The sequence below is a fragment of the Drosophila pseudoobscura genome, chromosome 2 (genome assembly GCF_009870125.1).
Source record: "Drosophila pseudoobscura strain MV-25-SWS-2005 chromosome 2, UCI_Dpse_MV25, whole genome shotgun sequence".
NCBI classification, from domain to species: Eukaryota; Metazoa; Arthropoda; class Insecta; order Diptera; family Drosophilidae; genus Drosophila; species Drosophila pseudoobscura.
This window is the reverse complement of record NC_046679.1, coordinates 15,861,385-16,120,145: the sequence shown is the minus strand read 5'-3', so window position 1 is coordinate 16,120,145 and position 258,761 is coordinate 15,861,385. Positions and strand designations below refer to the sequence as shown.

At 45.0% G+C, this 258,761-nt stretch overlaps 35 protein-coding genes, 3 long non-coding RNA genes and 1 other non-coding gene across 53 annotated transcripts; 24 read left to right on the top strand and 15 right to left on the bottom strand.

Annotated features, from left to right (window-relative positions):
• The first annotated feature begins 10,624 nt into the window (after positions 1-10,624).
• Osi7 (Osiris 7) lies at positions 10,625-13,611 on the top strand. The gene has a single exon (XM_001358884.5). It carries the CDS (start codon positions 10,898-10,900, stop codon positions 11,759-11,761), a length of 864 nt encoding a protein of 287 aa, XP_001358921.2. The 5' UTR covers positions 10,625-10,897; the 3' UTR covers positions 11,762-13,611.
• Positions 13,612-17,064: 3,453 nt separating this feature from the next.
• On the top strand, positions 17,065-18,423 carry Osi8 (Osiris 8). The gene is made up of 2 exons (XM_001358883.3): positions 17,065-17,750; positions 17,823-18,423. The coding sequence occupies exons 1-2, from the start codon at positions 17,244-17,246 to the stop codon at positions 18,189-18,191; spliced, it is 876 nt and encodes a 291-aa protein (XP_001358920.2). The 5' UTR covers positions 17,065-17,243; the 3' UTR covers positions 18,192-18,423.
• Positions 18,424-21,060: 2,637 nt separating this feature from the next.
• On the top strand, positions 21,061-22,759 carry Osi9 (DUF1676 domain-containing protein Osi9). Its single transcript, XM_001358880.4, has 3 exons — positions 21,061-21,418; positions 21,497-21,752; positions 22,376-22,759. Exons 1-3 carry the CDS (start codon positions 21,284-21,286, stop codon positions 22,681-22,683), a joined length of 699 nt encoding a protein of 232 aa, XP_001358917.2. The 5' UTR covers positions 21,061-21,283; the 3' UTR covers positions 22,684-22,759.
• A 3,005-nt stretch (positions 22,760-25,764) lies between these two features.
• On the top strand, positions 25,765-28,604 carry Osi10a (Osiris 10a; the record flags this gene model as incomplete). The annotated part of the gene is made up of 5 exons (XM_001358882.4): positions 25,765-26,320; positions 26,390-27,012; positions 27,564-27,870; positions 28,099-28,250; positions 28,329-28,604. Coding segments are annotated over exons 1-5 (1,854 nt in total), but the record flags the coding sequence as incomplete, so codon positions are not given.
• Positions 28,605-28,654: 50 nt separating this feature from the next.
• Osi11 (Osiris 11) lies at positions 28,655-29,854 on the bottom strand. Its single transcript, XM_001358881.4, has one exon. The coding sequence runs from the start codon at positions 29,789-29,791 to the stop codon at positions 28,829-28,831; it is 963 nt and encodes a 320-aa protein (XP_001358918.3). The 5' UTR covers positions 29,792-29,854; the 3' UTR covers positions 28,655-28,828.
• A 9,169-nt stretch (positions 29,855-39,023) lies between these two features.
• Osi12 (DUF1676 domain-containing protein Osi12) lies at positions 39,024-42,804 on the top strand. The gene is made up of 2 exons (XM_001358879.4): positions 39,024-39,807; positions 41,474-42,804. The coding sequence occupies exons 1-2, from the start codon at positions 39,312-39,314 to the stop codon at positions 41,908-41,910; spliced, it is 933 nt and encodes a 310-aa protein (XP_001358916.2). The 5' UTR covers positions 39,024-39,311; the 3' UTR covers positions 41,911-42,804.
• Positions 42,805-43,852: 1,048 nt separating this feature from the next.
• Positions 43,853-44,809, bottom strand: LOC6897378 (acanthoscurrin-1). The gene is made up of 2 exons (XM_033376601.1): positions 44,706-44,809; positions 43,853-44,636 (listed from the first exon to the last, which is right to left on the bottom strand). The coding sequence occupies exons 1-2, from the start codon at positions 44,709-44,711 to the stop codon at positions 44,067-44,069; spliced, it is 576 nt and encodes a 191-aa protein (XP_033232492.1). The 5' UTR covers positions 44,712-44,809; the 3' UTR covers positions 43,853-44,066.
• A 1,820-nt stretch (positions 44,810-46,629) lies between these two features.
• LOC4801893 (uncharacterized) lies at positions 46,630-49,675 on the top strand. Its single transcript, XM_001358878.4, has 2 exons — positions 46,630-47,981; positions 48,121-49,675. Exons 1-2 carry the CDS (start codon positions 47,192-47,194, stop codon positions 48,501-48,503), a joined length of 1,173 nt encoding a protein of 390 aa, XP_001358915.3. The 5' UTR covers positions 46,630-47,191; the 3' UTR covers positions 48,504-49,675.
• Positions 49,676-50,532: 857 nt separating this feature from the next.
• Positions 50,533-51,922, top strand: Osi13 (Protein). Its single transcript, XM_001358877.3, has 2 exons — positions 50,533-50,821; positions 50,889-51,922. Exons 1-2 carry the CDS (start codon positions 50,548-50,550, stop codon positions 51,272-51,274), a joined length of 660 nt encoding a protein of 219 aa, XP_001358914.1. The 5' UTR covers positions 50,533-50,547; the 3' UTR covers positions 51,275-51,922.
• Positions 51,923-57,559: 5,637 nt separating this feature from the next.
• On the top strand, positions 57,560-59,071 carry Osi14 (DUF1676 domain-containing protein Osi14). Its single transcript, XM_001358876.5, has 3 exons — positions 57,560-58,140; positions 58,258-58,463; positions 58,533-59,071. Exons 1-3 carry the CDS (start codon positions 57,896-57,898, stop codon positions 58,889-58,891), a joined length of 810 nt encoding a protein of 269 aa, XP_001358913.1. The 5' UTR covers positions 57,560-57,895; the 3' UTR covers positions 58,892-59,071.
• Positions 59,072-60,382: 1,311 nt separating this feature from the next.
• On the top strand, positions 60,383-61,564 carry Osi15 (DUF1676 domain-containing protein Osi15). Its single transcript, XM_001358875.4, has 3 exons — positions 60,383-60,872; positions 61,098-61,250; positions 61,314-61,564. Exons 1-3 carry the CDS (start codon positions 60,554-60,556, stop codon positions 61,484-61,486), a joined length of 645 nt encoding a protein of 214 aa, XP_001358912.1. The 5' UTR covers positions 60,383-60,553; the 3' UTR covers positions 61,487-61,564.
• Positions 61,565-63,842: 2,278 nt separating this feature from the next.
• On the top strand, positions 63,843-64,827 carry Osi16 (DUF1676 domain-containing protein Osi16). The gene is made up of 2 exons (XM_001358874.4): positions 63,843-64,245; positions 64,310-64,827. Exons 1-2 carry the CDS (start codon positions 63,930-63,932, stop codon positions 64,825-64,827), a joined length of 834 nt encoding a protein of 277 aa, XP_001358911.3. The 5' UTR covers positions 63,843-63,929.
• Positions 64,828-67,434: 2,607 nt separating this feature from the next.
• Positions 67,435-68,270, bottom strand: LOC4801888 (uncharacterized). The gene has a single exon (XM_033376628.1). It carries the CDS (start codon positions 68,248-68,250, stop codon positions 67,561-67,563), a length of 690 nt encoding a protein of 229 aa, XP_033232519.1. The 5' UTR covers positions 68,251-68,270; the 3' UTR covers positions 67,435-67,560.
• A 430-nt stretch (positions 68,271-68,700) lies between these two features.
• Positions 68,701-82,114, top strand: Osi17 (DUF1676 domain-containing protein Osi17). 3 transcript variants are annotated; one of them, XM_033376420.1, is made up of 12 exons: positions 68,701-69,100; positions 71,617-71,675; positions 71,742-72,761; positions 72,819-73,649; positions 74,290-74,526; positions 74,751-75,007; positions 76,608-76,786; positions 76,945-77,286; positions 78,132-78,336; positions 79,574-79,684; positions 79,748-79,926; positions 81,865-82,114. In XM_033376420.1, the coding sequence occupies exons 4-12, from the start codon at positions 72,908-72,910 to the stop codon at positions 82,004-82,006; spliced, it is 2,394 nt and encodes a 797-aa protein (XP_033232311.1). In that variant the 5' UTR covers positions 68,701-69,100; positions 71,617-71,675; positions 71,742-72,761; positions 72,819-72,907; the 3' UTR covers positions 82,007-82,114. The 3 variants fall into 3 exon arrangements, with proteins under 3 accessions (XP_033232311.1, XP_002137528.4, XP_033232312.1); XM_002137492.4 differs by having other exon boundaries at positions 71,742-73,649; XM_033376421.1 differs by lacking the exon at positions 76,945-77,286 and having other exon boundaries at positions 71,742-73,649.
• A 3,586-nt stretch (positions 82,115-85,700) lies between these two features.
• On the top strand, positions 85,701-87,054 carry Osi18 (DUF1676 domain-containing protein Osi18). Its single transcript, XM_001358872.5, has 2 exons — positions 85,701-86,278; positions 86,345-87,054. Exons 1-2 carry the CDS (start codon positions 85,822-85,824, stop codon positions 86,827-86,829), a joined length of 942 nt encoding a protein of 313 aa, XP_001358909.3. The 5' UTR covers positions 85,701-85,821; the 3' UTR covers positions 86,830-87,054.
• A 2,383-nt stretch (positions 87,055-89,437) lies between these two features.
• On the top strand, positions 89,438-91,358 carry Osi19 (DUF1676 domain-containing protein Osi19). Of its 2 annotated transcripts, none has more exons than XM_033385899.1 (4): positions 89,438-89,901; positions 89,976-90,231; positions 90,357-90,538; positions 90,967-91,358. In XM_033385899.1, the coding sequence occupies exons 1-4, from the start codon at positions 89,692-89,694 to the stop codon at positions 91,111-91,113; spliced, it is 795 nt and encodes a 264-aa protein (XP_033241790.1). In that variant the 5' UTR covers positions 89,438-89,691; the 3' UTR covers positions 91,114-91,358. The 2 variants fall into 2 exon arrangements, with proteins under 2 accessions (XP_033241790.1, XP_001358908.3); XM_001358871.3 differs by having other exon boundaries at positions 89,440-89,901; positions 89,976-90,258.
• Positions 91,359-94,334: 2,976 nt separating this feature from the next.
• Positions 94,335-96,296, top strand: Osi20 (DUF1676 domain-containing protein Osi20). 2 transcript variants are annotated; one of them, XM_001358870.4, is made up of 3 exons: positions 94,335-94,486; positions 95,140-95,566; positions 95,634-96,296. In XM_001358870.4, the coding sequence occupies exons 2-3, from the start codon at positions 95,170-95,172 to the stop codon at positions 96,065-96,067; spliced, it is 831 nt and encodes a 276-aa protein (XP_001358907.2). In that variant the 5' UTR covers positions 94,335-94,486; positions 95,140-95,169; the 3' UTR covers positions 96,068-96,296. The 2 variants fall into 2 exon arrangements, with proteins under 2 accessions (XP_001358907.2, XP_033239120.1); XM_033383229.1 differs by lacking the exon at positions 94,335-94,486 and having other exon boundaries at positions 95,031-95,566.
• Positions 96,297-97,722: 1,426 nt separating this feature from the next.
• LOC4801882 (uncharacterized) lies at positions 97,723-99,495 on the top strand. Its single transcript, XM_001358869.4, has 4 exons — positions 97,723-97,911; positions 97,988-98,494; positions 98,769-98,882; positions 98,935-99,495. The coding sequence occupies exons 1-4, from the start codon at positions 97,765-97,767 to the stop codon at positions 99,415-99,417; spliced, it is 1,251 nt and encodes a 416-aa protein (XP_001358906.3). The 5' UTR covers positions 97,723-97,764; the 3' UTR covers positions 99,418-99,495.
• Positions 99,496-99,567: 72 nt separating this feature from the next.
• On the top strand, positions 99,568-100,433 carry LOC4801881 (protein D2-like). The gene is made up of 2 exons (XM_001358867.5): positions 99,568-99,788; positions 99,866-100,433. Exons 1-2 carry the CDS (start codon positions 99,657-99,659, stop codon positions 100,343-100,345), a joined length of 612 nt encoding a protein of 203 aa, XP_001358904.3. The 5' UTR covers positions 99,568-99,656; the 3' UTR covers positions 100,346-100,433.
• Positions 100,388-101,107, bottom strand: SmD2 (small ribonucleoprotein particle protein SmD2). Its single transcript, XM_001358866.5, has 2 exons — positions 100,953-101,107; positions 100,388-100,837 (listed from the first exon to the last, which is right to left on the bottom strand). Coding segments are annotated over exons 1-2 (360 nt in total). The 5' UTR covers positions 100,955-101,107; the 3' UTR covers positions 100,388-100,479.
• A 501-nt stretch (positions 101,108-101,608) lies between these two features.
• Positions 101,609-103,247, top strand: LOC4801879 (tRNA:m(4)X modification enzyme TRM13 homolog). The gene has a single exon (XM_001358865.4). The coding sequence runs from the start codon at positions 101,708-101,710 to the stop codon at positions 102,983-102,985; it is 1,278 nt and encodes a 425-aa protein (XP_001358902.2). The 5' UTR covers positions 101,609-101,707; the 3' UTR covers positions 102,986-103,247.
• A 2,293-nt stretch (positions 103,248-105,540) lies between these two features.
• Positions 105,541-108,850, top strand: LOC4801877 (vesicle-fusing ATPase 2). Its single transcript, XM_001358864.4, has 2 exons — positions 105,541-105,795; positions 105,894-108,850. Exons 1-2 carry the CDS (start codon positions 105,698-105,700, stop codon positions 108,034-108,036), a joined length of 2,241 nt encoding a protein of 746 aa, XP_001358901.4. The 5' UTR covers positions 105,541-105,697; the 3' UTR covers positions 108,037-108,850.
• Positions 108,851-128,014: 19,164 nt separating this feature from the next.
• tal-AA (tarsal-less AA) lies at positions 128,015-129,372 on the bottom strand. Its single transcript, XM_003736576.3, has one exon. The coding sequence runs from the start codon at positions 128,258-128,260 to the stop codon at positions 128,162-128,164; it is 99 nt and encodes a 32-aa protein (XP_003736624.1). The 5' UTR covers positions 128,261-129,372; the 3' UTR covers positions 128,015-128,161.
• A 13,953-nt stretch (positions 129,373-143,325) lies between these two features.
• TRNAF-GAA (transfer RNA phenylalanine (anticodon GAA)) lies at positions 143,326-143,398 on the bottom strand. Its single transcript has one exon. It is a non-coding gene; the product is annotated as a tRNA-Phe (tRNA).
• Positions 143,399-155,328: 11,930 nt separating this feature from the next.
• On the bottom strand, positions 155,329-158,361 carry Dip-B (Dipeptidase B). Its single transcript, XM_015181960.2, has 5 exons — positions 158,244-158,361; positions 157,774-157,956; positions 156,838-157,114; positions 156,685-156,783; positions 155,329-156,616 (listed from the first exon to the last, which is right to left on the bottom strand). Exons 2-5 carry the CDS (start codon positions 157,785-157,787, stop codon positions 155,480-155,482), a joined length of 1,527 nt encoding a protein of 508 aa, XP_015037446.2. The 5' UTR covers positions 157,788-157,956; positions 158,244-158,361; the 3' UTR covers positions 155,329-155,479.
• A 111-nt stretch (positions 158,362-158,472) lies between these two features.
• Positions 158,473-159,538, bottom strand: LOC6897373 (protein BCCIP homolog). The gene is made up of 3 exons (XM_002137490.3): positions 159,385-159,538; positions 159,192-159,318; positions 158,473-159,136 (listed from the first exon to the last, which is right to left on the bottom strand). Exons 1-3 carry the CDS (start codon positions 159,502-159,504, stop codon positions 158,493-158,495), a joined length of 891 nt encoding a protein of 296 aa, XP_002137526.2. The 5' UTR covers positions 159,505-159,538; the 3' UTR covers positions 158,473-158,492.
• On the bottom strand, positions 159,516-160,240 carry LOC6897372 (mediator of RNA polymerase II transcription subunit 22). The gene has a single exon (XM_002137489.4). The coding sequence runs from the start codon at positions 160,151-160,153 to the stop codon at positions 159,722-159,724; it is 432 nt and encodes a 143-aa protein (XP_002137525.3). The 5' UTR covers positions 160,154-160,240; the 3' UTR covers positions 159,516-159,721.
• Positions 160,241-160,498: 258 nt separating this feature from the next.
• On the top strand, positions 160,499-160,916 carry LOC6897371 (COX assembly mitochondrial protein 2 homolog). The gene is made up of 2 exons (XM_002137488.3): positions 160,499-160,663; positions 160,722-160,916. Exons 1-2 carry the CDS (start codon positions 160,583-160,585, stop codon positions 160,881-160,883), a joined length of 243 nt encoding a protein of 80 aa, XP_002137524.1. The 5' UTR covers positions 160,499-160,582; the 3' UTR covers positions 160,884-160,916.
• LOC4801873 (protein Abitram) lies at positions 160,868-161,619 on the top strand. Its single transcript, XM_001358861.3, has one exon. It carries the CDS (start codon positions 160,888-160,890, stop codon positions 161,545-161,547), a length of 660 nt encoding a protein of 219 aa, XP_001358898.2. The 5' UTR covers positions 160,868-160,887; the 3' UTR covers positions 161,548-161,619.
• A 12,715-nt stretch (positions 161,620-174,334) lies between these two features.
• On the bottom strand, positions 174,335-175,650 carry LOC117183301 (uncharacterized). 2 transcript variants are annotated; one of them, XR_004468447.1, is made up of 3 exons: positions 175,311-175,650; positions 174,856-175,010; positions 174,335-174,769 (listed from the first exon to the last, which is right to left on the bottom strand). It is a non-coding gene; the product is annotated as an uncharacterized lncRNA (long non-coding RNA). The 2 variants fall into 2 exon arrangements; XR_004468446.1 differs by lacking the exon at positions 174,856-175,010.
• A 245-nt stretch (positions 175,651-175,895) lies between these two features.
• LOC26533976 (uncharacterized) lies at positions 175,896-176,436 on the top strand. Its single transcript, XR_001451741.2, has 2 exons — positions 175,896-176,021; positions 176,138-176,436. It is a non-coding gene; the product is annotated as an uncharacterized lncRNA (long non-coding RNA).
• A 26,029-nt stretch (positions 176,437-202,465) lies between these two features.
• On the bottom strand, positions 202,466-206,805 carry fkh (fork head). Its single transcript, XM_033383049.1, is given in 1 exon segment — positions 202,466-206,805. A coding segment is annotated over 1 exon segment (1,983 nt). The 5' UTR covers positions 205,906-206,805; the 3' UTR covers positions 202,466-203,922.
• Positions 206,806-216,234: 9,429 nt separating this feature from the next.
• On the top strand, positions 216,235-223,793 carry LOC117183344 (uncharacterized). Of its 2 annotated transcripts, XM_033376997.1 has the most exons (3): positions 216,235-216,498; positions 222,867-223,016; positions 223,075-223,793. In XM_033376997.1, the coding sequence occupies exons 2-3, from the start codon at positions 222,947-222,949 to the stop codon at positions 223,458-223,460; spliced, it is 456 nt and encodes a 151-aa protein (XP_033232888.1). In that variant the 5' UTR covers positions 216,235-216,498; positions 222,867-222,946; the 3' UTR covers positions 223,461-223,793. The 2 variants fall into 2 exon arrangements, with proteins under 2 accessions (XP_033232888.1, XP_033232887.1); XM_033376996.1 differs by lacking the exon at positions 216,235-216,498 and having other exon boundaries at positions 222,750-223,016.
• Positions 221,112-222,337, bottom strand: Noa36 (zinc finger protein 330 homolog Noa36). The gene is made up of 2 exons (XM_001358859.4): positions 221,771-222,337; positions 221,112-221,702 (listed from the first exon to the last, which is right to left on the bottom strand). The coding sequence occupies exons 1-2, from the start codon at positions 222,260-222,262 to the stop codon at positions 221,256-221,258; spliced, it is 939 nt and encodes a 312-aa protein (XP_001358896.2). The 5' UTR covers positions 222,263-222,337; the 3' UTR covers positions 221,112-221,255.
• A 378-nt stretch (positions 223,794-224,171) lies between the features above and the next one.
• LOC6897370 (uncharacterized) lies at positions 224,172-225,165 on the bottom strand. Its single transcript, XM_033376995.1, has 2 exons — positions 224,401-225,165; positions 224,172-224,349 (listed from the first exon to the last, which is right to left on the bottom strand). Exon 1 carries the CDS (start codon positions 225,105-225,107, stop codon positions 224,559-224,561), a length of 549 nt encoding a protein of 182 aa, XP_033232886.1. The 5' UTR covers positions 225,108-225,165; the 3' UTR covers positions 224,172-224,349; positions 224,401-224,558.
• Positions 225,166-225,771: 606 nt separating this feature from the next.
• On the bottom strand, positions 225,772-226,160 carry LOC26533896 (uncharacterized). The gene is made up of 2 exons (XR_004468504.1): positions 225,990-226,160; positions 225,772-225,909 (listed from the first exon to the last, which is right to left on the bottom strand). It is a non-coding gene; the product is annotated as an uncharacterized lncRNA (long non-coding RNA).
• A 412-nt stretch (positions 226,161-226,572) lies between these two features.
• On the top strand, positions 226,573-244,729 carry Stat92E (Signal transducer and transcription activator Stat92E). Of its 9 annotated transcripts, XM_033376986.1 has the most exons (11): positions 226,573-226,756; positions 226,857-226,927; positions 238,446-238,869; positions 239,005-239,975; positions 240,046-240,522; positions 240,600-240,857; positions 240,920-241,129; positions 241,200-241,335; positions 241,845-241,988; positions 243,088-243,343; positions 243,938-244,003. In XM_033376986.1, the coding sequence occupies exons 3-10, from the start codon at positions 238,745-238,747 to the stop codon at positions 243,152-243,154; spliced, it is 2,388 nt and encodes a 795-aa protein (XP_033232877.1). In that variant the 5' UTR covers positions 226,573-226,756; positions 226,857-226,927; positions 238,446-238,744; the 3' UTR covers positions 243,155-243,343; positions 243,938-244,003. The 9 variants fall into 9 exon arrangements, with proteins under 9 accessions (XP_033232877.1, XP_033232879.1, XP_033232880.1 ...); XM_033376993.1 differs by lacking the exon at positions 238,446-238,869 and having other exon boundaries at positions 226,574-226,756; XM_015181956.2 differs by having other exon boundaries at positions 226,574-226,927; positions 240,920-241,120.
• A 549-nt stretch (positions 244,730-245,278) lies between these two features.
• On the bottom strand, positions 245,279-245,730 carry MtnD (Metallothionein D). The gene is made up of 2 exons (XM_002137485.3): positions 245,579-245,730; positions 245,279-245,512 (listed from the first exon to the last, which is right to left on the bottom strand). Exons 1-2 carry the CDS (start codon positions 245,601-245,603, stop codon positions 245,403-245,405), a joined length of 135 nt encoding a protein of 44 aa, XP_002137521.1. The 5' UTR covers positions 245,604-245,730; the 3' UTR covers positions 245,279-245,402.
• Positions 245,731-245,956: 226 nt separating this feature from the next.
• MtnE (Metallothionein E) lies at positions 245,957-246,341 on the top strand. Its single transcript, XM_015181954.2, has 2 exons — positions 245,957-246,065; positions 246,128-246,341. Exons 1-2 carry the CDS (start codon positions 246,041-246,043, stop codon positions 246,226-246,228), a joined length of 126 nt encoding a protein of 41 aa, XP_015037440.2. The 5' UTR covers positions 245,957-246,040; the 3' UTR covers positions 246,229-246,341.
• The last annotated feature ends 12,420 nt before the right edge of the window (positions 246,342-258,761 follow it).

The following is a 258,761-nucleotide window of genomic DNA, read 5'->3' as shown; positions in this document are numbered from 1 at the left end:
CAATTAATGTGTCGCCGACTGCTTTCTGAGCACTTTTCTATGCTCATTTGGGCCGCATCGTATCTGGCCGCTTCACAGTGTTTTGTTGTTTGATTTGTTAAGCATCAAAAATTCTGCTTTTTGCTGTCGTTTATAGCACTGTTTCTTCTTTGGTAGTGGGCACACATACTCGTGCACACGCTTACTCAAACAACTCTCTCATGACTCGGTTTTTTCGGGTTGGTTGTTTGTTAAGTGAAATTTCTAAGTAGTTCTCCATTGACGGTGTCACGCTTAAAATCAATTGCCATTGTCCAGATAGAGATACACAGAAACATGTCTGGTTCGACAAGTCATTCCCGTGTGTCAATCACACCCAAGAAAAGGCAGTGAAAGACAATCAATCTCCAACACAATCGTGTCATAAATGTTCTGCCTCTGAGAAAAGGGAAAGTGTGAGGAAATCGATGTAGCTGCAGGGTCGTCTGTGAAAAATCATTCTTCGCATAATTTTGTTTCAATCAATTTGAGTCTTAGCCTGGGGTGTCCTGTGCAATCCATTCCTTAAGATTCAAATTAATTTCTAAAGAATGGAATAAAGCGCCCTTGCGGCAACAGCATAAAATTTAAATAGCTCAGACTCCTTTCATATTTCAAATGACACAAATGTGTTAATCCGCTGGGCGGTTCAGTGGAATCCGTGACGTAGTCAGAATAAACAATATAAAACTGTGCGATTTCAAAGAAAACTATTTGTATTTTCTGCGATTAAGACTTGAGATGCCGATATGGTCTAAGCTTTTGATCTAGTGGCGACACCTATTTAAAGAACTACCGTTACCAAAACTCTACGTAAAATATACACAACGATCGTTTGGTTGGTTTATAACTCTGCTTGATCTAAACTCAAAGCTTGCGGTTGCAGATCTTTGATAAAAGCTGTACTAAAAGTTCGGAGCATAAAAGCTTCGAAAAGCTTCAAAAATATCGATACTAATGATCTAACTCTTGCACCTTGCCAAATTACATGTAAAAGTCATGTAGAAACTCCTTTCGATCCTCTATCAATTCGAATTCCTGATCTTCATTAAAACTGTGAGAAAATAAAATCCATATATAATTTCTTTTGCCAAACCAGTGTATTGGACTTTTTTTCATTAAAAATGTTTCAAACTTTGTCGAACTTTTATTTTTGAAATTCAGAAAGTGTGTTCACAAAAATATACAAAGCTTTGGCAAACAAAATTATCAAAAATTATATATTCGTATATATACCCACATCTTAAGATCGATTTATAAATATACATACATATATAATATGTCCATATATACATATGTATTTGTGAACAAATGAATTATATTATAAATCCCATATTGTAATTCAAACCATATAAGGAATCATTCTAAAGAAGCTGCCAAATGAGCTGAGAACAAACTTTTGATTATCCTTTTTTTTAAAAGACCGCTTAAATAAACCTAAAGAAAATAAATATAATGGAATAGAAAAGGGAATTCCTTCATTCATTCCTGATTTACTTGCCTTTGTTAGAGCCTTTTACGGTTTGAAAAACCTGTATCTGACGTGGAGTGCTAGTGCTCCAGCCGTCGCCCAGTCCGAGAGCTTTTCCGGTTTGGCGGATGGCAGTTGGCGGTTGGCGGTTGGCGGTTAGCGGCAAGCGGTTGTCGGTTGGGAGTTTGTAGTTGGTGGTCGCCACTTCTCTTGGGTCAATGTACACTTTACGGATTTGGCTTTGAAACGCTGGCCATTTCACTTCGCAGTGGCAGGGACGGAACCGCGTCCGATGGCTGGTGCAAGGTGCCGGGTGCTAGGAGGCCAGATGCAGTGCAGTCTGTGAAAGTGTTGCAACTTCCATAGGTGGTGGGATATGTTCATATTATGGTGAGGCCTGACATTGAATAATACAGTCGCCGGTGCAGGGCCGCCAGTACGGATCAGAGTGGAAATAAAGCAAATGGAATGGATCTGTGCCTGGGCCAAAAGCAGTAAAGGTGTGATTTTCAAGTAGCATTTACAACATTTCGCACAATGCTAAGCCCCGGCAGAAGTGTGAAAGTTGTCAGTTTGCCATTGCCAGTGGCCATTGTCAACATATTAACGAACGGAACGGAACGGGGAACCAAACAAGACGATGATGTCCATCATAATGATCACTGGTTGACTTGGACAACTTGTTTAACGATTACAAAGCGTGCAATGGAGAGTTGAGTTGAGTTGAGTTGCTTTTGGCCAACAAAAGAACAAATGTCGACCGACGACAACGAAAGTGAAATGCTTCCTCCACTCTGCTCAACTCGACTCGATCATAATTACGACAATGACAAATTTTTCGTAATGAAATGAAATTGAATTGCCTTGAAAGTGAAACCTGAGCAATTAAAACGGTTATAGCCACGCCCCTGTTGCTGCCTTCGAGCTTTCGTTTCTTGGTGAACTTTTTCTTGGTTTTTTTTTTGTTTTTGCTTCTAGCTCTCTTTGCCGTTTCCTCCCCTCCTCCGTGATCTTTGGCGATTACACAATCTGGGTGGAGCTGCAGAAAGGAGCGCAAGGTATTTGCATTTCATGATTCGGCAATTTTGGGCCACAAAAATTTTAGAAAAGAAAGACAAAGCTAAATCCCAAGCCGAGGCTAAAACTGATTATGAAGTGGAAACTCTCACTTTTACGATTATTTTTCTTATGGCTTTCGGTCGGGCATGATCATGATCTCCACCATCCACCATCATACTCATCGTTGTATGCTGTCGTTGTCGCTAGCCTGGGCCTGGCTCTGCCATCTCCATTGTTACTCGAATTGTGTCTTCTGTCCCGCTAGAAAAGCAGGCATAAAAGTCAATTTTATGCTCAGTTTTTGTTAGTGATTGGCCAACCCAAGCCCAACCCCAACCCCAACCCCAGCCCAACCGATCGGTGTCATGAAAGCCGTCATTGCATGTGATTTGGAGCAACACTAAATATCTCAATTAGAAGTTATTGTAGGGAGGACTGGAAATCACCTGATCTGGGTCACGCCTTTCTCTGCCTCTCCGCCACTCGAAAGCCCAAATAAATTCCCCAGCCAGCGATGCGCTGCCATCGATATGGATATGGGACGCATTTGTCCATCCCAGATGCCAGCATTCATTCATTCATTCAGCCAAATATCTAGCCCAACCCTCTGACAATTAATTAAAGTCAAATTGTTATTTGACGTTTGGCTATGTCTGTCTCTGTCTCCGTCTCTGTCCCCGTGTCCGTCTCTGTCCCTGTGCCTGCTGTATCTGTTGCTGTGGCAGTGGCAGTGGCAGTGACAGTGACTGTGGCTTTGCTTGTGGCTGCCACGCGCTCCAAGTCCGAGGCGAACTATTTTTATTTCGATACCGGTTGGCAGTTGTTGTTGCTATTGTTGCATTTCGGCCTGGACTGGCCTGGCCGAAGCCAAAGCCAAAGCGACTCTTTCAATTTTCAATTTCTATCATTTTTAAGGCTGCAGCCAGGCAAACGAGTTGCCCCAGCAGCAGCCGCCGAAGAAAGTGCCGGGGCCTTTGGGTTCGCTTCGGTTTGGGCCGCGCCGCGTCGCTCCCCGCTGCTGCTCGACTTTGGCCATCTACATTTCTGTCTCTCTTCTTCTTTTTGTTGTTTTTTAGTGCGGGCCATATCCGTTTTTGGCTCGATTTATGCCTTTTGATAAAACCCCAGCCAAACACAATCAAGGCTGCGCGCAGACACAGAGGGGCGGCCGGCCATTCATTCAGTTACATCGATGTCGCTGTCGATGTCGATGCCGATGACGAGCGCCGGCCATCGCATCGATTTGGCCATTGGGCAGCCGCCACGGCACGGCCATAGGTGAGGCAGCGCAGTATAAATCGAAAAGATTAAAAAACAAGAAAAAAGTTTCACTTTCTCAAGAGTTTACAGTTACTTATAAATATGGAAGCTTTCGGGCTGGCAAAGTTATTGCTCTTTGGCCGAAGGACAAAATGAATGGCAGAATGAAAAGGAGGGAAAGCACAAAAAGGAAGTGACTGGTAGAGAAGCCTTTAGGCTTCAGGCTGGCATTGTATTTACCACAAAGAGAGGCAGAATCTCTCTCTGCTGCCAGCAGCAAAGGGTATTATGTAGCATGATGAAATGGCATTACTTGGCTGAAAGAGTAGATAAAGGAATAAAGATAAGTCAGACGATAGAAGCATTGATATTGCATTGAACACATATTCATTGTACTGTCAATGTTTCCCATTACGCATACGCCTGTTGGTCATCCCATGTTTATGTCGATTCCATTGCTTGGATAAGACAAAATTCATTTCATTTAGATTTCGGACACACACACACACAGGTCTAAATGGACAATGGCTGCTGTAAAACATCAAATTATGTTGACACTGATGGAGCGCCGAATCGATGCATCAGGTGCAATTTGTCATAGATAGAGTAGAGTTTTTACCACATCCGCCACACGGCCATACGAGACATGTCTTGATTTATGATCCAACACGAGGCACAAAAAACATACTGGGGCACGAGCATTCCGGAGTGTATTGGCTTAGGTCAGGCGTGAAATTCCCCAGTGACACTTCTGTAAACGAATTATAATCCATTAAGTGCCCTGACCAGCCCCCTGGGTGATGGTGTATCGGCAAAGTGTCGAAGGAAACATGGGACTTTTAAGCAAATCTCTTTCGGCATACTAATTACACGTGGGGGCAAGAAGACAATGGTAATAACCATAAGCAATAACAATGGCTAAGAGCACCGCCAAAGTGTAATGGACATTGACCAGCAGTTGGGCCACTCTAATGGGCCTTGTCTTTGGGCCTTGGTGAGTGCTTCGAGAGCTGCAAGTTCATTTCATATTCGCACTCGGACTTGGACTCGGACTCAGACTCGGATTTGGATTCATATTCACTCGCACTCGCACTTGTGGCCATGAACATAAATGCTGAGATATACTCGAACTCGGTCGTACTCGTACTCGTGAATTTTGTGGCCAGAAACTTTCACTGAAGTTGATTTCGAGCGGCGGTTGTGGTTGTGGTTGTTGTAGTTGTAGTTTTTGTTGTCGCCTCTGCTCCTGTCAAAAAGCATGTACATTTCATTATTAATACCATCATCATGGGGTCCCATGCTGGCCTGGTCATAAGCCGCGACGCGGCCCAGTCGTGACGAAAAGCCATCATGTGCCGCTTTATAGCAACGGACTGGACATTGACACCTGCCGCAGCTATACTTTCATTTGGCAAACATTTTGAGGCTGTTTTGAAGAGCAGAGCTCTGTTTCTACACCGATTCGGCGGGGGCCTCTTGAAAAAGGCCTTAATTATAAGTTTTAATTGGCCATGTCGCACTTGGCCAGGCACTCGAGTCTACTCGGGTTGGAATCAAAGCGAGCATGCTCTAGTTGGTTGGCCAAGACAAGCCTTTTTTGTGGCTCTGCAGGTCAACCGGAAATACAGTTTTATCAATCAATTCATTGCTTGGAACTTCTCATCATCATCTGAGTATTTGCTGTTGCTGTTGTTGTTGTCATTATCACCATCATCGTCGGTTGGTATTTATTCCTTTGGAAGTTTTTTGACCGAAATACCATTGAAAGCAAAAGAAGAAAGTTTCTCAATGCCATCGCGCACACACACACAGAAACACACACAGACACACACGTGCACAGATATACATATTGTCTTCTTTATTCACTTGGCAGCATTTCCTTCATCGCATTCATTGCGAACCAGTTGGTGGTTATGCGCCTTTTTATTCGACTTAATTTAATTAACAGCGTCGTTTTGAGCAGCAATAAAATAAAAAGTTGTAGAAGAAACTAAAGAAGCTTTGGCTAATCACGAAAATAATGATCATTAAAGGGGAAGGTAATGATCATCCGCAGTGCTGCTTACAGAAATTTCACTTTAAAGAATGCACTGAACGGCCAACAGATCGACATCAGACCCATCACTCGACGATCATACGCTCTCCCCAGTCTCCAGTCCCCAGTCCCCAGTCCGCAGTCCGCAAAGGTTGCCCCCGGGCCCGGGGCCACCGAAACGTTGCATTATTTATGCTGCAAAGTGGGGCACCGAGCATCCAGCACCACGCCCTTGGTAGTAGTAGAGATGCCGATGCTGCTGCAGCAATTGCGTGAAAGTTGCGGAAGCTGTCGGGCTCCAAAGTTATCCTCCAGAAAAAGCGAAAGGGCTTGGAGCTTGGGGCTTGGGGCAGAGCACACGTGCGCCGCACCGGCAGATATCGGGCCATGAAAACTGCAATTTCGGCAAACTTCTCATGCCGGAAAGGCACTCAAAGTCAAGGAGGAAGGCAGCCAGGCAGGAAGGCGGCCAGGGTGGGCATGACGCTTGATGAGAAGTGAAACCCTTTCTCTTTCGAAAGAAAGCGATTGCGGTGCGGTCCCAGTGTGAATTTCTGTACAAAATTTCAGCGAGTAACTGCACTTGTATGCCATAAAAGTTTTTCACGCATTATATAAGCATTTTAATGTTGGCGGCGGCGGCGGCGGCAGCGGTGGCTCCAGCTTCCCTTGCCTGATATTGCGCCATCATTTGCTTACACTTGGCCATCATTTATTCAATATGAACGTCATTTAACGCCAGACAAATTACATAAAAATGGAAAGAAAAACAACGCTAATAAATTATTAAATAAGTGCAGCAATAAACTAGCAACGGTACACCAGCAAAACACGAACAGCACATACCCTATTGATAACCGCTCAACTTTAAAACCACAAAAATTTGTGTGTTTTAAAACCGTCAAACCGCTGATTGCAGCGATGACAGTGGCGATTCCCAGAAAATTATTTAATGTATGAACGCCCAGCGTAAAAAATAGACAACAGCAATAAAATATATATAACTTTTAGCTAAATACAATTATATTTAGACCAAGTATTTGTTCTACCAACGATATATATAGTTTAACATTTAGTAAGAACCCTATTAAAGTACGAACCCTATTAAAGATCCTTTCTTTATATAACATATGTTCTCTATGTTTGTATTTCAAAACCCAATGTTTAAGTGAAATATGTTGAGTATTATGACACTTTTCTTTGGGTGTATACAGGAGAGCGTTAATATCCCCTGATATAGTTTGTATACCCTGTGTGAAGTCTAGGAAAAAGCCTTGGTCCGTGCTTTGATTTTGCAATAGACGGCATCGACATCGACACCGACACCGTAGCATCGAAATACGAGTAGCTGTAAATTTTTGGTAGAGTTTGTTGAATTAGATAATTTTAGATTTCAGCCATATCCATAAACGTTTTGTTTTTGGTTCGTCGTGGGTTTTCTATTTGGAAGCTGGACGGCGTTGGGGCGTCATGGAAAGTGAAAGTGATGCCACAGATTACATACCCGATTCGTGCATTTATAATTTGTATCTTCGACCAGGTTGCCAGGTGTGCTAAAAACAACGGTTATGCTAATGGGCGTGGCAGGTATTCGAGCTAAATGATTACAACACAAGCCGCTAATTTTTGTCTGCCTGTGCTGCAGTCGGTCGCGCTGGCTGACCTTTCCCTGCGCCTGTCGGTTCCCATGACACAGGGTAGCCAAGCAAAAAAAAAACTCAAACTCCCAATTAGACGAACTGCCAGTTGACGGTAAAAGTAGTCATAAATGAGCCAGAGTGAGCTTGCAGCTCTCTGGCTGCAGCACTGGACAGCCAGCCAGCCGGAGAGTGGGCATTATGGCTGTGGCACCAGGCCATGGCTCAAAGAAATTCTCACATTTGCAGAGCCGTAAATAGATGAAAGAAAGTCAATTACTCTTAAATTTAAATGCTATCCGCAGTGGGAATTTTTGTGATATTTTATGGTTCTTAAATTGTTATAAATGTAATTAATTTTTTTTTAAATAAATATTTACATTAACTAGATGAGTTCATATTCTAAAATGTGTATTATTTTAATTGAAAGAACTCCAAAATTTCACTATGAACACATTTAAGAGTAACCAATCTTCGCCGTCGCAGCAATGATAATTTCCGCTTATCTGATCTTTGTCTTTTTGCCCTTAACTGGGCCAAAGAAAAAGAAAGAAACGCCCACTTGCCTCTTTTCATTGCGGTCGCAAGCTCAAAATGAAGCTATTAAGTGGCAGTTGCAGTTGCAGTTGCAGTTGCAGTTTGTTTTGCGTTTTCACCCTGTGATTGACTGCGGGGGCATCCGTCTTATCATTGACATTGGTATTCATGGGCTGCTGCTATTGTTGTCTTGTCGGTATGGGACTGCGAGTGTCAACACCCACTCAATGGCACTCGTAATGGCCATGGCCATGGGAATGGCAATCGGGAGTGCTAGGTCCGGCACTCACTTCGTCATTCATTCATGCCGTTTGTTAGCTTACATTTTCGAGTTGCAATGTTGCACGCGTCACCACGGTCGCCTCGCTCTTCGCTCGCAAAGGCAGCGAATGTTGTTGTCTTTGGTAAAAAAGAAGGAAAATTTAAGCTGAACTTTCTTTTTTTGTGTACTGCTGGATGCTGCAGCAGCCTCCTCTGTGGCAGTGGCAGTGTCGGCACTAGCAACAACTGCGATATAAATAAAATATATGTGTACTTATATATATATATATACGAGTATTTCAGCGCCACTCTGCAGCTCTTATTGTTATGTTCACAGCCACATTTTGGGTTTTTATGGTCTTGCAGCTGGAACTCGTTGGGCTGTTATGAGTTTACTCTTCATTTTTCTTCAGACTCCAGACAAAAGCAAAAACATAACCTGTTGAAATGGCTCGGCCACAACAATAGAACCCAAAAGCGGTTCACAGGCGTCGTCAAATGTCGATCCGTTGCACTCTGCAGATGCTCTCTGGTGCATCTCACCTGGGGCATGGGCATGGCTGTGTGGCATTGCCGGGGAGAGAGGTTTTCCGCGGCCCAAGCCAATGCAGTGAAAGTGTCGTTTCTCATGTTTCGCGGCACACTCTTACAAAATTTAATTAAATGTCAAATAATTCAACATTCAGTGTCTCGCAGATTTGCATCCCTATATACAAACGAGTACTACTATAAGCTGGAGGAGCCTCACGCAATGCGTGGAAGCCCCCGCTGGCCGTCGCCCCCAGCCAGTCACCAGCTAGTAGGACCAGCCACCAGATGCATATGAAATTCGCTTTCACTGAGGCCAGCTCTGCCTCAAAGCTGGGCTTTGGCTGATCTGGAAAAGCGTTTTCACGCCGCTTGGTGCTTGGTGCTTGCTGCTTGGTGGCTTGTCTGCTGCTCTGGCTGCCGAGTCCGAGTCCAATTCATAAGCGCATTTTTATTGCGTTTTCACACATTCATAACACTTTAATTAACTATTTTCAACACTTTCTTGGGGCCCGGCATACCGGCATTTGTATCCTGCTCGCGGTCATTTGCCCAGATATTTGGCAAAACTCTCTCGCCGCTGGGCTGATGACTTTCATTTGTTTGGGATCCCGACCCCACTGGCGAATGGCTCCTGGCTGTCTATTTGCGTACTTTTACTTGTCGCATCCAGTTGGTTAGTCACTCTTGCTGGCTGCTGGGACAGACAGCCCGGGGCCTTGCTACTGGTGTTTGACAGTTGGTTGACTTTTTAGTCAATAACTTAGCGAGATAGTTTGCCAACCAGCCCAGCCAGCCAGTCAGCCTGTTAGCCAGCTTCAGTTATTTGCCTGAGCCGTTTCTTCTTTGACAACGCATAAAATTTGCACACCATTTCGTGTGCAACAAAAAAAAACAGCAACAACAATATGCGAGAGCCACCACAAGAAAGGGCAAAGCAAACCACATACCACATACTTCAGAGATGTATCGCAAAACTTTCCCTTTTCTGAATGAGGTTATGATTATTATTATTGGCACTGTCACCGGCACCGGCACTGTCAGAGGTACTGCCCCTGGCCAACGGTGGTGGTGGAGTGCAGTGGATCTCATTTCTTGTGGCGTGTGGCATAGATTTCCAGCTGTCAGAACGTGCTCGTTTTTTTATGTAACGTGACTGAGTTCTAACGGGCTTAGGAGGAGGCGTGACCACTGAACATAGAACATCAGCAGGCAGCTGCACCTGCAACGGCTTCATCACCTGCTCCTGCCACTCGAATGCCTCGCAGAGTTCCTCCGTTGCCACAACTGCGCCTGCTGCTGCTGATGATGATGATGAAAGGGAAATGCTTTTACTTACTTTTACAAAAATTCAATTTCAATTAAAGAGAAGACAATTAAGATTACGACTACGATTTTTCGGCTCTTTTTGGCTCGCTTTTGGCCGGGTAAAAGTGACTTGCGTTCCCACAGGCAGGCAGGAGGCTGTGGCTGTGGCTGTGGCAGCGGCAGTGCCTGTTGACAATGTTACATGAACTTCAGGCGAAAGCAGCGCTGCGGCAGAGACGGCTTACAAATTACAGTAACAATGCTTTTCCAAGTCAAAGATTCTGCCGCTGTTGCTGCCGCTGTCGCTGTCGCTGCTGCTCGTGCGATGTCGGCGTCGACTGAGCATTACCGTTGGCTGGGCAAAACGAAAGACTGAAGCGAGAAACTTGCACGACTAGTTTCTTGGTCGGGAAGAGAGCGGAGAGCGGTGAGTAGAGAGCATAGAGCGGCGGCATGGAGAAATGCTTTCGTTCGGGGCAGCAGCAGATGAGCATGCCTCTGCCGCTGTTCCAGCTACAGTCGCTGCTGCCACTGCCACTGCCGCCGTATATAAATTGCCGTGTGCCTAGGAAAATTGTATCATTTCATCCTTACCCGTCAAAGCAGCAGCACGCCAGCTAGCAGAGTTGTGTGGCACGCCCCAAAACCCAAAAAGTTTCAATTTCAAAGAGAAAGTGCGTTCGTGCGGTAGCCAAACCCGATTAAGTGCACAGCCCTCGAAGGACTATAAACAACAACAACAAAACGAACCCAAGTGCAAAAAAAAAGCCGAAAAAGAACAAAATGGCAAACAATAAAGTTATATTCGGTGTCTTGTGTTTGGTCACACTGGCCGCGGCCCTTCCGGCCGAGGAGACGCGCGGCCATGCCCGCAACGCAATCGGCGGCGAGAACGACATTATGGATAGCATCTACAGCGACTGCCTGAGGAAGGATTCGGTGTCGTGCGTCAAGTACAAGCTGTTCAACTTCGTGGACAAGGTGCTCGGTGCCCGCGACCAGTTCGCTCTCACCGAAGGTGTGACCGTTGTGCGCTCCCCTGATGCCCCAGCGCAGGAGGCTGCTCGCTCCATCTCCGGAGACGAGTCGTTCGAGTCTTTGGCCCTCAACCGTATCAGCAGCTTCCTCAACTCGCACACCATTAAGGTTGAGCTGAAGGGCGCCGACATTGTCCAGGCCGTCAGCTCTACCGGACGCGCCCTCGAGGATGCCTCCGAGTCCCTGTTCGGCAGCAACGACCCCAACGCTCCCGAAGAGAGCCGTGGCAAGAAGAAGAAGGCCGCCAAGATCCTTGGCCCCATTCTGGCTCTGGTTGCCCTGAAGGCCGCCGCTCTGCTTCCCCTTCTCCTTGGTGCCATCGCTCTGATCGCCGGCAAGGCCCTGCTCATCGGTAAGATCGCTCTGGTTCTCTCCGCCGTGATCGGCCTGAAGAAGCTGCTCTCCCAGGAGAAGCACGTCACCTACGAGGTCGTCGCCCATCCCCATCACAGCAGCAGCCACTCGGCCAGCCACGACTCCTACGGCAGCGGCTACAGCGCCGATGCGGGCGCCTCCTCTGCCTCGTACGGCAGCAGCGGTCACGGTGGCTGGGGACGCTCCATCGATGCCCAGGATCTGGCCTACGGTGCCCAGAAGCCCCAGGCTTAAGTTGGACAGACAGTCAGCGACATCAGCGAGAACCTGAACAATCTGAAGCAACCACAATCAACAACCACATTCACAAGAAGAACATCACAAACGACTTGAGCCACAGCGCTCGTAAGAGACTCTTGAAGAGGAGAAACATATTATTTATCGTTCGTTTTAATTAATTTATTAATTTAATTTATTTTATTTATTTCTCCACGCAAACACGAAGAAAGCAAAAGCAAAGAATGAAAAACGCACAAAAAACGCAAGCAAAATCAATTTAAGCAGATAAAATGAAACAGAAATATGTAAAAACAAAGACAAAGCGACATCGTTGCAAAAAGAGAAGAAGAATCAGAAGCAGTAGAAGAAGCAGAAGCTAAACCAGAGCCACGTTAGGTTTGTAATGCCGAGTGTTACATGTGCATCTAGTTGTTATGTATATCCCCATGATAGCTGATAAAGCTAACGATAAGATTGTAAAAAAGAAGTCGGTCGGTACCTTATGCAACAAAAACACATCTCTAATACTCATAAGCCCAGCGGCGTCCAGCCTTAAGTCTAAGCTTGCACCAGCACCCAGCTTACATTCTCTCATTCTCTCTCCATCATCAGCGCCCTGGAAGGACCTCAGACAGGTTGACAATCGAACTGTAACTCTTTTTAACTCTGTTTCACTCCAGCGCACTTTCACTCTCACTATCACTCTCATCTGACTTACTTTCTATCACTTTCTGACTATCACTGTCTTTGTTTCTATCTCTATCTCTATTTCTATTTCTGTATCTGTATCTGTAACTGTCTCTGTCAAACTCTGTCTTTCAGACTATCACTGTCTATCACTGCCTATACCAAAACAAACGTACAAATCTGAAAACTATACTTAACTCTATATGTACTTTTCTAACCTGTACCTGTACCTGTGCCTGTACCCGTACTGCTACTTGCTCGACTATCAACTACTCTTCACATGCAATTCTAGTCTTAAAATACAACAAAATCAGCATCAATGAAACAACAATGCCTACCTACTATTAGCTTTAACTCTATCAACTATCAACTAGCTCTAACTTTATCCACTATCACTCCACCTGTTCTTTCTTCTCCGCCTCCAACGCTGTCCATCTCTTTCTCTCTCTCTTTCTTCTGGCTTTCCGTCTAGATCTTGAGTCATAGTTTTGGTCATTTGCATGCCATAACTTGCCATAGGTTTCCACACACACACACACACGTACCACACCGAACTGAACTCATTTTCCAACTCTGCTCAACTCTATAGTATTTCTTCACTCCATCTCAAAACTCCAATTCCACTTTAACTCTTCAACTTTCTCATTTCTCTGTGCACCTTCATCTCGCTATCTCAGTCTGTCTCTCTCTTTGTGCCTATGCATCTGTCACTTTCTGGCGCTCTACTTTCCAAAAACAACAAAAAAACGCACGCACATACTCGTACGAACACCTGTTTTCTGTAACCATAGTTCACTGTAATGTTACAAATATTAACTTTTTTTTAAATATTTTAACTCCTCAATCGTACACCTGTACTACTACATCCATCAGCGACTTGAGCCCTTGCCGAGCCTGTGTGTTTGCGCCGGGCTTTCCTACATTGTGGCCTTAAACATATTTTTAATCCGCTTAAAAATACTCTGTTTAAAACATTTGGAAAGCTCTCTAGCCGCAGGCCGCAAGCCTCGAGTCGCCAGCATGTCGGCTACTTTAATTTAAATATTTGAGCAAAGTCGTACGGCACTTTCACAACTATAGCTTCCAACAGTAGAAGAAGAAGAAGGAGAAGAAGCGCAGAGCAGAAGCTGCAGATGTGGGCAACACCCAACTCACACAAAATCACACAAATCACGCACAAAGGAATGTAAATTTCATAGATTACAATATTCTCTCTCTGTCATACATGCATGTCATTAAAAAATGAAGAAAAACAATACACAAAAAAAAACAAGTTGAAAAAAATACAAGCAAGGAAGATTAATAAATAAAAAATCAATGAAAAATCAAGCTCTTTGCTTTGTATATAATTTATGGCATACCCTCGGGTCGGGTGAAAGCGAAACGACAAAACTGAAATCCATTATGCATAATTCCCCGCCCTCCAGCCTCAGACGCACCCCTCTGACCATTGGCTATTTGCTATTGGCTGGGACCAAGACGAACGCGAAAAGTTGCCGTTGACAAGTCCATCTTTGTCCGAGATGCTTTCATTTCAAGTGAAATTGATTTGCGACCCAGTTGTCCAGGCCTCATAAAGATTTGCCCGCTAATAGGTGTAGATAATTATGAGTCTGGTCTTGCCAAGTCAGGTTAACACAAAAATACAACAAAGTGCTGCCCGGCAGAGTGTGCCCAGCTGGCTTTCGACAGCGACAGCCGCAGTGGCAGCAACCGACAGTGAAAGTAAACAGTTAGGAAACCGAAACAGCAGCTAAGGCCACAGTCCAAAATCCAGAAACATCGCCACCAACAAATACAAAACGTGCAGTGAAAAGTCCAACGAAATCACGGCACATGGCCAGAGCCGAAAACGGTTTTCCAACCGCTAAGCCAAAGCGGCGGCTGCCGCTGAATGGTCGAGTCAAAAACAAAAGACAAGGTAATGCGATTTAATGTTAACAACTCATTTGAGCAGCTTTCAAGCTTGGGTAAACATTGACTGACCAGTTCAGAGCCGTAGCTGCCTCAACAACAACAAAAATGACAAACAATCTTAGGGTACACTCTATTTAGAGACATCTTAAAGGTGGCTTGTATTAATGCTGTTTAAAGATAGTAGAAGAAAGTTTATTTACGGATTGGTCGCATGGGAGATCGAGATCCCATTTTGATAGCGTTTCAGCTTTGGAATCAACCAACCAACCATTTGGTTCCACTACAGAACGGTATTTTTCGAACATTAATTTGATAATTGTTTACTTTCTTTGTTTCTAATCCAAATGAAATGAGCCCCAGCCTATTTTCGATTCTAATAAATTTTGTTAATGGCTGGTGGCAGTATATGCAAATCGGCAAACCAAAACGAAAGCCTTACTAAGTGATTTGGAGCGAACAACCGTTGTGCCGCTAGAGAAATGCGGTTCTTCTGTTGCAGCCAAACTGGTGCAGCATCATCACCAGAAGCAGCAGCAGCAGCAGCTTCAGCTGCATTGGTTGTTGGCCACCAATTTCACATTCTGAAAAACGAGATAAAAAACCACACAAAATTTGCAATAATTCATAAGCCGGCAGCGCGATGTTCGCACACACAAGAAGAGTTAATGCAACGACCACAGCAGCAGCACCAGCAGCAGCAGCACCACCAGCAGCAGGAGGAGGAGAATCGTGCAGAGTGGCCAATTTGAAAGCAATTTCACTGTCAACTGAGAGGGGGAGGATGGTAAGCAGGGGCGGAGAGGGGTTGTTCAAGCCAAGTGGATGCCTACAAGGGCGGCGTCGTGCGCAGAATGCTCAGTGAAATGAAAACGAGTTTTTGGCTCAGAAAGCAGGTCAGCAGAACGTAGACAACCGACAACCGACAGCCGAAGTCCAGAAGAAAAAGTTGATTGTCGGCCTTGCTGCACTGCGCTTTCGAACAAAGCCCGAGAATACAAAGACAGCAGGGAAGCCCGACCCCCCAAAGCCTCACAATGCTCGACTAATAATATTATTAAGCTCTTTGAATGAATGTAGCTGCTATAATTTTCCGCTCCAGCACGTTTTTCCCACACTCGAAAAAAAAAACGAAAAACAACAAAATGTACGTACAACGTGCCACACTACACGCATGATATTTTGTATGGCTCTGTAATTGGTGTTGCCGTTCTTCACGTTGCTTTGCTCACAGAGCATTTAATTTATTAGGCGCCAGTGCCTATGATTAATTGAAAGTTAATTGTCCGCGAGAGATCCACAGAGCTGTGAAACAGTTTGGTCACTCAAGCGTTTGTCTGATTTGTATTGAAGCAGACCTGCTGCTGTCGTTAGTGGTCAATTTGCATTACGGATTACGGATATACTCTACAGATAGCGGTTAGCAACAATCGGCCATAATTGACGAACGGTCGTCGCCAGTTCGGTCAGCGGTTGCATCGCCGCATCGATGGTTATCGCGCATATTGCGTGATGACTTTGATTGCCAGTTAATTATGAAATGAAAAGCGATTCAGAGCGGTCAGTCTATGACGCTTAGGTTGTATTGCAATTAAGCAAAAATGGCAAGAACTTAATAAAGATTTCACGAAGTTTATGACAATTGTTATTGCAGAAGAAACCATTAATCGTCACCTGAGACATGGCCTCAAACAATTGAAACTAGTAGGCTGGCAGGCTCTGTGAAATGGACATTAGAACACAGCCCATGTGAATGCTCTCCACCAAAACCAGAGTTCTCAACTTCATTGAAAGGCGAAACACACAACAATAGTATTAATATATGGTCGAAATGCCATAGGGCATTGCTATCATATCCCAAAAATGTAATATAAAAGAATCCTAACATATGGAACTCTCCGTAAAATGGGGTACTCAAACTAATTATCTGTGGGAAGATGCCACAGATCATCAACCATTTTTAGCTTTTCTTCCACAACTTTTCCGGCATTTGCTCACTGGTTATCACTTCAATTCATTTTCATTAGCACCTTAATTATGCAAAGCGCCACCTTCCGATATTTCCCCAAGAAAGCTGTGCTGGTGGTCAATGTTTTGAAGCTTTCTTTGTTCGTTTCGTCAAGTCGGATCGAATCGGATCCACTTCGTTTGGCGGTTGCACTTTTCCGCGAGCACCAAAAAGTATGCAGCAAAACGTACACAATATGAAGCTGCAAAATTGAGTAAGTATGAAAAAAAGAAAAGTTTTGCGGAAAACTAGGTGACGACAGTGAATCTGCAGAATGATGGCTGCAATAAAACACTGAAAAACCGAAAATGAGTGCATGGTTGCGGTCTAGTAAGCGGCGCCAAAAGAGCGAGATACAAAGACGGAGGCCGACTACACGAGGAACTGCTGCCTTGGCAGAGCCAGAGCTGGCAGCAAATCACGCACGCTCTCTCATAGAACGAGCTGCAACTTTGAATATAATTGCGAATGAACGCTGCAATGCCACAACGCCGCAATGCTCCCAACTGGAGGCTGGAGGCTGGTTGCAAGCAGATACTTTGGTTGCTTTCGCAGCGAAATCACGAAAGCGCAGCTCCACTGGCCATCCAGCGCCCGCCAACTGGCTAATTGCCGTGATATTTAGACTAAGACAAAAAGTATGTTTTTCAATTTCAGCTGCCGCTTGACATGCAAGGCGCAATTATACTGCCGCGGCGGTATAAAATGCATACGATCGGCTTGCCACCACTCAGTTGAACATCAAAAGTGCAGTGCCCCGTTTGGACGAGTTGCGTCAGTGCATCAGTGCCTCATCCACAAGGATAGCCCAAGGAGCAGCTTCTCATCACCAGGATCTAACAGACACCAGGCCCAAGCATCCGCACCAGCACCAGCACCAGCCCAGACATGATCAAGTACGTGTGGCATGTGGCAGCCCTCATGATTGTCTTCTGCTGGCTGTCAACTGCTCGCAGCGCCAGCTACCAGCACCAGCACCAACACCAGAGTCTGAACAGCCTCGGCGTCGGGCAGAAACCACAGCCGCAGCCGCAGCCGAGTGCCTCCAGCTCCGCATCCACTCCCACCGGCTTCTGGAAAGACATGTCGCTTGTTTACCGAATCTACCAGCAATGCACGGGCGAGAATATGTCTGTCTGCTTGAAGGTCAAGCTGTTGACCGGCCTGGAGAAGGTCTTTCGCTCGGCGAAAACTCTGGCTCTCTTCGAGGGCGTGCAGTTCGTTAGCTCTGGCAGTGGCAGCGTCGGTGAGGAGCAGAAGCGGGCCAAGTTGCCGCCAATCAGTGAGCAGGACATTGTGGCTGTTCTGCCTCGCAGCACGGACGCCAAGGATCAGGTTCTCAACAGCATGATCTTCAAGCGGGTAGGCAACTTTCTCCAGGATCACACGCTGCAGGTGAGATCATAATGTTGAAAGATCTGGAGAGGGAGTGGGATTACTTATGATGTCTGATGCTTTTTCCAATAGGTAAAGTTTCCGGACATGCGCGACTCGGACAGCAGCACCGCGGAGGGTCGGAAGAAGAAGGATAAAAAGGGCAATGGCGCCTACATTATGATACCTCTGCTCCTCGGCGGCACATTTGTGCCAATCGCCTACGGCGCCTTGGCCATGCTGGCCGGCAAGGCGCTGATTGTGTCCAAACTGGCTCTGGTGCTCGCATCCATCATTGGCATCAAGAAACTGCTGAGTGGCGGCGGCGGTGGCAAGGAGTCTTCGCATGAGGTCGTCGTCTCTGGTGGCAGCCACTCGGGCTGGGGACGTGACTTCGACATGGCCTACAGCGGCTGGAAGCCAGCCAAAGAGCAGCAAGCGGGCAGCGCAAAGAGCTTGTAGGCCGCCATCGCACGAGCATCACGGCAGCAGGCGAGGCATAGGCCTGCATTTGCATTTGGAGGAGAGAGTTGGAGGTCGAGAGTTGAGCTAACCAAAGAAAAGATGCCGCACGAACTGTCTGACTAATGTCTAGTTTAATTTGTCTAATCGATTATTAATTTTAACGAACTAAATGTGTGTGTTAGGTTTAAGTAAGTAATTAAATATAGTAAATTCTGCTACACGAAAAGCACTCCCGTACCCCGGTTGATTTTTGGGCCACTCCCCTGTCTGACCGGGACGCACTTAAATTTATGATAACAATTACAGTTTCGATGAAATGTGCTTACGTGCGTGCTAAAAATGGCAGACGAGCTGCTTCGCTTTCTACCATGCACATATGCATATACATATTGAATATATTCATCTATACATATGTACATATTTACACATGTTTGCGTTCACTCAAAGTCCAATGCAATATTCATAGATGAAATAAGCTCCAACACTGGCCTGCCTCTTCTTCTCAGGTATGCGACAATTTCACTTTTGAGCCCCTGCACGAAATATTAATGAGCTGCTCAGAGTACGAGTAGAACATTGAACCTGGCTAACGACATTGCTGCTGCTGAGCAGCAGCGCCTTGCCCTTGGCGCTTTCCAGGGCCTATACAAGAGTTAGTGGGAGCCACATTTACTTAGAAACTACTGACGTCACAAGCACGGGACTTTCATTAATTGAAAATTACTCAAGCGCATTACGTTCCCGCCATGTAAACACCAACGTATCCGAGGCTGCAGCTGAAGGTGAAGATGAAGCAGGAGACGGAGATGGAGACGGAGACGGAGCTACCCGGAATTCGGATTCGGACTCAGGCCCAGTCAGCCATGCGGAATGAAAGTGAAACTTTAAAAAGGTGTCAATTTTGTAGATGCCACTGAGAAGGGTTTCGTTGCGACAGTCGCGGGTGGGGCCGCACTGCTGATTGTTTGCCTTCGGTTGGGCATCAATGTGAGAGGAGATGCTTTAGGCAAAACTTTTTCCCCAAAGCGTGAATTTCGCATGACTATTTGGGTCAGACAAGAGTGCGGATATACTTAGGAACTGGCTGCTTGAGAATTAATTGAGCATACTTGATTGAAAGCACATTCTTTTCTTAGGATGATGTAGTCAGATCATCATAAATTTCGGAATTCAAAGTCGACTATCTACTTTTCGCATTAAATTGTTCATTTATTTTCATCTCTCTTTAAAGCAAACGTTTCTTTTTTATATTTTTTAACTCCAACTTAATTCCCAGATAATTCCCATAGACCAATGACATTGCGTAACTCAATGCCCGCTGTGGCAGAGCTTGAATTTAATAAAATTGTAAGCTCATGAAAATGACTTTTTCACTTTCATTGCGCACGCACGTGGGTAAAATATATATATTTTTTTCATTTCAATTCGGGAAACATGTCGACCGCATTATGCCCTACACGAAGAATCATCTATCAGAGTTCCACTTCAGGAAAGTATTGTGGTAGGGAAGTCCCATCCATCTTTGTCCACGTGCAAGGCATTTGCATATTCCATCACCGCATTTGGAGCTCGGACTCATGCTGCTGGCTGCAGATAATCGTCTGGACTGTGGAGTGCTGAGTGGCTTTTGCATTTACATTTGTCTATTGATTTATTTTCCATTGGACAGCATGCAAATCCGAGGCGTAGCTTTCTTTTGGGGCACTTGTCTAATGCGTAAATTACACGGCAAAACGATGAAGCGAGAAACGAGAAGCGCTAAGCGGGCAGAAAAAGACGAACACACGCGACGTGTGGCAATTTTCGAGTGCTGCAAATTAAAGCGACATAATGCCAATGAAACTCTCGTGTATCTCGTGTATCTGTATCTGTATCTGGCGGTGTGTGTGTGTGTATTTGTATCTGCTGATGTTTCTGCGGCAACTGTGCAACTGTCGACGATTGGATTGGCATACAAAACTGCAGATACATTATGCGAGAGATACTTGCTGGAGTGGAGGCAAAAACAAACACATAAATAAAAAGCAAAATTAAAGTGAAATTTTTTCCACCATGCCTCCGCCTGCCGCCTGCAAACTAGTTAATTTTCTATTTTACTCCAATTTGAGCCGCGGCTCTTGATGCGCTTGCTTTCGACCAATGGACGCCATTTTAAATGGTGTTGTTGATTAGCCTCCTCTTCCCACTCCACCCCGCCTTCCACATCCAACACTGCTTGCGCGGGCCGTCTCTTCTCTAGTGCCAGCTCCCCTCAATGCAGTTTCAGTCACGTGTTTGCAATTTGAAATGAAACCATGACCGGCACCTTTTGGCGTCTGCTCTGGCTAATATTAGGCCTTAAAGTCTACCTTCACCAGAGTTAAATCAAGGTGCCTGAGAAGGTGTATCTGTATCAAAGATACGGAAAGCAATTAGCAATCGCTCTCACATATCCCCCCTTTACGATACATACGATACATGTGTGTGCTGGTAGGCAAATAGCTAACTGCTGGCTAAGTACGTTGACAAACAGCCAGGCCTGAGCCAACAAGAAGCTCGGCCCGACGTCTGCTGGCATGTACTGCGACTTCAGCTGAGACGACTGCGACGTCTTTGTCGAGGGCATCTCGGTAGTCACTTCGGCTATGGCTTTGCGGCCAGTCCAGGCTGCAGCCGATGCGCCTCATCGTCTTCGTATCCGTCGGGTCGGCCTGATGATTTAAATTCTAAGCTCGGCTACCGACTCCATTACTGGCCGAGTGTTGGGGGAGGGGGACAAGGGACACCCGAGAGTCCACTAGCGTCGCGCTAAAGCGTCAACATCGTCTCCAGCGTCGTTGTCGTCGCTGCTGCTGTCGGCGCTGTTGCTGCTCTGCTGGCCGGGAATAAAACTCGATCCGCGTGCGTCTTCTAGCCACAGTTTACCGGTTGCCTTCTGACCGACAGATCGAACAAGCCAATCGAGCGCAGTGCATTCATTCAAGTGAACAACAAATCAGCAAAGGCACTCACAGGAAGTGCACAGTACGAGTACGAGTAGACAGGATAACGCCGCCAGTGTGTCAAGTGTTTTTTTGAATTGAGTTGATCAATTAATCAACCAATCAATCATGTTCAAGTTTGTGTGCTTATTCGCGCTGATCGCCTCAACGGCGGCAGCCGCCTCCGAGGCAGACAGTCTCCTGACCAGTGCCCTGAAAATGGTCAAGGACTGCGGTGATCGATCGATGGTATTGTGTATGAAGGTAACGAATGCCCTAACCCACAGCGTGGCCCAGACAGAAGGCTAACACAATTCCACAACCACTTCCCCCGCCCCATAGGAACGCGCCCTGCACTATTTCGACACGGAGAACGGCGACGTGAGGTTGACCGAGGGCATTGCTCTGGTGAAGACAGACGACATACCCGTGGGCCGATCACTCAACGAAATCCAGCTGCCCGAGGAAGTGGATTCCCGGGAGGCTGAGGTCGACTCTCTGCTGGTGGAGCGTGTGGCCCGCTTCTTTGGCACCCATACCCTGCAGTTCAAAGTGCCCAAGGATTCGATCCAGGACATGCAGCGCGCTCTCGAGGAGTGTAAGTATTCTGTATTCTGTCAATAAGACTCTGATCGATCACACATAAATTAATGATCGATTCGATGGCCATTCTGGTTAGTGAACATGTTACCTATTTGGGCTACTAATGCAACGACCAGTTTACGACCAGGCTGATGCCAGGCAGATGGCAGTCCCAGTCTTGGAACAAATCCTGTTTTCACTGTTAAATTCTAGTCACATTGAGGTCATCCTGCTGGCTGATTCCAAACAATCTAACCATCTAGCGGTGCATTGACAGTACCAATACCAATACCAGTCCCAGTCTCAGTCTCAGACCGAGACTCAGGCTCAGGCAACTCGCTGGCTGATGCTGTTATTAATTGCACTTTAGTTAGCCAGCTAGTTAGGCTTACTTTCTTTTCTACGATCCGTGATCCGTGATCCGCGATCCGCGCTCTTCGCTGACTGCTGCAATTTCCGATTTCTAAACGCAGCCAGCTATCCAGCCATATAGAAAGCTGCCGATCCTGTTCGCTTGTTAATTATCTGTGTGCTCCAGTTGCTAATTAGCGGTCAGCATGTACTCGTACGACTTTGAATCAAGCGAAAGTAAATCATGCAAATGTATCTATATCTGTATGTGTATCTTTTTGTCTTTAGCGCGTGGCAAGAAGAAGGAGAAGAAGAAGTACCTGATGCCCCTGCTGATGTTGTTCAAGCTGAAGATGGCCGCCCTTCTGCCCTTGGCCATTGGCTTCCTGGCACTGATCTCATTCAAGGCTCTGGTCATTGGCAAGATCGCCCTCTTGCTGTCGGGCATCATCGGCCTGAAGAAGCTGCTGGAGTCCAAGAAGGAGAACTACGAGGTGGTGGCGCATCCGCACTACGAGCACGAGCACAGCTACGGACGGGCCCTGCCCGGCGGCGGCGAAGCACAGAACCTGGCCTACGCGGCGTATAAGCAATAAGCAAATAGCCAAAAACCAATTCTGGAGCAACACAAAAAGCAATATTCAGTGCAATAGAAGGCGAATATGGGAAAGGAGAGAGACCGCTTGGAGAAAGCTGAATGGAGAGTAGAGCTTCGAAGGCTCGATGTTTAATTTATTCTATTTATTTAATTTATTTGTATAGCATAGTTCATGCCAAGCTTACACATAAGGCGCCATCATCTGCAACTGTTACATGAGAGAGGAAATTGTCCAAAATAAGTCCAAATACCCATAGGGAATAAGTTCAAATTTGGGGGCTAAGGAGGCTGAGGAGGTTGAGGATAGTTTCACGAGGAGTCGGTTCGGGGCTCTGTTTCTTGGGGGCCTTTGCGTGGCCTTTACCTTAAACTATAATCTTAAACAACTCACATCATAAATGACTGTAACTTTTGTATTAATACTCAGAGCTTTACTATTGACTATTTTAACGCTTTACGCTTTATGTTTAACTTAACTCAACTCCTAACTAAAACTAAACTAATCTAAACATAACTATTTAATCTCTTAACTACTGCCAGGCGCAGGCCACTCAGGAAGAGTCTAGCCAGCCAGTCCTCGCCCTTCGCCTCACTTCCACCTCTTTATCACCCCCTAAAAAGTACAGACAACAACCACAAGAACCACTCTAATGAGAAATCAAAAATCAATAAAAGAAATCCTGCATTTATCTCGAAACGCTATTTTATATTTGAAATGTTGCACATACGCAACTGGTGTCCAGCATTTTTCAAGCGAAATGCTTTCACTCTTTCACCAAGTATGGCAATCGAGGCCAGTGATATCAATTGCATGTGTGCGACATACAAAACCATGGCCGCGGCCGGTGCAGAGCAAAAGAAACGGCAAATTTCACTGGAGCCACCGAGGCGTAGCCAGGCCACATTCAGAAACAGAAACACATTCGGAGGCAGATACAGAGATGCAAAGCCAATGCCAAAGCCAGTGCCAGAGCCAGAGCTAGAGAAGACGTTCAGCCAGTTAGTGCCATCCCACATGGTCAGCCGGCCGGCTGGGAGTGTCTTCCTGCTGCTTTGCACACGCACCCCCCGTCTCGGGTATCGTATCCAATGTCGCTCCAGAAAGCACACTCGAAAAATCTAATGAAAGTTGCGACCTCCTTTTTGCATTTGCAACGTGCAACACGTACGCCCATTTACCGCCGATGCCCGATGCCCGATCCCCGAGCCCCGACGCTCTGTGCGATGGGGTGTGTGCACAATGTCAATGAGATGGACATGGGCGATGGACATGGGCGGAGAGTACGGGGCCTGCACTCGCTCTGGGGACTGGGGACTGGGGACTGGGGAGCACGCCCCGAGCTGCAATTTATGGCCGTTGGCATTTGGCATATAAATGGCCAAAACAGCCAAAAGTCTGCCGACTGGCTCGTATATCTTCTCAACTATTTGTGAACAATGTTCGGTTGCCTGCTGCAGCCCAGCAGCAACTGGCCGTGAATTTCAAGTATTGTCGGTGAAAGTGTTTATTAATACAATTTCTTTTTTGTCTCTGCGTGAATTGCAACTGGAAATTTATTGAGCAGCGAGCACACTGCTCAGACATCACTGCCCTCAGCCCCATCTCGTATCATCTTTATTCTCAGCTCAGACTTTTGTATACAAAACCTCAAACTTTTGCCACACTTTCGAAATGGCAGAAATTACAAAAGTTTTCCCGTCAACCGAAAGCATTAAACCATAAATCTAACACAGAAAATCCTTCGAATAGCCAAATCAAGTCGGAAGAAGAAAAGGACGGCCATGAAAAGTTTTCGCGCTCGGTTTGTCTGTTTTTTCATTAGTGGAAAAGGCAGAGGAAGGGCACCGCGCCACCTCTCGAAATGGCGTCTAGGTGTCAGACACTTTTTGTCTGGGCGGTGTCTCAAATTTCTCCACCCTCAACAACACAACCTTACCTTCCCAGACCACGCTGTTTGTGGTTTCCGTCCAACGTGCTTGACGCGCTGGCAACACCAAACTTTTCACTCAGCTTTCACATCCACCGCCCGAAAGTAGGCAAGCCTTTTTGCACTCAGTCTCTTCGGTGTATTATATTTCGAAGTGTATTATTTTTGATACTTACCCTTTGTTTGCGACTTTTACCACGCAGTTGACAAAGGTGCAAGCATTTCCATTCTAAAAATATATTTTACAGGAACTTTCTAATATCGAAATTTATTATCAAGTTCGTCTTTTAACTTTGATTTTAACTGAATGATAGTAATATATAGCAGCGTACACTTAGCGAAAACTAGCATAGAAACTTTCAACACATCAATACTTAAATTAAATATCCAGTTTATAAATACAAACTTAGCGCAATTAAATAGAATTCACTTTGATTTAAATATAAATGTACTAAAAAGTCTTTTTCATGCGGCCCATATTTATTATATATATAAATATAAATTAAAATATAAAAAAACGTCTTAAATTTTGTAGGAAATATATTTAATTCCACTCTCGAAGTAATAAATTTTCCAGTCTAAGTCGAACTATTCGATTCTCAGGCCTTTTTTCTCTGGAAGTGTATAGTAGCATAATTACTAAGATTTTCGGCTAAGCTTTTGCCTCTTTTCCTTGTGTTTGTTTATTTGCTTTTAGCTTGCAGCAATTTTCAGGTGTTTTAAGGTGTAAATGATGGAACATTTCTGGTAATTCTGTGAACGCCCCCGTTTGTTTAATAGGCGGGCATTAGCAATGGTAATTGGGAATTTTCCAAAGGGGTTCGGTCCGACCCGTGGCGCCTACTATTTCATAATTTTGGTGGAATAACTCCATTGCATAATGGTCGAGATGTGCGAAAAATTGGCCACAAGTCGACGCAGCTTTGGGTCGTTGTGTGCACTGACCATGACCATGCCGGCTCGGAACAACAACAACAACAACAACAGAGATGATCAGAAGAAGACGAAGAGCCGACCGACCACTTGGCGTTGATGTAAAACAATTTCCGTTATTGGGCCATGTGCAAAAAAAATGTGAGTGAACTGAATGGGGAGTAGATTTGGCTGAGACTGAAAACTGATTATTGTATAACTAGATGAGGTCCGGAAGATATAAAACCCAGGGGTCAGCCGGCCATCGGGCTCAGTTAAGATTCAAGCCTTTGACCAACATGTTGCTACTAGCTTGCTGTGTACTGTTGTTCCAGCTTAGAGGAATTGCTGGTAGTGTCAGTGGCAGTGACTTCTCCCACGTTGGATCCGAGGAGCTGCAGCAGTTCAAACAGTGTGTCCGTGGAGCCAGTGGCCAGCGGCCAAGACTGACCGAGTGCCTGGGACGCTCAGCCCTTAACTTCATACAGCGTGTCGAGGAGAGTGATAATGTTAGTTTTGTGGAGGATTTTTTGACGGTGAAGAGTGACTCTGCTGCAGCAGGGAGATCACTGGCCAATGTGCTGGACACCGATCCGGTCGACTTCCGAGGTATACTCGAGAACGCTGGTGCCGTCATGGGGCAGCGGAGTCTCGAGTGGCACATGGATAGTCTTTATCCGGGACTGATGTTCAAAATAGGACCCACAACGGATGCCAATAGTGTGGCTGAGTTTGTTCTAGATGGGGCAGGGGTGCAGGGGGAGCGACAATTTGGATACGAAGAGCCCACAGCTGGTAAGCGAATCTCAATTTTTCTATTAATTCCAAAGTTTAACTTTATATTTGTGGACTCCTTTGTCTTAGGTCGTCTGTTGGCCAAGCAGTATCTTTTGCCCTTTCTGCTGGGTCTGAAGTTCAATCTGGTGGCTCTGGTGCCTCTGCTATTTGCTGGGATCTGCTTGCTGCTGAAGAAGTCTCTCTTCTTGGTTAAGCTGGCGGTCTATGTCAGCAGCTTTCTGGGCTTTGGCGGTGTCGTCAGCTCTTTGGGTGGATTGGGTGGCTTGGGTGGCTTGGGTGGCGGTCTTGGCGGCTTCGGCAGTTTTGGAGGTGGTTCGAACTTTGGATTCCATGGACATCGACCTGTTGGCCACTTTCCCGGTAAGACGACGGTCTTTGGCCATGGGGACGAGCTCCATCATCAGCAGCACCAGCAGCAGTACGATGTGCACGAGGCGTCACCATATCGTCGAAGCGAGCGCAAAGTACGTTTCGAGCAGCCCCGGGCCGCAGAGACTTCGTCGCCTGCCCCTAACCCTCATCCACCCACCGAAGATCGCTTCTATGACTTTGAACACCAGCGCAGGCCGAGCAATAAGCTCCTGGCGGCCAGTGTGGAGCAAGAGGCTGCCGGCTCGGCGGACACCTTAATGCGAAACTTCCACACCGCCAGCGTCTCCGCAGGCATGCAGGGCTGGCAGGCCGTGGACGTGCGATCGCTGTAGGGAATACTTAACTTATTTCTTAGCCCAATTAGCCCTAATATTAGCTAAGTTACAACTAGGCTAAAACGCTGTGAGTGCTTTCCAAAAATGAAAGTTTACATATCCAAAAAGTTGGGTTCTGTTCGGATTCAGTTTTCGTTTGCGTCAAGGTTCAGCAAGCAAGCTGCCATCGAGAGGCCTTCTGCCGAAAACTTTTCTTATTCGATTCCTATCAAAAGTGCTCTGCTCGACAGTGTCGTGCTTTGACAAGCATGTTAATTGGCACTCCACCCCCCACGAAAGGGCGGAGAGCAGCTCCCTTGGGGAGGCACTATAAATAATGAGACAGAGCAGCATCTTAGACTATTTGAAGTTCAAACAGCGTTGCGTTCCGTTCGCTCAAAGAAGCTCGCGGGAGAAGAGAATACAGTATGTGGCGTGTGTGCTTGGTGCAGTGCATCATCATAGCCGGTTCCTCCGTCCTGGCCATCACTCAAGAGAGTTGGAGACCCCGCAGTCTGGGCAGAATTATAGCACAATGTCTGGGTGGTGCGGAGGTGTGGCATTGCCTGGCCTCCGAAAGTGAGCGATTGCTGGAGACGGCTGCTCGGGACAACAGAACCTGGCGGATCAACGACTATCTGAGCATAGAGCCGCCACCGGAGGCTGTGGCTGCTGCCACTCATGCTCATGGAACAGACCGTAGCGATGGCGGAGCGGTACGGGAATCAAGTGCGTCGTCTGGCTTTGCTGGCAAGCTGCTTCAGTTGGTACAGGGACGGGCTCTGCGTGTTCAACTTCCCAGGGAGCTGACGATATCGAATGCCATCGACGACTTTGGCACTGAACTGGGCTTTGATCAAGGTACTTATTCGCTAGTAGATGATAAAATCGATAAAATTGTAGGAGGAGGATTTGGTAGTTTTGATGATGTTCTTCAGACAATAACAAATGATAAAGATAAGCTGAAAAAGAAGAAGAAAAAGAAAGATATAAAGTCAAAGAAGAAGAAAAAGAAAGAGAAAAAATCGAAGAAAGACAAGAACAAAAATAAAAATAAAAACAAAAATAAAAACTGCTCTAAAAAAACAGGTCGCAAGAAGAAGGACAAAGATAAGCACATGGCCATGATGGGCGGAATGATCATGATGGCTACCGTGGCCCAAATGTTCCTCGGGAAGGTAATCCTCATCGCCGGCTCTGCCTTCATTATGGCCAAAATAGCCCTCGTCATATCACTGCTGGTGAGTAGTGGATCCCAAAGCAAACCACAGACCAGGTTGGCCAATCACAATTCATTGGCGCTAAGCCTCCATTTGCAGGGCAGTTTAAAAAAGGCATCGACTGGCCACAGTGGTAGTAGTAGTCCGGAGCACGTGATCGTCACCGGCTCGGGATCGGGATCGGGCTCCGGACACAGCCATGAAAGCGGCTGGCACCGCAGCATGCCCACTCACGATTACAGCTCTAGCCAGCTGGAGCAGATTGAAGAGCCACCAGCCCATGCCCATGATCAGGGATACTATGCCTACGAGATGGAAACCCTGAAGCGGCGCCAATCCAACCAGCCACCGCTGGAAGAGAAGCTTCAGCAGCAGCAACAACAGCAGCAGCAGCAGTCCCGACCAGAAGCAACGATTCCAACGCGTGGATTTCTCTAGTTTTTAATGTATCTTTCTGTGGTAAAAATAATCTATGATAAAACTAAACTTAAACTGGAGGGCTTTCGGGCGAACGAATGTAAATACAATTTCATATAGATTGAAGCTAAGCGATAGATTGATCTTTGGTTGAGTATTTCCTCTGAACGGTAGGTAGGATCTTATCGCGACACCTTTGTCGAAGCAGAAGCTGGAGAGCCGGCTTGGGCCTGTGGCAACCAGGCTTGGTAGGCCTTGTCCTGCATCATCATCTCGTCGTCGATGCTGCGATGGTAGGATCCGCCGCCGGAATCATGGCCGCCGGAGTCGTACTCGCCCTGATGGCTGGATGAATAGGTGTGGCTCTGCTGGACTTGCGGGTGCTTCACGATTTCGTAGGTGGTCTTCTCGCCCCCGTCGTGGCCAACAAGCTTCTTAAGTCCGATGATGGCGCTGATGATGAGCGCTATTTTGCCCACAATCAGAGCCTTGCCAGCCACAATGGCGATCGAGTGATAAGCCATCTTCAGAATGGCCGTCTTCAGCAGAACGGCGGCGATGAAGGGTCCCAGATACTTTTTGTCATCCTTCTTTTTATCTCGTCCCTCGCTTTCGCTTTCGTTGCCGGACAGAAAGTAGCTCATGAGGTACTGCAGCCAGTCCTGGCTGTTCCGGTTCCGCTCCCCGTAGTGCAGCAGGCGCGGTAGATTTACCTGCAGCTGGTGGCTGTGCACGAAGCCAAGGAAGCGCTCCAGCAGCAGGGCGTCCAAGCTCTTGCTGGACATGTGCTCCAGATCTCGATTGTTCAACTGGCTCTCGGCAATGCTGGCACGGGCGGTGCGCGTGTCTTGGGCGGCACTCTCCCGCCTCACCAGGTTAACGCCATCCACAATGCTGAGCTGCTGCACCTTGAGGGCGCGCCCCAGCAGTCGGGCGCCCTGCACTTTGCAGCACCAAAAAATATCCTCGCTTTCGGCGCACTGGCCGTACACATGGCGCACCGTCCGCATAAGTCCGCTCTCCCCACTGCCCGTGGAGTTGTTGGAGGGGGTATTCAGCTCAAGCGCCCAGCTGGTTCGGTGGGCATGGAAAGTGGCCAGCAGCAGGGCTATAAGCAGACCCAGGCGGGAATCCATTATGTCCATATGCCTGATCCTTGTGGTCGGTCCTTTTTCTCACTATCTCTCTCTCGTGATGCTGCTGCAAACTCTCTTAGCCAACTGATCTTGTGCGCCAGTTTGTCCATCAAATTTATACACTTCACCTTGCCACAATTAGCCAGGCAGCCGTTGCATCCAGTTTTGCTTTTGTTGCCTCCGTTGCAGCCCCGCTGGTGCTGGTGGCTATTTAGAGCGTAATATGCATGATAACTGCCAGCCTGCCTGCAGCTTGGTTTTGACTGAAGCAAGGCTTCGCTGCAGATTTAGTGCAATTGCCGGCAAGCATCAAGCCATCAAACCATCAAGCCCCGCGAACGGACCAATTTTTCTTGGCGCATTGCCGCAATTAGCCTGATCTTGGCAATTATTTTCAATCTTTATATTACCGAGCACCCAGTCCGGCTTAATGATTTTTTTCACCGGCTTTGACTTCGACGCCTCCCACTTTCATCGGGGAGAGCTTTTCTCTACCCATCCAAGGCTTTCGGTTGTCTCGGCTTTCGTTCCGTTTCCACACGCAAAGATTTCGGCATACATTTGTATTTATTAGACACGCTGCATAGAAACCGAAATGAATGCTGAATCTGAATCTGAATCGGTGGAAAATTATAGAATGTCGCCATTTGCAGGAAAGCTAATGAAAGTGCCTCGACTGCGACTGGGAATTATCCTGCGGCGATTCGAATCAGCGAAGAAAATGGCACGAAATGGCATGACCATTGAATGGAATTAGTTATGGACAGAAGAACTAATTTGGTGGCTACAGCTTTAGGTTAATCAAACACTCTCTAACGCACTGAGGGAAGGAGGGTACACGAGAAACTAAAATAAATTTTAGTCCCTTCAGAGATACAAACACTCAGAGAAAAATGGCATATTAAAACGAAGTACACCCATATTTTTATTAAATATTCCGGTTTTAACTACAAACACAGCGAAGTTAAATATAATTAATTTTGATTTATGCGTTCATGTATTTAATCTATATAAAAAACGTATTAAAATAGTACATATAAAATGTTAAATTTTTATGAGATATATTTAATCTGAGAATGAAAATACTTTAAATGTATTTATTTTATATATGAAATATATGTATTTAAATCAAACATTTACATATTGTTAATGGTAAAATTTAGGTGAAAGTACTTTCCTTTTTCAATAGTAGATATTGGTAAAAATGTATTGTTATGCGTTTTTAAATATCAGTGTAGATGTTCGAATCTCAGAGCTTTTTATGGGTGTAGTTTACATTGCAGAGTTTTCCTGCCCATCCCCGACGGCACTGTCATCCGTAATGGGTAATTCCTTTGGTATGTCTGCACTCCACAAATATTTTCACTTTTTCCAGAACGGATTTTATGCTTCTGTTTGCCAAACACGTATCTATCTACAGTCTACATATTCATATGTACATACATATGTATATGTGTGCAATATTTGGAGTAACTCAATTTTTGTAATTATTCATCACCCTCTTAATTTGCGGAATCGTGTGTGAAACTGGTTAGCATGTTGTCACACTTTATAATTCAATTATTAATTTATTCTAAGCTAATTTAAAACTCAGGTTACACATGAAGACAAGAGTGTAAAAACCGGTCCAATATCTTCATTTGTTTTTCCAGAATAAGGCATACTTTTGGGCTGCCCGGAGAAATGTGAAAGTATCTGCGGTAACCTCTCGGGATTTTTGTTCAGTGTTGCACTGGCACTGCAGTGTATGGCAACGGCAACTGAACAACAAACGAACGGAGCAACACCTTTGTATCGCATCGCATCGCGGCATGCATAATTTATGCCAAGCGCTTTTCATTTATGAAATATTAATTACAAAAGCCGCGCTGACGAACATCTAATGATGGGATTTGCAAGTTTATCTCGGCGTAACATGCCACGGCCACTCGGCACGGACACGAAAAGTGTAAATTGCTTTTACCCTGGTTGGCTTTTTTTCTGGCGGAAAAGTGGCAACCCACAGATGTACATTAATGTTTGATTGTTCTACATCTAGAGGACTGACTACTGGAGTGTACTACTGAATACTGCAATATTGACAAACACTTGCCGCTGCATAATGTGCCATCGATAATTTATGATAATTCACGTTTTGGCTTACACGCAATCCAAGGACCATTCCCTGTTAATGGCCCAAAACGCCTGGCCAGTGGCCAACAATTTGCAGTAATTGGCATTTTGTGTTAACAGAAAACAAACGAACAAAACGCTCCGCTTAGCTTTGCTTTGCCCGACTGCCAGCCCACCGATCGATGGCTAGAAACAAACAACTCTGGCGACGAACCCTCTGCCAAGATCGGCACGAAACTTTTACCCGACTCCTCTGGCGATTTATTTGGCCTTTGTTTAACCGTTCCACCCGCCCCGGCCCGGCTCAATGGGGCAGAATACACCATTCTGTGGGTTGCAGCAGGCTGGGAAACTGTTTTGTTTTTAGTTTATTTTCGTCGCGATTCGATTCAATGCTGCTGCTGCTGCGGTACCGACTTAAACAATTGCATAAAAGAAAAGCCTTTGGTTTCTTGTGTCTCTTTTTTGGGATTCAGTTTTTCTCGCTGGCAACAAATTTTTCACTTTCACTTTGTGTTGACATCTGAGTCGCCCCCGCCAAAGCCACCAATCTTCGGACGATGTGGGCGCCCGCGCACAGGTTGAGATTCCCATTGCCATAGGCAGAGGCAGAGCCACAGAGGCAGAGTCAGAGTCAGATGCAGAGTCGGAGTCCGCCCCCACCGCACTCTCTTCAATCAAATTAAGTGCTAGAGGCCAATTACGTTTCACTCTGACCCCCGAACAACTGATGAACTGCACCTCAAAGCCGGACGGACCGTGACTATCGGATCTGATCAGTCTGGACTGTCCGACGTCCAGCTGTCGTGATGAATTTATTATACGTTTTGCCCGGAACCGCAGCTTTTGTCCAAGTTCGAGTACTTTTTAAAAATTATACATTTGTTTGTTTGCTTTTCCCCATACCCAACAAAAAAAAACATTTTCACTTGCCCTAAGCAGGGCTGTATAACGCGGAGTCAATTCAATTTGATGTCAAATATTTCGTTTAGTCCTATGGCCTAACAGCCGGCTAGCACGATGTAAATCTGCCTTGCGTTTGCTAGAATAGCGCGGGAGGGGCAAAAAAATGTATGTATAAATTTCGCAAAAAATTTCAATTTCAATTTGCCTGCGGCAACCGTCATGGAACTTGGGCCGCAAGTTACTCAAAACGAGTATTGGGGTATATAAGATTTGTAGTGAAAATGGATGTGTGTAACGTCCAGAAGGAAGCGTTTCCGACCCCATAAATTATATATATTCTTGATCAGAATCAATAGCCGAGTCGATTGAGCCCTGTCTGTCTGTCCGTTTGTCCGTCCCTATTAGCGCCTCGTGCTCAAAGACTATACGACTTAGAGCAACGACATTTTATATCTGACTGATTTTCTGTCTCTCTCGTACGCTCTATTTTCCGTTTAATGTAGACATACTGACTACATATCGGGTATAAAAGTAGAGTTGCGGTCTCCGCAGCAACTCACAGCGTTCCCCCCTCGTTTTTATTCTGATTTAACTTTAGCTGAAAATGCTGCTTTGCATTTGTTTGTTGCCGAAATTATTTGTGGACGCAGCCACGATGTGTCCCCAAGCGGGGGTATGTCCTTGTTATAGCAGATTTTGTTTTTCCCGTCTGTTTATAAATATAACTCTCGCGCATAATTCAATTTGGCGCATAACACTCAATTATGGCAGTGCCAGCAGAGCACTCACTCGTGCATGAGGGGTGCAAGACAGTGTCGAACATTTTTGTGGTGAAATTTTTTGGGGGACTGGAAGGCAGGGTCTGGGTCGCTCATACGAGTATGAATGGCAAACGCAAAGTTCACAGCCATGTTAAATGCCAATCAAGATGGCAATGGAGACCAAGCCATCGACGTGGCTGTAGCTGTGGCTGTGGGGCCGCTGGAAAAGTCGGCATCTGCTCATCAATCAACGTGGCATGCCACAACGGCAACAATAACAGCAACTTTGACATTGCCATTGAAGAAAGCGACGTGGAGCCAAGAGATTTTCGCAGACATCCCCAAAAACAGCAGCATCACATTAAACATTTTCGTTGGCTACATTTTAAGTGAATTTAATGCCTTGGCATTGTCACTCCGGGGCCACAGGCAAAAATGCTCCACTCCAATCGCCTCGACAGTCTGTGTGCGTCCATGTCCATGTCCAGGTCCATGTCCACATTCATGTCAGGCTGTCGGGCACAAACAAAATTTCATTTCATTTTGAGCATTATAATAATTTGGCCGCTCTTTCCAGTCCGCCGTCCAATTGTTGCAGACAGCTGACGCCCGGGGCGTGTACTTAATCCTTGGAACAAATCTCACTTGCAGAATTTGCGCAAATAAATCACAATTTGAATATTTTTTTGGGATGCTACAAATGCGTTTTTGGGGTCTGCCCGCGGTGGTTGACAAATGACCCAGGCGTAACCCCTTGCTATCTATCGCGCCGTACCGTACCTTTTGCCTCAAAAATTATTTGTCTCCGGTTCAATGCCCTGGAAGGCGTCCCCAACGACTGGCCATGGATGATAAATTGAACGCAAGGCGAACGTGACAACGACCAAAAAAGTGAAAGCATCGGAAACGGAGAGAAAATACTAGCCAAGGAATGGACCAGGGACCAGCCAACAGCCAGTTTTGGCAACCTTTACCTCAGTCGCCTGGGGATCGGCAGCAGCAGCCAGCCCCAGAGTTCACTGCACGGATTGGTGCATGTAAACATGCCACACGGGATCAAGATACATCATCAGTAGGAGGAAAAGACCATGAGAAGGCAGTGCCTGCCTCAGAGAAGCCCAGTGTGGCATCCACCAAACCGCATTCGATGAAACTTTCATATCTCCCCAACGAAGGGCGTAACTTGAACTGCCGCCTCTTTCAATTCAATTGTCATTTGCAGCGATTTGATGTCTCTAATTAGACACAAACACATTGGGGTTGAGTGCCCGACCATTACGCACTTTCGCGACACATGAGAATTTAATTGGCAGGCAAGCAGCATACATGTGGCATGTCATTGGTCAGCATCATTTTCTGTAACTGAAGATGGGGTCTGTGGCGGTCAAGCTGCAACATCTTTGCCACTCTCTATTGGCCGGGGTGAGGGGCGCCAAAGAAAGCGAAAAGCAACGCATAATAAACGTTAACGGTAATAGTAATGAGAAAATGCTTATACACGATCCACTGAACTCCACACGTAGCTCTCTGTCATAGCTGTATATATCTATCTATCTATCTACAATCTTTCTCCGGCTAAAGACAGCCTCTGCACTGCCTCTGGCTGTGGCATTAACGGCGATGTGGCCCTTTGCCTGAGAAATCAATATTTTAACACATGAAAACTGTAAGTGAAAAAATGGGTGTTAACCCATTGATTGGTCTGACATACCGCCAATTGGGAGTGCCACGCGACAGCTGTAGAAAATGCAAGTGCATTTTTCCTCTCAGCACCCAAAGCAGGCATAGCGCTTAAATAAATTGTTAGCCAATTAAATGAAAATCAACAACAAAAACAAAATATTGGCTCGTGACTGTCGTGACGGAGCGGATGTCCAGCTGGATGGACTTGAATCTTGCACAGGAGATGCGGCAAGCTGTCGGCTTATCGCGCCCGTCAGCACTGATCCCATATAAAAGTTAATTAGCGTGAGATTTGTGCGAGCGGCCGGCGGTAAACTTTGATTAACGTCAATGTAGCGTCAAGACAAGCGATAAAAGCCAGCAACAGCTATGAAAAGTAAATAAAAACCGCACACACACTCGCAGGTATTTTCTTTTCGCTTTCTTTTGTTTGGGAAAATTGCAATTTTTATTGCACAAAAAGCTGGGCTGTGAACAAACCCCCTGCGGCATGAAATAGAAATAGAAAGTTAGATGCGGCCACAGGCGAGGGTCGGGTCAGTTCGGGTTCTAGCCGGAAAAACCGAAAGTTAATTGGCCCCTCAGTTCGCGTTGGCAGCATTTAACCCGTCAAAGGTTTTCGCACTCCACTACGCTCAAGAATTTAGAACAATCTGTTGTGGTTTTTTTTTTGCTGTTGTTTTTGTTGTAGTTTCTCTGGTTAGCTGTTGGTTTTTTACTTTCTCCGCCTGTAAGCTGAAAAATTTCACACACACTTAAGCCGCAACAACTTCCATCCGAACCAAGTGCAGCTGTGGTTGCAGCCGCTGCTGTGGTTGTTGTTGTTTAATAAAGCGCAATTCTTCTTTTAATTTTGCGATGCTTAATCGCTGTGGCTATGTTTATTTATTTTTAGAGGGTACCCTACATCTTACCGGACGTTTGAAACACGCACAGATCAAAGTATTCATAAACTTCTCAGATCTCAGACGCAAACTTTGCAGGTGATTATTTCAGAGGGTGATGTAAAAAATGGCAATGATAAATATTGTAGCTTCACATATTTCTAAAGAGCATAGCTAACTATTATTTAATCATTATTATTATTATCATACAATTAACTTATTTATTTTGATTTGTTTTTCATTGATTTGTATTTTATTTTTTATTTCTAACTATTTATCTTTTTTTTTTAATTTTAAGTCTGTCAAGCTGAAAGCGTATGTAAAGCTTCGGCCACGAAGCCAGCTAGTTTTCTCATGTTTTTATTTTGTTTGTCTCGACCGCAAAGTGGCACGGAAAAACTGTGTGGAAAATCTTTCAGCCCAGAGAAAAGTGCAAGGCGTGGCAAATGACGACGGGGACAGACAGAGACAGCGCCTTGGCCGCGGGGCTGAGGAGGCAGACAATGGAGCTCTTGGGGCTGCCACTTCTGTTGTGGCTGCTGCTGCTGCTGTTGTCGCATGGCCTTGCCCGAGGAAACCACAGAGGAAGAAAACAATTGAAATTGTTTCACATGCGCTTGAGCAGCTCAAGAGATGGCTGGTTGATATGGATACATGTCTGCCTTTTACAATGTATGTACATACTGCAGAAGCTCTGTTGCACAGACCAGACCCGTGGGGGCACAGACGCGGATGTTTTCGGGCGGGGTTGCTGTTGTGCAGCGGCTGCACCCGCATAATAAAAATAAAAATCTTGCGTTTGGGTCCATTGTGTGCAAAGGTAGTCGTCGGGGGCATGGATAATGCGCACCTTGACGGACATTTTGACAGGTCGACTTAGAAATGCAACACAAACAATGATGCACTCTGGACGACACAGTTCAGAGTGTGGAAATGGGTAGTGCGAAGAGAGAAAATTTTATTTGGAAATGTCCAATAATATGAATGATGGATTTAAATATCCACAAGCGAGGATATTTCATGTTGGAAACAGCTGTTACTCTCTTTTATATTACCTATTTCAAAGGCATTATATTCAAAAGAATTTCACCGCAAATTGGGGGCTGGGGAACTTAAATTGTACTACAAAATATTCCTGACTTAATCGGATACAAACTAAACGAATTTTCTTTTGAAATATGTATGTACTTGTACAATTTAAAATCCCTTTTAATGAACTTATTTTTCCGGTGCTCAAAGCTGCTTTTTCTCCTCCACTTTCAGGTTCACTGCCTCCTGTCAGAGTCCAGAAATTTTTCCTTTGCTATTAATTTGTGGCATTTCTGATGCCACCCCTGCGCGGAGAGGTTTTTCATTGCTCATCAAGCGATACCTAAACGGAAACAAAGCTGCACGTAAATACTTGCCACCGAAACTGAACCCAAGTTTTTCTTGGCCATAGATTGATGGCCATTGCCCCCTGCCTCTGACTGTGCCCCTATCCCGGACACTGTCCCATGGGCCGCTGGGCAGTGAAAGTGGCGTGAAAAAGGCGGCGATCGAAGAAATCTAAATTAGTGGCCCAGAAAGCTGAGGGCAGGCAGCAGGGGAAAAAGATACTTTGCCAAAGTGCCCGAGATTAAAAGTGTGATATTGTGGCATGCCACAGGCAGGGCAGCCATCCAGTAGCCGCCTCGTCCATTAGTCCGAAATCTCTGTTGCCGGCGGGGCATTAATTTGCCTGTTTATTAGTTGAAAATTGGCCGTTAGCCTTGGGCTGGGGCTCAGCATGGCTCATATCCCTTTTCTCAGTTATCTGCCCAAACGTGCCACATAAACTAATCCACTAGAAGGCAGTTGACTAAGCGAAAGCTTCATTCAGAATTCCGACAAATGCATTTTCCCGTGGTTTCTTTTTTCTTTTTTTTGCTGAATAAACCACAAAAACCACGGGCATGTATGCAAGTGACAGCTTTCTTTCCGTTTGAAGTAAAAGCCATACGTTCTATCTGATGGATAGTCCCAGTGCTAGTACTGGATACAAGGCCACATGCTATTGCATTGACAAGTCATTGGCCTGGCCCTGGCCCTGGCCCTGGCCCTGGCTATTGCTCCATTAGATGCAAATCATCGTTGTGGGACCTACATTGCATTAGCCTACCGTGGCGGATGGGCCGTTAACACCCACTCGGACGATGCAGCCCCAGGCATTTGCATAATAAAAAAGAAATGGCCGTTTACAAATGTGTAGTAGCCAATGACTTTCTTTATGGCTAAAACCGAAATGGCGAAAATTGCTAAATGCCAAATTGAAATTAAAGTGTCAACGGCAACGGCGATGCCAACGGCAGCAGCACTGCCCCTGGCACTGGCACTGGCTGCAGCAGCGGGATCAGCAATGGCAATGGCAGTGCCGATGGGCAAAACGGCAGCCAGTTGCAGAAATAGTCTCAAAACTCTACAAAAAAAGCGAACTCCTACCAAAAACCACTAATGCAACTAATATGTTTGGCCATAAACATCGAAAGCGATGCGATGGCTGGCTGGAAAAACTAGTCGAAACTCGTTGGAAATGCTGTTGGACTTCGCCTTCGCATTTGTCTTTCTGGCTGCCAGTCTGCCTGTCTCCTTGCCTCTGTCTCTACCTGGCCTGCTGCTGCTGCTGCTGGGCTCTGGTTCATTGAGGAGACTACGACTGCGACTACGACTGCGACTACGAGTACGACTACGGTAATGATCATTAAGCCACCGCATAGCACATATTCCCAGCAGTGGAAATTGGCAACCAAGCACGAGCTGCAGCTCAGCTCAGCTCGGACGAAGCCCAGCCGCCACGAAGAGAGGCCACGAAGCCGGCAACGAGTACGAAGAAAATCAAATTGTGATTAAGTCGCGGTGCTGTGTGACGCTTCGCAGCGGCTGTGTCTGGCTGGGGCGAAAGAAAGAAAGGTCTATAAAAGAATAATGCGCGCCAAGGCTGGGCATCAGTTTGATTTGAACTAGCAGCCAGTGCAAGACTAGACGAGAGCTCCTGGCCACCAGCTACCAGCTAACAGCGCAGCTGCAGCTTCCAGTGACTCCTCCAACTCTTAAGCCTTAGAGCTAGCTCCAAGGATTAACAAAGCAAGCAAGCACCTGTGTGTCGCGTCGTGTGCCGCGTGTCGTGTTGGTTGTGAAGTGTGCAAGAAGTGAACAGTGAACAGAATGACATTCAAGCAAAGGCATCTGCATCCGCTGAGCCTGCTCACCCTGTGCCTGTGCCTGTGCCTCGCCAGCAGATGCGAGGCGGGCACCGAGCAGATCAGCAATTTGTCAGCCGCTGGCGGTGGCAGTGGCACCACTCAGAGTGCCGGCGCACGCACCTTGCTGCGCGTTTACGATGAGTGCACCCGTGCCGAGGCCGGATTCGTGCCATGCCTGAAGAAGAAGGCCATCTCCTTCATAGATCGTCTTGCCCCCATCGATGCCATAAACGTGGCCGACGGCATCAAGCTGGTGCGCCTGGAGTCGGCCCCACGTCCCGCCGTCGCCACCAGTGAGAACGAGCTGGAATCCTCGCTGCCTCGCTCCGGCAGTGACCGCGACGCCAAGCTGACGAACATGCTCACCGAGCGCCTCAGCTACTTCTTTAATGGCCATTCGCTGCAGGTCAGCTTCCCCAAGCTGACATCCGATGAGATTGGACGCGGGCTCGAGGAAGGTAAGACGAACGGAAGCCTGAGCATGAGCATCACTTTCTGTGGGCGGTCTAATTACTATTACCGCTCAATACCCCAGTATCCATTGCGCGTAACAGTGACATAATTTGACTCTGGCTCTGACTCTGCCTGTGGCTGTAAAAAAGCCAGCTTTAGTAATTGCTGGCTCCACGGGAGGTGATTATTAGAGCCGAGAGCCCCATGATAATGCCTTAAAGTATAGTATCTTTGCCAATGACATTGGCAACTGCATTGGCAACGGCTGCAACCGCTGGCTGGCCCACTTCCTTGCTTATCATTGTATGCTGGCATTGGCATTGTATTGTATGTTAAGAGGGTTGGATAGAGGGGGTATACCATCTTAGTTGCCTCTGGGAAAATGCGCAATTGTTTCTGTTTTCCTCGTTTTATAACGCACACACGAGAGAAACCCGTTCGGCAACTGGGGAATGACCCAGAAACCTTAGCAACGACTTCGACAGCAGACAGACAGTAGCAGTAGCAACAGCGATGACAAAAATGTCAAGCCAGAATTTCGTGTTGTCCAAAAAAAAAACGACAAAATAAACATGACTTGCGAAGAAACTTTGGCATTGAACAACGAAAATGCAATGCTCTTTAAAGACCACAGCTAGAAGATATGCCTCCATCTCAAAAATCGCTTTGGATACCCATTAAATATTCTACATTTTCCCATAAAGATGTGTTTCGTTGAGGACCACTTTCATAATACCTTACCAAAACTTAAGCCAAAGAAGCTATGCCCTTTCGGGGTGGCAGGGTATGGAAAATACGATGAGCAAAAACTAAGCCACGCTTGGATGTCATGACCATGTCAAATGGAATGAAAGTGCTCGGCCACGTTTCTCTTGGGCCATGTACAACTCGACTCCTCGACCAGGCCATGCCGTGCATTTCCATTGCCATTGGCATCTTGGAATTTCCATTTTATTTCCATTTTAAGCTGCCATTTCAGCGGCTCGGCTCTTGCATCAATTACAAATTTGACACGAGCACTTAGTGCTGCATGCTTCATGCTGCATCCACATTCAAGATTTTATCCATTGCAATGAAAAGTGAACTTACTTTCACGCCACATGAATTTTTTTTCTCTTACTTTCAAATCATTGATCAATATCTTTTAATCGATACGCGGCCGAGTACAAGTTGGCCAACACTTTCCCAAATGGCAAGACCGAAACCATTTTTGGCTAATAGCAATCGTACCGATTGGAGCCTGACGAAAGCTGGTTATGACAGCGGCAGTGCGACATCATCTCATCTGTCTGCTGGGCCGCATTAGCACGGACACTTGGCCGTCTCCATTTTCCGTCTCATTTCCACGGCCATATGCAATTTTCCCCTGCAATCAGGTGAAATCGAATCGAGTGTCCCTAATGACGGCAGGAAAATGAAAGCCACACACGCTGCCACAGTCCCAGTGCACAGTCCACTGTGCCGCAGTGCGCCAGCTGCCCAAACTCCCAGTATCTGGGAAAATATTCTCACACAGCCTTTGGTAATTGAGCTGCTACCACTTTCACCATCTTGGGAGTCAGTCTCTGCCGCAGTAGGAGTCGGAGTCGAGCTCGGAGACGAAGTCGAGGTCTGAGCTGCACTAGGAAAAGGAAAATTATTAAACACAAATACATTTCTTTTTCTTCGCAGGTCGCGGCAAAATGAAGAAGATGATGGGCATGATGATGATGGGCATGGCCATGAAAATGATGGGCATGATCCCCATTGCCATGGGCGCCCTATACATACTGGCTGGCAAGGCTCTGATCATCTCGAAGATAGCCCTGCTGCTGGCTGGTATCATTGGCCTGAAGAAGCTCATGTCGGGCAAATCGTCGGGCGGTGGCAGCTCTGGATGGTCGTCGGGTGGCGGCGGCGGCGGTGGGGGCGGTGGCTGGTCATCGGGTGGCGGTGGAGGCGGCGGCGGTGGTTGGGACAGGCGCTCCCTCAACGAGGCCCAAGAAATGGCGTACCGCGCCCACAAAGAGCAATTGGCGCATCCACAGTTATACCATCAGCAACAGCAGCAGCAGCAGCTGCAGCCGCTGCATCCGAAGTCGGCGGCGCCACAGGTGACCAAGTCATAGGACGGTCGTATGATAGAAACACAATCTAGGGGGCTTCTAGGGGATAGCTGCATTTATCTTGTGGATAAATTACAAGCAGACGGGCGCCAAGGCACACAGATTGTAATTACGCGTACATAGATATATATACTATATACTATATACTATATATATACATATATTAACTCTCTTTTTGCACTTGCACTCGGGCAGAAGACAAGAAGACTTGATGCATTTCCAACGGTTAACTCTCCGCCCAGTGGCACCTATGGATACATCGCCTGAAATGTATCTAGAACGTGCGTTCCCACTGTGGCCGCAATGCAGTTCTTTGCACACTTTTTAATGATTAGTATTTGCTTTAAATCGATTATGTTTTGTTGGTAATATGTAGCGCACTCTTCACTGCCCTCTGTTCTTTCCTCTCTCCTCTCCTCTCCTCTCCTCTCTTCTCTATTATATTCTGTTCCGCTCTGATCTGGTCTGACATGCTCTGCACCGTTTCCCCCTTTCTCTGCATTTGCATTTACTGTTAACCATCTTCCAGAGCTCTGAACTCTGCCTCTGCCTCTGCGTCTGCATCTGTGCTCTGTACCCTGTATGGTATATCTTTCTTTCCTACATTTCTCACTGCTAACTGCACTTTTCAATTACGTCTCGTACTTCCGCCTATACTCCATTTGCAGCTTACTTACAGTACATCTCTTTATCATCTCATTCTGACAGCGCGCACACATTAATCTTAACTTGTCTCTAACTGTATGTAGTGTCTAAGTGTAATAATTTATTTATTTAACTTATTTATTTGGTAGCGCGTAAGTGTAAATCGCATGTAAGCAGCAAAGTTTGTAAGAAACATAAAAGTTAAAAAAAATATATATACAAATATCTAATAAATAAATTCCACTCAAATCATGTCATAGCATTAACACGCGCACTTTAAGGCTGAAGGTTAAAGGTAAAGTGTAAAGTGCCATCCCAGTCTACTTCCGAAATACTACTTCCGTTGCTCGAGTTTGCCCTATAAAACATGTGCCCGCATGTATCCGGGCACATATCCGACATCCATAAACTCCACTCCACAGTGTGTGAGGTTGTCCCTGGATGTTTGTCCTATTTTCGGTAGCCTTATGGCCCACGTTTATGGCTCTTGCTGTCTTGTTGCTGTCTGCTCCCCTGCGATTGCCAGAGATTTAAGCCAAGATACAAGATGGATCAAAGTTCAACTGTGTAAACATTTCCGAGACCAAGCCAAGTCAGAGAAAGTCATGGAGTGGAAGTTTGATTCAACAAGAAGTAAGTACGAGTATTCTCCCTCTGGACTTAATCAGAATTGGGCAAAAGCCTGAGCACAACATTCGAGCTGCTGCTGTCTGCCTGCAAGCGAACAGAACACATTCGACTAAGCTAAATGAATCATCATCCAAGTAGTATCTGTATCTGTGTCTGTATCCTGTAGTCATATGTTAAACAAATCATGGTCTTTCGACATGTAGTCAAATAATATCGATTAAAAACCAACGCTTTGAATACACACATTTGTCTTCGGGGTTGGCCATTGGCCATAAATATAATAGCAATTAAAGTTTTCCAGGATAAAACACACGCAGCGTCTAAAACAAACACTTAACAGATAATTAAATCAACTTTAAATCAGTATACGGCTTTAATTTTACTTGTATTAATATTATCTAAAATAATAATCCAATACTCGTATAATAAAGCGTGCTTAAAATTTCAGTCTGAATTTATTATCGCCATTAATTTAAGGTAGGAAAAAACCTGAATTTTAATGGATACTCGTAGTCTTCTAATCATCTCAACCAATTTGGAAAGAGCCAACCCTAGCTAAAATATTTGAGTAATTAATTAATGTAACTCTGATAATAATGTTACAAGTATGACCCCCAAAAATTAATGAATAATTAATATTTAACCAGATTTATAAGGTCAAAGAAAAGTGTTTGCTTAAATTATTTGTCGTATCTATTGACTTTTGCTTTTATTGGATAGAAGCCGCGCAGTCTACAGAAAATCTCAAACTAGTTTACGCTAATTTGGGATTTTGGTCGGTCTTTTTTGTGGGAGATTTGAAAGGTACGGGTAAACGGGTTTTATCTGGATTACAGCTAAATGGAACGGAACTCTGAGAATTGGGGAACCAGTGGGTAAGGTGTTTACTTCTTCTTCCACCATCCGGACTGGCTGCCGTACCCACCGCCGTAGCTACTGCCATAATTTGCTGCATACCCTCCGCCGTATCCTCCGCCGTATCCTCCGCCGTATCCTCCGCTGTGTCCACCCCCATGAGTGGTTGTAATGACCTTGTAGACATCCACACGAGAATGGCCACCTCCGTAGCCGCCTCCATAACCACCTCCGTAACCACCTCCGTAGCCACCTCCGTAACCGCCTCCGTAGCCACCTCCGTAGCCACCTCCGCCATGACTGTAGCCGCCGCCATTGCTGTAGCCGCTGCCATATCCGCCTGAGCTGTAGCCCCCACCGCCTCCATGGCCACCCTCATAGGTGTTGATCACTTTGACTATTTGGACACCACCGCCGCCGCCACTGTTGTAGCCACCGCCGTATCCTGCTCCGTATCCACCGCCATACCCAGAGCCTCCACCATAGCCGGATCCCCCACTGTAGCCCCCGCCGCTGCCGCCTCCTCCCTTCAGCAGACTCAGCAGTCCTGCGTTTGTGGTTGCCAGAATGGCGGCCAGCGCCAAGACACATACAAATAACTATGCAGGACGAAATGGATTTGGTTAAAATTTAGTGTATGCTTTGAAACCGCATCCTTCAAAACTCACTTTCATTGTAGACCCCGAACGAATGCCAACGAAGCGCAAGTAGAACTAATGCCAAATGCCAAACGCTTTTCGGTTTAATAGTCGTAGTCCAAAGCAGCTTGACCAACCACCAACCACAATAAAGGTGTTTTTTTTTGTGAACGATTAAATGTCGCACACACTCCGCCGACAAGGCAAGGCCTTTGAGTCAGCAAAGTGGCTTTTGTGGATTGAGCCAGTCCCACTGCAGCGCCTTGGGGGTGTCTGTTTGGCCCGGTCCCAGACTGTACGAAATTTAATTTATGATTTCCATTATGCCCGGGGCATAGGAAAAGTTCTGATTTCTGAACTAGTTTTATTTAGCACAGAGCCAGCTCCAGATGAAATCGAAGTGATGCACAGACAATGAGACAGCATAAAGTAGTCGTAGAGAAGCAACTAAAAGTCGCTCCACAAGGCAAAAACTGCAAGACGAGGGAGACAGGCTCGAGGGGCGCGGCTAGTGCGAGTTGTTAGCTCATCAAATCATCAGCCAGCCAGCAGCAAAAGCAGCCAGCACATGCAAATGTTAGGTAATAAAAAATAAATGGTTGAATGGCTTAAGTTTTAGCTTGATTCATGTTTGCTGTATGGTGGACCCAACCAATCTATTTGATCTTTGAACAGCCCTGACAAAGCCACACGAAAAAAAACCAAGTGAAATACGGGTTTTAGTGCAGTGAAAGAGTCTTGTACTGACCAGCAGTCCACCCATGGCTGAGCTTCTATTATCATTCAATGCTTTCTTAGTGCCAGCTCCTTCAGCCACAATCAATCATAGCCTGCTAATGGCCATGGAACGAAAGCAATTTCAATTCAGAAGAGCTGCAATTCCAGTCTGCCATTATCAATGCCTACGGAAAGACTTCCATTATCGTGGTCTCGGTCTATCACTTACTGATGTAAGCTTCCCCCATCCATCATTCTGGTCATCTAATAGAAAAACAAAGCCAATAGCAATACGAATAAGCCATGCTTTCAGCATCCATAAGTCTTCTGGGTATGAGATGCATTTCTTACGAATCCAATAAACGCCTACGCATGTCTCTAAGCCTCACAAAGAAACTATAATCCAACACATGCAAGGCGTTACACTCAGAGAACACACTTATATTTGAATTAAATATAATATTAAATTAAATTCACTTTGATTTAATAACAGAGGAATTAAAAAGTTAAGTGCTCCCCATAAACATATAATCTAACTGTAAAATACTTTTAAATATAATATATTAAATTCATATAAAATATTTGTATATTAATGGAAAAAGGTAACACCTCCGAGAAAATCTATTGGTATACAATTATGGGGCATTTTCTCTGCCACTTACTGGCATTTTGGTATTTAAATTCTGAAGTTTGTAATTGAAATAATATTCTCAGTATAATTTCTTCACTGTTTTGCATGCCATGCCTAAAAGTACTGAAAGGTGAATGCTTATAAGATATGCTGAAAAGCTGTCCACGTTTTTTAGTTGCCTATAAACCAGAAAACTGGCGCCCAAGAGTATGTTTTAGTTAAAAAAATATATGCTGAGTGCAACATAACATATATTTTCGCAAGACCTTTAGTATGTACGGGTTGCTGCTTCTGCACCTGTCCCCCACTTGTCGTGACCTATCAAGACCCATTAAGAGAGATTAAACGCACGCTGGGCACCTGATGTGCGTACCCAACTGAGTGAGATGTTGCACACATACAAGTGGTGGCACAAACAGTATAAGTGGGCCGCACCAGCTGGCGTTGCTGCCCCAGGGAACAGGGAAGAGGTGGCTGCTGGTTCAGAGAGCCCAATTAGCACGCACGGAGTCAAAATTACACGAATTTACCCATTGGGCACACTTTCCCAGGGCTGAGAGATGGACATCTGAACATATAAAGATAGATATAGAATGCCATCTGGTGCAAGGCTGTTAGTTCGCCTCGTGCCGTTGAACGTGCAACAGGGCAACAGGGCAACGATGCAGAAAAGTGAAACTATTAAGCCCAGTCAGAGTCAGAGTACCATCATCAGCAAACAAGTGAGGCATTGTTTTTGTAATTAAAATGGCAACGCTTCAATGGCCAAGGCGGCAGCACGTGGAGCACACTGCATGAAGCATCGAACTGTCAAGCAAGACCTGTACTCCAATGGGAGGTGGCAAGTTCTCTCCATTTAATCGTGTTACGCCTGAAAGATTATGTGTGAGTAAGTGTGTGGTAAAAGTCTTTCTTGAATGTGAAAATCTTGAATCGACTAAGTAGGCGATCATTTGAGCGCTTGACCACAAGCCAAAAGCCACAGCCGGAGTCCCAGCCACTTTTGGGGAAAGGCCGTAAAATCACTCGACTAAAACGTCCATAAAATGTCGAATGGCTTGTAGAATTTGGCCTGCAAAGATCTGGAAACGTGAAGGCCCTCAGTTCGATTGTAGGCGGCGTCCGGAGTGCGTGTGTGAAAAGAGCAACAGGACTCAAAAACCCAGAGATGTGGCATTATCGAGCAGTGTTTGTGCTCGGCATTTATATGCTCGTAACAATAAACGCGTCGACAAGTAGCAACAGCAACAATCACTTTAATGACGGCACTTCCGGCATCCTTACGGCTCGAAACGGGAAACTACAGTTGGAGCTGAATGCGTGGCAGCCATTCACCCAGCACAACAATTGGCTTATCCTGCAGGCAACGGCACCCAGCTCAGTGCAGCCGGAAAGAGTGAGTGCCCCCAGAATTTTGCCACAGCAGCAGCAACAGCAGCAGCAGCAAGAGGAGAAGCAGCAGCAGAAGCAGCACCAACGACTTCCTGTCAATTACTACGCCTACAATCATCGGTATAATCAGAGTGCGAGGAGTGGCATTCCACCTTCGGCGGGCGGAAATTACAAACAGGTTCGGGCACAGGCAGCACCAGCGACAACTCTAAGCGATCCCGCCAGATATGTCCTGGCCATAAGCCAATCCATGCGACGCGGGGGTGAACTTCGACATCAGCTGCCAGCTGCTGCGGAGGAGGAAGCCGAGCCGGATGTGCGCAATGCGGCGGCCTCAACTTTAACTAACTCCCAAGCCCACGAAGCCGATGCTGATGATGATGAAGATGTGAAAGATACCGATGCCATTAAACACATTGAGAAGCCAACACTTCTGGGAATCCAATCCTACTTAGGGCCTTTCCAGCATGCTCTGGTGAAAGTGCGTAATTTTTGCGACTCTGTGGGTACTCTTCTCAGCGACATAGATGAGGAGCAGCAGGATGAGACGCTGCAGTTCCTGGCAGGTGGGTTTGGGCTTTCCAATGAATTTTCCTCATGATATACCATTCTATGAAGCGTGCGCTCGAGCACCTCAGGGATGCGGTCTGGGACTGACCGTTTAATTAACTGACTAACTAAAGCTTCTGTTCCGTTAATTTGCAGATGAGACAAGTTCAAATAAATTGGCGGCCACCACAAGAACCATCACCTCCACAGCCAAAATATTGACTTCAAAAGAGGCGGATACAGATACAGTCCAAGGCCGTTACAGTCACCGTGTGGCATTGGACGCCTCAGAGGGCCGCAAGCTAAAAAAGTTGAAAAAGAAAATCCAAAAGCTGCTGCTGCCACTTCTGATTGCTTACAAACTGAAGTTCCTCACCCTCATACCCGTTCTCATTGGCGGCCTCACGCTACTCGTGGGCACCACGGGCCTGGCCGGCTTCTTCTTTGCTCTCTTTACGGCCGTAATGAGCCTGAAGACCACAGGTGGCGGTGGCGGCCATGGCTATGGCAGCAAAGCAATAGTCTTAAAGAAAATCTGATCTGAAGGCAACGTTTTCTACGAATTAAGATTTAGCTATTGATTTAGGCTAGTTAGCAGCACTCGGCACTCCCATCCCCTTATCACAATCAAAACCCATCGAAGCTCGAGCATTGATTGGTCTGCTCTGGCGGTGGGCTATAAAAAAGACGAGGCGGAGACTTCCGCACTGTCAAGTGAAATAAAACTACCAGAAATAATATATGACAAAAGAAACAGGAAAAGTCTTAGTCGCAATCGAAATAAAACTTCCCTCAGCTGGAATCAACAATTTGAAACACTCTTTTTTAGGGAATTTACTTATTTATGCTATATCCCAGTGCTGCAGGTTTGAACACTACTTTAGACGTATACCCACGTTGCTACAGTGCGTGTGTGCGGTTATACCAGCAACCGGATGCAAAATAAAAGTACTGCTAACATCCAACTAACGATAAATTCCGTTGAACAGCTGCCAAAACCCCATCCAGAGCCACAGCCAGAGACCCAAAGTTTGGGCATGAAAAGTGACGACAGCAAAGAGCGTTAACGTTAAAGTTGACGGTTGACGGTTGACGTTGACTACGATTAGTTCCGTGGCACGCGTGTGCATATGAATGCGTGTTTGGACACCATGTGAATATATAGCATCCCAGACGTGAAGCAGTATATAATACTATATATTGTAACAGTTACAGATACTCGAACCACCCAGTGGTTGAGGCTACATTCGCATTCGTTCAAGCCAAGATAAGTTCATTTGTCTCGTCTGGTTTCGGTCTCTTTCAGCCCAAAAATCCTAATTCAGTTGGGTCGTTATTTAATTTCCGTTAGCACTGCTGCAATCACATTTGCCTGATGTAATTCCAAGAAGTATATTTTGTTGCTGGAATTTAATTAAGCGGATTTATACATAAACAAACACACGAGATGGTTTCATTTTACCGGAAATTTACATAAGCCCGTGTCGAGCTCATGAAAAACCTTTAATTTGAAGTTGATATTTGTTCACGACTATTCATGGAAATGCGAAAATAATAAATGCAATTATTAATGAAATTGCCATCGGTTCTGTCTGCTCCTTAAAATAACAATTAATTGGTAATTAATAATACATATTACCAAACCCCAGACCTGATTGCAGGTCAGAGATACTTTCTAGCAAGTAAGTCAATTTAAACAACATAAAACCATTTAATATAAAATAAAAACTTAAATACCACTAAAGAGATGCTCGTAATTTTAATTGTTGGAAAATTTATTTTTATTTATTTATTTACAAAATACCAAAATGAATACGATTTCAATGAGTTCTATCAACTATGCAATGTGAAGCTTTTTGGACAATTTTGTTTAAGTGGCCTTGGTAATTAAATTAAAAATATAAATTTGTCGTGGGTCTAGCGCAATTAACACTAATTATTCCGAACTTTGTCAGAACTCTTGCGTTCACAATGAATATAAGTTTTTGGGAATCCTTTCTGGAATATTAATGCATTCGAGACGTGCTTTTATTTATAAATACTAGAAACCCCTCTGAGTGACTGGGGTAGTGAGTGAGTGAATGAAAGCTCACAGTTTAGAAATGGAAAAACGTTTTTAAGGGAAACTGCCTGCCACGATAATGAAGAGTTTTTACTTGTTGATGGCTCGGACAAGTGACCCATGACGAGTGTGGCGCATACAACCAAAGCAACGGCAACGGCAACGGCAATGGCAACAGCAATAGCAACATCGAATGAAGTTTGCGGCAAGCCGTTCATTAAAGTAGGGAAAATTTAATGTGTCCGTTCACGCTCAAGTAAGACTAAATCGGAACCCCACGAGAGAGGGAAGAACGAAAGCAGCGAAACCGAACCGCAGGAGAACCAGAAGTAATAGCGGTACTAGTGGCCCCTCCATAGACCCATCGACCACCAAAAGAACCTGCCCACCGATTGCTAGTCTGAATAAAAGTCTGAAATGCAACCAAGTGCAACGACGAGAGTGGTGCTCCATTACCATTACCGACTGCACTGGGCGCCCACTTCTGCTCAGTTGTTTGGGAGCTGTGCAACGGCGAAAACATGTTCAACATTGCGCTCGCAATTGCAATTTTCCATCTCCTGTCTGCGGTGTCCTTCAGCGTGGCGTACAGCCACCTGCCACCTGCCGTGCAACTGGGCGGGGCCATCGTGGCGGCCGTGGAGCAGGATGCCGAACAGGAAGCTGCCACCGAGGAGCACCATCGAGTGCAACGTGAGTGGATGCAGACTGCCGAGCTGCAGCTGCAGAAACTCCTCAACGACGAGCTGAGTGCCGAGGAGATGGGCAATATGCTGGATACGTGGATTACCGAAGGTGGGTTGAGTTGAGGATGTACTCATAGAGATTTCCATGCTCTCAAGTGCTGGATGCTTCTCCACAGGTCGCGGCAAGCATCAGCACAAGAAGCAGCAGAAGAAGCTGGCCAAAATGCTGTATCCCGTGCTAGCCGCCGCAGCTGTGGCCAAAATCGTTCTGCTGCCCTTGGTCTTGAAATGGCTGACGGCGCTGTCGACCTCATCATTCGTTATGGGAAAAATAGCATTAGCCACCTCCGGTATGCTGGCCTTAAAGTGGATTCTGTCCAGCGGGCATGCACGGGATCGCCTGGAGATTATTCATTCATCGGTCCCATCAGTCAAGGGCTTGCACACGGCCCACGCCGCTGATGTTGCGTCCAGCGGCACCAGCTGGATGCCCATCCGGCCACCCTACATTCCTTTGGGTGTGACCAAGGATGGCCCAACTTTTTACAAGCCATTTTTATAGGCCGGTTCGCTCGGCGAGAATGAGAGTGAGAGTGCGATTTAGAGAGGTCTCTTGCTACTTTTAGCCCATAGACATATAAGGCCACGTAACTCCCCGACTTCATCAGCATTTAATTAGCACATGCCTCGGCCCGCTCTGACGTTACGACGACCCATCGACCGCTCGACGGCTCTGCAGCGTGCCACAGAGCGCAGAAATTAACAGCACTGCGCACGGTGCCGTTATGCATATAACGGTTTATTGCGCATGCGCACAGGCCAGCCCTCGATCGACCACAGACCACGGCCAAGACATCACTATCGCCGGCACTTCCGCAAGTGCGTGTGTTGCAATGAAAGCCAACCAACGGCAGGCACGGCCAGGGTTATGTAAAGACCAGAAAACTCAACCAACAGGTTGTCACAAATCAATCAGCATGCAGCAGCGACAGGTGCTGGTGCGACTTGGGTGGGCCTTCGGTGTCGGTCACTGAAGGCATACGGTTAGTACCCACAAGATTGAAAGTAGGTATGAAGAACTTCTCCCATCCCTTCATCACATTTACACACATCCATTTTAAGTTTTTTGTACATAACCGAAAGAAACGGCATGTTATTTAAATCAGAGAGATCAGATATTAGACATATAAATTTAATAAAATAAAAGTTAAAAGTAACATAGAAACAGTTACACAATTAATATAGAGGTGTACTGGAGTAGAATATAATTTTATTACAAATTTTGAAATAAATTGTTTAAAAACTCTTTTATCCATTATAATGCAGATCGTAATACAAAAGAACTTTAAATTTTTATTGTGTTAATTTCTTAAACAATCCTTGAGATCCCTGACTTATATAAAATTATCGATTAATTGACGAACTACAACTGTTCGATCCACCATCACTCGAGTCAAACACAAATCTAATGATTTACTCCAACCAGGACACAAATTAGGCCTCTAACCACGTATCCACGGATGGATGAATATAATTTGACTCATTGTCTGAGCACTCTGCCTACGCACATCGCGCCTCCATTTCCATTTCCTCCATTTCAGCAAGTGAAAGTTGTAGGGCGCCCATTCCATTTGAGCAAACAGCAGCGACACAATTGCAGGTGTGTGGGGGGGGGGGCGAACACGGGTGGGGCAAAAGCTACAAGCGTCAGATACAGGTATGCGCATGCTTGCCGCATATCTAACAAATCGATCAACACAAAGCCCCAAAAGACAGACAGCCACCACAAGGCGTATCTTTATGTGCGCGGCGACTTCTTTCTAAGTTGAGATGTTGAAAGTGAAGCTGAGACCGGTGCCCCGGCTTGGCTTGGCAATTAGGCTTGAGCGGGAGACGTCAGCGGCGTTGGCTTTTGTCATCGCATCTACAGCTATTAACAACATTCTCTGACTGCGCAATGTTTGCGACTCTCACGAGATTACTTAACCAGGCCATTTAGCATAGACACCACGCTGCCATAGCCACAGCCATAGCCACAGCCATAGCCACAGCCACTGCCACTGCCACAATGTCGTCCCGCGCTTGTTGTTTGAACATTTGTGTCATCAATTTCACTTTCTTTCGCGTTCAGGCGGATGGGGTTAAATAAAGCGATGATACTTAGGCCTAGGTTTGGGCACAAAGTGATCCCACAGGCGCCCTTAATCATTTCGGGCCGGGGCCACAAAGACCCCAGACAGCAAAATATTACATGCTAACCCAAATGGCTATTGCTCTCTTACCATTTGTCCAGAGTGCGGGGTTGAGTTTGAATTTGGAGCGGAGTGCCCTGCCCGCAAGGTAATGGTGATGAATTTTTAACGCCAAATACCAAAACTAGACCCCACTTGAAAAGACCTTTAGGCCCCCCAAAAAATATATGCAAACATGCCTGCTCGATGCATAAAAACCGTGCCACTCCACCTCGGAGCTGCACTTTCTCAGCCAGCCGACAACAAACACTGCCTGCCACAACGACTACGCACAATATTGACATTTCATATTTGCACAAATGAAAAGAAAATCAATTTCACCTGTTGGCATTTTTGCGTTTAACCCAAGAGACCACAAAAAAATCACTAAGAGACAATTTTTGGCCGGGCAAGTTTTTATACCCGATACTCAAAATGAGTATTGGGGTATATTAGATTTGTGGTAAAAGTGGATGTGTGTAACGTCCAGAAGGAATCGTTTCCGACCCCATAAAGTATATATATTCTTGATCAGCATCAATAGCCGAGTCGATTGAGCCATGTCTGTCTGTCCGTCTGTCCGTCCGTCCGTCTGTCCGTCTGTCCGTCTGTCCGTCTGTCCGTCTGTCCGTCTGTCCGTCTGTCCGTCCCCTTCAGCGCCTAATGCTCAAAGACTATAAGAGCTAGAGCAACGATGTTTTGGATCCAGACTTCTGTGATATGTCACTGCTCCAAAAATATTTCAAAACTTTGCCCCGCCCACTTCCGCCCCCACAAAGGGCGAAAATCTGTGGCATCCACAATTTCGACGATACGAGAAAACTAAAAACGCAGAATCGTAGAAGATGACTATATCTTCTAGAGTGCAAAATCTGAACCAGATCGTATAATTATTACAGCCAGAATCACGAAAACAATTTCACTCTTTCTCGCTCTGTCTCACTCTAACACACAGGTTTCATGGTCGGTTTTGCCAATTGTAAAATGTGAGTTCAAGGATCTCAGAACCTATAAAAGCCAGAGCAACCAAATTTGGTATCCACACTCCTGTGATATCGGACCTTGACCGTTTCCTGTTCAAATTTCGCCACACCCCCTTCCGCCCCCGCAAAGGACGAAAATTTGAGGCAACCACAAATCTCAGAGACTATTAAGGCTAGAGTAACCAAATTTGGTGCACACACTCCTTTAAGATGTCACTATAAAACGTATATCTCAGAATTTCGCCCCACCCCCATCCGCCCCCACAAAGGACGAAAATCTGTTGCATCCACAATATTGCAGATTTGAGAAAACTAAAAACGCAGAATCATAGATAATGACCATATCTATTAGATTGCTGAATCTGGATCAGATCAGATCATTTTTATAGCCAAAAGGAACAAATCAATTTCAGACTGATTTTCTGTCTCTCTCGCACGCACTCTTTGTCGTGTCGTTTAATATTAGCGGCGTCTGCCGGAGGAGAGCCATACTGACTTAGTATCGGGTATAACCGTAGAGTTGCGGTGTCCGCAGCAACTCACAACGTTCCCCCTCGTTTTAAATGTTTTTTTAGGATCAGGTATAAGACCCTGGAAAAGTATGCTTTTGAGGCTAAAAATTCCACATTCCATTCCCAGAATAACCAAACAAACGCATTTTTATCCCATAATCAAATCAAATTAAATTTCTCTGAAACCTGCCTCAGATCTTTACGGGAATGTTTCCTCCTCCTCTCAGTGTGTTGGAATGCCAAAAATTCTGTTGTCATGTCGATAACACGCAAATGGGTCAGTAGAACGTGCCACCGCTGCGGCTATTGGCTGCCCAAAAAACCAAACCGAAACCGGCAACTGCAAAACGCGTCAAGCTAATTTAAAAAGTAAACGCACTTGGGCACATGGCTCTGGGGAGCAGTACGCGAGAGAGCCCAATCTGCCACACCCACACGGTCTGGCGCAGACGAGAAAAGTGGGAAGTGGGGGCAATCGACAATCGGTGTTTAGGCCAACTTGTTGCCGGCTAATTGAGCGACGCCCGACACCCAGCAACAAATCGCTAGTCGAGTCGCAAAAAAGAAACGAAGATAATTGACTTTGAATAAATAATGAATGCCTACATTTCTGTGAGTCCAGTCTGGACAACAGACCCTGCTGTCAGGAACGTATTATGTGGGAGGGGAGCAAGACATGAGAAAGGTTATCGGAATTGACAGTTCTCAAAAGCAGAAAAGCAGAAACCAAGCCAGAGCTTTTCGGTAGAAAGGAGAAATTGTTTATGATTGGCATTTAGAAACTTTGTTTGATTTGACAGTTGGGTGGGTAATAGTCGTAAAACCTGACGATCGATAAGGCCTCGGAGCATGGAGGTCCCGGCAATCCGGTTTTAGCGGGGCAGCGCACTACAGATTGCAAAACTGAATGGGAATTACATAACTTTCACTCAAAAACGATGACGCGAACTGCGAACCGCGAACCCCAGCGGTGCTCTGGCTGCGTCAATGAATGAGTAGTGCGAAACTGGATCGCCGCATACCTGACCGTGCGTGCGTGAGGCAAGCCAATGTCATGCGGGCATCATTATCATCATCAATGATGGCATGAATGGATCTCCGGTTAGGGCTTGGGCTCTTGCAGCGCTGAGATATGCAAATTGTCGCAGCAAGTGAATCATTGCACAAAACGCTCGATAAGGCGGCATACTTCCTAGCACACTTTCTTTTTCTCTTGCCGGAGCGGGGCTAAAACAATAACCGAAAATAAAGGCGTGTCACTCATACGCAGCGTGTGACAAGCCGACGCCCGCGGCCGTGGCCGCAACAGGCCGGCCGCCCGGCAACAACAGCAATAACAACAGCAACATTGGGGGCAACATTTAGTGTCGCATTTCGTTGTAATATAAATGAAAGTGAGTGAGGCAGCGGATCGGCTACATATTTTTCTCTGCTGTTACTTTGCTGCTCTTTGAATGGGTTGCCTTTAATAAGCTGCTGGAACAATAAAAATACAAATTTTGTTGCTGCCAAAAATTGAAGCTGCTTCGATTTTATAGAGATCTTTGTACGAAACCTGTCATTTTACGATGCAATTCCCCACAGAGAAACTTGGATAGAAGCATAAACTGGCAATGCAGTGGAGAATGTGGGCCGTGATAGCAGAACGTGACTGGGAAAATCGTCAAGCGAATGAATGACTGATGAATCATAAACTTCAGTGTTCAGACTGATAGACACATAAAAACAGATGTATCTGACAGAGTGAGAGAGAATGAGATGACGATGAGAATAAGAATGGGGCTTAAGGGAAATATTCCGAATGAACGTAAACTCTACAATACCTTAACAATTTTTGATTTTTATTTCGAGTGTTAAATATTAGTTCTAACATCGCATTGTGTTTATCATTTCCCAAAACATCATCATCATCATCAATGATGACATAGAAATCATTAAATTTAATTATTATTATCCCATTAAAAAATATTTTTTTTTAATCAATTATATATATAAAGAAATAAATAGAATTACAATCGAATCTAAAATCGTTTAAATATTTTGTATTAAAAAAAATCAACAAAAATTTCAAAAGACTACAATTATTTTTAAATAACTAATTTCAAGTTTAATATTTCATCCATATTTCATTATTAAACTTTGTATGCCCTTAACTTGTTATTAATTGCCTTTACCTTTACTTAACTCGTCTTTACCTATTTCGCCCATTCTATCAAAAAGCTCTATTAAGTCTTATTCCCCTATAGCTCTATTATTCATGTCGACTTCAATTTCCCACTAAAACGTCCTTTTATCCAACAAAAACATTTAAATATTTTTGTATTGCTAATTATTTGTACCATTAGGTCCTTGTTTTTACGTATTTTCCCACCTAATATTTAACATTCATCCTTGCTTAGTTATCCAAAATGCCTATTTTACTATTTATTAGCTCGTATTTTTCCCATTGCCACTTAACTTTCAATTATTACCACATAGACATGGATACACAGTCCAATTCAATCATCGAAGTGCTAAACACTATTTCACCATACCATTTACCATTCCCTGCAACAACAACAGAATGGGCAAACACAAATGACCCATTTATGCTCCAAAGAAAGGAGACACACACACACGCACACATTTTTGCGCTCATAAGTGGACAGCGTGAAATATACGGCAACCGGATCGTTCGGTTAAGAAGCGTAAATAAATTAGCAAATATGTGACTTTGGATATTGCGAGAGTCGAATGAAAGCTGAGCGCAAACGCAGCCGGGCTGGGTAAACTGCGGGTAAACAGCCTCATTGAGGGCGTGTGCATATCGAATGCCTCCAGACCATATCCCAGACCCTGGCCCAGGCCCAAAATCAAGCCACCAGCCAATGATGTCGAATGTTTACCCCACAACACAGTCAAGGCGCCCCGCCTGATCCAATGGCCAAGTCCAAGTACAAATTTCTCTCCAGTGGCGCTGACTGCGACGACGACGTAGACGTTGACGGATGAAGACGGCGCTCCCGAAAAAAAGGCAGCAGCAGCAGGGCTGCCCAAAAAGCCACCAAAACGAACATTTCAGTTAACAAACAAGTTGACTTTATTTTCTAGATTTATGTACATGTGTGTATGTTGCCTCTACGGCTCTGACGCTGACTCCGACTACAACTCGGGAGAGCCGGCATATTTTTCGCGTCTTTTTTTTTGGTTGCTTCCGCAGTCGGCGGCTGCGTCTCGGCTGGTTTTATTTAATTTACTTTGAAATTGTTTTGTAATGTCGGACCGACTGCGACGTCGGCGGCGGCGGCGGCTTCGACAGCGCAACAAACGCCGCCCAATATAAAAGGCTAGACGTCTCGAGACGCATACATCAAACTCATCTCAACGCTCTCGAGCTCAGCAGCAGACAGCATCAGCTCAAGCTCCAGCAAGGATTAAACCGTGTCGCGATCCGACTTGAATCTAAAACGAAACGAAAATGAAAGTGTTTGCCATCGCTTGTGTTACCCTCTTGGCGGCCGCCAGCTGTTCCTGGGCCGCTCCCAGTGTCCAAGACAACAGAATCGAAAGTGATAACACGCTCAGCAGGGCCGCCCGCTATCTGGGTGCCTGTTTGGAGAGCGATGACATGGCCACCTGTCTGGCTGTCAAGGGCATCACTGCCCTGAACCGTGCCGCCAGGAGCAACAACATTGAGCTTGCCAGCGGTGTCACCTTCCAGAGGTGTGTGTTGTGTGTCTGTGACAGTGTTCAAACTAAAATTGAAATCGAAATCAAAAAACCGAAAGTGATGTGGATTTGACACTGTTGTTAATGTGACCCATTTTTCATTCGTTGCAGAGATCCTGCCAGTCCCGTACAGCGCAATGGCAAGTCCCTCAGCGAACAGGATATCTATGCGGAGCTGCCCCAGAACGCCGAAGATCGCAATGGACGCCTGGTCGATCTGGCCATTTCCAGCATGACCGACTTCTTGTCCACCCACAACTTGGAGTTCAAGCTGCCCTCGGAGACCACCCAGCAGGTGGCCCGCGCTCTGGATGAAGGTGAGCTCAGCAGTTTTGTCTAACCACTTTAATTTGGTTCTAAAATTGGGATATTTTTGTGCCTCTCAGGTCGTGGCAAGATCAAGAAGATGATTGGACCCATTGCCCTGGCTATTGGCGCCAAACTGTTCGCCGTCGTTCCTTTGGTCCTCGGATTCCTCGCTCTGCTGACCTTCAAGGCCGTGATTGTGGCCAAGCTTGCCTTCTTCCTGGCCATCCTGGTTGGCGGCTCCCGTCTTCTGGGCGGATTTGGTAACAAGTTCGGCGGTAACGCCATCGGCGGTGGTTACAGCTCGAACGCCTGGTCTGCCCCTGCCAGTGCTGGCTGGAGCTCGGGTGCCTCTTCGTCCTATCCCTATGCACGCAGCATCAACGAGGAGCAGGTCGATGCCCAGGAGTTGGCCTACGCCGGACAGCAGCAGCAGTAAGCAGTCAGGAGTCAGGAGAGTAGCCGTGGATGCCGTTGGTGCCACTAATGTGCCTTTGTTTTGAAACCCCTTAGCATGTAGTAATTTATTCGAAGAGTAATTAGCTAACAGCCGAACGCTTTTCACAGCAAGAAAATAGTCATTATGAATGTTTGAATAAAACTAAAAGTATTTCCCCAACCCCCCGTCGAGTCACGAGCGTCTTCCCAACAGTATTCCACATCAAAATCCCTGCACGTGCCTCTTGGCGTTTGTATAATTGATGCCGGGGAGGGCGTGGTTGGACAAAATGTTTACCTGTTGGTAAAAGACTTTCCCATGGGGCCGCTAAATTCAAATGCTGACAGAGTCAAGCAAGACTGGTTGGGCGACAAATATTTGGAACTTTGAGCGAACGGGCTTGACCTAAGAGTGCGGCAAGGCAACAAGTTTCTTGTGGCAATTAAAACTTGTGGCAGGTTCTGCTGCTGCCTGTCCCTCAAACGAGTGGAAGTCAAGCAAAAGACTGTGCAAAAGGCTGTGCAAAATTATGTGTACAAGTCTGTGCAAAAAGAATTGATAATCTTTGGATAAAGTTTTGGCAAGCCAAGTGGTATGTGTGCCCTTCTCATAATTGGAGTTTCTAATACTGATGTGGCATGTTAATTGTCTGCCACACAAGTTGCAGCCAGAAGAAACTTTCTACTTATGCTCATAAAAGTGTCACTTTTGCGATTGAAAAGATATATGCGGGTATGCGCTACAATTCAGCTTTCTTTTGGAAATAGATTTAGAAGCAATTGAAATAGAAAACGAGCGCCAGCGAACCAGCAAGCCACCGAACGACACTTGACAAAAAGAGAATGAAATCGAAAGCGTTGAAAGCGTACGCTGGCCAGAGCAACTAACTGGGCCAAAGCGGGCATTAAGTCACCACGACTGAGGCATACCAAATAAGGGGCGGATCGGGGCAGGCCACTAATAATCGCTTTAATGGAATTCAATGGCACGCCTAATGAGCGATGGCGAGCGAGAAGGAGTCAGTGTGGGAAGAAGCCCAAGCAGAAGGCAGCGCCCAAGAATCTGGCACACAGTCAATCTCCTCCAAGCGCCGCATAAGTCACGTTCCCGTGTGCTGCAGTGCTGCATGCCAATTACAATCAGCTAACGGTGGAAGGCAGAAATTGGGCCATTTGCTTATATAAAATATATGTATGTACAAAAATCATATCCAGCCACGACAGTGGCAGACGCCCGGCCCAGCCCGGCAGGTCACTTCCCTTTCGTTGACGACGTGCGAGGTGGAAATATGGTCAAGAAATTGTTGGCAGGCAGCATACGCATACGCTTTGCATAAATTGTGCCGGGGATGGCATGGCTTTTTGGTATGGGGATTGTTATTGCAGTGCGGTGCGTTTTTATTTTGGACACTGCGCGATTTCTAGCCACACAAAATTGGTCAATCGACTCAGTTCGGAGCCGGCGGGCACGCATACGATTCGAAAAGGTATAAAACGCGGGGGCATTGCATACAATTAATCACAAAGCAATTTCCATTCGCAAAGCAAACAGCCCCAGCCCAGCCATCAGTGCGCCGACCAGTGTGGAATCCAATCGAAGGATTATCAATATAAATATCAATATCGACTTTTGTCCAAAACCAAAACCAAAGTGCTAAGCAATATGTGCGCGAAATTCGTTTGTGTTGTGCTGGTGGCAAGCTTTGTGTGCGGCGCTTTGGCACTGCCATCGCAGGACGGCAGTGAAAAGGATTTAGTGAACATGCTCAATCGATTGGATAACGAGGAGTCGGTGTCACTGTTCGGTGGCCTGCGCATCGATCGGTCTGAGACGGGACGCAGCTTTGGTGCCAACAAGGGCGTCGAGTCGTTCGAGGACCGCGCCGAACGCTATCTAGAAACCCATGAGCTCAATCTGTCCTTCTCCGGTGATGAGCAGGAGGAGAATACCGAGAACGAGTACGCCGGACGTGCCATGGATGGTGAGTGATCAAAAACCAAAGTGCCTTCACTCTACCAAATATTGCGCATACAACATGTTGCACTGTCGGAACATAAATATAGCCAAAAGCAGAAGAAAAGCGTTGCATACTTTTCTGTCTAAGCATAAGTGGCAGTGAAAGCTTTCTCCGAACTGCCACGGACGGCATACTTTTAGGTGGCCTTCACTGAATGTCTCCGCTTTCTCTCTGCTTTCTCCGCAATAGAATCCCGCAGCAAGCGCATGAAGAAGATGCTGCTGCCTCTGCTGTTGGCTTTGAAACTGAAGAAGGCTGTGGTCGTCAAGGTCATGTTCACGATCATTAAGTTCATCTCGCTGAAAGCCCTGGCCATCTCCTTCCTGGCCCTCATTCTGGCTGGTAAGTGTCGCTAGCTGAAAGCAAACAAAAAGAGGCCCAGCTGACGATTTCCTTGATTTGCAGGTGCCACCTTCTTCAAGGATCTGCTGGCCAAGAAGAAGGAACATATCACCACTGCCTACATCACTGGCAGCCCCCTGAACGCCGATATTGTGCACTCCGACTGGAGCCGCAATGGACAAGCCGCCGGCGCCGATTTGGCCTACAACCACTACGGCTTGGCCCAGCCCTTCTAAGCTCTGCCATACCGCCACAAATCCATCCAATCCATCCCCCTCTATACTAGTCTATATCCCTACCCTCATCAATGCATCCTACCCTCGCTGTTTGCTTTCCTTCGCCTTTTCCTTTCCACCCCTTCAATCCCCTTCCTACATGAGACTTTACCCCTGAAGAATGGCTTAATTCGTTGTAGTCAATAATTATGTATTTACGAGTAGTTACATTTAGTTAGTTAGCTGCGACATACCAAAAAACCAACAAGAAAAATCACAAAAAAAAGAGAAACTTAGAAAGGATCCAATCGGATGCCCACGACATGGCTAGCTCAGGACAATGCTTAAGGATATATGTAATCAAACAGTCGATCATATTTGCGCCATATTTATTGCACATTTCCTTCCACAACCCAGAACCCATAACTCTTGGCGGATGTAAATGTCACTCAGGTCCAATCGAACAAAACGAAGATTATGCCTGCTAAAGAGCTTACTTACTTACTAAGTATTTATTTCGATAACTTAAAGCAAAAGCAATTGAATAAAAATGATTCATCAAATTCAAAAATCACAAATATTTCCAAACCTTTTTGCGTAAAGAACTTTTTCTACAGCCCAAATACATACATCAGAGAAAACCTACGCCCATAAATAACTTCAAAGCGATGTAACCCAGATTTGAAGGCATCCTGCCGTGATATATTGCAAAAATATTTTCCGACCTTTTGTTGGACACAACAAAAATCGAGCAAACAACAGACATGGTCCACAGTATTCATCATAGGTGAAGATTAATGGCTGAATGTTGGATTGGTTTGTTTTCTGGTTCACCCGCAGTTTTGACAGAAGCCGTTCATTTCTATCCCTGGATATACATAGCTTGGCGAAGCAATCAAAGAAATATATTCGTAATCATCCACATACATATGTATGTGTGTTTAAGGAATTGAAAGAGTATGCAATGCATATGCTTTTTCACTCTTAAAGCCAATCTATTGATGTATGTTAAATATCTAAATATAAGTGTGAATGTATGTATGGGCTCATATGGGATATTCCCCACTGGCCAATGCTTTCTTTGTCGTGCAAAAATAGTGCCGGCATTTGTGTTTCATTAATTTATTAGCAAATTTAATTAACATGGTCTCTAGGCCCACTCCACTGGCTTTCTTTGCGTATTCTTCCTAATTGATTACGGGCAAATGTCCCAGTTACTGTTCCTCTATAAAACTGAAACAAATCGACTATTGTTTATCAGTTCAATTTGATCAGCATTGAGATGAACGGTATAAGCAAGAATTTAGCAGGCGGGTGCCTGATTAAAACTGCCCTCATCGTCGGCTTGCTGGTGTCTCTTGCCTCGACACTGCCTGTCACCGAGGAACAGTCCTCGACTGCTGCCACTAACGTGGCTGCCCCATCGATTCAAACGACCGAGAAGCTGGCTGAGGGTGCAGAACTTGTGGATGGCCCCTTGGATGCTGCTGGGCAACTGCGCTTTCCTCCAGATGGAAACGGTGGATTTTTCCAGAAATTCGGCCAAAGACTAAAGAACAAGAAGACCACAACGACCACTACTACCACTACTACCACGACGACGACCGCACGACCAGCAGCGGGTTGAATATTCTGTGGCTGCGACAATTATTTAATATTTATTTAATTTAAATTTACTATGCATAAAATATAATTTGTTTTATGAAAAACGCATTAAATGTTTAGCAATTGAGAATCAAACTATAGAAAGGGCCAAATCCAAAATAAACTCCAGAAAATAAATCATTAGCAAAGTATAATATGAATACAAAGAGTCAAGAGGCAGCAATGAAGAAAGATATATTACCTCATGGGCGAAGAAAGCGGCAAAACGAGGGTAGGGTAGGGCCAGAAGAGAAATGAAATGAAAATGTAATAATAATTAACAATGAATTGTTAGTTAGTCCCAGTTAGGCATGGCAAAATGCTGTGACTTAATTTATGGAAGTCCGAGGCACGCGACCTTTATCTGGTAATTATGCGAATGTCCACGAGTTTTCTTCTTGGCTCCCAGGGCTCTCCGGGAATTCATTAGTTGGAACTTTTTTGGCGACAGAATTAGCCGCATGGTTCGTCTCGCAAGACTGGGCGCTGTGCGCAGAGGAAAGCGAAAGTCCCACCCATTCGCCGCTGATGCCCCCCCAGTTGCTTGGTTGTCGGTTGCCCGGTTGCCCGGTTGGACGCAGCTGACTGACGCTGGGAAGAATTTCGACCACAAATCGTTTGGGTAATTAGAAAAGGCAAGGGGCCACAGAGAGTACACAGAGCACAGCATTGGTGAAAGGGAAATGGGAAATGGGTATAGAAATGGAAGTGGAAGTTTGGTATAAAAGGCGAACCCATAAAAATTAGATGTTGCAGTCTCTCTAAAGCAATCCCCAAGCATAAGTCCCCGTACAGCAACAATACGTTTGTCACACCAAATATGTTGCTAATCAAAACCCTGGAGTATCTATTCTACCTGGCCCTGTTCGCCTTCATGTGCAAATATGCCCAGGCGGCCAGCGTCCAAGCCACAGAAGCATCGACTATTGCCACAGAACCTCTAAGGAAGCCGCAAAAAAGTGAGACGCCTCTCAATGAGTGCGAGGCTTCGTCATTCAGCTGGATGTGCCTCAAGATAGAGCTGGTCAAGATCATGGAGAGGCTGGCCGAGCAGCAGGAGCTCAGTGTATTGCCCGGCGTTAGTGTGGTTAAGGATGAGAGTGCCACCGAAATGAAGACCTCCGAGCTAATGGCGGGTAAGCTCTCTCTCCTTCGCATCGTTATGGAGAAAGGAATGCTAACTACTGTCTAATCTTGCAGAGGTGGCACGCAGCTATCCAAGTGATCCCAATACCCGTCTGAATGGATACATAGTGGCCAAAATGGAGAATCTCCTGAAGACGCGCTTCCTTCGCTTCCGCTTGCTGGACGATAAGGCCCTGGTGGAGGGACGCAAGCACAAGTTTGGCAAGAAGGGCGGTCTGGAAGCTCTAGTGGCAGCCGGTGTCATGATGAAGGGCATGCTGATGGCCATGGGCTTGGGCGCGATAGCTCTTATGGCGGGCAAGGCCCTGATGGCAGCTCTCATGGCTCTGACGCTGTCCGGCGTCCTGGGTCTTAAAAGCTTGGCCGGCGGTGGCAAGTCAACCACCTACGAGATAGTGGCCAAACCCATTTACACCTCAAGCCACTCCCACTCTGTTACCCACGAGGATGGCCATGGACACACGCCACACTTTGCAGCTGGAGGTGGCGGAGGTGGTGGTACTGCCAGCGGTTTCGGTTACGGTGGATATGCCAGATCTATGAAGCCAGACAGTCAGATGCAAAAGCAGTAGACGAATTTCGAAGCATTTACGTGTATAACTACTCTTAGGTTATTTATTTATTTATTGTAATTTAAGCATGACAGGAAATACAGGCAAATCTATCATTGAAAAATAAGCGATGTAAATCAATGGGTTACACTTGTTACGACGTTTGCTGTACCTAATTCTTTTACCTGGATACTACTTTACGTTCTTTAAATGCCTCAAAATGTTCATGACGACCCACTTGTGGAGCTGTTTTGTTCTTCTGATGGCCATCACTATTACTGCTGGACGCAAAAATCGTACAAGTAATTTACAACTCAAGCCCTAAAAATGTATCTAAATATATTTCACGTATATTTCTCCACAGTATGCGATGATTTGGGTGTATGTATGAAAAGCTGTTTTGTGATAATTGTCCAGACGAAAGCCCAGTGTCCTGAGGGTAAGCGGTGTTGCCTACATGGAAACGTCCCGGATACTTACCCTGCAGTGCAAGTCCTCGATGACTCATCTGATGACGAGTCGATGTCAGCATCACTACCACCGATGACATAGGCGATGAACCGCCTACAAAGTGTTGAAATTTACATGGTAAGACCTCTCCATAGGGCATATCAGATCATTGTCTTCCAGGAAGAATCATGCATATTATAAGAGGTGATTTCAGAGAGGAAGTAATAGATTTATATTTGTCGTATATATGTGATGAGTTTCCAAAATATTAATACATATAAAAGTAATTGGTTTCGGTAGTATGTAGATTATTTAACAGTGTTCCCTGAGCCCTGTACTTTTTAGCTCTTGAGCTTTTTTAAATGTGCTATGCTTAACGTTGTGGTTAGCCTTACCTTATATAGTTCCTTCAGCGGGCTCTTTCGGATCTTCTGAAAGATCGATTGAAAGTGGTTAGACCCAAATTTTAACATTATTTGTTTAAATCAATGTGAATTCTGGTAGAAAATATTTTAAATTTGTATTTAAATATTTATAAATATTGTGCTTGTGGCACGAGAAATACATGCCAAGATCAAAATGATGTTCAACACTCAGCTGTATGATGGTATTAAAAGCTTTCTGAGGGAGAGGACCTTCCGTGTAGTCCAGGATGGTGCAGATTCTTTGGGCCGCAGGCAGCGTGCTTGGGCCGACACTGCACTAATCTTCACCTACGACATGCCAAATCCCTTTACGTTACCACAGTTAAAATACAGCAATACATCAATATTTTGATTTTTTTTCCATTTAAAATTTGTTGGTCACATATGTATGTACTTTGTATTATTATTTTTAAAATTTATAACAATATTATTTTTTCTGTGTTCTTCTTGAGTTTATCAATCGCCTTCAATAGTCCAACTGCTCCCAGTGACGTAAAGTTATGTAAATAAATATTTGTATAAAAAAAATCAACGTCAATTAGCAAGTCCAAAGTGAATCAACTACCAAACTGTATATAAAAACTTTCTTATACTCTCACTTAAGCTCTCTTTTCAGAACAAAGTTATTTGGTAAAAGTTTGCTTCCAACAAAACTTTGAAAAAGTATTTAAACTTCAGTGCAAAAAAATCCAGCTGAGTCTTATGCGAGCATTAATTAGCAAAATCATTAAACATTGATTTTTGCCACTAGCCTACTTTTCAATTTGACCCAATTTCCTTAAATAATAAAACCGAAATTCGTTGAATATACTTTAGTCCATTTCATGTCACCATAAAGTCACTCTGTGGTGGTAAGTAGCTCGAATACTTTCCTCGAAAATTTCATACTTATTTACTCTTTCTACAGCTGAATCTGTTGGCCACCTGATATGGATTTCATTGATACGAAATGGTCTCCAAGCGGGTACTCCTTGTCAGTACTGACAGCTAAAGGTGATTATCCGAAAAACCCCAATCGTGCTTACCAGCCCCATAGCACAGCCAGTGACATCGGGGGGCAGTAGACTACGAAACAACGGAGGCAGACTCAACTGTCAACGCTGAAACGGAAGTTACAGTTGTTACGCATTCAACATGAACGCTTTAGAAGAAGAAGCCTGGACTCAACGTCTGGATGGAACCTCTCGGGTATCTGCAGGCCCAACTCTAGTTAATGCCTGACATGTGGAACAGCTCGCCTCAATTTGCACATGGCTCAAACACGGCTGCAACAGACCACTGTGGGGTATATGGTATGGGTATATCCCATATCCATAAACTATTGGCTAAAAAATGGCGAGTTAAACTCCGCCACCGACTACAACTACAACTATGACACTACAACCACTACAGCGGCACCTCCGGACACAGTGCCCCCGAAGAAACAAGATTTTTAAGGTAGTTACAGCGACCAAAAGCAATATTTACTCCGAATAAGTAACAACAATTAAACACAACCATGCATAAATCTGGGCTAGATTGAGGTCCCAAACTAAAAAGTGATGTCCAGTTGATATTTGCAAATCCATATACCAGGCAATCAAATAAAAGTATAACTTTATAGCTAGAAAATAAATCACAAAGACTGATTTGCTATATGAAGTGGTCATACCTTGCAACAAATATTGGGTATTATATGGTAATGTAATTGGAATCATACATCATCCTCGAATCATCCCCACGACACATTACAAACTGCTGTTTCATATTTTGTTACAAACATAAGTCTATTTGAATAGGAACAATTTGTTTAAACTTCTTTGTGGTTGAATTGAAACTTTTTATTTCTTTGTTCAAAACTAGATTTATAGTAGTTATTCTGCGTGCACTCTTATATCGCTCAAATTGTTAATTTAGTGGGCTCTGTGGAAATTATTGGTGGGACCGTTTCTGTAGTAGTAGTTGTTGTGGTTTTTCTCCACTTGCCTCGCCATTTGTTTGTTCCAGGACGGTTCTTATTCTGATTTTGGTCCTTCCAGATGTTTCTCAGATTCAATCCTGAATCCTTAAGCAAATTCTCAGCCAATAGTTTATTCAATTTTGATGCGAATTGGTCTTCAGAGTTGCCTTTGTACAAACTTTGGGCGTCGTTCATCATAAATGGAATTGCATATGGGATATATATCGGCATTGGATAGTACCACGGTTGCAAAGTGGGTGGCATTGGCGGCTTAGTTGCAGCCGCGTTTGAGCCAAGTGCTAATTGAGGAGAGCTGTTCCACATTTCGGGCATTGACAAAAGTTGAGCCTGCAGATATCCTTGAGGTCCTTCCCAAACGTTGAGCCCAGGCTTCTTCTTCTGTGGCGCTCGTGTTGGCTGCGTAGATTTCTCTGGAACAACTGTAACTTCCCCATCAGCGTCGATAGTTATGTCTGTCTCGGTTGTTTCGTATTTAACTTCATCCGATATCTCTGGCTTTGTTATGGGACTCGAAAGCACGATCAGTGGATTTTTCGGATCATCATTTCTAGCTGTCAGAACTGAGAGGGGAGGCTCTTGTTCCGCGTGGCCATTTCTTATCAATGACATCCATAGCAGTAGGGCAACAGTTTTAGCTATAGAGGGTGTAAATAAGTATACAAATTTCACAGAAAAGTGTTCGAGCTACATACCACTGCAGAGTAGCTTCATGGTGTCAAGAAATGGACTAAAGTTCTTTTGAGGAAAGTTCGGTTTTTATGCGAATTTTCGATTAAATAAGAAAGTGGGTCAGTGCAAAAATGAAGACTTGAATGAATTTGCTAATTAACAGTTTTATTGTTTTATAAAATATAATAATTTTTAATTAGAGGTTTTTTAGAAGCAAACATTTCTCCAGTTCTTTTACTAAAACGAGTTACACGCAGACGTGGCATACTTTTAGGCATCCGGAAAAATCGTTCACTCTCTCGCGCTGTCGCTCGATGCATGTGTGTGTGTGAGTACCGATGCGGTATACTTATGCTCACCCAACATCACCCAAAGTTGGCCGCATCTTGTCTGCACATTCGGTCTGGCACCTCGAATCAGTTGGTCTTAAACGTTTGCCGGTCTTCCACGTTCAACGCGTCGCAACGTTTCGGCCAGAGCCCACAACAGCCATAAAAAAAGTGAAAGACCCGATGGGACAAGATGAATTCTGGGTATCAAATGTCCGAAATTTGGGTGTTGTGAAAACTTGAGAGAGCGAAAGTAACTAGTACCCGACAAAAAACAACAAATTGTCTTGCTAATTAGCCGCCGACACGCAACAGCAACGACAAGAATTATGAGTCGATGAGGAAGGAGTGAGTGTGAACGTGATATCTTAGAGTGTTTCTGTGAGTGTTATTGTGATTGAGAGTGAGTGCGTGCGAGAGGCTGCTAATTGGTCGTGGAACATCCTTCCCCTAAAGAAACAGTAAGTAAAAACCCGAGAGCCAAGCATTCCCATTTAAATCGAACTTGATTGCCCGTGAAATGCAAATATTTGACCCAGTTTCGAGTGCGCCCCACAGCCAACTGCCTGCACAAAAGCCAGCAACAGCTGGTAAGCCGGTTATAGCCAGTCACTGCAAGGCTGCACTGTGCTGCACTGCCGGGATGGCTTATCAACCGAAAAGTGGAAACAAAACCCGTTTCTTACCTTCCTGCATGCGAGTGAAAGAGTGGAAATGGATGTAAAAGTGAAATTTCCTGGTGTCTGGGGCCGGCTTAATAAAGTTCTTAAAGACCCACCGCTTACCGGCCCCCCCACCCCGACTCACTTGAGTTATTAGCGCATGCCAGATGAGAATCTCAACGCGCTCTAATACCCAACAAGCAGCAGCAGGTACTCGTATATTAGAATGCCAATTAGGGTTTGAATGGCGTGCCAAGTGGTTGTAGATTCTTAAAAACAAAATATTTATAATGTTAAACAAATTGGGAGTAGAGACCAGAAGCGGGTAGCGAAGAGTGTAAGTAAATGGCTGAAATACGCTGTACTTTATTCGTACCTTAAAGCCCAGCAAATTGCTGAATAATCGCAGTACAGTGACAGGAAAGGGAAAGCATTTTGGCATAGATTTTGAAGCGATAAAACCGCATACATACATATACGACATAAATGTCGATGCGGTGACAGTAATGTTTAATGCAAAGCCTGTTATATTTATTTGCTATTTTATTGCCGCTCTGTGGCATATCAAATATGCGCAATAATTACCACTTAATTCATTGCACTCTACCTTGCCCATGGATAAACATTAAAAAATCATGGTAAATCCGATCTATTTGGACTTAATAAGCCATTAGTAAGTCAGGTTGGTTAACCGCAACGAAAGTGAATTTGCTGCCTATAGATTTCTCTTACCGCAAATAAAACGCAACAGAAGAAATGTGAGACTAGCAGACAGACCTAGAGCAAAAGTTAAACAACTTTTAAAAATATTTGCACGCTATTCCCGAACAGAGTCTGAGCTAGAGATACAGGCACGCATGAAGTGAAATTAGTAATCTATTAGATACATTCACCGGGCGGGCGTTCGACTGAAACTGAAACCGAAACCGAAAGCTGCCGCTGAATGGCTCTCAGATTGATACGATTCCATCGTAAGGGCATGCATACGAGTATTTTTAAACTTTACATAACTTCTGGTTAAACATTGCTCTTAAATGCCTTCCACTTGATGGCAGGGCAGCTCTGTGATGTTTTTTGTCTGGGATGCGTGTGTCTGCTCGAGAAATTGTCACATAAAAATGCAATAAAATCTCACAGAAATGCTGTCACTGACAGCCACAGCAGCAGCAACAGCAATGGCAGCAGAAATGACAGCGTACAGGGAAAGCTTGTTACCTTCCCGAACGTAATCTGGCTGGCAACGGATGGCGGAAGGTTGGCCATTTTCAAGTGTCATTAAGATGAATGTAACTGAATCATTATTCAAAGAGCAGAAAGCATTCGAGTGAAAGGGTCGGGCCCGTTGTCAACTGGTATGGCAGAACGAGCGGCGAATTAAACGAATTAACCAAATCCCACATCTTACATAAGGTCCACACAAATCTTCAAGACCAAAAGTTCTATGGTTTCTATGCCACTAACCCTTCAAGTCAGTCGCCTAACGGTCAGTCAGGCCTGGGCCGGGTCTTCGACTCGGCTTGAACTCACATAGAGCGCTTACTTCATTGTAAAGGTTGGGCGTCGTTGGGTGAGTTCTTCTGCTGGTGAGGGTTCCTCCCCAAAACTTGATTTAGCAGCCCATTATTTTTATAGCAATTGTGTACGAGTACTCAGTCTTTTATGGGTATTTTTGTGGCATGACATAAGTCGACATGGCACTTTAATAGAATGGAGAGCCTTTAATATGAAAAGCCATAACACGACGCGTTACATGAAACATATTGTGGTGCCGTTTGTGTATATTACGCATACGTCCTGTGCTACGGAGAGCCGCTAAGTCGAAGCTCGTTAAAAATAATAATCATAAGTCATGTAGCTGCAGCTGTGCGCGTTATTTAGTATAATTGATTGCATTATACACATGATTAACAACGGCCATACACACATCAGGTAGTCTGGAGAGGCACTTACATTGCATGTCTAGGATTCCCAGCTAATTAGAAATCCACAAAATGCCACCAGGCCAATGGAGGTCAGAGGTTCCCTGGCAGATGCTGTTGGAACACTCCGAAAAACCTGGCCTAATAACCCAAATTGGTCAGCTCTTTAGATTGATATCTCGGTTATTGATGTGGCAAACAAAACCTCCATGTCTTTTGTTGCGAATATACATTGAAACGGGGCTCTGTGCGGAAGGTAATGGAATTTTTATTTGACAGCTTGATTGCTTTTTATTGTCACCAATGCCGTTCTCAATTTGAGTTCTCCAAGACACTTAATATCCCATTTGAATACAAAGCTTAAGACCTCTTCCTCTCTCTGACAAATATTCACAGACCACAGTGGGGCTATCGGACCATTGCTGACCCAATTTTGAGTCCCAAAAAGAGTTTCGGTGAATATACATACTTGCCCAATAAATACATAATAGAATTCACTTTATCTTTATTATTCTTTATAGCAAAAACTCGTTTGTGTTGGATCCTAAATGGCCGTGAAAAGCGCAGCCAGCCGCTGTGCAGAATTACCGTCCAACGAGCAGACAAAGTGCACTTGAAACAATCCAAGTTAACTGGAAAACTCAGCCACAACGCAGCCAAACAACTTTCAGCGGTGGTCAATGCAAAAGCAGAAACATCAGCAACAAACTACAGTTAAGGTTTTGAGCCGCGGAAGAATCTTGAAGCAATTTTTGCAACGGCAACGTGTGAATACACAGGAAGATCCAGACTGCGGATGGCGACTGCAATGCGAAAAGTTAACGACGACTGAACGAAACCAGAGAGCGATAGAGAGAAAAAGAGAGAGAGAGAGAGAGCGGAGTCAAAAGAGCGACCGGTCTGCCTGGGGCTGGCCATGATCTTGGCTTACAGCGCGTAAGCTTCCCTCCACAGTTGTCCGCCAGACGCGCACGCATGCGCACGCGAAAACTTGCTAGCCGGGATCTACATAACGTATCTGCCAGATACCAGATACAACGAAACGATACGCGTTCACCGTTAGTCCGTAGGTGTGTCGTAGGCCTTGATGAAGTAATTGCAGGTGGTATCTAACCGCACAGCCACTCTTTTTCTGGCCAACAGTTGGCTAAAGCAAATAGAAAACGAGGCGCTAAATGCGGCAGGGAAACTCCAAATAAACAAACGAATCCAAAGTGAAATACGTGAAGAAAGTACAATCAACGCACAGTCTAAAAGAATTTACCAGAGAGGGGAGGAGCAGGAAATCAATGAAATTGTGTTTGCGGGCTAATCTGGTTTTACTTGGAACACTTTGCTGCCTCACAAATTGATTTGTCAAGTGGCTAACGATTTCGCCAATAAAGCCTTGGCCCCAGCCATTGTGTCCGGCCCAGACGGTAGGGCGTTCCTAAGCAGCTCAAAGTTCCTAAGCACGTAGACGGCAGATTCAGAGTCAGTCAGCCGGATCCAAATAAATAAACAGCTTGGAACAGACAAATTGCAGAGAAGACTGGCTACGGGTACGGCTACCCATTGCGGCCCATTGATTGCCTTGCCATTTCTTTGTGCAATTGCAGGTTAAAGGTGTAAACAGCCATCAACATCACTGTCTCGGTGTCAGTTGTTTAAGGGAAGTGCTAATCGGAGAGTGAAACTGAAATTGAAAATGCATAGCCCGCCGGCGACACACATACTCGTACAGAGCGTACAGATGCTCCATAATTGGACGTCAAGTGAGAGTCAATGCACATCCTCAAAGCGGGCCAAAAGAAATCGCACCTGCAATCGTAGTTGCAATCGGAATCGAAATCACAGTTGGAGCCACCCAGGTAGCAGCATGGTCAAATCAAATACTTGGCTTCTGCTCTTGGCCATGCTCTGTCTAATCAACTTTGTCGCCAAAGCGGATGAGACGGCACAGAATGGACGTGGACGTGGACGCGTTGGCCGCCATCTCTCCACAACACCTTTGAGTCACACAGCGACTGAGTCCCCGGACACAGCGACGGAGTCAGCGACAGTCACAGAGTTAGCGCCAACAGAATCCGCCACGGAACTGGCACAGGAAGAGTGGCAGCCTGTGGTGAATGCCACACGGATGCCGATGCCGACGCCGCTCAGGAAGCAGATGGATGAAAGAGCCGGCAGCGATTCGGTGCTGCTGCGTTTGGCCCGTCGCTTCACCAGCGGCAACGAGCTGTGGAATGGCATCATTCGCGATTGCTATCTCCGGCCAGACATCTCGTGTTTTCAAAAGAACGTTTTCAGCTATCTAAATGACGCCCTCGATGTGCAGGATGTGAATGTGACACAGCGCCTCAAGTTCTTTAAGAATCAAGTGCAGTACGAGGCGGATAAGGAGCAGGAGCAGCACAATGCAAACGAGATTCCCAATAGGGCGCGTGCCGGTAAGTGGTTTTGCTCCAACCCGTCTCCATTTACTCCATTTATCAAGAGACAAAAAATCTTATGTAAGAGGCGCTCTAGCCCTTCGACTTGCCCTGCCTCACATACCAGTCGCTCGTTCGATCAGTTTTCACATTTGATTCTTTTCTTCTTCGTTTCGTTGTTTACCTCTACTCAACCTGGGCACGTTCACCGCCGACTGAAAGAAAACTTTCACTTGTTGGGTTTTGATTTGATTTTTTATGTATCTTTGCTCCGACACAGCACAGCAACAGCTAAGCCGCCAAGAGAGTAGTAAAATATCTTCGGCGGCGAGTCGATCTCTCATTCATGTGAGTCACGGCGTTTTGACTCCGCACTCAATTACTCGCCTTTTGGGTAACCATCAATGGTTTCTTTGGCCAATGCCACGGCAAGTATTGGAGTAACAACTGTAACAATTGCCCATTAACATTAATTAAACCGGTCGTCGAGAGTTGTGCAACCGCTGAACATCGTTTAGAATTAGCAAAGAAATTGAGATAATTGAGAAGCTATGTTTATGCAATCTTCAGGTTTCGTTTCGTTCTCAGCACTTTCCATAACCCAAATATGCCAGGCAGTCAATTCACATTTCACCCCATGAATCTCTCTATTTTATAGCCCCGCCGGCGGAAACCCCCATCGAGGAAGTGACAACGGCGCTGTATGGCAAGAGTATTAAATTTGCGATGACCCACGATCTGGAAGTGGATTTACCAGAAGTAATGTTCAATGGCGCCACATTTCGCATCTCGCCGCGTTCCATCGAAGGAAATGGAATCATTGCCAAGCTGGAGCTAATACCCAAACAGGTGGTCAAGGCCCGGCTGGCTGGCATGATAATCCAGAAGAAAATACGTAAGTAATATTCACATTCGCTTGTCTTTTGGCTCGGCTTGTGGCTGCTGCAGTCACGCACCGCACCCCACAAGCAGATGCAGACGCAGACACAGATGCAGATGAGAAGCGCTTTCACTCTCTGAAAAAGAGCGAGCGAGAAACTGCAGCCAATGCAGCCGACACACGAAAAAATGCTCAAAAATCTCTGATTTCATTTTAACTTTCGTTTCATTTTCTGGTAGAAAAATTTCTACGCAGTAAAATTGTGCTGTCATTCCTGGCATTGCTGCTAATCATCAAAATCATCAAGATCAAGTTATTCTGGTTGCTTCCGATCGTGATTGGCGTTGGTGCTGCCAAGAAGTTGCTCCTGAAATTCCTGCTGTTCCTGTTCCCGGCATTGTCGCATCTCTTTAAGTTGTGCTCGCACTACCAGCAATCGTATCATGCACCCCTTAAGTACCACCACCACCATCACCTAATTGATCATCATCACACGGCAAGTACAAAATATAATTCTTTCATCATTTATCACTCGTTCGGGGTCAGATACCTCAAAAATAGGCACGTCTGATGTGTAGTCTTAATCTTTTTTGGAGAAATTTCATTAGCCAGCTTGAGCTTCTAAGCATATTTTGTCTATCCGCCTGCCGGTCGGAAGTCTCTGTTGTTGCTCCACGGAAATTCAATTAGAAAAGTACAAGTACTTTGGCCTCTCAGTAGAAAAGTATTTTCATTGAAAGCAGGCGTTAACACATGCTCAGACGCTGACACAGACAGCTCCTCAGCTTGACGTATCGTCAAATGAAATCCCTACCGTCTTTGGTAAATGTCCTCGTTGGCGAGGATTATAGCTGCCTCCCACCTGAATTTCCCATTCTATGCTCACTTGTTAGCAGAAAGGAGTGCACACGCGTAGATACTCGTATTTATGAGATATTTATATTCGCATTTGAAAATTCTTCTGGATGCAAAACCAGGGCCTGAGGCTTAAGCTCGTCGGGATAATCCGGGTTTCTGTGTTTGCTTATAAAATTCTATCTGGCTTGAAACGGCTTGCGACTGACTAAGGTTTTTTTTTAAATCAGGATTCAATAAAATCAGGAATTTTCCATTTAAAATCCTTAACGGCTGTCACGTAGTCAGGTTCAATTGGGATTAGGCCGACTATTAATCGATTTTACAGTAGTTAATGGAGAAAACTTGTAACCAAGTAACCAAGGAAGACATGAACGCTCAACATGTTGCTCCATGGAATAAATACATTTTTCAAGCGTTGATTGTGGAAAGTTAAGCGAGAAGAATGACCCATACAAATAGAGAGCTGGAACACGCGAAAGCTGGTAGCTAAACTTGTTCATGGCATTCTCGATTTGCATACTCTGGATACCGCAGATAATGTATCTGTCCTTTTATCCAGCCCTGGCCAAATTCTGCGTAAATTAAATTACTTTGAGTTTGTCATTGCCCAAAAGGAAGTCTTTTGACACACAAGGACTCATCATAGCCCGACAACCACTTGACAACCACACGTGCAATCTGGGCGCAGCATTTCATCTGTTTGTGATGTGGCAAATGTTCGTTTGTCACCTCTTTACCAGGAAAACTCAGTTGTCTCTGAAGACAGTGATAGAACGACGAAATATGAGCCGAGCCATGAGTTTGGCCAACAATAAAAACCACAAGTAATAAGCAGAATGTGAATCCAAAGCTATAACTACGACTGTCGGTATATCAGCATTTCATTCATTATTTACGGCTATTTGGCAGTCATTGAACTGGGACTAAGGGAGAGATCCCACAGGGAAATATAATGCGTATTATTCGGGTACCAGTAGCCTGTACCTACCAGTATTGGCTATAAATAGCCAAAAAATGTCGTGATGAGAGCACTCCACACGAATAAGAAGAAGCCCTCCAACTCACACACACAACAAAAAAGAGATGAAAAAAAATGAAAAAAGTTCTGGTGCCACGAGTTTATTAAATGTCACGCAGAAGCCTTGCAGCATCGACTGCTCCATTACATTTTTCAATTTAAGCTTATCATTGGTTTTTTTTTGTCTACTTCCCCCTTCCCGTCTTCGTCTCATCTTTAGGTGGTTCCACCATGGCACAGTGGAGAACACCAGTCGGTGCCTGACATTATCTACACGCACCCACCCAAGGGTCATCCATCTGCGTATCTCCATGGTGCGCCCGTGCACGAGAGCCATGGACCAGGATTCGAGCACTTTGAGGGCGCATGGGAGAACAGCGGCCCGGGACTGGGGTCTGAGTAAGTTTTTTGCATGGCTTTGGCAGCACTCTATATATCTGTCTTTATCTTTATGTTCATCTGTATCTATGACTGTATCTGTCTTGTCTCTAAACACACATTTCTCACTCTCACAACAACAAACCAAAAAAACAACAAAAAATCCTTCATCACAATAGATACATAGGCGATATAAATCGCGCTGCACAAATAGAGGATAATCCGCATTTATTTAAGCCGAATACGGCGAATGATGCTGGGGTACTGCATGCTTGGGGCCTGGGCACCACACAGACGTATCCTAAACAGCCGCAGAACCATCCACAGCAGCACCCACAGCAGCAGCAGCAGCGTTGGCCTGCCACACAACAGTCCAGGCCACCGACAGCCCAACAGCACAAGCCGCAATTACAACACCAGCAGCAGCAACAGCAGCAGAAATTTCAACAACAATTAAACGCCCAGAAAGTACATGCCTCTAGTCACAGTTTAAATCCATTTCAAAGTCAGGATAAACAAAGGTATATACATCCTCAGCACTCGCTCAGAACACACAAATCTGTACACACATACGCACACCCATTAATAAGGTCGTAATATACTCGAACTCTACTAACATCTAACACACCAGGGACCTCTTAAAGTATCCGCAATCCTGAGAAACGCACATAAAATACTAAAAAGAAGCACACACATATTTAAATTACATATTCGGGGCTGAAGTGCAAACATGGTGAAATTATAAATACTTTAAAATAAATATATGAAATTTGTTGGAAATATATTTAATTTAAATTTTATATGTATTTATTTTAAATATGGAAATATTTAATTTATGTATGAAAACATTTAACAATTCCCACTCTCGTTGAAAATCTTTTGGCATAGATTTTTTAAATCTAAGTGTAAATATTCAAATATCAGGGTTTTTGTTCTCTCTGTACAAAAAAAAAGTTTATATTTTATGTCGCACAACTGTTGTGTAGGTCTTTAAATCATTGAAAAAACCATTACAATCAAAATTGAATGCCACATTGTATTGCTTATCCATGCCACACAATCCCACTCCCATATCAATATGTGACTCCTCAATCTGTTTTCCCAGTCACCTTGTGTCCTCGTGGTCCCGGCAGGAGGCACACACACATGAAAATGTAATTAAAATTTTTTTAATGAAAGCCAAACAACAAACAAGGGTCGAGAGCAATCATCGTACGAGTAGTTGTAATTTTTGCCAATTACAAAGTCAGCTGACAGACAAAAAACAAAACGAATAAAGGAAATTGGAGTCACTCTCTAATGAAACTATTGTGCAGAGACCCTGCTCACATTCCAATTTGTAATACTCCCACTTTGCATGTTACAGCTCAAGGCCAGCTTACACCCAGCCTCATCCGGTATACGTTCCAGGACACCAGCAGCCACAGCTAGGACCAGGATCAGGACCCGGAGCAGGACTGACGGCTGCCGCACAGATTGCCGCACAATACGAGCCAGCACGCAACAATCAGCAGCAGCAGCAGCAGCCCCAGCAACAGCACCACCAAAATTTGCAGGAGCCACAACTTTCGGTGCGTATCACATTACAATACCCATTATGTACAACGTTCAGATGTACAAACGGAATCTACGAATGTACTGCATTTGTAATTGGAATTCAACATACCCAAAAAAAACAAAAAGGAACCTGTGAAATCAGATAACCCACACATAAAACAAAGCCTTGGGTTAGACGGGGTTTTGTGTGGCTTCATTTTAAAAGGAAATGGAGAATTTAGGGCAGCATCCAGCATCCAAAATCCAGCAGATTTTAAAATTATAATTTAATTTGAAGCGAGCAGACTAATTTAAGCTCAAAGACAACTCAATTAGAAGGAAATTGAATTTGTATTCTAGTCCGACATTGAATCGATTGCAAAGCAAATGTTTGTCATAATATTTTTCTCATCAGAAACAAGCAAGAAAAACAATTTATTTTCCATGCTTTCTCTGTCCCTGGGGAACTTTCCATTCCATCCCAGATCATTTGGCCAATTTGCTGTGTAGGTCACTGGACTGGGACTCCACTCCACCCACCAGGCATCATTAGTGGCATAGTGCCAACTCCTATTTGCACAGCTTGACGGGCATGCAGCAGCAGCAACAGCAGCACATTCAATCAAGCGCTGCTGCAGTTTCACTTGTTGTCAGTGTCAGTTCAAACAAATGTCTAGACTCCTCTCGTATCTTCATTTATTGACACTTTCCTCAGCTCACAGTGCAAATAGTTTTTCTTGTGTCTGCAAAAGACCCTTACGCAGATGCAATTTGTGCCCGCTCGGAAGTTGCTTTTTTTTTAGTTAACGACACCATGCAAATTGCAGGGCTGTGCAACGTTTTGCCGCCCAACTGCCGACTGACGGTTTTCACTTTCGAGTGTCCAGGCCAGGCCGGAGCGTCATGTGGGCTGTGTCTTCAGACATGTGGCTTGTCAACTAAACCCATAATTAAATTGCACTTTGCCATTGCAAAGCCAGGCGGGGCGGCAGCTGTGGCAGGGAAATCCGCCAAGCAAAGCTTGCGAAATGCCCCGCTGTTCACCTTAATTAAATGAGCACAGCACACATTGGCCAAGCATGAAATATGATGGGAACTTGTCGGGAAAGTGTGCCTGTAAGCCGTAAACCATAAGCCACCTAAGAGACCTGTCCGCAGCAGACCTGATGTCCGTTTAAACGCTAGCCTGGCCGCATGCATGGAAACCCTTTATGACCGACTACAGCCTCAACTCAACATTCTCCTCTCTTACTCCTCCCATCCGAAACATAGCCCGAACTGGCCGCCCAGCTGAAAGAGGCCATACGCATTCAGGCCGAGCAGCGTCTGATCCAGCAGCAACAGAAGATACTCGAGCACCAGCCGTTTGTGCAGGACGGACAGGTTTGGCCACTCGCCTCACTAATCTGCTTTCATTGTTAATAATTTTCGCTTTTTTTCTCCTAGCCGCTGTATCCGCTCAACTATGATCCGTTCTATAGTCCCATACTGCTGAAAATCGATAAAATCGTGGAACAACTGGGCGTGAAAAACGACCTGTGCAAGGAGCGCATTGTGTGCAGCATGTACAAGGATCCAGCCACCTATAGTCCGCACAGCAATTTCGTTTCCGCTGAGCTCAGTCGGTAAGTCTTACGATGGCCAAATGTGGGACAATGTAATGCGTTTTATTGCCATTTTATTGCCGTTTTAGTTCTGCGTAAAGTTTTTTGTCCCATTTTTTGCTCTAATTGTTACCTGAACATTTAGGCAGGCATCGCAAATTGTAATGTCAGGCAGTCAAAAGGCGCCACCCCATGCCCCATTCATGTTTGAGATCGTTTAGTTCAATGCGTTTGCACTCTGCAGTGAAAACTCTAAGAAATATTCCCTCTTCCAAGGTCCCCCTTCATCACTTTTCAATTAATAGCCAAGAGCGTGAAAAGAAAGCGTGGCTCTGAGCTCTGAGCTCCGGACTCCGAGCGCTCCAAACTCTCTTTCTGAGTGCAGTTTGTCACATAGCAAGTTCGTTGCTGTCTTTTCTCGTCTTCTAATTGAACTGCACATTGCACATGGCCAGCCAAGCGGAACTGCCTGCCACATGCCTCAAGCGGCAACAAAGCGGCGTGGCGTGGCGTGCCATCAGGGCGTTCCGCCCACATGCGACTAGCCCAGTCAACGACTGACACACGGCAATGGGTCATTCCCGAGTCGCTCGAGCATGCCACGGGCCAGATAAATTCGTACTGTTTTGCCGGTTTTCCTTATCGCGCACAACAATGAATACCAAAATTGTCATCATTTTGCATGGCTCCCCTAGATAAGTATTTTGACGAAATTGTGACTGACAGCGACGCCAGGAGATGTGATCTAGGGCCCGGGTCCTGGCATTGGATGATTTATGAGTCTGTGTGTCCATGACAAGTCATTAATTGAGTGCCCCAAGTGTGCTTAATTGCCTTATCAGGGCTCGACAACAGACAATGGCAACGGGCACAGCCTTGGGCTCAGGTTTTTAGCCATTCTAGTTGAAAATTAATTAAAATAAATTGACTTCATGTTAGGCCACGCAACTCTAGTTTAAAGTGTCCTAACAGTCCGGCTGATTGGGCCTTTGGCGTTGTCAGGTCTCCGGTCTTATCATAATAAAGCAATCATAATTAATTGAAAATGTCCACTGATATTCGATTCGATTCGAATGGAAGTTTGATTGAACTTTTAGAGCGGATAGCCCAGAACCGCCCGAAGGCAAGTGCTGTAAAATTTAATTGACTGTATTTCTTTCTCATTTTATTGAAATTTATGCTTCTAACAAGCAAAACTACTGAAAAACTAATTAAAATTTTCTACTTTTAACGAGGGAGACGGGTAAAAAGGTCTGGAAAAAGTTTCTTCCAAATAGTAAAATGCTTGCAAAAAATCCTTCATATGAATATGAAATGTAATTTTAATGAACACTTGGGGCAGGGAGGCGACAAAAAATAGTTACATTAAAAGTCTGTCAGCATATGCGTCCCGCATCAGGTCACGTCGTCCGCGTTCCCTTTCAACTCCGGAGCAGTCCCTGAATGGGATATCAGTCTGGCCTTGACTTAGGTACTCCAAAACCCACTCTGCACGACCCACTAGTCACATGAAATCCATTAGCAGAACCGAGGCCAGAGAATCCTACTGAATTAAGTACTGACAGCGCGCCTACAACTCAGGTCTGAATAGTTGAGTGGGGGGCGTTGATGTAGGAGCAATAGAAGTGGGAGTAGCTACGCCGGTGCTGTCTGGCACACAAAAGACCCAGAGGAACGAGACGAGTGAGCCGAAGAAGCAATTAAAGCTGCTTTCGCTGAACCGATGTGTGCCGAAAACTTTAGGGCGATGTTCACAAGTGCCAAAGTTAATTAGCTAACTTCCTGGCAGCTAACACAAAAAACGTTCGTTCGTAGATCTTGGCCTGCAGCTAGGACTGTAGGACTGTAAAAGCATCCGGCTTGGGAGCATCTGCTCAAAGCACAACAAAAAAGCGAAAAATTAATTAAACAGGCGAAAAGTTTTTTGGCAAAGAAGTTTATCATTTGTGTCTGTTGCAGCGATACCAGCGAGCTGGAGCCCGTAACGCATGCGAATGAGGCCGTACGTCGCTTCTATCGGCTCATCCAGGCGGCGCGAGATGGCCAGGATCAAAAGGATTGCCAGAGCCTCTATCCACAGTGCACAATGCCGGCAAAGTGAGGCCAAGACGTGAGGCGGAACGAGTACCAGTACGAGCAACTTTGAAGTCAAATTTTCCTTGTTAAAATGAACTGTAAATAGGATAATAATGATAGCACCTAAGCATAATTTATTGTAATTTGTTAAACTATTATTTATTTATTTATTTATTGTAGAGTAAGCGTAAGGGGTTGACCCGTGCTTCATTAATATTCATTCTGATTTTGTTGCAGTTTTTCAACCAATAATATATTGAAACTTACTGCGGCTTTTGCGGTTCGTACACTATTTAAATTCCTCACACACGAGTTGTCACGTACATATGTAAAATTCACTAAAAAAAACAATTCACTAAAATACGAAATAATGAAATCAGAATATTTATTAATTGCCGGCCAGACAGACCCGGCTGCAAATTCAATTAGTCAATATGAAAAATTGTTATTAGAGAAACCCAAAATGAAAAAATAAATTGAAATTGTGTTAAATGTCATGTAAAGTAAAATTCATTTTTGGATCACAGCACAGGGTGATGCCAATCCAATCGTAATGTTGGCAATTCCAAAGAACTCTGACTCAATTTACAGGTTAATAAAATTCGCAGGAAGAGTGCACTTATCCACAGAGACGAAACCGACCAATGCCATGCCCTAAGAATCATCTTTAAAAATACATAATATTTTCAAGATAATTTATTCGTATAAAAGTCTATTATATAAGCAAATGATTTTGATACCATCATATGGTAAATTTCAAATAAATAAATATTTTACCACTCCTGGGCTTATCAATTTTGCTAAATCAATAATCCTAATCCAAGACAATCTTCAAGAAATTTGTTTATTACTAGTATGCCATTCCCATAAGAGCACTATGGGCAAAAATGGGATCATGTTAGCATTTATTATACATAAGTACATTATACATATGTATTACATATTTTGTATGTATTAATAAAAACAAAGTTAAATTTTTAAGTTTTACTTTCATAAAATTTTGAATTTATTCCTTTAATTTTAATTTTTAACTTTATTGAAGTTACGCATTGAATTTTTAAAAATGTTTAAAAATATCAATATATAATATCAATATCAAAACGTTTTGAGCTCTAATGTACTCAGAACATAGACCAGTTTATAAAATTCTGAACAACAACAAAATTATATTTATTCCAAAAAAACTTGATTTTTTGCCCATGGTACAGTGGCGCAATGAGCCGACACGCTGAGAAATCACTCACACAGACCAGCAGCTTCAATAATAATACATTTTCTTTGCATGAATCAAAGCGCCAGGGCACAGCAGGAATGACGTCCCAAAATATCTTCGCCTAATTGTCGGCTGGCAAACAGTCGAATCCACATGGTTCCCCACTCATTTCCATAAATATATTTATTAGGTAACATATTGCCATTCGAGGGGACGGGAAGGCTTTGATGTCCCTAGGGGAATGTCGAGCAAGCAGTGCGCGAACTCATCTGAAAGCTCATCTGAAATTAATATTTATGTAAATGCCAAGCGCAATTAACACGCAGATGGCAATGCTTTCACTTTTTTCCAACACACAAAAATTCCTTGTTGCCCAAAGAAAAGCAGATAAATAAAAAATCCAAATTACAACAAAGAGCGGAAGCATTAAGACTCGTGGGCCCTATGTCTCGGCCCAGCCAACTGCACTGACATCAAAACACCGATTGCCAAATTGGCAGCTCATTAAATACCAAAGCAGGCAAAGCACTTCAAGACATACTTCAGTTCCCTCTACGCTCAGCTCCGATATCACACAATTGGGCTCGGCTTCTGTCTTAGCTCACGAATATTTTTCCGCTATTTGAAACCAAGGAAATATATTTTCACGCCAACTGAAGTGACACCCACACACTCTGGATAATTAAGGTCTATACTAAATAGTATCGATTACTCACTGGCCAGTGTCAGGGCTCAAGGACAAGTGCTGCTTGAGACAGAACTTGAAAGAGATTCGATCCCCTTTCCGTAGACATCGTTTCTAGCTAATCGAATACTTACATTCCCAACCCAAGGCCAATCAGAGAATTCGGCAAAGAATAGTACCAATGTCCCGTTCATTTGAGACGTTTATTTTAAGAAATAATTATCGGTCTTTCTATTTATGTATTTGCTTAATTTATTCCATAAGAAATTTATTGCATGGGACTCAATCAATGGAAATTATGAGAAAGCATGAGTATACTGGGACAACTTTTTTCAAATCACGCGAATGATGCTGATTCCCAGTTAAAGATTGGCATAAAGGTACATAAAAATTCAAATTGGGTTTAAATTTCGCATGGGAAGTTATTAATATTAAAGGAAATACATAGGGTCAATCTAATACCATTATTGGAAGAAGCATTGAAGTATTGCTTGAAAACGGATGCCAGATAACCGGTAGACCGACCAGAGCAAAAAGAATAAATAACATAGCTATCAGAAACCACAAAAAAGGCGGAAAAAAGGTATTCAAATTAGTATCGGTCTGACTCTGCTAGCGACTATAAAAACTGTACAATATAAGCTATAAATATGTATACGCACATAAGGAGAAAGTTAATACAAGAGAAAGAAAGCCAGAACATTGTGGGGTCAATATCAAATTGTGAAAAGAACAATTTTAATAAAGAATATAATAATAGCAATATAATATTTCAAGTGCATACATATATGTATACTCCATGTCATCCTCCATACAATCGAAAAAGTACTTTAAGCTAGAATGTACTGCTTTTTTGAGGAACGAAACTTTTAATACCCTTGCAGCTATATTATAAATAGCCATTCCAAAGTAAAAAGAGTTTGATTGAAACACTGTACGTCTCGTTGCTATGCCCGATATTGGATTATTGCTGATGTGTGTCGAGACTTTAGTACAAAGAGCGTTAAAGCCATTATTGATTCTGAACTAGAACAATTTGTAATTTTTTCCCCTCGTAATATTAATTGATGCGAGAACTCTGGTAGACTATTGCTTTAGTAGACCTTACCGATAAAAGCTAGATCTTATTGACCCACCTTCTTGGGATGGCTGATGCCTAAACACTCCTGGGGCCAGATTTTCTTTCCTTTTTCGTACGAATATAGTGTAACGCCAAGATGAAATTCCCATATCTAATGGTATACAAAAATGATATGTTGCTGGGGACTGCAAGTCCGCTGTTCGGTACGACTACTCGTATCCCAGAAACTGCTTATTCGAGTTCCCTGCCAAAAAAATACCACAGCGTGTCTTCGTCTTCGTCTTGTATTTGAATTGAGTTGCGAGGCACGCACCGGACTGCTGGCCACTTGGTTTTACGAGCTTCGTACGCTATAGCAAGGGTGACAGGGGCAGCCTATCGATATAGAAGCCATCAAATAACTTTCAATTATGTGCGGCATATTATGGCGGGGGTGTTATGATGGAAACCGCTTTGATGAATCCCTCAACAAAGCAAAGAGACTTGCGTGCCCATAAAATGTTGAGTTGACCCAGTACCATTTCTGGGTGTGCATTTATAGAACCCCAAAACCGCCTCGGAATACTCCTTCTTCGAGTGCTGCGCCCCATAGGTGAAACTCTGGTCGGACGGGGGGATAACTTGCGCTTTCCATGGCTTTGACAACAAAGCAAAATGGTCGCTAAAGCTCAAGCCCAAAGAAGAGCTCGCGCGTACTCTCTGTATACGCATTTCAATTAACAAAGTACCCGACGTATAAAAACCATGCGGTGCCCAGGCGACATTTGCATAACCCATTGAGTCGCCAACGCGTGCAGACTTCTACTACTACGAGCTGAGAGTTCGGATTCACGCGGATTACTTCAGGTGAAAGCGAAAAGGATGAAGAGCTACGCTTTCTTAATCGCCGCTGTGACGGCGCTGTCCGCCGCCGCCCAGGGAGCGACCACCCAAACCCAAGCGCCACGGACGCCGCAGTCTGCCACCCAGCTGGCTCTGGACATGTACCACGGCTGCCTCAAGGACCTGAGCGTGTCTTGTGTGCGTCCCAAGGCGATGCGGTGGTTCAATGTAGCTTTGCAGCAGCCGGAAGTCAGACTAACTGACCGTCTGTCGATTGTTCGCACCACGGAAAAGTCGGAATCGACCTCATCCCGCTCTCTCAATGCCGAGGAGCAAATGTTCGATGATATCGATGGCTATCTGGGCAGTCATGCCTTGAGAATCCAAGCACCAGAGTACTTCCGCAGTTCCGAGGCCCGTGCGTTGGTACCCGACTTTCTGCTGCAGAATGCCCTTACTCAGGGCGGAGTAGTGCCTCTGGCAGCCGCCAACGAGGGTGAGTCGTAAATACTGATGAAATATCAATTGGGTAGGAAAACTTTACTCTTTCGTCTGTGTTTAGGTCGTGGTATGATCCGCAAGGCCATATTGCCTTTCCTACTCGGTCTGAAGCTGAAGACAACTGTTTTGGTGCCCCTGGCCCTGGGTCTGATTGCTTTGAAGACGTGGAAGGCGATGACTTTGGGTCTACTCTCGTTGGTTTTGTCCGGTGCTTTGGTTATATTCAAGATTGCCAAGCCCAAGATCGTCAACTACGAGGTGGTGCACTATCCAAACCACCACCATGTCGAACATGTGGTTCCCCACCACATTGAGCATGTGGTACCACACCACATCGAACATGTGGTTCCACATCACATTGAGCACATTGTACCCCATCACATTGACCATCATCTGGATCACCATATCGATCATCATGTGGATCTGCCTGTGGAGCATATCGAGCATTTGGAGCATCCGTCGCCCGCTTGGGACCCGCACGCTTGGGCCCGCTCCTCTCAGGAGCCACAGGATGCTCAGGACCTTGCCTACGCGGGTCAGAAATAATACTGAGAGATCCCGAAACCCAAAATTCGAATTCAAAAATATTTATTTGCTCTAATTTAAGTAGTTGAAACGCGAGGGGAGCTTGGCGTTTGGTTTAATTTATTTATTTATTGAAAAATGTACAAAACCAAGCTAAAAAAAAAAGGAAGAAAGCCCAAGGCCAAGTAATTTGCTCTTTTATCCTTTTGTGTAAATACTTCTGCAATAAAAACCATGCGAAAATGATGTGCCTAATTGAAGACTTTCCAAGGGCTAAGTTCTGTACGTTTTTTTCGGTATAATTACCCCGAAAACTTTCTAATGCCCCTAAACGGGGTTTGGGTCTGACCGTAGCAGTAAAAAGAATTTTAAATTCTAGCACAGCACATGAATGGAGGACCAGCAGCTTTTCGTTTTCCCAGGTAAAATGTAAAAACTTCTACCTGTTTTCATGTAAAATTCAAATGCTTTTGTGAGTCGGAGCGAAAAAATCACATTGTTGAAAGCAGCGCCCAAAGTGCCCCTCACTGCAACGAATACATTTTCTATGAAGTGGAATGTATCCTCTTCAGTACGGGATACCCTGTGCCCCTGTTTGTGTTGATTCATTGCAGGGGGCATTATTTTTAAAGATAACATGCATTTGATCTTGTAAGACCCTATAGAAACAAATTGAAAAAGGTTTCCCAGGATAGTGGCCTTCATAGTTCCCGCAGCGAAAATGATTAGCCTACTTTTAGGGGCGTTCGTGCAACACGAAGGAAGACTCTTCCACCTATAGGGGGTACAAAGTTTTCGAATTGCCCCAATAATATGTGAACTTATTGCATTCATTCCTTCTGCACACGGGAGAGAAAATCGATGGTTCATCCACGGATAACCACACGCTCCACCAGATAGACGCAGGTGTGTGCTGGAAAGTAGCCATCGCCGCAGTCCCAGCCACACCGACGACAGCACAGCGTGCAACAATGCAAAATGGCGTTGGCGCCAGCAACAAAAGACAGGTAATGGAAACAATACAAAAGCAACAAAAGCAACAGCAACAGCATTGAGCGACCACACTTCATTTATATTTAACGGCATGCACTTGGCCGCCATCGCATGGCCGTTTCTACGCAACAATTTCGAATATGAAAAAGTTTTCCAATTTCATTGGCACCACACCGGACCATGGGACGTCCAGTACGAGTAGCTTAAAAAGAAATGCGACCGGAATGGCAAATTGTCCAGCAATTGAAACCGGTGAAACTTTTTACCGAAAGAAATAATCAAAAAAAAAAAGGAGAAGACAGAAAAGAAGCACGAAAAAGTACAAAAAAAAACTCGCCCGCTATCAAAATCAATTTTCATGGCGAACCGCGCGTAATCAATATACGGGATTCATAATTTACAAGTTGCACGGCGAAACGAAAAATTTCGACATTCAGTGCATGACTTAACCTGCAGGGTTTTGCAAGAGCAAAGGGGGATGGGATGAGCACTTGTGTCACTTTCGCTTTCGATGGCGAAAAGTACTTTCTATTTCATTGGCATGTAAATGGCAGGCAGCCCTTGTCCCTTGTTTTGCATATTCTTTTCCCGATTTTTATTAAGATATGTTTGCCGTAATTAGCTGTCGCAATTTGACGTGTGCTTACAGTATAAAATTATGTGGTGGGATATTTTTAATTACTTGTTTGTAATGAGCATTGAACGGTTTATGAACTTGGGGAAATGATATCCGCTTACTTACACTCAAAGAAAAATAGTAGTAAAAAAAAACGCCCATATATTGAATATATACTTGGTTTTTAAATACAAACATAATGAGATTAAATAGAATTTACTTCGGTGTAAACATAAATGTATCAAGAATTATAACACAGCCCAAATTTAATTTAATCTTAATATCAAAATATTTTATTGAAATATGAAATATAATTAAATTAATTAAAATTTTATTTTCATTTTACAATTTCCACTCTTGGTGGAATTCTTTTGGTACAAATATTTAAATCCAAGTTAAAATAGGAAGATTTCAGTCTTTTTCTATGGGTTTAATAGCCAATTAAAACGTGTTCAAGGAATGCTAATTGCCAATCAAACTTTTTACTTCTATAGTTTCAAAGTGATTCAAGAGTCACTTGACCATTTATAATTATGAAAGTTAGGAAAGAAAATATATTTTTTTTTTCCGCATTGCCTTGTTTTTCAAGTATTTAGTTTATTACGTCAATTATATTAGAATATTTATACAAGAAACAAGCTTTCAGCTTAACATTTTTGCAATTTAATTTTAATCGGGTGAAACGTTGTTCGGAAATTACTTTGTTCATCGAAGCTCATATCTAATTTCCAAGAACAAGAACTCACAGGTACAATGGTGAATCGAGATTTAATCAGTTAATGGCCAGAGTGTGGCTTCCTTAATGTTTCTTCAGAGCAAACTGTTGAATGAAACGAAGGCATTATTCCCCCCAGCCACCGGTTAAGAAAATACTCCAATGTGGCCGGGCCGGCACGCGTTTGAGATATAGTCACATTAAGTATACGACACGTGGGACAGTACCCAAAGGCACGCACGCAGACACCCGCAACAGCGGTGCAATGGCGGAGCGCTTCGGCTCTTTCAGTATTTGCTTCATTCATGTCTTTTTCGAGCATTTCTTTTGAATCACCATTCGCTGGGGCGACAGCGACGAAGACGAAGACAACAACGAAGACACTGCGACGTCGACACTTGCGACACTCGGGAAGGTGGGGGCAGAGAAAGACGCCGGCCGCAGAGGCTAAAACATTGGGAGTATAAAAATCGTGAACAATAGAAAAACGATTATTAAACGCAATTGTGCCAGCACTGAGGCAACAGCGGCAGCAGAGCGAAAAAAAACAGTTAACAAAATGGCTAAACTGCTCCTTGTGATTTTCGGTGTGGCAGCCCTGGTGGCTGTCGGCCAAACGGCGGCAGGTGCCTCGACACAGCAGCTGCCGCTGCAGCGGCTGATTGCCGAGGAGCAGAGCAAATGCGCCAGTGGCCAAGATTCGATGGCCTGCATCAAAGAGCGTGCCATGCGGTTTGTGGACAGCGTGATGAGTAAAGACAGCTACACGGTAAGAAATTATTTAACATTGATTTAAATATTTCGTCTACCAAATGCAGCTGCTTAATCTTTCGACGCATTTAGCTCTCCAACCTGGAAGTACGCTCCAATGGCCAGAAAATGAGCCCGATCAACGATGCCCGTGCCCGTGCCAGCAGTGCCGATGGCTTCATGGATGCCCTCGAGAACTACATCCAGGGCCATGATGTCAGCATGAACTTGCCCATGGCCGATGCCAAAATCACAGTCTCGGCTCGCAATCTAGCCAACGACGAGCTGAGCTTGAATCTGCAGCTGAACGGAGATGATGACGATAGTGCTGTTGATGGTGAAGCCAGGGGTAAGAAGGGCAACATCTTCAAGAAGGGTGGGTTGATTTCTGCATGCTTTTGGCAATATAACTATCTTGTGGGCTACGTTTATTAACCTATACGAATGATCTCCCCGATCATGATCCGTTTGCAGGCAAGAAGCACCGTCTCCGCAAGCTGGCCATGCCCATTCTGGTTCTCATCCTGCTGAAGGCCATCACCGTCATACCAATGGCCATTGGTATCCTCAAGATAAAGGCGTTCAACGCTCTAGCCCTGGGCTTCTTCTCTTTCCTAGTCTCGGTTGGTTTGGCCATTTTCCAATTGTGCAAAAAGGTAAGCCAGCCTCGATACTAAAACGCACATCTAATTGTCTTCTAGGCATTCGCTGGCTGTGGTAATTAGAGAGAGCGTTAGAGAGTTTTGCTTTGGTTGCGTGAGTGAGTTGTGGCGACGATTCAAGAGAAGAGTCAAACATTATTGCAATTAGGATTAGGTGTCCATAAGTACTCGTACAATATGCATGTATGTATAAGAACCCCCACACTGTCTAGAGTCTAGAGAGGGCACACGCAGGGTAAGTCCAGTCAGAATCCTCGCCCACAACCCGCTCCCGCATCCCCAACCACACCGAACCGAAACAAATCTGACACTCAACCAACTACTTCCCGAACCAACATGTGCATTTAATAGATTGTTTTTGTTGCCCATCCTCGGGGGAAGCATGTTTTAAAATTACACTTTTGCTCTTTTTGCCCCAACAGATTGCCCATGATCATCATCACACCGCCCACATCACCGCCCACGGCCCCTGGGATGGTCGTACATTTGGCTCCGTTGCCGTCCCCGCCCCAGTTGTGGAGCAGCCCCAGCAGTTGGCCCAGGAAATGGCCTACAAGGGTTATGTCTAAGCCGCAAAAACCAGAGAGCGGAGCGGAACTTTGAGGGCCATAAAAAGTGGGCAGCACAAGAGCGCAAAATGATTGTTAATTGTTAGAAGTTTTTTGAGGCTTTTGTTCCTGACACTTCCCCAGTCCTTTCGACTGGTACCCTTTTATCCTCCTGCTCTGCTATCCCTTTTCTTTAGACTTTACATATAATATTTATTAACTATTTATTGAAAACAAGAAAATAAGAAAAGAGAGAAGAGAGAAGGCAGAAAACCAAAATAAAGTAGCAGAATAAAATGCCTTGAACATGCTAAGCTTTGATTTAATTTACTGAAAACACGGGTGGCCCACGGTAGGTCAGCCATAATCCTTAATCTTTAAGCCGAAGCCTTGGGCAATCGACAGACTTCGAACTTTACGACCCCCAGCCGGCAGGACAGGGTCTAATTAACGTGTTCCGCCCCGTCAGTACGCCTCCGGTGGGAGTCTCCGTCTCCGGCTCTCGACCAATTTCACTTGGCATACAATATTTATAGGCCAATGCGGCGGGCACAGCAATTGCGTCCTAATTAGCCAAATTTAATCCACATCCAACGGCAGCCAGCCCTCAGTAGAAAATATAATTAAGCATTCCACTCAAGCCCGTGGCTTGGGGCCCGGCTTTGGCGATCGATTAAATTGATCCATCCACTGCATATAATTTAAAAATTTAAATTTCTTATTTTCACTTGCGCGAAAGTTGACAGCCGTCAACGCCACCTGAGAGTGAAAGTCTTTACATATTCTTGCCCCAGGAAAACCCACAGATCAGGGACATTTCCAAACAGCATTGAATGCCGGTCACCGAAGCATGTTTGCTCACAGCCATAAATCTTTCATTCGTCGCACAAATAGAAAAGGAAAAATCTCAAAATAAATTCCTGCCAGCTCCAATTGCGCTTAACTGCACAACGAAGGTCTTCTAAACAGGAATTCGAATTCGGGGAAAAGTGTGGAGAGCAGAAGCGACTGGAGAGCACGACTAGGACATACCCAGTACAGTTTATTGACGGATTTTTTTTTTTAAATTTCAGTTGGAACTGCATAGGCTTTGATATGACATATTTTATGAAATTTCTTAGGGATTAAACTGAGGGAAAAAGTCCTGTAATTGTAATTTTTACCTTTAGATTTAAAAATGTATACCAATAGTTTTGACTCGTGAGTGGAATTTGTAATGAATTTTGAAATGATAATTTTCATATTTAAAATTAATATATTATGTATTTTAATAAAATATTATCATATATAAGTTAATTAAGTTAAAAATATTATCATAATTAGATAAAATATTTTTTCTACTAATTTAATATATTATTGTTTCATTCAATTTAATTTAATTATGTATGTAATTTTACTATGTAAAGTATGGGTGAGTTTCTCTTTACTATGGCATTTATTTTTTTTTTTAGTGTACAGAGTACAAACGTTTCAATTTTCCCAGCTACTTACCTTAATTTATTGACCTTAATCTTTCAGTCACTTTCGTACGCTTCGCACCGACCAAAAGGTAGATACGAGTATACCCCAACACCTTCTGGGTAGGATAATCTACATACATTTCAGAGAGCTCGAATTTAATTTGAAAGGCAATGCTGGCGAATGGTCAAGCATCCATTTTTCATGTTCCATGCCACATCGCGGCTACCATCTAGAACCCAATAAAGTGTGAAACGGCTGAATCGATGAATTTTCGGCCAGTGGCCCCTCGCTGTTCTGTTTGCAATTTTCACAGATTTTAAGCCAATTTATCAGGCGACTGCACAGTGCGGGGGCCACCGCTCCCTCTGCGGCGGACACTTGGACAGCTGGCGCCACTTTCATAATCGTTTGGCATGCATGAGGACGCTGTTTTGGGCAACACACACCACACGACTCACACAACAACATATGCAGCCTGGCCTGGCCAAGACGCGGGCATATGGAAATTTATCGAGCGACATAAAGTTGTCGGCCCAAAGAGCCGAGCAAAAGTGTGGCTTGCAGCCCACCAATTTGTTTTGTCGTGGGGATATCAGTAGTGATACACATAAAAATTAGACACGACACCTATTGCATTATTTAAAATGACAATTAGGTAACACTTATGAGGATGAAATGATTTTGGCAACCAGCCGGAAAGATGTTGGATTTGATTGTGCAACTCTGAGAGAAGTTTGCCAAAGTTTTTACCAATTTTTGCCAATAACACGGCAATAGATAACCAATATTAGTGAGGATATACTAACTAATGTTTTCAATGCGTCTTTATGATTTTTATGCTCAATACCTCTTTCGTTACTTACAGAGCACTTTGTTTCCAAGATTGCCCTGCCGCAATCATTGCTTAGTGTGATATAAAATAAGGTTGATTTTTTACAAAATGTTTGACCTTCTTTGAACAATTTTAATGATTAGTAGCCACTGAAGAACTTAAGTCTTGAACCATAACATACAAAAAAATATATAAAAATTGCACAGATGGTAAACAACTTCAAATCGATATGTCTTCAGGTACAGCCATTGTATTGACCCGAATAAAAACAGCAATCTGAGTATATGGAGGTATCTAGTATTTAAGTATCTGGGCCCAAAACCTAAGTTTTGTCTCATGCAAAGTACAGTGCCGCTCAACTGAATAAGTTCAACAATTTTCAAAAGTCAAACCGCTATATCTTTTTAACCAACTTACCGATTTATATGAATTGTTAATATAGCAAAAAAGTTTGTGGTTTCCAGGACACGTTTTTAAATGCTAGCTCAACTGAATAGGTTCAAGTGCATTATTGCATTTAAAACTTAATTTAAAATTAAAGCCCAATGTATTCCCAACCATCCCGCCCTTAAATCTTTCAATTCTGAAGCGTAAATTTATTGAGGAACGTACAACCACGAAGTGAGTGCAGTTTCATTTAGCCATTTGTTTTTGTCCGGCTAGAAATGTCAGCTATTAATTTTCTAGTGAGATTGATCCATTGGGGGACCACTTCTAGACGGTTGATTATGTGCATCCAAATGCACAATGACTCCGTAGATGAACACCAATTATGAAGTTATGATCATCATAACAAAATCATTGGTCCAATTACCAAATAATGAATATTCAAGAGAAGAGAATGTAGGCCATGGTTCCCAGGAGTTCGACCTAAATTAGCCAAGAAACGTGTCTGCTGGAAATGTGTCACAAATAAAAATGAAAATCTATTTCGTAATCTAATAACAACAAAAGTATCAAATACATACGATAATTGAATCCGCTGCTGAATTCAGCAAACAGTTCCGCATACACGCTGAAACAAACAGAAAAACGAAGTCAAATCCAATCAAAGCATTCCTACGAGGAGGCAGAGGAGTATGAATCAATACCTAAGCGTAGGTGAGTTCCGTACTGATTTCTTGTATCGAAATTTGACACAATACGTTGAAATATGTACGTGCCCAAGCCCTTCGATCTGGCTTTCATGCGGTCGGTCGCGTAAGAGTTGAGGGCCTGCATACTAATAGGAAACAAAAGTTATTTTCATCGGAGCAGCGTCAGTGTAATGCAACTTTGGCCAAAACCAAAAGGCTGTATTGAGGCGGGGGTGGGTGTCTGGCCGATATGGAAAGCGAGAAAGCGCTGAAGACATGCGTTAGTGCCGACTGGTGGGGGGAGGGCGCTCTATGGCCAGGCAGGCCCGTGGACAACCCAGATAGTATTTTTTGGTGAAAAACTTTTTGGACATTTGCTTTCCGTGGACTTGGCTAGGGTTCGGCTTCGGCCCCGTTGGCGTTCCGTCAGTCTCGTCACTCGATTTTGTTGCCGCTGTCCAAAAACCAAAAAGTGTGCGCTCCAAAATACTTGCAGCAGGTCTCTGTCTCTGCCACTGTCTGTGGCTCTCTTGCGGTGCGTTGCGAGCCCTGCCTGTGGGGAGCGGCAGTATAAAACCGTTGTCGCTCGAACAACTGTCCAACATTGTCGTCGCATCGACATCGCCGTGAACACTACGCGCTCTGGTAGTGTCAATATATATATATATCTCTTTAAAGTGTGCCCAAGAGGAGACCCGATTCAATATAATGGCCATCCGTTTCACGTCCTTGCTCGCGGTCGGTTGTGTGCTGCTAGTGTCTGGTGTTGTGTCTGGCGCTGCCATCGAGAATGCGGTCACACCGCGCATCCACAGCTCCGACGAGCTGATCTCGACCATTGTGGATAAGTGCTTCCATGCCAATGCCATGCATTGCCTGAAGGAAAAGGTGCTGACCTATCTGGACACGATGGCTAATGTGGAGGAGGAGGTCAGTGGGCGTGCCTTCGACGACGATGTCATCGACAAAGTCATTGTGGATCGCATTGGCCGCATTCTGCACACCAATGAGATGCGTCTCCAGCTGCCAGAGACCTTCTTCGCCAGCTCCGTGATGACCTATCGTGCTGACCGCGGCTTCGACTTGGAGCTGCCAAAAGAGGAGGGTGCGTTACAGTCTACAGCCACGACAAATAGACACCCACAATGACCTGTTTCTTCTGTCTCACTTAGGTCGTGCCGAGAAAAAGAACAAGGACAAGCTCTTCCTGCCCCTGCTGCTGCTCATGAAGCTGAAGCTTAAGGTGGTCATGCCCATTCTGCTGGCTCTGATCGGTCTGAAGGCCACCAAGGCTCTGATCCTGTCCAAGATCGCCATCAAGCTGGTGCTCGGCTTCCTCATCTACAATCTCATCCAGAAGTTGGGTGGCATGAAGATGAACATGGTGCCAATGCCAGCTCCGGCCACGGAATACGGTGTGCCCAGCACCACGGCCTCCTCGTACGACCCCAGCAGCTGGGAGCCAATGAACAGCGGACCCTATGCCCGCTGGGACTCGCAGAACCTGGCCTATAGCTCTTACCACCCCAGCAGCTCCTCGTCGTACTCGTCCGGCTCATCGTCGAGCTCATCCCCCAGCTCGTCCAGCTACAGCTCTTCCTCTTAGATCAGGCGCCAAGCGCTACGCCCTGCCGCTTTATATGTACATACCACATACATACCAAGGAATATCGAGGATGCCACCATCCAAGCAAATGGAGGTGGCTCCGCGAGTCAAAAACAGACCAAATGGAACGGAACATGCCTAGGCCATAATTTTAGTTGTTAACGGTTAAGCATGCGAGAGTCTTTAGCCATTCTTCGTTAGCCATCCACTCCCCCACTCCCACTTAGCCTCTGCAATTTCTACCCTATTCACTTTGCCCCTTCTTCTTCTGTTCGCAATTTCTCCATTAGTTCTCGATCGTCACCAATCGACCAAAAATCAACAACTACTGAATTGAAATATTATTTATTTAATTTATTAAAATGCAAAAATTGAAAACATTTATCTAAATTGATGATTATTTAAAAGATTTCGTGATCACAGTAGGCGTTTTATTAGCTATTTAATCGAATTCGTGATCACAGAGGGTGTTTTCAGATTCAGTTGATTGGCATACGATGCGAGTATGCCAAGAGGGAAACTATCAACGTCATGTAAAACTCCACTATACGTAGATGCCCTAAACTGCAACTATTACAGAAAAAGCGATGAGAGCTGTTAAAACAGGTCTCGTAAGTATTTTAATTTGTATAATGCAAACTTGCTGACCCGAAATCGGTACGGTATACAAAAATGGATCAAAGCATTATTGATTGTGTATATATATTTTATGGAATATTTGAAGATTTTTCATACAAAAACAATAAAATTCCGATTGAACAATGGTGGATAGTGGTAAGAAGAAGGAAAAAAGAAGGAGAAATTTTAAAATACACTTGGTTCGATATCACAGGTGTGTGGATACCAAATTTGGTTTCTCTAGCTCGTATAGGTAGGTTTTTCATTGAGATGACTGAAGCAAGGCCGAGAAAAATAAAGCTATATTTTTTCGCCGGATCCTCATCTACAGCGAATACTGTCAAGAGCCAGGCCAAGTTGGACGACAAGTCCAAGATCAAATCAAAGGACAAACGAAGCCCAAAATACGCATAAAGTAAGTTAACCCCGTTGCACCAAAGTTTGTGTACCCTTTAGACAATTTTTTTTCATAGACGTATATGTAGGTCCATTTTTTGACTTAAATTTTTTGCCCATTTAACTCTTATTTGTGATCTCTACTAAAAAGGCTTGGAAATTGAAAAATCGATGAGAGTTCTAAACTAATTTAAATAATTATTTAATTGATAAAACAAAATTAAAAAAGTAATCAAGTAGACTGAAATATGAGACGGTTTAGTGTCATATTAAAAAATATGCAAATTATCAAAAACAATACACTCGAATTAATCCACTCAATCGGCAATGCTCTGCTGAATGGTAAAGTGTATTTCAGTTTTGCATGTTGAAAAGTCGTTGGTAATTACAATAGTCTGTCTGTCAACTAAATGGGGTTCTAAGTGATTGTTGGTTTAGTGATTTAAGAAGTAGGCGGCACGCAAGTCGGTGGTCACTCAACTAATTGCTCTGAGGCACGCCAAGCACTTCCTCTACCTGGAGACTAATTAAAGGCGCTGGTCAGCCAATTGATGACAAATTAGTTAATCTGAATCAAATCGGCAGCTGTTTATAAATGAAATAAAGGTGTTTGACTGTGGGCCTCCTGTGTATTTAAGTCGAAGCAATAATAAAATTCTAGTCAGTAGGAAAGCTACTTTAGAATGCTAATCCACCACTGGATTTTGCTCGGCCTGAGCTGGACACTCTGCAATGCTGATTTTTATTCAGAAACCGAAGTTGGAAAGTTCCTGAGGCACCTGGAAGTCATACCAGATGTGATTGAAGCAGGGCCGCAGGAGTTTCTCAATGTGGGTAAAACCATGAGGAGGGCACAAGAATGTCACACAGCCTTAATTCTGGATTCCCTCCCCACTCCTCTCCTAGGTCACGTATCTAGGATTTATTCAAGCCGATCGCGGCGTGGAGCTACAGCCCATGCAAGTGCGCGATGAGCCGTATGTGGCCTGGAACGCACCCATGACAAACTATTACACGCTGCTGATGATCGACCCGGATGCACCAAGTACCCAACAGCCCTCGGCCCGGGAGAAGTTGCACTGGATGGTGCTCAACATTCCCGGCAATCAGCTGATTATGGGTGATGTTCGCGCCGGCTATGTGGGGCCCACGCCAGCCTCGGGGAGTGGACTCCATCGCTATGTCTTTCTGCTCTACAGGCAACAGGATTACACTAAATTCGATTTTCCAAGGCTGCCCAAACACATTCTTACGGGACGCAGCAACTTCAGAAGCATGCAATTTGCGAAACGCTATAAGCTCGGTTATCCGGTGGCTGGCAATGTGTTCACTGCCAGCTGGAGCACCGATGTGCCAGCCCTGTACAACTCCATCTCCCGAGGCGCAAAACAGAAAATCACGCTATTAGAAACGGCAAGTTAATTTAAAGATGAAGATAAATTCGGTTATTCACTAATATACAAAACAAACGAAAGAAATGTTTAAATTAATTGGTAAATACCTTAAAGTATCCGGGAATGGCTTTAGTGGGCCTGCTCATGAGACTGACTTTGTACAAACTATTTGTAGAATACAGAATGGGGGGTTCTTAGAATAAGACATTCCAAAACAGAAGCCACATCAGACATATGTAAATATTTTGATCATAGCGTGCCTAGCCTTTTTTAGTATCTTATTTACCCAACAGAAGCAGAATATATCAAAACGTTCGAAAATGTCGAGTTCCGAAGCTGCCGAATGCTTTGCAAAGCATGAAATTGTACCAGATGTAGTCCCCGTGGGGCCAAATCAACTACTCAAGGTAGGATCCCAACAAGCGTATGACCTTTGTAACCGTCTGTAAGTCCTCATAGGTCACATATGGAGGCGGTGTGGTCGTCGACAAGGGCGCCGAACTGACACCCACTCAGGTAAAGGCTCAGCCGAATGTGGAATGGGACGCAGAGCCGGAGGCGCTGTACACGCTGATCCTAACCGATCCGGATGCTCCAAGCCGCAAGCAGCCCAAGTTCCGTGAGTGGCATCATTGGCTCGTGGTCAACATACCCGGCACTCAGATCGCAAAAGGTGACGTGCTGAGCGAATATGTAGGCGCTGGGCCGCCCGAGGGCACGGGACTTCACCGATATGTATTCCTGCTCTTCAAGCAGAAGCAAAAGCTATCCTGCAAAGAACCACGCATACCCAAGACCAGCGGCGATAATCGAGCCAAGTTTAGCACCACCAAGTTCGTGGGCAAGTACGGTCTTGGCAATCCCGTGGCCGGCAACTGCTTCCAGGCCAAGTACGATGACTATGTGCCCAAGCTGTACAAGCAACTCTCTGGCAAGAAGTAGCCATTAAATATATAGTCACAAATTGTGTATCTAATAACTATTAAAATTCGCATTGAAGCGCAACGAGTAATTAACAAAGAGCTTGTTCATGGGATGCTTTCCCACTAAAAGCTCTGCCAGACTCGCTTTAACAGTGTGCCACCGGGTCAAACTGGTTTCAGTTGCTGTCAGACCTTGTTCGGGAGCTGGTCGCCTTTTCCATATAAATCTGTTCTCAGTTTTCCAGTTCAGTCCGAGAGATGATGCTGATTCCGATACTGTTAGCCAGCATTGTAGCGGCTGTGCACTCTTCTGCCTCCGTGGAGGAAGTCTTTGCTTCGCATAAGGTGGTGCCCGATGTCATTGCCCAGGCGCCAAACCAGTTTCTAAAGGTGGGGCAACAGAGACAAAGAAAACGTCGCCGAAACTAAAACGAAAACTTGAACTATTTTAAACTTTCCGTTCAAAGGTCACATACAAACAGGGACTCGTTGCAAAGGAAGGAGTGGAGCTCACGCCCACACAAGTCAAGGATCAGCCCTTGGTCGAGTGGTCTGCCGCGTCCGGAGATTACTACACATTGATCCTCACAGATCCCGATGCACCCAGTCGTGCCGATCCAAAGTTCCGTGAGTTCAAACACTGGGTGGTGGTCAATATTCCCGGCAACGACGTGGCCAGTGGCGAGGTGTTGACTGCCTACATTGGCTCCGGCCCGCCCAAGGGCACGGGCCTCCATCGCTATGTCTTCCTGCTGTACAAGCAGTCCGGCAAGCTGGACTTTAAGGAGCCGCACGTCAGCAACAAGTCTCGTCGGGACAGACCCAGTTTCAAGGCAGCAAAGTTTGCAGAGACGTATCAGCTAGGCAATCCCGTGGCCGGTAACTTCTACCAGGCGCAGTACGACGACTACGTCCCCGAGCTCCACAAGCAGCTCTCCGAGGAGTAAAAGCTTACCTCTGAAGCACACCCGTACTTTGCACAGTGCACATTTTTGGTTTAATTATAGAAAATCGCTTTTGGTTTTATTGACTTCAGTGGAAAGTATTCTATTCGTGTTTTGGGTTTTGGTGAAAGTGCAGTCTATTTACCGGCTGCTGTGGCCAGGGGATTTCGCAGCACCAGGATCACAGAGTCGCCGCGCAGAAACATTTTCGAGATGAAGCGATCTTTGTTGACGGGCTTCACCTTCTTTTTGCCCTTGCCCGTTCGCGGCAGCTCCGTCCACATTTCCTTGACGTTCTCCAGCACCATGTTGCAATGGCGGTCGAAGGCCTTCACGCGGCCCAGCAGCTTCTTGTTATTGCGGCAATTGATGAGCACTTGCGTGTTGTTCTTCACGGACTGTGTGAGCACGGACAGGGGTCCAGTGTTGAACTCCTCTTCCTCCTGGCGGGCCAGCTCTTCGGGTGTCAGCTCCGATTTCGGTTTCACAAGAGCCCTGCAAAATAATGCAAAATTATTGGACGCTACAACAATCGCAAAAGCCGGCGCACATGTCGCTAGTCGGCATGAGTCGCAGTATTCGGTTTTCATACTTTGCTGATGTTACTTACATGTTATAGTAGCTTCAGATGTTGCTAAATACAAAAAGTAATACTTTTTCACTTGTTTTTTGTTAGTTTTTGTGGATTTTGTCGAACAATTTTGTCGAAACGCGGCTTTTTTCTTGTTGATATTATATCGATGTATCGATATGTGATTTTTTGCCATACGATATATTCCGTGCGGTATTTTTGTCGACATTTTTAGAAATTTATATATTCGATATGTCGATATTTCAATTTTGCAGGTTTGATATATCGAAATAATTTGCTCATTGTGACCGCGGACATGTTGATCAAATATATTGGTTTTGCTATGGCAAAGGCAGCTAAAACTGTTAACCCATCACTCTTTTTTCCCTTAAGCTACTACCTAAAAACTAATGGAAGTGTTTTCGCTTTGAATTTTCGTGCTGGTCTCGTTTCACGGCTTTCAACCTAATCAGCTGGCGGCCATACATTTGTAATGTGGTCCTCCTCATTGCCCAAAAAGACATCATCCTGCGTTCACGTTTGCTCTTGATACTGGCATTAACTGCCTTTTTGAGGACCATACTTTTATCCAATTCTTGCATCAATTGTCTACAATATCCTTTTCACCGCCAAACGCCCATCGATACTATCGACTAAAGACGAGTGCTGTTAGACGCGACCATCGTCTGTTATCGCATCGAGGCTCCAGCTCATTACAGAGTGCTGTTGGACGCGCACCTGGACTGTTAACTTCAACCGCACGAGTTAGGAATTACTTTAAAAATCTGATTTGCATGGCTGCCAAGAAGCCCAAGATGACCCAAAAGGACGATGTGGCCGCAGTTACTACGTGCACATACTGGGTGCCGCGCAAGAAACGACACTGCAAGATGGCAGCCAACAAGGAAAGCCTCTTCTGCGGCGCCCATTCCCCTGCCACTGAAGAAAGCAAAGCCGTGGGCGCGGCTGCTGAGCGGATTCCCTGTCCACTAGACCCAAAGCATACGGTATTCAAGAGAAAGCTGGCGAAACACCTGACAATCTGCAATGCCCGGGACCAGGCCAGCACGCTGCCCTACATCGTCAAGAATATAAACGCCGGCGAGGAGTTGGAGAATCCTCTGGAAGACGAAATAAACAGCAAGTTGAGACTCCACGAGCTAGAGGATACAGAGTTCTACAGCGTAATAGACAAAGTACGGGCTCTGTACGACAATCACGTTGCCAACAGCATCGAGGAGCTGCATTTGCAGCACGCCTCCCTGGAGGAGCCACTCGGCCACGAGGAGTACGGCCAGGAGTCCCGCAAGCATCTGGTGCAGGCCTCTGCTCTGTTGGGCATCCTCGAGCACGACCAGCAGCTGACCGACAGCACCAGCTTCATTGAGTTTGGCGCCGGCAAGGGTCAGCTGGCCTTCTTCCTGGCCACAGCGCTGGAAACCCAGGGCCTGTCCCACTCGCAGGTGGTGCTTATCGATCGCATGTCGCTGCGCCACAAGAAGGACAACAAGGTGACGAACAAGGAGCTGGTGCAGCGCATTCGCGCTGACATAGGAGACCTCAAGATTTCAGCGCTGCCAGAGTTGAAGCAAACCAAACGCAATGTCGCTTTGTCTAAGCACCTGTGCGGAGCAGCCACGGATCTTACGTTGCGCTGTGTTCTGGCCCATAGAACCGCTCCCACGGATTACATCCTTATTGCTCTCTGCTGCCATCACCGCTGCTCCTGGCGCTCTTACGTCGGCCAGACCTGGCTGCAGGCGGCCGGCCTTGGACACCGGGAGTTTGCCATCATCACCAAAATGGTTAGTTGGGCTGTCTGCGGCACGGGCGTCAGTCGGGAGCGTCGCAAGGCCATGGCGGAGGCGCATGAAGAGCTCGGCGAGCCGCCCACCCAAAGATTGACCCGCGAGCAGCGCGAACAGATCGGCTACCAGTGCAAGCGAGTCTTGGATCAAGGTCGTCTTGAGCATCTGCGATCCAACGGCTTCGATGCGTCGCTGAAGTTCTATGTCCCGCGGGAAATCACGTTGGAAAATGTCGTGCTCATAGCCAAACCCATGAAAAGCTGACCGCAAAGGATAAGCGGCAGATAAAGGAATCACTGCAAGTGCCGGACACTGGTGGCGGAGGTGTCGGCATTGGCATCAGCAACGGCATGCAATTTGACTTGTGATAAGAGCGCTCTGGTATACTTGTGTATTACGCTTTAGTTGGATACCGCTTTTAAGTTTGGTTCAGTACTCGTGTGGTCCCACTAAAAACAAAACATACTTCAGACTAACTATAGCGGGCTAATAATGCTGATGATGACTCGTAACTTTAAGAGATATATAGCATATATATATATATATATATATATATATGTATATGTAAATGAGAAAACAAAAAAAAACAGCAGCACTCCTACCAAACACCAAAACAATCCGTTTAACGTTTTTCCCCCCAATGTAGATATGTATTTATTACAATTAATCTATCGCATATGTATAGCTCGGCGTGTTGTAACTGATGGAACGACTGTTTTTAAGGCAAAACCTCCAGCAAAGGAGACTTGATATACTAATAATGAGAATATTAGGAATACAGCCCATGATCTGGATCAATTTTGTATCGTACATTGGCTCCCATTAAAGAAAAAAAATAAAATTTGATTAGCTTATAATGAAGATTCTGAAAGATCACTCAAATTTACTATCGGCCAAAAGCACCGGAAAGTGTTCAGAAAGATGTTGACATGACGCGGAGCGTTAGTAAACTCCAATAGTTTGGGCTGGCAGGAGCCATAGCTCTTTACGGGCACCGTGCGACAGAACATACTCTTTGGCCTACCCATGTGCTCAAGAAGTGCGCCCTGGAGAGGGACTTCAAGCTGCTCCTCCTCCTGAACTCCTTCGCCTATCTTATTATCGTAATTTTTCACGTTTTTAAACTTATTCGTTTCCACGAGGACAGCTATTTTCAAAAAACTTTATCAGGTTTATTTTGTATGACCATGGTTCATGGCCGCTGGCCGGTCGTGATTTCCAAATGGATCCGCTCCACGACCAGATGATTCTGGCCAACGCCGTCATGAAGGAGAAGAAGGGCTGGGAGCGTCTCGGCTACTTCTTTCCTCTCGTTTCCTGACGGCGGCTTTCTCCCTGTTGTTTCTCTTGCTTTGGTTGCGCTTCTTGGAGAAAATTGCCGTGGTCATCAGTGGTCCTCCGGCGTTCACGCATTCGCTTGAAAATTGATCCGGGCGTACGGCGGTGATAGCGGTGGGAGAGACTGCTGCTCTTCTTTTATAAAGAAGTTCATGGAGCGTTGCACATCCGTTTCAATTACGGAGGCGGCACCTGTGCCTGTGCTGCCACTCAGAGCCACTGGCGCACTCGACGATGATATGGAATTGTGATCGATCTGATGTGCATCATATCGGATGTATGCCCTGTCAATTTGCTGGCAAAAGTGACCGCTGCCAGGGAGTACCCAGTGCGTGGGACATCGTACACCTACGGAAGATTTTGGCGAAACATCGCGTTGTGGACTAGCACTTTGTCCCTGTATACAACTTCCAATTCACTGCAGCAAATTGGCGGGACACGGAGTACCCACCAGTGCGCACGGATCACCTGGGCAGCATCGCAAGGGAGGTTCGCCGCGTCTGCTCTTATCCGGCGACGCCCACATTGCACAGGCTCAATAGCACGGACCTGGAGCTCTCCGGCATTGCCATTTTAGCTATGGTGGCCGAAATCATGGAGAATCTGCCGAGAGAAGGTCGTCTGCTATTTCGAACAAATCCATACAGATTTATGGCGATAGTGGCGACACTCCCAGTGTCTGAGATGGATACTCCCAAACCGGATGGAGTCAACCTTGAATAAGCGCCTATCCGTATAAATCGGTGCTCCTCAGGACCACCAGAAATTTATAGAGAGATATATACATATGTATGTATGTATGTATGTTCAAAATATAGTGTGTTACTGGTTAGTGTTATTCAGGCAGGCTCCGTTTTACTTTTGCGGATTACGTTTTCAGCTGTTTTCGTTTTAAGGCTCGCCCTGGCTAATTTTTTCCAAGCCAAATTTGAGGGGTTAAAATAAAATTATTTATAAAGAAAACAATAGATAAATTACACTGATTTAGGTGTAAAGTTTATGTGAATGCATCAATAAGTCATCTATTTATTTCCTTTTGCAATTAAGGTTCATTGCGTTGTATAAAAGGCTGATTACTTTTCATTTCGTTTGAAAACGAATAAATCTTGCGGAATGTAAAAACGGGAGCCCCAATTTATGTACATACATATGTAGGGTAACATTCTGCATACCCTAGGGAAAAGTATATTTTAGATTTAAAATCAAACAGTATCTTAATATTAAATTAATGAAATAGGGTATACAAAATGCCCGTCTTCAATTACCAGCAACATTGACGTGACATTACGACTGTTTTTTGTTGACCTTTTTTATTTAAGCCGTGCTTTACTCGAAAATAGCCCAGTCAAATAGAAAATAGGTTCATTAATTGGATATAATTATGTGGGCAGGGCGGGCTGAGATCTATCTAGCTAGTAAATATTCGACGGAATATCAAAAACGAGAAATATGAATAATATAACTTGAATTCTTCAGAATATTTACAAGTTTTTTTTAAAATCAGATGGTATATTTTGGTATTTATCTGAGGTCGGTCACACTGGACATCAGCTGTTGGTGACTCAGAAAAAAAATATTGCTGGCAAAAATATTTATCGCGTTGATTTAAGGAGCAAACATTTAGAAATACTGTTCAAAATGGCACACAAAATGAAGGCCATCAAGTGCCCCACAGACGAGCTGTCGCTGACCAACAAGGCCATCGTAAACGTCAACGATTTCACCGAGGAAGTAAAGTCAGTCTCCCCTACTTTTTCGATATGACGCCAGCGCTGCGCTACGTGGGCGTCTCTAGGCAGAACAACAACTAATTGCATTGTTTCGCCATTGACAGATATGTGGACATCTCGCCGGGACCCGGACAGCACTACATTTTCGCTCTGGAGAAGATCGCGGAGCTGCCACGTGATCATGTGGGCTTCTCGCTGGTGCAGCGCAAGTGGGCGACGCTTTCCATTAATCAGGAGATCGATGTGCGTCCCTACCGCTTCGACGCCAGTTCGGACATCATCACCCAAGTCTCCTTTGAGACGGACTTTTTGCAGAAAAAGACCACCACCCAAGAGCCCTACGACTCTGACGAAATGGCCAAGGAGTTCATCATGCAGTTCTCGGGAATGGCCTTGACTGTGGGTCAGTCACTGGTCTTTCAGTTCAAGGACAAGAAATTCCTCGGCCTGGCGGTCAAGACGCTGGAGGCGGTGGACCCCCGAACCGTTGGCGACGGCAAAGAGCCCAAGTCGCGCAATGTCCGTTTCGGCCGCATCCTGGGCAACACGGTCGTGCAGTTCGAGAAGGCCGAGAACTCGGTGCTGAATCTGCAGGGCAGGTCCAAGGGCAAGATTGTGAGGCAGTCGATCATCAATCCGGACTGGGACTTTGGCAAGATGGGCATCGGCGGCCTGGACAACGAGTTCAATGCCATCTTTCGACGAGCCTTTGCCTCGCGCGTCTTTCCTCCCGAGCTGGTAGAGCAGCTGGGCATCAAGCACGTCAAGGGCATCCTCCTCTATGGACCTCCTGGCACAGGCAAGACGCTGATGGCCAGACAGATTGGCACAATGCTGAATGCTCGAGAGCCCAAGATCGTAAACGGCCCTCAAATCCTGGACAAATATGTGGGCGAATCGGAGGCCAACATCCGGCGGCTGTTTGCCGATGCCGAAGAAGAGGAAAAGCGGCTGGGACCCAACAGCGGTCTACACATCATCATCTTCGACGAGATCGATGCCATCTGCAAAGCACGTGGCTCTGTGGCGGGCAATAGCGGGGTCCACGACACTGTGGTGAACCAGCTGCTGGCCAAGATCGACGGTGTGGAGCAGCTAAACAACATCCTCGTCATCGGCATGACCAATCGCAGGGATATGATCGATGAGGCTCTGCTCCGTCCCGGCCGCCTGGAGGTCCAAATGGAAATTAGCCTGCCCAACGAACAGGGTCGAGTCCAGATCCTCAATATCCACACGAAACGTATGCGTGATTTCAACAAGATTGCCAGTGATGTGGACAACGCCGAGATCGCGTCTCGGACAAAGAACTTCAGTGGCGCCGAACTGGAGGGTCTGGTGCGCGCAGCCCAATCGACGGCCATGAATCGCCTCATCAAGGCGGACTCCAAAGTGCACGTCGATCCGGAAGCCATGGAGAAACTGAAGATCACCCGCTCGGACTTCATTCACGCTCTGGACAACGACATCAAGCCGGCATTTGGCACCGCTCAGGAAATGTTGGAGAACATGCTGGCCCGTGGCATTACAAACTGGGGTCCGCCAGTCTCCAAACTGCTGGAGGACGGCATGCTCTACGTGCAGCAGGCCAAGGCCACGGAGAGCTCTGGCCTGGTGTCCGTGCTCATCGAGGGTGCCCCCAACTCTGGCAAGTCGGCGCTGGCCGCAAATCTTGCCAAGATGAGCGACTTTCCCTTCGTGAAGGTCTGTTCGCCCGAGGATATGGTCGGTTTCACGGAGTCCGCCAAGTGCCTGCACATACGCAAGATCTTCGACGATGCCTACCGGTCAACTCTAAGCTGTATTGTGGTAGACAATGTGGAACGCCTGCTGGACTACGGATCCATTGGACCACGCTACTCAAATCTCACGCTGCAGGCCCTGCTGGTGCTGCTTAAAAAGCAGCCGCCGAAGGGACGCAAGCTGCTCATCTTATGCACGTCCAGTCGACGCGAAGTTCTGGAGGAGATGGAAATGCTGCCGGCCTTCACCTCTGTCCTGCACGTCTCCAATCTGTCCAGCCCCGAACATGTTATGGCCGTGCTCGAAGATTCGGATCTGTTTAGTCACGAGGAGCTGCAGAGCATAGCCCGGAATATGGCCGGTAAGCGGGTCAGTATTGGCATCAAGAAGCTGCTCGCGATGATAGACATGATCCGTCAGTCGGAGCCCAATTATCGCGTCGTCAAGTTCCTGTCCAAATTGGAGGAGGAGGGTGGATTGTCCATGGTGGCGCGCCCCCACTAGCTACCGCCCGTTGCGGAACTCCGATTGTCCGTCGTGGAGCTTAACGACGCTTTTTAAGCGATCCTATTTCATCAGCTCAAATATTGTATGTGTGTGTGTTGCTTATGACCCGAAAAGATGATCGAAACAAATCAAGCTACAAACCAATTTTGATTTGATTCCGGTGAACATTCCATCAGAAGGATGGCGGCTTAGAAGACTTGCCTGTCCCTCAGTCTCGTGTGTGTAATTATGTAATTAGTTGTCCTCTAGCGATTATTTATCCGATTGAATAACAATTGGCATTGTTTATTAAAGTTCTATTAGACCATTTTTTAAGCGCAAAACTTAAATGTAACTGATGATTTGAGATACATACATATATATGTATAATCCTAGCCTCGCTCGCTGTTAAGTTGAAATGTCACGACCCAACGAATGAAAATCAGATCCAGACCAGAACCATTCAAAACGATACGAAAGACTTTTGTAACTCGCATTTAGCGAACAAGGATCAATATTGAATTGCCCGAAAACTAGTCAAATAGCATAAACAGATAAAGCACAAAATCAATCTGGAACCTTTTTATACGATACGTGTGTGTATATTTTGTACGTTTTATGATGCCACAATTTTGGAATTTATCTTTAGATGATCAACAGAACGAACACTTTTTGTATTCAGATCAAACACTGGGCCAAAACTCATTTATAACAAAACTAATAATATATCCCTATACTCTTTGAATATCGGGTATACAAAGTTGGAACTGAAAACGACAGATTAACATAACTATGGAACTATAGAAAATGTGTCCATTATGTCCCTGTAGAACCATAATAGGTAATAACAGATCCCGTCCTCTCTCGGAGCGACATATCCCAAGAACTTCCTGCCGGGAACTTCCATTTAGGGGTAGATATATTGTTGTCTTACAGTTTGCACAAATGTACTACTATTAGATCAATTTAGGTTTCAAAACTAGGCTTAAGAAGGTGTGTGCATTGACTTGAAGTCAATTCTGTCGAGTATCTCCCAAACCGACCGGTGGACCGACCCATTGCTAGGCGGAGCAACGAATTAATATAATGACAAATGAGGCTGAAAATGATTTCATTGCCTAGCACACAAGCATAAACCGGTATTCGATGTATTTTTAAAATGGTTTAATAATGCATAATAGTTCTATAGTATGTATCAACCAGATTATGATCAAGTCCCGCGCTGTTTAATAATATATTTAATAAAATTATGTATAAATGGAGATGTCATATGAATATTGAATTTGCTTGAACCATTTAGAGACAATCCGTCATCAATTTCCAAAGGGAACATCTCAATTTCAAACTACAAATTTGCATACGTTAAATGAAATTCTTTGAAAAATCCCATTGATTTGAATAATGTCTACACTCTCAGATCGCCGCCAGACGGCCGTCTGGCCAACTGAGCGGCGTCAGAAATTATCACCAGCCAGAGCCGTGACATAGCGAGAGCCATAACCGAGACATCGATCAGCTGTTCGCAAGGCCCGACGGACGCCGCACTGACCCGCCAGCAGTAGCTGAGAGTTGGTGTTGAGCTCGGCTCTGGCCAAGACAGCGCCCTGACCAGTCTCTTGATGGTACTAAGACCGGGACGGAAGACGGAACCCAATCAGTGCTGACCACAACCAGTCGGAGTCGCCAATTGCTGACTGCTGCTCTAATATGTAATTTGAATAAATGATTTATAATGAAAACACTCGAGCGGTGCGCGCGTCGTATACGTAATATAGAGTAGAGCAGAGCATAGCAGAGAGTAATTGATATATGGCGCTAATTGCGCCCGACGCCCATTTGTGGTGCGAAGCGGTCCAGTCCAGTCCAGTGCGGAGCGCCGCTTTATCAGCGCGTCTGAGGAATCTTGAGGTAGCCAGAGCCACCGGCACAGCCAGATCTAGTGTCGCGACGGTGTCAGCTGCCGCTTATTAACTAATTAAAGCTGCATATTTCTTGAGATCTTAAAATTGATTTGCATTGCCAATTGAATGGAATGGCTGGACTGTCAGGGCACCTCTTGTCCCACAATTAGCCACAAATGTATGCAGTGTGCAGCTGTCCCTAAACCATTTTCCACGTCACGGGGAGTACGAGTACAAGCAACACGATCCCGTCGACGTCGACGTCGACTCATCCAACCCACCCACCACTTAGCGGGCCAGCGTAATTATTGGTTGGGGGCTGGGGACCAGGCCACCGCGTCATCCGCTCACGTATGCAAAAGATTTTCGTGACGAAAGTCCAGTCGGACAAAGTTCAGTGACCGAGCCAAAATGCAGCCACGAAGCCCAAAATTAAAGCCAAAACGGATTTTCATTCAGTGCCGGGCCGCTGTCGTCTCTCTCTCTCTCTCGCGCTTTAAAAATAAATGCGAAACTTTTACAAATTTGTATTTTTGTTTATTATTAATTGAACCCGCTCTCGGCCAGGGCGCACTTGTCCGGCCAAAAGCAAAGCCCAAGCCCGCGCCCGCGCTTCGGCCTGAGCCGCCGCCCCAGTCACAGCTCAGTCGCGCCCCTCGTAAACTTTGAAACCGGCCTGGCCCGAGACGACTGCTGCTGTTGTTTAAAGCACAAACGCCGGCAGCAAAGGTTCGATTTCACTTTCGCACGCTGTCTCGAGAAAGGTGGGAGGGGAGGACGAGGGGGAGGGGGAGGAGCAGGCGCATCTGGGGAGCTGGAGCCATAGCTGGAGCTGAAGCTGGAGCGGATGGGAATGGGGGGATTGGTAGGCTGTCTCTGGCTGTGACGCGGGGTCTGTCATGTGTTCAACTTTGCCGCTCTCACTTGCTTTCTTTCAAATGAGACTCTCTCTCTCTCTTTCCTTGGAGCACCGGATCTGTTTCCTTTTGTATTTTCATCGCTACACTGCAATAAATAAATAATGTATTACAATATATGAGATATATCATTAAAGCTAATTTTAAGCTTTTTTCTTTAGTGCTGGGCAGGAGAAACTTGTGGAATTTGTCAGCATTTTTCAGAGAGTTCTTTGGTCCTCTCCTGTCATTGGCCACCCCCCAATCTTTTGATTTCACGGGAATTTACCCACCAATGTATCGCGATGTCGGGTATCGTATCGTACCAGCAACCTGCTGCCGCAGCAGTGAATGAGGTGAAGACAAAGGCAAACATCATGCAAAATCTTCCTGCATTACACAAACGCGGAAGGTTTTCGCTGTACTCGCACATTTCATGGATTTTCCAGCGCTCCAACTGCATTTTCATGGCATTTTCATTGATGTTTTCAAGCGTGCATGTGCCCGTATGCGAAACTAGCAGTTAAATTAGCAGTTTTTGCCCGTTGCCTCCGCTCTGCACTACAATTTTACACTGCAGTGACTGACTGTTTGGGGATTTTTTGTGTGTTGGTTTTCGGTTTTCTCCGTCTGTTTTTTTTTTTTTTGTTTTTTGTTGCAATTTATAATTGAGTTGCAATTTGGCATGCGAGCCAAGAAGTGGCCGGGAGTCAAGCCTCGAAACTATTTGCGGTATGTCGGAGATTTTCGTGGAACTTGCATGCGTATTCGTCATCAAGTAAAGATATGGGAAAAGGTATTTAAATTGACTGTGTTTTGGGTCAAAGATTCTCCTCTTAACTTAACCCTTGTGTTAGGGCAATAAAACAGATATATATGTAGACCCTGCCTAAACAGGACACAGGACTCCAAAGAAGACTATGAAGAAAAAGGCCACTACCTTAACCCCCAATGTCAGTCGGGGGTTATGAACAAGTAGTCATCTGTATTTATATCGCATTTATATCCTAAACAGAAGACACAACCCCCAAGATTACACAAACAAAAAAAAGCTCAAAAACGGGCCATGATCAAAAGCCGGTAACAACCGAAACACAAATCAAAACGCAGAAACGCAGAATCCAGAATCCAGGGCAAAAAGCCAGCACAGAATCCAGCCTCTCGAAATCTGTGAAAATGTTGCCGCACGCGATCGGGACATTCGTATTCGCATTTAATTTCGATTCATTGATACACAGCCTCCACTCCCGGACAGAATGCAGAAAAAAAACCGCCTTCGCCTCGGCACAGTTCCAAATTAAATAATACGATCTGATCTGGCTGTGTGTGTGTGTGTGTGCGCGCTCCTTATTATTATTATATTGTATTCCACCCTTTTTTTGCGTGCTGCCCAGAGCGGCGATTTTTTGTGCCATTTTCTTAGGAATTCCTTGGCACGCAGCAGCAGCAGCAGAAGCCGAAACCGAGTCCGAATCCGAGTCCGGGTCCATATCCCCTGTCGCATGATCAATCAGAACGTTCCATCAACATTCCCCGATCTCAATCTGAATCTGGATCTCAGGGGCATATTGACATCCCAGAGACGCGTCGTAGTTCACTTTCCTTTTTTTGCGACGGCAGCTGTCGAGAGGTGAGGGGCGGCACGTGCCTAGCTTCTGCTTTCTTCACTTTCGTCGTCGGTGTTCTCGGGTTACCTTTCGGAGTTACCCCTTTCGGGGCCACGCCTACAGTCGTTATAGCGCACACTTACGCAAGGCGGATATTGATTTCGGGATTGTCAGTAGATTGTCAAAGGTGGGGGTGGAAGTGGAACAACTACTACTACGAGTACGATTTCACGTGCTCCCCGTGTGCCCCGTGTGCCAAAGAGCCCGGCTGACTGCGAGAATGACATCTGCGTGTGTGCCCATTGTGTTTCACTTTTCATCAAACTTATATTAATAAGTTGCTTGCGCCATAATTAAACCGAATTTGATATTTCCGGCCCGGGGGAGAGACACTTGGTTCACTGAACCCATGAAAAATCCTTGAACCCACGACCAAGACGCCAGACGAAATAAATATTTTGTACATATGTATTGCCAATAATCTATTTCAAACAAAGAACCAGAAAAATATAAAAAAAGTTAGAGAAGCGTCGCGTCTGCTGCCCTTTTGGGTTTTGGCGGCACCCTCACAAAATTATTGACCAGCGTTCCATCCATCCATCCATCCCGAAAAAAACGCAAAAATGGGAGAGAAAACGAACAAGAAGTCGGACTCTGACTGACTTTTGATCTGGACTTGTCTGTCTCTTTCTGGATCTGGAAGGAGGATGGCGGATGGGGATGCTACCCAAATATTTCTGTTGGTCAGGAAAGGACTTCTGTGCGGTTTGTTCATATTCGTTTTTTGTTAGTTTTTTTTTTTTTGTATCTGTATCTGCTGCCGGTCCTTCTGCCCCTCCACATACACACACACACCCATCTTTGTATTTCATTCTAATCAACAGGCTGCAAAACATATAATTCGAATTTTTGATATTTCATCTGACCATTTTGCCGAGAAAATTGCATTTAAACGCCTATTATGCGCTTTTTATTTGCAACCCATACTTTTCTGCCCGATTGCCCTGGCCTGGCTTGGCTGACTCAGTCATGCAAAAATACAAATCATTGTTTAAGTATATACTCCTACCATACCTACAATATTTAGGTATAATGCTGATAAATCGCCACAATACATGGATAAATATGGTTCATATTTATACGTCTACTCGTATATGTACAATACATATGTATATTCGTACTTACAGGCCGCTCTGTCAACTAGTCGGCAGCTTCCTGCTTTGAGAGTTAATTAAATAAAGTCGTAATATCGTTAGCAAATAAAATAAATTGTCTTCAATTACATGAATGACATCCAAGGCGCAATCTCTGGTGATTGACCTCTTTCAATGTGGCATTCTTGGCTTGATTGCCCCGAACTTCGGCAGGAAGATAATGAAATTGTATATAAACTTGCACATATGTACATATACTCGTTCAACCCCGCCGATGCACAGAGACAGAGACGGCTGTGGCTATGCGCCATGCACTTAATCAAAAAATACGACAAAATCAAGTGTAAACAAAACTGCATCGCAGATCTCGACTCGAACTGGCAGGCAGCATCGACACCGACTCCGATTTCGAGACTCCGACTCGACCGATCGGGTGCATTGAACACATGAATATATCTGGCAACAAAACAAAAATTTAAATCTCATTTATACATATACATATGCATATTGTATATATGTACTAAAGTGCACTGCAAAAATAGTTGCCTGTTACTGTTAAATCGTTTTTAAGCTTAAGTTAAATAAAGAAACGATTACGATTTATTTTTTTTTACTGAGAAGGAAGCTAATACAGAAATTGTCTTGCACTGGGAGGGATTTCAGATACTGGAATATTCAAATGTGTTTAAATTAATTCGAGGCATTAGCACATATTTTAGAATGTGGTAAATTTGAGAGGTTTATGTACTTCCTGTTAAACCAATAAATACGAGTAATTTTCGAAAGATTTATTTAATCACATTAATCAGAAAATCAAAAAGTAAATACATCTTTTTCTGAATATTTACAATATTATAAAACTACTTTTGCCTCGTGTTAAATAAAAAGTATTAACAATTGAGATATATATCAGTCTCTTATTATAAAAGTAAGTTATTATTCCGGGATTTCTTGGGTAGGACTAGCTAGAAGTTAGAGTCTGAATCCCTTGACAGACTACTACTAAGAATATTACTACAATTATTGCTTTAAATGCAATCTATTATTATGATTATGTATTGCAGTTAACTTTTCATCTTTCAATATTATACAATATTCTCCGCCAATGATGATCAGTTGTCAAAAATCGAGCAAAATCGATCCAGTTTGGCTAATATTAGAATCAAGATAAGTATATACATATAATCATATATTGTATATGAGTCTATAGACCGACCTGTATTAGAATTGACTTTCGTCTTCTAATGCGATGTGGTTGACCTTGACGCTCTACCGAGAGTTTATTGTCCTTTCAATAGAACACGCTAAATAAACTCGAATTTTAGCAGCCGTACATATACCATACATGCCATATATCTTTAAATTTATACATTTTCGTATACATATATACACAGTTTATACTGCACTAATTCTGCGACGAACTAGTTTCGACAAAACAGATTCAGATTTCAATTCCGATTCCGATTGCGATTCTGATTCCTGAATTCCGAACAATAATAAGATGAGCGAGTAAAAAAAAGTCCACAAAGTGCATATAAAAAATGTATTTAAATCTACCCACAACCCGAACTGTGACTGCTGACTGTTGGTCGTCTCCAGTTGAGGCTCCCGCCAGATGCTTCGATGTTGCATCCCGCTGGTGCTCCAACCCTCTGTTCCAGCCCCAAGACACTCGCTGCTCCTCCTCCGTCCGTTCTGTGCCCCCCGATCATCATCAGCTGACTGGATCTACGCGCGCGCCTGTTTAATTGCATCTGCGTGGGCCTCCTGCTCCTTCCCCTACCCTATTTTGGGGGTATCTGGGCAGTCGTTTGTAGTATCTGTGAGATTTTATGCAAATTAAACAAGTTCGCTGCCAAAATATTGCCGTCTGCGTTGATTTGTTGTTGCGCTGCTGCTGCTTCTGCTGTATTTGCTTTTAATTATTTATTTGCATTTATGTGATGTGTGTACAGATGTGTGTACACTGTGTACAGGTGTGTAGTATATAAGATTGTGTGCGTAGTCAGTGTAAGTAGTTTGGCTAGTCCCTGGCACCGGCACCGGCACCGGCACCGGCACCGACACCGACACCTGCACTGGAAGCTTTGTCGTGGTATCTGCCCAAACCATTCCATACCATAACAAAAGCGATTCCATCAACCCAAAAACCAAACATGTTTCATGTTTTTTGGGCGTTTGCTGCTCGAGGGATGTCTCTGTTATTATTGATTAGCTAAATTGTTGTTAATTAGTTTGACTTTGAACTTGATTTAGAGCTTGTTTGGGGCAAATGTGTCAATAGTCGTCTATTCGGGGGGTTCATCAGTAGGCGCTGTCGATCGGTATAAAGAACGAAGCCCAGTCACGTGTTGGAATATTAGGTTAAGAACTTTTGAAGTCTTTTTGTTGGAGCTGACCCTGAGGCATCTCTTGCCACCTGAATCCATTGTGATCTTATATCAACCGTATATCATATTGTATAATCTTTCTCTCTCTCTCTCTCTTGTTATCCAATTTCCAGTGTAGCTTTTCAGGGGGTAGTAACTGGCACTGAGTATCCCCCATTCATGCCCTAATTGCAGCCCAGTGGAACAGATTCGAGCGTTTCATGATCATGACTAAGGTCAGATTCATAAAAAACCGCATATACTACGAGTAGACCCAATTTAGCGGACAAAAGTACACTCTCGAAATTTGTGCGCAAAGAAATTAAAAGCGAAATGGAATTGTTTATACAAATGCCGACCAGACCAGGCCAGGCCAGACCAGACCCTGCATTTGCATAAACATTTGCACGTTCATTGTGTATCGCGAGGTTTGTGGTTTTTGGTGTCCAGAGCCGAGCCGAGCAGAGTCGTATCATGTGGACGTTGGAGACCCTCGAGCAGATAGGTGCTTCCATTTTCAAGGGTTTGCCTTGTCTGGCAGCTCGGATTTTCCGTTTCCACATTGAACTTGAGAGCTCTCCGATCCGATCCGATCCGATCTGCTCGGTCTAGCCCTGGTGGTGCAGAAGCGAATCCAATTCAATCCATTCAGGTGTTGTCGGAGTCGCTTGGGGAGTCACTTGCTGCCGGATCTGAGTCTGGTGCTTTAGTGCATAAATCATGCGCGTCCGATGATATCACGTGTTATAATTAGAACGATGCATTTTCACTTTTTTCACATCCCAACCCCAACATCGAGATCAAATGTCCGTATCCGCGTAGGGCTGGGTTGACAGCTGAAAATCGTGATATTTGATGTTTGTATCTTTCATACAAATGGCCTGGAACGATAGCCTGACTGTCGGGTGGGGAGGGGCATAAGACGGGGGAGCGAAACCCCATCGAGCCATCAATGGAACCAATGCCCGTAAAGTGTCGTTCATTATGACCTCCTGTTGCAGTTGCAGTTGTTGTTGTTGTTGCCGGGTTGTTGCTATTATTGCCATGGTTCTTGTTACAATGTAATCGCTGGCGGCTCTTTAAAATATGCACCAGCTATACTGTCAATAGCTAAGAGTACCTCTGGTCGGGCCAACCACTCCACTGAGAACTGGAGACTCCAGCAGCCAGCAGATAGTGGCCAACACCGCCACCGCCACCGCCAAAGCAGCAGCAGGTTGACCATGAGAACATGTTATTAAATTACTGTAATAATGTATTAAGTATGTAAGAATGCTACAAATGTTAATATGTAATAATAATTGTAATAGGTTGTTGCTATATGCCAATATGCCAAACGGACCAATCTACTCGACTTTGGTCAACAGTCAACAGTCGGTTTACTCCCATTCCCCTTCCCCTTCGCTGCCTGCCTGCCATTCTACGCACTGTAGTACGAGTCTGTTGGTCAGCGGAACTCGCATTTGACATTTTCATTTTCAATTCCATGAAAGTGTTAATAATGCACTTATGTGAATATGTATGTATATGGATTGGGTGAGTGAATGAGTAATATACATGGGCGGTCCGTATCGTATCGATATCGACATCGATGATACACATACGAGTATTTAATTTATGGCTCCATCATTTGCGTCACCCCCGGCACAGGCTCAGCCTCAGCCTCATCTTCAGGCAGGGTTGGGTTCGATTCGGTTCTGTTTCTGGCTGTTAGTGGGGGGGTGGGGACAGGAGGACTCAGCTTTTTTTGGAAAGGGAAATCCAGAACGGGTCCAGCTTGGCGCAAAAGTGTGCCGAATTCGTGAGTTAATGGCGCACTCTGAAAAGATACCTAAAAGCTACCTAAAATATGCAGATTTCCATATCCTTGACATAGTTGTATTTGTAAAGCCAACACAAAAAATAATGGTCAGGAGACTTCTGAATATACCAATTACTTTGTATCTTCATTTAATCCAAGGACACCATATTCCTCACCTATGTAATATCAACATTTCAATTCGCAAGAACTATTGTCTTTCGAGAGCGGGGTATCCCATGCCATGCCTAAAAATAAAATTCTTTGTAAATACTATACTCGGTGGCTATTATCTATTCTATGAATGTTATTGACGTTGTGTACATAAATCCCTTAATTATATGCAAACATTCTGATGGTGGCTTTCATCAAGACGTCTTAATGTATAAATATGTTAATTAATTTTTTCCCTCTTTATTAAAATTGTTACTGGTTGAGCATTCCCGGTGCGCATTTGCTTTCTTCTTCGCGTCGTCGATGATTATTTTGGGTGTTATGCAATCAAGACGATAATTTCAACATTTCTATAATAAAAAAAGTCCATATTGGAGGAGGAAAAAAAAACAGTCAAGGATATGCATATCCAGTTCTGATCGGTCGATTGCTGCGGTCTGTATCGTATTTTATGAGACTTTATTTATGTGCGTTGGGGTTTCTTGTCTTTTTGGTGTTTTTTTTTTTTTATACAACGACTGCCGCTGCCAACGAGTTAAACTTGTAAATAAATATAATTATTTCGTCGGCGGTGCTCAATTAATTAATATTATTTATAAATTGGCTCAACTGATGTTGAACAATTGCGTGTGTCTTGTTGGGTTTGGTTTGTTGGGCTTATGTTCATTAAATACTCTAATTTATGGCAGCTGCTCTGAGGTGCGGTGGCGGTGCACAACTGTGTGTTTCTTCTCATTTTGATATCTAAATTAGCATTTTGTCTGTCATTTCCCAGCTCTATCTATGGTGGCAATGGGGTATAGGTCTTCTAAGTGCGTTCATATTTTTTATTTGTTATTTACTCAATTGCAACCAATGGCCAAACGGTAATAGACCAAGACCAGCGTCTAGACCTGTTGTTTGCTTATCCGCCCACACTAGCCGATCATTAAACATTTATAAACAAATTATGTCAATTTCAGTGTAAACATGATATCGAATCAAATCCAATCGCACCATCCTCAAGTCGCTGGCTGTGCATCGAGTGCAGACACGGTCTGGTCTGCATCGGATCTGCAGCCTCAAAAATAGCAAATATTGAATTGCTGTCTGCAGTCTGTTGTCTGCAGTCTGCAGTCTGCTGTCTGCAGTCTACAGTTGATTCGGATTACGGACCAAACTTTTCCGTTTTCAGCTGTCAGAGATTGCCGTTTGCAATTTCGTCTGAATGCAGCGTCGTGTCGCGTCACCGTCAACATTTAGTTTGGCTTTGCATTTTGTTACTTGAGCTAAATTACAGCGCATGAAATACGGAAGTTGTTATTGCTATTACGGCATTGATTGCAACCTGCACTTACAGAGGGAAATAAAGATACGTATACGTATACTTATACGTATATAGAGAAAGAGAGAGATACATATAGTACTATATACATAGATACTCATTGAGAGAGCTGCACATGTAGATAGATGATGCAGGACTTTGGTAACAGAGCAAAGGGCGTGTAAGTGCTTGCTGGCCCAAAGTTGTATGCTGCTAATTTTGATTTATTGCACATCGCCTTCTATGGCATTTTTATCTTCTTAATGCTTCCTGTTCTCCATAAAATCTGTGTCTCTGTGTGCAACTATGACTAGGCCGCTTTTGTAAGTGTTTGTACAAGTAAAGCCCCGGTTCTCTCCCGCTCATTGAGACTGATCTCGAGCCCCAGATCGAGACCGACTTCGAGATCGAGCATAGCGCGTGTTATTTGATATTGAACTTGGCTTTGGCTTTGGCTTTGACGCTTACGCCGGGTGTGTGGCACGAGCTCTGTCGCGTAAACTCGCTCTCGTTATTGTTGTTTTTTCCGCTGCTTTTCGTCTCATTCTAATTTATTAATTATTTATTTATGTTGTCAGCGAGCACGATACTCGCCGTAGGTGGTAATGGTTAGGCAGTGCAGGGGCACTGGCAGGCCTGGTCGGGCGGGGTGGATTGGAGTGGCGTGGGGCATATGTGTCGCATTTTGTGCATTAAACGCCTTTGAGCAATTCGTATGGTTATCGGATATTACTTATGCAAAAGCCAAACTTTTAATGAGCCACATGTTTTCGTTCATGTCTGGGGGTGAACGTCATCCTATACCTTTATTTTGGAGGTTTACCAGACATTTTTTGAACTGAAAGTCAATTAATATTTAAAGCCTGCCTAACTGGCTCTTGTGTCGGCCAACAAGTTCGAGGCTAGAAATTTGTAAATTTATAACTTATACGAGTAGAATCAGATCCAGAAAACAGAGCACCATCAGACCCACACTTTTCTTAATGTTTAACCTCCTTAGGGACTAAGACTAGGGTTAGTTGTCGTTCCAAAGAGGTTGAAAGGTTTCTCTAAGGAGGGTAATTATACGGAAATATAAGTGAATTATGACCTGATGAAGGATGATCCCTTGAGATGATGATATCTCGGTCCGAGAAATGTTAACCCGAAGTCAATAATTAATTTCCACATCGATTTTATTGGAATCTATCTGATATGTTACAAATTAAATAATTTGAATTCCAAGCTCTTCGGTTTCTAAATAGATCAATGTGATTGAAAAAAGTACAATTTAAAAGTACTCTCCATCTCCCCTGGCTAACGTCATAAGTATTCCGGTTTCGGGTATATTATCCCAAAAAGAGTTGGGAGAGGTGGGGGAAGGAGGTACAAATAAACAAGGTAAAATACTTGTTTCGCTTAAAATACGATAAAGTAATTAATTGGTGCTAGTCTGTGCAACAAAGAAACCTAATAACAATAAGAATAATGTGCACATCTCGGTCTCGAGAGTCGTCTGGCATAGTCCCAAGACTATGGCGGGATGGGGTAATGACGCGTTTCAAATACAACAACAGGAACAACAAAAAAAATGTGATACCAAAGGAAATTAATTAAGTGCATTCTGTTTGCCAGCAAGCAGACGAGTTCAGCCCCGTTTAATGAGTGATAGGAATACTACTCCCAGTCCCAATTGGAGTATTGTTCAAAATTTAATTGAAATTTATACACTGGGAGTTTAGGGTGGGACTTGGCTTTTATCGGCTTCTCACTTGCTAATCTCAAGGTCGGCGCCTCTTTGCTGTTGGGTTTTTATGGATAATTAAATGTCGCGACTGAGCTTTGGCTAAGGCTCATTTCGTCCGAGCCAGGCCGATGGGCCTGATCTGGTCTCTCTCAGAGCATTCCCGATTGGACAATGACTTGGCCAAAAACGTATGAGTCTCCTCTACTCCTCTCCCCTATAGCCTCCAACCGGGGGCTACTTCCCATGGCGGTTATGATTAATCACAATTGTGTGTTGCTATCAATTTTAATTTCATTATAAAAGCTTGCATTACATACTTCGGTCTTCGGCTTGGGGGCCCCAAAGTAAAGTCCGGCAAACAGAGACAGAAATCCGAAGCCCAGAAGAGGCACATGACACCTCGAAAAAGAGAAACAGAGGAAACCTTTCGAAGAAGAAGAAGAGCTATGCGCTATGATACCATAATCCACGAATAAAACTAAAGAAACCAAAGAGCAGCACACACACACACACACACACTTCAACTCGCTTACCAAAAAGCTCACAAATAGTTCAATGAACTTTTTGTTTTTGTTGTCTCTTGTATGTTGCTATGCTGGCTCTCTCTCTCGCTCTCACTATCTGCGGCTGTTTCTGTCTCTCTTTATTAATGTATATATGTAGTATCTCTCTCTCTTCCTCTTCCTCTTTCTCTGTCTGTGTTTGTATTTATTTATGCTTTATTTTTATTTGTTTCGCCTATTTGAATTCAATTTTTGATGCAGCTAAGGTGGGAAATATTTGTCTGCTATGGCCACAAAACACAACCTAGAAATGCATCGAAAGCTCGCTCTATACGTATCCACATTCACACAGATACACACAGATGCAGATACAAATACAGAGGACCAACCTAAACATAGATATGTTTGTTTATAGATCGAATCAACTTTACAACAATCCGATAACGAGCGCCATGGAGCTCTTGTTCATTTGAAAATGTTTGGTCTCTGTGTTTTTTGTGCCCCAAAATATTGTCACGTAGCCCCACCATAGCCTCTTCCGTGCCCCTCTTCGTTGTTAATTTTGAATGAATTTTGATCGGTGCGCATGCAGTTTGTACGCCACTCTTTATAAAAAGACATTTTCACATGCCTCTAATCAAGTGTGAATAATCCCATTTTGGGACCCGCCACCAGGCAAAAAGCCTTTAAGCTTAATTGTTATGCTGATAGAGGCGCTAGATGGATTGGTTTCAGCTTCATGCCGAAAAGTACACCGAAACAAAAAAAAACAACAACAGCCCAGAGTCTCGTCTCACCTGACAGGTGTACTTATACACAGGTAGCCAATAGTGCCTCCGTGTGGGTGACTCTGAATGCGTATGCGTGATCGTGTGTGTGTGTGTGTGTGTCAGCCAGCTCACGTTTCGTTTATCGTCTTGGGGAGCTCCAAGCTTGGGAGTAAGTTTTTTTTTTCCATTTTTTTGTTGTCGTTTGCCCAAACACTTTGATAATTTTACATACTATAAAATAATTATGACGATTTTGACATGTTCAACGCGTCGAAGAGTTAATGCTCTTAAAGAGTTGTAATGGGATGGAACAACAACAAATTTGTATTAGATTTAACAATTCGAATTTTTATATACATACATATCGCACGTACGCTAACCCCCGGCTCCCTCGGCATTGATATTTTATAAATAAACTAAAGTTATTCTCTGTTCCTTTAGATAGCAATTCCACTCCCTAGATGAGCAAATGATTGCCCAAATTCGATACACCCCATTCAAGGGCTTCAAACTGTCGAAAACTAATATGTAATAATAGTTTTTTAATTGAATTGTCGCAAATATCAAGTACTTTGTATCTTTCAAAGATATTTTGGTTGGATTTGGCGGGCTGATATATTTTTTGTTTTGGTTATTTTTTGCTGTCTCAACTGTAGGCGCGTGCGTTTGTGCTGATATTAATTAATTGTCATGTGCTTATTACACAATCTTTCTGCGAGTGGGAGGAATGGGTAGCGTGATGGTGAGGCTGCGACTGAGGCAGCGCTGCTTACGCAATTCAGTGGCGTTTGTACAGGTGCCTTGCGGCTGACGTCACTGATAGCAGAGGTAGCCCTCAGACTCAGTCTCAGTTCCAGCCTCAGTCGCAGCAAAGCACCTAAGTACACAAACATTTAGATATTTTTTTGCGGCTGGCTGTCCCGGCCAGGCTGCGCAATTTGGTTAACTTGGACTTGGCCAACAAGCCTAAAGTCAGTGCCAAGCAATGAAAATTGCAACGTGTTTTGGCATTAGACGTGAAAGTGCGAGTTTGCACTCGAGTCTGGCCCGGGCACCGGGGAGCGTTCCGTTGGCGGTTGGGGCGTGAGTGGGTGCTCGGCCACTCGCTTGGACAGTGGCTGAATTAGAGAGGGGACGAGAGTGGAACGGGGGTCGGGCTTGCCTACACCAACGTCAGTTAGTTTACTTTTATGGCACGTAATTTGCAATTGGCAAAACCAAGTCCAAGACATCCAAGACGTCGACAGCGTCGACAATAAATGTGGAGAGCTGCCTGCGCACACATATTGCAAGCAAACTTTTCACTTTTCATTTTGCGCTTTTCCATCCAACTCCACTGCCATCGCCATTGCTAGGGCTATGTCATCAGGCCGGGCGCTGACGATGTACGTGCCTCTTGAGCATTTTTTGGCCTGTTGGCCTATTAAGTCCCTGGCCCGTAGGGTTCTTGCATTTACTTGGCTGCCGGCCAAAGTCTCAAAGGCTTAACGTAGCCAGAGGCCCACAAGGAAAAACCCCCTTTCGGCCACTCGCTTAATGGCCAATCTATGCGGCGACCCATTTATCGCGCATATTGCGCATACGCCCTGTTGAGCCTGAATCAAGACCACCGATCAATGACTAATCGAAAATTAAACCGAAATGTAACATTTGGCACGTGAATCGTTCGAAAACTATGCGACATCAACAAACTAACCAAATATGCCAACTATTTTTCTTCTCTCTTTTTTTCACGGTTTTGCCAAAAACTGAGAAAAACAACAACCTACGACAAAAATATTTGCAAATTAGGAGAAACTCTCATATTTTTCAGGGTACCAACTACCAACTGCTGGCCGGGAGATGAAACCAAAACTGAAACTGAAACTGAATATATAACAAAAGGCACTTGTCTGGGTGAAATTTTCACTAGATATTCAAATGAACAGCAAATGTGGCGGCAGCTGCCGCTGTGTATTGGATGTTGCCTCTACAAACAACCAACACACAAAAAACGGAAACCGTTAAAGCCACACAACAACAACAGCAACAACAAAAACAACAACCACAACAAGAAACGTTAGTTTTGGAGTCGCTTTCAAATTGTACGAGCTGCTGGTAGTGCTGGGGCTGGTCCCCACCGCCTCCATTAATGAGGCGTGCTCCGTTGTTTACCCCACTTGAAAGCGACTTCAACGACGACGAAGACTACGGCGACGACGACGACGCTGTTGAAGATCAATGGATTGTACGACTGCCCAAGCCACAACCAAAAACCAAGACCAAGAGCAAAGTGGCTGCTGGTATTGGTGTGTTGGTCTACCACTTTCGTTGTTACTGTTGTTGACTTTGAGCCGCCAAAGCTTTGAGCGATTTTTCATTGGAATAGAAAGTGAATTGAATTCGTTTTCGCCTCTATTTCTCTCTGTTCCATTGCTCTTGAGGCACCATCGCTGTCGCTGTCGTCTTTATTGGTGCTGCTGGATGTTTACTCTGAAAACCCCACGCGGTATCAAGCCGTAAGCGAGGAAGATCCATCCACCAGATGCTGCTGAGGAGACTATCTTCCGAAAAATTGGAACATGTCATTGACCTTTGGGCTGCCCGAAAGCAGTGAGAGTGCCGTTCGTTGTTTATCTTTCGGTTTTACCCGTTGTTATTGTTGTTGTTGAATTTGTTATTTGTCCAAGGGAAACCAGCAGCGGAAAAGAGAAGCTTTTACTGGTCGGTCATGGATTTTACTAGAATGCAATTATTAAGATTAATTGAAAAGGGATCTGGGACTTAGATCAAATCTCTCTTATATGAGATATCTAAGTAGTAGTGAGTACATTGTTATTAGTATTTCTATAACAAATTTGTGTATACTTTAAGAAGACTTTCGCCCTTAAAGCTGATGAGGAGAGACCTTTAAGAACGGTAGTAAAATGTGCCAATAAAACATCCTTTCAAGGACCTTGAAATATAACATTCTTTAGAAAAAGTATTGCAATTTTTCCAAGTTCATAATTTAATTTGAAAGACTTGTCGTTGATAGACTTTATTTTATATTTGATGCTGCCCAGGACTTTAAAAGATTGGTAATCGGCTAGATCAACTTTATTATAGTTTGAATTACATATAAGTATGAACGAACTCCAGAGACATTTGGTATTCGTTGTCGCTTTCTATTTGTCGGTGATCTTCTAGCAGTTTCCCATACGGTATCATCCAGCCACGGGCTGCAGTCCAGTCCGCTGAGTCGATTTCTTTTACAAAATGTGTAAATTAAACCCCGGGCAGCAGCAGCGGCCAATGAGTTTATTCACCTTTCGCCTAATTATCAAAATACATAAACGAAATGTACCAAAAAGAAGATACTCTCACATATGTGCATATGTACATATACATATGTATGTATTTATGTACACAATATATACATTTATGTATATCGCTACAAAAGCTCTGATCAGGCCGATGACGAAGACTCGATCGACTCGACACAACTTCAATGAAATCAATTTTACGATAATAATTTTTTGAAAGCCCACAACAACCACTCGGAGAGAGAGGCCTGTGAATGTGGTGAAGCCCTGTCGCTTCATAAACATTGAATCAGTCCCAGGCACACACCACACCAGCCCATGTACCGTTGGAAATTTCTTGCTTTTTCTTTTCTCAGCCTTAGGATGTGTGTGTGTGAGTATTAAATTGTTTTGTATGTATTTTGTTGCTTTTTTGTCGTTGGTATTGTCTTGAAGAAATGTAGGTCAAGTTATAACGTGAGAGAGTGTGTGGGGCCAGTGCCGAGCCGTGTCGTGGCTGGTGGGACGAACGAAACGATCAGGGAGTCGAGTCTTCTGTCATCCCGTCCCGCCTCTGGCTGACTGAGATCCAGAGTCGGAGGCGAAGTCGGAGTCACAATCACAGACAGATCGTCAGACGCAGTCCAGGCTGTGGAAGTATTTTCTAGTAGCTTCCTCCCAAGCCAACTTTCACTTAGAAAGTTCTGCTTGCGGTTATGCCGAATCGTTTTTTGGTTGCTTGTGAGCCTCCGCCGCTTCGAGTCTGTCTGTCTCTGGCTGTAAGCAATATGAATGAATATCCAGCAACAAGTTAACTGGGTCAACGCTCGTGTGGGCCTGGGAATATACATATGTATCTACGAGTATCTATCTGATCTGAGATAAGCAAGCGATCGTAAGCGATCTTAAGCGATCGCTGGCGAATGAGATGATCATTTAATTGCATTTTCAATGCTGCCTGGGAAAGCTTGCCGTTAGGCGATGCGACGTCATCGTGAGCAGAGCAACCTTGGCGATCAGCTGACAGCCGCCGAGCGGAGCGGCTCCGTGTTCGAGTGCGAGTGCGAGTGGATTTCCCTGAACTTCATACTGAAAAGCTAAGCTAATGTGTGTGTCTGTCTATTAATAGCGCATGCTGCTCTCATATCCGTGTGTCGTCTGGCTGGCTCTCGCTCTTTAAGTTTTCCTCTCTCCCTCTCTCTGTGTGTGTGTGTGTGTGTGTGTTGCGTTTAAGTGTACTTCCTGCTGGAAAAACTTGCTGAGCTGCACAGAGAGCGAAGTGGAGCTTTTGCTCTCTCTGTCTGCCTTGCTCTCAGCTGTTCTGTGCGCTCTCAGAATGCCATTGCAGTTCTCAGTAGTTGTTGTTCTTGTTTGCTGGCGTTGTTGCTGTGCTATTATTGACCTAATCACTTGTGGAGCACAAACGAACATTGAACTTTTACTTCCGCATTAGCACTGCATATAGCATATTGCATTTTCCGTAGTTAGCAGATGATTCTCTCATCAGTCTCGAGGCTTTGCCAAACCCAATCCCAATCTTTATTGATCATTTTAGCCAGCCCGGCCGGCCGGCAGCGACCGCCCAGTGACATTAATTAATGTCCACAGATTCATCAAATATGCGCTGGCCGTTTGGAAAATCATATTTTATGCGCCCCCCGGCAGCAATTTGTCCAAGGCAGCGCCCCCAGAGCGAGAGAGAAACAGAGCTAGAGATGGAGATAGAGATAGAGAGAGCAGTTTAGACCTTTAAAGAGAGAAAGAGAGACAGAGTGTGGGCCTGGAAACTTTGTTAATTTAATGCGACAATTTTGTACGCCTCTGGCACCCGAGCGTACCTGGACCTGCAGCAGCTATGGGCTTGGGATGGGCTTTCAATAAAAAATGCATTCGAAATTTTCAGTTTTAAATATGATTTTCTTTTAATATTATATTTGTATGGGTGTTTGTGAGTGTCTGAATGGGGAGATTGGTATTGGGATGCTTGTCGAATGTGTAGATGTATAAATAGCTTAATATGCTTACGATCTAAACAAATTTTGTGCTTCATATTGTTCTCCTCTCCTCGTCTTTACTCTCACACGTAACGTACAAAATATTCAAAACAAAAATTGAGCAAGAAAATGCATGAGAAACGTAGCAAAAATGAACAAAAAATATTGTTTGCAATAAATAATAATATAATTTAAACAAATGAAACTTGCTCTTCAAATATGACACTAAATTTAATACTTTTTGCATAGTTTTTCCATCTAGAAGCAACACATACAAGTATAACCCATGAATATATATTTAGATTCGATTCGTATATATACTATATATAACATATATGGGTGATATGGTAGGATATACGGTTCCCCCGTTTGTGTGTGTGTGTGTGTGGGTGTTGTGAACATCAATGAACAATATTTATATTAAATAATATGATAATAAATAGTTAATATAATAGTTATGGTAATTATACAAAAAAACTACATAAATACAAAAGTTCAAAGTTCTGTGGATCCGGACATCCTTCCGCGAAGGCCGTACTTTCTCCGGCGCCGACAGCTGGAAGTCTCCTCGCGGCCACGCACGCGTAACCAGCGCGCGCCCCCAATCATGCCCAGAATATTTGAATAAGGCAAAGGCGGTATGGGGTTGTTGTTGTGGTTGGTTTTGATGTTAGGATGTTGATCCTCAGTACTGCCCGGTGGGATCTAGGCAGTCCTGACGCCGTTTCTGGCGTGTGTCTTTTGTGTCGCGTGGGCGACGGTAGGTTCCTGTGGGATCCAGCATTTTGTCTGATTTTCTATAGCTTTTCTTCGCACCGAAACGGTCTTCTGTGTTCACTTTTTAGCCAGGTATTTGTTGGCTGGATAGAGAGGGCTGGGTTCTTAAACCTTGTGGCTTAGTAGGTGCCAGTGGGGTCCAAAGCGAGCGACATTTTGAGATTGATATAACGATTTAGATAATGTGATAGATAATATTTTTGTAGCTCTATCTTTTGATAGCTCTTTGATCGGGCTCTTCTTCCTTCCTCTTCAGTATTGACCGGTGGGATCCAGATAGGCAGCCATGGTTATATCTTGGTATTTATATAGGGTGATTGATATAGGTTTGCAGATTTGCAGTTGTTTGATAAGTTTTGGCTTTTGGACTGTGGACTATTGTTCCTCCTTCTGCGCTCAGTACTGGCCAGTGGGATCCAAGTAGGCTGCCATTTGTATGCCGTGTATGTACCAAAAATACTTGAATGACAAACCGAAGTCTTGTTGTTTCTGCTGCTCTGTGGTCTCTGCTGCTTCTGCCTGTGCTCCTCCTTTGTTTAATTTAAATCAACCTTATGCTGTCTGCTTATATACCATATATACCATTTATATTGAACTTTATACTGGTTCTCTTGGCGTTGACTGCGCTGTTGTTGTAAGTTCTTTTATTATCACCAACAGTGGCTGCTGTTGTTGTAGTTGTCGCTGGGTTTCTTGGCTGATTATACAGCGTCGCGTGTGTGTGTTTTAGCTCTTTTTTTTGTTGGTCTATAGTTTTTGTGTGGAAGAGTCACTGACACTTAAAATCCATTAAATACTTTTGTTGGATTGTCTTTATTGTTTATTAATAAACGGCTGACTGCCTTTTTGTATAGTTTGTTTGGTTGCTTTTGCGGGCAAAAAGGTCGAAGCGACGCGTGTTTCACTTTTAAAGTTGGTTCGAAAAATCTTACAATTTTTCGATTTGTGATAAAAGAATTCTTTTATTTTTACTGAACGATACGGAAAAATCTGCGGACTTTTCGGCTGTTTGTGGCTGCCTGGGGCTCTTGCTGTTGCGATTACTGCCGGAGCTGAATGATCTTGCACTCTCGAACGTTGTCGATATTTTGATTTGATTTTCGTCGAGCCGTAAGCTTAAATGCTCGACGGATGGCGACGACGACGACGACGACGTCAGCAGCAGCGCACGGAGAGAGCGAGCAGCGGCAGAGGCAGGCAAGAGTGGAGAGCGAGTGCAAAAGAGAGCGATAGCTGGCAGGTGCGTTGCTCTTAGTTTGTGCTCTTAGCAGATCGCTTGCCGGAGAGAGCGAGCCAGCCAGAGAGCATTTCGTCTTTTTCATTCATGTGGCCAGGTGAGATAGCTGGAGACAGGGAGCACTAGAGCCGCGTAGCATCGCTCTTCGTACCTTCGCACGAAGGCAGCACAGCACACACACACACAGCACATACACGATCGCACCCACTTGGATTTCATTCAAGAAACAGCTGTTCGCTCGAACTGCGACACGATCGAGTGCCCTCGTTATTCTCTTGCCGATGTGTGTGTGCGTGTGTTCCCCGATCTTCCTTTTGGCGTTTTGCATCTGTGTGTGCTGCGATCCTACTTCACGCGTTTGCATCTACCTTTCGCCTGTGCATGAGTATATGTGACCCTCGGCAGGTAGTCCTCCTCGCCTATTGGTGCTCCCGCCTGCCGGCTTACGATCCTGAGGTGCAGAGGCAGCCGGAGGCTCCACCCACATTTGGGTCTTCGATAATTGATGTCCCTCTCCTGGCCGTGACTGTGCCAAATTCGTTTAGCTCGGGCTCTGTGCTCGGGCCAAACAAGTAGCCAGGCAAATAGACATGCTAGCCCCGGATTTATACTGTCGCCGCTGCTCAAACAGAACCAAGTGAATCCTTGCCAAAATGCTAATATCCTTATGTGGCATAAGTCCCAAATTAATGGTCTTTGAGCTGGCGGCGCGACGGTCACTGCCCACTTTACGTGACATTTGTGGTAGCCTAAGCCCGGGCCAACTCAAACGGCTTAAGCCGTTCGCAACTGCCAACTCATAAAAAGGATAAACGCTCGGCATGAGTCAGCAAGCGGCGGCAACGGCAACGGCGACGGATGCTTCCGCGAAATGTGACACCAGAGGCAGTTCCAGCCCATCCAGAATACACGATATAATCGGCAACAAAAAACTTCTCGAAAATGTGGCAGAATTTGCCAGTTTTTAGCCTAAAATTGGCATGGGACACAGGCCCGTGTGTGACAAGTCAGCTGTTGAGGGCGACAGACGGCGGGACCGGACCGATTACAAGATGTGTCATCTGCAGCACAATAGGAAATATAAATCCTTTCGTTTTATTACAGCGACGTAAAAAACTGAGAGAAGGACTTCCGGCACAAATACAAATGATTCGATTGAAAGGAGGCACGAGCTGCGCTGCCAACCCTTTGGCACGGGTCTGCCCTTTTGCTGGGATCACCTTGAGGCCACTCGATCCTGTAAGATTATCGGCACCAGCCTTTGGCACGGGCCTTTGCTGAGCAGAAGGGGGGAATGACACTCCAAAGTATGATCTTCTATTAGAACCCGAGGGATCTGAGACTATTAAGACTCACTAACTATTCCTTCTAGATTCGTGCTGGTTCTTAGGATTGGCTGAACAGCTGTTTTTTCTTGGGGAGCCAAATGCTAGTCCTTCTGTAAGTCAATATGCAGTGCAGTTCCGTTAATCTATTTGCCTTACCTGGCGTGGGATTGGGATCCCTGTCCCCCAGAGAGTGGTACCTTTCAGGGATGTACCCCGGATGTAAGCCATCCGCGCGGTATTTTGGCGCTTCCGCTTTGCATTTTCACTTTTCAAACAGTTTTTGCTTTTTATCGAATTCGTTATGCATCGTTTGGGTTTTCATTTTCCTTTCCGCTTTGCACCTTTTGTCCCGGCCACGTGCCACAGCCAACATTTGTTGGCACAACTGTCAGTTCGGGGAGTCGGGAGTCTGTGCCCCTCCATCTATCAGTCACTTTCCCTACCGCCCGCCTTTACTTAGTAATTCGATCAATTCAATTCTTCAAGGAGGGGAGCCTGGACGGCTGCTGCTTATGCAATGTTTGCCGAGGGCCCAAACCTCCGAAAAAAAGACAGACAGAAAAAAGAAACGGTCTTGGAAAATTTTTAAAAATTTGGGTCAATGTTCCGACGGTTGCCTGTTTCTTGTGTACTTCGGTTTTGTGCACATTTAACAGTATTTTCCGCTGACTTTGGTCGCTCTTGGACTTGGCCATGCAATGCTGCAATTTTTCTTGCCAATTTTCTGTTTGTTTTTCATAAATTGCAATGCCAGAAACTTGTTACTGTTGGTGCCTAGAGTTGTGGATGTAGTTGTTATTGCTGCCTGCCTGCCTCGTGTTGACAGTCTCGGCAGTCGTGCTATTGGGCTGGGACTTGCTCGTGGCGACTGCTGCACTGCCACTTGGCCCCCCAATCCACCTAACTGGCTGCTCTACTCCTGACTGCTTGGCACTTGTAATTAGCTCCATGCGGGACAAAGTTGGCAGAGTTAACTGTTAGTCGTCGATCCAGTTGACCCACATAGTTCAGGTGGATCTGGCGTACTGCAACTTATGTTGGTAAGCCAAGATGTATCTAGAGATGTGTCAACAAAACTGGGAGAAATGTAAGATACTTACTTGATGTTCATTACTTGAATTTCATTTTGCCCAGATAAACATTTCAAGTTTATTCTTCATAAAGGATTTTTCGTTTCTTTGTATATTGAATCAGGATACAAAATATATATAAATATATATGTATGTATATGAATATAAATATATCAGTACCATTCAATAATACAATTCCAATTACAATGAACCCATAACTTTTTTATTTTTTAATTTACAAATAATATTGTTAATTTTGGTAGTTCCCTTCTCATCCGTAGTATTAATCCTGTTGAGGGGAAAATATATGTATGCAGCATTTGTAGATTTTAGTCGGATATTGTACGTTCGTTCTGTAATGTATCTCGAAATTTGTATATGTTTTCTTGTTCATAAAATACCTTCGAATTGCATCCACTTGTTTACGGTCAATACTCCCCGAGAACATTCTAGAATATAATGCCAATGACAATCAGGGAGCCATTTCCCAGTTCCCGCAACAGACGTTGCGATCCACGTGCTCGCCTCGCGCACCAGTATAAATTACTTCGTGAACTTTTACTCCAGATTTGGTCAAAGAATTTAATCAAATACGTATAAACGTGACTGTGATGGAACTTTTCTTTGATTTCCAAACACCCGCAGCATCCGAATTGCCATCTGAGGCAGGCCCGGGCCCAGTGAACGTTCCAGTAGAAACACCAGCACCAGCACCAGTCCACGTTCTCAGTTCGGCCTGTCCACGTATTTCGCTTGTAATGACTGGAGAATATGCTAAATATCTCTATCTGAGAACTGAATATGGTAAACTGTCGCTAGATTGGTTCATAACAGACGCCCTGGCGTTGACGTAGACGACGAATGCAAATCGCATTCGGTCTTTCTGTCTTTCTGTCTTTCAGCCAACGGCAATTGCCGAAACTCAATGAAAGTGGTGGCCAGGATATTAGGTAAGTGTGCCGCCATCCGCTACGAGGGGCATTACCCGTTAATGGCACCAATATGATACCAAAGTGGCGAGTACTTATCAAAGTGCATAAGAATCTGCATATGGATGTGGATGCGGAATATATGGATTTGATTTCTGATCATTACATAGTGCGGTCACACGGTCATTGGCCTGCTTGCGCATCAGAAACGTCTCCAGTTCTCGATCTCGTCGCGTATCTTGCAGATACTCCTCATGTATCTATAGCAGCTGAAGCTGATGCTGCTGCTGCTGCTGCTGCTGATGCTGCTGCTTCTGGTGCTGCCCGGCACGTAAGCGGTCTTGGCATCTTTCACCATGTGTTGGCGCAGCTTACGCAAAATTATTTATGAAAACAGAGCCGGTAACAAGAAATACAACAACTCCGATTCTCTGCTATCAATCAGAGGCGCTGTCCCAACTTTGGCTATGGAAATCGCCGGCCAGCCACGACGACAACGTCGCCTTCTGTGGAAATTCAGCATCGATTTGCATATATGACAAACGGTCGCGGCGGGCAGATTATAATTATCGCGGCTGCCACTTGCAGCGGCGGTCCTCAGATACAAATGTATCCCAAAGTGCGTATCTCGCCTGCATGAACCTTGTCCGCGCTCTTATAACAGCTCTGTTTCTGTTTCTGATATTGATTTCATAATTTATCAGTGCCCGCCAGTCAATGGCCATTAGATCAATGCACAGAATCTCGGATGCATAACAAAGGTGCCGCATTCTGAATGTATTACGGAAAAGCAACCCCACATAAGATCACGAGTACGACTGCAAGTGCGAGTACGAGGGAGTTTAGGGACTCATTTTTGTTGGGAGTGGGAGAGCCAAGCCAGATGACAAATCAATCTGTTTGCAATCAAAAGCGAGTGCCCCATGGCGCTGTCGCGATTTTCACCCAATAAGGAAGCAAACCAGAAACAGCAGCCAAGCAAAACATTGGCCGCCGCCGCCAGCGCCACCGCCACCAAGCAGCAACAGGCCCTATAAATCTGCTCTACCACCAGAAACCAGAGACTGAAAACTGAACACTGAAGACCGGGAGAGTCCAAAGCCAGACCAGACCAGTTGCTCCGGCTGGCTGCGACTGCGACTGCGACCAGTTGGCCTGGCCTATGAGGCAGGCAGACAGCCATCGGGCAAGGGGCTGCGCGCAGAGCGAGAGGAGAGGCAATGTTGCTTGGAAGTAAAAATAACCTCAGCTAAGTTCACTGGGGCGAGGTTGAATGAACTCCCAGAGAAATGTGATGATTTCTCTGCCCCCAACCATTTGATGTTTGGTGTTTGGTTCGACTGCAACTCGTTTTTGGATGGCAGGCCGCCGCCAGGTCCGGACTCCGGATATATCAATAAGCGGCCTTTTTCCTATGGCTTGGGCTGTGCTCTCAATCCGCGATTGCAGTCTCAATTTCTCTCAATTAACGTTTGTATTTTGCGAGCAATTTGCGAGAGAGACATCAGCGACAGACGACAGATACAATTAACTTATCGCGAAAAAGTTTCCGGAAACGGACTGCCGACTGCCCACACAATCGGTACGGGGAATCGGATGGGTACTGGAATGGGAAGGGATGGGGATTACTGATGGGGGGATATAGCGAGTACCAGGAAAGCAAGTGCAATAATACTTGTATCACAGACTCGGTTCTGTCGGCTCGCGTTTAATATGTTTGTTGACATCCAATTAGAGCGATTTCCTTCCTCATTAACAAACGCAGCAAAGTATCCATGTTTCGCCTTGGGTTTCGACTATGAGATGCCTCTTAAATGGGGGTCAGTTGTAATTATTGTGCTCCTAAAAGTATGCAATAATTGCTCATAATCTATATAGTATATCCATTAATATATGTATGGAGATAGTGCAAGCACCCATATACCTGAAATACCCTTTTGATAACATATGGAGACGGAGAGCTGTGAGCTGGAACGCAGACGTTGATGTTTTTTGAAATTTAACTCAAGCGTCAACAAATTATAGCACACATGAACGAGATGCACTTACACACACACACACACACGTACACTCTGAGTCAGTCTCTCACACACACTGATATGTACATTCGCACACACGAGAGTGCAGTGGAATCACGACAAACAATTAGAGCTGCTGTGGACATTGTTAGCGATGCATTTTCATAGACATAGACATGGACACATCATCATCATCATCATCATCATCCACATCACTATCACCTCACTCTCACACACAGCCAGTGTTGCACGCACACAGATCCGCAATTAGACCTGGCAACTCTGCACGCTTAAAGTACAATAAACCCAGATAGCAACACACCACACCACACCACAATGATAGTCGCAACAGTCGTCGGTCGTCTCCGTCTCCGTCTTGTGGGGTTTTTGAACTTGCTCCTCTCTACACTATCTCACTCTCTCTTTCTCTCGCTCTCTTGCGCCATCTCCCTCTATCTCTCTCTTCCTATCTCTGGGCACTGTCTCACCTCTTGCCATTGCCTCGATTGCTCTGCAAGTCTATGCTCTTGGTTCCGCTGCCTGGCGGGCTGGTGCTGCTTCTGTTGCGGGCTGACTGAGTTTTATGACGTTGGCGCCGGTTTATGGCAAACATTTAGCGGAACGTTTAGCAGCCAAATGGCTTTATTATTGATGCCAGTTGCCGGCTGCCAGCCGGCCCAACGAAAGTGAAAGCTGCGCATTAGACTCAAGCGATTTGGGGCAACTATGTGAGTCCGGTTGGGGGGTTCTAGAGCGATGCCACAAGTGTGTGTTTGTGCCACTGATTTCAGAGGTATTCAGATTAATACAGGGCATTTTTGTTGTATTTTTGTATGCCTTTATATATATATACATATATATGTATATATCGGGTAATTGATTCACACCACCGCTTTTTAGTTGTTGCACATAAATAAATGAATTGAAACTTACATGCAATAAGGAAAAAATTATTCCAATCAACCTGCTGCAATGTATGTGTCTCTCTTATATCCTTGAACTTTGTACTTATGTATATAAGAGATAACTATCATCCTGAGTTGGCCCTTGACCTCAGCAGACTAGCAGCATAGCAGCAGCAGAGCTACTGAGTGTCTCTAAGCGCGGGCTGTTCCACCTACAACAGACTGCCGTCAAACAAGTAGCATACATAAGAGGACATTTGGGCTAAGAGCTCTCTCTGGCTCAACCCCACGCTCCACTCTGTTGGGTAGTAATCCAAAGCCCAGGCAGGCTCATGTACAAGGCACATAATGCCATTTACAAATCCAGACGGAAGCAGTGCGGTGCGACAGAGATGGGGAGCTCGGCTCCATTACATGGCATGAATAACAAATCTAAACATATGTACTACACATAAATATGTGTACCCCTGCGCTGCTGAATGGAGAGCCAACAAAAAGGGAAAAAATAACGAAAATGGAAAAAATACGAAATTGGGGTAGGTGGAATGGAGCACTAGGGGGGGCGGTAGTGGGTATGGAGGGGTGCACTTTGGCCCAGACACATGCCGGGCCAGACGAGCATACACACAGAAACAGATACAGATACTGGGGGCAAGAACAATGTGGCATGGCAGGGGCGAACGTGTCGACATGGGGTTGCTACCCCTCACATTGTCGCTGCAGGCGATGATGATGATGATAGCTCTCCCCCATCCCGCTCCGGCCGCCACTTAATAGCTCTGCCACTTGCGGCACATCCTGCGAACCTATTCGCATTTCATATACTTACATCATTGCGCTTGTATTGGTGGCGCACTCCGCGACCGGTCGGCGGCATGTGAATGGGGAATGTATACTGGTGCAGGGATGGTTGGAGGGCCGCCGGGGGGTCGGGGGGACTGGAGCGGCGGCAGCAGAAAGAATTGCATTTAAATACATTAAATTGTGTAAATAATATGCTACACATGTTGCCAGTTCATTAAATACATGCCACAGATATACATGCCTAGACACATGTAGATACAGATACAGATACAGAGGTACTGGCACACTCTGGCACTCTGGCACTCTGGCAAACTGTGGCACACTCTGTGACCTGTATCTGTGTGCGATTGGCTTACATGCCACATGCCACTGGACTGGAGTGGCTTTATGTGTGTTTATTTGACCAGCAATTTATTTATGGCATTTTATCAATTTTATTTTCACCCCGCTCTCTCCCCGCTTCCCTCTATTGTCAGAGGATTGGATTGGGTTTCGTTTCGTTTCGGTTGCCCCTGTTCTGTTGGCCCGTGAGAGGCACGCGTTGTATCTTGCTGTACGCCTGTTGCCATATCCTTTAAATGCAACTTGTGCGGCATTTTCCCGCTGGGCGTGTTGGCCCCGGCAACCACTTGAAGCCACTCTTTGATCCTCTTGAGCTAATTAAATGTCGAGAGCGGTGACTTGAGCATGCACGCCGTGGCGACATCAAAGCGTCTCTTAAGTGAGTCTATAATCTTCAAAGCTCCAGAAATTCATTTTGAACAGGCTGCCAGCAGACCGCAGTAGGACGTTCGAAATCTTCCCCTGCCCCACCCGCCCCTCGGGTGGGGGCCGTCTGAATTCCGACGTTCCCCATACCATATTGGACTATGTCTCGTGTGTTTATTTTTTCAGTTTGGTTTTTTGTTTAACTTTATTTACCGTGCGCCCGTGCCAGGTCATGGAACCTGCCATTGCTGTGAGTGTTACGTGTATGTACTGCCACCTCATCCGAATGCCGTGCCCCATCCGAGTGCCATGCCCCATGCCGTATGGCTTTGGGGGTGGTTTGGTGGTGGAGTGTGTCATGCGCACAGCTGGGTGACTTTCTTCTAACTGTGCTAATGCATACCAACGCCTACTGCTGCCTCCTCGGCGCCTGTTCACTTCTAATATTGAAATTCTCGCTTAGAATTTTCTAACGTTCACGCAACGCCAGACCACGGCCGACACACCCACCCAAAGGTACGATATTAGAATTTTTACCTTCCTCTGGCTGGTTTTTGTTGTTTTTTTTTGTCCTACGCTACGCGCTTAGGCCGTGTATTTGTCACACCTGAGTCTGAGTGGAAACGGAGCGCCACAAAGCAGGCTACTTGCTTTGCTGGGTGCCTGCTGTGGCCAGGTAAATTATGCAATCTTTAACAACGACAACGGCGGCTACAGCGGCGACAGGTGCGAGAGCCAATCGACCGACGGTGGTTCTTGCCGCAGGAATTGGCGCTCATAATAATGGATTTTTTCGTATAATCCAACAAGGCGAACAGCAATCGGTTGGGTGGGGCCGGAGCGCCGTGTAATTCCATTAGGCCGTTAGATAAAATACACTCGTACGCTCATCCCGCTCTTACGGGTTTCCGTGTGGGTGGGATTACTGTTATAACTAAAACGATGAAACTATAGTGTTTCAAAACTAACAGTATTACCATACCAGACTATCAGGGGAGCAGCAGCCACGAGCAGCACCACCAACTATCTCTGTGAACTTTCACTACCGCAAAATAGTTGAGCTCTCACTCTCTCACTCTATCGCTATTTCTCTTTCTCTCTTGTTTTACCCACTCTTTACTCTCCAAGAGCGTGTGTGTGCGGAAGGCGAAAGTGTCCTGCGCTCTTGGCACTCTAAAACTACACATGTGAGGCGGCTAAGAAGCGGCAAGAAGATGCCACCCAAACCCCTCGCAACACATGCCAATCCAAACACTTCGGACAGTGGCTGCTGCTTAGCTAAGCAACCCTCCTTCACATATGTGGAACCTCACACATCCATATAGATCATGCAACCCCCAATCAAACCCCAAACCCCACACGATGCTCGGGTATTTTTTGTGCTTAGTATAGCATACAACTATGCGTGGAAACTACCCCCGGAAAAAGAGAGTTAAGGGTCGCAGTTGCAGTGACTGTCACAGTCACAGTCGCATAGTCAGTGAAAGTAACCCTCAGCCGTATAAAGCGTTGGGAGCAGAGAACCAGCCAATAGGCAAACCAACTTATTTCACCAAAAATTCCAGCCACAGCAAAATTCCGCGCCAGTTGCAAGAATTTTTGGAGCCAGCAGAAAAATACCGTCATTAGGCCAGCAGACGCTTTGAAAGGCAGCGCCGTCGCATTCCAATCTGATGACGCTGCCCCAAAAATTGCAAAATACTTCAGAAACAGCCGAAAAATGTGAACATTTTTTTAGCGGGGAGCCCTTGGCGCACATGACGCCAATGGCCCATGGCAACATTGGCCGCGGCGACAGTTAAGGACGCCTTATTGACAGGGGAACAGCAGCAGGAACAGCAGGAGCAGCAGAAGGCCCACAAGCATTTGGCAGAACTTTAAACGGAAGTGTGCTTAGGAATTCCACTTCCGGTGTGCGGCCCTGGTCGCCTGGTAAATGAAAATGCATCAGTTCCGCATGTGTGGCAGCCAGCCTCAGCAACACAGCCAGATATCTATCTATTTATCTATCTATCTTTCTGTGTATCCCGAAATTCCTGTGCCGCATCCCAATCGCCCTGCCGGTTCGACGATTGACGGGCGTGGCCGGGGCAGCTATTGATCCATTGCATGTGCCGCACGCGGCTGCCAGCAAGCGGCAAGCAGGCGATTCCCGGAGCACCCGCAGGAGCACACAGTTCCAGTGTCTGTGGGTGATTGCGCATACGCCACGTGCGGCAGGATTTAAATGTGAAGCGATGCCTGCAATTTTCAAAATGGCGCCGATTCTTAAAGTGCCAAAATGCGGCTTTTGTGGCACAGGTACGCAGAAGCAGCCAGGCAGTGGCTACTAAACGTTCGCCCATTAAATATTCCCCCACCGCGTGTAGACTGCACACCACATATACTCGTAGTGTTGTAATAAAGCAAATGAATCGACCTCACAATACCCTTGGGGGGCGACAAAGCGAAGGGTGTGGCCACCCCCAAAGGCCACACACTCCCTCTTTCAACCCCATCGGGGTGGATGTGGGTTGGGCTTCACCATACATGAAAAGTCCTCATTGAGGACTGGGACCCCCTCACGTGCTCCTCTCAATATTGAGTGGCTTTAAAAAAATACTTTCGAGCCGAATCGAGCAGGGAAGCATATCCAAAGACATGTGTTTCTAGATAAAAAACGTACGAGTACGAGTATATGAGAAAAAAAAGAAACACTTATTGTTGGAATACAAAAAGAAAATCGAAAAACCAAAAAATTCTGCTGCTGGTGTCGGTGACTTTTATGGCCATTTAGCACGTCATTAAAACGTCAAGTCATCAATCTTCTGGCTCATTCGAACAGGCTCGCAGGCAGCCAACCAAGAAGCCAAGAACTTCCTACCGAGCCCGGAGCGAATTTTCGGCAGAGAACCGATGCTATCCTCCAGCGGCAGCCACGCCCTGTGGCCCCCAAGAGGCAAAATGCCAAGCGACCATTAGAAAATTTCCATTTTCGTCACACGATGTCAGGGCAACAGGAGGCGCCGGCACGGCAATAGAAAATACTCACTGAAAGAGCCCCAACTAAACAGCTGATCCGGCTAGAATGCACGAAGGACTGCCGCATTCCAATCCCCATCTGGGAGTTCTCGGCGCCTGTTAGCCAGATATTTCTCATAGAAATGTTAGAAAAAGAAATTCCTGCTCGTGGTGCTCTGAGCAAAAGCTTAGAAATGGCATTAGAAGCGACGTCTCTCTTCCTTTGTGTGGCTTCGGGCCACTGTCACTCGAGGGTCATAAATTTGACATTTTAATGCGAAAACAGTCAACTTGTCGGCGTCGATTTGGACCAGGCTAACAGCAACAGCCAACAGGCTAATGGAATCCCAATGGAAGCCCCCTCCCATTAGGGGATGGACATGCGCAGTAGGTGCTTCGGGAGCGGGATGCCTACACGTGGGAGGTAGGTTCGTCTGAGCGGAACATTATGAATGCCAGTAACGGGAGCAAATCTGTCTGAGTCTCTCTCTGGCGGTACGCCCCCGACTTACTGTCCAACTTTGGTTGCCTATTACCCTTACGATAATGATAAGAAATTTGCATGTCCTGGCCACGTGTCTAGCGGCTGTCTGGCCTCAGACCCGGAGAGAAAGTGAGAGAGCGCCGCGTCAGAAAGAGTCTGCAAAATTAATCAATGCGCACGTTGCGTGCCAAACTTGGCGCCTAAACCGACTTCCGCGTGGGCGTCGCATTCCGTTGGAGAAAAAGAAATGCTGTAGATTCTGTTAGCAGGCGAACAGCAACGGTCAGTAGGTGATAAATACCAGAGGAATCCCCACTCAGGACTCTCGTTCTGCGCAACTGCAGAGAGAGAGACACACAGAGCGAGGGAAAGTGCCAGCAAGGAGAGAGTCAAGTGGAGACGGCAATAACTACGCGTTGGCATGTACAGTGGGCTGAGGAATACAATACTAAATTACAATATACAATGAAAATGAGTATTCCCTTATAAGAGAAAGATTCCCAAAGAAAGAAAGAAAATAGTGAACAAAATATTATCCGAGTTTTGGACGGATTTCCCTTATGTATGATTGATTCATCATATCTCAAAGAATCTTCTATTTCTATACTTTCTTTCTATACTTGCGCTTCGAAAATGTATCTTCCTTGCCCACTGTGCTCGGTGCACCATCCACCCCCTGGGGGTCCTTTTCTTTCCTGGTATTGGTGAGTACTTTTGTAAGGCTCGTACAATGTGTTGTGTGCCCTGAAAGTCCCCGCTGCAACATTTTGTAATGGGGTTTTGGGGGGTGTGGGGTAGGTCCTGGGCCGGTGGGGACCCTGTAAACGGGCGTACATTGTTGCCGTGCTGGGTTTTGCTGCCTGCCTGGTACCTTTTACAGGATTTCGTACTACAAATCTACCAAAAATTTACATGTCACCCCCACGGCGACGTTTAGTCAGTGTCGTGTGCTTAGCGGGCAACCCTTACAGCCAGCATGTGTGTACGGATAAGGAGCATGTGTGAGTATGCATTGTGGGACTCCCCTAGCGATTCTACTGACGGGTCTAAGACGGTTTCATTGCTCCTGGCTCGCTGGGGCCCTGATACAAGTTTGCATATTTCTAAATTCTAAGCGCATCTGCTTGAGCGACTCGCCAGCGGCCTCAGGTCTCTGGCCCCAGCCCCGGAATCGGAATGGGCTCACAACGAAAGCGAGAGTAGAAGGCTCACCCTTATTGAGAGCTCCTTACCCTTACCCTCCGAACAGGAACCACTGTGACTGCTGTTTTTTGTATGGGTAACAATGGAGGAAAAATAAGAAAATCATTTCCTTGATAGCATCAGCATCCACACACAAACCTGAGCTGAGCCGTGCCTTCGTCATAGACAATTGGCACCCCGACCGCAGATCCAAAAGGATCTTTTCACTTTTTTTTTTGTGTACCTTCTCTCTTATATTTTTTTTTTTCGCGGCTGCCACACTTCCTGGCCAGGCCACAAGATGCTGCAATGTGAGGGTGCCTCTTTCACTTTCAATAGCCCATAACAAATAATAAAAAAAAATACAATGAAATTATAGAAAAAACCCGAGCCTCTCGGTTTTTTCTTTCGATTTTTTATGCAAAAGACACTGAGAGATGTGGCAGGAGGGCGCCATGTGGTGCGTGCCAGTTGCCACGGCATTGAGGGGCATGGGCATGGAATTTGGTTTTTTATGCCAAACGGATATGCGATATTCCTGGGCGTAGTCGGGCCAGAGCCAGAGCAATCTCCACATTTCCATTCGAGTCAATGGCTTTTGTGGTCGCTTAGCACGCGTCCGCCGCAGCTGTTGGACACGCGGAGAGATTCCTTAGTCCTTTGCATATTTTGCAGCTGTCAGGATGGATCTATCACGCCCCCAGCTACGGCTACTGATGCTGATGCCGATGCTGCTCCCTACTCATACTCCCCCACTCCTGGTCTAAATCTTCTCAATCAGTTGTCCACTTGAACGTGCTGATGTCCTGGCGTGTGTCCCTGGTACCTGGTGGCTCACCTTTCTTGATTGTTAATTGTTGTCAACGCATTCGTCACACTTTTGCTTTATCCGGGCCGGACCGTATCCGTCAACTGGACAATGGGCCAATGGCCAAGGTCCAATGTGTCAACGGCTGCGTTAATAATGCGATTTGCATTTTCCCTTTCCATGGCTTTTCCATTTCCCTTTTCCCTGTTTCTGTGTCCTTGTCCTGTTTAGCCTGCTGTTTGATTGAGTTGTGCCTATTATGCAGCTTAATCTGCACCTTTCATCCCGACCATCTTTCCATCCCTTGGCCATTGTCCACTGTCTGCTGATGGCCAGGCCCGGTCAGCATTGGCTGCGCCGGCTTAGTTTAATTTTGTGAACATCTTTTGATTGACAGCCACATGCCAATGTACATATCCTAAACTGAATAGCCAGATAAATACAATTAAATGGATTCTTAAGTGCAGCTTATCGAAATAAGTATTTAGTTTAGCAAATAATCACCAAAATTAGATTAAAATTAAAAGTTAAACTCAAGTGTATTTAAATTAATTGAGGTAAGTCCGTTTAAAAAAAGAGAAGTAAAAAAGATTTTTGCTTGCCGAAACCCGGGATTGAACCGGGGACCTTTAGATCTTCAGTCTAACGCTCTCCCAACTGAGCTATTTCGGCGCTGTGATGGCAGTGGCGATAAGTGGCGTGTAGTCACGCGTGCTCCGTGGAGGTGTCTACAGCCCCATAGCCTGTCTGTCTCTAGTTGTTGCTGCTTTGGGGCTTATCTAATCGGCAGTGTATTAAAAATAGAACCTTTGCCCAGGCCGCCGCAGAGAACTCTCGGCCGAAGTCAAAGCCAGCGTCGGCGCCGAAGCCATCAAAGTCAAATGCATTTCAAATGCGAAAAGCTAATCACACAGATGCAGATACACTGTCCAAAATGTCAATAAATCGAACAATTGAAACTTCGAATAATCGTATTTATCTATTTGCAATGAATACTTCATATAATTGCTAGATCTCTTTATGAGATCCTGTATATCTGTATCCATATTTGATTTGGTATAAAATATTTTCCTGCAGTGTGACTCTCCGATTTAGTTGGAAGTCTCCCGTGGCTGTGTGTTGCTGGGGCCTATCTCGTCGTCTCCTCAGTTTGCGGCCAAATCATGTTTGTTCCGCCACGATGGCACATGGCATCTAATGAACTATTGTGGGCGGGGGAGGCGCACCAGCACCAGCACCAACAGCAGAAGCAGCAGCAGCACGAAGGAGGAGCCAGGGTCGCGGAGATCAGTGTTGGCCGGGGTGTCGCACACAGTTTTGCTCGCTGGGCAACAAATCAGCCAGCGACCAAAACCAGAAATGAAGCTCCAGCTTCAGCCACAGCCACAGCCCCAGACCCAGCCTCAGCCTCAGCTTCGTGTTGTCGTTGTAAAAATGTTTGCTTGCACGCTTTCCAATGGTTGCCGCGGATGTCTTGTTGTTGTTGTTGTTGTTGTAATTGTGGTGCTGCCGCTGCTGTAGCTGGTCGTGCTTTGCGGTCGTTGCCCCGCTGTGACGTCACCGGTTCAATGGCAAAATGTGACCCAGATTGTCTGAGCTGCACAACTAAGCTATGGGCCCCCAGTCTTAGTCCCAGTGTGAGTGTGGGCTGTCTGTGTTGGCCATGTCTCTCTTTGGCTCTTTAGAACGAAGAGCGGTTAAAGAGAGTGCGAGAACATTGATCGCTCTCTCTTAGCTGCTACTGCTACTTCTAAGCTCAGCTTGCGATGGATTCGGCTGTGCATTGTACTAGTATGCCCTTTGAAATTTTTTGGAACCGGCCCCAACTTTCTCCAATTCATCGCCCCGCCATTCCTGGCTTTTTTTTATCGAAATGGGGACACACGATTGCCCGGCGGCTGCTCCTGGGCCAACTTCTCACTCTTTTGTTGCCGTGTCCGTGGCTCTGTAATTACTGCTGGCCGGGCCATGTCCACTGAGTCGAGCCCAAGCCTCAAGACGAACTCAAATTCAAAACGAATGCCGGCCCGGGAGAGGGCCAGAGTCTCAGGCCCAGAGTCTCATGCCCAGTGCCAGTGCCAGTGCCAGGCAGTGTTGCGTGTAATTTGTTATTTTATTTTATTGTTATTATTACCGCATGCGACGTGCACTTTATTTTCATTACCAGTTGGGATTCTTTTCATGCATATGTAACTTTGTAGTGGTTGCTGTTGTACAGGGTACAGGGTATGGGAGAGCGGGACTAATGCCAGGCATCGGAATTGGAAAATGCTCTCATACGAGTAGTTGCTGTGTTGCACGTGTGAATGTTGCTTCATCTGGGAGTTGGGAGGGGCATATGCCTAGGAATCTACTACTACTACAAGTCTAATTGGAAATGCACAAATGGAAATTAATGGCTATAAATAAAATGATGATATGCCCAATTTGTTCTGAGTGGACGCTCCCTCTCCCTTTAAAAAGTTGTACTATAATGAATTATCTCCTATATCATCGGTTAACTAATGTTATGTAAGAACAGGGACTCTCTTCTTCCGTCGGAAGAAAGATGATACAATCCTACATTAATATATTCGATTTATGATAATATTATATCTTATGGATATCAAGACTTTTTTGTGGTGCGGTTTTTTTCGGTGTAGTAAATTCCATTATTGTTAATCTTTGTGCTTCAAACCCACCTGATATTCCAAGATTCCCAGAACTTTAGTCTGTACTATTTCCGCGCTCTCAAATGGACCTCGACCCATTGGTGGGGCACTTTCCCAGCCACTCCCTCCCCACCCCTCCGTCTGCCTTCTTCAAGTGTCAATTGCTGCTTATAATGCCTCCAGCTTGGGCGCGCGACAAATCAGACGCAATCTGAGCAATTTTGTGCAATTCATTAAAACGATTTTGATTTGATATTGGCTCTGAGCAACTAATTGCGCTTTTAACGACTCCCGCTCCTTGTCTCGCCCACTCTGGGCTGTCTGTCTGTCTCGCACACAGAGAGAAGCACAGAGAGGGACAGTAAGTAAGCCGCTTGAATCGCTCTTTAAATACATTTTTAATATTCATGAAAGATATGTACATCAGAGAGATGGAGAGAGAAAAAGCTAGCTGCAGAAAGAGAGAGAGAGAGAGCAAAGATCCAAGAGCGACGCCGGCTAGGGCCATTAAGATAGTGGCCATCGGGAATAGGAATGGATATTGGGGAGGGGGGACAGCTCCAGGCCTCACACAAAATTAACAATATTTATATAAACAAGTTATAAACAATGTTGGCCTAAACAGTGACAAACACAAAGCGAGAGAGACAGAGAGAGAGAGAAATCCCCAAACCAGTTGGCGCTCAGCGCTCTGTTAAGCGCTCTCTCCACACAGACACCGTTCTCCCCCCGGCTCCCCCGCCCGCTCCAGCTGCATTACATGTACGAGGGACGGATGCATGAGAAGCCCGGCACTTCCGCATTACTGAGGCCGACGTCGGCAGCGGCCTGCATTGTGTGCATTGCTCGCTCTCCCTCGCCTTCTGCCTTGCCGATCTCTCTCGCTCTCTCGTCCGTGCTCACTTGCGGTTTCGGCTTAGAGCTCTTTCTCTCAATTAGTCTTTTGAATTGGCGCTCTTTTGAGGCTCTGCTGACAATCAGCTGTTTTTGTTTTGCTTGAACTTTTGCCGGTTTTTAAGTCGCTCTCTTGATTCCCCTCCCTCCACTCTATCTCTCTCTCTGTACCCCTCTCACTGTTTGAACCGGGCTCGTTTGCTTTGAGTTTAAGGCTGGCAGCTCTTACACACATTAGCATGTCAGTCCGACCCTGCCCAATGTCAATCATTCCTTGGCCCTGCCGAGAGAAGCAGGCCAAAGCCGGAACGGCAACGGGTATTACAACGAGCTTGGACAACACAGCTCTGTGGCTGTATATTTGTATGTGTGTGGATATATGTGTAAGTGTAATCTTTTGTGGCATGGTCACACTGACAATGAAGACGGACAACAACAAAAATACCATCCAAAAGCCGCCAATAATAAGTACACCGAAAAAAAGCTCACCTTGATACCCCAGACTCTAGATATTCCTATGGATATTCCATCCACAGTTAAACCCTATCATCATTATATTATTCGCATGATTTTTATAGAAAAAAATATCATCATCACACACTAATATCTAATATTTTGTTCCAGTGTACGCACACACATACTCGTAGAAACGAAACGCACTCTCACATGCTAGGCTGGAGCTTGGTCTTAACTTGGTTACAGCATTTTGGGATAGCCTGCCTTCCCCGGGAGTTCTGGCTCTTACTTACACACTTTGTATGCTGCATATGTGTGGAGCATGGAGCATGGAGCACACACTGACAGAGGAATATTTGGTTTTTTGGGAGGTGAATGGCCGCAACTGTCGTTGCCACTTTGGTAACACCGTGGCGCATTAAACGTAGCAGTGGCGGCGGCGGCGGACCAAAAGCCACAACGTCGTCATCATCATTTGGAGTCATGATCATCATGCTGGACTGTGGGACTTTTGGCACACAAAAGGCTGGGGGCGGGGGCTGGGGCAGGAGAATGGGGTGGGCTTGGAAGAGGCGATATAACAGGAGGAGCTGGAGTCAGAGTCGGAGTTGGAGGAGAAGGAGCATGAGGCGCTGGGTCCGAGTTGGAGGGCAGGTCAGGCCGAGCACAGTTTAATTTGCTTTGCATTTTGTTTGGCCAAACTCCAACAGCGCCGCTGATGACGCGGACTGTCTGCCTGACTGACGGACGTCTCTTCTGCTGCTTCTGCTGCCGCTTCTGCTTTTGGCCTGGAACGTAACTCACGCATTTTTATGGCCACACAAAAGTCTTTCTTGACGGTTTAGGGTTCTCTTTCTGCCTTCCTCTTGGACGTCTTTTGTTGGGAATTTGTTTGATTTTGTTTGTGGGCTTTCTTCCCACACTCTGATTCCCATTCCCACTGATCCTCGCAGAAAGAAAGACACGACACGACACGACACGAACGAAGCGTTTGCCTGTAGAATACCCATATGGGGGCAATGATGTATCTTTCCATCTGTATCTAAGCAGCTTTTTGCGGGGTAGAGCAACCAAACAAGCAAACAAAATTAGAACAAACTTTTTGGGCAGGGAGGCGTGATAAATGTGATTTGTGGGGCAATTAAGTGGAGGCTTAACTAGATTGAAAACTGCTCCTAGAACAAGCAGATGATACACACGGTCAGGGTACTCTAGGTGCAACATGAATGAGCAGCAACGCATACATATAGAACACATATGTCTATGTATACCTCACTCTAGCTGCTGGTCAGCGTGTAAAACTAATTTGGTTTTAATTTCTCCTTTCAACACATGTTCGCGTGTAATTTTGAGCCAGCCCGCCTCGAGGTATTTGACCCTTTGGCTCACAGCTGATTTATGGGAATTTATACGTATTCGTATACCTAGCCGTGTCTATGGCAGCGCCGTGGTCTGCTGCTGCTGCTGCTGCTGCGGCTGCTGCTGCTGCTGCTGCTGCTTCTGATTTTGCCTCACCTTCTGCCACTGATTCAGCTTCTGATTCTGATTCTGCCTCGAGTTGAATGTACGTTTTGCGTGAAAGTTTGTATGTTGTGTGTGATATGGTATTGTGATTGTGTTTGTGTTTGTTTGTTGCTTTGTCGGACTGGGGACTGGAATAGGTTGATGGTTAGATGGCTAGATGGTCAGATGGTCAGAAGAAGCGCAGCTATAGGAAGAAGAAAGCAAATTCATGACATGCTGACCATATTAATTTATCTTCTTTCCGCAAAAGCTCGTGCATGATTTGGCCATTACCACCAATGGAGTTCCCCCTTTCTTCTACGAGCTCCAACTCTCCATCAACTATCTCCGGCTGTGTGTCTCGTCTATAAGGTAGGTCTCTCTCAATTCTCATTTCAGTCCCTCTGGCTTGCTGTCCGTCCATTTCTGTGGTTTGCCGTACAATGAACTCCGGTGCGTGAAATGTTTGAAGTTCTCTTTTTTTCGGTAACGAGATCATTGACACTTTAACGCGGAATGCATTAAGTTTGTTACCATGGCGAACGATCGCCGGCCATGATTTCTTTCTTTTATTGGCATGATCGTGCACTCCTAATGATAAAGAAGTTCCGTAGAAAGAGAGATAGGGTCGGTGCCGGTGCCGGTCAATGGAAGAAAGCTGCCAGATGGATAGGGATATGTAGATGATGATGGATAGCTTGAAATTGGTACAGAAATATGGTTTAGAAAGTCGCCAATTAGAAAGAAAAATAAGTTGAATAATAAACGGAATATTGAAGAAAGACAAATCTCAAAGAACATTTTAATTTGTAGAAGTAGAAGAAAGAACATACAAGTAATTCATAAAAAATATCTGCAGTTATGGAAAACATATTTCAAAATGTTCTCCAGTGAATGTTTTGGAAAGTAAAAGAAAATAAAGAAAATAATTTGTTATATGTAAATGGCACACTTAAACTTAAGGAAAACTATTTTTAAGCTTCAAAGGAAACTGTTAAAATTTAAAATTTTATATTTTGTTGTTGCACCGCGATATTTAGTAACTCAACGACCCATTGAATCCACCAGCTTAACCCAAATTGTGGAAGCAATTGATTGCCTTAATATTTCCATTCCCTAAAAGTATTCTATGCTCCATCAGGGGAACTTTTTTGTCCAGGAACCATTTCTTGTATGTGATGTATGATTGATATTGTATGATTCTCATATCACCTTCAATTGGAATATGGTACACAATTATACAGAACCTACTATTCAAACAACCTCCCAGCAGAAACCCAAAAGAGAATAGGAACAAAAGCATGTGGGGAACATTTAAATGCTACACAAATTGGGATTTAAATAATTTTCACATTTCGAAGACGTTCAGGAAATTAGCATGAATATTCTGAGATAATGCAAATGGTTATGGGGGTAAACAAAAGTTCAACGACATGTTATCATCAGAGAGCGAGAGAAAGGCAATGGCGAGACTGAGACTGAGGCTGAGATAAGCCATATCAGAGGACAGAGGAGCGGGGAGGAGAGGAGAGAATTGCCTGGCATTGAAATCGGTGCAGAAAAATTCTTGACAAGAACACGCCATAATTACTCCATTATAATGGAGCGGCAACAACTGAACAACTGATTGAGAGGCCTCCACCGAGTGCTGCTGCTGCAAGTCAAGATAATGATTATAGTTTCAATTACCCAGCAACCCATCAACAGGGAGAGGGGGACACTGAGAGATATATGCCCGTACAGAGAGAAAGAGAGAGATTGAGACAGAGAGAGGGATCTAACGAACGCCCCACAACAAAAGAGTAAACAAACATATGTATATTTTTGTTCAGTTGATTTTTCCTTTCCTTCTCTGTTTTTCTTTTTTTGACTTTTTAGTGGTGTAAAATATGCGGAAATGCATTTCTATGGACTTACTTACACACAAGTCAAACACCACAAGTCATGCCAGCCAGCCGGCAAAACTTGCATGTGAACAGAGATCTCTTCTCTCTCCCTCTTTCTCTCTCTCTCTCTCTCCCTCTCTCTGTGTGTGTTTCTGTGTGTTTGTATTGGCCCGAAGATGACGATATTAATGTGGCTGCGAATGGTAATGATGATCATGATAATCATGTGAAAACCAAACCAAAGCGACTCAAAGCAAGCCCAAGCCAAAGGCAAAGCCAAACCAAAGCCTCCGCCTGAGCCACAGCAATGGACCTGTTTGGGGCATAATAAGAACACAGAGCAATGCAGCTGCCTGCAACAGCGGGTTGCAGCAGCATCAGCCTCATCTTGGCAATGCAACCAAAATGGCAACAACAACAACCACAGCCAGCAGGATGCATCCAAAGAGGGAGGGCAGGCACAGGCCGCTCTGATGTGGACGATCAACCTATAGCCCAAGTAAATTACGACAACGACGACGACGACGACGACGACTGCAAGTCAACCAGTCAAGTCAGTCAAGACAAGAGTCATCTCCCAGAGAGTCTGTAGAGTCTGTAGCCGGCCCGTGAGTATATGTGAGTTAAGAAAAGTTAAGAAAGAAAGCAAGTTGCTGGCCAAGAAGCAGCCTCCATTTCGCCTCGTTGTTGGGCTTTTTCTTTTTCCTTTGTTGTTGTATTTACAAACGGCCCAAGGTTCGTTGACCGTACAAATAGTGACCCACTAACATCCGCGAGTACGTTCACCCTTGTGACGTATTGCTCGTACCACCAAGATCGAAGAAGACGAAGCAGCAGCAGCCGAAGCTCCGACTACGACTACGACAACGACGGCAACGAGGCCGAAACGAACCTGGCTCAAACCTTCTGGGCCACGACTTTGACTAAGACTCTTCGTGTGCTTGGTGCGGTCGGTGTGGTTCGAAGCGAACCGAAAGTTGGTTGCGGCTTAAGAGCAAGTGAAGCGAAGCTTAAGAGTAGCCCCACTCGCACCTCACTCTTACTCTCTGGGCTAAATGCGGATATCCAATGTTGCAAGTTACACAGCCGTTGGCCGTTTGTGTTTGTGTGTGTTAATCCCATCGGAGCGGACATCTTCATCAGGCTAGATTAACAGCAAATTGGATGGCCCGAACTGCTAATCTTAACTGATTTTTCCTTGACCATAAAACTACGAGTAACGTATCTGTTGCAGCAATCAATTATGATTTCTTGTATCTTGTGCTTGCAGCCTGCTCTTATCTGCTCGACCACACCTCTAGCTGGCCCCGGGTTCTGACCTTTGCCAGCCTTGACAATTGCCGCCGCCGCCTTGGGCTCAAGTTCAGGCCTCCTCCTGCTGCTGCTGCTGCCAAAGAGCAAACCTGAAATTGCCACATGCGGTGAAAGTAAAAATTCATAATTTTTTCTCTCTCTCCTCCTTAGAGGTGCTGTGTTGTTGCAAACATTTTGCCCAAAGAGGCCATAAAAATGGCTAACCAACTGCGCTCCGCAGCGGCATCGGCATCGGCAGCAACAGCATCGGCCTCAGCCTCAGTCTCAGCGTTGGTGGCAACAACGCGCGAGGTGGCATGCAGTTTTCCAAGCCCCTTTTTACCACTTCATTAGCCGGCGAGCGGCTTTGAATTGGGTTTCGGTTTTTGGGTTTTGTTTCGGGTTTTCGGATATTTTGGGCTCGATTCGGGTTCGGGGGTTCGCCGCCGCTATCTTGGCATTTCTTTTACTTTCGTTCGTAGTTTTCCAAATAATTTTGCCACCAAGGTGTGGGCCAACGAAAAGCAACAACACCTTTTCAACAGCCAAGAGCCAAGGCTGGGGTTGCAACTGCGCCTGAGCCTCAGACTGAGGCCGCGTTGATCATGAACATGACACAATATTATGGATTATGAGGCACCTCTGTTATTGTTGTTGTTGTTGTTGTTGCTGCTGCGGGTTGCCGTTTGTCGTTTGCTTGTGCGGCAAAAGGAAAATTTTCGGTGTGGCAAAAACATTTCAATTTCTATTTCACATTCGACTATCTCCGGGCCGTGGCTGGAGTTCATAATTTAGCGTTTATTTATGAGTTGTCAAGCTGTTGGCTACGTGACGTGTCGGCCTTGTTGGGTTGTTCAAGTTCAAGGCGTTTTGGCCGGCCGGCGCCTGGAGACGTTTAGATCAATTTGATATTTATGAGTTTATGCAGAAATCTGTCTGTTCCCAGGCAGGATTGGCCCACACACGCACCTGGTCTTGGATCCTGGGTCCTGGGTCCTCCCTGCGGGTCCTGGCGATGTCATGAATGAAATGCATAAGGAGTAGGCGGAGGTGGAGGTGGAGGTGGAGGAGGCGAAGGAAGATATTCAATATGATCCTGGCAGCCTTGAACTTCAGTCTCGTCCATGGAGCCAGCAGACAGCTGCTGTGCTGCTACTGCTGGCTGTATGGCATCTTCCATCTGATTGGGCACATGGGAAGCGAAACATGGCTAAGCTTTGGGCCAGGCCAGGATCAAATAACTATTGGCAGCAGCTGCTTGCTTCCGATTCACACGCTCCCTCCCAGGCCCAAACCCAGGCCCAGGCCCAGGCCGTGCCCAGCCGAGTGAGGCTGCCAAATTGGCTAACAATTTTCAAGTGGCTGCTGCTGCTGCTCTTGCTGCTGCAATCATTGGATTAATTTTAATATGTCCATGGCTATAATGGCTCGGACTCGGCTTCTTTCGACCTAGCCTGCATCTATGATTATGGGCTCACGGCATCGATTCCGAGTCGGACCTGGAGTCGGAGTTGGAGTCGCCACAAACACATGTACATAAATGTAGCAACATTGGTTGCTCGGCTGCCTCGATGGCTGGTACTGCCTGGTTGCCACTGGAATTGCGACCTCTTTGGCGCTACCAGTGCTGCCACCGGTGCTGCTACTGCCACTACTACTGCCACTGCTGTTGTAGCTGGTTACGAAACCCCAAGAAAAACTTCCGCATTCATTTAAGATCATTTCTGTCGTTTGCTGCTCCAAGTGGTTGTTGCCGCTGCTGCCGCTGCTGCTGCTGCTGCCGGTGCAAGAGTTGCAACAAGCATCAACAGCAGCCCCCCCTCATTTGGTGTTGCTTGTCTGTTGTTTGCTATTATTAATGCCGCCGCCACCACCACCACCGCCGCCGTTGCCGTTGCCTTTACCTGCCCCAACTCTTCTGCCACTGCTGTTTTCTTCATTTGTAGCTGCTGCGCTGTTTTCGCGAATTTATGGATCAGGCAACAACTGTGCACACGGCGCGACATGGAGCCGGTAGGCTGGCAGCTAGTTGCTGCGGCAGTTGCGGCAGCCACTGCGTCGTCTGCCCCCCAAAGACAAGCGCCCAATTGACAAGGTGTTTTGGTGATTGTCTATACCGGATTGCGGATTGCGGGCCAGTCGTTGATGATGTTGCTGTTGATGTCATACTTGGGGGAAGCTGATAAGTCAGCTGATGCGATGGTCTCTGAAGCAGATGATGATTGCTGGATTATATGGTAGGCGGGTAGGGTTTTGGGAAATGAATTGCAATCGAAGATCCGATACGTGATCCTGAATAACGTGCGGTGTACGTATTTCCCAAAACCAAATGAAAAAGCATTCAAGCTCAAATAACTATACTTTACGTCCAAAAATTCTATATTTAAATATTTAAATACCCATCCTCTTTTGACCCAATTGACATATAAGTTGATTAAGTTTGATCTGAAAGTCTATTAAAATAAGCAAAATATTAATTTTTTAGTATTTTTATAGTCATGTTTTCCTTTGACATTATCTCCTATAGGAAAAATTATTCTTGGTAACATTTTTTCATCAAAGTCTTTCTAAGATATTAAACTATCTGAAAATAATCCTAATAAATTTGCTTAATCTCGGCTAATAGTAGATTTTTTAACTTTAATTATCACGGAGTTTGATGTCTCGATCAGGACATATTTTGGCTTATATCTTTAAAGCCGTTCATTCTGTTGTAATTTTATTGGTGAATCCTATATTCTACCCAATTGTTATCGAATAACAAAAATGGTATCTGCATTGTGAACCAGATCCAACAGTAAGCCTTATAAATGACAGCTGCTGGAGAGAATCCAACAAGTCCTGCCATAATCAGGTCATGCCTTGGCTCGCGTTCCCGTTAGTTGGCCTTTTTTCGTTCGTTTATTTTGGTCTGTGTCGCCTTACCAATAAATTCACACTAACGGGGCGAAACGGGTAAGAATACCCGTGCAAAAAAAGAAGAAAAGCCTTACGTTCATCAATAATAAATACAGTTAGCCAGATCCAGAGCCGAGTCCCGGCTTGGCCATATTACCAAATGCAACCAGTTCGCTGGCCGCTGGCCACTGTCCGCTGTCCGCTGGCCGTGGCACTGTCAAATGTGGAGGCCTGCGTCAATAAATTACCTAGAAGTGCACCTAACCAAGAGCCGAGAACAGAATGCGAGAGGAAGAAGGTGGCCAAGAAAGAGGCAACGGTACATTATGCAATCACAGCATGAATGAGACACTCTTGACCGAGTTTCCAAAGCCAGGCAATAACGGTACCACGACAAATGCGACAGCTGACAAGTGGCCCCAACAAGGGGAAGGCAGAGCCACCAGAGACAGAGCTACAGCCCAGAGTCCCAGCCCCACTCCCCAGTCCCAAGCTCAAGCTCAAGCAAAGAACGGCACACAGAGCAGAGTAGCGACTAACGGGTTCTAGGCTTTGGCCAAGAGAAGAAAGAAGGAAAAGATATAGTAGAAGAATACAGAGGAGTGCTCTGTAGAAGAACAGGGAAGAGCCACCAAGAGCTCGAAAAGCAGGGCGCTAGCCAATTATGCAAACAATTCCGCAACAAAGAAGTAAAAGAATAATCGCAAAATAGAGTAGAAAATGTGGTATCTTTAAATACGAGATCGAGACTACAGATTAGTGGGTGGAAATTATGAGAATTATAGCCATTGAACATGCATTTCTTCCATCATCTTCTTGCTTTAAAGATAAACGAACAACATAACCATTCAGGAGGCATTGTTCTAATGTTGCATTGTGGAGCAAGACTGGAATAACTATGCTGTGTTTCGCATATAAACACAACTGATTATCTCTTGAACCCAAATCCAATGAAATTTCATCAAAATGTACCCAAGTTTCTAGTAATTTCGCCAATTAACCCACACGAATATGTCTTCAGTTCTTTATACTCGAAATTTGCATTTATTTAAAAGTTATTAGTGATGCTATAAGTGGACAGAGGGTTAATATTGTTGGTTAGATCGATACATGTACATGTCTAAGTACGGGACTTGGGCTTGTGTAATATAAAATGCAGCCGGGATCGGGATCTAGCCTATCAAGTGAGTCTTCACCAGGGAGACAAGAGGAGCGGCAGTGGGCATGGCTGGATATTCCCCGGCACTGCCGGCAATATCAATGTGGGTATACTTGAGCGGCACCTTCGCATTGATGCCGTGCTTATCGAGCCCGGACGCCATGATCATAAATGCGGCGGGCACCTGGTGTCCGCGTGGGGTACGCACCGACGGGGCATTGTTCGCCTGTACCAGATCCTCTCCAATGACCTTGCCAGCATTAAAGGCAAAGTCGCTGGGACGCAGCACAGAGACCTCGAAGGGTTCGCCATAGGTCTGGCCAGCTGCCTGAAGTTTACGAGCATGATCGGCCTGGTGGGCCACACTGTTGTCTATGGCGATCGACTGACCTTCGCCAGCCGACATAAAAGCATGGCCCGTCAGTGTGGCGATCGTGAAGAGATGCGGATCGGGCAGACTCTGCTCGATGGCCATCTCCTTCATGCGGCAGAGAGCATCTGTCATGCACATTCGTCCCTCGGCATCTGTGTTTCCAATGCGAACGAGGAGACCTGCTCGGGAAGTGATGATCTCATCGGCCACGTAGCACTCCTCTCCCACGGAGTTGCGGACCATGCACAAGGCGGCAACGACATGGATATCCTCCGGCTTTATCTCGTTGACCACCTTCATGAATCCAGCAACAGCAGCAGCTCCGCACTTGTCGCGCGACATTCCAGCCATTACACCACCGGCTTTGATATCGGCACCGCCAGTGTCATAGGTTACTCCCTTGCCAACCAGCATAAGCGTCTTGCGGGCAGGCTTGGGAGGCTTGTATTCCAGGAAGATGATGCGACCTCTGTGACGCTCCACCACATCGGCAGCCCGATTGACGGCTGCGAACAGAGGATAGTCCTTCTGCAGGGTATTCGAATCGCTGATCACATTCATGCTGAGCTTGTCAAACAGATTCTTGACGTATTTCTCCACCTGGCTGGGGGCCATCCTCTCTGGGTCGCCACCGCCGATGTCGCGGGCCACGTAGCGACCAGCTTCCAAAATCAAAGCCTCGCGCAGAATCTCGTCCGCTTTGGGATCATCGATCTGCACATTGAGGGTGGTTACACGGGTGTCCTTACCGGGCTGGGCTTCACGTAAATGAATGGGCTGAGAGATAGCAGAGAGAGAAAAATCTTGTAGGGCTTGGAATTGCATTGGAATTGGATAATTCTTACAACATACAGCTGCTCCAAGGCGCCTAGCACGGTGCACAGTTCTGCCTGGGGAAAGCGCTTCACCTTGGGCACAAACAGCAACGGAGTGTTGAAGCCAGCCTGTGAGAAGATAGCGTTTTGAGTGTTTCCTATTAGATTTGAGCCCAAACTTACCTTGAGGACCTTCTGCATGGATTTTTTGGCAGCCTCCTGATAAGATCGCACATCATCGTAGTCATTCAGATCTCCCACGGGTGCGTAGACCACAGGCTGTTCCACATTAGCGGCTCGGAAGCAGGAGATGCTGCTATCGAAGGACTTGTCGAACGAGCGATGCTCGTCGAAAGTGGCCTTAAGTTCTGTAGGCAGAACATCCTGGTCAATCACACAAACGCAATCGGTGCCACTTCCTTTCATCAGCTTATTCAGCCTCAGGGTGCATGGTACAAATCTGTGAGGACAAAGTGCGAAACGGAATTATCAGTATTATTATTAATTGAGAAATATTTGAATCAACATTCTTCATTGAAATGCAATTTTATCACGCGCCAGTTGTTTATTGTTGAGCAATTGATATCCCCTTGACGGGGAATACTGGGCGATCCCCTTGACGGGACTGTACACGCCCATGTCTATTACATCTCTCTCTTTCTACTTGGCGCTGAGATTATCTTAACTTTTGAAGTGCAATAAAGTTTGTATTAAAGATAAGCATTTCGAATGACCCCACTCAAGAAAAAAATGAGGCTCCGATGTCGAAGCTTTAAATACTCTTACATGAATAGCATGTGAATCTCTTTGATCTTTCAGATTATTGATTTACTATCTATAAAATATATGTATGATATAGAGATCCGATACTTCTGCCTCTGATAAATTATCTATTGATCAAGTGTGTGCCAAAATGTTCAGCCAGATAGATTTTTAAACTAGACTATGTAGATCCGCATAGATAACCTTCTCTTTTGTACACTTGAAGCACTTGATAAACATATCCTAGTACCCTCTGCGAGGGTATACAACTAATTGCCTAATTTTGAAAATATGGCGTATCACAAACTAGAGCTGTTAGAAAAAACATACTATTGCTAACTAACTTATTTTACTTACTTTTCGATGCCCATATTCGACGTTAGCGGGAACACACAACTGATTCAATCGGGAAGTGGGGCGTCACTGAGCGCCGGCAACAAACAACAGTTGGGTATCACTTCATACAGTGCAGCGGAGTACTGGTATTGGAACTGGGATCAAGCTGCTGGTGCTGGTGCGGGCGCGAGAACTTATCTGAAACTGAGTGATAAGGCGTGTGTCAAACAATTCCACGAGATAACTTTTTATAGAGCCCAGCCCCGACAAAAACGATCCCTTGACGATGGAACAAACAATTTGCAATGATGTGCTTGGGTGGCCGTCCCGAAGCTTTTTATACTTCCATTTGTGAAGGAATGGGTGGGTGTGTGTGCAGTGTGCAGGCACAAAGCAAATTGCACGAGCTATGAATAATGGTTTCAATGACCACAATGTAATGCTAGAACTTGCAAATAAAGGCTACAACAATAAAAGCAAAGTCTACTCACGTCGGAAGTCGCTTGCCAGTTTCTACTTGCCAGTCACGTTCACGGTTAGTGCAGATTTTTTGCGAAAAAATCAAGTCAAACCGGCATGGGAAAGCTTTCAAATGCCGGGTCAGCTGTTAGCCGGCGTTGCCAACCACATTGAATTTCAAGAGTGGAGTCTGCTTTTGGTAACAAATTACAGTAAAAGCTCCTTCGCGACTACAATGCAGACTTATAGAAAGACAACCTCTAAAAAGATAAATCGTACATTTATTCATTATTTATGTAGCTCTGTATGTCCTTAATCAACTGCGGGAACTGCTTGGCATCCAGTGCCAAGAGCTTTCTGTATGGCGTCATCACCGCATCGCCCTCCAACCAGTCCCCTGACATGCCGGAATCGCATTCGGAGGCCACAGACCACTCAAAGGAGAACTTGGCACGCTCTGAGAGCAGCTCGTCCTCGGCATTGGTGTAGATATCCTCGGCAGGCTGGCCTTTCTTGGCCTCCTTGCGAAAGAACTTGACGAGGAGCAGCAATGTTCCGAAATTGAATTTCATTTTTTTGGTCTTAGCGTGGTCAATTTCCATCTTTAAGTTTTCAAACAACGGCACGCATATCTGTGCGGGTATGTTGATGAAACGTTCGTTAATTAGGAATCCCAAATGGGGCTGTTCTTCGTTGTCCAGCAGATAGCTAAGCTGTTCCAGCGCTGTCTCCGAGGCATGCGACTTGGCGCGGTCGAGCAGATACGTGCGTAGCTGGCTGACGCTTGGCTGGTCCTTCTTGGCCGACAGATTCAGTACGGAGGTGATGCCAAAGACAGTGCCTTCTTCCACCATATTGTCATCAGTTTCGCTCTCAAGTTCGTCGTCGTCGACCTGGCAGATTACGCTGCCCACATGGTTTTGAGCTGAAAGAGATGGATTAGACAGGACTAAGGAATGGACTGTGTGGCGCTGCTTCACCTATAATTAAATCCGCCATCTGATTGCAGTTGATATGGGCCCGCAAGAAGAGACGCTGCAGCAGCTGGGAAATTCCCTGGGTATCGGGATCCACGGGTGTACGACCCTCGAAGTCAATTTGCACCTCCTATAACGTACATATATTGTATGTTCAATTATATTTTCGTTTGCTTTATTTGTCGGCAGGACGCACCTCATTGCCAGTGTAGGCGTCTGGATGTATTCCGTCCTCATTCTCGTCACTGGAGCTCGAGTCGTCATCCTTTTGATCTACCTCCATCTTATTCAGATTCTTGCGCTTGCTGGCAGACATTTCACCAAAACTTTTCAGTTAATATAGTTTATTTTATGTTTCTTGGTCAAACAGCTGGATGTGTGGATACACACGTGTGTAACGGCGTTGCCAGGCATTTCTTGTTCGACATGCGCACAACAGAGGGTTGCTAGCAGTGTTGCCAGTTTAGCCAGTTTTAGCTAGATTTACAATTTTATTTATTTTAAAAAATCGTATATTAAGGTTTCAAGGACTTCTACTTGAATATGCTCGTATAGTACTCCTCTTCCAGGTCGTACAGGTCCATTGCCATTTCGTCCCTAAGCTTCATGAGTTTTTTGTCGCACTCAATCTGCGTGGATCGGAACAGTTGAGAATTGTTCGTAATGGCTTCGTTCACGGAGTGGAAGTCGTTCAGAATCAGATACTGCTTGAGATCGGCGACTAGCTTCATCAGGGATTCTCCTGCCCGCACCATATTGGAGGCGCGTATCTGCATTTCAAGAGCGTCCTGCTCAGATTGCGTCGTTCGTGAAATCTGACTGTGACTGTCTCTGCGTGCCAGCTTAAGAGTCTCCTCGAAATTCTCCAGCATGCTGCGGACGTCCTCCTTGAGACGCACATTGTAAGATTTGAGCAGGGCTTCCTTCGACTGCGGCAGAATGGTAATACGAGAGCCGCTGGCCATGATATCAGCAATGAAAAATACTTTGGTTTGTTTACAATGTGCGGCCAGCCGGCTTCTTTGTTTGTTTTTTTTCGATTAATTTTCCGATAGGGCTGCCAGTTTAGCTTTTCTCTGGCTATATCTAGCATATTTAAAGTGGAATATATTATAAAATTGGCAAAATGCCTAAATAAGCCTCCATCTTGTCTTAGATTAAAATGTATATTTTTCGCTATTTTGGTTTCTTTTTAATACATTGCAAAATAAATTTTAAAAAAAACAATAGCTAATTTCCGATCATGGGTAGAGGGCGATTAACCCATTGTCGACCAAGATCAAATTGTTTAAATTTTAGGGGGTTTAAGTGGGCTAAGTTCGTTCACACTAAAACAACAACAAAAACGTGCCGACAAGTTAGGCAATAGAAAAAATAGAAGCTGTCAGCTGAAAATGCATACGGACTTAGCTTCCCATTTGCACACGCCGGCCTGCAATAAACTAATCGAAGAGCTGCAAGCTTGCCACGACAACGTGAGTACGCAAGGGGCCACAGTTCGTCCTTATAACACTTTTTCCTGTATGCCCACAGAACGCTTTCGGCAGATTCATTGGGATCTGCAACTCCATCGACGACAAGGTGGTCAAGTGCTTGAAGGGCGAACGCATCGCTCGCTCCGCCGCCAACCGAGCCAAGGCGCGCGAGAATCAAGCAAAATACAAGGAGAAACTTCTGCACGGGGAGACCGAATAGCAGAATGGCTGCCACCGCGGATCCCTTGGAGCCCTTCTACTTCGAGCACGAGGAGCAGCAGCGCATTTGCGGGAAGCCGGTGAGCCCCATCACAGATGGCTTCGATGCGAACTATCCCAGTGTTGTGGATCGGTTCTTCACGCGCTTCTACTACATCCGAGCCAATGCCGCCTACCAGGTGCTGTACCACTCCAATCGCATCTGCCTAATCTGCCTGGCGCCCACGCATCCCGCCCTTGCCCAAGGCATTGCCAGTCTAAGCTTCGACGTGGGCAACGTGGATCGCAGCCAGAATGTGGTGAAGGGCAAGGCCAAGAAAGGCGGCATGATTCTGCAGGCGGACTCTACACTGGCGCTGCTCACCACGGAGACGGGACAGATCTACAAGATACCTAGCTGCATACGCGGCAAGCTGGTGGAGGTGAACGCTGCTCTGGTTGCAGAGCCGAAACTGCTGGAGCACCTGCCCGAGGGAGCTGGCTACTTTGCCATTCTTCTGCCCAAAATTGAAAACTGCGATTTGATCAGGGAGAGCCTGTTGACACAGGAGCAGTACGAGGAGCACTTGAAGACCAACCAGGAGCAGAATACGGAGCATTTAAAGACCAGCACGGAGCAGAAGGAGGAAAATTTGAAGACAAACGAAGAGATGTTGATCACGTGAATTACTGAATAAGTCTTTAACTATTGACTACTGAACACTTATATTAAAACCCAGAATATGTTTTGCAAGGAATCGGCTGACAATTTCATTGGATGCTACATAAAACTGACTAGTTTTGGCCTTTATTGGTGCATTAGATGACAAACATTCTATCAGTTCTATAACATCCATTTCATCGATGTTTTGCCCCACAAATCCAATTGAGATGGCAGTGCCTCGATAAATCGCTACAGCTGATCGCTAGTGGTGGTTATAAAATTGAAATCTGATATTGATGCTGTTATTGATTATAAAATTGATATATCGGTTTTGCTAAGCGAAGACATGAACCAAATTGTGTACGGTAGAGGGTGCCCTTATTCTTAATGCTTTTCAACCCTAGATGGCGGCACCTGGTCTTAGAGATGGACAGAGGTAAATTATCAGACGATCTAGCGATGAACGATAGGTGCGATCCACTCAGAGATCAATTACGCGGGGAGAAATCATCGCAGGCGGGCATTTTAAATTGTGTTTTTAAACTGCTTTAAATTTCTTTATGTTCCCTACAAATTGCCCTTCTAAGCTGCTGCGTGAGTGCCAATCAATGCCAAAGGCTTCAACTTCAGCTGCCAGCTAGTTTCGATACATTTGATGGGGTCTTCTGCCCAGGGAACACGGGGAAACACACTCGGCTCGGGCCCTTCTCGTGACTGACGCTGAATGCCACTTAATTCGGTTTTGAAGCGAGTTGCATGTCAAAATGATTGCTCTTCTGCAAACAGCGCATCTGTGTTTGAATTATGATGGAGCGCGCAAATATTCCAGATGCAAATATTTGCACAAAACTACACACACACACACACACACACACACATCGAGAGAAAGAGAGAGATAGACGCACGCTAACTTGAAGTGCAACAGTGGCTGGCCTGGCAGGAACTGAAGCAGATACAGAACCCGACTCCCCATAAGTAAGCCACCCACACATGCCATGCACCATTGCCTGCCATGCCCATGCCCCACGCCCCATGCCCATGCCACCCATGACTACCACTAATGGCAGGCGTGCTACGTCGGCAGTGCCAAGCACTTTTGAGAATGTGTAACCGGCACTGACTGACTTTCGCCAGGAGCAGAGCAGAGCGGAGCAATGCAGTGTCGAGGAGTAGAGCCGAAGAGCAGAGGACCTCTCCTCTTCGAGCGGAGGACGATCCGGGCTCGTTTGGCCGGAGCCAACATTTGGTGCTGCCGCTGCTGTGGCAGACATCCGTTGCCGGAAATACGCTTACAAACGTAACCAGCACGTACAAAATACAGGGTGTCCTTTCGGGTCTGTGCCACGGGGAGGCAGCCAGGCAGCCCAGTAGCCCAGCAGCCATTCTCCTACTGCTTGCCTCCTGTCTGTTTACTTTGCAGCGCAAGACGACGCCAGCGACGCAGAGAACTCAAACAAAATATAACTGTTGGAAGAAGCTGCTGCAATGGCAGGCAGAGAGCCATAGCAGAGGCAGGGGCAGCAGCAGCGTGCACAGAAAAAGTTTACAATTTATCTAGTAAAATGTAATTAGGATCCTGGGTGCAGGCGCCCCAAACCCTCAGCATTCGCATTCCGGAGGAAGCCCAGAGTTGGGGCTGAAGTGCGTGCAACTTTCTTTGCTTTAAAATTCAGCTGGCTGAACATTTAAGGAACGATTGCGATAAACAGAGTTATAATGAATGTAATCCTTTGTTACTATGAGGAATCCAACAAACTAAAACAACTCCACAAAAAGAGGAAAAAAATTTGAATAAAACAATCTTTGATTAAAGTTTAGGAATCATATAATCAGAGTAATGTTATGAGAATAGGTTTCATGTGGCAAGTACTACTACTAGTATAGTTTCCTACTGCATTCGATTTCAGATTATAGTTATCAGGATTATACAGTATATACAGAAATATGTGCCATATTGAAGATACTCCCCACGTCCTATAAGTATAATCCAATTATAGTTTTCCGCCTGCTTTGCGCAAATCAATTTCCTATCAAAACTCCACCAACCAAGTATTTGTCTTGGTCGCATCTTAATTTCGCTGGCACATTCATAGTATCATACATACTCGTATGAATGTATATCGAGATATATTTGCTGAGAAATTGATTTTCGTTAATTTCTGCTACTTCGAAAATGGCGCTTTGCGAGGGTTGCTCCAACAGTTGGCCCTAGCACTCGAGCACCTTCAAGGGGAACGGAACTGAACTCTTCGCACGGCCTGCGCATAAGACATGCGCAAGAGCGACTGAGATACAGATACACACAGACGCAGATACAGATGAACAGCAGTCACGCACACAGACACCTATGTAGATGCGGGCACAGATACAAGAGAGAGACACACACACACACACACACACACACACCCAGATACACGTTCGAGGCGGAGCAAAGTAAACAAACATGGCCGAAAATGTTTGTTGCTCATAATCCGATACAAGTGCAAAATGCCTATACACACACACAGATATATATGTATATAGATAGCGAAATACGAGTATCTCTCGCAGTCTCTCACTGGCTGACGATTTAGGGCCGTCTTTCATCTCGAGATGTGGCAACTTTTTGGCCAGGTGTTAATCACAGAAGCCATGTAATCATCTTGAATTATTCAGCTGCTCATTTTTTGAGCAATCGCTGAACTTGCTAAATGCCTGCTCAGGCATTGCCAAATGATTCCCTTGAATTCGCCAATCAGTGATTGTAATTGAAATTCAATTAGGAAAAGAAATAAATTAATTGTTGGGGGCTACAATTATTTGAATAGATTGTAATGTAACAAAAATGAAATAAGAATCAAATAAATGTCTCTGCACTGCAAACAATTATGCACTCATATATCCCTTATCTTCTATGAGGTTTTATAATTTCTTTATTATCCAACCCAAGATGGGTGAACACTGATTCCAGTCTTTTGGTTTTAGAGTTTTGGGTGCTTTGGCCCATATAGTATGTATATTTTTCTGGCAAAAAGTGTCCTGCAGTCGATAATCTTCATTTCCCAGCTGTTATCAAATCTTAAAATCCCATTTTAAAGTTCAACAAAGAGCTCATTCAAAGGAAGTACAATACATATTTGTTTCTCTACTCGTATCTGTAAAAATAAAATGAAATTCTGGAGAAGTGAAACCGAGGTGAAGCCTCACTTAACAAGCAACGAGTATTTATCAGCAGTTCCTTTTCCACTTGTTTGCCTCATTTGAAATTGATTTCAAGTCCAAGAATCAAGTGGAAAGACATCGTCACCCCACTGATTACCACTTCAGCTGGCTGGGAAATTTTCGAAGCTATTTTTTAATTGCAGAACATTTGCAGCTAATTAGTTGGAGGTCTCCAAGGGCAGTTGAAGCTCGAGTCTCCTGACTCCGATGATGATGAAGATGATAGAAAGGCCCGTAATGACCCTGTCACACACGGACACTTGAGAGAGCAAAAACTTTTTTTTGGAGATCGCTGCACTTCAAAGCTACAACCGGCCCCGGCCCCGTCCTCGGTCCGACCCGGCACTTGACGGAGACCAGAGAAAAGTGTCTCCCCGACTTGGCCACTTGAGAGCACCTACCACAGCGTTCCACATCGCACATTGGTTTAGGGTTATGCGGGGTTTTCTTTTCGGTTTCGTTCGGTTTTCGTTTCTTTTCGCCATCGAACAGGTAAGGTAATCATCGTGATGGCGGCTTTCAAACATAAGCAAAATATTGACAGAGCGGCTAAACTCCAAGGCGCAAAAAGACCCCGCCACATCCATATGCATATGCGATGCGATGCGATGCGACGTTGCCGACTCATTGGTGCCAGGTACTATCCCCAGGTAATATTTCCATTCGATCCGATCCGAACTGAACCGATCCGAACCGAACCGCTGGCTATGTTCGGTCGGTCGCTCGTTTGGTTTCACTGTTTGCACACATTAGAGCCCAACATCCGTTGTAGCCGTTGTCGACTGTCGCATTCAAATGTTGTTTTTAGCCATTGAAGTGGTAAATTTCACCTGTGTGTGAGGTGGACGCTGGCTGGAATGGATGGAAGCGGCGGCCCATAGACACGGCCACTTACAACAAATGCATTTTGGCCCTGGGGTTGGGGGTCGGCGCGCCCTTTGATAGTGGACCACACACATACACACAAGCACACACAGAGTCTCCTTCATAAATGCAGCGACACTTGAGTTGATTGATTTCGAGATGTAAGCATCCGCGAGATGCAAAAAAAAACGAAGTAGAGAGGAGAAAAATCCACAACGGACAAGAGAAATATTCCACTCTGGTGGTCCTCCTCCTCCTCCTCCTCCTTCTCCTTCTCTCCATCCTCTTTGGGATCGTCTCTGGGCTGTTAATTTGCTGGAGGAAGTTTCCATTTAGCACTTGGGCAAACAGTCTCGTCTCCGGGTCTGCAGTTGTCACCAGGCACATTCCAGCGATGCCACTCGAAGCCAAAGTCCGGCAAAACTTTGCCATAAATACAAAATATCAAAAATGTTATTGTGGTTTCTTCTACTGGCGGGGTGGTGCTGTGGTGCTGCTGTGGCGGTACGGTACTGTGGTGGTGGCAGCCTTATTGTTGCTTCTGTTTGCGGTTTGCTGCTGCTTCAAGTGCCATTCAGCTAAATTGTTTGTATGTCAATCAAAGATGAAAACGCGCAACGGAAAATGCGAAAATTAAACAGAGGGCGGACGGGCGCCTGGTGGGTGGTGGGTGGTTCATTCAGGATGGACTGGGTTGGATTGGGTGGTTCTCTGCAGTGTGCCGGTGCCTTCAACGTGGGCCATGCCACTTAAAGTTCATTGAGGTGACGCTGGTGGTTAACAAAAGGGGGACGAACAGCAACAATAATACGCCGCCACTACAACAAATTGCTTTGCTACATGAAAATGTCAAAGTACACGCCGAGCTCTCCTCTGTTCTGTTCTGTTCGGTTGACTGAGTGGATTTGGAGGGGTGGTATAAACATACGGCAGAATAATACAGAAATAACAATGGCAAAAGCCGGAGTAACGAACAGCAGAAATAATAATAGCAACAGCGAGAACACTTAATCAACGGAAGGCTGCTTCAAAACCTCTTTGGGTGTATTCCTGGCCCGCATTCAGGAGTGTGTTACAATAAGGATTTATTAAAATATTGTTTTATTGGGTTGTTCTATGGGGGTTTTAGGGGAAAATATGCCAAAATTAGATACTTTTAGTGAAAGCAGCAATCATCAATGAATGTAGTAAAAGTAAATCTAACAAGGTGCTACGATCTATGATTGGTTTTTGGCCTTTCGTCATTGGAGAACTATAACGAGATATACCCTATAGGTACTTTATAGTTTTTTTGATCTATTTCTTTGCTTTGGGAGCATCGGAATGCATAAACCAATCTTCAATGCTATTAAGCTGACTGGCACTGTCTGGCACTAACCTTTTTTTTACTTATACCCTCAAACACATATTGAATATATTTGGGGGATATCTTACTTAAAAGATATGTCAAATATTTACTTCAATTGTAGCTATTAATTCGTTTATTCCCTAAGATTTCCCTTCCTCCCCTTGGCCATCGCTTTAGTTCCTTTCTGTCCCGTCACCATGTAGCCGTAATTTATGCCACTCCTGGCCCGAGTAACCCATCAACAGCTTTTGACCCAAACTTGTGCCTCTGTCCGTCCGGTCCGCATGTCCTTGCGCCTGTCAGTCCAACCTCCTCCAATCCTTGAAGGCTGCTCCGGCCCGTGCCCCTTGTTGTTGGTTAAATTTACATTGAAATGCGAGACTCGAAGTAATTCGAAAGTTTGATTTTAATTTGTTTTCATTTCGCATTAGGTAGGGCCCAAGCATCGCTGGGACTGGTCTGGGTCTGGGTGGCTCTCACGCTGTCACTGTCTCTTTTTCTCCACACTCTGCATCTCTCTCTCTCCCACTGCACGTACATATATATGTGTGGCTCTCTGTCTCTTTCGCTGTGTGTAGTGTGTCTCTGTCTGTTTACACGCCCAGTTTGCATCACAAACTGTGACAAGGCGAGGCAGGCACCGCATCATCCATCTACCATCTCGAAGCTGCCACAGAGCCGAGCCACACGGGATATTGCTCCATTTGCGCGCCTGGGCTCTCGAGTCTCTCGTGTTCGTTCTCCGTATCCATCTCCGTCTCTCCGGCAGTTGGTGTTGGTAAACTTTTGCCTGATTTTGTGTGCTTTTAACAGTTTTAATCAAATAATTGCACATGTGCTAAATGTAAACATATTTGTTCGATTCCACTAACCAGACACGCCCCAAACAACAGACGACCCCTGTGCCGCTCTCTGCCTTTTTAGATGGTGCTGCAAATTGTGCAAAAATTGTTAAGCAAGAGAGCTACAAAAAGGGGCAGGCAGGCGGCGGTGAGGAGAGGGGAGGCGTAGTATGGTAGGAGAGCACATTTGCAGCTCCAAATGGAAGCTGAAGCTCTACCCCGCCAGGAATATTTACGGATGCAAACGAAACAGGAGAAAGTTCAAACACACAAACAAATGAGAGAGCAAACAGCAGAGAAGACACTGCAGAAAGAAAGCAAACTCCCAAGGGGCACGCAGCACTTGGATGCAAATGCAACCACCCCCCCAGTCAGTCGGTCTCCAGTCGGTGGCCAATCCCTGCCAGGATTGTAGGACGCGTGCACAAAACAAATTTTTAATTTCCCATTAAGTTTTTCTTGGCCAGAGTCTTCGCCTAAGCCTAAGGGATAATAAGTTGCGTTGCAGCGAAACAGGAGAGGAAATGCCAGCGCGTGCTTTTGTTTGCACGATTCACGTGGCTCAGCGCCGGTCCGGGGATTAAATGCAACTTGAAAATATTAAAACATTTTGCGACAAGTTGGCAAATGAAAGCCCGCCCAATCATGTCAACAGCCAAGTGCCGACGAACAGCCACGAAACGTGTGGCAAGGGAATGGTAGTAGTAGGACTTGTAAAGTGGAATGGGAATGGGTCTGAGACCCGGGACCGGCACCGGCAACGGCACCAGCACCGGCACCAGCACCAGCACCAGCACCAAACGACACCAACAACAGGAAGGAATGATTTCTTGTGCCAATATTTTTCCAGAGCACACAATTTCGATTTGTCGAGTGCAACTTTGGCGCTCATCGTACTCATCATGGCTGGCGCTCAGCATTTGGCTCCTGCTGCCCTGCCACGACCCAACTCCTACTCCTCCTCCTACGAGTAGTCATGCTGCTGGCTGGCTGCCGTTCCATGCTCCATGCTCCATGCTCCATGCCTCGTCCTTGACACCCAGTCGACAACAGTCCACAGTCAGAGTCGGAATCCACAGTCGGCAATCGGCAGTTGATGTCTCCTACACGAATACGAATGTCAACGGAACGGGGCTGCCTGGCTGCCTGGCTGCCTGGAAACTCTGGCTGCTGCTAAAAAATACGTTGGGTGGAACGTTAACATCTACATGCGCACACATAGCGTATATATATACGTATATATGTGTGTTTGTGTGAGTGTCCACAAACACAAACACACACTTACAGGAAACAGCTACGACTCTGCCCCATGCTGCAAGGAGGAGGGAGTGGGCTTCGCTTCGAGTGTTCGGGGGGTTCGTGGGTTGCTCGCTGGTGGGGTGTGGGGTGTGGGGTGGGTGCTAGATGCTACTCGCTTGCAAATCAAGTGAAATGTTTGCAAATAGAATTTGTCTGTGCTTGCTCGAGTGTTTGACTGAAATCTATATACATATATAGTTAGTGTATGTGTGCCAGGATGCTCTCTCTTTCGCTGGCTCTCCCTCTCCGTGTGTGTGTGTGTGTGTGTACATTATGATCAGTACAAATGTGAACATAACTGCACAAATATGTACATAGCAAGTCGCTCGCTCAACGCCCAGACCCCACCACCCACCACCCACCCTCTCGGAAAAGCCAGGCAGGCGAGCCAAAGAGTCGTCAGCTTTTTATATTTGTGCATATTTGACTCCACTCTCTCTCTCTCTCTCTCCTTCTCCTTCTCTTGCTCTTGCTCTGTATCTGCGCATCCAGCGTCAGCCATCCGCCGTACAGCCTGTTTGTCTTTCCCCGGCGCAAGGATTACTTAGCGTGCAAGTGTGGCATGCAGCAAAAAACAAAAAAAACAAAAATTATACAAAAACCCAACAAAAATGAGCGAAAAGACAACAAGAAAATAAATAAAATTCATTCAATTGCATCATTTGCCGAATGAAACTCAATTACCATGGCACCTTTACGAGTACTTTACGCCGCCAAGGCACGGGGGTTCTTTGGCCTTTGATTAACAATTTGCAGATAATATTGGGTAAATGTTAACTTTGACTCAGACATCTCAAACAACGGCAGGGGAGGCTGATGCTGGCTTTTGGGGTTATCTCTAATGCGATATCACAGACGATAAGATTACAAAAAGAAGCTGCTACTACTACTACTAGCTAATTGTTTATAAATGAACAAATTACTCAACATTGTCTACTATCTATTTTCATCGGGCTTAGAGACTGAGTAGAGACAATCCTTGAGCCCACTCCTCTCATAGTTTATACCTCAGTCCAACACTTGGGTCTGCAAAATTACAATGAAGACTTATTCACTAATCAAAGGAAAAGTTCTAAGATCAAGGAGCTTCGTTTACTTTGATATTTGTACTTGAACAACGGAATTGTATTGGCGATAACGCCTTGGACTTCCTTTGTTCTTGAAACAGAATTCTCACACCATAAAACAATCCCGAATATGCATCTCCGAACAGTTCAGAATGCCTAACAAAGAACTCAAATAAAATGCATGATAATTAAGAACCAAGTCTGGATGTGACACTGTTTGTATATGCGGAAATTAGTGTACTCTCTATAGGCACGACTTTGTCTCGTTCGTATTTGAATTCAATTAGATGTTATTGCTCTATTATCTGTTGTTCGTTCGTTCGGCTGTGGAAATTGCTGTTTGTCGAGCAAATTAGTTGATTTTCCAATGTCATTGTAAACACACATGTTACTTAACTATTGACCAAATTAATGAAGAACTGTAATGGAAATTATAGAGTATATATCATGCCTGATCCATGGATTGAACAATGAATGGATCTCTGCCTGAATTATCCCTCTCATGTCCCATCCATTTCATTATCACATGACACTAGCAGAGTGTGATTATCGCCTGATTAACATTCCATTTGGAGTACATTTGCCCCATATCTGGGTGCGTAGCTTGACGTTGCCCCATCGTCGTTCATTAGCACAGAAAATTATAATTTTTTGTCAACGCTGCTGCTGCTTCAGCTGATGCTGCTGCTGATGCTGGTTAATTGTGCCTGACAATCTTGCAAAATATGCAAACGTTTGAATTTGACATGCACACACGAAACGGTTGGCAAATAGCCGTGCAGCAGTGCACCAGTGCAGCAGCAACAGCATCCTCCACTGCCACTGCCACATGGCTCCTCTGTCGGTCGAATGCAAATTGCAGAGCCAACGGGAAGGAGCGGCAAGTGCACCTGCATGCATGTGCAAACATAACGCAGCCAGCCCCTGTCTCCCTGTCGTCTCCCTGTGTCCCTGTTCCTGTCCCTATCCCTATCCCTCCCTTTTGGCCCGGTCACACGGAAAACTGCATATCACAGCAACTGCAGCAGGAACAGCAGCAGCAGCGGCAGCAGCAGCAGCAACAGAGGCATCTGCATCGACACGGCCTCAAGATGCTGCCCCGGTTGGGTCTGCTCTGGCGAATGACTTTGAAGTGGCAACGCATATAGGGCAGGGTGTTCTTAAAAATTCATTTCATTGTCCTGCATTGTCTGGTGCGGGGTGCGGCCAGAGAGGCGGGCAAATACAGCTTTCTGCAGCGGCCGCTGCAGCCGCCATCATTTCCGTTTTAGAGCTGGGTCCTCGGTCCTGGTGCTCGGCAAAAAGATGCAAAGACAGCTAAGCAAACATCATCAGCACAAAGATGGCAGCAACGGCGACGGCAACGGCAACGGCAACGACGACAGGACGCAGCAGCAGCAGAAGCGGCAGCAGAAGCTCTGTTTGCACAACGTACGACGGATATTGTGCTGATGTTTAGCTCTAGCAGAAAGAGCCTTTGCCAGGGCTCTGGTAGTAGCTCCTGCAGCAGGAGCAAAGGCATGCTGCAAAGGCTGGCAGCAAGCAGTCAAGCATTTGGACAAACACGAGGGAAGGAGCAGGGAAACGACGCCCGCGGACATAATAAGCGTGACCAGGACGAGTACCAGGAGCAGGACCTGCACCAGCACCAGCCCCAGCACCAAAGACTGATGCAAGAGAGAGTCACAGGCCTGCAGCGCAAATCCAGACCTAGGCCTAACCCTAACACAATTTGAGGGCAGCCCTAAGACGACAAGCAGCCCAAAAGAGTCTGTGACAAGTGCAGCCGCACATAGCCCCAGGATAACAGCCAAGGACTGTGGCAGGGACAAGAACAGGAGCAGCAGCTGGCCAAATCACGCCAGCGAAATCTGTCACAATTACAATAAAAAAGCGAAGAATGCCCAAAAACTGTCAGTCGGATTCAACAATTTATAAATATTTGGCCAGCCGAAAGATGGTAAAGAAAAGCCTGAGAGGGAAGAGCGAATGAGGGAAAGGAAATGAGGTGCCAAAGAAAATAAAAACCAAAACGAATCTGTCATTGTTGGGCCATTTTTGGCTCATAAATTTCACCTTTGGCCAAATGTTGTGTGTGTGTGTGTATGTGCGGATGTGCGGATGTGTCCCCGCTCCTCTAATGGGCCATGCAATGTGTCTTGATGCAATAGGCAGTACAACATCACATCCCATTGGGATCTCCCGCTGGGCCATACAAATCGCATTACACGACTTTTTGACTCCGCATTCAACTCTAATTACCCGGTAGTGGATTGTAGTCCTGTCCTGTCTGGGTCCTGTTCCTTGTGCCAGCCGACAGCCAGAAAGCAGCAAAGGCAGCACAAAGAACCCTGGATAGGGGCGTTATCTGTTTGTTGTCCTGTTAGGCAAAGGGCCCATGTCCCTTCATATGTAGCCAATTTGTCTGCACTTCCATGGTGGATTTGGGAGAAGAAAGCCGGGTTTCACACGGCGCAACCTCCGCCCCGAGACGAAGGTCATTTGGGGTTTATTCTTGGCCCCGCTCCCGCTACCAGCCCTCTCTCAATCCTCTCTCACAGCATGTATAATTAAAAGAAACGACGCATCGTTAGGAGCGTTATCACCAGCCAGCCAGCGTCAGAAGATAATGCTAAATTCAATTCTATTGTCTTGCCCCGAAACAACTGTGCGGCTTGTTCAAATATGGTATTGAAAGCGTGCTAAATGAAAAATAAGTATCTGTGTTTCAGCTAGGCAAATAGAACGCCTCGAAATTGAATAGAAATAATGAAACAAAAATGGAATAATTGTCGCCAAAGGTTAGGGGAATATTCAATGCTCTAAATGGGAGTAACCCTTAAATGGGAAAGCGATCTTATTTCTATTAGCCTCCAACTTATCCATCAAAAGTCTCATGTTTTGGAGATATCTCTTATCGATTTTGTTGCCAAAGTCCGACTAAATATGATGATCAAATAGTCCATCCAACGTATCTCAACCTTAGTTTCCCTATCTCTAGATCAGCCAATTCCATGGTGATTTCCTTATACCCCCGACAAGAGTATAAAGATCGCGATATCGTATGGTGGTCCATCGTGTTTCTAACTTTCCAAACAGCTTTTGATGTCGTAGTCGTTTTCGCCTGCTATTTGCACAGTTGTTGCATTATGAGACCCGGCAAAATTCCAAATAAATGGGAAAAATACTCGTACAAGCGGACAGAAAACGATGAAAAAGAAAACAAAACACCACACAACAGAGCAGAACACAACACAACACAGAAATAACATTGTCGCGTTAGGTAAACATGATCTGGCATTCGTTCCAATTTCAAGCCTATCAATAATACACCAGACAACTTGAACGGTGTTTGCACAGGCCCCAGCATCGAGCGGTTCTGTAACGATCTTGGACAGTCGCTGCTGCGCTACGAAAACATGGTATATGTATAGCATGGGCTACAGGCTAGGGTCCCTATCTTGACTCGCGTCAAAACACACGTCAAATGTTTGCACACCCCCTCGAAAACCCATCCGAGGAAAAGGCCAAAAGAAAACTGCTGCTTCCGCAGCAGCACCCAACAATGGGCCTTTATCGGTCCTTGGGCAATGCGACCTGTCAGCCCCGGCATAACAAACCGATGGGCATGACATTGTCATGATCGACACAAAACACATCCGGCCAAATGACAAATCTTTGTTGCCAGACTCTTTGGGCCTTGCCCAAGAAAAAAAATCCCCAATTTGTCCCTCATTATTATGAAATCCATGGACAATACGAGTACTGGTGCTCTGCTTCCGTTCGCCGTGGGGGCAAGATCACTCAACGGTGCCGGGCGGAGCCTACCTCACGTCCCATCCGAAATACAGTAGCGGATGCTGTATGCAAATTTCACCTCCATTCAGTCCAAGTGCCGCCAAAGCGGCGTCGGCGCTTTAGCATGCACCTCAACCTCAACTCGATGGCCGGCGATGGCTGGGCCGGGGGCGGTGGCTGCCAAGGGGCTTGGCCAAGTGCTTCTTGGAATGGCTAATGAGGCAGCCATAAAGTTGGTCACCTAATTGGGGCCAAGTGTAGAAGGAGGCTGATTGAATAGCAAACATTTTGAAATTGAAACGCTGCTATTTCTATGAATTATGAAAATTCGAATGGGAAGACCAGAATCCTTTTGATAAACGAAACCCGTTTTTATACAAGGAAAAATAATTTAAAAAATATACAAAAGAAATTCGTTTAATATTAATATTAAAATATATTACAAATTTATATGAATTGTATTATTCACATTTACTGGCTATAATCCACAATTGCAAGAGCTTGAGAGGACAATCGTTCATTTGGCGTATGCTTTTTGTGGTGCTTTGACCAAAATGTTGATTCATTTTGTTGCCAAAAGTCATTGAGGCGGCTTAATGCCTCATATAACGGTTGATCGCGCGTATTGATTGCTTCTGGCTCCTGTTGCTGCCACAGACACAGGCACTGACACGCCACTGCCACTGCCACTGGCTCTTTGCTTCTTTCATTGTTTGAACGGACTGCGGCTGATGCGGATGCGAATGCGGATGGGCGGATGCTATTGGACTTGATATTTGCATTTGTAATAATTTTTAAAATTAATTACATAAATATCTGCCAAATCTGTAAAATAAATTTTATAATAATTCATTTATCGAAATGCACTTTAAAGTGTGTGCACACATACTGCCACAGCCACTGACACTCACGCGCTCGCACCGCACACACAGATACAAATATTAAACATTAAATGGCCAATGCCAACAACATTAACGGCCATTATTTGTATGGCCTGGACAGGCGGCCGGGGCGGGCAGGCGGAAGGCCGGACAACGTGGCCGCATGAGCCTCCAATTAGCAATAACTGTAAATGTGAAATTTGCACAATCATAAAAAGCCTTTAGCCGCCATTTTTCATTTGTCAGTTGTCGGCAAATAGAGCGCGACACATCCGCCACAACAGATGCCCCAGCAGCAGCACTCAAAGCCATTTGAATCTGCCTTTGACCCGCTGCAAAACGGATTTCAATTTGCATTTCATTCGCGAACGCATTAAGATGCTTCCTTCGCTTTATTCACAAATAAAGAGAGAGAGAGAGAGAAATACGCGTTCACATGTAAAATTCTATCAAAAATCGCGGCTTTTGCACAAATGAAAACTCACAGCGAAAATTAAGTTTGCCTTCGCGGTTTCAATACAACAAGAATGGCCAGGGAAAATTGTTGAGAGCATCCAAGAGGGAGACGGAATACTCTAGGCTAAACATACTTATACTCTTAGTCACCGACGATGATGTCTCTCCGAAGATATCCCTCTTTCCTTTGCGGTTTCACTTGAGGATCAACTCGTGGTGGTTGAATATGGGCATCTCCATTGTTCTCATACCTTTAGCAACTACATCAAATCGATGATACGCTGGTTACCTCAAAGATTTAAACATCACAATTATTCACCCAACCAATTTCTTCCCCTTTTTCCTAACATCAATGACATTAGCCATGACAAATGCCTAATGCCCAAAGCCGTGGCAGGGAATTCAGCAAGCGCTTTCTATGCTACTCGGGCGCCCACCCTATCGCGACTAACCCTCCCCGGGACTTGATGTATTGTACTTTGAGTGCAAATATTGTGCCGCTGTCGACGCCAGCTCGGCGTGCTGCTTCGAAAATCAAATTCCAATTGCAACGCTGCGTATACGCATCGCAATTTTTGGACCAGACCAGGTTGTTGGCCCGTCCTAAACCCCAGACTGCCGACCATGGCTTCATCTCCCGTTGTATCGCCTGCAATTCGCGTTATTTGCCTTCACAATTTCGGGTGTTTATTGTTGCTCTGGCTGAAGTCGTTGTTTGTCGTTTTTATGGGGCCGGAATGGTAACGTCCTCATTTCTCAAATCCCTGCCTCTGCTGCTCCAGTACGAGCATCTCCCTCTACTCTATATTTGTGTCTATAAATGTGGATATACATATATTTTCATTACCTTTTGCAGCTCTCGGATGGTGATTAGTCAATGTCCCTGGCTCTGGTATGGTTCTGTATCTCTCCAGACCCTGACCCTGGTTCTGGTATCCTCTAGCCCTGGCCTGGTTCTCTTTCTCCTTATTTATTTGTCCTGTTGCAGTAATCAGCCTGGCACGCAGGCAGGCAGGCAGGCAGGCAATCATCCACGTTCTTATTTGCCTTGGCACAAATCCCGCCCCAGCCATTTGACTGCTCTAAGGGGCAATATTTGTTTAATTTGCAAAAACCCCTTCGTTTTCCAGTTAATAAAAATGACAATGAAGCTATTTTCGTTGCAATTTTTTATTGGTTCAGACCACCTCTTTCGCGCGCTGCACCTTGTATGTCATCAATTTTGGTTTGTGAATTTTTTAAAATGCTAAATTGCCTTGGCCATTGTTGTGTTTAGTGAGCGATAACCAGGCGGCAGTCGTTCCACTAAAACCGAATGGGAGAAAGCCCGAAAAAAATGTGGGAGAATAGCACACTACACTATATGCGAGTATATTCTCGCGGATATATGCGACCGGGGCCACTCGAGTGTGAGTTTTTTGGTTAAATATTTTATAATTAAAAAGCTAACACCGACTAACACCGTTGGAGGTGTGGAGGTGTGTGTGCAAACAATAAACAAACAAAATCCTTTTCAAATATTTACCGTTGGCATATAGCAAACGTTGACGGTGGCAGAGACACCGACTGCGACACCGACAGCGACAGAGACGCCGAGGCCAACGGCCATGCCCAGGCTTTACCTCCCCATTGTCGCCGCCACGCAGTTTTAAATTTAAAAATTCTATTTAATTTTATTTTGTTGTGCAAAAGGAAAGTGTACAAAAAAAAACTGAATGAGAAAGAAAGTATTGCTTCGGGTTCGTAAGCTTTGGATACCATTTCAGATTAATATTAATCACTATTAAAGAGCTTTTAGATTAAGTAAAGCCTGTTGAACTTTGAGATTTTTCAACAGCAAATTAGGTTTCTCACAAAGATTTGTCTTACCACCTACTGTTCCTAACGAAGCTATCTGAAATAGTAATCCATATTTGGATCTAATTCAACAAATGGCTAATTGTTTAGAAAAATGCTTAAAGTGTTTGTGATGTTCATTGCATTTTACTGAACTATGATTGTATGATTGTTTATGATATTTATGATATCATTATCAGGTTTTCTATATAATTCTACTGTTGGTCCGATCTGAGAGGTCTCTCGTATTTCGTGAAGCAAACAGAAGGATGATGTGGCGTTGAAATATACAGATGGACAAAATAACATGGCTAAATTAAATCTACTACTGCTTAAGAATCTACGGACATGCATTTACATTTACATTTACACCCTATGCGATAAAGAACCCCTCTCTCTCTCTCTCTCTGCTTAGCTGCACTCTGTTCAAAATCATAATACCCTTCTGAAAGAGTATGCAAAAAGAGTCCGTTGAGTGCGCGAGTATTTGACTGCCTTTGGGTCATTTAATTTTGCATAATAATTTATTTAAGGCTAGAGGAATTTGTTTATTGCATTTATTGTGTTTTATGTTTTAATTTTTCAGCACGCCGCCGCTGAAACAATGCCTATGCCCGGTAGTCTATTGGCATTTCAATTCAATTGCTTTTTGCTCAATTTCTTTGTGTTTCACTCACTGTGTGTGTGTCTATATCCTTTATTTATAACTTTTATCAGGATATACACACACATACTACGTCTGTACTCTTGTGAATCAGTGTATGTGTATTAGGAAGCTGCCAACGCGGCAAAATCCTGCGCATGTGTCACATTTTATCGCAAAATTTCCACTGCGTGATGAATATTAAAAAAGAAGTTTCCATCCCGTACCCAAAAGTGAAAAGCTTCCAAACGAGAAGGAAAATATTCTGTATATGTATGGCACTGAACGCGACGGGGATTAAGGCAGGATGAAGTTTTTGTGCGCTAACACAAAGGATAATGAATGCCAGAAGTGGGGGCACAATGCTGGAAAAGGGAAGAACTTAAACTCTTAAAAGTGTTGTGAGGTAAAAGATAACCTTAAGGAAAACTTGGTCAATTTTAAAGGAGAATTATTGGGTAGTTCTTTAATTTTTTTGTACTCGTTCCAACCATACAGAACATAATAGTAGTATTTCTCGATTTACTTTGCATAAGATTTGTCCCTACTCGAGCTACAAGAGTCTTAAGAGATTTATTCAACAATTTCCATAGCTAATTGGAAAAACCCTTCGCCCATACATTCGCACCGCTCTCCCAGCTCCATAAATTTCCCAGTTTTCCCATCGATTATCTAGGGACCAAACAACCCGATCTCTTTTCGTGTAGCGTACAAGGTTGGGGGGACTGGTAAAATTCTAATAATTTTTGCGCACTCCAGGCACAAACCGAATCCATCATAAATCTCGGCCCGGCTCGATGACAATGCATCATCCGTGTGCAAACAGAAGGCTAAATCTCTTATAATATCCTTTATGTCCAGGATGCGCCATATGCGTGGATAGGCCAAGGCATGCACATACACACCGTACATGTGTACATGAATTGTATATAGAGGAGTATAGGTTGGGACTTCCTGGTATGTGTGTGTGTGTCCAGGATAGAGGCAAAAGATTCCTCTTAAATTTTGAAATTAAATTCGGGCAAAAATGTGAAATGAAAAGTGCTTAAAGCGGAATAGAAATAGAGAATAAAAATGGCAAGCGGCTCGGCTCGGTTCGGCTATTTTCTGTTTTGGTGTGTTTGGCTGTGGGCTGTATGTGTATCTACAAGATACAATAACTTGGGCCACTAGTGCCTCCTTGAAAAGTAGCCGAAAAGTACCGACAAAGTATCAGCAAACAAGAGGCCAAAAAGGAGAGCAGAACGCATAAAACAAATGAAACTCTTGTAGCAGAGACAAGGCAGCCGACGAGAAAAGCACAAGAAAATTTCAAGAAAAATATTAAGACAACAACACGAACAACAGCCACAACGGAGTGTGGTACGGGGCAGGACTCGAGTGTCTGCTTAGAGATGGAAGCCGGTGAGATGGGAGCTATATATAGGAGGAGCTGCCAGGCATTTGTAATAGTTGCCAGCCAGCTTCCTGTTTGGCAGCCCGGCATCCTGCCATCCTCTCATCTTCCTCCCACCATTGTTCCTGCTCTCTCTTCCTCCGGCTCTGTGAGCACAGCAGACGGCAATAAAATGATATAAAAGTAAAAATCAAAAGTAAAACAAAGTGCAAAGGGGCGGAGAAAGAGACAGCCAGCGAGTCGGAGAAAGAGACGGAGTTGTAGTACAAAAAGGGAGCCAGTTCTTGATCTGGTTGCTGCTCACTGCTTCAACCGCTGCGGGCGATTCCACGTAGTCGAATCAATTCAAAACAACTGCGAATTCAATTTAATAAAATCCGTGCACGGGCGAATTTCTTTCCAAGGCAAAGGCGGCCATGGGATGAGATGGGATGGGCTGGGCTGGGGTGGTGCTGTGCCCATTGGGTGGTGGGTTGTACGCTTGGGTTGGCCTGAGTTCTGGTTCTGGTCCTGTGCTCCGGCGCCGGCTCCGGCTCCGGCTCTTACTCTGGCTCCGCTTCGGCAAGGAGTAAGGCCAACCCAGCGCAAAACAATAAAGCGCGCTTGTGTACACAAGGGATATGCTCTCCTGTCTTTCAGGGCACACACGTACACACTCACACGCGTACACGTACACACGCTCAGAAGAAAGGAGAGTCCTGTATTACAGTCGCCATATTGGCAGTCGCCGGTTGCTTTTGCCCATGTTTGCCGAGCGTTGTTAATTTGGCAATACCCGCTTTCAATTATCTTATAAATATGAAAATGCAGCAGCAAACGCTCCAGGCGGCCATTCGTAGAGCGGAAGAATCAAGAATCGTAATGAAAAACGTTTCATTTTTCATTAAGAATATACAAAAGGCAACTGTGCTGTGTGCCTTACAGATCAATCAAAAAATCATGACATTCCCCTGCTCCAGTCCCACCCCCACACTCTTCTCCATTTGCTTTTCCAGGACTCAATTGTAAGACGCATGAATGTGGCAACAGTCAAGCCATGGAAAACAGAGACTCGCGTACGTGCCACTAGTCATTTCCACTGAATATATGTTAGTATGTATCTGTGATGCAATTGTGGGCATTACCAGAGTACGATTCCCATTGGGAAATAACCGCACACGCACCTTCTTTCTAGCCCCGGACTAGGCGAGGTCGCCACTCCGTTGCGCATCTCTGGAAATGCGCAAATATTGTGTGTGCACATCCAACAGCCACGAACACCGATCACCGATCGCCGATCGCCGATCCCTGGCTCTGAACACTAGTTCAATTAGCAACTGCATTGCACGCGCTAAAATATGCAAAGTGCCATTCACGTTCACGTCATGCCAGTACGAGTATGATCGATCCCCCGAGCACACACCTCTACAGCCAGTGATCACAGCCAGCAACCAGCAACCAGCACCACTTGACCCCGCCGCCAGATGCGACTCGACTTGACTCGACTCGGCTTGAGGGCTGGCTGCCTCCGATGTTAATGGTGATGTAGTTGCTGGCACACTTTGCACCGCAGATTGCTTATTGGGCGTGTTCCTCCACCGGGCCTATGTGTGGGCAAATATTTAACGCGAAATACCGCAGCAAATGGCCAGGGTATGAGTATTGGTCAGTTGCTCTAGTCCCTGGTGGAGAGGCCGCGGCGCTCCTGCAACAATACTTTACCGTCTTTGGCGCATGCGCAACGGGATCGGTTTGCCATATATGGGATGGCATTATGGGATGGAGAACTATGTCGATTGACACATCAATGGTTTAGTGATAAGAACAAATTTGACTCGAAATTAAGACTCCGAATATAGATTACAGAATTTCACAGGACATTAGAAGACTACGATCTTTAATCATACATATCTAAGCATAGTACCTCATTTACTTTTGGTAATTTTAAGATACTTATAGGCGATATGCTGTTCCATGATCTTATGAACGGTTTCAAAGTAGACCGACCCATCAGGAGTAATGTCACCTTAAATATAACTACATTTGAAGTCAATTAAGAGCCATTGAATGGGTAATTAAGCGTATTTACCTTTGCCAAAAAAGCCATTTACTTGCTTGCTTTACGAACAGAAAAAACAACAACAACATCCACCCAGAGACCTGTCCTGTCGAAAAAATAAAGAGAATACTCTATCCACCATTTAAAGTCAACCGAGCGCGGCATTTTTGTAGTACTCGTTTCAAACACCACTCATTATAGATCGTAAATGTGGTTGTTGCTGTTGGGACTGGGGCTGCTTGTTTGCGATAATAATGACGCTCGAGACCGAAGCCAGATACCTACAGCTATAGCCATAGCCATAGCCAAAGCCCGAGTCAATTCAACGTTAATCACGACTTTTACTTGTCTTTAATTTTTTTGGCAAATAGTAGGCCCAGAGAGAAAAAGAAACGAAATGAAACGAAACGAAACTCTGAAGCGTCTGAGAAATGGGCGCGGACGGATCCAGTACGGCGTCAGTGCAGGTTGAATCGAGTTAACATATACGCAGATACAAAGACAGATACAGAGACAGAGACATAAAGGTAGATGTAGATATGTATACTCGGATGAGGCTAAGTATGGTCAAGTGGTATGTGTAAATTTTCACTGTCGCTTGGTTATTTTTTTGGTGTTGCTTCTTTTTGGTTTTTTTCTGTTTTTTTTTTGTTTTGTGTTCGAATTCAATTTAAAATGCACGTAGTTATGTCTGTTGACTTAAGTTTTTGACGGATATTTTAACGATGTGAGCTCAACACAAATTCACTTTAAATGTTTTCGTGTGACGCGGGAGGAGCAGGCACATGAAGATGAAGGTGCCTGAGATGGTATGGTGTGGTATGGGTTGGGATGGTAAGGGTAGAGTGTGGTGTGGCACGGCATGGAATGGGGTAACACACTGACAAGCATTCGCGATGACGAACGACAACGACAAACATGTCGAGATATTCACGTCCGAGTGATAATGAGATGCGCGCCTTCTTTCCAGTTGCTTTCTCTCCGTCTCTGTCTCTTTGTGTCTTTCCTCTCTTTCTTCCTTTCATCATCTTCCTTTCCTTCCATTTGTATATTTCTCCTTCTCTCTCTCTGTGTGTGTGTTTTCGCTGATAAATAAGATGGAGTTACATTTTTAGGTTAATTATGTGCTAAAGTGTGGGACGGCATACGAGTAGGTAAGGTGTGGAGGGGAGCCAGGGGCTTGGCTGCGAGAGCGAGTGCGGAAGGAGGCCCCGTTCTCAAGGGAAAACGTCAGATTTCGTTATATAAAGACCTGATATATGATATCATACACTTCACTTATACCGACCCGCCAAAGTCCAGATTTTGGATGGATGCATCAACGACTGCCTCTGGCTCTGTCTCTGTCTCGGACTCTGGAATTTGATTATTTGCATAGGTCGTAATTTGAGGTCCGTTCACTCAGCAACATCCTAAATGCTCGGACACACACGTATCTACTATTTCCACTAGATCCTGTTTATTTATAAATATGTGTACATATGAACATGGATTGCCAAAATATGAAGGACGACCTGTGGTTGTTTTAGGCAGGTGTATCCAGAATGTTGGCTTTGAGTGGAAGATGGGAACTGTACGAATACCTTAAGGGTGAATCCTGAAAATCGTGATTTCCCATATGTAAAAAGAACAAATATTTTTGCCGACCTTTCTTTCTTCAGTACAATATCTTTCAGTTATTTTTTCATGTTTTATTTTTCTTATTGTAAAATTTAACATTTAATGCCTCCTTATTATAGAGTATCAAAACTTTCAATACTTTCCAAAAGGGTATATTTTCGGCCCTAAATTGGTTGATGGAAAATTTGTGCTAATTTATCAAAAATGACCGAAACCCAGACATCGTTCAGCAGGGCACAAGACGTCTGCTGATTCGGCAGGTTGTCCTAATAATGGTCCTCCCAGAGGCTGAACTAGTACCAAAAACCGGAACCTGGACCGTTACCAAACCGAGACGACCCAGTCCCAGGAACAGCCTGCTGATTCATTAAATCTGAGCTGGGAAAGTGCTTGTTGTTGTGCCTAGTTTATGGACATGGACGATTCTTCAAAGCGATGGCAAACCCACAGCAGTAGAGCAGCAAAAGCAGCAACAGCTACAGCAGCGGCACTGGGTGGCGCTGCACTAGCCGAAAGCTGTGCAAATATTTTATGCAAATGTCCGGGCCAGGCCCGTCATTGCATGGACCCGGCTATACGGCCATGGCTATGGCTGTAGCTATGGCTATGGCTCTGGTCAGAGCCTGCTACGGTTGGGGCCACTGAAACGAAATTAATTTGTGTTTATACATAATATGCCTGGGTCCGGGTGTGCTCTGTTTTCCGCTCTCTGCACACACTCTTCGCACACATTGAAGCTCGTGGGTGGGTGTGTGGGGGGGTTGCCGCAATGAAATTTCATTATGAATATGCCGGCCAGCATCATTATCCTGAGCGGCAAAACAACGCAGTGCAACGCACACAGCACACAGCACGGGATATGCACAAACACACACATACGCACCGGGACACACACAGGCAAGGATATGGGGAACGGTTTTATATGAGCTGCAATAGCAGCTCCTCCTTCCGAACCGGCCCCTGTTTCCGCTCTCAGTGCTGCTGCTGTTGCTGCTGCTGGTGCTGCTGCTTCTGCTGCGGTGGCTTTGGCTCTGACTGTTTGTTGTTGGCTCTGTTGTTGCGGTCGGATAGAGAGCGTCCGCCAGATAGGCAACAATAATGCACATGTGTCTAAAATTGAGTTTAAATATACATACAAGCGAGGGTAATATCTGGAGTTCCTATTGGTCAGAAGCGGGCAAATATATGTACTAAAAGGGAATCCTCTTTATTGGCCGACTACTCGTTAGCCTGCCCTCGCAGTCTGTACATACGAGTATTCGTACGAGTATACCGCCTGATGACCAAAATCTGAAGTTAAATATTTCGTGTTGCAGCGGACCAAACTTTGTTCAAGTTGTGCGGGCTGACGGTGGCGCCACCACCAATGGTGCACGCACAATGGACGTACTCTACGAACAGCTAGCACACACTATAATTTGTTGATTCTGCCACTTAAAGTCAGGAGCAGGGCAAGGCAAGATTCCAGTTTCATTTAGAGCTCCTACATGCTCCCTGCGTGGCTGGCTGGGAGTGTGTAAATTTTTTGGAAATTATGCCGGCGCAGCAGAAAATCGTTGATTCATACGGTTGACTCCGCTATGCAAACTTAACTGGCAGTAAATCGGGTAAACTGTTGATGCATGTGGCAGTCGGCGCTCTGCCATGCTACGGACCACCCACCCCACAGGAACTGGCCAAGTCATCAGCCCTGGGCCGTATGCATATGCAGGCAACTGCGATATTGCTGCAGCAGTTCCAATTCGACTTCTGGCTACTGGCAACGGACTGCGGCTGCAGTCAGCCCCGTGCCACTGCCGCTGCCAATGCCGCTGCCATTGGTGCTACTGCTACTGCTGCTGTTGCTTTTGAGCAATCAATCAGCGAGCAAAAGTCAAACATTGACTTACAATCCAATCCACGGATTTAAATTGACGTATTTACCTGCGCAACGACGGGGCCGGGTAGCCCGGAACGTAGACAATGGCGGCAGGTCCCGGTCCGGCTGCAGTTCTCGATCCGACTCCAGCTTCTGGCCTCTGACTTGGCCGCCGTTCACCATTCCCCCCGGCACAGGCCCTGTTCTGGCATTAAATTGGGCGATTCGCCAAATTATTGAGTTGTCGCCGACAGAGTCCAGCCACTGGCCTGCAGCAGCATCACCGTAGGCACCGTAGGAGGAGGAGTACCAGGAGCTGGTCCATCATCAGGAGTATTCCTGGAAGGACTCCCCCACAAGGGGGGTAATCGGGTGGCGGCACAAGTTTGAAGCTCGTGTGCGGGCACGCTGTTTGGCCATTAAAGCTTCATATTTGTCTTTTGAATAATTCAAATTACTAATATTGATTCGGGCCACGAGAAAAAATGTAAACGCATTGTTGTTGCTGCTTTTGGTGCTGCTGCTGCTGTTTCTGGTGCCGTTCAGCGACATTTCAGCATTTTTGGTATGCAACATACAACAGCAACAAACAGCTAGAGGAACAGCAGTAGGAACAGCAACAATAAAACAGTCAACATGACAAACGTCGCGTTGCGTCGCGTCGCTGACGTTGACATTTGGTTGATTGGCGCCCCAGTCGTATACGTAATCAACGGAATGTTGACCACGTCCACCACCACGACCATTCACACGCACACGCCCATACGTACCCCCTACATACCAGTACGCAGCCCCATATATGTATACATGAGGCCCTAGCAATAGCTATAGCGACAAACGATATACATATGCTTGATTGGATACGCGTGTATACGGAAAAACGCCATGCGGCAGCGGCGTAGTCGTCGTCGGCCAACGGTCATCCAAATCGAAATGGAAATGCGAATGGAAATGGAAATGGCTGCTTGTCATGCGAGTGTCAGCTCCACTGGGGACCGATTCGAGTTCAAGCAGGGGCCCAGGCCCATGCCCAGGCCCGGATACGGATTCGGTATGGATCCAACTGCTTATTTCCGTTTTATTGACAACAACGGTGTGGCGGGATGTGAGGCCTGGTGGAGTCGTAGCTTTTAACTAGTGTAAATAACGTCCTCATCAAATTGTCATAAGGACCCACCAATACATAGACACCACTCACACACATGTGCAGATAGACAGCTACGAGCATAATACGAGTATGCATGTGCCCCCAGCAATGGCTGCCAGACACGCTAAGCAGGATCTGCTCAATAATGGAATACCCTTACGAATGGGTAGCAATCGCTATGGAATTCGGTTGGATATAGGAGATATAAATTGATATACTTACGTATATTCGAAAATATACCCGTTAATTTCCACTATTTCACGTCCACTTCAGTATACAACAAAAAGTGGGCACAAACACAGTCCAAAAGATACACAAATTGTATAGTCCCAATCCCTACCAATTCCTTGGAATTCACAACTATACAAATATATTACAATACGGACTATTATTTTAATCCGTTCATGTTTCTAACCACCATAGAAGTTCTAAAAAATAATTAAATTACTGATTAGGTTAAAGAGTATTGAATACACCACCATTAAAGGAGTACGAGTACATACTCCCCATTAGGTAATCATTCCATTTTTGACCTGTCATTTGGGTCGCACACACACACTGTGCTGTGGTGTGGTCGTTGTCCTGCGGGAAAGTGCCCGCCCGATTGATAGGGCGCGATAAGCAAGGCCAACTATTTTCATTGTCTGCCATGTTTGCCAACTTGTTCTTAATTAAGCCAGGTTGGAGGGCTTCTCCACCCCCACCTCCTTCCACACCTCCTCCTCCTCCTCCTCCTCCAGCAGGGCCCCGACTTGGCTGGGTCAACAAGCTGTTCAAATTTCCACTGCCACCAGAAACAGCAGCAGAAACCATTTTGTATTTCTTACCTTAAGCACCAGCTATACTTATATGAGTATGAGTACGGTGTTCGGTGTACATGTATTTGCCATGCCGCACGGCCGATAAGAAAGTCCGTTGGAGCAGATTGACTCTGCCCTAGACGGAGAAGACGAAGACCGCGACCAAGCCTGAGCCAGAACTCTATATATAGACGCAAACACACGCTCGCTCGACCTTTTCGCTAGCGTTATCTCCCGCGCAGCCCAGAAGAAAGAATTTGCTCTGTTCTTGTGATTGTTTGCTCTGTGTGTCGTTGCTGTCTCTGTTGTCGTCGTCGTCGTCGTCTCCGGATGCATTCTCCTTTGGGCTTATCGCTAGCCTCGACAACTGTCTTATTATACGGCTCAATGGCAGTACCAGTACCAGTACCAGGCCCATGCCCAGGCCTTTAAGCAGACCCGGGGATCGTCGAGTCGCAGCGATCTCTCGTTATTTGCATTTATGCAGCGTCAGATTAGATAAGTCTTCCTTCTCTTATATGCCAGATACCAGAGCGCTTTGTGCGTCTTCCTGTTCTCGGGTCTCAGGTCGTACCTGAGCAGAGTCTGATAATGAGGTGAATTCCACACGGACCGCGACTTTATCGTACTCCAGAGATAAACGACAGGGTCTTAGCGTTGATTCTCTGCCTTGTTTACAGAGTGCAATTTACAACTTTTCCGAGAACATGTACAAAAATGTGCCGCCCCAATCGTGGTTTAATAATCGCCGTAAAACCCACCTCTCACACACACCCTTCGCTCGATTCCAGGGATTGGACAGAGGGAGTCCAACTCCAATTCCAAACTGCAAAGTGATTCTCATGGAGTTGTCGATACCGCGGTTGGGGCATACCCATTCCCCCAAAACACTCCCCTAATGCTTATGCAAATAGTCAACAAATATCCGGTGTACGATTTTAGACACATTCAAAATCCCAGATACGTACATATATTAGCAGCGAGCAAATAATAAGCAGTTTTTTTTTGTAAACCTGCTCTCCGTCTCGACTCATCGCAATTTTTTAGCGCAAAATTAAGATCACATTGATGTCCCACTGGGAACGGGCTCTACCTTCGAAATCCACTCAAATGGACAAACAAACCAGAGACACAAAATCAAAAAAAGGCTTGACCAGATGGGAACTCAGACGCGAAAGCATAAGCTTAACAGTTCCAAGAAATTGCTGAACACGTACTACATGGGATGGTTATTAAATGGGGACAAAAGTGGGCTATAGGCACTTAACCGGAAGGCACTGGCATTCCTCAAACAAGTTCCAAGAGCCTGGTAGTTCTAATGGATTTTAGATTCTTTAATCTAACGATCGAACTAAACTGATCTTAGAATATTCTTAGAATATTCGCATTAATAATCTCAGGATATTCGCAGTAATCATCTCAGGATGAATATCCTAACGAATCCATCAATACTTTGCTTTACTCGTATCTGCTATTGTTTGTAGTCTCTAAAAGCCTTTGGTGTATTTTTAAGACTTAAGAGGACTTTACAAATCAAACAAAGAAGTCTAACAACTAAACACTTTGTTCCTATCTTATTAATAATCACCATAAATTCTTCTTTAGCAGGGGACATAGGTCACAAAATGATTTACTATCCCACTATGTTCTTCTTCCTACTGCTATCTTATCTTTTAAAAGATATATATTATATCTTATTCATCCCATCTCAAACTGGATAAATCACAATATATTCTATAGGACAGATAGATAAGATAGACTTGGCTCTATCAATTCCAGCAAACCTTTCTTTAAATGTATCTAAATCCGTCTTATAGATAGTAGGAATGCTATGCCATCTATTCTGGATTTCCTTACTTATAAATTATTTGTTTCTTTTTATACCCGATACTCAAAAAATATAGGGGTGTATCAGATTTGTGGATCCCAAAGGAAGCTTTTCCGACCCCATAAAAAATATATATTCCTAATCAGCACTAGCAGCAAATATATAACAGACGATATAACCATGTCTGTCAGTCCGTCTTGTTTGACGGCTAGTTCTCAGAGACTATAAGAGCTGGAGCATCAACATTTTTGTATCTAGACTCCTGTGATATCAGGGCATACTCTTATCACTGTGCACTGTGGCATCCACAATTTGAAACATAAGGGAAAACAAAAAACACAAATCATATTTTGCCGATTTGACTAGGACCGGATCATTATTATACCTAGAAGCAAAAAATGAAATTGCATTAGCTACGCAGCGCTTACTCACACTCTCTCTCTCTCTGTTACTCTTTCAAATACTCTTCCTCGTGCCAGGTGCGCACTCTGGCGAAGGGGTGCGAGATAAAACGGCTGGTATTGGTGTAAAAAGAGAGAGAGAATACAACACAGATTACAGCAGAATACAAAAATATAAATATATCAATAGTGCAAATCAATTCCTCCCTTTTGCCAAAGGCGATAAATCATAAGCTCATATATAAACGCGATGAGCACCGGGTGTAAGAGTAGAGTCGCGACACTTGCCCCGTCATCCTAAATTTCCGTTTTCGAAATTTTTTTATTGCTTCATTAGGAGCATAGCATACCAAATTAGATAAAAACTATATCCGGTAGATGGATTGATTTAAAAACGATTTGGAAAAATAAATATATATAAACCCTACCGGCCAACCATTTCCAGAGTCATTCCACAGACCGGATGATGAATTTTACAAGTGCTTTCGTGATTCTATTTCTCTTTGGAGATGTTATGTCGTACTGCTGCCATCCAAAGCGGCCTGGATTATGCCACGATGGAACAAGTCCAACACCATATTGCGCTTATAGAAAATGCAATATTTTCGGATGTAACTGCAGAGGCGGGTGTAGAAATTGAAAGATCTCTACAAATAAAATAGACATTTATACCTTGGGCTAATCGTTTTCTTTAACGAAATAAAGTCTTCTTTAAATGTTCAAGTTAATTCTTTCCAAGAAATCAATTTCACGGACACGCCACACTAGAAGCATAGCATAGCAAAATACAAGGGCTCTTACAAATACCTTTAATGGAAGTCTATTTAGTTTTCAGAACAAGTTTTGTGGAAAACCTCAGTCTTCACATACTGACGGAGTATAGGGTACACAACGTTATTTACGGACATTGTCCTGTTTAACTATACCAAGTAATCTCCATATTTTCTCTATCAGTGACAAAGATAAATCTTACTCAACCCATAGTCTTATTTATTATTTTTTTCAACCAACAGCTTCTGCTTCCATCATCAAAGTCCAAAGAACCCATTCTGCCCAAAGCAGCCAATGTCTCCTCCCAATCTGAGTTCCCTAGAACCTCATATGTATATCCCCAGCTAATTATAATCCCCATAGTATTTACATACACCTCTAGTACACTCGAATAGGGGCCACTCCTCCACCATTCGCCCCACTCCAAAGAGCCTTCGATTGGTAGTCGTAGGCGTCATGTTTCGATTGTTTATTATCATCACCTACAGGTGTCGCTCCATAAACATTTTCCGAACATGACGACAACCAATGCTCTCTAGATCCAAGCCGGGGAGCTTCGACCAAAGTCGGATACGGAGACGGAACCAGGGAAGGGCCCAGAGACGGTGCGGTGCCACAGCTAGAGAGACGTAGACGGAGCCCAGAGCACCTCTGTATGAATTGAACAATTGCTGCGTTCGTTTGCACAAAGCAAATATTTTACAAATCAAGCGCTTTTCTGATTTTGTAAATGTGGGCTACCAATTTCCCTCAGTACACACGTAGTATATGTACGTACTCCGGTAGTACTTCTCTCTCGTGTGTACACATGAATGAAAGCGCAAGTCATTGGCAATGTGGCATAGCCTCCTTCAGAGATCTACATACACACACCGATACACAAAATCATAAAAAAAGGAGGCTCGTGCCACACAGCGCATACTGGTTCCGCAAGTCCGCAAGAGGCATTCTACTAACAATATTTAACTGAAAAATATTTATTATTTACCAATTTGTTTGCTCGACTAATAACAATAATCGTAGCAGCCACAACCAGCGGATAGCCAGAGAAGTAGGGAAAGAAAAAGTCATTCATAGAGAAAAGAGAGAGGGAGCAGAGGGGCTCCCCTCCTATGCACATAACCATGCCCCAGACCCATTGCCATCTCTATCTGGCAGCCAAGGACACTGCATTGCTATGAAAATCGAATACGAAACAATCACAAATATTGGCAAGCAGCCACTGCAAGAGTGGAGCAGTCGTGGAGGAGCAAGTCGCCCCCATTTCGCACTTGGCAGACATGCGCTAGACGGCGGCTTGTGTACACTCTGCCCGCCATTTGCCTGCGACTCGAACTGGGGATGGGACTGGGATTCCGATTGCTGCGGCCTGGCTGGCTTCTTGGCCCCGGCATCCACATCGACATCGACATCCTTACGACCGTGGCAGTAGCAGCAGCAACAGCAGAAGCATTGTTTTTGTTTGCCTTTTTGTATTTCTATTTACTCGCAAGTTTAGTTTGAGTTTAAATTTATTCCCACCTCCGTTTCCGTAAGCCACCATTCTACTTCGACACTGAAAGAAAAAAGGTATGTCCTTTGATGTGCAATTGGATGAAAAATTCAAGAATCAATGCAGAAACATAAACATTCAACATTTTTCTTAATTTTAATATCCCTTGATATTAACTTATGAGACCTACTCAATTATTGCTATGGACATTATATCCTTTGGAAATTATAATATTTAATTTCTTTAAATATTAATATTGATTGTGCCTAAAGTTTTTCAAATTAAATTATTTGGTAAATATAGAGGATATCCATTAGGAAAACCTGCTATTTTTCCAAAGTGTGGCATCCTGGCATGCGTGGGCGCTTTGGTGGTGGCAGCGTTTCGATTCCTTGTTGATTCCGCTTTCAAATTCGATTGGATGGCACCGCGGCCTTGGCCCCCTGCACGCTGCCGCCGCCGTGCATTAGAGCCGAAGTTGTTAAGCAGCGCTAGATAAGTGCTCGAATAAACATAAATAATAAATGACATTTACTAAATAAAAATATTTGCGTTCGCATAATATTTGAGAAGTAAACTCAAACTCAACAGCTCCAGCCGGCTCTGGGCTCTTCTGGGTCTCCTGGCATGGCCCGAAATGGCCTGGCCTGGCTCTTTGGTTTCTCTGTTAGTTGTTTGTGTCTATGTGTGTGTGTCGGCCATGTTGGCTATCCCCACACACACACACACACTACCACTACTATAAACACTGGCTGTCGTTTGGCTTTTGGTTGATTTCGGAAGCAATTTTGGCACCAAAGCGAACGAACGTCGCGCTTTTCTCTGCACTCTGCTCTCTCTCCCAACGACTCTCTCCGCCCGTCTCTTCCCTCCTCTCTCTCCTCCCGCTTTATCCGTCTGGCCTGTCTATATGTATTATAAAAAGAATCCCAAAAAAAGCCATTGCAAAATTTGTGCTTTCACTTTCATTTGTTTGCTGTAATAACAAGCGCAAGGTAGCGCGCGCATTTGGAGAATGTATTGTAGTTGGGTACACAGAATGTGAGTCTGAAAGAGACAGGGCGCGAAGAGCGATAGAGAGAGAGAGACAGCGGGCGGCAGGGTTCTGGCCAAGTTGATGGGTGGCGGCTCGCTTGTGTTTATTTTCGGATTTGACTGTGCATTTGTTAATGCAAATATACACAAAATTATTACCGACAACATATCCGACAGAAGACAGAGAGACTTTCAAAGAGAAATGCAAGAAGAAAGTGATTGACATTCACACCTCGATTAAGTATAAAGTTGTAAGTTCGATTCTTTCTGGCTAAAAACAGAGAGACCTTGAATCCTTTTTCCGTTCATCCTTTCTGGCTTGTGCACTGATAAACTAGTCTTGGCCTCATTTCAATCAGCTCCATATTGGCTAAACAAACTCCGTTTAAGATTCCGATTTCAATTGAGCCTTAAGGACAATTACCTGCGTTAATTATGCAAACTCAATTAAGAAATTTCCCAATGCTTGTTTGCCCTACGGCAACTCCTTCGAATCGACAAAAGAAAAAAGCGTTCGCTTGAAAATTCATGCGGTCTTTGAGCGCTCAATTATAATTATTTCCAGCGATTTCCGTTTTCTTTACTCTTAGCCAGGCCCAGACGGACGCATCCGGGCAATTAAGCGGAAGCGGAAGCGAGCTGCCAGACAACTGCCATTTCCAGGGCCAATCAAGTGGAATTGGTAGCAGCCAAAGAGTGCGAGTGGCTAATAGCAAAAGTTTTTATGCAGAAATGTCTGCAATTATCATAGCCCGAAGTGAAGTGTTTGTAAGTACTGTGGAGAGCAGAAATCCAAGTTGGCTAATCCGCTGGCACACAAAACAAATGTCGTAATTCGAAGGCGAAATAAAAAAGCAATCAACAACTGCAACAATTTGACGGCTAAGCCGCAACAACAAAACATTCACACAAGCCACAACAAAAAAAAGGCCATACGCAGCTTCATATTAGCCTGATTCTGATTCCCTTCTCTCCTCTTCGGCCTCAACTATCAATTGTATTAACGCCGCAGTAATCAAATCAAGATCATCGGACGGGTGTTTAACACCCCCTGCTGGCTTTCCTTTCATTGCTGCCACGGAAATCAAAGTTCAGCCGCCGTGGCAAACTATTAACTGCTAAAACGGCAATGTGCATGAGAGCCCTGAAGACCGAACACAGTTGGATTAACATCGGATCGGGTCGGGGCATGGTATAGAATGGGCACCACCCCTGCAATCAGTGCTCCGTCATCGACACATCTACCCCGGCCCTGGAGCGACTTCGCCTCCGCCTCCATCTCCACCTCCACCTCCCCCTGCTGGGACGACCTGCTCACAAATTGTTCGCCCCTTGCAGTCACACAAATGAATAATGAAACGCTTATTGTCGCAATTATTTTATTGCCCTGATATCTGTAGCCTCAAAACATACACCGAAACCCGACGAGACGACACAGGACTGGGTAAGGGGACGGGGACAGGACATGACGATGATGACGAGAGCCCAAGCATCGGCAGCTATAACGTCCCTTGCTGAGAGAAAGGAGGATCGGTGTTTGAAGACATCTGTATACCCTTCAATAATGTTAGATTATGTGATTGAAAGCAGAGACCGTCAAAGTTTGAAAACTCTTTGTGCTAAGTACACATATATGTACACATTTACTAGTTATAGGACGTAACCATACTAAATAGGATTATTTCCATACATAGATAAGATTGTAAAGTACTTTGGTTGCCTCTAGTGACCTATATTGGTTAAGTTTACTAGATACATTCACGATTGAACGTTCTAAGAATCCAGAGCTTATATTTCTATACTATAACGAATTTATATAATTTAAATTGATACGTGAATAAGAATTCATCCCATCGAAAATCACTTTGGAAAGAGCATTCCTCTCTTCGACTTTCGTTTAACCACTAAATTTCTCTTGTTGTTCAATTCCACTAGGACAATGCCCTCTCGGTCTGCCTTCGTCGAGACCCAGACCTAGAGCCGAACGCAGAACCAGAACCAGACCGAGAACAAACCCCAGACCTGAGCCCTGCTGATGTATGGCATAATCCTTGCTATTATTCGGGGTTGATTGTTCGTGAATCGGGAGTGAGCGTTTTGTTGCTCTATAGTTTTAGGGGTTGACGTTGTCCTGTCGTAGAGGTCCTGTTCTGCTTGAAGCTGCTCGGTGCTGTTCTATCCTGCCCAAAAACAACAACAGTGCATTAGCACTTTAATGCGGCTAGTGAGCATAGAATGTAGAAACAAATGCTCTCGCGCCCATTTCAATTAAATGCTACACTGAACGGAGCAAGGGGAGAGCAGGACCTTCTACACCGAGAAGGAGACCGAAAACCGAGGACGGAGGATGGAGGACAGCATCAGCATCACCCACCCACTGGCACTTTCATGTCAAGGCAATTTATTTCGAGGGTGTTGATGGGCGGTTTGTTTTCATTGGATTTCTGTTGCTGTTTTTCTAATGCCGGACAGGAAGAGCCGGGACTCTGAGCAGGAACTACCACGCCAAAGTATTTCCAATCAAAAGGCGAGAGTCACCACCAGGCTGACGCTGAGGCTGACACTGTGGCTGTAACACTGACTGAGGAGCAGAACCCGAACCTGCGTGTTAAATGCCAGCATATGTGAAAATAAGCTATGACAAATGGCTTAATTTAGTCGTCAGTTCTGGGGGCCTGAGGGGCTGCGATTGCGGCGACATCACCATCGACAATTGTTTAACATGCTTTAAGCATGTAAAAATATTGGCACATTAGGCAGAGATAACAACAACCTGGCATGGCCTGGCCCGGCCTGTCGTGGGTGTCCCTCAAAAGGTTGAAGATCTTGCTAGTTGACCTGCTGTTAGCATTTGGCACGGCTCTGGCCCCGCACTTGACTGGCGGTTAGATCTAGTATATGTATAAAGGTTGAGATCCTGGGGCCATGCACCTGCCTGCGTGAGGACTGTCATTTTGATTTGCATGTCAGTCAGGTTTAAAAGCCGAGCAAAAGAAAAACTTTTGGGCCATAGAACATCTGCCAGCATTCAGCGGCGCTGGGGTTGGGTCTGCTCTGAGGCATAACCAGACGCTGGCGACGCTCAGTCGACGGGTTAGACATGATTGACAGTCGCCTTATGAATGGGCGCCCATTGTAAGGGCAGGTACTTAAGCGGAGCTAAACTGGCGACACTGCAGCATTGAGCAGTGCCGAGGGTACGGCTACCGCTGCGGCTGCGGCGGGTATGGGATTTTTTATTAGGATTGCACCCGCGGCGACAGTCGGTAAGCTTCGCTCCATGCGGCGATCAATTACAGAGGATTTGGCCCGACTTGACGTTTACATGTGTTGCGGTAAGCTTTGCAGCGGGGGTGCCACCATCACCATCAACATCGCCTGTAGTTCTGAATATGGCTATGACTCTGTAGCGCATGTGTATTGGCATTGTTGTATTACTCGCACTGCTGCTCAATTGGCCAGAAAAACTGTTTGAGCACACACTCGGAGCACTCCACTCGAACAGATGACTAGAAAAGTGCATTTCCATTTGCCATTTGTGGAATACCGAATGCCAAATGCCGATTGCTGCTCATTTGATGTGTTGCGGGGAATTCCGCCTGCTTAAATCTTTTTGACTTGCAATTCGGAAATGATGGCTTATCCTGTTTTCTTTATTGGTTAAAGATTCTTCCTCTCTCTGTTTCTGTCTCTGCGGATGAATGGTTTTTGTTTTGATGGCTTAGCTGGCTAAACAATCGACAGGACGAAAGGATCCTATGGACTCTGAATATTCTCAGGCCAGATAGGCTCCGGTCTGTTGTTCTATCTGTCTCTATTCATGAATGGATCAATGGCAAGGCTGAGCCTGGCGGGCAAAGGGATGCGCTGCCAAATGCATTCACCTTTGAGCTGTCAATTTCTGAATCCGAATCCGAATCCCAATCCGAATGTGATGGCAAACATTTGCAACAATCAAAATAAATTGAATAATTTTTAATCATTGTAACACCAAATGCATGTATTTGGAGTTCCCTTAAGTTAAGTTTACCAAATCGGATGCTTTTGAGAGTCACAAATAAGGAAAAACCCATGAAATTGGGGCAGTTGGTTTGTGTGTCAGCTCTGGCTCTGGTTGTGGGCCCTGGGGCTGGCTGTTCCTCTACAGCACTTGAGCCATTTGAAGGACACACATGGACCCTACGATCCGAATGGGTCATGACGGCAAAGATGCCTGCCACTGCCACTGCCCCTGCCATTTCCATTGCCACTGCCACTGCCAGTGCCTCTGCTACCCCTGCTGAGCTATGCAAATCTGAAAGCCCAACATATAGAGGGGGGGAGGGTGTGGCGCCCACTTGACAAATACCATTTTCGAAATTGAAAGACAAACTTTTGAACAGTCGACGTCGTCTGCTGCCGCTCCTGAAAATGGAAATGAGACACAATGTGCACCAACAGCAGCAGCAGCAGCAGCAGAGCAGCAGCACCAGAAGCAGCGAAGGCATCCGCATCCTGCTGACGAATTTGCTGAGTGTGTTGATTTGTTGATTCGTTTCGCCTAATCGCACCATCACCACCACCATCCGAGCGAGAGCCAGTGCTACGGCCAGAGCCATGGCCAGAACCGGAGAGCTATGTATGCCATGGCCAGAACCGGAGCCGGAGCCGGAGACGGCGACCGGAGCATCCGGGCAGCAGACAAACTTGTCCAGTTTCGAGCATTGTCCCAACTTTGAAATGGTCCAGCGGACTGCTTGCTGCTCCTCCTCATCCGTACGCAAATGTGTTTGTCCTCTACCAGGACATGTGTGAGTGTGAGCGAGTGGGCATGAAAAGTTTCACTCTCCTTTGTGTGTGTGTATGGGTGTGTGGAAATGTGTTGAAAATTTATTGACATTATTCAATTAATTATTGTGCAAATATTTTCGCACACAGCACAGATACACAGGCACACACAGTGATGCCGCAGAGACTCGTAAGTGGCAGGGAATTTGTCATTAATTGTGAATTAGATTGCATGAAAATTGTTGCCTGTGCTCCAAATTTGTTTATTCTTGTTGTTCTCCGTGCTCGCATTCAATCACTCACTCGTCCATTCACTCACTCATTCATTCGTTGATGCAGTCAGGCGTTTTCCGCAAACAACGAAAAGCAGCAACAGCAGGAAGGAGAATGGTGATGGGGAAGCGCCATGACCATGTCCGTTTCCGCTAGCCGCACCGGAAGCGGTTGCCAGCCATCGCTGTCGATATGCAGGATCCTGCTAATATTCTGCTCCTCTGCCGATGATTTCACATTAATTTCGCCTGCGTATGCAAATAGATTTCCAAATAAATGAATTTAATTTAGTTGGAGATTCTGATTTGATTTTTGCCAAATGCCAAATGTTAGGCTCATACGAGTATTCGTACATATATTTTATCCCTCGTGCCAGTGTGCAACCCAACCGTAAATGCAACTGTTTGTGGAGGCTTGCATTAACTTAATTGCATTTAAATTGAAAATATTCTAGAGTGCATTCTGTTGCGAGTTTTAATTAAAATAAAAATAAATAATCAACAGGAATTGAAAATGGAAAATGGTTTGCATTTTACACAGGGAACTCCTCAATCAAATGGCTTTGATAAGCGAGGACTCGTTTGTAGTATATTCCCCGGTTTCCAGTGATGCTTCTATAGATACATAAATTATCTTTAAGTGGGAATATGGTAGAGGCACACTCTTTGAGTATATCTTTCGGCTCCCCATAATGGTTATTTAGCTGACCAAGCACTCTCCCATTCATTCATCATCTTCAGCTCCTAATGAGTCACTCATGCCACTCGAAGACCTCGTCGTTGGCCTGTCAAAACACAATTTGATTATTAGCAGCGTTGCTGTTGTTGGGGTCGTCTGAAATTTCATCCAATCGAATGGGCTGCTGTTCCCCGATAAAGGTGTGTCGGAGCTGCCAATCGATAAGCCGCCGCCCCCTGCTCCGCCTGCACATCAGTCACTGTCACCCCACAACCAACCACAAATGGCTGCCTGCCCACCCACTATCCACACTCCCACTTAATGCCCGTGCCCCCATCTACTGCCACATGCCGAAACGTGATTAATGCGTTGGCGTTGCAGCTAAGCTCGCTGTTGCCGGCCATCAACATCAGATACAGATACGAGCAAGAGTACTCGTACTCGTCCAAGATATCGGCGAAAAACGTATGGCAGGATGTTTTCAGATAATGCCCTGCAAAATTTCACACCCAACCCGAAGAGATTTGTAATGTTTTGATTGCCGGGAGAAAGCTGGAAGAGAGAGATGGACGGCGCGTGCCGTGGTCCATGTCTGACCAGGGAATCTTTACGGCAGACACGTGCCCGCATTTTCGAGCGTAAGGTTTCGCGGATTAATTTCAATTTGCTGCAAGAAGAGCACAACGATGAGGAGGGTGGAGTGGAGCTTTGCTGCTAATTATGTGTGGAATGTTTTAGATAAACACGGAGCACAATGCAGCAACAGTCAGAGGCACGTCGACGGCTGCACGGACAACCGGCCAAAAGGACAACCGGGCGGAAGGCGGCCACTTGTCAGCTCGACCCGCTGCTACTCCTGATGCGGCTCTGGCTGTGTTGCTGTTTCTGTTTCTGCTGCTGCCGGCCTAATCCGTAAGTGTCGTTCTCAAGCACGCAGCAGCGGCAGGCGCTGATAGAGCACACACACAGAAACCGAAGGGAATGCCAGAACACTGAGGGAAAACAGGAAACCCAATAGCAAGTTTCCAAAACTAGTTTCAAAATGTTTCACGACTTTACATACGAATTAAGTAATGAAATCTTCACTAAAAACTAATATAAGATTTGGAAAGCTGAGAAAATAATCTTGATAGAAGTTTTTTACAGGTTTTACAGGTTGCTTAACGTGCATATGTTACAAATAACATGAATAGTATTCGATAGTTTTTGCTTTTTTTGTTGTTTCGCATGTATATTTATTCCCGATTTTAGAATAATTTATTTTCAGTGTAAGTGGGCGACACCAAACGGAGGACAATGAGCGGTAGAACTTACCCGGACGTGTACCCGTACTGCCGGCTGCCCGCTCCCCCGTACATAATGATGTGGCGCTGTCGACATCGACGTGTCATCGACAACCAGCAACGGTTTTGGGTGGGGTCGTATCTGGCTCTGGCTTTGGTTTGGGCCCGGCCCGGCCCTGTCTCCGTTTCTGTCCCTGGCTCTACGACAGGCAGCCAGCCTGTTGGTCAGAGATAACAGCAATTTATTTTCAAGTCATCATTTTAATTATCCCGTTCGCAATGTTGGGAACAACCTTGCGACTGGGCGCGGTTCGCATTAAACGTGACAACAGCAACAGCTACAGGCACCAACACCAGCGAAAAGAGGAGAAAGAACCACTGCGATGGCGCGTTGGTAGCCATTTTGCTCATTAAAATATAATATGTATTTTTTAATTTCAGAGAAATGTTTGCACAAAAATTTCCTCGAAACAAAGTTGAGAGCCATGCCGCTGTCTCTCCACCACTACATTCTCTTCGCTTTTCTCACTGCTTCTCTGTTCTGTGTCTACCCCTCTCGCTGGTTCTGTTTTTGGAGCAGTACTCGTCTTTTACTCGTACATTTCCATCTTTTATTCTATGTCTGTCTCTGGCTGCAGCTCAACCGGAGACCGAAAATCCTTTTTTGAAGCATTTTCCCATTTTCCATTTGCCTAACCGAGCCCCAGAGCCAGAACCCTCTCCCAATCGCCAACCAGCACACCACCTATCCTACCCCCAAAGACCCAACAACCCCTAGCGAACCCCCTTCATGCGTTTTTATAACCGGAAGCGTTCATGAGAAAGTTTCCGCTTTCATAACCGAATTTTAATTAACTTTCGAAAACCTAATTACAAAGTATTATTATAATGAAAAAGCAGTGCACAAAGCGAGTGGAGCTCTCAGAGAGGCGGGTCCATGGGGGTCCAACCATCCAACCATCCAACCAGCCAGCAACCAGATCCGAGCGGATGCTGCCCCTGCAGCGACAACCACGTTGCCACACTGCCTTCCTGCCTCCGCCATTGCTACGTGGCGCTGTCTTTGACTGCCACCATGGGGAAAGGAAGCAGAGAGAGAGTGAGGAAAATGCCAGATGGGGCTGGCAATGGAGGCTACCAAAGGCACTACTACTTCCTGTGTATCCATCCGGCATAAGCCGCTGCTGCTCCATGCTGTTCCTGCAGCAAAGGAAAAAAGGGTTGCGTTGCCCGACCATTTTTCTACGTGGCAGCATCTCCACTCCTTTCAGGCCCCACACCCACAACCTCAAACCCGGCTGTGTCTCGTTTTAAAATTAAATATTCCATTAGAAAATTACTACAAGATTGTGGTTCTTTATTAGCAGCAGAACAGCAGCCGTAAAACCTCAAGCCCTCGGCCGGCCTGGACTGGATTTACTCGCAAATTTCCTGCCACAATCCCTACTGAACGGAAACCGAGCTGAATTTCGGATGTATGAAATTTCTAACTAAAAATTCAATTTAAAACTTTTCTTTTTTACTAATTTCTATGTTTTGTCAATAATACAATTATAGTATATAACACACATTGGATATAGGTAATGAAAAGGGAGAGTGCACCGAGGTCATAGACATGCGATGATTACTCGTGTTTCAATAAAACTCTGACTCTGGCCATCATCAATGTTTAATGACCAACAAAATGTCATGACAAATTGTACACTCTGCTCTGCCAATTTCCTAATGGTTTTGTTCTGGGAAGTTGTAAAAAGTTTAACCCGAACTTGTTGTTTGTTGAAAATGGAATTTTAAATCTGTCTTCGACAGAATAATTACATATTGATGGGGTCGGGTCGCTCACAAACGGCGGCGAGCCGTGTGGGTGGCATTTATGAATAGATATGGGAGGACATGGCTGGTTCTGGCTTGTCTGGAGAGCTCAACAAACTCGGAACACCACCATACCATCGCCATCCCCCCCATTGAGCGTCTTCAGCGCGCATGTCTGGCATTAAGGCATCGATATATAAATTGTCGACAACTGGAAATGGGGGGTGGCGCGGTTGAGTGGGTGGCTTGGGTGTTTTTGGGTGGGTTGTCGGTTTAGCCGAACCAACCCCAAGACACAGATCTCGTAAGCCCCGCACACAGATGGGGTTGTTTGCGGGAGTAAAATGAAGGAACTCTAACAAAATGCTGACAGTCACAATGTCAAGGAAAAATCGAAATTGAAGCGACAACAAACCAAGCGCCATTTTGTTGTCGCTCCCAAAGCGAGACCCAGACACAGACCGAGTCCCAGTCAGAATTGCAGGGACAGACAGACCTACTCCCCGACCAAGTCCCAAGCCCCTGACGAACAACAAAGCGCGCTCTTTATGGAACAGTGTTGTTCCATGGTAGAGGCCATAAAAAATGTATTAAAGCAAGTTGCCCACATATAAAATGTATATAGATATCTGTCGGTATATAGAAATGGTGACCTTCCTGCTTAATTAAAAAAGACAACAGCTTGTTAAACATTCGCGGGGTCTGCAGCGACCAGATAAATGAACTGTTGGTGAAATTGTAATGCCTCTGGCTACCAGGCCCAGGTCCGAGAATTCTGGAACCATAGATTCTTTCAAATGAATCACACCGATGATAATCAACGTTGGATAGGTTGTAACTGTCGCCCTACCAGGGGGGAAATGCGACTGATCAGGCTGTAGTTGTCGGAGTATATACATACATATATACATATAACAGAGATAAGGTCCATGATAGGGTATCGTATCGTATATTCCTCTCTTTATATTACTAGAAAGCAAACAGAACAGAACCAAAAGAAGAGGGATAGGTGACTGGAAGTATGACTGGGACTGGGACTGGGACTGAAACTGGGGTTGGGTTGAGATGGGTTAGTCAGGTCTGGGACGTGGCTGTTTACCTTCTTGTTCCGTTGCAATTTATGAGTGCAGGGCGATAAGAGCGGGGTTTATCAACGGAAAACAACGGAAAACTGGGAAAAACTGCACTCTGCATCTGGGTAGCGATAAGATAGGGATGACACCTCTCGGAACCACTATCGGTCGTTCAATTTGCTGCATCGATACCATGCCCGTAGATAGGACCGGGAGACGGAGACCAGCCCAATCAATATAGAAATGATTGTTGGAGGTCAGTTGTTTATGTCAACAAAGGTAGGTATTGCTTTGATTGCCTGGGAAATTAAAACTAATTTATAATTTTTTTTTTACTTTTTTCATGTATTTCAAACATTAAAATAGTCGGTTTGTTGCTGTTGTTTTTGTTTTGCATGATTTATAATAGTATTAATTTTAACTAGCTTTAGAGTTTGGATTTTAATTCTTGCTTTGACATTTATTGAATTTCATATTGTGTTTATTTTACAATAAATTTCATTTGTTTCAGTGTGTTTTTTTCATATTTAAACTATTTTTTTTATCAAGTTTAATTAATTAGCTTAGCTCAATGTAAAAATGTGTCTTTTTTATAATTTTTTCATACTTTACGCACAATATAACTAATATTAAAAATTATTGAATAATAATTGCATTCTCATATTCTTTTCTTTTTTTATGCTTTTACCATTTTTCTGTTTTTGCGTGCTGCCTTCGTTATTTATGCTAATTAAATGTTAAATGCTATACAATATTTATATATGTTTAATTTTATTTCATGTGTGTGTGTTTGTGTGATTGTGAGGGTGTGGCATAGTTTCATACAATTTGATTAATTCTCAAGTTAGTTTAAAATTGTTGTTGGTGGAGGGGGCTGACAGTTTGGTTTTAGTGGGGGGATGGGTTCTCTCTCTTAGGAATACGTACTATTTATAGATTATTTACAAAAATGCCTAAGCCTAACGAATTCGTACAACAACAGAAGACACACAATGTAAATGTAAATGAAGTCTGATATATCTGCACATACCCGATCCGTGGATATTCTCGTATGTGTGTATATAAATGACAATTTTTCATAAATTATATAGTATAAGACGTGACGTTTCCTATGCATGGCCAGATTTCTTGTTGTATTTTGAAGATTCTTAGGGTGTTTTTGCTGGACTGCTGAATATATGATGATATAGGGCTTAGTTTTTTGGTTTTTGATCATTTGCGATTCGAATTCGATTGCCTTTGGATAAAGGTTTCACTTAGTATTTGTATTTGCGCTTCTATTTGGGACATTTTAGTTTAGTTTTAGCGTTTCTGACAGAACATTACACACGATCCCGCTAAGCTCACTCTCTCTCCCTAAGGATAGTATCCCTACCATCTCTCTCCCTCTCTTTCTCTGTGTTACATTTAAAATGTTTAAATTTGTAGTTTTAACCGCTTTGATTGTTATTGCTTGCTTCGACAACGAAAACAAATGGCACGGAATTATATTTTTGTATTAGCAAAAGAACATAAAATTTTAACAAAAGTTCTTAGAGCACGGGGGCAGCCACATTGGATTGCTGCCCCCGATCGCTGCACTTACAACTACATCACTTTTTTCTTGTTTCTTGGATTCCCCAACAGAACGATACACCGGGTATTGGAAAGGAAAGGAAAAAACATAAAGGCAAAGGCTAAGACAGTGCTAGCAGTAGTAGGGTTCGATGGGTCTATGTACAAGTGTGTGGGCCCGAACCTGATCTCGAGCCTAACCCTGGCTGGCTGGCTACTCACGTGCTCAAAGGATGCGCCCAGGTGCTAAAAGCCAGTGGAACTGCACTCGCTAATTGACAGGCCCATGCCCATGCCCTTGGGTGCCACAAAGCCGCCGCTTGTGCGGGGCCAGGGCTACAGGAGGTTCTGCAGGGCGGCGGCTCCATTGAACGTGAGGCTGTGATTCCAGTTCCGGTAGCTGGCGGCCGCCGCGTACTGCTGGTAATTGTTGTACTGCTGCTGTGCCGCCTGGTGCTGCAGTTGCTCCTCGCTGAGGTCGCTGGTGATGTTCGAGGAGTCCTCCTGCAGCTCCGCCGAGAGCTGGCTGTGCAACAGCTGTTGCTGATGCTGTTGGTGTTGCTGCTGCTGCTGTTGTTGCTGCTGTTGCTGCTGCTGCAGCTTCTGGGAGTAATTAACGACCGATGCTGAGGCAGTGGCCAATGCCGATGCGGAGACTGATCCCGAGCCTGAGCCTGAGCCCGATCCGGAGCCTGAACCCGAACCCGATCCTGACTTGCTGCTGGCCTTGGGTGCTGTGGTTGGTGTGGTATTTGAAGCGGATGTCAGTTGCTGCGCCGCCTGCTGCTGCTGGTGGTGCTGCTGCAAGTGCTGCTGCTGCTGCGAGCGCAGCATCTGCTCCGCGCGCCCTTAAGCTAAGGGGTACTGGTGGTGTCACAAGCTCGTAGTGCCGGCGGGCGCGTGGTAGCCGAGGCTCTGGTAGTACGAGTCCTGGCCTAAGGCAGCGTGTGAGTTGGTCAGCGGGCTGAGGGCGTTGTAACCGGCGTACTGGCTCATATCGTACATCTTGATGTCCGCCTTGGACTCTGTGGGCAGCAGGCGATTGATGGAGAATGGGTGGCTGGAGGGAGTGTAGCCTGAGGGCTCCTGTTTCAGTGGATGCATCGACGAGTGGTAGTCGCTGATCAGCGACGGGTGGCACCGGTTGGCCATCATGGCCGACAGCTCCTCCTGCTGCAGCTGGTGGTGCTGGTGGTGGTGGTGCGTCGGCACGTGCTGTGGCTGCTGTCCCAGGCAGAGCTCCGCGTTGGCATGGAGCATTGCCAGGGCCTCGGCATCCTTGCTGTGCGCCGCACTCAATACATTCACCCCGGCCAGAGACGCTCCGCCCGCTTCCTTGTGGTGCTGGTGGTGCTCCAGTCGACTGTGGTGATGGTGGTGCATGTGGTGCGAGTCCTCGTGGTCCTTCTTTCCCGGACTGGTCGCCTCCAGGCTGCTGTGCGACGGACTCTTGTGCAGCTGCCGAATGGCCTCCTTCTTCTCGTCCTTGAAACGCTTCTGGCGCCGCAAGTAGCATCCGTTCTCGAACATATTCCCGGAGTCGGGATGCAGTGTCCAGAAGGATCCCTTGCCAGGCTTATCAGGCGTCCGCGGAATCTTCACGAAGCAGTCGTTGAAGCTCAGCGAGTGCCGGATGGAGTTTTGCCAGCGCTGCTGGTTCTGCCTGTAGAAGGGGAACAGGTCCATGATGAACTGGTAAATCTCCGACAGAGTGAGCATCCGCGTCGGATTATTCTGTATGGCCATCGTGATCAGGGAGATGTAGCTGTACGGCGGCTTGGCGTGCGTGTAGCTGCGTCTGTAGGTCGTCGGCTTGTCCACACGCGATCTGCCCAGCGAGTTGGGGGAGCCAGTCTCCATTTCCCGCGATCCAGGCGGCATCGGACCGTAGTTGCCGCTTAGGCCCGCCGCCGACATGCTAGCCGCTGACATGGCCATGCAGCCGCCCATGTTCCCGAGTGGAGAGCCCATGCTCGCGTAACTCATGGAGCTGGGGGTCATGCAGTTGCCGCCCATCGAATTCATAGCCGCCGCTCCCATGCTGCCGGTCATGCTGGCCACCGCCGCCGAGTCGAGGACACTGGAGCCGAAGGTGGCCGCCGCCTGGGGAGATACCGAGGACATGCCACCCACCGGGATTCCCATGCTGTTCATTGTGTAGGCGGATCTGGCCAGCGGGCTCATGCTGCCGCCGTTCGAGGTGGGGTTCGGGTTGTTGTTGATGCTGGAGGGCGGAGGGCCACTCGGCGGCGGGCCCCCAGAGGACATGCTCACCGGAGCGCCGCTGCTGGGCGGCGGCTCCGCGTAGAGCTTCTGCATGATGTCAATGGTGGTCTGGTGGGGGCTACCCTTCAGAAAGCTGTTCAATAGTTGCGCCGTTATGTTGCCGGCTTTCGGACGCACTGTCCCCAGGAGAAGCGAGGGAAAGTTTGACGCGTTCAAGGGACGCGCACAAAAAACGGAAAATTAAAAAAGTTCTATAGCTGGGTTTGCCGAATTTTCCCGATAATTTTCGCTCTGCGATCTGCGATCGGGCTTTTGTTTTATATTATTTGATGATATATTATCTTTTGTTCAATGCACTATCACTGCATTTATTGATGTGATAATTATTTGTGGCATGTTTTTGGGTGGTGCACTGCACTTGACACTTTCTTCAAAGTTCTACTCTCTGTTGTGGGTTGTCGGTTGTTGGTTTTGGGTTTTAGCTTTTCTTTCTTTTTGTTGAGATTTGGCTTTGTTTGTGCACTAAACACTTTGATTAATTTATTTGTGTGGACCGGCCCGCCTGATGCCTTAAGCAAATTTGGCAATATAATAACGTGGCAAATATGGCTCTATTTTTTGTAATACTATAATTCTCTTTTTGTCCGCTGCTCAGAGCTCTGCGCCGCGCCGCAACAAAAACCGACGCACGAACGTGGAACGTGAATTGTTAGCTGGCTTTTGGCCACTGAAGCTGTGGATGAGGCTGAGAACTGCTGCTGGCTGCTGGCTGTGGCTGTGGCTGTATCTAGAGATGGAGCTGTAGCTGTAGCTGTAGCTGATGCTGAGGTTGAGTCTGCTGCTGCCGCTGCTGCTGGTCCGCTCGAGTGTCTCTTTGGCTTGAGCTCTTGAATGTGACTGTTTGCAGAGGGGAACGCTTGTCTACTATTTGGCTTGCGCTTGCTGCCAACAAATATTGTTCGAGCCGCGCTCAAGTGCCGATGCCGATGCCAGCGTCGACGTCGACAGCAGTGTGTGGCAGTGGCAGCAACAACTCTGACTCGTTCTCACCCACGGCCCAGAGGCCAGCACACACACACAGACACACCCCGAAACAACTACAACTACAACCACCGTCGCTTGCTGAGGCCTTGCCAATGACAGGCTCTCGCTCTCTTACGCACACACCGCTCGGAGCGGCGCAAGCGCATTGGCCGGAACGCGGCTCTTGGATCAACAGAGCAGTTAGCGGACGCGGGTTGCCACGACAACTGATAGTCGGACGGGGCGTGGCCAACGTAAGCAGCGAAAGAGCGAGAAACGCCCTCTCATGCGATATGGAGCAGCTGCATCGCACTCATACACTCATACTAACACACACACACACACATACACAGATAGCGCCTAATGCCAGGGCCCGGGCCTGGACCTGAGCGACGCCATGTTACAGTTAACGATTTTCCCCTAATGCGATCAATAATCGCTCGCTCCCGCTTCCACTCGCACGCTCATCCGCAAAAAAAGCGACTACGACTGGTACTCCGACTCCGACTCCGATTGAAACAGGGGTCTTCTGCTCCGAGCGCGATTTCGTCTGGGGTTTGGTTGAGAGACTCGACTCCTACTACATCGACTCTGAGTACTGCGAGACGATGCATACGACGCTCTATGTTTTGCCAGAGAACAAAAAAGAACGCCTTTTGGCTCCCAAAGAAGACATTAATAATACATATGTGTGTGTGTATGTGTGTGTCTGCTGTTTCTTTTTTTTTTGCTCATTCGTTCGTTTTTTAGACCCTCTGCACATTTGAGGTTAAGGTATGCCAATGTCACTCTCATTCATTCTCATTCACATTCGTGGCATGGCATTCGAGGCATCGCGAGCGGCAGCAACAGCAGCAGAAGCATCAGCAGAGCGCATCTTTCCTTTTTGGCAAGTCATTGCGAAAGTGACCCAGTTCTGGCCTCATACCCAGACCCATCCTCCAGCGGATGTCTACTACCTGGTGATGGAAACTGAAACTTAAGTCTGGACCATTCATTGATGCAAATGATGCAAAAGAGCGCGTGGATGTGGAATACTTCCTGGTAGACAGGCTAGGGAGTTCTTCTGTTTTATGGCCGCGGATAAAACGCATTTTAATTTCGGTTATAAAGAAGACTCGGAACGGGTTCCGTGATACACCGTACGCCGCTTGACGCCTTCCATTGTGCATTCCATTCCGCTCTTAACCCTTTCACCCAGCCAAGTGTGCCAGTGTCTCTACTTATGCATATGTATATGAGAGTGAGTGTGTGTATCTGTGTGATGTACGGGTGTGTGTGCCAGTATCCATGAGTGTGTGAGAGGCTCATTATTGCAGCCATAAACGAATTGTTTGTTTCCTTTCTCAATGAAACGATGTACTCAATTGAGATCTACCTGAAGATTCAGATATTGGCGGAAATTCCTCATTTCCCATGTTGTCACGAAGAATTTTCCGTTCCGTTCTGTTTTGCTAATAGTCTAGATTAAAATATGATTTCTCCTTTATGATACTCAATGAGGGACGGGACGGGACCCCTAACCTATGTTGACATTTTGGAACAAATAATAACAAACCACCATATATGTATGTAGATAATATTGAGCTATTCAATATTTCTGCTCTTCATTCTATTAATATTTCAATCAAACATTGACTTAAGCAATCTTATTTCCGGAAGATCGAAAATCCTATTTTAGTGAGAATATATCGTATCTATGTTTCTCGTATTTTAATGAAATGCATACAAACTCATATATGTAGATGTATAAATATGGTAAGGTTCGGGCATATTATACACATATTAAGTATGATCTTTCAAAAAACAATAAAAAGGTACATTGTTTTTATATGCATTACCAGATTTACGAATAACTCCCCCATAATCATCTATGGCTTAATTTAATCACTCACACAGGTACATAAATGTGTTTAGTCGTAGAGATACAAATTTGTTTACAAATTTGTTCACGGCACTCCAATATCTATATCACATCAGCACCATTGTCATCAAACATCTTGGAATATACTTTATGTACAATATATATGTGCATATAGGAGTATCTTTATGTGCACTTCTAATCACTTTTATTGTATTTCACAGGCCGTTCAAGTGGCTGTGGATCATTAATGATTGTGTGTGCGTTTGTGTGTGTTGTGTGTGCTATAGAGTGGCAGAAGCGCATCACGCTTTTATAATTATATACGAGTATATCCGTACGGTAGACTTTTTTGGCGTAGACTCTTGGCAAATACTCGTAGTAATGCCAGCAGTCCAAAAATAAATGTACATAAATGTGTACTCGTATTTATTTACCTTTTAGTCATTTATCTATTTATTTATTTGCTTTAAAAGCGCGCCACTGTAGGTTGTACGTATGGGGGTTCCATTCAGTTCGGTTTCACTAGGGTTGGATTGGGTTTTGCAACGGCACGATTTGATACAGTGCGGGTTCGGCTGCACTCGGATGGCAAATCGGGTCTAAATCCTGCTCAAACTTTTTAATTAGCCCCAGCCCCAGCCCCAGCTCTAGCGCAGCATCCCCGCAGTGCATTTATGGAAAATATTGACTTTACTACTTTTTCCCAGCGATGTTTTGATTTTGTTGTTGATATTACATTAAAATGCTGCGCTTTTTGTTTGTTTTAAGCATTTCATTTCTGTGACGCATGCGCCATGTGGCAATGACTTTACAGAAACCCATACATAAATATATTTATATCTATAAAAGCATTTGACCAACATTTCTCAGATAGATGACGTCTGCTGTCTGCCTGCCGCTGCCGCTTGGCATGTATCCGTATCTGTATCTGTATCTGTATTATATTTATTTTTATTGTTATTATTTGTGATTGTTGATTTATTTGTTTGTTCAATATTTTCACACAAATTAAAATACTTTGCCCACTCGTTGGCCTGTCCGCATACAAATCGGAATCAACGGAATCGGCGGACAGCGCATAGGGAGCATCAATGTCGGTTAAATTGTTTTTCTTTCTGCTCATTTTTTTGGCTTAGCCCAATTATCGGTACTCATTAGTGATTGTTTAATCATTTGCCCCAACAGAAGAAGATCGCACCATTCTAATATCTGGGACAAACAAACCCCCAGAGATCTATACTTTTTATGATATTTGCTTACGATTTTTGCAACTAAATCGATGGCACGTGATTTCATTTGGAGGCTGGTTCCCGGATATCTTGTGGGTCCTTTGAGCGAAATCCTGTTAGTTTTTGATTTTTGTTCCAAACCAATTCTTTCCAGGTGAGAACTTAACGGGCAAAATAGCTACAAAATAAGCCGCCGATACAACGAAATGAAGGCGGAATATTTTTTTATCATTTCCTAAGCATCAGTTAAGTAATATTACTTTCTATATTGACTAACAGGTTTTACCTAAATTTGAAATCTTGTTTCGGTTCTTTTTAACAAATTAGTGATTAATTTATTTCAGAATTCTCATGAAATATGATTGAGTGTTCTCTGAAGTGTAGTTTTCCAACCTACATATATAGTAGTATTTGGGATATCTTGTATATGCTAGCCGTTGTCTGAATGGTTCTGTATCTACAATATGTATCTATATCTTTAGCGTCTCTGTGTTGCGTGTGCCGTAATGAGCGTAACCATAAAAGCGTCTTTTGTTTTACGACCGCATTGCGCGCGTGTTTACCGTAGACAACAATACAACAATGCCAATTTTATGGCTGCCCCTGCCACGCAGACAATGCCCCGGCGAACCGCAGCACAGCCGAGACCAGCATCCGCAGATACTCGTACTCGCCGCACTGATACAGCAACGTACACACCCGGCCAAAAGGTGACACCGAAACTAGAGCAGTTTCCAAAGGGTAAAGGAAAGAGCGAACGGGATGCCGATGCCGATGCCGCGGTCTTGCATTAATTAGAGCGCGTTGGACAGAGGGCAGCCAACCCATGAAGGGTGGCGGACAGGGACATGGGCAGGGTTCCGATTACTTTCTTCAGAGCCATAAAACGGTGCTCCGGAATTCTGGCATGGGATGCTGGAATATATGGACTGGCGGCTCTTATCTAAATTAGGATGTGGCTTGTTTGCGCCCGTGTCTGCTCATCGCCTGCATTATTTGCGTAGGTGTTTCATTTCCGTTCCACAATCTATCCGCCGAATGTTTGCCGGCGTACTCATCGTACCTTTGCCCCTGAACTCATCTCGACACAGAGAATTTCCGTTTTCCCTACTTTCACATGTGATTTTCTTTGTTTTCTTATCAGTTTTGGCGCGTCAGCCGTCGCCGTCGCCATCGCCATCGCCATGATTCACATTTTCCTTTGCCGCCTCGTCTGTATGCTCAAAAAACTGCACTTTTACAAGGGCGAGCCAAGTCAAGACTTTAGCGCTGCAGCAGTGAAGGTCGCCCTCCGCCGGAGTTTGTCGCATTTCGGCGGAGTGCGTGCCTTATCGGGGTCGGTTCCACGACACTAGATACCGCTTAAATCACAGCCTAGTCGTGGTTTTTGCTTGAATTTTGCCACTTTTATCTATTTCGCTGCGGTTGGCTATAAAGTCTCTGTGCCTTTTATCTATGTGCAAACACGCGAAAGCAATGATATTAAGACACTGGCGAGGCGACCTTATTTCCTCTGGCTCTGGGCCCCCAAGACAACAACTAGTTTTATTCTTTTAATTAAAAAAAAAACTGTTGCTCCCCTTCGTTTGTGGAAGAAGCACTAAAGACGTTACGGTCAGTTTGGCGATGCGTAGAAATGGGAAAATTACTTATAGAAAGGACCAAAATTAAATCTAATATTGGGGTTGGGACTTTCAAAGTGGTACGTAGAAAAATGTACAGTTACGAAGAAAGAATGATTGAAGAAGTAAATAAACAATACATCGAACTTGAACACATTTTGGGTTTGTTTTCCCTTAAATTCATTATCCCCATTTAGCATATTTGGATGGTATTTTCCAAACTATCTATTTCGCTTAAATCAATTGAAATGGTTTACTTGATTAGAAGCCCAAAAGCCGGTTCTCTCCCACAAAAAACCAGTCCATGGATATCGTACTCGTACTCGTACTATTGAGAGCCAGCACCTCCACACAGAGGTTTGCCCAAATTGATCATGCGAAAGAATGTTTTCGAGATTCGTTTCTATCTGTTCTCTGCTCACAAAATGCTCGGACTCTTGGAAGTTAGCACATGGCTGCTAATTAAGTATTCGTTGCCTGAAAAATTAACTTTCCAGCTATGGGCCTGGACTTTAGTGGCACTTTTGTTGTGGCAGCCGTATCTGGCGACAACGAGACTGCGGCAAGTTTTATAAAAAAAATACACCTATTTTTTATCTATCTATCTGTCTATCTAACAATATGCCAGGGCTCAGGCCTGGGCATGGGTTTGGGACCAGAAGCCAATGACGAGCCGTAGCGGCAGCCGAAAAGCTGTCAAATTGTCGAAAAAATTATTGTTATCGTGCTTCATGCTCATGTTATTGAGTGGCCGGCCATGTTCACACGGAGCGAAGTTCCACTTCCACTTCCAGAAGCAGAACCAGAAACAGATACAGATACAGCCGCAGAGATACATTTGTATCTACACATGTTGGAACAAACAATTCAATTAATTGTTGTAGAGCGGAATATGTCACATTCGGGGATATGGATGGTTAAGTGCGGTGTTGTATTGTATGTAAGCTTAACTTTTCGGTAGTTTATTGATTTACAAGCTTTGGGTCGCTATCTCAGATAGATGTATATTTACGAGTACTCGCACTAGTATAAGGGGGAGGACGTGGACTCCACCCGGTAGGTATCGTATCAGATTGGGGACTGAGACTGAGACTGACACTGGAACTGGGCCTGGCACTGGGACTTATCGCAATGCGTTGTGATTTTTGGAGTGTCGAAACGCCAAAGCAAATATGATTGAAGTTTTATTTGCTCAGTCCGCCCGATTGGGTCTTAATTACTTCCGAAAACAATGACAATGATGATGACCAGTACGACGAGGGGAGCTGTGGAGCTAACTCCGAAGGCATTAATCAATTTACAACGAGATTTAGGCAAGGGAATCGGTAAAATATAAAATAAATAAAAATACAAATTTGAATACCGGTTTCTGGTTTCTGGCGTTTTCTTCTGGCTATCATTCATAAACTTTTGCCGGGGCTGACACGAAAATTAGCTCTTCAGCCAAGGCAGACAGCCCAGAGATCGCTACGAGACTGGAGCTAAGCTGAAGATAAAGCGGAGATGCTGATGTTGAAGCTGATGCTGATGCTGAAGAGATGCAGACTTTGGACACCTGAAGAGAAGCAGCACCAGCACCAGCACCGGCCGCATAGCTGTTGATCATGGTGATGACTATGTAAAAAGCAAACTGGCACACAGCTTTAGGTGCTTGAGATGTGTTGGCCGTTTGTGTTAATCCCATCAAGACCCAGCACATTATGAAGTAGCAACAACACGGCAGCGCATAGTAGAAACTGGAGCTGGAAGATGGAAACGAGTTGGAGTTGGAGTCAGACTTGGAGTTGGAGTTGGACTTGGAGCTGCAGCATGTGGTGAGTGCTCGAATGTGCTCCAATGGAGGCTGGCTCCATCTCTACATCAACGGCACAAGTGACATAAGTGGCGCTTACACGATGATGCGTGCGCATCCAACAAGCAGCCAGTCAACCAGTCAACCGGCCAGCCAGACAGCCAGACAGCCAGCCCCACACACGGCTCCAGCTACAGCTCCAGCTCAGGGCTTAAAGGTTGTCTTCATCCAGTTTGTAAGAGTCATCATCATCATCGTCTTTATGAGGAGGATCATCTGTGGGTCAGACTTCGGCTCAGGCCCAGAGACCATGTCCCTCAGCTGATAAGAATGTGTGATGTGCCATGGAGTTGTTAAAAGCAGCACCGCATACTGCCGCTTCGTGTGTGGTCCGTCATCGATTTCGATTGATAACAGAGTTTTGGATATCTCTGCTCTATGGGTCACACATCTGGTTGCGGTTCTGTCTCTGGGTCTGTGTCTGTGTCTGTCTCTGGGTGAGTCTCCTCCTGGTTGGCCATACGCATGACGTGACGTGCCGCTGACGTGCCAAGTGCCATTGAAAATGGCAAGTCATTGGCATTTCAACTGGACATGCGGCACCCTTGTTAGCCAGAGTCTCTCTCTCGCTCTCGCTCGCTGACGCTGACGTTGACTCTGGCTCTGACTTTGTGGCAGTGACTGTAACCGTCGTAACATCCTTCGACGCATAACGGGCAGGACAGTCAACCAGCTCCATCTCCAACTCCACCTCCGATTCCGATTCCCTTCCTGGCCCTCAGTGATGACGCAGCAAACAGGCAAAGCGTTAATTTAATAATGGCCAAAATATGGAAGGCAGTCAGTTAACAATAATTTGGTGCAATATAAAATATATGAATGTACATACATATGTATGTTGTGCCTTTTTGACAAGGCTCTGAAGGTGTGTTTGTTTTCGTGGCTGCTGCCTATAATCGTTACACTTGGCTGCACCAAAGTCACAGCTAGAAAGTCAATGACATCTAGAGCAAACAACCGAAAGTTGGTTTCAATCAATAAAAAAGAGAGTGAAAACCAGAAGAGAAACTTCAGCAAAGGAAGCAGCTATAGGATACACAACGATACGGCCGGATTCCTTTCCATGCGTGAGTTTTACGCGTAAGATGATAATGTTACATGTATTTAGAAGGATTGACTCGGAAAACAATACCAAATCAATGCAGCAAAATCCATATTTCTAATAAGAATGCTCAAGTGGTGGCAGCTGACCCCCTCTGCCACCCCCTGGGTACACCCTTGGCTATATGTACATATATAGATTAACTCATGAAGGCATTCTCAAAATGCCACAATAATTTGCTAGACAAACAAAGATTCCCAGACTGTGGACCGCAACACTTCATAAATAGTTTGCATTTGCCAGCTACTGCAGCATTCCATGCGATACCATACCATACCATACTATGCCGTACTCCTCCTCCTAATCGAAAGACGGTGTGAAGTTCTTGTGATTCACTCCACTCGCCTTTGGTCGGTGCGAAATCAAAGAGAACTCAAGCCAAGCGGCGAGCAAAAGCATCATAAAAAGGTTGTATCTTGTAGATGGCAGCCAGAAGAGTTCATTGATTTTCTGTGGGGCAACTCAATCAAAAAATAAAAAAAATCAGAAAAACATAAAACATAAAACAAAAACAAAACAGAAGAAGTTGGGAAAACGCGCACGGCGGTGGCACTCTATTAGCACCTTTAAAGCACAATTTACAACAAACATTTACAACTGTCAATTGGCAACAAAGCAAGGGAAGGGCCAATGGCCAGAAAAGAGCGGCTAAGACCAGGCGAAGAATTAAGGATACAGGTCACACAGCAGAGACACCACACAAAGGCACCGCCAGTCCCAGTGCCAAAGCCAGTGCCTGTGCCTGTGCCTGTGCCTGGGTATGTGGATGGTGATGATTTTTAGGGAACTGGGACTGATGAGAGCTGACGAATCGCCGGCAATTTGTTAGCATTAACACACAAAAACTCTCATTGATGAGAACGTGTATCAAGAGCATTTAATATATATGGATATATCTGTCACACGCTTGTGTGTGTGTGTGTCTCGGTGATGCAGTTTAAAAACGAAATTAATAAAAATTTCACTTGAATTGACAAAGTGGCCGAACGCCGTGACGTTCAACTGACGACAAGTGCCACTTGACAAGCTGCCGAACTTGAAATATTTTTTCCACAATAAAGACTGGCATAATATTTCATTTTATATAGAAGTCTGACTCGGACTCGGAATCGGACTCCTTCTCTGCTCTGGAGCTGGGGTAAGAGTTGATTTGTCGGGTAGCTGATGTTACCTGTCCGCTAACCTCGTCGCACAGCTGGCGATTAATCTTGACATTGGAACGATATACTGACGACATGTACTGTACGGACAATATACGCCATATTCTGGCATATATAAATGCTCCATTGTTGACAATAAATAATTTAGCCGTATACACAATCGACGATGTCGAATCGTTGATTGTTTAGCCCATGAAAAGACGCTCTCACAGTTCGTTTGATGGCACTTGCATGTGAGATCATTATCATTGGTCAGGCTCACGTGCAGAGCACGCGGCGAGGACTTGTAGAGGGATGTACAAATAGATTCCCAGGCCAGTACTTCCCAGGCCGGTGCTTCACGACAAGTGCAGGTCAGCATAATCACCATCATCATCATCATCATCCTCGACATCGCCCTCGCCATCGCCATCGTCATAATAAACCGCAACTACTTTAATTACACACTTAGCCTCGAGCGAAAGTACACTGGTCATCACAGTATCTAACAAGTATACATGAATACAAATGAAAATAGAGCAGAGCACATCGATGAAAATGTCAAATTTCAATTAGTTTTGAATGTATGCACCCTTAAAACTAGAAGTGCTAAAGATGATCTATGGAAGTATCTTGTCTTGTACTATAAATTCTGGAATACTCCTTTGCCACAAACACATGCACTATTATTGTAGTACTTGCGGATGGATATTGGAATGTTAAAATTCAATCAAATCTCAAATTTATTTCAACACCATCTTCACATGCCGTGAAGAAGTCTGATCCCAATCAACCCTCTACAGTTCTGGAATACACTTGTCAAGCAATCGTGAAGCATAAACCCTGCGGAGCAGTGTAAGTAGAGGTTAATAACTGTAGTTGGCCGTGGGCGTAGGTCGTGGGGGTGTGGTGCCCGCTCGGCAATTGTAATGCAAAGCGCGCGCGCGTGTGTGTGTATGCTTCCAGCCAGGATCCCCTCGGGCGCATTGCAAAATTCAGTTTCATTCGATGCCAAAGCTGAGCCTCGTCTCGACGCTCAAGTGGCGGCCCGCCGGGCTATTGACAGAAATCAAAACCGGGCCGGGGAACGGGTGCAGGGGATGGAGCACGGCTCAGTGGGATCAGCCGGCAGTCGCCCAAATGGCAAACGCTTTTCGTAGTTTGTTTTTTGTTCCGTTTGGTATGATGTACATACATCGTCGACAGTCGTATGCCGGTTGCCGGTTGACGGCTTATCACGGCATCAAAACAAATTCGTTTGAAATTAATGCGGAGATTTGCTTTCATTAGTTGGCTGTAGCTGTAGCTGTTGCTGTAACTGTAAGCAAACACAATGGGTGGAAAGCAGGTCTAGGCATTGGCATTGGCATTGGCATTGGTATGGGCAGAAACCACCAGCCAACATTCGCATCCACGACACGCTCTGAGCTGCGGCTAATCCCTAAGCAAAACTTTCGGTTGGTGGAAGGTCCCTGCCTCTTGCTTTTGGGCCCAACTTTCAGTCCTGCCCGACACGTGGCCCTCAATTGTTACTCAGTCCTCCCCCGGCGCTGCCCTGCACTGCCCTGCCCTGCTCCCGATTGTATTTGGAATCGCTTTTCGAGCTGCGTCATCACTTTGCATTAAGGTGAGAATCCATTCCATGGGATGCATGCCCGTTCCCCCCGTACCTCCCGTTCCTCCCGTTCCTAATGTGACAGTTTAATTGCAGGTGAGACACACTGGTCGCGTGGCCAGGGAAGCGTCGCTGATGCAATTAGACAGCCAACGACTTTCCCTTTGTCCTACGCTGACTTCTCAGCTGGTTGTGCGGGTGAGCACAAGGCTCTGGGCATCGGTGTCCTGGTTGCTGGCTGCCCCCTGTTGTGCGGGTGCAGTGCCACATGCCAGGCTAAAGCTCCTTTCTGGGCACAATTGGAAATAGATGACTTTGTAACCGCTTTTGTGTGAGGTGAAGGCTTTGTTGCACCTAAGAGATAGAGGGACTTTCTAATGATCTAAGTTTGGGTGTACGGGTAGAGCGTTTGTTGAATGACTTCTGCAGTAATCACTCTCCGGACTTAGGCACATTCTTGGCTTTGGAAAAGAGAAATTCTATGCAAATTTGTACAGGGGATATGTAGTTTTATTTGTGGAAAGAACTCTAAAAGATATAAAGAAACTCCTCCTCCACTATTCTAGAGGGTACAGAAAGTTCCCTTTTTATGCTTTCTAAAGAAACTTTTATCGGAATTTAATACTTTCTATACTCAGGGAACACACTACAGAACATTCCTAGACCGTAAGACAACTGAGAACATAACACTTTCCCAAGCTTTGATCCATAGATTTTCATGGGTTCTGTCCAACTTCAAACCAGATCAAAGGCGTTCCCTGGCTCCAGCTTGCTTTCCGTATCCTTATCCCCATTCCACAGACCCTCGACCACACACACACACACGCACTCACACACCCACAGTCGAAAAACTTTCTCACATTACATCACGGGCCAGCGAGGACGACGACTAAAAACAACAGCAAGAACAAGGACGACGCTTGCGAGGAACTGGAGCAGCGCTCTAAATGGACAGCGAGCAACATCGTTTAATATTGATGGGCATTGTTTGAGCTCTTTACTGTATGATGGGAAAGCGAGGCCTCTCCCAACGCTATTTTCCTCTCTTTTTGCTGCGGCTGTTGTTGTTGTACTTCAAGTGAATATTTAATTAAATTGTTTTCTAATAACCACGCGCAACTTTGTTGTAGGGCTCTGCACGCGCCCGCAAGCGTCGAGCGGCGGCAGGACACGCGGCAGTGGCGGTGGCAGTGGCAGTGGCTACTAGGCCGGCAACCAGGACCAGGACACACCTTGTTGTGCCAACAACATTAGCAAAGGCCAAAAAAAATAGAATAAAAGAAAAAATGGGAGGGAAAACGGAGCCGAGCAGAGCGGAGCCACCCCTTTACTGCGTATCCTGGCTGGCCTATCTGTCCTTTCCGGACGCTTCTAATTTTCCAAATTACGCACCATCAATCATCGCAAGTTGCGGCACCGGCACCGGCACCAGCCCTGACGAGCGCTTGTCGATGGTGCTGTCGATGTGGATGATGTTGATGATGACGTTAGAAACTATGCCGCATCAGGCACTCCACTCCACGCCCAGGATGGGTGTCAGCCATTCTTCCACCCATCCTATAGCCAATCCCATGGCGCAATCACTTGAAGCAAACGACGTTACGGCAGCCGCAAGAAAAAATTAAATTAAACTTCAAGTGTCCGCAATGGGGGTGGAGTGGTGGGAGCAGGACCAGGACCAGGACCAGGAGCAGGAGCTGCAGCCGAAGCAGGTCCTTTTCCAGAAGGATGCTGCAGCCTGGCAATGGGAATCTGTTGTTCAGGCTGTTTTCCGTTGTAATTAACGCTAATTGCGTTTGACCATAAGCCGGACTTTTTGACTTTTCCACGTGTTTTTCGGATAGTCCCAAGGATTTTCCCACCTAATCCTGAACCCGGCCCGGACTCTATTTTTGTTATGGCTTGACTTCGCGCAACCAAAATATTGGCATTGCATAAATAAGCAAGCGATAATGCCGATCGGAAGTGATTCTCGTCCCTAAAGAGAGTTCCCAGAAATGCTGCTAGTATGAACCCTGATCTCTGTGGGACTTTAAACTCTTGATGGTTAGCTCAGTCCGGGACCCTCCATCTGGTAATTGAGAATGCACTCCATCTAATGAAAATGGTCATCATGATGGGAAGTGGCCAAAAGGATGCGACCATAGGGGGTGAGATGAATGGCTCAAGGATTAATATCGCAGTGCAATTAAGAGCTCAATCACAGTGACTTGACTCGGCCCTTGTTTGCCTCTCTCTGATTACATTTATGGAATTATTATTGATGTTTGGCAGTGACCACCACAGACCAGTGTCCAAAACAATTCTACTCCTCACTCTCACCGCGCCAGAGATTCAGTTGCGGAGCGCCCCCATCGTCATCATCGACATCCACCCCACGCCCAATGGCATTTCTAATTTCGTTGAGTAGCCCTGACTTGGACATTGGGCCTAGCCATTTTGATTGAAATACACACACAAAGTGCTGGCAGGCAGCCATTATATTTAAGCTGGACCTGATCTGTGCCATCGGTATGTGGAAACAGTTAACGCTCGATAGAGCGAACAATTGGTTAAATTTAATATTGCAGGGAATACACACAAATCGAAAAGAAAACACCTATGATTTATATAGCAAACCAATTCTTACAGTCTTTTTTCATTTTACACAACTATTAAAATCGTAATATTCAACCAAAACTCTACTAATTGCAGATGCACCTTTTGCCGCAGTGAACAGATTCATTTTAAAAGTATTAATCACTATCTTTGGGTAATTTCTATCAAACAAACTAAAAAACTTTGATACAATCATGGGCTCGTACAGCTATTGAAGACATAATTTAATTTGTATGTTAGTTTTGATCAGATCTTCAGAGAAAGGCACTTATTCGGCGCAGATTAGCGATTAGCTGATTGCCAAAAAGCAGCCTATTATTGTATTTATTGTTGTTGTTATTATTGTATATGTTACAAATTTCTATGTTATTCTTATGTTTCTACAATCTTTATACCTCATACAAATGGAATAAGTACTTTCGGTTTCTTTGAGTACAATCCATTGAGTCATCACTGTATTTACTGTGCATGTTTTTACATGTGCATCCCATATCCTCTCTCATACTAATCTGTATTATGTACACAGTTGATTTGCCTTCCCACTCACCCACGCACCCGCACAGGAATATATGTACATAATGTATGTATGTATATAAGTAACGGCACATACAATATGATTTCATTCATATGCAGAAGAACTATGCTTATGCTCCTCTCCTGCTCTGTTTTCTCTCTCTCTCTCAGTCTTATCATCGATTTGCAATGCCTGATGATGATGGGGTTCTGGTTGGTCCTCTATCCTATCCTCTTCTGCTGCTTTCCCTGATGTTGTGCTCTGTTCTGCCTAACTTAACTGCTGCCAAACATTTGCCAAATGTTCCCAAATTTGTGTCTGTGTGTGCGTGGTATCTGTGCTGGAGTGCGTGTGGTGGATGTGTGCGTGTGTGTTTGCCATCGTTTTTGGAAATATTATATGCTCATACCTCCGTTTTCGAGTAAATTGTGTAAATATTTGCGTTCGTAAGTGGATTGGAGATGGATGAGTCTATCAACAGAGTCAGCCAGCGTCGTTGCCGGCAGCGCCGCTGGCATCGCCATCATCATGTGCGTACCCTTAGCACGGCACAGCTGCCTGATTACAGCAGCCATCCTTTTACTCCTGCTCCCTGTATAAATGGAGCAGGAGCCATCCCAATTGGCCAATTGGCCGAGAGCCAACTTGGAGCTTGTTGCATTCGACTGATGCCACAAAAAGATACAAGGTTGGTTTTGGGCCAGGTGCAGCCTGTTGCCATCTCTGGGAGTACAGTCTGAATTTTTTTGTTTCGACAACTGAATTTATTTCACTATTGCATTACAGGTCCAACAATTACACAGCCAAAAACTGATTAAATGGGTCAATAACAGGCCATGTGAGGGGGAAAAAAGCACATCAAAATATTTGTCTGTTTTACAGATCTTATTTTGTGGTTTTCTTATCGGCTGCATCTTTCTCGACCTCGCTGGCGCTTGACTCTTCATCTTCGTCATCATCCTCATCTTCGTCGTCATCGTCGTAATCGTCATCAGACTCATCATCATCATCGTCGTCGCCGTAACCGCCACTGGCACCGCCACCGTAGTAGCCACTGCCACTAGCGCCGCCATAGTAGCCTCCATAGCCCTCCTCGTCATCACTACCACCTTGCTGTTGGCGGCCAAACTTGTGCGAACGCGTCGACATGCTCAGATCCTTGGTGACGGACGTATCGTAGTTGCACTTGGGACAGGGAATGGCCTTGTTCTTGTCGTATTTGAATCCCTTGCGGCGCACATGATCCTCGCAGTAGCACGTCTTGCAGCGCAGGCACGAGTACTGTCCCAAGCGGTTACACGATTGGCACTTGTAGTTCTCCGACTCCAGCACCTGGCAGACGAAAATTTTCAGTTTAGTCAATGGAGAAATTGATTAATGGACTTGCATTATGGACTAACCTGACAACTGGCTTGATGCTCGAACTGATCGTCCTCGCACAGGAAACCATCGCAGAAGGAGCACTTGAAGATGCGCCCACCGTGCTCCCAAACGCCACGTTCGCACTCCAAGCAGACGGCGTTCTGCAATGGGCACGTGCAGGCATGGCTGGTCAAGCACTTGCGGCCGTGGCACACCCAGGCCTCGCAGAAATCGCAAATCGCACCCACCATGCCCATGCCGGTGGTGTACACGCCGGGATGCTTCACCACGCAATCGCCCGTCTTCAGCATGCACTTGATCTTTCCGCATTGGGCACAGATCGGCAGCCGCTGTAGACTCTGGCAGAAGTAGCAGAACGCCCTAGATTTTTGCTTCTTCTCGCACTTGTCGCAGTCCATCGGCGCATTGCAGGGCACATCGGCCAGCGGAGTTTCTCGGGTGCGAATCTCTTTGAGGCGTAGCTTCTGCTTTTCAGCCTTTTTACGCTGTCCAGTCTTCTTTTTCGGCATTTTTTATTTTTACGAAAATTATTTGTGACAAAAAACTGACTGGCAGTGTGACCGCTGATTTATCGGTAAAAAAAAACCGTCCGACCCTCAAAAATATTTCAAAATATACTGTCTCAACTTAAAAAATATACCGTAAATATACTGACGAACTCACGTTCTATTTTACATATTCCTTAATTTTTATCTTCCGTCGAATATTCCCAGCTATATAGAACATTTATTTCTGCCCACATAATTTTACCCGATTAATGAATCAATTTTCTACTTTACTGTTTTATTCTTAACACTGGCTTTTATTGTATTTTGGCTAAATTAAGGTTTAAACAAAATAGTTTAAAAAAAACAGTCGCAATATGAAGATATGATGCGTGTATACCCGATTTCGGTAATTTCATATGAAGATATTGTTCAAATTGTTTTTAAAACGTAAATACATGTTCTCAGATTGATATGGTTTTGACATATGCATGCATTTGAATAGTTTTCTGTACAAATATCCTGATCCCGATCCCTGATCTAGCTAGCTGAGACACTCAACTCTGAACTCATAATTTCATTCGATTGTTTCAATTTCCTAAATTTAAGTTGTCACCTTTTTCCACAGGGGTCTAAAATAAAGCGGAAATTATATATTTTTTCGTTCAAAATTGTTAGTTCCAGTTAACGAAATTTCGTCTTCATTTAATGACGGGATGCAGTGTCTTCGTGTCGAACGGATCAGAGCCTCAGGGAGCTCTTGGTGTTCTTTCCAGAGGTGCGATTTCAATTGAAAACAGTTTAATTCGAATCATAGGAGTTTTTTTTCCGAATAGCGAAAAAACTGCATTCCTGTAAGATGATTTCTGAGTGTATTGCGGATGTGGAAAAAGTCGGCCTGAAGGCATACAGATATTTCCAGCCACCGACCCCTGAGCCACCGGTCATCGTCGTCTGGACTTCCCACTGCGCCCACTGGGTGGGGGTCCTGGCTGGGCCCATCATACTCGCGCTTCTTTTCAAGCTTATCTACGACACTATCCAAATACGAAGCGCAACAAATGTTGGAGTGGATCCGGCAGAAAAATCGGAGCTTGCCAAAGGGGAAGGACTGGTGCCCGCAGAGCAGGACATAGAGCGTCCTGCTGCTGCAGGGGCAGCCCGAAAGAAAGGTGGCGACGCATGGTATTGGGATCCGCTTCGTGGATTTAATCTGCGTTGATTTCGTTGCTATTGTTGATATTGCGGCGAGAGGAATCGGACACGGCGGCACTGAGCTCAGCTCATCCCAACTGACGCCCGAGTCGTCGGAGTCCTCGGATGCTTCGGATGGTGGACTGACGTCTACCCCGGCAGCTGCCGGTTGTTGCTGCTCCGCCTGATTATTGTCGTTGTTGTTGTCGGATCGGAAACGCTTCTCCTCCAAACCGAAGGCGTGGCTATTCCCGTTAGCTCTGCGCTTGTGTAAGGTCTGGCGCTTGGCCGAAGGGGATGATGTACTACTGATTTTGATTGTGTCTAAAATAAGATTTAAGCCAAAACAATTTCCACTTAATTCATTTCTTTATATGTTAATACACGCCAACTACACATTTGTCCTTGTAGAATGCATTGTGGTAGTGGTAACCTGGCACACTCGTCCAGAGTCTTTTCGCTCCATCTTCATCCGCAGCTTGGTCGCGTTGAACCTCAAATGCAATATCCGGCAGGTTCTCTATTGCATATTTAAGGTCTTTAAAAGGGAGTGCTTGACTGCGTGCTTCCCTGCGAGAAGAATATCACGGAACGACGCTCTCCGTTGACAGTGATCCTCTCCAGTCCGGTCTTGTCGTCCAGCCAGTACATAAATCCCCCTGCATGGAAGTAAGGGTTTTTCTGTAGAGAGGGAACAGGAGATTACACGTGTCCAGAGGTGTCCAATATGGTTGCTTACTTGTTCTTTCCATTGATGTCTATAACTTCTTCGTACTGTTGGTCCACACCCTCATTGCCATCGACTCGGGCCCAAATGATGGTCTCATGGCTGCCGACATCTTTCGAGAAAAGCAGACGTCTCCTCTTCATGGCATGCACGGCAATGTTGCGAGGCTTCTGCGAGTTCGCCCAAGAAGCTAAAAGAGGCAACGTTTTAGATCAGAGCTGAATACTTGAGAGAGCTTCACCTCGGCACGGATATTCTTGCCGGACACCGGCAACGACACATTCTGGCAGTCTGGCGTAGCTGGGGGGATGCAGGGCACGTCCTTGGCGAGGCTGCGGCTCTGGCCCGTCTTGATCAATATCCCCGGTGCTCCAGGCGCTCCAGTACACTTAGTCCTAGCTACCAACCAGTATCCGACGCTTCTTGCCATCCAGTAGAGGCGTCTCGTCTCCTGGTCGAATATGAGCTCCCGGCCATGATTACAGCTCGGATTCGCCCGTCGTGGCGCGGCGTATGGAGTCCGAGGCGACTCTGTCCATGTACAGAGCCGCGACGCGGCTCGAAGACAAGGAAACGCGGCTTCTCCACCCCCTTCCACAAGAGCACACGCCGACTGCTGCCATCCAGGCGGGCTACCTCGATGAGATGAGCCTCCGTATCGGAGCAGTAGATGTTGCTGGTCAGTAGATGCACCCATGCTGCTGGCTCCTGGCGAGAACAGCAGGATGGTACAGGCAGAGGTGAAAAAGGCCCCATTCCCCACGGCACACGCACCAGAAGCCAGTGTCCAAATGCCGTTTCCAGACGAACAGCTGTTCCACCCCCACCACCAGTCCAGGGTCTGTTCTTCTTCTTCCCTTTTCGATTGTTTTTCAATGAAATTCGTCTTCTGGGGGCGGAGTAGTGGGCCACAACTGCGCCAAAGGGCGCCGCTGGTCGTTTTGGCATCGCAACTCTGCAGACTCTGTGTCTCGACTTTAACTGTAAATGCAAAGAAGGTGGAAATCACGGAATAGCCGCGGTAACAGCGGCTGTTTTTGGGGAGTTCCCTGTGACATCTAGACTTACTGTCACTGGAAGCCACTGTAGGCAGACGCACAAGGCACTTTTGCTCATACAACAGTAGCATAAACAAACGAGTATCGTTCCAATTGCTCAATTCTTTATTCCGTCGAATATTACTAGCTATATAGAACATTTAGCCATGCCCACATAGTTTTATACGATTGATGAATCAATTTTCTACTTAACGGGCTTATTTTTAATACTTGCTTTTATTGGATTTTGCTTAAAAAATGTTTTTAGCGAAAAAGGTCGCCGCTGGTCTGTATTACAATGGTATCATTTGAACTTGGTCCAGCACAGCGTCCAAGCCTAGGGTTCACGTTCGGCTTTGGCGCTACTTTCGCTTTCTCTTTTTTGTGTTTTGATTGTAAATTTTTCCCGATATGGTCTTTAAAAAAAGCCAGATCTGACGGGAAAAAAGCGTAATCGGCAGCACTGGTGGTCACACCTATCGTTATCGTTCCTCGGAGAGCCCACTTAACCCCCCTCTATTTAAACGGGATGGAAACTGTAGTTAAACCGCTGGTTGGTCCATCCCAACCTTTGCTTAAGGATATATATATGTATATATAAATATATTTCACCTAAACTGCACTAAAATTCTTCGAGATTCATTATTTTCGTTTAGAGTATTTTAATACCCACTGGTCGACAATGGGTTCTCCATATTCGTAAATCGTAATTGCTGCGCAGCAAGGAAATAAACAAAAAAATTGTTGTTTCAGAATAGGATGATTTCCCAGTAAGGTCTGAGCTGCAACTCACCCTCTTCACCAATGCACCAATGTAGAAACCGTGTAGAAATGCCATTTAGAGCCATGTCTCAGCCTGCATAGAATTCGTGATCAGAATCGAATCGTTTGCCATCAAAAACTCAAATCTTTTGAAAATTTCGAAACTCATGTCTAAATGTGAATAACGGCGGTTTTTCATACTGGCGCTCATATGAAAAAAGGGAACATTTTGGAAAGGTACATATTTCCCCTTCAGGTGTCGCTTTTGTTTTTTACATACTAATGTAGTTATGTTAAAGCAAATGAGTAGTTAGTGTGTAGTTACCATGTAAGGAAATTGGTTAAGTGTAAATTGTTGTTGACCGTGTTTGTTTAAACCATATTTTATCCAATAAAGATGAGAACTTAGAGTTAACCAGTCTTGTAGGAAAATGATGCATCAATCGGATTAAATTATGTGTTCAGGGCTGAGGATCCTAGCTAGCTAGTAATATTCAACCGAATATCGAAATCGAGGAATATGATGGAATAAATCTTTATCAGTATATCAGTATATCTTTGGTATATTTTAAAACTGTGACGTCAGTGAGACGTCAGACCGTATATTTTATCAATGGGTCCGCGGTCACACTGGTCACACTGCATGCCTGGAACTAGAAATTTGTAATAAATTTTAAATTTAAAATAATGTAAATATAAATGCAAACAAATTATATAAATTAAATTTATAGAAAAGTCTTTTCGGCGGTATAATGCGGCAAAGTGCGGCAAAAATATAGCAGGTCGATCAACTGCACGGTAACGATAAACAATTAAAAAATAATTTCTTTAATAAAGTAATAAAACCCAATTCCAATTGCGACAAAAACACCGCCGCGAACTGAATGCGGCCAAAAAGTGTTTCACCTACCTCCTCCATCAGCGTCCGCTCCACCAAAAAGCAGCAAGGGACGCAACGGGCGACGAAAGGTGAGCGATGGCTGCAAAAATGCAGGCGTAATTATTTAAATGGCTATTGATTTTGCGAGTCACCCCCACCACCGCCCTCCTGTTGCTTCGCCCAGTCGGTCTTTTCCCACCCTGTGCCCTGTGCCCTGTGCGACGGGGGCGAGATTTGCGTTGGCGCTTGTTGCTGCGCACAACAGGTGAAAGCACGGGGTATGGTATGCTGGGGAGTTGCCCTCTGCAGCTTCTTAGAACAGTGTAACGCAGTGGCAGTAGTTAACCTTGGCTTCTTCTGGGCTAACCAATTAATTGTAATTAATTATACGGAAAGAGACATGGCTAATTGTTTACGCATGTATATGTGTGCACACATATGTACGATAGTGTAGACGGGCCAACTTGTTCCACCTGTACCGGACCCGTTTCTGTTAAATATTTATAAATAGACGCAAATAATTTTATAAACAAATGAAAGACGGCTATCGATAGCATATATCGATGTTTCCCTGTTGAAAATTGTGCCGGCAACATGTTTTAGCGTTCGGTTCGACCATCGTTCTCTCTCTCTCCCATGTCGTTCGGCTCTGATACGTTCGCTCTCTCGCTCTTTGTTGGGAGCGTTGGTTTGACGCTGATTGCGTTATTGGGAGTTTTTCCAGATACAATCACCATCAAACCTGAAAAAAGTAGTAGTTGGAGTAGGAATAGCAGCAGAATGAACGGCAGCGCTCACAAATTTTTCGATCGGAGCAGGGAAACGACAAAATAGCTGACAACTTTTGAATTGAGCGGTTGCTGTGCGCGTCGTCGAACAATAAATAAATTATTTAGTAACTTAAAACGGCTATAAACATAGCAGTTGATACAGTTCACGAAATATTTGCATTCGGGCGGCCAATCGCGCAACAAGCGTGAAAGAGCAGAGGAATATTTAAAAATTTCCTGTCCTTCAAATTTGCCAACAAGTTGCATCCTTTTGAAGTGCCGTTTTCAAGGTTTTATCGCGTGGAGACCCTTCTTCTAAGGCGTGTGCCGGCGCTTTTTCATCCCGGAGGACCCCGAGGCATCCAAAGAAGCGGAAGTGTGCGTGTGTTCATTTGCTTGTGTTCGTACGTGAGTTGTGTGTGTGCACGATTTAAAAATAAAACGGCAAATACATAACAAAAAAAAAAATATATCGAAAGCAACAGCGCCGTCAAATACCCATACAATCAAAGGCGCGACCTGTACGTGTTTACACATTCTAGACTGTCCGGCTGTGCTTGTGTTGGTGCGTACCAAAAGGTAAATAGAAAAAAAGAACAATCTACGTTCGAACCGTGGGGGAGGGGGCACGCTCGTGCGTGTTTGGGTATGTGTGGGAGGACTTCCCAGGCAGTGACGTCTGCGCCTGCTGCAGTTGTTTTTCGCCGCACTGTGGGCGGGATACTGCATTTTGCGCAGAATGTTTTCTTTTGTCTGCGAGTTTCCAAAATTGTGTGTTTAAGAAGTCAACAAATTGCGTTTTCTTTGACCCATGAAAAATCATGTGTTTCCACTTGAAGTTTTTATATTTTGTATACACAAAATAGCACACATGTACATATGCATGGATGTATATGCACATGGCAATGGTATATTGTACATACATACAGCGCTCCTGTTTCTTATTGTTGGCAGCGCATGTCGTTGCCGTTGCCGTTGCCGTCGCTGTGGCCATCTTCGTTCATGGTTATATTTCCTGGAAAATCCATAAAAACAAAGGCAAAAAGAATTTCGAGTGCAATAGCACAAATAACAACAACAGCACATGAACACACCACAGTACAATCGGGTATATATTAGCTCCGCTCTCTCCCTCGCTCTTACATCGCCCTGTTGGCTGACTGAAGGGGCTCTGGCTACGTCTCCCACTCCCACTCTCCCCCTCTGCGTCTATCGCCCTATCATGCTCCTCATATTCACATGCTACTCTTGCTTTCATACTTTTCCGTCGCGACTTCTGCGCGCTCAACACTTTTATCTCTGCTTCGTTCTCTCGACTTCTTCGTCTTCCTCGTATGTTCCCCTTGCGACGTGTGTTGCGCGCCGTCCAGTGACTTGTTGGCCTGGCCTGGTCTGGCCTGGCCTGGCCTGTCCTCCGCCGCTGCCTCTTACCATTTTGGACAAATTACTCTTGTCAGCGGACGGTTTGTGTCAATGACGTTGCGAGAGCCTTAACCCTTTTGTGCCCGCTGGCAGACCTGAAATCTACAAAATCCCTCGTTTCCCCCTCCACCGCTTAATCGTCGCCAATAGATGTTTTAATAGATACGAGATACGATAAGCAAGGTTTTCCTTTGTTAGACTTCCCAGAAGGCATTCTTTTCGTTTGTGATCAGCATTTTAAATACTGCTGTTTACTAAACATTCAGAGGACTTTGTGTAATATCCATTGAATCGATCTTTTCTTTTTGTTACGAGCCAATCCACAGAAAGCTATTTCTGTCCCTTGTATTTCCGATAATCCCCAGTCCTTGGCTGAATGTGTTGCTCTCCTTCTTATCTCTCTCTCTCTTTCTCTCTTTTGTACTCTTTTACACTGACAACTTGTTATCAAAAGCCGTTTTATTGCGTTGCATTTAATCGTTCTGGCCGCAGAGACGTATTGTAAGTGGAGCACTGCCCATACAGTGGATAGTGGGGCCGGGCCTTCCACACACCATCCCCAGCTAAAGCCGATCTCTGGGGTATGTGCTGGCGAGGCTCTGCTGTACTTACCACAAATCACAAACTTGCAGCTTATCAGGCGAGGGCTTATGCTGTTTTTGAATCAATCGCAGAGCAGGGATCCAAAATCACATGACAGATTCATTTGTTGTATTTTAATGATTCAAAAGAAAGCATTATTGCAGAGCAAATAAAACGATTCGAAATTAATCTAAATGCTCGCCCCCAAAAACCCTGACTCCTGATGTTATTTTATGATTAATATTTCGAACAAAACGCCAAAGATTATACGTGACATTTGCAAAAATTAAATTTCAGTCCAATTAAAATTTCAGACCATTATATCGCACTGCTTTCACACAGGATGCACCATGATCCTTCATATTTCTTATATTTTTTAATCTTATAAATGTAAATGTCAGATGTCATAAATCTAGGGAAGTTTTTCGTGCCTCAACAAGCATTGAACCATGTACAATTTGTCAGAGATAAGAGACAATTTTTTTATTTGTTCGTCGAATTAAAAGGTCATAGGACCAATTCGCCGAATCCATTAAAAACTGATTTGCCTTCCTAAATGATATTTGGCGTGAAATTATTATGTTAGCGACGGGAAAATTTGTCAAAAAAATCTGATAAGAGATTAATTATTCCTGAATCAAAGGCAATTTCCGCCGAGCGAAATAGTTTTATCAAAAGATGCTACGAGGCACTTCTTGAGGTCAAATTTTTGGCAAAAAAAATATGCAAAATGGAAAAACACCAAATGATGCGCACATCTACAAATGTACCTGTCTATATACTATAAACATTCTATGAAATGTGATTAAATTTAGGGCAAAGATTGTGACCTGATCGTGGGATCATTATTTTTATTTTCGATGATATTTCGATTTCGAAACCGAAAACTCATCCAGCACTAGAGAGGATACTCGTGAAGGGCAGAAAGAGATAGGTATGTAGATCCGAATGATCAGGAGCCCAATATACCCAATGCCCTGCTTTGCCGAAACCGAAACGAAACCCGACAAACATCGTACAAAATGTCAGGCGAGTAACAACGATAAATGATTACTTAAATAACACTTGGTTTGTGCGGTGGCGGCGTCTCCTCCACTCTCCACTGTCATCGCTGCACGGCAGGCAGAACCCGTACACACACACACACACACAGCCCGTTTACAGGCAAGCATTTGTTGTGTATACAAATACGTACACGCTTATTAAACATTTATGAGTGCAAAAACAATACCACAAAACGAAACACGTACGTGCGCGCATCGGATCGGGCATCATGCATACTTACGCGGGGTGTGTGTGAGTGTGTGTGTGTTCGTGTTGCTTATACAAAATTGAATAACAAAAAAAGTAAAAATGTCGAAGCAGCAAAAAGTCTGAAGCAAGAAACAACACCACATTCATTGGGTATGGCGGAGGAGACCGCTGTGGGGCCTTTGGTCAGGGATCCCCAATGGGCGCATGGGGTGGGCTCCCCAATGGGAATTATACTGTGCTGTGGGGACCTCAAGAAGGGGCCAGAAACCATAATAAATATGACCAAGCCATGCAATATTTACTAGAAACGACATTTTACCCCCCAGTGTCTCGGGAACAACTGTCGCGGTTCCCACATGGCGAGTGTCCACTGTGCCGCTGCTGGCACCTACCTTTGCCTTACACACTTTTGTCTGTTCTTTCCGTTCTGCGATAAGTACGTACTGGCGGTTATCAGCAGCGGCTGCTGCAATAAAACTTTCCATTAGCCGAAAAAAAGCTTTTCAGTTCAAATGAAAAATCATTGGGGCCGAGAGGGGTGTCTCTTTGTGTATCTGATTCTATCTTTGTATATGGATGGAAGATAACAATATTTTCCAGAAACACTATCAAAAATTCTTGTATGCATACTACTTTTTGGGGATTAAAACTCAAAATGGAATCTGCAAAGGGGGCGATCTGGCAGCAAATGACGCTGGGCCAGAGCCGAAAAGATACACACACGTGTGGATATGTACATAGAAGATACAAACTGTTGCCCTGCTGCGCTGAGTCATCATCAAAAATCTTATCTAAGACGCTCCCAGTGCCCCGACTCCAACGCTTTGGTGGTGGCCCGGCCGCTGCCTCACTCAGCATTAATCACAGAGCTAAATATTGCTGCATTTCGCTTAACTGCTACTTTGCTATTCTCCCAATTATTCTCCCCTCTCTGTGGGTCTCTACATATGTGGGCTCTCTGTTTGTTTTCGATTCGCCTTTTCGTTTGCCAAAACGGCAGCAATAACAATTTGTGTGTGGGCAGGGCAGAGCAGAGCAGAGCAGAGCAGAGCAGAGCAGAGCAGCTGCTTGCCGGCCGCCCGAGAGCTTATGTCAGTCCCAAACAGTTATACACAGAAATCTGCTTACCCCGGGGACATATTTAAAACATTTTAGCATTAAAGCCACTATTTTCTGCAGGAAATATATATTTCCTGTCGCACAGTGTACAATGAGAGCTCTAAAGCAAGTAACATTTTATTGTACTACGTTTTGGGGAAAAGCTAGATCAATTACTGGGAAAGATGGGCGGAATGATGGGCAAATACTTGTGTCCCTGACTGTAAATACTGTGCATACTCCTCTCATATGTACATATATAAAGACGAAACAATCTATTGACCGCATTTTGATCTGCGGTGTATACATATATGTACATATCTATCTCATAAGCAGTGTACACAGCTAATTGAGAATGCACAGCACACATACATATGTAAGGCGCCATGGGTTTTCCCCCCAATATCCAATGGAATAGGTTTTTTTTCCAAGATTTTTCCGATTTTACATAGCGATAAGCGAACGATACACAAACGGATGCAAAACCACAAAGTAAAAAGTGGCTAAACCAGTTCAGTTTTCACTGCAAAAACTGCAAGTGCAATTGCAACAACAAGCACTTTCTTTGAATTTCAAGGTTCGTTTTTTGCTGGCGTTTGGGGGTTGGAAAAGGGGCATTCAGCTCAAGGTCAGCGCTAGATTGGAGAGTCAGTTTCTGTGCACCAGCCATTTGACATTTGATCTCATGAGAGCCCAATCAAATGATTTATTTCAAGTCAATTGTAAATATTATTGTAGGTTTAATCGTATTAAAAATTGTTGTACAGTGAAAGCGGCTTTGTTTTTATTTAATTATTATTTTATTATGGGCAAAGAAAATTCCGATACGACGCTTCAGTATTTCAGAATGTTTTATGCCTGTATTTTATGCATTTTATTAAAGCCGATTCCCCGAACCAGCGCCGAAAAAGATAGACGTCAATGCAAATTCAAGTTTTGCAACTGAAAACATTTTTCGCGGCCGAGAAATCGAAACGAATTTTTATACTACACAACAGACGTTAAAGACAACAAATGGATGATGGGCAGATCTCTACATCCGAAGATAATATACCCTTACAGTACGGGGAGAGTACTTGGGGATTAGGCAGATTGACATTCCGTTCGCTTATGGGGAATTTGTACAGCGTACCAACGCCTTTCTGGACGAATGTCCCCGAATGTGCCCTAGTAGAGGAGTGGCAGATAAGCATAAGCTTCCTACATGAAGAGGATCAGACACTTGTGACATGGCTAGATCGATTTGGTTTTTCGATAGGGGTCTTATGGCATTAGTAGCTGCCATAAAAATAGGCTGAAAGACAGAGATGCATCGCCGAAAAGTCGCACCGCTATCAGTCGAACACTGCAAACACTCTTTCTGTGCCAAAAGCGATGTTCACCAACACTGTCAAAACACCTTTCTTCCGTAAAGACAAACGAGAGTATATGTATTTCCTATTGCAAAAAGTGATCAAGAGAATGCGCCATCATGCCAAATCAAAACACATGTCGTGTGCATTACAAGGCGACGAGGGACCACGGCTCTGCCATGCAAAAAACAAAATACACGTCGTAGGGTTATTACCCTACCTGAACAGGGTATTCAACACAAATAAAAAGAGCTTCGTTACACATTTGTTTTGCTCGGTGTTACGTGTGTATGCATGGGGGTGAGTGTGTGTGTGTGCGATTGTTTGTGGATGTGTGACGTGCTTTGTGGTCTCTCTGATGTATACACGTTTTTAACACCCTGAAGCCCCCCCTGACGTCTTAGGGGCATTTTTATTTCTTTTAAAGTTTTCTTTTGCCCTCGCCGGCGCTGTCGAGGCCTGTGCGTGTGCGAACATTTATGGCAGCTTGTAAATAATATTGTCTAACATTTTGCGGCTGCAACTAAGTAAATAAATGAATTGGCACTCCACCTCTGCCCTGCGTCGTGGCCCCATCATCCTCCCTCCAGCCTGACTATCTATATAACTACCTATCCTGCTCACACACACAGACACATTCTATTGAGAGCTATAAATCGCGAGCGTTGTGTGTGTTTAGTGTGTATTGTGAGGGGCACATCTAACTACCGGTTATCGCGGCTTTTGTTGTGGGGCCTGGGGACCCGCGGGACCCTCCGACTGGCGATTGCGCGACCGCAACGGAGTAAGGTTTATCGTCAATATATGTACATATGTACATATGTATATATGTATGTTTGTTTGTTTGTCCCCCTGCCCTGCTCTGCTCCTCCAGCGCATCATTATCATCAAACTACATCGGTTCCCATCTCGCAATAAATACATTTTGGGCTTTTAGCAGTCCATAACAAAAGTTAAATAAAAGAAGCCGCTAAGTTTTTTTTTTTATTCTGTGTTAGCGTGTCTGCGTCTGGATCGCTCTTGTTTTTTCTTTCTGTTTCATTGAGCGTTGCCAAAACTGGATTCGAAGCACCTCCGAACTCCGAACCGCGAATTTCGAACCTAATGAGATTTTTGTCTCGTCGTCGCTTGACAAGGGTTCCCATTGATGGATTGTCGTTTAGTTCGTTATTGATTTCGTTAATTTCCATGGTGGTGTGCCGATGGTGGGGTTTTAAAATAATGAAAAAGCTTTACTGCTGGACATCTGCCATATTCGAACTGTATTTCCGAATACCAATCTAGGTAATTATTTTCTCTCGCAGCTCTTATACTGAAACCATGTGCGTTGTACGCCTATGACTGTAGTATAAGAGTTTCTCTGTTAATGTTCAAGAGTTACAGTATAAGAGAGTTCTGCTCTCTTTATCTACTATTACTGTTTGCTGGAAATGCGATAGCACGAAAAGTTTTTTGTACTAATAATAATAATTGCTGCGGGTCAATTTTGATGATCTTCGAATATACTTATTATTTAAATGTAGAAATAATCTTCTTTCGATTGGGAATCTCCAGGGCTTTAGTATGTTTTATCGCACATCCAACTCGTAATATCAAAATCGTGCTCGGCCATTTTTCTCAGTGTATTGTATGGTACGCATGTGGCTCTCTGAGATCGCGCCATGCGAAAGATAAGCTCTCCCCAGAGTTGCCGAATTTCGGAACTGGAATGGAGTGGAAACGACTGGGAATTGGAACGGCAACAGTTCATGCTTCCACCCCAGTGACGACACTCGCGGCCACCTAACACATATTTCACGCTGAAGGGAATTCCTTGTGCTCCCCAAGGGGCAGGTGGCCTGTACGCACTCATCCGTACACATTTTGGTACATGTATTTTGTTTGGGCAATTTTAATTATTGCCCCCACGCATGGGTATTTTCGTTGATAATACCCCTGGGTCTGGGCTGTGGCCCATCCCACTAATTATTTATTTGGGGGCCATGAATGGAGTTCCCTTTTTGCCAAAATTTGCATAATTATGCCATTAGCCGACATTTCATAATAACGAATGGTCTTCTGCTTATTCGTGCTGTAGTCTATTCTTATATGGCTTTTTTTACTATTTCCAGAAATATTCCTGATAAACACCTAGAACAAAAACTAGACTAAACGTTGGCTGGCTTTTCCACGGAATCATTAGAACGCTATTTAAAATTTGCAAAACTGACCCGATAAGGGCTGGGCCTGACTGTTCGACTAGCTTTCCACCTAATCCTCGGGCACAATCTTTCACGGCAACTGATTCATCAACCTGCCTGCCTGCTGCCAACCCGAGTTTTGGCCAACAAGGGCAGATGGCCCGCTTATCAAAATGCAGAGTGGAGTATATATAATACTCGTGGGCCAAATTTCCAGCAAACTTCGATTATTCTAACTACTTCGGGGTAATTTTCATATCAATTCATAAAGTGTAGTACAACTGTTGCTCCTCCTTCCACATGGGGTCTTATCATGACCAACATAAAAGCACAGAGTCACCTATTGAGATCTTCAGTTGTGTTCCTTCGATTGATCGCTAAAGGCGCTGGGTAAAAACTATTTCATTCAAAAAATATCACATTTACGGCGACAGCTCTCTCTCTCTCCCTGTGTGCGTGTGTGCTGTTTGTGTTTTGATTTGAAAACGATCCTATATTTGTTTATAAACAAACTGTTTTTCGTGTTGCCACCTGACAGCAGCCAGGCTAGACGGAAGGGCTGCTCAGATAACGCCAAAAGGTGGGGCATCAGCTAGGGAAAGGGAATTCGCTTGAAGAAAAGCGGAGCCCGCCGATACGCCCACAGTTTTCTCAGTTGTTTGTTGTTTATTTTTCTGAATTGTTGCCTTGATAACCTTAACATTTGTGCGACTACCGCTGCTGTCGCTGTTGCTGCATCGATCTCTCGTTTCATTAGACAGCAATCAAAATTATTGCTGATAGCAAGAGCAGAGTACGGAAAAGTACTGCCAATCCGGAGGGGGAACCGGAGGCAAACCATTGAAGGGAAAACTTTGTACCAACTTTAGCCCGTGGCTTCTTTCCGACTGACTTGGCATATTAGAGGGCCAAGAAAACCTTGAACTACTTTGGTCCGAAGGGCAGGCAGCCGCAGCCACAGCCAGCAAATTTATGAATAGAAAGAAACCTGTGTGTGGTGGAGAGATACTATCGCCTGTCTCGGCGACTACCTAAGGCCTGGACTGGAACTGGAATTGGAATTGGAACTGGGACTGGGACTCGTCTCGCTCTCTCGTGTTCTTTTTTGGGATCATCGTTAAGTGAGCCGCACATCCGATTTCTGTTGTTCCTTGGGCCGCCGAGGCACACAGGTAGTATCGCATCAAAAAGGCACGACCTGTTTTCATTTTTCTTTTTCTTTACTTATTTTTCTGATTTCTGGTTTTCTGGTTTTCTTGTTGTAGGTTTTTGTCCCTTTTGTTTGGGCTGCACTTTCGACTGTTTTTCGGGCTGTGTTTCCAGTCATTAGATCCTTATCTAATTTCGCTGCTGCTTCTGGGCTGCTCTTTTCGACTGGTTTTGGCTCGTTTCATCTCTTGTTTTCTCTGCTCTCATCTCACAGTTCTCTCCCGGAATGACCGGCCATTCATATTTGCTACGTGAGCCCAGCGAGCCTCGTACTGTTGTTGGCCTTTTTTCCGGGTAACTACAGAAATTAGCGTATCGACCACAAAAGCAAACACGCTTTGCAGTCTCTGGCATTGGCATTGGCTTTGGCTTTGGATTTGGCTCGGGGCTTAGGGTTTGGGTCACGTTTTGACGACAAACAACAGTCCAGAGAGGGGAGCGAGAGGCCGTGCATGCCAGGTCCTGCCGGCCCCTTATCAGCGCTATTTAGCATGGCTATAAAGAATCATATTCCCCATAGATCCGACCTGTCGCCTGTCTGGTGCAATTTCGTTTCACACCTGTTGGGCCGCTCGCCCAGCGTCTAGAGTTCTACCCGACGAATCGGTTGCTCTCGTCTCTCGTGTCTCGTTCTGTTTCTGTTTTTACTCGTATTTTTATTTGTTTGCTTTCCCACTGGCGTGCGAGTTGTTTGTTCTACGCTTTGCCATATTGCTATTGCCCATTGAGGTTTGTTTTTTGTGTGTTTTTTTTCTGCTATGGTAATTAGAGGCTTGTAGCCTGGTAGAGCCCTAAAACCTGGGTTTATGCGTCAACATAAATACTGTGCTTTACAGCTCGCATAAACGACGATGATGTTCTACGGCTAGATGTCCTTCTATAAATATTTATATTTTACTGTTCTTTATTCCGTTTCCATTATCAAATTAAGGATATTTTTCTTTAATAAAAAATGCCTCCAATTATGATAATTTCTTCGGAAACATTATATGAAATATGCTTATTCTTTGTAGGTCGGGTTTGTCTTATGAAATATTCGTTGCATCTAGAGTTTTTCCTTAACGGTAAACGGTAAAACTCCAAACTCAAAACTTCCAAGACTTCTCTTGGACCTTTCCCTCTCACTCGCACTCAGAAACACGCACTCAAGGACCGCAATCGTCTCTCCTCTCTGAGCGAAAGCATCCTCTCCCACGACGTACTCTCTCGAGTGCAGTACAGCTATACAATGACAAGCCACACATTTCCCTCTCTCTCTCTATCTCTCTCTTTCTCTCTCTCTTGCCCTTAGGACTAAGTTCTTTTATTGCCTCGCTTTTATGATACTCTCTGAGCGAGAGTACTCTCTCTCAATCACTCAGAGGAGTACAGAAATATACGTTAGGTTAGGTTACTGTCCAGAAAAGTAACGGGGACAAAAGCACAGGCCGCAGAAGATCATACATTGAGAACAAATTTATAGTCACTGATATATTCACTGATAATACTCAATATGTATATGGATTAGTAAATTCACAAAAATTCACATAGACCCATTGATCTCTGACCCACTAATCCGGACATCAAACATTAAACATCAATCTCATTACGTCCCCACATTATTCAATTTGTTGCGCGCAATAGCACTTAAAATATTATATATGTACAATATAGTATATTGGTTGCATGGGATACAATCATCTTAGGCTAAAATCTCGCACTTATCACAAAAAAATGTACCATATGCTTGTGTATTTATAGTTTCCTAAGCAATTCTAAATCTATCGAAAGCGAAAACGAAAACGAATACCAAAATCCAAACAGAGCGCAGATATCGTTTGCATGTAACGAGTGCATTTTATGGACGACTCAGATTCATTTGCTTGTTGGAAGTCAGCCGGACGTTGAGCGAGCAACTGAAAACAGATCACAATATACCCAAAATATCCATTCAGCTGTGTCCCAGCTAAACAAAAAGCATCCACACACTCATCCCACAAATCGAATCGAATAAGAATCACATCATCAATAGAGAGAGAGATAGAACATCGGGTAGGAGCATGAGCCTGTGGAAGCGCATCTCCAGCCATGCCGACTGCGAGGCTCGTATGGCAGCCTACTACGATGAGAAGGGTCTCTTCGACCTGCGTCTCTGCTTGGCGGCCTGGATCGAAGACAGAATAATGTGAGTAGATCATATCGTGGGGGTGGCTGGCAGCAGTTGATGTCGGGATGTGGGCGGGCATTGATCAGATCTAGAACTAGAAAACTGCTTCATTCAAAAATTCAAATAATAATAGTCCCACCCCTCCTCATACAGGTCCGAACAGATCACACCAAACTCTGCGGAACAACTGGAGCGCGTGGCCCTCAAGTTCAACGAGGATCTGCAACAGAAGCTACTCTCGACGCGCACGGCCAGCGATCAGGCACTCAAGTACCGAGTGGTAGAGCTTTGCACCCAAATCCAGCGCACCTCTGCCCTCGAGCTGTACACGCATTTGCGCGGCGGATTACAAAAAGAGCTGCAGCTAGCGACGGAGAAGAGTGTGGCTACACCAGGTCCATCGATGCCCCTCAGTCCCTACAACATGAACAATCCATCCGGCTACATGGATCCCAGTGAAATGATGGCCGTTCAGCCAGCGGTTGGCGCCGGTTTGGGAGTCATTCACAATGCGCTAGGCACGGCAAAGGTGGAGCTGTTCGAGATCGAGCATCAGATACTGCAGTACTTTAATGAATTCAGCGCCTGCGGCAACTCCCTGAAGATGCTCGTCCAGAACTACAGCTACATGCTGAACTCCACAGGATCCCCAAATCCCGAGGAGGCGTTCAAATGCCTGATGACGGAGAAAGCGGCCATTGTGACGGCCCTATGCCGGAGCTATATATGCTACGAGCCGCTGCAGGAGCTGATTATCAGCGAACTGAATAACTGGCGCCGTCAACAGGCGCTGGCCGGCAATGGGGCCCCTTTCCAAGAGAGCACTCTTGATCAGATTCAGCGTTGCTTCGAGCTACTCGAATCCTTTATTGGCCACCTCCTGGCGGCCGTCAAAGAGACGCTTCGTGTGCATCTCGTCAACGACGAGCCAGAACTGAACAATCTGCTCGAGCGGGTGAGAGGTGCACAAAAGAATCTGGTGTGTGCCGCCTTCATTGTGGACAAACAGCCGCCACAGGTGATGAAGACAAATACGCGCTTTGCGGCCTCTGTCCGCTGGCTGATCGGCTCCCAATTGGGGATACACAATAATCCGCCCACCATTGAGTGCATCATCATGTCGGGTAAGCGTCCCCATAGAGATATCTACCGGCATTTACTAATCATTCCCTCCCACTCCCTCCCCGTTTGCAGAGAACCAGGCAAATCGTTTCGTTACCCGCGGCACCCAAATGGACAGCACCCTGGCTGGTCAGTCTTCGGGAGAAATACAGAACTGCTCCAGCACCATGGAATACCAACAGAATAACCACATCTTCTCGGCCAGCTTCAGGAACATGCAGCTGAAGAAGATCAAGCGGGCCGAAAAGAAGGGCACCGAGAGCGTAATGGACGAGAAGTTTGCCCTGTTCTTCTATGCGACGACCACAGTCAACGATTACCAGATTCGTGTGTGGACCCTGTCGTTGCCGGTGGTGGTGATTGTTCATGGCAACCAGGAGCCACAGTCGTGGGCCACCATCACCTGGGACAATGCCTTTGCGGATATTGTACGGGAACCGTTTGCGATCACCGATCGCGTGACCTGGGCCCAGCTCTCGGTGGCGCTTAATACCAAATTTGGGTCAAGCACACAGCGGGCCCTGACCAGGGATAACCTGGACTTTCTCTGTGAGTCCAGATTTTTTGGTTCCGTTCGTCAGTTCTGTTACTGAAATATTTCTCTTCCTTCCTGCTTCATGTTTCAGTTGAGAAGCTGCAGCGCGATGAGCGTAGTGATTATATTACGTGGAATCAGTTCTGCAAGGAGCCGCTGCCCGATCGCAACTTCACCTTTTGGGAATGGTTCTTTGCCATCATGAAACTCACGAAAGACCATCTGATGGGCATGTGGAAGGCCAGCTGCATTATGGGCTTTATCAACAAGGCCAAGGCGCAGGATGATCTCATGCGTTCGGCCACGGGCATTGGCACCTTTCTGTTGCGCTTCTCCGACAGCGAATTGGGTTGGATCAGTTGATTGATGTATGCAGATAGATGGATATTAATGTGTGATCCTTTATTGCAGGTGGCGTTACCATTGCCTATGTTAATGAATACGGATCGGTTACCATGCTTTCGCCATGGACTGCACGTGATTTTCAGATCCTCAACCTGGCCGATCGCATACGCGACTTGCATATGCTGCGGTGGCTACATCCGAGCGACACCAATGGAGTGCCCCAGGAACGGGATCGCGCATTTGGCGAGTTCTACTCAGCTCGTGATGGTACGAATGGTATATGATTTCCCCCTCGAATCGAGTAAATACGGGTTTTGTTTGCTAATTGAAATTTGAATTTTGATAGAACCCAAAGCCGGCTATGTGAGAAGCACGTTACACGTCCAGGTACGCAATGCGATTGGAGATAATGGTTCCATTATTGGGACACCACAGCATCCCATACCATCTCCGCCGCAGGATAGTAGCATGTCAATGGGAAAGTAAGTTTCGATGCATGACCGATGCCCCAGACACACACAGCTAACATGCATCTCTGCAACACCGCAACAAGACTATTGTTCTATGATGTGATATGACTCCCCCTCCGCCCCCAGAAAAAAACTGATTAAAACTTAACAGCTCCGCACGAAGACCCTTGGTCTTTGGTCTTTCCTTAAATTTGATTTGCTTTGCTTTTGCGTTGTTTTGTTTATGATTTTGTCAAAAGTTTTACTAAGATTGCAATACTTTGAATTCGAGAAAAAAGAAAGGGGAGGAGACTCTGCCTGACTAACCGAGCGCCTACCAGGAAATTTGTAAATAAAACTGATATGATTGAACACCCACAATGGGCTCTTTGTAGAGCTCTCAATCCCCAAGCCACAGCCCGTTCCCCAATTTATTTAAATTAATTACAACACAGCCCCACTTATTGTACGATTTGTTTATTTTCATTCTCCAATTGTATACCATCGGTTGATTTTTTGGGTGTTCTGTTGGTGTACCACAGCCCAGAGGACTCTGATTCGGATGATAGCTGTGTGTTAGATGCCATAGAGAGATATGTGGCGGACACATCACCCGATGATCCCGTATCCCGTGAGATCATTGCCACCATTATGAGTGCAACGTGTAAATCCCCACTTTCCGCGAGGTATAACTATTTAAGTATGATATTCCGCATCCAAAGATCACTATCCTCGATCAGATTCCACCCAAAACCTCTTCTGCCGACTGCTGTATGCTGTTCGCTGAGCTGCTCTCTCTCCCTCCATCTGATTGATTCGCCGAGACGTTGATTCCGACCCCTCAATAAATCGTTCGATCCATCAGCTCATGCTCATTCCAACCAACACCACCATATTATCAGCAGCACTCGTCTTCCGTCACGTCACGTCACGCCACGCAAAGCCACGCTAACCCCTCGCATTCATCATATCAGATCCGTTTCAGATGCCCTGCGCCCCCCAAAAAACCGTATTAACAATAGCCATTTAACTGGTCGCTAGCTCAGTATATAAGAGATATACATATGTCGAATATAAGCTCAAATTGTATGCATTGTTTATGTTTTGATAGTCTATTTGTTTTTTCAAAGTATTGCCATCTTTTTAGACTTTTTCAGCCGCGAATTGGTCAAAACGCCTAGTCAAGCAATAATTGGCTTTAACAAATAAATGATTTTCCTCTAACCATTCTTCCATTCTCCTTTTTCTATATATTTTGGCTATGAACGCAGCTTGCAGAATAGCACCATCATGCACCTGTAAATCTGAAATCTCTAGGCTGAAACCAGCAACCAACGAAGCAGCATAACAAATTAATTTTTAATATTAAGAATATTAAGGGAAATGCAGTCCAACAAAATTGCGATTGGCTATAATTGAATTGAATTTAATTTTCTTGCATGCATTTCTTGAACTAATTGTCCTGCTGTTTGCCTGCTAGATAAATTGATTGATTGCTTGCTTGTTGCTGTTGTCATTTTTTGATCGAAATGTTATTGTTGTTTAAACAAATTTTTGGAAAAAAGAGATACTTTTAGGGACACAAACATTCCATTTGCTTTCTCTGCCATACCCCATATCTATCCATTTTTGCCACAAAGAAACTAACCCACATAAACCCCTTTCATTTTCCACTAACCACTCCTACCATTTGCACGATATTTTCCAACCTATTTCTTTTTCATTATTAATATTTATTTTTCTTTCCTTCTAATTTTTATCCACAAAAATCACCATGTATTTTAGTTCCGGTGACTTTGCAATGGCGGATTTCGATGTGAACTTTGCCGATGTGTATAAACAGATTATATAAACAATTGAAAGTGTGCCGTGTGGATGCCCTCCCCCCCCGACCTAGACGATATAGATATACCCCCTTCCCCCCAGCAGCGATTGCAGCCATCGTGGAACTGCTTTTTAAAGAAGTTTTTATCGTAAAGTTTTTACCTAAAATGTAATTGTAAGATTTTGGGAATGCATCGTTGTGGCATGTTTAGTTTTGGTATGTATTCGAACTCTCTTTATTTCGTACCCATTATCCACACCTCAAAAGTATTATACAGTACACATTATAGTAGTTGTATTTTTGCTCAGAGAAAATGATATAAAAGACAACGAACGAAGAAACGCATCGAGTCTTAGGTAAAATATACATTAATAATCGTTATACAGAGTGCGGAAAATGTTACAAAAAAACAAGCTATTTATTATGCTAATATTCAAATATTAAATGTTTGTTGTTAAATGTATTTGAAAAGTTAATTGCCGTTTCACGCTATACATAATTAAACGAGTTCTTGTTTTGCATCGAAGGATGGACTCCGCGGATGGTACTACGCCTGGTTTCACTGGTCAAGGATCCGATTAGCATTGTAAGACTAGATAGACGTAAATACAGGGAATGAAACGAATTACGAATTTACATAAAGAATTATTTCAGTTTATATACAGATTATAGGTAAATTTATAAATATGTGTACAACAATTATACTCGTGTACCTATCGCCTAAAATTAAACAATAGCGCATTGACTTTAGTTTCCTTTTCCTTCGTTTAATCAAACACTATGTTAATCGATTCTATTCTGTTCTTGCAGCATTTGTGAAACGACAAACAACTCTACCAAGAGCAATGCATGCAAATTGCCACCACACCCTAAACACAAAACAAAAAACACCTGCAGCACACAGCAGCCAATTAATTGTATCTATTACGATTCTAATTATGTGTGATCTATGGATAACTTTAAGGTTTTCCATTGGAGTGTGTCCGCATGTTATTCGTTTTTTATACACTACATATATATTTTTTTTATACATACAATACGATATATTTTTAATTTGTTTAAATACTGTGTGACAAAGCATTCATTTTACGACGAATTGTGACGAGAGAATCGATTTAGTTAGCGAGTAACTATTTGTTGAATCTAAATTTTTGATTTTGATTGTAATTTTAAAGGATTTATTTTTAAACCAACTATCAAATCTTACCAACTAAACTACCTTCGAGTTAAGGTCTAAGTTAAACGAAGGAGCAGCGAAGGCAAATTTTAATTGCATTTTAGTTTTAATTGTATTATTTACATAATATTGTGAAATGCTTTATGTGAGAGAACCCTTTAGAACCCTACTGCCCCCTTTATTGGCTTCCAATGCTGAAAATGCGCAAAAATCTAACCGATCCGTGTATATTTTTAATTGTTTGTGTTTGAGTATGAGTTTTGAGTTTTGAGAGTCCAGGGCACAGTTTGCAATGCATTTCAAATGCGACAAATGCGATTGCCTTTAGTCAGTTTTTATGGAGAAACACGAGGAGAACACGAAATACATATGTACATTATATATGAGTAACAAGAGCATAATATTTTTTCTACACAACCATAAAACACTACACTATACACTATATCCTACATTATGCTACACTAAGCTTTGTACCGTGAACCGTAAGAATTTTATAAGACTTAAGTACAGACCGCCCAAAAATAAAACCACCCAAACAAATAAATAAATAATTCAAGAACTATTTTTAAATATCTACATGCCAAGAGACAGGGCAGACGATTGTGTATTTGATATTGTAAAAGAAATTCAATTTGAACTAAACGAAAATCCTAATCTGTGTAACGTAAAGTTTTAAATTTGTAATCGTAAAACTAACGCACACAAGAACACACACACACATTCCCCAAAAAGAAACACAGATACACCCGAGCGCACTTCTATGTACTAGATATGTATGTACTACTACTATGTTACGTGTATTGTGCAATGCTCGTTTAGAAACAAAGTTGATATTGGGAAATGTATTCAATGTATTTAAATGTTGACATTGTGTTTTAAATGTAATTTCAAAAGCGCTAATTGTGTGTCCAATTTGGAAATATATTTGTGGGAAACAACTAAAGAACTATTCTTGTCAAAATGGCCAATAAAGATTTGATTTTAAAACTAAAAAATAAAGTTTTTTTTTATTAATCCATAAAGTTTATTCCGAAAGTTTACATATTTTTAAATGCCAACGAATCACTGTGTATGCCAGAGAATCTGATGTATTCCTTATTAGTTCTTGGTGGAACAACACTTATCCTTGGGTCCGTTCTTGCAGGCGCATTGACATTGCTGGCTGCAGGCGCAGTTGTCGCCGCACTTGGTGGCCGAGCACTGGCAGTCTGTGGATCAGATCAATGGCTTACTATTTATACATTCACTCTCCGTTTTTATGTATTAAAACTTACTTGTTCCGCAAGCCTTGCAACCCATTTTTGTTTTTGGAATTAGTTTTTGTAAGATTTAGAAACTGAGTTTATTGCCTTTGCTGCTAGCAAACGATTTCTGATGCATCCAGAGGAGAGACTGCCGTTTTATAGCCCTGCAAGTGTGTGTTTGACTTTGCACACCACCAGAAGTGAACTCCGGTCGATATGTTCCTTCTATGTGGGCTTATCAGGGGGCGTGCGCAAAGCGGCTTTATCTCTCTGTGGGCAAAGAAACGCGTAAATTTTTTGCGCACGCTGAACGAGTGAAACTGCACACGACTTCCTTATCTAATCAGCAGTGAAACTATGGAAACATACAATTCCAATAGCCCCAGACTGGGTATAAAAGCAAGCATTCTTCAGACAAACGGAATCAAACAGTTCCAACGGTTTAACCAGTCGTAGCGTTCAACAGTCAAATTGAAAAAAAACACCAACAAGATGCCTTGCAAAGGATGCGGAAACAGTGAGTAAAAAATTCTACACTATTAAAACTTAATTCTAATAATTCGAATTCTTCACTTACAGACTGCCAGTGCACATCGGGCCAGTGCGGAAGTACCTGTGCCGGTAACACCCAGTGCCAATGCGCCGCCAAAACAGGAGCCAAGTGCTGCAAGGCCAAGTGATTGTGCGGTCACTTGTAATATGAATAGTACTTAATTAGTTCCCCAATCTCCGACTGATCCTAATGCAAATCTGAAGCTAAATAAAACAAACATTATGTTATAGTTCAACAAAATACTATGAATTATTCTTTGGAATTAGAAATGGCGCTTAAATGCACACCTTATATAAAAATATTGTACATGAAGTTACATACATGTAGTTCTTGCACTGGAATATAAATATCCCTTAAATGTCCCAACCTATATCTATATCTGGAACTCAGAGAATATAGGGACAGATTAGACTTTGGTAAACATATGTAACAGCCAGAAGAAAGCGTTCCTCGCTCCATGAATTATTCTTTGGAATTAGAATGGGGGGGAATGGGGTTTAATATATATATTGTAATCTACATAAAATAAATAAGAACAAATGAAATAGAAATACCTTGTAAAGATTCTTGATTAGGCTATCGGGCTTAGACGATATAGTCCTGTCCGTCTATCCGCCAGAACCACCGTAGAATAGGATCAATACTGTATAACATACAGCAGGCATATTATACCAAGGCACTTGGTGCACTTAAACTATATATGTAGGCGGTTTAGGCTTTTAATGTATCTTCTATATTTAGTAGGTACTCGTACCTTATTATAAAATTAAACGTCATACACGTTTCGAATCATATTCGAGAATTTTTGTTTGGAAAATCTTAATCGTTTCGTAAGCAGTCTGAATGGGTCGTAATTCTTTCAGTTAATTTATGAATTTTTAATAATAGTAAGAGAATTTTTATAATGAATAATTTTAATTTGAGTAGAAGAATCTCAAGCATTGCTTACATATTTGTATGACGTTCTTTGTAAAGAATTTAATTCCAGGTCCACTCTTGCCATAAGTTTGTAATCTTTGGGGTTTATTTAATTTACATCCTGGCAAAACAACATTTTCTCAAGTGTGTTGGTGTCTGGGTGTGTGTGTGTGAGGGGTTAGGTGAAGGACCATCAGTAGTCAGAAGGGCACTCGAGTCGCCGCAGTCTTTAAATGTGCAACTTGGAGAGGCGAGTGAGCAACGCATGCATGTCTGAGTGCCGTGTGGCAAGGCGTCTCTCTTTCTGTCTGTCCTTGCCAGAGTCCTTCAGGATGCGTGCCCTGAGCGGGTCTGACAAGCAGACAGGCAGGCCAAAAGCCAAACAGATTGGCAGCCGAGGCCGTCAGTCTGTCAATTCGCATCCGAAAGATGCATTAAGAGCGCTAATTGCAGTTGACAATTTCATTTCATACGCAGCCAATTGAGTATTTCTCTCCTGTTCCTGCTCCTGTTCCTGTTCTGGTTCCTGTTGTGCTGTTGTTGTGGCAGTCGGTGAGGGCTTGTGAGTGGAAATAGGGAGATGTCTGTGATTGCTTCTAGTTTGTAGCCTTGTAGCTTAGCACTTGGCCGAAATTTCAATTTCAGCGCTTTTAATGACGTTAAGCGGCGGAAATGGAATCGCGCCTGCTAACTGCCTTTTTGCGCCAAGTCATCAAACTTAATTTGTAGGGAAGTTGGGAGCTCAAATGTTTTTACAGCCATTTCCTGTTGAGGGAGGCAGTCAAAATGCCAGACAGCCCCCGACACCGACACTAGACCCAATCGCAATGCCAATCAGAGCCGTTCCATTGCCTGCCGTTGGCTATATTTGAGTTTGTTTTTGTGTCACGGCTTTTTGTGAGAATCATGCTGATAAAGTGACACACGTTCCCAGCCGAAGGTTGCACTTGAATATGTCCGACTATACGATGTCCAAATGGGTCACGCGAGGCTCTTAAATCTGGGCTCAAGACATCACGGCGTATACGCGATTTCAAGCTGCCAGCTGAGCTGCCGTCGCCTCAAAGCGCAAACGCAAACAGTTAATTATGTCATTAAGTTTTCATGTCACAGAAGCGGAACGAAGTGCGACGAAGCGGAACGGAAACAACTGCAATGCGGACACTTCGTGAGGACTTTGTCGCCAGGCCAGGCGACAGGAACCAGGCACCAGGGCTATGCTCCGTGCAACAGAGTGAGGCAACAGCGGCATCACTTATGCATAAGAACATTTTAACTTTTCGTTAGCCACTTTTGAATGGACGTGGCACTGGTGGATGGGGAGATGGGGGGCAACGTTCAAGGATGCCTCTCGTGTTTATCTTTTGCGTGTGAATTTCGCCTCCTGGCAATGTAAAGTTTTTCTGCGGCGAAATCAAATTATCACCACAATGCTTCTTACACACAGACAGACATAGATCGAAAGAACTTTTGGCAAAGAACGCAACATAAATTAATGAAATGCACAAAAACTGCGAATGTATTGCCAGGAAGAGTCACTCTCTCATCCCCGTTCCGATCCCATGGCCTGTGTTGTGCCGCAAATATTCTTAATAATTTATTGCAATTTGTTTGCTAAGCGCTTCAGAACTTGCTGAACTTTTCAACATAAATTAACAGATTAGTTGGCTGCCGCCGCGCCGTGTGGCACACTACAAAAAAGCCCCAAAACCAACTTTCAGCAGGTGCCAAAACAGGAGCAAAAGAAAAACAACCTAAAGAGAGCAACGACGATGACGACGACGATACACACGGGTTACAGCTGCTCTGAAGCTTCGTTAATTTCTGGGAATGTGGCCATCGACAAAGTTTTTAACCAGCACGCACTGTGGTCTGTCGACCAGGGCCCAACGCTTTTGGCCACTATAAATCTTTAGCCATTTTGGGGCAGCATCCTGTGGGTCCTGTGGATCCTGTGGGCTGTTAAATCTATGGGGAGTGGCGTTTTGCCAGCAGCAAACGTGACTTGTAAAGTTTTACACATTCCGCATAAAATATTCAGTTTTAATCTGTTTTGTTTGCAATGCACTTGACAGACAGAAAAGTACTGGTTTGAATTTTTGTGGCTGTCCAGGAATCATAGCCCGGTCAGAGTTCAATCAGTTTTAAGTGATTGCTTTCTGACTTATTGAAGCTCAAAATACGAGTATGGACATCTCCCAGGAAATTGAAGAAATCACTGTAATCGACCAATAAGAAATTATCTTGAATTTTGCGCAATTTGTTCTTTAAACGTGTCGCACGCAGGAAAATTAAAACTGTCAACTGCGACATTGATTTCGATTTGTGGCACACATCGAGTAGTCCCAGGTGCGTAATCAGACACGCCCACAGAGAGGGGGGCAGCTGGGTGACACTGGTGGTCTGTCTGGGTGTTTATCAATCGCTTTGGCGACACACATTTAACACGAAACTCATTTTGCTTTCGTTTCGTTTTCAGTTTTCGATTTGCCGCTGATTTCCCCAAGCACTTTAAAGCCCCCGACGTGCGGGTGAATGTGTCACAACGTGATGGCCATAACTATGGCCCAGGAATGGCTTTCGCTTTGGGCCATCGCTGACAAACACATTAGGCAGCACATCCTGCGATTGTGGCGAGGCGGAAGTGCTTCCTGCTCGGACCCTGGACTATCCGCTCTTGGACCGTCCCTTTGTTGACAGCCATTTCATATGCACGAATGCACCATTAGACGATGTCACACATAGCAAAGACAAAGGCAAGGAAGGACCTAAACCAACGCCCCGTATCACGGCATTCAGGCTTCTTGTCCGCCTGTCACTCCTTCGAGCAAACAAACAAAATTACAGTTTTGTCCTGGTTGGCCATTAGATTTATTATAAAACTTTAATGCAGTTCCAGAGCGGATGCCCATCTACCACCAACACCCCCACTCCCACCCCAGTTCCACTTCTAGTCTCAGTCCCAGTCTCAGTCACCTCCTGCCATTCCACTGTCCTCTAGGGTGTGTGTGTGTGTGTTAATGCTGTAATGCTGTTAATTAAGTGAACATGGCCAGCACAGATGACTTGGCAGCTGTCCGGCATGTATCCTGTCGCCCAGCTGCATGTTCCCTGTCCCCATTTCTGTTAGTTGCAACAAACTGGGCGGGGAAGGAGAAAAAAATGCAAAATGTCAGCGACAATTGTAAAGAATTTCGCTCAGTATGCCAGGGCCAACCTCCGGAGCATTGGCCACTCTCTATCTCCAGTTCTCATTAGCTAACTGGGCACGTCCTCAAATCAATTTGGGACTCCACGTCCTGGACTTCTTCCCCCAGCAATGCCAAAAACAATCATACGACGCGTTGTCCAAATGGCAATCAAAGTCAAATGTTCTTGGAGCTGCAGCTCTAACCACAGGGATTTCAGGGGAATGTTTTAATAAGCAATGCAGGAGGATGCCATGAGAATGGAATATGGAATGCTTTGCTTCCAGGATGGCTGCATCTTCGGTTAGTAGAGTGTAATGCAGTTTTTTTCCCTGAACCTCTCTGGCACACACTCAGCTGATGCTTATCCTATGGATGTGCTCTGGCAACCGCTCTGATAAGTGCACTTCATGATGTTCAAATTATATGGCTGCCATCAGCATTACCCACACACCTAACACCCACACCCTCGCCCAGCACACACACACACATTGTTGCATAGACTATTAAACACACTTGAGGAGGAAGTGCTGAGGACGTAGATGAAAATGCATTTTTAATGCAGCGCAAATGTGGCAAGTGTCTTGGCAAGGCTTAGAGACTCCTACTCCTCCATCATCATCTGGCTTTTCGGTGGAAATTCAATGCAAACTTTTTGGAGACCCGAAACTTTTGACTTTTCCCTCCCTAATTAAAGGCCAATTAGGGTTGAACTTTTTTGGTTTTTTCACCGCTGACTCTCGAACTATTTCCTGCCTGATTCAGGCCTATTGAATGACACTTAATCTCTCTCTCTCTCTCTCTCTATCAGGGATTGAGTACCCGTTTGCACGTAATCCTGGCTGTAATTGTAAGTGACTCTCGAGGACAGCCAAAGCGGAAATTAAATCACTGAGAACTATACTAATGTGGTTGGAAACAATCACGTGACTTGCCTGCCCAATGCCAGATAATAATGTCATAAATTAATCAAGTCCAGCCCATGCCCAAACCCAAAGCCTGGGTAAATAGTAAAGCAGCCAAGGCCTAAGGAAATAAGAAGCAGATTCAGCAGCCACTTGTGACACGGTTTTGTGTGTTTGTGAGTGAGTGAGTGTGGATTTATTTAATTGCCAGCCAAACAAACGGGTCGCTGTGTCAACAGACAGAGACCACGGAACACAAAAGGAGGAGCTGCTGTAGCAGTGTCCTCTGCAGCGCATACAAATCCCGGCCACGAAGTCCATTTGCATGCAATGAAAGGTGGCCTCATTTGTGTGACTCGATTGCTCTGCTCGACGCTCGACGCTCGACGATGGCAAATTGAACTCTTTTTACTCCCGGACTCTTCACTCTAATCAGGGTTCAGGAGCATCACGTTCCGTTCGCTCAGGAGCAGGACCATATACAGGATGCAGTGAGCATTGAAAGCCAAAGCCGAAATCGTTGCAATTTGGCCTCTATCCACAACAATGGTAATGGGAGCGGCCAAAAACCCAACCAAACCAAATAGTTCCCGAATGTCAGTAAAAAGCGAATCAGCCACAGAGCTACAAAGCCACAGAGCCACAGAATAGCAAAAGGAGCAGCGGGTGGTACAAGTAGATCAACCAAATAGAAATCAGACCCGATTCGAGGCACTTTTGCGACGAAACCCAAACACTGGCACAAACACAATGCCCATAAGCAGCAGGAAGCGGCAAAAGAATTGGACGACTTCGTGGTGTACCCTCTTGGTTGATTAGATGATTCTTCACTTGGAACCACTCTGAAAAGGAACTCGAACGAGTTTGTTTTTAAACTCAGAGATTCCATTGAAGCTGCCAGCGGCATTATTTAGAGAGCTCTCTGTTTTTATGAGGATATTTGTTTCGGCCCTGGCGCTCCCTGTTCGGCTCTTGGGGCACATTTTTTGTCTACTTTTACGTGCCTGGTGCTGGGGCCGAAGCTGGGGATAAGGCTTGGGCCTTTCCCCGGATGATTTATAAAGTGCAATATACCCGCGACAAGCCAAGCGTAAATGTTAACTTATGCTGCAGACTCTCAGCCTTTTATTTGGCGACCATCCTGCCGATGGCAGTACATTTCCAAATCCATGGCAAAGTTCTGGCAGGTTTGATAGGCCGTCATTTGAAGTTTATTGCTTTGTGGAGGAAAATGCTGTTCATTCATTTGCATGCCGCTAAATAATGCAGCTGATATTTTTTTGTTGTCTGAAATATCCTTCTGGCAGACCGCTGAAAATGCCGCTCTGTGGTTTCTGACTGATGAAAAATGTATGCATATGAGTGCCGACTTAAGTGGCTCTAGTAAGCCAGGTGTTCGTACATTTACTGCTCTATACAAGTGTGTGTGTGTGTGCTGGTTCGGAGGGGTTAAACATGGAAATGCTCTTTCAAAAGTTGTTGGGCTTCAGCCGAGAGTGGAAGTGATTCAGATTCAGATTCAAGGAGTCCAACCCTAGGTAGGCAGCACTCACAAACAGAAACTTAATTAAAAGACATATCAATTATTTGCTCCTGGGGTGGGGTGTGGCTGGGGGGTTCAATTCAAATTTTTAGACGGGCTACGTGCTGGTTTCAATGAAATGAAAATATAAAATATGCATTTACAACACCCCCCACTGTTCAGAGCCTGGGGATGCTGCCTTTGCCCGGATAAGTATGCCACGGGCCACGTGATGGGGAATTGCGCCAAAAATGCTCCACCAACATGCTCCCTTGCATTCAAATGGAGTCACAGTCAGGGTAACAGTTGGTATAGTGAGGGGGAGACGAATAGTGGGGGGTCTTTCCTGCCTGCCACTGAGTGCATTGTTCGACTGTCTGCGAGGCGACAAAGCCACTCAATAATAAATGTAACGAGCGCATTACAAACACTTATGGCAAGTTTAAAGTGCCGTCGCCGCTGTCGTTGCATGAGAAATGTTGCTGCAATGTGGCAGGAAGCATACTCCTGCACGAAGAAAAATACGTATGCATGTATAAGGCACACTATAACCGTACTATTCGAGCCATAAGCATCTGACTGCCACATAAATAATTGCACAGTTGCTGGCAAATAAAATGGACATCAAGACACCAACTTAGTCGACTAGTCTCCATGTAGTCTCCATCTGTACCGCTCTTCCGTTCTGTGTGTGGCAAGTGAAAACTTGTAGAAGTTTTGTATTGTCAGTGAGAAACGGGGAAGGAAGGAAGGTGGGCGGGAAAGCACTGTTAGAGCCCAGTTGCATCCCGGGTCGCTTGCACTTGAAGTGGAAAAACTTTGGTGCATTGCGTTAGGAACAAACTTTCGACGCTAGTTGTAGTACCACCTCGAATAAAAAGCAAAAGTTTGCCGTCAAAGCGAAAGTTAAAGCCTGGGCACTGCAGCTGCTGAAGCAAAACAACTTCAATATATATCGAAATAAAATAATTCCCGGCATTTACTTGAGTAGACATGTCGTGGGGGTCCTCAACTGAAAAGGTTCACTTAGGAAAACTAAGAAAATGATTTGCAAATTACTCAAATTTTGCATTTACTGGACAGGTGACACCTGGACTGGTGGACCAGGTGAACGCTGGCTCTGACCGATACACAGAAATAAAGACGGCCAGAGCCATGGCCGGGGGTGATATGTGAACCCACGCATACGTACATACATACTCGTATCGAAATGGCACAGAAACTTTCTCGTATTCCCCCAGCAAGTTGCACGAACGAACGAGAAAAAAAAAATTCTCCACAATTGGCAATCGAAAATTGGAAAACTTTTCCCTATATTTGTTTTGGCTTCATTGACTTGATTCCCCCTTACTGTAACACTGCTACACATTGCTTAGATATACACCCACACAAATACAGATACACAGATTGCTTAGATACACACCCACACTGATACACACTCACATGGGCAATCGACTACCGCTCAGCTGCTGTGCTACTATTATCAAAAGTTTTGGCGCGCGCTTGCTCTGCTTCAGCAGAAAATTCTCAGCTCAACCGAAAGCCAAGCGAAGGCAAAAAACTTTAATAGAACTATACTATATGTAGGTGTATCCATGGGATTGCGCAAATGGCAGCGACTTTAATTGCAAAACGGGCACTTTTCAATTTGTTTTCCATTCGTCCCGTGGCAGCTTTACTGCACCGCCGTTTGCTCCACTGCCCCGCTGGGCTGCACCACCACCTCAAAGCGACCCCCCAAGATGTCGGCCCCAAAAAAATAAAGAACTTCGCAATTAGAGCGCAAATAAATGACGTTTTATGTGTTGGCTTTGCTTAGGCGAGTTTTATTTCTGCCGCTCTCTCTCTCTCTCTCCCTTTCTCTCTCTCCCGTGAATTATTAATAGTTACCCCGCGGGGCGATACTGGCAGCCATGGCAGTCGCGGAAGTCCTGGCCCCAGTAAAAATCTGTCGACACTGAAACGGCAAGCGGCGTATGCGTAATAAATGTACGAGCTAGAGGCCTGCAGGTGAATAAAACTTTGTCGTTGTCGTTGTCGAACTGATTCGTAGTGGTTCGGAAATTTAATTAAATTTTTGCATTGTTTGACATGGTCGGAGTTTGCACTTTGGCGGTCAATTTTTTTTGTGATCACGGTGAGAAAATTTTAGTAGTTTTGCAATCGCAGACTTATCAAAGGATACGTCAATTTAATATTCAACCAGCCAGCAAGTACACAAAACTTCATACTATCTTCTATAAGGTAGATGATTCTTGACAAATGTTCTTCTAACAAGTGTCTCTAATACCGAAAAACATGAAAGGTTTTTACATTTAATGACTTGGAAAATTAAGATTCAATATTTTATTTATTAGTAAAAACAAAGTTATACAGATAGTCCCACCCGATTGACAGAATTTTGTAATTGTATAGCCAAATCTTAAAAATCACTTCTGTCAGGTAATATTTTGGTTTATATCTTAAAAATCAAACATTCGTTTATTGTATTTTTTTTTTCTGAATAACTCACCCTAACATATAACTCTATTTCTAAGTATATAGAATAATCATTTTTAACCTTTTTTCTTTCGTTTTACATTTTCAATAATTGAAAATAGAGTATAAAATTGTATGGTCTCTGCTTAATGTACTTGAAAAACGTTTAAGTTTCTTCGAGTGCAGGAACATATTGGGAAATATCATAGAACCAATAGACACGTTCCGGTTCACAGCATGTTATACGTACTTCTATCTATGGGTATATCGATATGTGTGTTCTGCGCTCCGCTGCGCTGTGCTGCGTGTGCCCCATTCACTTTGTCGCCGGCGCTGATTTCCCCAAGCAGCACCACCTTCACTCCTATCCCGCCGCCGCCCCCTACCCACTGCTCTCTCCCGTCTCCCGTGGAGTTACCAAAGCGAGTGCGAGAGTCTGTCAATAGGCTTGGGGTTGGGGTTTATGGCAAAAGCTTTTCGCTCGACTATGATTTAGGTAAGCGTCCTGGGAGACGCCACCGATGTCGATGTATGGATGGTGGCTGTGTATATGGATGTTGATGCTGATGCTGATGCGACTTGGACACCGACCGCACCAGACACACTCATAGGGCAACCAGTTAGTGATTTTATTATTTATTGTTCTGCGTCGGTCCACAGAGGATGGGCATGGCAGGGCGATGCAAAAGGATTTAACACATAAATATTTCATTTCTGTGCGGTTTTTTGTTGGGGAACTGCTTTGGGGGCGGCTGGAAAACATTTTTGGAGTGCTGTCAAAAATGTTTTGCATTTGCATTATAATCGTCGCATACAATACAAATCTATGCCCCATGCCTCATGCATATTTTATAAATGGTCCTCGGCCACATAACACTCTCAACGATCCCGTGAGAATGGCCTGTCCCCGTACTCCCGTTTGCCCATTCAGGATGAAATGTAGAAGCATTTTACTTGAACGAGTTATATTTCATGCGATAAATTCTAATGCCCTGACGGTGGGGTCATACATACGTGTATGTTTGGCCATGTGGCTTTGACAAATTGAAATTAAATTTCGTCTGTTTGCAGATCACATTCGAAATTCTGTGACATTCCGGCCAAGGGTTTTATTTAATTACAAAAATGTGAAATGTTGAAATGTGAAATGTTGCGTTTTGCATGGGAATTGATTTCTGCCCAAAATTGAAATGCCCTTCAACTCGATTAGCAGGAATAATTGACTTTTACTGGATTGACAGAAATGGGACTCATTAAATTGGGGCATGGCATTCATGTGGACGTGGGGTCGTTGGTCGTACCCAACTCATGTGACCTTCGCTCTTATCATTTGATGTACGAGAAAGGGAAAACGTATGTACATTGATTATGTTCTTGGCATACTTAATTAACGCAACAAATAATTGTTAATTAGTAAATCATTGCGGTTACCGCAGCTAAATAATCTAAATAGTGAAAGCAAACTAATTACAATTAAAGGTAACTAATTGCATTCAAAGCCGACCGCAAATGGCAATTAATTAGGCGAAAACATCAATGGGTTTTCGATGGCTGCCCGGTGGTTGCCCAATGGCTGCCCAACGGCTGCCCGATGTTTGATGGTTGCTAACGCTGAGGTCATCCATCCAGGGACCCATCCGGCGCTGTGGTTCCTATGGCACCCGTCCTAGGGGGCTGCTCAGCTCTGTCTGCAGAACTCTATTTTATTATAATTCTATTTGTGGGACTTTTTTAATTTCATTAGCCTCCACTCCACTCTGTTCTGCCGCCCTGTCCCGGTTGAAGCTTGTAATTAAAATGCCACAAACCGACGCCAGCCAGTTGACGACGAGTCGCATATCGCACATCGGCGAGACGGGGCTCGTGGTCCGGGACCCGTTCCGTGCCCCAGGAGAGCTCATCTCGCGCGGCACAGTCGAGTGCGGATTGTGGACGCGCCCACGCATTTTCCTATTAAAAATTTCAATTGCCGCGTAAAAACGCGCGTGTAGAAAATAAACTCGCCTGAAATGGAATAATTAAGCAGGTTCATTCATTAAATTTTCCATAGCAAAAGTTAAATGCAAATCGGAGCCACAGAAGTCCCTGTCCGCTTGCCGCCGTAAATTCTGTTCTATTTGCCAGGTTAGGATATTTTCGGTCAGAAGCGTTGATTTGTGGGCTTTACTTTTTTTATTTTTTATGAATGTGAAATAAAATGAATAGACTTGCGGCAGAATTTGCTGACCGCTTCGGTAATTATAGAGCCGGAGTGCAGAAATAGAATTGTGTCAACAGAACTGGAACGAAACTTTTCCTCAACGGGGAACTGGGAAAACATGTGGCCAAATTGCATGGAATGAATATGTATTTGCAACACGAAGCGGCAGTGCTGAAGGAGCCCCAGTAGCAGGTGCGGATTATGCATAAACATAAACCCACTGGCCGTCCCAGCAGGATGGCAGAATACCAGGACTACAGGACAGCCACAGACAAGGACTGCAGCAGGCGAAACCCTCGAGAGGCCATAATGCATGCAAACTTGCAATAATTTTTCCTTGCCGAAATCGTTTTCTTTATATATTTTTTTTTGTCTTCTTTCGAAATTTCACAACCAATAAATTTTATGTTTTCTGTGCAGAAGCGCCAGAGGAGGAGGAGGAAAGGGGCAGCAGCAGGCAGTAAAAACATTTGTGGTCGTTCGTAGATAATTAAGTTTTCAAGAGCCGAAGAGCCTCTTCTATATTTATGCCACTGAAAATGTGTAAAATCTTATTCGGAATTGGCTATTGCCATCCTTCCATCTTTTGGCATGAAGAGCTGAAAAGCTGGGTTGACAGATGAAAAGTTGGTTATATTTTTAGCAGACTTTTAATCGATGCTAGAGAATAATGTAGGAGAATGTTCTTGGAATAGGCCTAGAGCTATTGGAGAACACAGAAGTATGTCTAAATTCAGTTTCTCAAACCTAGGATGGACCCTGCTGCATTTGTGAACAGTTTGGTCAGTGAAAAAATCAAAAACGAGTTATGTCACTCCATTCTTCTTGTGGATCCTCGTGCGATACACATGCATTACTTATCCCGAGCGCCACTCGCTTGGGAGCTTCAGCTGCCTCACACAGAGTGCCAGTGTCAGCATGTGAGATATTGAGTATCTCCCCGCCCAAGAGTTGGAACAGCTCGAGGGTTCTTACCGAAAATGTCAAAACGAACTGCACAATCATGGGTTGGCATGAGTTCTCTTCACGCGCACCGCAAGCATCCGAAATAAAGCAAAACGACAAACAGAACGAGCCACTTGAATCCACACTACCATTCTTATGCCCCATCCTGAGCAGCGGTAGCCGTTGCAGTTGCAGAGGCTGCATCAGCATCAGCACCTCGTCATACGCACCGAAAAATGGGTTACTACCGGGAGAATGGCTTTGGTGACGCTCATGCGGAAGCTCTGGACAGAACAACAATGCAGAAGGTAAACAAAAACACGTGCCACAAAGTTATCCACAGAGGAGAGTGTGTGCCTCAAATGCGCATGAACGGATAATGGAGCAAATATTCGCCTTCGCAGAGAGTCAAACCTCAAGCGGATAAAGAGAGCCGGAAGGACACTGCGGCGTATACGCAATGTTTATGCTTCTTGGTTAGGGCACATTTGAAAGATTTCTGGC

Coding starts and splice junctions, on each gene's coding strand:
- LOC4801881 (XM_001358867.5), top strand. CDS start 99,657: ATGATGCTGATTCCGATACTGTTAGCCAGCATTGTAGCGGCTGTGCAC. Junction 99,789..99,865: donor CGCCAAACCAGTTTCTAAAG/GTGGGGCAACAG, acceptor TTCCGTTCAAAG/GTCACATACAAACAGGGACT.
- LOC4801877 (XM_001358864.4), top strand. CDS start 105,698: ATGGCACACAAAATGAAGGCCATCAAGTGCCCCACAGACGAGCTGTCG. Junction 105,796..105,893: donor GATTTCACCGAGGAAGTAAA/GTCAGTCTCCCC, acceptor CGCCATTGACAG/ATATGTGGACATCTCGCCGG.
- Dip-B (XM_015181960.2), bottom strand. Junction 156,784..156,837: donor CCATGCAGAAGGTCCTCAAG/GTAAGTTTGGGC, acceptor ATCTTCTCACAG/GCTGGCTTCAACACTCCGTT. Junction 156,617..156,684: donor CCTTGGAGCAGCTGTATGTT/GTAAGAATTATC, acceptor GCTATCTCTCAG/CCCATTCATTTACGTGAAGC.
- Osi18 (XM_001358872.5), top strand. CDS start 85,822: ATGAAGAGCTACGCTTTCTTAATCGCCGCTGTGACGGCGCTGTCCGCC. Junction 86,279..86,344: donor TCTGGCAGCCGCCAACGAGG/GTGAGTCGTAAA, acceptor GTCTGTGTTTAG/GTCGTGGTATGATCCGCAAG.
- MtnE (XM_015181954.2), top strand. CDS start 246,041: ATGCCTTGCAAAGGATGCGGAAACA. Junction 246,066..246,127: donor TTGCAAAGGATGCGGAAACA/GTGAGTAAAAAA, acceptor CTTCACTTACAG/ACTGCCAGTGCACATCGGGC.
- LOC6897373 (XM_002137490.3), bottom strand. CDS start 159,504: ATGTCTGCCAGCAAGCGCAAGAATCTGAATAAGATGGAGGTAGATCAA. Junction 159,319..159,384: donor ACGCCTACACTGGCAATGAG/GTGCGTCCTGCC, acceptor TGTACGTTATAG/GAGGTGCAAATTGACTTCGA. Junction 159,137..159,191: donor GATGGCGGATTTAATTATAG/GTGAAGCAGCGC, acceptor CATCTCTTTCAG/CTCAAAACCATGTGGGCAGC.
- Osi19 (XM_001358871.3), top strand. CDS start 89,692: ATGGCTAAACTGCTCCTTGTGATTTTCGGTGTGGCAGCCCTGGTGGCT. Junction 89,902..89,975: donor TGAGTAAAGACAGCTACACG/GTAAGAAATTAT, acceptor CGACGCATTTAG/CTCTCCAACCTGGAAGTACG. Junction 90,539..90,966: donor TTTTCCAATTGTGCAAAAAG/GTAAGCCAGCCT, acceptor TTGCCCCAACAG/ATTGCCCATGATCATCATCA.
- Stat92E (XM_033376986.1), top strand. CDS start 238,745: ATGAGCCTGTGGAAGCGCATCTCCAGCCATGCCGACTGCGAGGCTCGT. Junction 238,870..239,004: donor TGGATCGAAGACAGAATAAT/GTGAGTAGATCA, acceptor CTCCTCATACAG/GTCCGAACAGATCACACCAA. Junction 239,976..240,045: donor TGAGTGCATCATCATGTCGG/GTAAGCGTCCCC, acceptor CCCCGTTTGCAG/AGAACCAGGCAAATCGTTTC.
- LOC6897371 (XM_002137488.3), top strand. CDS start 160,583: ATGCATACGGACTTAGCTTCCCATTTGCACACGCCGGCCTGCAATAAA. Junction 160,664..160,721: donor TGCAAGCTTGCCACGACAAC/GTGAGTACGCAA, acceptor GTATGCCCACAG/AACGCTTTCGGCAGATTCAT.
- LOC6897370 (XM_033376995.1), bottom strand. CDS start 225,107: ATGCCAAAACGACCAGCGGCGCCCTTTGGCGCAGTTGTGGCCCACTAC.
- LOC4801882 (XM_001358869.4), top strand. CDS start 97,765: ATGCTAATCCACCACTGGATTTTGCTCGGCCTGAGCTGGACACTCTGC. Junction 97,912..97,987: donor GGCCGCAGGAGTTTCTCAAT/GTGGGTAAAACC, acceptor CTCCTCTCCTAG/GTCACGTATCTAGGATTTAT. Junction 98,495..98,768: donor AAATCACGCTATTAGAAACG/GCAAGTTAATTT, acceptor TTTACCCAACAG/AAGCAGAATATATCAAAACG.
- LOC117183344 (XM_033376997.1), top strand. CDS start 222,947: ATGACGGGATGCAGTGTCTTCGTGTCGAACGGATCAGAGCCTCAGGGA. Junction 223,017..223,074: donor TCTTGGTGTTCTTTCCAGAG/GTGCGATTTCAA, acceptor TTTTCCGAATAG/CGAAAAAACTGCATTCCTGT.
- Osi16 (XM_001358874.4), top strand. CDS start 63,930: ATGTTGCTAATCAAAACCCTGGAGTATCTATTCTACCTGGCCCTGTTC. Junction 64,246..64,309: donor GACCTCCGAGCTAATGGCGG/GTAAGCTCTCTC, acceptor CTAATCTTGCAG/AGGTGGCACGCAGCTATCCA.
- Osi15 (XM_001358875.4), top strand. CDS start 60,554: ATGTGCGCGAAATTCGTTTGTGTTGTGCTGGTGGCAAGCTTTGTGTGC. Junction 60,873..61,097: donor CGCCGGACGTGCCATGGATG/GTGAGTGATCAA, acceptor TCTCCGCAATAG/AATCCCGCAGCAAGCGCATG. Junction 61,251..61,313: donor CCTGGCCCTCATTCTGGCTG/GTAAGTGTCGCT, acceptor CTTGATTTGCAG/GTGCCACCTTCTTCAAGGAT.
- Osi11 (XM_001358881.4), bottom strand. CDS start 29,791: ATGGACATAATGGATTCCCGCCTGGGTCTGCTTATAGCCCTGCTGCTG.
- LOC4801879 (XM_001358865.4), top strand. CDS start 101,708: ATGGCTGCCAAGAAGCCCAAGATGACCCAAAAGGACGATGTGGCCGCA.
- LOC6897372 (XM_002137489.4), bottom strand. CDS start 160,153: ATGGCCAGCGGCTCTCGTATTACCATTCTGCCGCAGTCGAAGGAAGCC.
- Osi7 (XM_001358884.5), top strand. CDS start 10,898: ATGGCAAACAATAAAGTTATATTCGGTGTCTTGTGTTTGGTCACACTG.
- Osi17 (XM_033376420.1), top strand. CDS start 72,908: ATGCATAGCCCGCCGGCGACACACATACTCGTACAGAGCGTACAGATG. Junction 73,650..74,289: donor TCCCAATAGGGCGCGTGCCG/GTAAGTGGTTTT, acceptor TCTATTTTATAG/CCCCGCCGGCGGAAACCCCC. Junction 75,008..76,607: donor TAATTGATCATCATCACACG/GCAAGTACAAAA, acceptor TCTCATCTTTAG/GTGGTTCCACCATGGCACAG.
- MtnD (XM_002137485.3), bottom strand. CDS start 245,603: ATGGGTTGCAAGGCTTGCGGAACAA. Junction 245,513..245,578: donor TTGCAAGGCTTGCGGAACAA/GTAAGTTTTAAT, acceptor TCTGATCCACAG/ACTGCCAGTGCTCGGCCACC.
- tal-AA (XM_003736576.3), bottom strand. CDS start 128,260: ATGCTGGATCCCACAGGAACCTACCGTCGCCCACGCGACACAAAAGAC.
- Osi12 (XM_001358879.4), top strand. CDS start 39,312: ATGACATTCAAGCAAAGGCATCTGCATCCGCTGAGCCTGCTCACCCTG. Junction 39,808..41,473: donor TGGACGCGGGCTCGAGGAAG/GTAAGACGAACG, acceptor TTTTCTTCGCAG/GTCGCGGCAAAATGAAGAAG.
- LOC4801888 (XM_033376628.1), bottom strand. CDS start 68,250: ATGTCATTGATAAGAAATGGCCACGCGGAACAAGAGCCTCCCCTCTCA.
- Osi8 (XM_001358883.3), top strand. CDS start 17,244: ATGATCAAGTACGTGTGGCATGTGGCAGCCCTCATGATTGTCTTCTGC. Junction 17,751..17,822: donor TCCAGGATCACACGCTGCAG/GTGAGATCATAA, acceptor TTTTTCCAATAG/GTAAAGTTTCCGGACATGCG.
- Osi20 (XM_001358870.4), top strand. CDS start 95,170: ATGGCCATCCGTTTCACGTCCTTGCTCGCGGTCGGTTGTGTGCTGCTA. Junction 95,567..95,633: donor GGAGCTGCCAAAAGAGGAGG/GTGCGTTACAGT, acceptor TGTCTCACTTAG/GTCGTGCCGAGAAAAAGAAC.
- LOC4801893 (XM_001358878.4), top strand. CDS start 47,192: ATGTGGCATTATCGAGCAGTGTTTGTGCTCGGCATTTATATGCTCGTA. Junction 47,982..48,120: donor GACGCTGCAGTTCCTGGCAG/GTGGGTTTGGGC, acceptor GTTAATTTGCAG/ATGAGACAAGTTCAAATAAA.
- Osi13 (XM_001358877.3), top strand. CDS start 50,548: ATGTTCAACATTGCGCTCGCAATTGCAATTTTCCATCTCCTGTCTGCG. Junction 50,822..50,888: donor GGATACGTGGATTACCGAAG/GTGGGTTGAGTT, acceptor GCTTCTCCACAG/GTCGCGGCAAGCATCAGCAC.
- Noa36 (XM_001358859.4), bottom strand. CDS start 222,262: ATGCCGAAAAAGAAGACTGGACAGCGTAAAAAGGCTGAAAAGCAGAAG. Junction 221,703..221,770: donor AGCATCAAGCCAGTTGTCAG/GTTAGTCCATAA, acceptor TTCGTCTGCCAG/GTGCTGGAGTCGGAGAACTA.
- Osi14 (XM_001358876.5), top strand. CDS start 57,896: ATGAAAGTGTTTGCCATCGCTTGTGTTACCCTCTTGGCGGCCGCCAGC. Junction 58,141..58,257: donor AGCGGTGTCACCTTCCAGAG/GTGTGTGTTGTG, acceptor CATTCGTTGCAG/AGATCCTGCCAGTCCCGTAC. Junction 58,464..58,532: donor GGCCCGCGCTCTGGATGAAG/GTGAGCTCAGCA, acceptor TGTGCCTCTCAG/GTCGTGGCAAGATCAAGAAG.
- LOC4801873 (XM_001358861.3), top strand. CDS start 160,888: ATGGCTGCCACCGCGGATCCCTTGGAGCCCTTCTACTTCGAGCACGAG.
- Osi9 (XM_001358880.4), top strand. CDS start 21,284: ATGTTCAAGTTTGTGTGCTTATTCGCGCTGATCGCCTCAACGGCGGCA. Junction 21,419..21,496: donor CGATGGTATTGTGTATGAAG/GTAACGAATGCC, acceptor CCCGCCCCATAG/GAACGCGCCCTGCACTATTT. Junction 21,753..22,375: donor GCAGCGCGCTCTCGAGGAGT/GTAAGTATTCTG, acceptor TTTTGTCTTTAG/CGCGTGGCAAGAAGAAGGAG.